This window comes from Spermophilus citellus, assembly GCF_964194105.1.
Source record: "Spermophilus citellus genome assembly, chromosome: 2".
Taxonomy (NCBI): Eukaryota; Metazoa; Chordata; class Mammalia; order Rodentia; family Sciuridae; genus Spermophilus; species Spermophilus citellus.
In genome coordinates, this window is record NC_138183.1 from 179,193,104 (window position 1) to 179,412,015 (window position 218,912).

The 218,912-nt window shown below is 34.2% G+C and overlaps 1 protein-coding gene across 9 annotated transcripts; it reads left to right on the top strand.

The window, feature by feature from the left end:
• Positions 1-13,005: 13,005 nt before the first annotated feature.
• On the top strand, positions 13,006-202,397 carry NOX4 (NADPH oxidase 4). 9 transcript variants are annotated; one of them, XM_081281671.1, is made up of 19 exons: positions 13,589-13,609; positions 14,218-14,313; positions 22,806-22,880; positions 45,096-45,206; positions 46,802-46,886; positions 60,371-60,468; positions 63,624-63,651; positions 72,397-72,469; positions 84,347-84,427; positions 104,037-104,253; positions 106,188-106,352; positions 106,494-106,556; positions 143,911-143,971; positions 169,898-169,979; positions 184,532-184,651; positions 186,340-186,448; positions 188,896-188,964; positions 190,486-190,586; positions 200,047-202,397. In XM_081281671.1, the coding sequence occupies exons 3-19, from the start codon at positions 22,875-22,877 to the stop codon at positions 200,165-200,167; spliced, it is 1,590 nt and encodes a 529-aa protein (XP_081137797.1). In that variant the 5' UTR covers positions 13,589-13,609; positions 14,218-14,313; positions 22,806-22,874; the 3' UTR covers positions 200,168-202,397. The 9 variants fall into 9 exon arrangements, with proteins under 9 accessions (XP_081137793.1, XP_081137794.1, XP_081137796.1 ...); XM_081281672.1 differs by having other exon boundaries at positions 45,100-45,206; XM_081281667.1 differs by lacking the exon at positions 22,806-22,880 and having other exon boundaries at positions 13,006-13,609.
• The last annotated feature ends 16,515 nt before the right edge of the window (positions 202,398-218,912 follow it).

Genomic DNA, 218,912 nt, shown 5'->3' on the forward strand with positions numbered 1-218,912 from the left:
CATTATGATATATTATTATATGATATATGCTTATTATTATATAAAATAAAAATTTCTATATATCCTTTGTAATACCTCCTTGGCCCTTTGTTATTCCATCCTACTCAATCCACAAAAAAAAATTGATTTACTTTCTTTCAATATATAGGATCTATCTATCTATCTATCTATTTTCTGGACACTTGTAAAAACTGAATAATATGCTACATTCTTTTGTGTATAGCTTTTGTTTTACTGAGAATCATTATTTTGAGATTCATGCATGTGGTATTATCATGAGTACATTCTTTTTTATTGGTGAATAGCATTCCATAGTATAGATAGACTAGTTTCTCCAATACTATTTTAATTTTTAAAAAATTTTATCCATTCTTATGCATAAAGAGTGATATCGAAGTTTTAATTTAATGTCATAACTAATGGTCCTAATGCTGTTTTCCTATGATTATTTACACTCATGTGTCTTTTTTGGTGATGGATTGGTGAATTTTTACTAATCTATTTGTTTCCTTATCATTAAGTTTTGAAGGTTCTCTATTCTTTGGATTCAAGTCCTTATTAGTTATAAGGGTTAAAATATTTCTACAAGTCTGATTTCTATTTTAATTTTCTTATTATCTATTGAAGAACTGGTGTTTTATATTTTAATGAATTCCAATTTATCATATTTTTTTATACATCATGTTTTGGGTATCATATTTAAGGACTTTTTTTTAGCACAAAGTTAAAAGCTTTCCCTTTGTTTAGTTATTAAAGTTTTTCATTATTTTACATTTAGGTCTTTGTTTCATTATGAGTTCATATTTGTGGGTGATATAAGATATGAATAGAAATTAATCCCTTTCTTTCTTCCTTTTCTCCTTCCTTTCTTTCTGCATATGATTATCTAAATGTTTAAAAACTGTTTGTTTTTTTTTAAATGACTGATTTTCTTCACTAAATTGACTTTGGAACTTTGTCACCAGTTTCCATGTACCTGGGAATATATTTCTGCTGTCTATCCAGTTCTACTGGTCTGTTAATCTATGTTTATGACTTTTTTGAACTGTTGTCGTGTCAGAGGGATTAATCATATTCTCTATACCTTTGGAGTTCAGAGGTAAGATGGAGAATCAAGGAAGCAATTAAAGTCCAGGGATTTGGACACAATATCAGGAAGATCTTCAGAACATCTAGAATAGTCCCAAACCAATGGTCCACTTCAAAATATAACAAATTGTCAGAAATCAGAGGGGCTCAAAGACTGTATGACCATTCCTTAAAGATATTGTGAAATAAACATCTGCATTAGTTCAAAATGCAATATTCTCTTTATAAATATACTGATATATGAATTGAAATCATCCTCGAAACCTCATACTTCTTCAGAGAAAGAATATTTAACTATTTGAATTTGACTTTCTATTTGTTTTGATGCTTTGACCTTTGAATTAAACTATGATTCTTCTAAAATTTCATTGTCTTTAAAGCCTCAAGACTGCTGTCCTTGGAGGTAAATAGAGTAATCCCCTCACAATTTTGGCAGATTCTAGTTTCCAAATATATTGAAAAATACTATCTTATTCCATGTTAACTAAAACAACCCTGTTGCAATTACCACCATCTCTCACCTCTTTGCTGCAGAAGCCTCTGATCTGATCTCCTTATCCACAATTGCAATCTCCAACATATTCATCAAGAATAGCATCAAGTTTTAAAGGCAAAACTGGTAACATTATGATCCTATTTAAATGCTTCTATCTCTTCCCATACATCTTTGTGCAGAGTCCAAAGTCATAATGTATCTGGATCCAAGGTTGCAAATGAACTGAACCTGTCTACCTCTCTAGTCTCCTTTTGAACCACGTTCTCACTTAGTCTGTGTGTTATTTAAATGCTGGCTTGCTTTCAGCCAACACATTGGGCCAAGATCTTTCTTCTACAACAGGAAATTTGCTCATGCTGTTTCCTTTACTTGGGTGTCCCTTCTGTTATCAGTCTTTGCCAGGCTATTGACCTTCATGGTCTCAGTTTAATCAGAGATGATGTCTTAGCACCTTAGATCAAGATAGGTTTGTTTACTTTATAACTAACAGTATTGCCCACCTCCATGGCAGTATTTCTCATAATTAGGATTATTTAGGGTTATGGCTATTAATGTAGTGTCTGCCTTTCCACTTCACAGTAAGTTCTAGAAGGCTAGGGGTCATCTATAGAGTAACCATTAATGTCAGGTTTCATCTAACATGATGACTAATACAAAGTATATTCCTCAATTAAAATATGTTGGATGAGATCTTTTTTGTCATATTTATTTATTGGATATCAACTAAGCGAGCCTTATATTTAATTCTAAAGATGTTAAAACATTTCCATATATTTTTTAATTTTTTAATTTTTTAAAATTTAAATTGATTTTTAAAAAATAAATGACAGAAGAATGCATTACAATTCTTATTATACATAGATAGCACAATTTTTCATATATAAAGTATGTTCACATGAATTCGTGTTTTCATAACATGTACTTTAGATAATGATGTGTGCTGGATTAGGCAATTCATACAATCACAGAACTCTAGAACCAGAAAATACCTTAATGATTTTCAAGCCCATCCTGCTAATCTAATGTATTCATAACTCAAGGCTTAGAAAGATGAAATCACACAGGGCACAATGGTGCATGTCTGTAATCCCAACCTCTCAGGAAGCAGAGGCAAGAGGATTGTGAGTTCAAAGCCAGCCTTGGCAATTTAATGATGCCCCAAGTAACTAAAGCAGATCCTTATAAAATGGTGGAAGGAGACCCTCATTGTTATACAAAATACATGTATGAAGATGTGAGGAAAAAAAAAAAGAATAGCTCTACCTTAGATTAGGTAGAGAGAAGTGATGGAGAAGTGATGGGAGGGGAAGGGAGAGGATGGGTAGATAGGAAGGATAGTAGAATGAAACAGACATTAGTATTACTGTATGTATATATGTGAATACATGACCAATGTGATTCTGCAACCTGTATACTCAGAAAAATGAGATATTGTATCCCATGTGATTCAAATGTATGATACCTCAAGGTCATTGTACTGTCATGTGTAACTAATTAAAACAACAAAAAAAAATTAAAATACAAATAAAATAAAATAAAATATAAAAAACAGTCTGTGGGGGGGGGCTAAGGTTGTGGTTCAGCAGTAGAGTGCTCACCTAGCATGGGCAAGGCCCTGGGTTCAATCCCCAACACCACATAAAAATAAATAAAGATATTGTGTCCAAATACAACTAAAAAATAAATATTTAAAACAAAACAAAATAAAACAAACAAACAAACAGTCTGGGGATGTTGCTCAGTGGTTAAGGGCCCCTGGATTCAATCCCTGGTGTCTAAATAAATAGTTAACACACAAACAAAGATGAAATCGTTTCTTCAAAGTTAATAAACAGTTTTCTGGCAGAACAAAAATTCACTGAAACCTAGGTCTTCTCACTCCCAGTTCACTGCTTTGTCGAATGCATCAGATTGCCTTCCTTATATGGCATTTTTAATTTCATAATCTGATTTTTTCAATTATTAAGAAAAACAATAAAATATCCAGTACTAATGAGCTGGAGGAAAGAAGTGTAATTTGATAATCAACAGGAAAATTAATGGCAGTTTTTTCTTTTCATTATGTTGAATTTTGTGGTATAGTTATACTCCAATACTCTCCATGAATCTCTTTTGTTTATATTCTGTTAAGAACCTTATTAATGAATATTGCCACTCAGACAATTATCACAAATAGAATTGGATTTATTTTTTACTCAAATTAAGTCTGACTGGGAGAGTTTACTTGAGGACTTATTGCTGTGTGATCTTATAATATTTTTGAGTACTTCTCTGTAATATGGAATTTGCTATTGGAAACTTGGATATGGAACTCTAAAAAAATATGAATAATTTTAAAAATTATCTGACAAAAATACATCTCCACATTTAAAAAGTAGTCTGCTGTTTCTGTTATTTTAAATTTGCTATTAGCATAAATTATTATAATTTTCTAGAATAAAGAAATAATGACTAGATGCATTTCTCTTTCAGATAGAATAGATATATTGAGTAATAATCCATTGCAAAACTTGATAAGAAGGCTCAGAGACACTAGGAATACAACTACAACTAACAGGTAGAAAAAGCAGAATTAATGTTCATTTTCAAATATTTGAATTCTACAACCATTATTATTTTGTTATTGACATTTCATGAATTATATGACTAATTAATACAGACAGGTTACCTTGTCAAGCAATTGGATAAGTGTTAGAAATACAAAGATTAAGATATAGCCCCTGACACACCAATACCTTAAGATGTGATGGAAACATTTAGAAAGCTAATATATTTGTTTGTTTTCCTTCTATTATCGATTAAGATTTTCAAAATCTATTTATAAATTTAGAATATAGTCTAAGTTATTGTTATGATTTTGATGTGAGGTGTCCCCCAAAAAGCTCTTGTGTGAGACAATATAAGGAAGTTTACAGGCAAAATGCTTGAGTTATGAGAGCTTTAATCTGATCAGTGTATTAATCCTCTGGTTGGGATTTACTATGGGAAGACAGGATGTGGCTGGAGGAGGCAGGTCATGAGGGGTATGCCTTCAGGGTAAATATTTTGAGAGCTGAGCTTAGTCTCTCTCTGCTTCCTGGTACCATGTTCTGAGCCACTTTCCTCCACCACAGTCTTCTGCCATGATGTTCCGTCTCACCTTGGGCCTGGAGGAAGGGAGTTGGCCATCTGTGGACTGAGACCTCTAAAATTGTGAGCCCCAAATAAAAATTTTCCTTCCTCTAAAATTATTCTCATTAGGTCTTTTGGTTATGGCAGTGAAAGAGCTGACTACAACATTTACTATAACATTTAAAAGTTAAAAAAAAATAGTGGTGGTCGTTTTCTCTCCTTCATTGAGGAGCCCATTTACTCTTGGCTAGCAGGGAACTTTTGTTGAGGATATCATCCCAGAAGCTGCTTTCTACTATCTATTTGCTTAATATCTCTTATAATCCTTTTTTTCCTGGTAAAAGACAGCACAGTTTTGTTCCAGTCCTATGAAGGGGGGAAGAGAAATGAAATATAGGCAATTTTCTTTTTGAGCAATACCACTGGAAAGTTTAGTATATTACTTCCACTAATATTTGATGGTCAACACTTGACCACATGTCCACTCATATCTGCAAGATTGGCTGGGAAATTTGATATTTAGCTGAGAGTTCTATGCTCAGATGAACCACTGAGTAGTCTATTAATAGGTGGACTAGGAGAGAAGAAATTATCAAAAACAACTCTCAGTGTGTCAGCTTTTTCTTCTAACCAGCAGGTATCTATGCATCCTCTTTTTTTGCCCTCTTTGACACTCATATCTTCAATAAAACCTACCTAAAATTCCATTCAGCTGCAGTTGAAAATTGAGCACAGAGATTAAATGTAGTCTTTACTATCAAATATGGAAGTGGTTCCTGTTGATTTGGCAACAACTAAACACAAGTTACACTCCTACCCTTGCTCCAATAAGTAAAGCCAGAGTAGAAACAAGACAACTACATTATCTTGTAGAATTATCTTGTATCATTATACATTATCTTGTATCAGAAATGTTAACCATATAGAAGTTTTTGGTCCATAGGAAGTGTTAAATTCTCGGAGGCAGGAATTGTGAATACACTTTATCTCATTGGAAGGGTTAATTCTTTTGGTTAACCAAATTCTGGTTCTGCTGTCAGGGAAATTTTCCTTTGTCCCTTATCCCTTGCATCTTGACCTTATATCTGAGAAGTTCTTTTCAACTGTGAACATCAGAAGAGGAAAGAGAGAGTGTTCTTTCTTTGTTAAAACTCTGGAGAATGAAATATTTTTGTTATAAGTCCAACTTTACAGGTCCTTGTATGTCAGGCTTGTGGTTTCTACCTTAATAAAATTCTTTTAAGGGCTGGGGATGTGGCTCAAGCGGTAGCGCGCTCGCCTGGCATGCGTGTGGCCCGGGTTCGATCCTCAGCACCACATACCAACAAAGATGTTGTGTCTGCCAAGAACTAAAAAATAAATATTAAAAATTCTCTTTCTCTCTCTCTCTCTCTCTCTCTCTCTCTCTCTCTCTCTCCTCTCTCTCTTTAAAAAAAAAGTTCTTTCAAAACCTTGCAGAATTCTTGCCTATTTGCTTATGAGTAGTTCTATGTGGAGTAATCATGCTCAAAGCCATCTTTCAAAAAATCCTTCATAGAACCCATAGACTCTCCCTTTCTCTTTATTGTATTTTATTTTTAGTTCATTGCCTCTTAATATCAGTTACCTTAATGCCATCTCAAATTACTGATTGTTATCCTTGGGCTAACTATGAGAGATAATCTGATATCAGGCTTTTTGAGATATGGAAACAATTAGTTTTCTCTCCTTATAAGTTTCCCAGTTAATGTAACTTTAATTCATTAAATTGAAGGTGACAGGTAGATAGACTTTTCATTAGTAGAACTTTATTTCTTTCATTTATATTTGCAAATGAGCTGCTTCTTGCCTAACTTTATTTCATGAATTCTGTATTATTTTGTTGGAAGTTCCAAGTAGCAGCCAACATACACCAAAAATCTTACATTAAAAAAATCTTGTTCTTGTTAATAAAATGTGATATATTTCCAAGTGGGCTTATGTTTTGGACTGGTTTCTAGCTTGTAGTGTTGTCCTATCTACCAATCACCTAGTGTGTTCAACTAATGTCATGCATTTCTGTTTTTTTGTTGTTTTTTTTTTTTTTTTCATTCTGGAAGTATCTCACTTCAAGGCATCAATTTATGTAATAATAGAATATATGTTAAACCACTGAAACCTAAAATATTGTATTTTGAATAAAGTAGAATCTTATTTCCTTCTCCCATAACAGCAAATAAGTGAATTATCTAATTGAGTGACTATGATGCATTCACAAGTTCATACATATCTTCTAACATCTTGTTTCTTTACTCTTTCAGAGTACTGTCTTTACATTCATGCTTCAAGCATATTTCCAGCTTGTGAGAAAGGAGAAAAAGGGAAATCATCTTTGTTGAGAAAGAAGATGATTCAGAGGAGTCGATTTTGAAGAAATAAAAATTAAAAAGATTTTGATATCTCCAACCTCAAATTGTTGGAGAGTAGAAAATAAGTTTGGCTGAGGGTTAATGTCCCTAGGAATTTGATGAGAAAGAAGATGATTCAGTTCAACACTATATAATTCAAGCTATTTACTTTTATTTATTTTTTTTTATCCTTTCTTGTTCCTGTGGCTGTTTCTCCAATGAGTTCTAACCTAAAACCTTTGCAACACTTTAGGCAATTAGAATTACATTTGATGAGTACTGAGTTTTTGTTTTGAAAATAAACTAAACTGTTATTTAATCAGACATTTACTCACTCATTTGTTCTTGAAGTATATTTTTGAGAATTCACTATGTTCTGAGCTGTAGAAAAAAGAGAAAACTTTCTTGTCCTCAAAGAACTCTCAAATCTCAGGCTAGACAAAGAAGCAACCTAGAAAATTCACCAACAAATGCAGCATAATCCCAGAGATGGAGCCTCATACAGTAGATGCACCCTCACAAAGGAGAGGCTCCTGATTGAGCTGGGAGGGTTCCTGTGGGCCTCTAAGAGGAAGGAATACTTATTCTGGGTTTAGAGACTAAGTAAACATCATCAGACTGAATGTGTCATGAAGCAAGAATAGCATGCATACATGGATGGAGACGTGAGGAAACAGGATATGTTTGGAGAGTAGAAAGAATTAAAGAAGCAATGCAGGTGGGGAGATATCAATGTGAAACAATGACTGGGAGAGAATTTATCTAATTTTGATTCTTTTCCTGATTGTTTCATTAACTCAAAACAATCACCAAAGACCTACTCCTGTTCAAAGTCACATGCTTGGCTCTGGGAAAGTAAGAATGAACAAAAATAGACATGATACTTGCCTTTCGGGCATTCACAACTTATTAAGTGAAAGTTTTAATGCTCTCCTAGACCACATCAAATTTTGATGCTTTTGTGACTCTAGAAATTTTTCCATTTAACATGTATTCTAATAGTTTGGGCTTAAGGTTTTTGGTATGTTCAAAAAGTGAAGTGACACTGGAGATGAAGTTGTTTTATTTTTAATATTTCACAGCTGTTTGAGGATGCAACCAGAACCATGGAATCAGGTGTTAAAGATATTTCTTGGCTTCCCGGTACACTTCTGTTTACAATTTTTAGAACAATAAAATTCCACAAACATCCAGGAATTCTTCTGTTAATGGTTGTGTTCAGGAACTGCCATACAAACAAAAGGACAAATGATATCATAACAAAAGACAAGAGAGTCTTGATAATATGGAAATCTCTACACCCTTGGGATGGTTGGGGAGAATTGCCAACCACACTTGTTGTTACCAATCACCAGTGATTTGTGGTCTACATCATTAAAATCCAGAATATCTGGAAGTCCTGATTCAACCATAACTACTGTCTCCAGGGAATCTATTATTCATACCATGGTTACCTTGGGTAAGTTAGTTACTCTTCATGTGCCTCACTTCACTTATTTATAAAATTAGAATGAAGGAAAGAATGGCCCCACCCACTGAATAGAAGAAATTTGAGATTCAAGTAATAAAAAATAGTGAGAGGTTTGCTGTGAAATGAGAGAAAGAATATAGTGAGTTCCTACAGAAGCTGAAGGTACTTAATATTTCATATAATTATTTCTTTTGTGGATAGTATTTTTGTTGTTGTTGTAACATTTTAAAGTTGCCCCAATTGAAGCAAAATTTCGCCTAGTCCATGTGGATTTCTATTTATTTATTTCTTTGTAACAGCTCTGTTGAGACATCATAGACATAAAATATTGTATATATTTGAAATACATAGCCATATTTTGACATATATGTAGGTTGGGAAGTAATCTTTTTTAGTATTGAAATTTTATTGTTTTATGAAATCCAGAAATTTGTTTTATGTTAGAAACTCTGAAAAAAGTTCATTTTTACTCATATTTAGTCAAGAAACGTACTTAACATCTCTTAACATCTTCATTCTGTAGTTCTTAAACTACCTTCATTTTTATAAGCCTTATTTTTCAACAAATATCTGGTCCTTGAGGACATTAGAACCTCTCTAACTTCTTCAGTATTTCTTAAGGAGCTGACCTAGACATGAGAGGGCACAGTGGACATTCCTGAGTGACTGAATCAGATGATGGTCTACATTTGTTTTTGTATAGAAATGACAATGAGTCACTGTCTGGACCTTGTCCTCAGACTTGTAAATGGTAAGGCCTTGGACCAATTCTTACCAATCTCTGGTGGGCCTTTCTTCCTTGCCAAGGTCCTCAGGGACATGGTGCAAAATTTCCTTTATTTCTTTGCTATCCTTGTCACTCCCATCTCCAGGATTCTCTATCCATTATGCAGTACACTGGGATTGGAATTCTCAGTTTTCTTTCCCCTTTCTGTTTCTAAGAAAGACAAACAGGCATTTTTTCATCTTGCACTTTAATGCTAGTTTCTCCTGATAATCAGATATGGGATAACAAAAATGATAAGCTCAATCAAATTACAAAGGAGAAAAAATCTTACTGAATTCTGCCAGGCATACTTCCTGGTATATAATTTCATGCTCCCTGACAGATGCAATTTAGAAATCCCAATTTTTCATTGCTTAAGGAGAATTTCTTCAAAAGTCCTACGCTAAGGCTGGCATATCCAGTCATAAAAAATAAAAATGACATAAATTAATTTAATTTAGGTGCATCAGTAGGCTAAATAATAGCCACTCCAAGATGTCAGGTCTTAATCCCAGGAACCCAAAAATGTTACTTTGTAAGGAAAAAGGAATTTTTTTGGAGATGTAATTAAATTAAAGATCTTTACATGAGGAAATTATCTAGGTGAGCCTATAAACAATCACAGGTGTACCTTCAGAGGAGAGAGACAAAGGGTGTTTTGACATATATACAGGTAGAAGGTGATATGATCAAGGGTGCAGACATGAGTTACGTGCCACAAATTAAGGAATGCCATTAGCCACCAGAAGCTGAAAAAGTCCAGAAACAAAATCTCCCTTGCCATTTCAGGAAGAGGACTGTCAACATCCTGATTTCAACTCAATACTGATTTCAGACTTCTGGCCATAAGCACTGTGAGAGAATAAACTTCTTATTAATTGGTTGACTGATTGATTTATATTAGGGGCTGAACCAATGGGTACTCTTTCACTGAGCTACATTCCCAAGTTGGTTTCAAACTTGGGATTCTCCTGCCTCAGCCTCCCAAGTAGCTGGGATTGTAGGCATGTAACTCTGTCTGGTAGTTTCTGCTGTTTTAAACCATGAAGTCTGTAGTAATTTTTCATCGAAGTTTCAGGAAACTAATGCAAATGCCCAGTTGTCTCAAGTGAGTATCAAATGACTTGTGGGATAAATGCTACCCATGTCAAGGGGTTCTTTCCACAGTTATCCTTTTATGGTAGTTGATTATAAGCAGAACAGACTATTTATTTATTTGTGTGTGTGTTTTATTGGAAAATTACATTCGAGAAACTGAAGTTTGAGAAAAGTGCATAAAGAAGGATGATATACTTAACTATGAATCAGTAAATATTATGTAAATTCCTTCTATATGTTAAACTTTGTGTTAAGTCCTGGGTTAAAACCTGAATAAGACAGGATGCTTGTCCTTAAGAAGTCTAGTTTATCAGGCAAATTAGAAATGTACACACATAATTAAATTAATATCTGGAAAATGTATTAATGATCATGTGTATAGAATAATATACCAAAACATGCACACTTCAAGGATAAGTCTGTGTGTATGTATGGAGGAGAAATGGGTTGGGAAAAAAAAGTTATGCTTCCAAGTGAAGACAGAACGAAATGCAGTAAGAGAGCTCAAGGGTTGAACTTTTATCAAAGTTCCCCCAAGCATTTCATATTCTGAAGGACACTATTTATAGAAATTCTTTATTAAGTAATAAATGATAGGTCAAGAATGTCTTCAACTACTAGAGTTTATAGTCAGCATAGAATAATCAGTGTTGTGCTGCAAGCTTAGCATTATTTCAGCCAAGAGCAAAAGTTTCTGTCATTTATATTTTTCTTGTGAAGTCTTTGTGGCAAATATCAGTTTCATTATGGTATCTGAAAGATTCTGATAAAACTACAGAACTCTCTCCCTAATATTTTTGAGAGCAGTCTTTCCTAGTTAGGAAAAAATAGTAACTTGCATTCAACAATCTGGCTTAGAGAAAATTACATTGCAAAGAACATCACTAACGGGTGTTCCGGCATAACACAGAACAGCTCTGTCCCTCAGGGATAGCTTGCTTGTCAACATACACAGTTTAATCCTGGACTCCTTTTACAAAGTAGCAGAATAATAGTCACAAATAAAATAATCAACATTTATGTATAGCTTTTTGTTATTTTTCTAGATTTCACAATAGAATGGTAGTGGGTTGTTTAAGCCTTAAGCAGCCCTGTTTCACTATGTAACAAAAGTTTCTTAATCTCTTACCTTCAGTTTCTTCAGCTTTAATGTAGGGGACTAACATACAGCTAGAGAACTATCATGACAAGTAAGGGAGATTTCTGATTACTACTTACCAAGGTCAGTGCCTGATACTTTGCAGGTACATATTTAGAGTTGCTTCTATCATTTTTGTCTTCTTTTTTTGTCATTATTTTTCTGGAAGTAGCTGAGCTTTTAGAAATTTCTACTATTCAATTGTCTTGATATTCTCAACGCATTGCAGGAAACTATTTAGCCAACCAATAGCCCTGTCCCCATTTATTAAAATTAAAGTTTTAGTATGTGTTAAATTTTGAACTTTATCCAGTAGTGACAGGCTTGGGTTTCTAATTTGCTCCTTTTGTTTATTCTTTAAGAATCACATGGTCCATAAGATCACAGTCTTAATTATAAATATTATTAAATTACTTATAAATTATTATTAAATTGTTAATAAATAATATACTCTCTAATGCTAATATTTGGGGTAGTTTTTAGGATTAGATCATGTATGAAATACGAAGGTTTCAAATAATCAGATTATTAGAAAGGAAACTGAAATTTAACTTGAACTTGATATGAATTTACTCCAATTTTTCAAACTGAAGGTTGTAAACATTAATCTACTCATTAAATTAAGCATATTACATGGAGTAAGGTCAGTATGATTTTATGAAATTTAGTTTCAATTATATCCCATGGCTAGTGTGATAAAATTAATTTCATAAGGAAAAAAACAAAAAAACAAAAAACAAAAAAACAAGAACCTGAAAGCCACAAGATTAGGTTACTAGTAGAGAACTTTTTCTGTCATTTGTTAGTTAAATTTGAGAACGTTTATGTTTTAATGAACTTATTGTGCATCATCAGACATTCTTTTATATGAATGATTTTTCCCCCTCTTCCCTAATATGGATGCACTGCAGTATAGGATGGGTACCCTGTGTTGGCTTCACATTTTTCTCACTCTTCACTGGGCCTGGGGTACAAGTTTGAGAGGATCCTACTACCAAATAGACCCCCAAACTAGGTAATAAAACACCTAATTCCTAAGTAGTGTGAATCTGAGCTTCCATAAAGCCCCTGAGAATTAAGGCAGTTTTACCTGTTTACACCCAGGCCCCATTTTTTTTTTTTTTATTCAGCAATGTTTTGAAAGTTTTCCATTCAGATAGGGTAGACTGTGTAATGAAGGAACAGGTAGTGGGAGGCTTCTTTGTTGGAGGGGCCCTTTGTTCTGAGGCAGGATAAGTAGCCTGAGAAGGGGGAGGTTGAAACTCAGAAAACTATTTCAAGTTCAAACTTCATTACCGAGCCTCTTTGAGTTAAACTTTTTTGGAGGGGGAAAACAACCAGTCCAAAACTAAGTGTGTGTGTTTTGTTCCTGTGGTGAGTGTGCCGCATTTGTGATGTGTATGGGGCATGTGTGGGGAGTGTATGGTGTGTGTGGTGTGTGTGTGGGGGTATTGTGTGAATATGTGAGTGTGTGTGTGTGGTGTGCGTGGTGTGTGTGTGTGTGTGTGTGTGGTGTGACTGTGGTGCTGGGTGTGTATGAGTGTGTGTACTGTGTGTGTGATTCTGATTGTGTATGTGGGGGGGCTGAGTGTGTGTGTGTGTGTGTGCACGCGGGTGCGAGGGTGTAGCGAGTGTCCCCACTTTTAGCATGACTATCAGGCTCCACTTCTTGGTTGGTATTCCGGCACTGGGCAGACTGAGCCTGCAACTGCGGGGGACGCCTCCAAGTTCCACCCGGGACATCCTGAACAGCAGCCGCCACAACAGCAGATTGAGCGCAGACAAAGGGGCTGGCGCGAGCGCAGACGGTGCGGCCGCCGGGGCAGCGGGCCGGGCGGGTGGGAGCGGGCGCACACCCCGCCCGGGCTGGCTCGGCGCCGGCCCCGACTTCACTCAGTCTTTGACCCTCGGTTCTCCCGCCCCCCCGCGGGCCGCACCGCTGTAACCGCTGTCCGGGCAGTCGCTTGCTCCTTTTCGGGACCGCAGGCAAAGAGCGCAGCACCGTGGGGCCTGCGGCATGGCTGTGTCCTGGAGGAGCTGGCTGGCCAACGAAGGGGTTAAACACCTCTGCCTGGTAGGATGGCGGGCCGGTCGCTCGCGTTCGGTCTCTCCCGCAGCTACTTTGATTCATTCCCTGAGCGTGGGCGGGTGGGAAGTTGGAAGTGGAAGTTAGATTCGAACAGTTTCAACTAACAAAACTTTACAATGTTAAAACCTGGAGATGATAACGACCCCTCCCCCAACCCCCATGCATGGGAACTTTCCTACACACTGATGGGCGGATGTGAAGGAGGGGAGAAGCAATTACTTTAAGTGAACACAGCTTTCTCTTAACCCTTTAAACATGTTTGCCCCCATTGTTTTTTTTTCTGGGGTTGCTTGCGTTTTACTTAAGACATGGTGATCATGGTGATGTCACTAATTTCTTAATCTTATTTTGTATTTCAAAGATCATTTAGCTGACCCGTTTGCCACCCAAATCTTATCTCAGGTGAAGGGCCTGGGTCCAGATTTATTTATGAGGCTTTTCAACTTTCTGACCAATTAAGAAAGTGTTCTGCAATTTTTCATTGAGATTGCATTGAAAACTCTGTGTCCAAACAATGGACTTGTGGTTTCATTCATCAAGTGATGCCTTTAAAAAATTTTTGTTTTTTCTCTCCCTTTGTGTGATTGGTTTAGCTCATTTGGCTGTTTCTGAATGTCCTGCTTTTCTGGAAAACCTTCCTGCTGTACAACCAAGGACCAGAGTATCACTACCTCCACCAGATGCTGGGTGTAAGTGGGACTTGGGTGACCTGGTGCAGTGGCTTTAATTCAGCAGAACTTGGTCAGTTCTTCCATTTATCAAAGAAACCTTTGTTGTACACTTTGAAAAAGTTGTTGATCTCTAAAGTGGTCAAATTTCTTGATTTATCTTTTACACTTGTCTAGAATAGAACGATTAACTCATTTTAAGAACCAAAGGTATTATCTGCTAAAGTGAAATGAATGAATCTGCCAGAGGCTATTAGAGCCTGAGAAGGGTTGCTACTTTTTGCAAGCTGCAAAATGCCCTGAAGGATTTGCTATACTAGGAGAACCAACTGATGACAGGCTTTTAGTTTGCATGTATCAAGGCTTTCATCCTGCCCATAAGCTTATCCAGAGGATTTCTGCACTGTTTCTTTTACTGACAGTTTTCACAAAGTATGTGTCTAATGAGGGTATTCTTTCTGTGTAGTTCTCAGCTGCTGGCTTTAAGTTAGTGGCTGATCATGGCTCTAGAATACTGGTCTAATATGAGGATAATATTGTGCAAAACTTTGCTCTGATTTATTCACTTTGAAATTTTTTCCTTTCCCTTTTCTGTTTCTGATCTCATTATTCCTTCTTATCCTCTTCCTACCTAACCTCTTTAACAAAAGACAGTGTCACTGATGACATCTTACTTTGTATAAGGAGACTATATTTTCTAAGCAACAAGCAAAAATTATAAAATATATTGCAAGGTCTTAGGTCACCTGAACAAGCAGATTTTGTCATTCCTTCTCATTGAGGAAGAAAACACATTCAAAAGAGGAAATGTATCACTTTTTTTTCATAATTTCATTGCAATTTTAATATTAGTTCAATGAATTTTGTGGAACCAGCTCTCCCTTTCATGTTTTACATGTACAGACTTTACTTTTTAATCCTAGCATCTCAATGATTTGCAAGTGTTAAGCCTGCAATAAGTTGCAGCTGAATTAATGATTGATATTTTTATTGTGTAACCAAAGTGCTATTTTTCATAATATATTGCCACATTATCTTTTTAAAGCTTAATGCCTAGGTTTTTAGCTAATGAGTTAAGAGAGTCTCAAAAACAAACTCATTTTATTAGAAATTCTAAAATCTGAACAATTCTTTCTTTCTTTTATTCAACAATGTAGAAACTATCCTGAAACCTATGCTTTTCAAATGCATGCATGAAGAGTAAAGCCCCATCCCTCAAGTTGCTTGCAATCTAATGGAAATCCAACAAGTAAATAATTATAATTCAATAAACAAGAAATCTTCTGTACTAAAACATAAGATCTGCTAGCCTTTCCTTATTTTGTTTCCTGGAAATTTGTTATTTGATGTGAATTAATGAGCAGGAGGTTTTCCAGTGGGAAATTTATTATGTAACTTGTTGAGCAACATGGAGAAAACTCTTGAGAGTAAAATTTGTTCTGGATTAAGAGGGTATTTGTGGCAATATAAAATCTTAAGAATTGGAGAGTTATTGCAATAACTTGAAAAGACATAACTGCACTTTGGATTTGAACTCTGTGACCCAGCATAAGCCAAAACAATAATTTAAAAGGAAACTAATTATGTTGGAAACCAAAAATTTTTGTAAACCAATTTTTGTCAACATGGATCCTGTGTAACTTTAAATATATGTTAGTGATAGGTCTGATAAAATTCAACATATATACATGCATGTGTGTGCATGCGTGCACCCTCACAGCCAAATAAATTTTAATATTTAATTTCAAATTATGTCTATTTTATTTTTTAAAAAAGTTTCCCACATTTTTATTGGTGTACTATAGTTGTACATATTGATGGGACTTGTTGTTATTTATTCATATATACACCCTATATAACAATATAATTTGCCAATATCATTCCTTAGCACTTCCTTCCTCCCTCCCCACCTTCCACCCCTTGGTCCCTTTCCTTGACTGATCTCCTTTTGATTTTTAGGAGATCCACTCCTACCTTCTTTTTTTTTTCTTTATCCTCTCTAGTTTCTGCATATGAGAGAAAACGTGACACTTGACCTTGTGAGTTTGACTTATTTTGCCAAACGTGGTGGTCTGCAAGTGCCGTAATTTTATTTTTCTTTATGACAGCCCAATAAAATTTTAAAACATTTCAAAATATGCTGCATCTCTTTACTTCCATTCTACTTGGTGCTTTTGTTTAAATGATACCAACAAGTTAGGAAGGTTTAAGAACTGCTGGCATATAATAAGAGTTCAATAAACACTGATTAAGTGAATGAAGGAATAGAGTGATAAAATGAACAAATGGAAGACTGGGATCGAGGAGGGCGATGGGCAGACTGATAGGTCATCGTGAGTTAGTTTTCATAAAACTGACCTGATTTTTAAACCATCTAGTAAGAATTTAACATTTTACCAAGAGTTCTTGTGGAAAGGAAAAATAATCTATGACTTCTAAATGTCTCCCCAGAAATTATGAATTTTTTTTCATTAATGTATCTAAATTTTTTGAAGTAAGTATTTTGAAACTATATGGTTCTTTTTAGTGAAAAAGTAACCCCTATAGTTTAGGTCTTAACTTCATGGAGGAATAATTTTATTTGTCCTAGGCATAACTTTCCTAATATTGTTATGGATGTGATATGGTTTCATAGAGTAAGAATTTGCAGATGCTTTTCAAAATGCAACACACACACACACACTCGCACACATACACATATACATATATACATATATATATATATATATATACAGTATAATAATACATAATAATAATGAGTTACAATTATTTTTAAGTAAATATTGCTGATGTCTGTGTTTTACAGCTTTAATGACTAAATATTATTAATGTCTTACAGCAGTGCATATTAGACCTTATCAAGTAGTCAGACTTAAAATGATAGAATTGTAGAAATACTAAAGGGGACATAAGTATTCTGATTTTATTAATCATTTTTAGATGATTTTTAGGTTCTCACGATACTATTTATGGAAATCAATTTGATTGTACCATTTTAAAACACAGATGGAAACAGTACATTCATTCGCTGAGAAATTTGATAATAGCATTGAATATAAAGCTTGCTGCCATTCACCTGTAAAATGTACCTATAATAGTAACATTACTATGGTATTATGGGCTACAAGGATCTACAGAACATATCTTGTTTATAGGAAGATACAGACATTGAGAAGTGTTGGCAAAGATCTCTGATTTATATTGAAAATAATTATTATTCAACTATTTATTTATACATATGATATGCCAGACACTTTACAAATATTTTGTTTTAGCTTGGAAGCTATGCTGTGCACTTTACATTTGAGGATATACAGACCTAGGAAGCTATGTGACTTGTTCTAAGGTCTGATGGTTACTGTCAGAAGTAGAATTTGAATGGAGTCCTTTCTTACCTCTTTGCTTTTCCCTCATAATACATATTTTTCTAAACTATTTATCTTGCCCATCTCAAGAATGTAAACCACTGGTTAATATTATTCTTTATCCATACTGCCCAGTAGAAATACAATGCAAGACAAAATAAGAAGAAGACAGAGTTATTAATTCTAAAAATAAATTAAACTCAACATATCTAAAACATTATCACTTTAACAGGTAGTCATTACTAAAGAAATTAATGAGATACTTTACATGATTCTTTCTTATTAAATACTTGAAATTTATACTCAGGAAAGTTACAATTCAACCACTAAATTTTTAACAGGAACACCTTACCTACATTTAGGCTTCATAAAGTTTACAGTCAGAATTTTATCTAATAACACAAATGTGTATCAACTTTAAAATTTAAGTTTTTTGGAATCAGATGTAGTGGCATGTGCCTGTAGTCCCAGCTGAGGCAGGAGAATCACTTGAGCCCAGGAGTCCAAGATCAGAATGGGAAACAGAGTGAGAAACTATCCTCCTTAATCACCCCCCAATTTTTTTTTAGATTAATAAAATTAAACTAAACATTTAGTTCCTTTATAATGATAGACACATTTCACATACTGAATGGCCATGTGTGGTCAGTGGCTTCCATTTTTGGCAGTTCAAGTACAAACTGTGGGGAGAATTATTCTTACTCTTGGCCACAATGCTTACTATTTTGCTTCAAAGCAAACAACTAGCCAGATAAGTAGCCCAATAAAAAATACATTATGTTATGGCTAGTTTTTTTTTCTCCTCCTCTATAAATAAGAGTTGATATTGGAAGGGTAGTTGTGGACTTTAATTATTGGCATGAACTATAAAAATCTCGGTCTTCTGCCTTGTCTTCTGAACTTTCTGGTGTTGGTAATTTTTAAGAATGAAGGGGAAATATTTAATTCTCAGAACAAGAGTGTTCATTACTATTTCTATATGACTGTTCTTATACCACAATTAAAGATTAAAAATTACTTTAGAATTGAAAGGGAAAATAAGACCTATAGTGCTAGAAGATAAAATAAAGGAGAGATAAATATGTTTTAGTACTTTTTTTCTTCTTTTTTAATGATCTTACCCAGACTGGCCTTTTACAGACTGAAAGCAGCATGGTCATGGCTGGTTTACGCCTGAGTTAACATGCTAATCTGATTGTGTACTTCCTAGGAGATGTTTAATTATGACATGCTGTGAGTTTGGAATCTTAAAATTGGATAAGAAGAAAAGTCTTGAGGGGAAACCAAAACAAAACAAATACCCAAGCAAACAAAAAAATTGAAACGACCTCATGCACTCTTCCATTGCAGCTCTTTAAATAAAGGACACCTTGGATTGCTTAAGAAAATAAGTTTTGATATATTTATTTTAAGAAATGGAGATAGTTACTTTTTACTCTAATAGAAAATGCTAATGTGTTGTTAGCAAACCTAAGAAATTTAATTTTTCCATTAAAAAATATGGTGGCATTCTAACTCAAAAATCAAGCACTCATATTCATGTTACCCATTTTTGAAATATATTTTGACATTTTTATAACTAGAGTATTATGTAATTGATATAAACATTTTAACTTTGGAAAAGAATGAATTTTGTGGTACTAGGTATATGTGCCTTAGTTTCTTGGTTTTACATTTTTTTTCTCTCCAAACTAACATTTGTATATGGACTATTCAATTTTAACCTATTCTCATAGTTTTAAGATGAGAATTAAAAATTCTTTGCTTTTTCCTCACATGTTTTTTTTTTTTTTTTTCTACCTGCTGTATGGACATGAAACTTTTTTCCTTTGGAAATCCTTTTTGAGATATCTATGTTATTTGAGAGAAAGTTATGAGCATTTAGGTTTTTTCTAACTTTCTAGTGAAACACCAGGATGATGTTTCTTTGGTCAATCATTATTCTTTAGAAACATTAACTAATTTACCCTCTTATGAGTCCTAGAAGTGTATCATAACATTGTACAGAGACAGAAGTCTGATGTCATGTGAACTGCTTAAGGTTGAAGATTAGAATTTCTAGGCGAATGAACCTAGGATTTTAAGTCACTGTTGGTTTCACAGCTGGTCTGGGCAGCATTAATTCTGCTGAGAAGGAGGGAATACATGCCTCCTGTGAATTTCTGAAGAAGGCTTGATCATTAATTCTTTCCTTTTATTGCACAGAATATAAAAGTCACTAGCCAGAATTAGCCAGGCACACATTGTGGTTTCTATTCAGGGGATACTTTAAACTCTTATTTTTGTTCATTTTTTTTTTTTTCTTAATCTTTACTAATTGAGCCAGGTGTTTTTCTGTTTATTGACAGGTGAGGTGGGTTTTAATACTTTGATGAAATCACAGTATATTCTTTATCAATTTACAGTTGATAGCAATCCACAGAGTTTTAGACTTGGGAGTTTTGGTATCTTTAGAGTTCGTTTTTATTTTTCAAAATAGAAAAATAAGATTGAAGTTATTTTCTCACTATCAGTCACTGAATTAGTGGTTTGTTTACTATTTGGTCTATTGATTCTGTCTAAACCCCATGAAAAATGGACCACTAGCTTTTTTTTTTAATGTGAAATGATATTTTAAAATGATCAGCAAGTTAAGCAAGTTAAGAATTTAAGGAAAATTATTAATTTTCTCTCAATAAAAATATATTTTCAACATAATAAAGGTGTTTTTTTTTGAAGTTTTTATTTCCCTTAGATAAATTGTGAAGGAATTGCAAGACATTTTTACTTAGTTTTTGAGCTATTCATTTGTTTATTTATTTTTGATACTGGGGATTGAAGAGATACTTAACCACTTAGTCATGTCCCTGGTCCTTTTTTATATTTTTATTTAGAGACAAAGTCTTGCTGAATTGCTTAGGGCCTCTCTAAATTGCAGAGTCTGCCTTTGAACCTCCTGGCTCAGCCTCCTGAGCTGCTGGGATTACAGGTGTGTGCTAACACACCCAGCCTATTTAGATCATTTCTGATTTCACTTTATTTATCAGCATTCGGGGGCTCAATATTTGATCTCTTTGTTTTCCGCCTAGTGTGTAATTCTCTTTTATCAATACCATTCCAAACAGCATAGATTGGCAGCTGAAATGAATTTCAGGCATTTTAAAATCACTTCCTTCATTTTGTTATGAATAACATTAATGCTAATAGCAGACTGCGTCAGTGAGGATTAAGTATTAGGCATTGTTCAAAGAGCTTTGCATTGATTAATTTACTTACTTGTGTGTGTGTGTGTGTGTGTGTGTGTGTGTGTGTGTGTGGTGCTGGGGATTGAACCCAGGGCCTTGTGCATGCAAGACAATCCTTAATCTTTTTATCTAACGTATGGAATAGATGATTTTGATTTTTTACTTTGCAACTGAGAAACTGAATTTGAGAGGGAGGTTCTATAACTTGCTAGTGAGTGACAGAGGCAGGAATCTAGCCTAAAGGTCCTGGATCTAGAGTTTATATTCTTTTATTTTTTAATTTTACAAAAATTGTATAAATTTATTGTATACAACATGATGTTTTGAAATATATAAATATTATAAAATGACTGAATGGAGCTAATCAACATATACATTAATTACTTCACATACTTTTTAATTATTTTTGGTAGTAAAACACTTAAAATCTTCAATTTTCAAGAATGTGACATTTTTACTTTATAGTCACCGTAATGTACAATAGATCTCTTGAATTTATTTCTCCTAATTAAAATTTTGCATTCTTTGACTATTATCTCCCTACTTTACCCAACCTCTGCAACCACTGGTAACCACCATTGTGCTCTCTACTTCTAAGAATTCAACTTTGTTAGGTTCCACATATTAGGTGAGATGATGTTGTATTTGTCTTTCTGTGCCTGGCTTATTTTTCTTAACATTATGATGCCTTCCAGTTTCATCCATGTCAGTGTAAGTGGCAGGATTTCCTTCTTTTTAAAGATAGAAAAGTATTTCATTGTGTGCATATAAACCATATTTTCTTCATCCATGCATCCATTGACAGAATTTTTATTCTGAATCATTGTGTTTTTCTGCCTCTATGCAACATAAATATTGAGTTGAATCATATAGAATGCCTTTGATAGAACAGAACAATCAAATATTAGCAGTTTTATACGATTCAATCAAATAACAACTTTTACTATTTATTGATCACACACTATGTACCTGATGCACTTCATGGCTCTTTATTTTTATAAGCTCATTTAGTCTTTATATTTAATTAAATCCATATAACCACTCTGAGGATAGAAATTATCACTTTTTGTAGAATTGAGAAAGTGATTCTCAGCAGATAGATAACTTTCCCCAGCTTGTACAGCTAAATGGAAGAGTCCAGTTTGAGCCCACATCTGCTTGACACTGAACACATGCCCTCAATCATCCTGCTGTACCATGTGAGGTTATTCAACAGTGTTAAAACCTGGAATTCTCTACTTTTGTCAAGTTATTATGTGTCATAACACAATAGTTCGGCATGTGACTGTGTAGTCTGTATGTTTGTGAGGTTGCTTTAGTATATTTTAGTAAGTACTTGATTAGACATAAAGGTAAGAATAAAATACATGGATTGTTTTTAAATCCAAGTCAAAACATGTATCTCAATTTCTTTCTACTATATTAGTTTTCCAGGACTGCCATAGCAAAGTACTACAGACTAGATGGCTTAAACAAAAAAAGAAAAATTCTTTCTGCACAGTTTTGGAGGCTAGAAGTTAAGGCTCAAGTTGTCAGTGGGGTTTGTTCCTTTCGTAGACCTCTCTCTTTGGCTTATACATGGCTCTCTTCTTCCTTTGTCTTCACCTGACCTTCATTCTGTGTGCATCTGTTTCCTAATCTCTTCTTCTAAGGACAATTAAAGTAGGATTAGGATCCATTCCAAGTATATCATTTAATCTTAATTGCCACTTTAAAGACTATCTCCAAATACAGTCACATTCTGAAGTATTGTACATCAGGACTTCGATATATGACTTTTGTTTTTTATGTTTTAATTTGTTCTAATTATACATGACAGTAGAATGCATTTTGATACATTAACATGTTTCTTAGTTTTCCTCTGGAAGTTAAGCATGAGTTTTGACGAATTAATTTGAGATTAATGTAGTTCTTTTTTCCTCAGTTGTAGAATCCCAGCTGAGCAGTAACATTCCAGAATGACATTGCATAAAATCCCTTCTCAGGCCTCCTTATGAAGGTATTGTGACATTCCAGATCAGTCGTTTGTAGAATTTAAGTCTTAATCTTTCCCTTGAATTTTTTTGAACATTGTTTTACACACCTGTTTTACCCCTGCCATGTCCTCAAAGAAGGAAATCAAATAAATTAACACCCCATGAGGAACAACATCAATATTTCATTTGGATTGCTTAATTCTTGGCATCAAAAGTATGACTTAGGGAAATGACTCTTAGAGTAGGAACATGGTAAATATTGAGGAGTTATTTTACTTTGCACATTGCTGAGGTCAACAATAGTAACTGGAATTATAATCATAGTAGTCACGTTTGCTCTTCCCTGGGGAGCACTCAGCATGGAGGGAGAGGAGTCTGTAGAACTGTGATATGCTACAGAGACCTTAGGAATTGTTCTAGTCCATTTACCTTATCTGACAGATAGATTTAATATAATTAAATGCCTTCTTTATACTCAGTGCAAAGCTGAATGGAGATGTTAGGTATCCTAACTTCTGCTCAGTGTTTCTTCATGTCCATTGTCCTAAACATTGTGTTAGTCACATAAATTATTTTCAAATTGCCTAGGTAATTCTGGAGAGGAAAATCAGTTGGAATTTCTTACTGAAAAGATCATGGGTTTTGGAGCTATATGGATATGTGTTTGAATCATGGTTTAGGACTGTTTTATCTTTATAAAATTAACAAATTAATTATCTGAGCCTAAGTTTAACTGATCTACTTGATGAAATAGATTTTAAAGCTTACTCTTAGGTTATTAAAGATTACCTAAGAAAATTCAAGTAAAATGCTTGGAATATAGGCACTCAGAATACGATAGACATTGTTATAAATATTAAATAGTAGTATTTGGTACTAATGGTATTTTACTATGAGTAGTTCTAAATAGCAATATCATAAATTGTTTATGTTTATAAGTGAACATATTAAAAGGAATTCAGAGACACATAAAGATGGAAGGGATTTACTGATCATATAGTAAATGGCTGGTGGAACAGGGAGATGTATTCTTTACTCCATTATCATGGTGCTCACAAGGGTGCTTAACAAATATGTTTGATGATGATGTTGTATACTTGCTGGTCAGCTGAAGCTTTGGGTTCAGTTCTTTGGTTGACCTCTGGCTGCCTTTCTGATCCTTCTTGAGGGAATAAAGCTGTGTGTTATTGTTGGTCATTGGCACAAAGTTTTGGTGGCTTGGCCATAATTGTTGGTTGGAATTTCAGTTTGAGATAGAACACATTTCATTCAAAAAAGTATTAATATATTTTATTAATCTTCACTTAAGCTTAGAGTTTTCAAAAGTCAAACAAGGGAAATAATGTCTACCTTATGATATTGTTGTGGGTCTTTTAAGTAAATTAAAATAAATGATAGAGCAACATCATTAACATCTCAGGAGTCTGACATGATATATTCTATGTCAAAATCTTCACTATTCAACAAGTTAGGTTCTATTCATAAGTAAGCTAAAGAACAGAATTTGCAAGTAATTTTCCAATTGATGAAAGTACTTAGCATGAAGCCTATTTCAAAAAAGCAGCTTTAAAATGTCATCTTTCTTCTTTTCTTTATTTTACTCTGATCCTTAACAATCTTATATAATAATAATAATCTGTAAACTTCCTTTTCCCCAGTATGCTTTTTCTTATATGATTTCCAGTCAGCAGCTTATCCTGAGTTAACTCCTTGTTGTTCCATGTCATGACTTCAAAGTGAGTCAAAATGCCCCCAGGAGAAAGTTGTGGAATGGAAAGTAAGATGTGCCAGTGGAGAAAACTGATGGGATAGGGTGATGGGTACTTTTACACCTCACTGATTTTTCTCCATCAAATTACTTTACAAGTTACTTTGGGCCATTGAGTTTTGTCAATTCTCTTGGGGTTTAGCCATATGAACCCCCAAACCACATTTGTAAAGTCTGTTAAACTATAGAAACAAAAGGCAAAATGACTCCCCTCTGATAGCTCAGAATATCTAAAAGAAAAATCAAGCACATATCATCAGTGGTCTATATTAATGGGTTCCAACTGGAAAAAAAAAATGACTCATAGTAAACCACAAAAATGTAGAGCTCAACGTGAATGTTCTTCCCCTACTTTAGAAATCACATTTGCTGTTGAGAATTGTCTTTGTTCTATTTGTTAACTTCCTATGGTATTTTTCTATAGGGTGGGGATTGGCTTGGATTGTATAGAAACTATCACTAAACTTGCTGTTCAGTTAGTTTGATCCTCTGCTTTTTAAAATAATCTGAGAGGGGGCTGGGGATGTGGCTCAAGTGGTAGCGCGCTCGCCTGGTATGCGTGCGGCCGGGTTCGATTCTCAGCACCACATACAAAGATGTTGTGCCCGCTGAAAACTAAAAAATAAAGATTAAAAAATTCTCTCTGTCTCTCTCTCTCTCTCTGTCTCTCACTCTCTTTAAAAAAAAATAATAATAATCTGAGAGTTTGAGAAATGAGTCAAGTGAAAGTCTTCTAGAGTTTAGTTTGCAGGTTCAGAATAGATAAACAAGGTTTTCTTAATTTTAGTTTGCTTAAAGAAAAATATCTTATATTGGTTTTAAATCTTGAGTGTGTCATTCTTAAAGATGGAAATACATTTTAACTCATGAATTTTAGACATTAAATTTAATTTGCTAAAGTTCTTTATGACATACGTTCTGATTTTTGCTAAAACCAAGAGTTTTTTATATCATCTTTTCCTGAGCATGGACTGACTCTTCAAATTTCAAATATAGTAATACCTATGAAAATCAGGAGTATCCGTGGAATGATGTGATTTTGATGTGATGTTGTGAAAGAACATGAATTGATCTAAGCGGACATGTTTATTTTGCCTCTTAACACATGTGTCTTTAAATAATTTATTAAAAATTTCAGTCTATTTTCTCAATTTTAAATTGAGGATTATGTTATTAAGTTTAACAAACATGAACATTTAAATATTGAAACATTCTGACTTCCCAAATGGTAATTTAGTTTAATTCACAAGTAGTTATGAAAAGTTTATTCTAAGATATTCATTATAGGGTTCTTTTTCTGGGAGAGGTGAGGGAAGAATTAAAATAAGGAAGACATGAATATGAGGTCCTCTATTCTATTCTAATAGCAAATTATAGTAGATAAGTTAATGACAATACAAAGATTCATTACTTTCAAGAAAAATTTAGAGCTAAGAAGGTTTTGATGTTAAATCCAGTTGTAAATGGATTTGCTAAAGTCTAAAAATTTCCAAAAATTAAAAAAGAGACCATCTTCTAATTTAATGTAAAACAAGAAATCTGAAGTTTGATTCTAACCTGGGCAATTTAATAAGACTCATGAAGTTACATAAAGGTCTGGGGATGTAACTTAGTGGTGAAGCACTCATCTAGCATGCATAAGAATCTGAGTTCAGTCCCCATATTGAAGAAAAGAAGGAAGGAAGGAAGGAAGGAAGGAAAGAAAGAAAGAAAAAAATAGAGAACATTAAAGCATAGGTGCAGAGAGTGAAACAGATTTTTAAAAAATGTAAGTAAGTATCAGAGCAATAACTTTCCCTAACTTTCTAAACTGTGAAGGTTAGTAAATAAGTGGTATCAACATCAAAGATCGTCTAAATATTAAGAAGTTAGTGCATAGAGTGTTTCGATTTGGGTATGCAGAATGTTAGGATTTTCCTTACTGATATTTTAATATATGCTGAATACTTTGTTTTCAGAAATTATTTGCTAAATGTCATAACAACACATATGACAACCAAACAAGTTATATGGTATGACACCTATCACAAGGGAATCAGGCTAGATGATCTCCTATGTTTAGCCCCCACTTGATTAATAATAGTGTTCAAAAGTAGGTAACATTTGTTCTCATGCATCTCCATTCCCATTACCTAATAGTTATTCCTTACAATACTTGGAACCCTTTTTATTTCCTAAATGGCCATAACATCACTCATTCTAATTTCTGCTTTCCCTTTACCCTGTCCCATTCTGTTGAACCCTGTGCTTTAAATTAGTATCTTTTCATTTATCAAAAATCTAAAGGGAAAGTTTGGCAGCTTAATGCTTGTCATCTGAAAGATTCCACCCTAAACCATTAAAAAATTTTAAGATAATTTTAAAAAGCTATTCATGAATTTTCCACTATGAAAATAAACTATGCCATTATGGAAAAAAATTGGAAAATACATAGAAACAGAAATGGAAATTTGCTTTATTTTATCAATATTTAAATATACAATTATTTCCCATGTTTACTGTTAAGAATTTCCATTTTATTTTCTTAAGAAAATAATTTTATTATGGCTTTATCATATTTATTATGTAAAATTTTTTCATATTTATTATGTAAAATGGAGATATGCAAAAATAAACAAACCCAAAAGTCATTTATATCAACACTTAAACATAATCATTGCTGATATTTTGATGTGTTTCCTAAGTAAATGTTTTTTCTTTTTCTTTTTGGCACCAGGGATTGAACTCAGTAGCACTTGACCACTGAGCCACATCCCCAGCCCAATTTTGTATTATATTTACAGATAGGGTCTCATTGAGTTACATACTGCCTCACTGTTGCTGAGGCTGGCTTTGGACTCGAGATCCTTCTACCTCAGCCTCCTGAGCCACTGGAATTACAGGTGTGCGTTTTTTTCTTTTTTTGATGTAGCAGTGTAATCATCCAGAATAAACAGTTTTGTATTCTCCTTTTAAAATATAGTTTTAATTGTTACATTAGATTTATCCATGTCATCAAAAACTCATTGCTAAACATGTTATTTTTAATATTTCACTGAATAAATTAAAACCATGCTTTTGGCTTTCAGTATTTCACAGACAAAGACAATACAGTGAAAGATATTATTACACAGAACAACCTCTGTTTTTGCAATGATAGCCTTTGGATATTTAATTAGATTTCCAAAGTATATTAATTCATTAAAGTTCATTATGACTTTTTATTGTTTATCCATTGAGTTCTTGATATTTCTTTGCTAAAATACACTAAATTTCAAAAATAAAACTACTTGCTTTTGTATATGAAATATTGATGACATGATAGAAAAAAACTAGAAATTCCCTTCTATGTCTGATAGGTAACAACTACATCTGTTTCATCTATGATTCTGTCTCTGTCTCTGTCTATGTCTACATATTTCGGTTGACCAATTAAACTCGTGAAGAGTTGGTCTGTATTTTCTAATGCTTTAACATATATGCATCAGAAGTTTAAATAAATAATCTTTACCAAACTATTTACTCATTTAGTCCTTCCTCACCAAGTACCTACTCTTAGGCCATTTTGTGGCACTGAGTTCTTCCTCTTAAATTTATTTTCCCCTGCAAAAAGACTGAGAATTTTCTGATTCAAAGTTGAAAATCTTGATTAAAAGACATGGTGAATCATACGAAAAAAAAAAAAAAAACATACAGACATGGTAAATTAACTAAATTGCAAGTATTTTGAGAACAGAGATTGAACTTAAAAGCAATTTTATAGATTCAACTAGGAAGACTTAATAAAAAACAGGATCAAGTTTACAAAGAGTAAATAGACAATATGTTTGATAAGAATACAATTAGCACATATAAAAGAAGAATCTTCATATTTGTTATAATCTGAATGTGAGGTTTCCCCTAAAATCTCATGTGTGAGACAATGCAAAAAGGTTGAGAGCAGAAATGATCAGGTTGTGAGAGTCTTAACCCAATTGGTGAAGTAACCCCCTTATGGAATTAATTGAGTGCTAATTGGAGGCAGGTGGGGCGTGACTGGAGGAGGTGGGGGGCATTGGGCGTGGCTTTGAGGTATATATTTGTATCTGGCAAGTGGAGAACACTCTCTGCTTTGTGATTATCTTGTGAGCCACTTTTCTCTGCTACACTCTTTTGCCATGATGATCTGCCTTAACCTTGAGTCCTGAGAAATGGAGCTGGCCTTCTATGGACCTCTGAAACTGTGAGCCCTCAAATAAACTTTTCCTTCTCTAAAATTGTTCTGGTTAGATATTTTAGTCACAGCAGCTAAAAAGCTAAGACAATATTCAGTACAAGTTTTAATATGTGTCATTATGAATAGTCTGATAAAAATTCTGACCAGATTATGGGATATCATTACTAGGTGCATTGTTTACACTCTGAAAATTTTCTGTATGCTTAGGCTACCAGTATGTGTATCTGTTTGGGCTTCTAGTTTTAGGAGAAATGTTAAATTAACGTTAAATTAAAAATGGTTTAAAGATGAAGAATGAAGCAAGGTTTTGGAATGACTGTTTCTGATGAAGAATAGCTGAGAAGTGACTAAATATGCAGTAATTGTGATCAGATGTGCTGGACCCATGATGTGGGAGAAATGAGGCCTGTGTTAGATTTCAAGTCAACCATGCTCTGTAAAATTAATTTACTCCTCCCTGACTTTTCCACTGCACAGATAATTTCTGTTGAAGGAGGAAAGTATAACTGTGATTAAAATCAAATGCTTTGTAACTCTTGAGGCTTTGTTTTGTGTGTGTGTGTGTGTATTTGTTTTCCTTTTGGTACCAGGGAGTGAACCCAGGGACGCTGAGCCATGGGTTCCCACTGAGCCACATCCTTAGCCCTTTTTTAGTTTTCATTTTGACACAGGATCTTGCTAAATTGTTCAGGGCCTCACCAAGCTGGCTTTGGACTTGAGATTCTCCTCCTTCAGGCTCCTGAGATGCTGGGTTTATAGGCCTGTGCCACCATGCCTTGAGCTTTGTTGTGTCTTAAAAAGGGGGAAAAGCTAAGGTGTGGTCATAAATACCAACCTGTATAAAGGGTGTTCCTTTATGTCATATTAAATAATAATATTTCCTTAAAATATTTTATGATTTTAATAGCTTCATCTCTCAGTCCAATATAGTTTTTGATGCTCGTATAAAGGTTGTCTTCTTTTAAAATTATATTTTTTGACTGGTGAATAAAAATGATAATTTTAAAAGACTTTTTTTTTTTTAGTTGTAGATGGACACAATATCTTTATTTATTCACTTATTTTTATTTGGTGCTGAGGATTGAACCTAGTTCCTCACACATGTGAGGCAAGTGATCTACCACTGAGCTATAGCCCCAGCCCTGCTATTGGTTTTAAAATATCAATCTTATATCCAGCAAACTTTTGTATTTGGTTACTCAGTTTGCAGATTCTCCTTAGATTGCCATTTTTAATAAAATACAGTTTTATTTTTCTTCAAACAACAACAACAACAAAATGAACCAGCATTTAAGTGCTGAATTAAAAAAAATTCCATTTCAATAATATTTGTCAACAAAAGAGGTCAGACCATTTGCATTTGATAAATCTTTATTCTTTACCACAACTCTGTGAGGGAAAGCAAAGGTAATATTTATTATTGGAATCCAGGGAACTTGGTAGAAGCCACAGGTGTTAGCTGTGATAGAAATTTCATAGCTTTTCATCTAATGACCTGTTTGCCAGACAGTATTGCCTTTAGAAGCTCATGGACATGTTCATGTGCAATTCTTAATTCTGTTGATGTTGAACTTTAATTTGCCAGAGAAACACATAGTCTAGAAGTGAATATCTTGCCATCTGAGCATTTGGCATAGGAAAGACAACACAGACAATACTGGGACAGAAATATTGTGTTACAATATGGTTTTCGTTTCTGTCTGTAATAACTATATATCTTTCTGACTTTCAATAGACTTTTGTAAGTAAAAGCCGCATTCCTGTTGAAAATGGAAGGAATGCTATTTTTAGAAAGTATAGCAGAATGGAGGCATAAAACAGGAAATTTTGAGCTAAGTATTAGGAAATCTGGATATATATTCAGGATGGACTCTCTACTTTTGTTGTTCACTTAGTTTTATGGGGGAAAAATTCCACTAGCTTTTTCTTTATAACTGTTAAATTCATCTGGATATAGAAAGGTTTTGTTTGTTTGTTTTAAAGAAGTAACTCATAGATGAGAAGACAGGTCAACTCAAGTCAAAAATTACATCATAGTTGAAAGTCTCTAGGGCAGCCATTGGACAGACATCAGTTAGAATCATTTGTAATGAATTACAGTTTATTATGGAAAGAACAGAAAGTCACCAACTTTAGATTTTACTCCAAGAGCACTACAAGAGTAGTTTAATTTTTTTTCACTAGGAAATGATTACTTTTGTCATTAATTATTTTCTGATTGCTTATGGCATGATTATCACTATTGCTTCTATATGAAGCTTTATCAAAATACATTATTGGCTTTTTAAGTAAGTTCTTTGCCAAAATGTAATTTTGTATTTTTATTTACTTATTTATTTATTGTTGTGATGCTGGGGATTGAACTATGACATAGCAAATGTTAAGCACATGCCATGCCACTAAATTACATCCCAAGTACTCATGTTTTATTCTTAAATATAATTGCTCCCATGGATTAGTCAAATTCATAGCCCTATTATAATTTATTAATGATAAAAAGCAAACATTCAAATTAGAATGACAGGCTTTATAGATATATGAAAAAATTGTTCTGATTTTCTGCCATATATAATTTTTATTATGCTAAAGATATTAAAAATTCCTACCATTGCCTTGGAAAATTGTATAATCTTCTTTTTGTGGTTGTCTATTTCTGTTCATATATTTGTCTCATGACTAATTTTCTTTGACTTTTTTTACTCAGAGCATATTTTAGCAAGAGTACTTTTGGATATAAATTTCCTTATTAGTGATCATGCACTTTAAAGTCCTCAAAAGTAGGCAGTTTTGGCTTTGCCATTTGTCTGTACTGCCACTTGGTAATTTTTTAGGGGACATAGGAGGTAAACAGGTAAACAATTACAATATAAAGAGTTAAGTGCCCTATGAGAGATATGGTAAAAGGTGAAAACAAATTACTGAGACAGATGCTCACATCTGTTAGCATGTGTGAAGAAGAGGGAAAATTTGAGGTGTAAGTGAGGGCAGGAAATGGGGTTCGGTTAATTTCAAACTGAACTGAGCCACATGACATAAAAGTATAGCCAAGTGGCCTGATAGTATGATCAAATCAATTTGATTTGTTTAAACCCATGGAATATGAGATGGAACAGAAAAAAAAATTGTTGGACTAGATGACATATGTTGTCTCATCAGTGAGCTAGCCTATGGGATTTTTCTTCAAACTGAGTACTGCTCATTTCCTGAGCAAATCTTGATTGCCAGAATGACAGCAGGAGTGGAGGAGAGTAGGGGAATGTTTGCTATCTTTGAGCAATAAGATGGAAAGTGTAGGTCTTGAGTGCTGATCCTAGATCTGAGCCAGATTTCTTGGGTAGTCATGTTAAACATTCTCTTTTTTTGAACTAAGGATATTGAAGGATCATCTCTTAGGCTTATTCATTCATCCATCATATAATTACTAAAAGTCTAGAACTTTCTTTGAATTCTTTAGAGGCAGATGAATGAAATGAAAGTTCAGCTTTCACACCTTTAATTTCAATGCCACCTTTCAGAGATAAAGATGGAAAGACAGCATGGCAAGAGTGGTCTGCAACAAACTATGTCATAACAGCATTTACATTCTGAAACTAGATCAGATTTTTAGAGGGTTGGGAAATAGAATGATAATAATAACATATGTTGACTTCTAACTACATTTAGGCACTGCACTGAATTCTATATTTGCTCACTTGATGTTTATACAACCCTTTGGTATGAATTTGTTATTGTTGTTGTTATATTTTGCAGGTGAGGAAAATGAGACTGAAATAGGGAAAGAGAATTACCTAAGGCCACACAGCTAGTGGAGGGGCTTAGTTCACACTTACATTTGTCTGCCATCAAAATTATTCTAAAACAGTGACTACCAAGCCTGACCCGTACCTCAGACAGAAGTCAGAATTTCAGAAAGTGCAGCAAAGATATGCTTGTTTTAAATTTTCTATCTGTAGTCAGATTTGGGAAGCCCTTGTGAAGATATGCATAAAATTACAGGAAAATATATTTTCTGGAGGGAAAATATAAGCAACTGTAAGAGTAAGAAAGTACTATGGGGTTGGGGTTGTAGTTCAGTGGCAGAGCACTTGCCTCACACTTGTGAGGCACTGGGTTCGATCCTCAGCACCACATAAAAATAAACAAACAAAATAAAGATATTGTGTTCATCTATAACTAAAAAAGAAAAAAATAATAAAAGTATTGTGTTTTGCAAAGAAGAGGCGCTTGACTCACCTTTCTTTCTTGGATTGATGTGTGGGTAGGGCAATGACACTGTGGCGGGTGGACCTGGGTTCCTATCCTTGCTTCTTTATAAACTGCTAGTGTAAGTAAAGGCACACAGGAGTATGGTCTGATAGCTTGTTAGCCTGTGTGAGAGAGTTCTGTAGCTCTAAAATGTGTAAGAATTAGGTGTTGTATAGGCTGCACTTGATTTGATCAAAAATACCTCTTTGGGAGAGAAGTCGGTAAAATTGACCTTAAAGAGCTCAAATTTGCTTATTTTTGGACAAATACAAATACCAAATCACAATACAAAAATATTTTATAAACCTGTTGGGTTATTTTTACTTTTCTGTTTTTTTCTGGAAATGGCTTATTGTTGATTCCCCAAGAGAACCTAGAAAAATGACCAATTATTTAAGTTTTCTATTAATACCTTTCTGGTGTTTTCAAATCTCTCTATAGAATAGTTTCTATAGGTATTTGCATGTCACATGTCATATTATATTCCCTTAAATTGTTAAGCAAATTCCCAGGTGACAGCAAAATGTTTGCTTGAAAATTAATTTACCAGAAAGTTAGTTTGCCAGTCCTCACTACAGTCAGCTATTTCATGGGAGTTGTTGCATTTTAATAGCTTTGTCAAGAACTTGTTTGAAGATGTGGAAAACATGAATGTAAAATTTTTATTTAGCTGAGACAAAGTTGAGAGGGTAAAATGTTGGAATAGGATTCACATCCAATATAATTTAATGGACTGAAGCCAATAAATTATATACTTGTTGTCTCCTACCACAGTTTTCTTTCTAGTATAGAAAAGAAGGATCATTTATTGATAGCAAGTCATGTAAAGGAAATAAATACATTGTAAACTCAGGAAGAGCCATTGTGTTACATAATTGCTATATAACATAACAATCTTAGTATTGCCAAATGGCATCCAAGAGAGATGATGCTCTTCAGTACCAGTATGTATGATCAATCTGTGTCAAAACGGTGCTTAATAAGGTGCATTGGGAAGTGTCATCAAGATGATGAGAGCTTCTTAAAATTACAACAATAGCTGTAGTGGCAACTAATTATATTCACGAAGAAAACAAGACTGGGCTAGGAAACCATACCCCTTTTATGTTCATTTTTTAAATGTCTGTTTTAGAAAAAATACTATTCAGAGGAGTTCTGTGGTGAAATTACAGAGACAGAAATTCTATCTCAGTGTCAGAAAATACAATGGAAGTTTTTGAGTGGGACAGCCAGCTGTCTCTAGAAGAATTCAATCAGAGGTTACCTATGGTTGGAGACTATCAGAGAAGAGATTTAGATGCTGGGTAGGAGATAGAGGTGGGTGAGGCCCTTTTCCAAATTAAAAATAATATGTTTTTAATAAAGTATTTGATAAAATAAATGTAATAGTAAGTTAAATATTTAGTCAAAACCGAATGTCTTCTGTATGTAAGATTCAAATATAATTAGCTTTAAAAGTTATTCTTGTATTTAACAAAGTTTCATTTCTGTGATTATTAACTGCATAAAGTAACATAATTGCCAAAAATTGCTCCCTTCCAATCTGTTCTCCACACTTCATTGAGAGTAATCATTATTAAATAATAATCTTTTCAGTACCATTTTCTGTTTAAATATAGTGTCTGTGCTCTGCTCTGAAACTTTGTGCTCTCCAAATTCATATATTGAAGACCTAACCCCAAGGTAATAGTATTAGGAAGTGGGCCTTTGGGGTAAGCCGGTGATTAGGGAACTAACTAGGTTAGAGCCTTCCATGGTTAGGACTAGCGCTCTTGTTAAGGAGGCTTCAGAGAGCTAGCTAGCCATCATATGAGGAGTGAGAAAGTATTACCTATGAAGAGGTGGTCCTCACTAGACTGAATCTGCCTTGAATCTGTAATTTCAAGCCTTCAAAATTGTAGGAAATAAATGTTAGTTGTTATAAACCACTCAATGTATGGTTGTTACAGCATCTCAAGCACAGTAAGGTACTGTGCTTTCATTTTAGCCTAAAGACACATTCTTACCACAGCCTGCAAAATCCAGTGAGGGCTCCCACCTGCTTCTCCAGCTTCCTGTAGCCTCCCCCTCCACTATACCCCCACCATATTGGCCTACTTTAAATTTTTTATGGACACATTCCCATTTGCTACATTTCATTTATCATAGTGTTTTCTCCTACGTGCATGGTCTTCTCATTCTTAGGTTGCTTTGACTCTCCCTCTCCAGGACTCAGTTTATTTTTTTCACTTCATTAGGGAAGACTTACTGATTTCCCATTCAGACCTAATTTCCTGGTACAAGAAATTTATCACTGCATTTATCACTGCTACAATTCACATTTGCACATGTAGCCATTTGATTAATATCTATTTTCCCTACTAAAATATGGGAATACTAAGGGAAAGGGCATTTTCTATTTTTAGTTCATTCCTGGTATCCTGTAATCTGTGCACATCACAATAAATACATGTTGAATAAATAATGTAAGTGGAAGAGATAACTTTTACTGTAGAACTATAGAAAAGAGGTTAGAGAAAGGATATCATAGAGTGGCACTAAGACTCTAAGTTACTTTTTATACTACTTATATTTTAGACTGTTAAAGTATCAGTTATGATTCATAGCTGTTAAGAAGGATATTAAGAATAGCATTTAAGATAAGAAGATACATGTTTGAGATTTTAGGACAATAACCATATATTTGTACTCTCTAAATGTTATATTCTTTTATAATTTCCTTCAAATGGTGTGACTTGGTATAAATTTTATAGCACTGTTTTAATTTGAGCTTCTGCAACAAAATGTCATAGAGTTGTTGGCTTAATCAACAAACATTTGTTTCTTACAGTTCTTGAGGCTAGGAAATCCAAGATCAAGCTGCCAATAGGTCCACATTTGGAGAAGGCTCCCTTCCTAGTTTGCTGATGGCTACCTTCCTGCTGTACCTTAACATCAAGAAGATGATAGCAAGAGAGAGAGATGGAGAGAGAACAAGCTCTAGTTAGTTCCTCTTCTCAAAAGGGCACTAATCCTAACATGGGGGTACTATCCTGTCACCTAATCTAAAGCTAATTATATCCCAGAGGCTCTATCCCCAAAGTCTTTTACACTGAGGATTGGGGGCTCAACAAATAAATTTTGGGGATAAAACATGCACTCCATATAAAGAATTGACAAATGAGATATTCTCGACCATGTCTCATACAGGTGATGGAAATGGAGTTCCCCTCAGTGGAGTGCACTGGTTGAGAAATAACAGCTAGGAAAAATAGAAAGGTAAAAAACCCACAGAACACAGAAAGTAGTTTCAAAAGTAGAGGCAGAACAGGCAAGCCTATCAGACAGATCGAACTGCTAGACTATGGCAAAATGGAGCCCAAGTCTGCTTTATATATATTGGGAAACATCAAAGGCCATCCATAGGATGTTCTCCAAGAGAGATTAAAAGTGGGCTGTCCAGTTCCCAAAGGGTCCAGAGTTACTATTAGGGATCTTCCTAGCAGAGTGTATATAAAGAACAGATGCATTGGTTAATCTCTTGCCATGGAGAGCCACAGATAGTTCACAATGCCTAACCTAAACCTAACCCTGGCTACCATACTGAGAGAAGACCCTCACATAATTCATAGATGGCTTCCTGCAGGACTTGAAATGTGAAAATAACACTGCCATCTAGTGTCAGCTAACTGATGAGATCTGAAAACAAGTAGCAGGTGAGGGTAAAAGAAATGGTTCAGCTAGGGTGGGGTGATAACAGGGGGCAGTGGTTTCGTTTTAGTGAAAATTTGAGGTAGTTGGTGCTTATGGAGCTTATGGATTCATAGTGACTAAGTGGAGAAAGTGTACTTAGCTACTAGAATAGTGCCCATGTAGAAATCAGATAAAATATTTTCTTACAATTGTGTCATTGAACATGGCTCCATCTCCATTTTTTTCTCTCTCTTCTTCGCATCTGAAAGAACATTTGTACTCTGAGAATCTGGTAAAACATAACTTTTATTCCTAGTTTAAAGTAATAAGAATATTCAGGAACAAACGTGTGAAGGAATTGATCTTTGGTAAAATTTCCATTTGGATTTTTTGGCTTCATAAGGAAAAGATAGAATGCCAAAATAAACTCCAAGGGGGCACTTAAAGCCACTTTGAATTACATTACTCTTTGATTTAATGTAAACACAACAATTAAACACTTCTACACATTCAGCAAATAGAAAAATAAAAGTGTATAGATTTCCTTTGAAGCACTGAATTGTAATTTATTTGGACCTCTTAAGTTTTCAACTTTTTGATAGATTTTTTTTTTTGCTGATTTATTTTAAATAAACTTATTGTCATGATATATTAAAATTGCAGGTAAAATCATTATCTAAAAATTACTTAAGCCAAAATTTTCTTATCATTTGCATATATTATATTAAAAGAAATATCAATTATCTTATTTCTTTGGAGGCATGGATAAACAACAAATAATCCCATCATTCTTAAATGATTATAACTTTGCTGATTGAGGTGAGAAAATTATATTTAAAATCTTTATTAGATAGTCCAGAGAGGATTATTTTTATTCATTGACTCTCTAATATAAAATGTATGGTATTCTAAGTTGTTCTAACTCATAATGTAGGAACAGCCTAAATTTATTTTTTTTTTTGGATTTTTCAATGAAAAATTATTGCTTTCTTGACAAACACTAATTATTATCCTGTCTCTTCTTCAGGAACAATATTTCATTTGTTGACAATAAACACTGTAAAAGACTTGATATTTTGCCAAGTGTTCAGTTGGGACTCTAAGGAGCACAAATAAATGAAAGATAATAAAATTATATGCTTTATTCATATTCTTAGTATCTGTAGAGTCATCTTGTGCCTACTTCAGGATACATGTACACATAGTATCCCATCTTGTTTCCTGTGATATACTATTTGTATAAAGAATGTAGATAGTACTAGACAACAGCAGTGACCATCTAGCAAGAGTATGATTTAAAATGATTTCCCCCAAAGAGTTGTATCAATACCTAATGCTTATGTTTCTTTGAAAATATGTGGTGCAATATGGGTATATTTAATGTATATGAGGTACAGCTGATCTGAAATGTAGAATTCAGTGATAGCCCAGAATACACTGTTCCTACTATTAATACCCAGTGTTCTTTGAGTTCTTGCAATGTAACAGACATTGAATTAAGTGATTTTATACACACACACACACACACACACACACATACACATCACTTTAAAGTGATATTAAGTGCTACATATATTTCTTTTATTGGCTTATTTTAAATGACAGAATCTAATTACTATTAGTCCTCAGTTCCTAACATAGTCTATTAATTTAGGCATAAACCTCATTGATGTTTCTATACATCACTTAAAAATATTGACTACTACTCTAGTATACTCTCCTATGATTTAAATTAATTTGTTTATAGAGTGTTTGGATTTTCTATGATGTTATATTTGTTATATTTTTATTTTATTTGGATGAGGCTGTGTCAGTTTTGCATATTTTCAGTTATAATCTTGGTTTTAGAATTCTTTCTCTTTTTGTTAGCACTGGGGATTGAACTCAGTGGTGCTTTGTCAACGAACTACTTCCCAGTCCTTTCTAATTTTAAATTTTGAGACAGAATGTCACTAAGTTTCTGAAGCTGGCCTTGAATTGTAATACTCCTGCACTGACCTCCTGAGTAGCTAAGATTACAGGTGTGCACCACAACCCAGTCTGATTTTTATTTAAATAGGCTTATCATCTTTGATACATATGATATAATGAAAACACATGGTTGCACCTAGAATTAAAACATTATGAGTACTATACAACTATGCATTTGATCCTTCTTTATCATCTAACTGTCTTGTCTTCCTAGTTTTCTACTAGTTCACTATTATTCTGAAGTTTGGGTTCTTCATTTCTCTGCCATTTGAAAAAGTAGTTTTAATTTATGTGCATACATAAATTAAATACATGTGTATTTAATGTGTTAGCTTTTTTTTGCTTGATTTTAAGCTTTTTGTGTCTTGAGAAATTCTCATCTACGATAATGTGCTAAAGATTTACATATATGTTTATTAAAAGTTTCAATTTTGTTTTTGATATTTAAGTCCTTAATCAATTCAGGAACTAATGTTTTGGAGTGGTTTGAAATAGAAAAGTCATCTCTTTTTTTACATATACAAAACCAATTTTCCCCTTAATTGAATAGACATTTCTTTTTCCAGTATTATACATGGTGTCTGCCCTATGTCTATATTAGCTACCATAGTTCAATATATTTTTTTCTTTTTATGGGTCTTTGTTTTGTTCTACTAGTAATTTGTCTATCAACAAAAAAACCGTAAACTACTAAACTACTATGATTTTATAAGTTCCATTTTATAGACTGAATTTTTCCTCCTTTTTTAGTGTTTTAATAATTTTGCTTTTCCATATACATTTTAAAATAAGCTTGTGAAGTTTCAGAAAAAAAAATACCCTGATGCAGTTTTGATTGGAGCTGTATTAAGTTTATAAATTGATTTTTGAGAGACTGGCTTCTTAACAATGTTAAATTGTTCTATCAAAACCATAGCATATCACAACAAATTCTTAGGCCTTCTTTTTTTTTTTTTTTTTTTTTTTTAGTTTTGTTTATTTATTTTTTTAAAGAGAGAGAGAGAGAGAGAGAGAGAGACAGAGAAAATTTTTTTAATATTTATTTTTTAGTTTTCAGTGGACACAACATCTTTATTTTATTTTATTTTATTTTTTGAGAGAGAGAAGTTTTTTAATATTTATTTTTTTAGTTTTTGGTGGACACAACATCTTTATTTTTTTATTTGTATGTGGTGCTAAGGATCGAACCCAGTGGGCCCCACGCATGCCAGGCGAGCCCGCTACCGCTTGAGCCACATCCCAAGCCCCTTGTTTATTTTCTACATACAGAATTTATACTTCTTTTGTTAAACTTATTTTTTTTTAAATTTTTTACCTTCATTTGACTTATTTATTTATATATGGTGCTGAGGATCAAACCCATGGCCTCGCATGTGCTAGGTGAGTGCTCTACTGCTGAACCACAACCCCAGCCCTGTTAAACTTATTTAAAGAAAAATTATAATTTTATTTTTCATATAAAATGAAATATTAAAAATAAATTTGTAAAAATATTTGCTGGTGTCATATAGCAATGCTCTTAGCTTTTTAGTATTGACTATATATCCTGCCACTGCCAACTCCTATGCTTTTTCTTAATTTGTTTATAAGGGTTTTAAATTTTCTGTTTTAATCTTTGTTTTGTTTTCATTTTTTGGGGGGGTGAATAGTGTTATTTTTGTATCTTTTAAGTTAGAATCTTAGTTCAATAATTCTTTTTGAGTATGAGCTTATTGGCTTCAAAACTGCTAGTTTTTAAAAAAAATGCTGAAATAATGGATTTTAAATCATTGTTTGTTCCTAATATTTAAGTTAATTACATTTTTAGAGAAAGTGATCTGTATGGTGCCTATATTTTGAATTGTGTATTGATATCAGTTTTATCTCCCATTCTTCAAAGAAGTTTATAATTTGTTTATAGCCAGTCATCTAACAAATGATATGGTTAGACATCTCAAAAGGAAAAAGAAAACTTGTTTGAATCTAAAATTTGTACTTCTAACAATTTACTATGAAATTAAAGAATATATTCTATACCGTCTTTTGAAATACGTCTTTGGTTATGCAGCCTGAAATATCTGATAAGTATTTGATGAAAGCTGACCTCCATTTTGGTGTCTTAGTTTTGTTTTGATGTTCTTACAAATTATCATACATATGGTAGTTTAAAACAATACAAATTTATTATTTTGTAGTTCTGTAGGTCAGAAACTTAGCAGTTGATTTCTCTACTCCAAAGTTCACAGGCTGAAATGAATATGTCAACTGGGTTCTTGGTGAGGTTCTGGGAAATACCTGCCTCTAAGATTATTTGGGGTGTTACCAAAATACAGTTCCTTGCAGACAGAGGACTAAAGTCTTCTTTTTCTTGCTGGTTGCCAGTCAAGGCTTCTCATTATCCTTACACAGGGGCCCCTACATATCAACCAGTGAATCCTATTTATAGAATTTCTCTGACATCCCTTTCTGCTCACTCTCTGTTGCCTCCAGTGCAGAAGGTTCTCAGCTCTTAAATGCTCACATGATTAGATTGAATCCACCTGGGTAATTTAAAGTACTCTCTCTATGGTTAAGAACCATAACCTTAATCACATCTATAAAGTCCCTTTTGATAAATAAGTTTTTTAATTTTTAATTTTTTAAAATTTTGAGACAGGGTCTTGCTAAGTTGCTTAAAGTCTCCCTAAGTAGCTGTGGCTGGCTTTGAGCTTGAAATCCTCAACCGTTGGGATTATAGGTGCGTGCCCCCATGTCTGCCTTAGTACCCATTTTGATGGATAAATTTTTATAAAAATTCTGAGGGGAATAATAATGGAATTAATAATTTTTTGAGGTGTCTAGTGAAAGATAGATTTTTCTCCTTTATACACATTTATGGCATTGCATTCATGTAAGTAGAGAAACTTCATCTTCCTGATGATAGTAGGGACTTTCTGTGACCACTTCCTAATGTTTTCCCATGATACTGTTAGCTATTTTAAAGTAATTGGTAGATATAGAGGATTCCTGAATAAAATCATCTGAAGATTATAAATATATGAACCAAGTGTAGTGTTGTAACCAAATGAGATGATCATCAAAGCATGATACATGTGTTTAAAAATTCAGTGCACATCCATATTATTGGGTATAGCCATTGTGTTAGGGTTAAGGATTCAAAGCTGTAAACACCAGAATGTTGCATTTGAGGAACTTGCAACATGGTATGAATAAGGAGTAGAAAAGTATAAACCAATTTCTGCCTTCCTAGATCCTAGAGTTGAGAGGTAGTTATAAAGAGGGTTCAGGTACCTTTGGGGCATCTGCCTCTCTAGGACTGACCTTGTGAGAGAGTATGTAAGAATCAAGGCCATACAGTGGAGCTCAAAGAAGTTTGAGTCTAATCAGATACAAACATTTTTATGAATATACCAACTGAAGAGGAAGTGGTGCTAGCTAGGGTTACAGGGGTATTTCAAACCCAAGGAATGAAGTGAAGCAATTTCACTTGATGGGAGTTAAAATTCAAGACCTTGTCTTGACTAAGGAACTCCGCTGGCAACAAAGTCATAATGTATATGGCCCAAGGGGGCTATAGGAACAGGCTTTCCCTATCTTTAATAATAGTTTTCCTTGCATAACCTTCTGGGCCTGTTTTTTCTTGTTGTTGTTGTTGTTGTCTTTTTGGTCTTGATTTTAACCCAAGATGAAGATAATCCCCCAGTTTAAGGCACAGAGTTTATCTTCTTCTAGTTGTATGACCTTGGGGAAGGTTTCAGCCTCTAAGATCCTTATGTAACTCGGTTGTGAAATGAGTATAATCCTTTGTATCTTGTAACATTTTGAAAAGATGTCCTGTGGTCCATTAAAGGCACCTGTGCAGCGCCTGTTCTGTGTTAGAGGGTAGGAAATGAAAAGCCTCTTGTTAGTTCTTCCTCATTGTGTCAACTTTCTGCACATGAGATCTTGTTGTTGTCACTTTTTAATTTAAGCATATTTAGAATAATTTTGTTTCTAAATATGAAAATTAATTTTAAATCCAGTTTGGTCAGTAAATTTGTAGATATAAAATTCTGTTTATGCATTATAATTTAATGATTGCTTTTGTTTTATAATTTATGAACAATACAATTTAGCTAACTAGTTTATGACTATGATTTTTATCCCAGGTTTCATATTAGAATTATCTGGGAAGCTTTCAGAAATGTTGGTATCCAGGCACTACCCCAAAGCATTAAATTCAGAATTTTTGGTTGTGGGTATAATTATTTTTATTTAGTAAAAGCTCTTTATCTCTGAAATGGCAATAATACTGTGTACTCAGCCTATGTTACAGAGCTGATCTGAGGATTACATTAAAAATCTATTCAAAATCAATTAATTACATGAGAACTAAAATAAAATGTAAAGTGATCTTAAACATTTTAGAACTATTTTTCCTGTCCTTGAAGGGCTTACCCTTTACTTAGAGAAATAGGCCAAAACATAAAATGTTTAAAGTAACATGCCACATACTAAACGGAAGTAAAGAAGAATAAGAGTGCTAGGAATCCTCTCCAAACCTCAGTGTGTAGGCAATCCTAATGTACATATTGATGTGGCCTTCTCTAATAATCTCAAATATTTGTACCTCTAATTTTTCTAATGATAAAAAAACAAGAATAATAATCATCTTGTTGATGGAGAAGCATATAAGGAGAGAAATTTTATCTAGACTGGTTGTCTACAATTCCTTTCTTCAAATGTAAATTCAAGTTGTTTAACAAAATATCTATTGCCTACTATGTGCCTTCTGGGCATTGTCTTTTAAAAAGCCAACTTGAAGAGGAAGTCTAAAGTGGTTATTCATGGCATAGACACTCTAGCTAGAACCTCTGAGTTTCAATTTTGGCTCCACAACATCTTTTTTTTGTTGTTGTTTTATGTTAGGTCTTAATGTTACTCTTATTACTATTATAACATTATAATCATAATGTCACATTCCCCTTTATATAAGTGTAATCCTAAAAAGCTATTAATTATTTCTCAGAGTTATAGGAGAAGATTTGATATGTTAATAAATGAAATATGTTCAAACTAACTGTGCTTGGCCAGTAATAGTAGTTAACTGTGTATTTGCTAACACCACTGTATTATATTCTATAATATTCATTTATTTTTGTAATTAGAAATTATTTTGTAATCAGACATTAACTGACCAAATGGAAATAGTGCACAAAAAACACTTATGTCCTGCTTCCAAGACATACCCAAATATATGAATTACAGTTTTCTAAGGCACCATCTCATTTAAGATTGAACATCTCAAACAACATGAATGAACCTAGAGGACATTGTGCATAGTGAATGAAGCCAGACACAGAAAGAGAACTGCTGTATGATATTGCTTATTGTTAGAATCTAAAAAAGTAGAGGGCTGAGGTTGTGCTCAGTGGTGGAACACTTGCCTAAAAAAGTAGAATTCTTGGAGATAGAGAGTAGAGTGATTACCAGAGGCTTCGGGCAGGGTGGTAGCAGGTGCAGAAAAAGGAGATGTTGATTGAAGGGTGCAAAGTTTCAGACAGGAGGAATAGGTTCTGATGATGTATTGCACAATGGTGACTAATAATAATTCGTAGCAAGTTTCAAAATAGCAAAAAGTAGATTTTTAAATGGTCTTACTACAAGGGTATGATAAGTATTTATTTGAGGTGATACATATCTATTGGCCTGGTTTGATTATTCTGCAATGTATCTACATGTTAAAAGATCACATCGTACCCCATAAATATATACAGTAAATAAAATGAATCTTAAAAAGAGAAGACTGAAAGAGTGTTAAACAGACATTATAATAAAGTAAGGACAGAAAGCAGTGAGAGTGTATATAATAGAGGCAACTCTCCTGCTTTCAGGTCTGGAGTAAGCAGAGCTTACTTAGAAACCTGGGGATGAAGAGTTAGTGAGGTGAAGAGCTTGCAGGCAGGTAATGTAGTGTAAAGGAGTGGCTTATGCTGAGGGAATTTCAGAGGGAGGATACAAATGAAAGCTCTTTAAAGTCTTGAGGGTATATCAGTGAATAAAAGATCCAAGGCCACATGAATGTGGAGTTGCAGAAAACGGTGCTGAGATTCTCTCTCTCTAGAGCTCTCAAAACCTAGACAGTGAGGACAAAACAAGAAATTGAACTGGAAGAATGTACTCATTTGATAACAACACTAGCTGACATGAAAGGAGAACTAAGTTTTATAGCCATTCCGAGCATAAAGAAACCAATTTTGCTAACAGGCTTTCTGGTGAAAGGAGGCCTGTTGAAGACTCTAGAAGGAGCAGGCATTTACTGTGATCCTCAAAGGGGAAATAGGGAGATACCTGCAGCTTGTGGGTCTAGGTCAGGGTTCTTTTGCTTATGTACTTAACTATGTTTTGACCCTTGCTTTGTTTGTTCAGCTAGGATTGTGTTTCAGCAGAGCTTCAGCATCTGTTCTTAACTTCAACTGCAGCCTTATCCTTTTACCCATGTGCCGAACACTCCTGGCTTATCTTCGAGGATCCCAGAAGGTAAGAAAAAAAGAACATCCTCATTATGGATTTCAACATAAAATCAAGTGTTATGGTCACGTCTTAATTCTGCTTAATTTTCATGGTCTGACTTTTGTTTAGATTGATTTCTTCAGAAATGATGGTAAGGGCCATGTTAACTCTCAAGATCATCCATGAATTCTCCTACAACACTAGGTAGAGCAGAGGATCAGAGAAAAAATATAAATAGTGTTTTCAGGCACTGTGCTGAGCACTTCATACACAACATTGTGAATCCTTACAATGAATCTGCAATTAGGATTAATCAGTTCCATTTTGTACGTGAGGAACCTGAGGCTTGGAAGGCAGAAGTGACTTGACCAAGATCATGACTAGTGAAGGAGGAGCTAAAATCCACCCCACTTCTGAGCTCTCTGTACCACACCTTGCCTCATCACAGTCCTGTATTTTCACTTAGCTACATCCAGGTGAACAAGTAGGAATCCTGTGGCCTTTTAGCAACACATGATAGTGTTGCCACCTTATCTCTACTTAACACACACACACACACACACACACACACACACACACACACTTGGAGCTTAAAAAACATATCTAGATCAAATTAGTGCGATCAAATAATGTGAAAAGATTATGTTACAATATTTACTGTTTTAAAATGAAGGATATAAGTGAAATTCTTTGTCTTTGATTATTATTGTGTATATGTGCATGTTCATATGTATGTGTGTGTGTGGGGGTATGTGTGAATTCACTCATCACTAAAACAGTAAGGTACTACTAGACAGATAGTAATTTCAAATGAATTTTTAACTTGAGGTAGCTTTGATCTGTGAAGTTCATATGTGCAACTTACTCTGGTAAAACTTCTCAATCTTGTAATTACATTTGGAAACTTTATTTTTAAGGCAGTAATTTTTGTGGAAATAATTCCTTCCCTAGATTGCCTTCCATTGTAAAATGCTAGGTTTTGATCCCTATGGATGGCTATTGGCTTGGTATGAAAAAAGAAAAAATAAGTGGCAGGAAATAAAAGTGCCTACTGAAGTCTCCCAGTATTTAATAAGTCTTTAAAAATCGTTTCACAGTGTGAAATACAGATATTCAAAGATGCTTGACATTTATTTTTCTATGAGATCAAGCAGGCATTTAAAACCCTAGATGAGATTGCCTTATTTAAAAATAATCTTATTTTTTGGCTAGCAAAGGAAATCATATATACTGTGAAATTCAAACATCACAGAAATATGTAAAATAGTCAGAGAACTTTCCTCCTGATCCTACTCTGCATGAGCAACTACTGATGACAGTTTAGAGGCATTAACATCCAATGCCCTTAACTTTGAACAACATAGAATCAAAATGTAGTTTATATTTTATAATTTTATTCCCTAAATGTATCTTTCATTCTTAAGATATCGATAACATAATCTTTTCACATTATTTTTAATTGTTTGAATGTTTCATTAAGTGTATCATAATTCATCTCACTAATTTTTATTCATAGGCTTCTGCTATATTTCCAAAATTTTTATATTATGAGTAGTGTTAAAGTGAAAAAGGTTGTACATCTTATTTGTTGCACCTTATTTACCATATTAAATTTTATTTAGGTACCAAGCAGGAGAACAAGAAGATTGTTGGATAAAAGCAGAACATTTCATATAACCTGTGGTATTACTATCTGTATTTTCTCAGGTGAGAAAGTCAGATGATATTAAACTTTTTTTTTTTTAGAAATATACATTTTACTAGTGTTTAAATGTATCATTTTATTGTTCTATACATTATTTGCTGTCACCAACATGAGCTTTTCTTACATATATTAGTTTATACTCTTCCATGAGTTTAAAAAGAGTTGTCCAGGGGAACTACAGAAAATGGGTGTGTCTTATGACTTTTTCATTATGATACCCAAAGTCCCCACCTCCCATCCCAGGCTGATGGGGACTGTTTCCCAAAAGTAGATAATTTCATTTATAAATATTGGAAGAAACAAACCAAAAGTTTTCAGGCTCGAAAAGGAATGATATGAGTTTAAATGCTTGAAAAATAAAATGTGAGATATTCATTTACAGAAAATTATTCCCCCCAAAACTATATTTGGTAAATATGTCCTTGATATTAGTATTTGCGTATAATAACTGATGTCAGAATTTATGGAATTTTATCTTGATCTATTTGAAGTTAAATATGTAAAATGAGAATCCTTTCATTTTTAAAAGTCATTGTAAAATAAATTTTTATTGAGGATCCATGTGGTATATTTCAAATCTTTGGAACAGAAAGAAATAAACATAGTGATGTAGTGATGTGCCCTGAAGAGAGGTTCTGTAGGTTCTACCCCAAGCTGCTGTCTACCTTACTGTGTTAGATCACCTCTCTTATCCTCAATTTGTGGCTTTTTAAAGAAGTAAAATGGCTAGGTATGATGGCACATGCCTATCATCCCAGTGGATTAGAAGGCTGGGGCAGGAGAATTGCAAATTGGAGGCTAGCCTCAGCAATTTTATAAGGCCCTGAGCAACTTAATGAGACCCTGCCTCAAAAATTTAAAAAAAAAAAAAAAAAAAAAAGAAAAAAGAAAAAAAGAAAGCTGGGTATATGGCTCAGTGGTTAAGCAACCCTGGATTCAATCACAGTACTAAAAGAAAAAAAAAAAGTAAAATTGTTAATATAGCACCAACTGCACTACTGACTGTACAATTTTAAGTGTAAAATGAGACCATGCATGTGGAGTTCTTAGAGCATGATGGGTTATTTCAATTTACAATTTCAGAGATTACCCCAGTGTCATATAATACTTGGCATTTTTATCTGACTATTATTTGATGTGACATAGCTGTGTTGATACTAAAGTCATTTAACTGGACATTAATGTATGGCCACTTTTACTCAGGAATGTTTTGCAATGGCTATTACCAAGAAGTTATTAAAACTTCAAGCTTTTAAAAAATTACCAAGCATTTTTGAAACAGGCATATTCACTGTTTTATCCCAGAACATCCTCCCATTATTAGGTGAGAGATGGGGAAAGCATTTCAGGGATGGATTTAGAACTTTGGTGCAGCTTAGACTAGAGGGAGACTGGGAGTCTAGGATGAGGTGAGGACGTAGGCTGTGGTAAGAGTGGGATGGGTCAGAGGCAGGAGCATGAAAGATTAGGAATGGAGGAGGATTAGAAACCTGTGGCATATTTATTACTTGATTTGTTCTAAACTATAATTATGTCCAAATATCCTGGGTGGATTGGAGAACAACCTAGAGATCAAGATATTGTAGAGGACTACTGGATGACCTTGTGTCCTAGAGTGTTCACATTTTTCCACTCCTTAGTAGTCTACTTTGGATGTTACTTTTTATTTTTTGGCACTAGGGATTGAACCCAGGGGCACTTTACCACTGTGCTACATCTCCAGTCCACTTTATTTTATTTAGAGACAGGGTCTTGCTGAATTTCGTAGGACCTTGCTAAATTGCTGAGGTTGGCTTTGAGCTTGTGATCCTCCTGACTCATCTTCCCCAGCTGCTGGAATTATAGGCATGTGCCACCACACCTGGCTAACCTGAGTTTTCTTATCTGTAAAATAAGAATGATTCTGCCCACCTCACTATTTTGCCATGAGAGTTAAATGAAAATATTCACATAAAGTTCTTAGCACAACTTCTTCCCAGCTGCCTAAAATGAGAATCAGAGGTTTCTTTTGACTTAAAAGCCTTTTAAGGAAAGTGTATATCAATTGTCTCTTACATGTTTGTTATGTAGGACAGTTTTCTCCCCAGGGGAATTCAGAATGACAATTCTTCAAGGGCACTATTGTATTTTTGCGCCATAAATATGTATTTAACATATAAATTAATATGTAGTTAATTTAAAATGAGAGTTGTTTTTTTTAAACTAGATTTCAGTACTTATGAGGCTATAGAACACTGAGTTGTTTATAAAGTTTTGTGCCAGTCATAGTCAAATTATACTACAATCTTTGTTTTACTTCTTTTAAACTTGCTTGTTACAGTTTGCTTATTTCTTTTGTAAAAAAAAATTAAAAATCATTTTTTTAGAGCAAATGTAGTAAGTTCATAACAAAACTGAGAAGAGATTTTTCCATATACTCTCTTTGCCTACCATCTTTTCATACATAGCCTCCCTCATTATCAACATCTGCCAACAGAATGGTATAATCAGTTTGTTACAATTGAGTCTACATGTGCATGTATTTATTACTCAAAGTCCATAGCTAATGTTAGGGCTCACTCTTTTTAAAACAAATTTTAATTTGTTCTTTTTAGTTATACATGGCAGTAGAATGTATTTTGACATATCATACATACATGGAGTATAACTTCCCATTTTTGTGGTTGTACATGATGTGGAGTTTCACTGATCATGTATTCATATATGAACATAGGAAAGTTATGTCTGATTCATTCTACTGTCAAGGGTTCACTCTTAGTATTGTGCAATCTGTGGGTCTGGACAAGTGTATATTAACACATATCCACTGCTAGTATCATGCAGAGTATTTTTCACTGTCCTGTGTTTCCGCTGAGCTATACAGTTCATCATTCACTTTTGTATAATCCCTGGCAACCACTGATCTTTTTGTAGTTTTTATAGATTTACCTCTTCAGAAGGTCATACAGTTGGAATCATATAGAATAGAGCCTTTTCAGATTGGCTTTGTTCATTTAGTAATATGAATTCAAGTTCCTTCCACATGTTTTTATGACTTGGCTGCTCAGTCTTGTTAGCTTTGAATAATATTCCCTGGTCTGGATATACCTCAATTAATTTATCCCTTCACCTTCTGAAGGATATCTTCAGTTGCTTTCAACTTATAGCAATTATAAATAAATCTCCTGCAAACATCTGTGTTTGGGTTTTCATGTGAACATAGTTTTAAACTTGTTTGGGAAAATATGAAAATGTTCTAATGTATGGAAAGAGTATGTATGGCAGGATTACAAACTGTCTTCAAAAGTGACTATACCATTTTGAATTTTCACTATCAGTGAGTGAGGCATGATAATTACCTTGATAATTCCTATTTCTCCACATCTGCACCAGGATTTGGAGTTGTCAGTGTTATGGGTTTTGGCCATGCTAACAGTTATAAAGTGGTATTTTGTTGTTTTAATTATGTTTCCCTGAAGATACATGATGTGGAGCATCATACATGGCAGGTATGCTTATTTGTCATCTATATGTCCTCTTTATTGACTCTTTTGTAATCACATTTTATATTTTATTATTGTTGAGTTTTAAGTGTTTTTTGTTTATTTTGGATAAAAATCCTTCATCAGATATGACTTTTGCAAATATTTTCTCCCAGTCTGGTGACTTGTCCTTAATGAAGTCCAGATTATCAATCCTTTTTTTTTTTTTCATGAATCATGCCTTTGGTGCTATATCCAAAGGTCATCATCAAATTATAGTTTCAATACAATTCCCGCTAAAATACCAATGACATTCTTTATATCTCGAGTCTTTCTTTATATAGATAGAAAATATGATCCTAAAAAAGTACATGGAAGCATAAAAGAATTCAGAATAGCCAAAGCAATCTTGAGCAAAAAGAACAAAGCAGAGGACATCACACTATCTGGCTTCAAAATATACTACAAAGCTATGGTAACCAAAACAGCATAGTATTGGCAAAAGGCAGACACACAGACTAATGGAACAGAGCCCAGGAATAACCCCATGAGTATATAGGCAACAGATTTCCAACAAAAGTGTAAAAGCCTATGTTGGAGAAAAAGAAAGACTCTTCAATTAATGGTGCTGGGAAAATGAAATATTCACCTGTATAATACTGAAAGTTGACCCCTATCTTTCACACACATACAAAATTAACTCAAAATAGTTCAAAGATATAAATATAAGACCTGAAACTATGCAATCACTAGAGAAAACAAGGAAACATTTCAAGACATTGGAATAGGCATACCTCTGTTTTATAAGACTCCCAAATTATAGGCATTCAAAGCAAAAACCAGACAAGCAGGATTATATTAAATTAAGTTTCTGAGGAGCAAAAGAAATAGTCAACAGAGTGAAGAAACAATCTACAGAATGAGAAAGAGTTTTAGAAACTATTCATCCAATGAAAGATTAATATTCAGAATATACAAAAAATTTTAAAACTCAACAACCCAAAACAAATAATCTAATTCAAAATGGGTAAATTATATGAATAGATACTCCTCAAAAGAAGAATGATGAATAAGTTTGAAAAAATCCTCAACATTATTAGCTAATGGAAATAAATATTGTATACCCTTTTGAAATGCCACACTGTACTTCTTCTTATATGTGTGCAAATATTATGTGTTAACCAAAAATTTTTAAAAATGTTCAAGGACATGGACATGATAATTACCTTGATTAAAACATCACCCATTGTATACGTGTAATGAATTATCACCCTGTACCCCATAAACAAGTACAATTAAAATGATAATGATTGATTATGAAATGATAATGATTGATTATAATAAATAAAAAGTCATCATCAAGCCCGAGGTAATTTACATATTTCCTCATGTTGGCTTTTGGGGTATTATAGTTTGAAATTTTACATTTAGTTCTGTGATCCATTTTGAGTTAATTTTAATGAAATATGTGAGGTATATGTCTAGACTCATTTTTTTTAAAATGTCAATTTTCAACTGTTCCAGAACCATTTGTTGAAAATTCTATTTTTTCCCCTCCATTCCATTCGCTTTGCTTCTTTGTCAAAGAACAGTTGACTTTATTCACAGTCTATTTCTGGCCTTTTTATTCTGTTCAATTGTTCTGTCTGTTCTTTTACTGAAACCACACTCTCCTGATTAACTTTCTAATAAGTATTCATTTGTCTACTTTTAATGTGACCTTTTCCCCACTTCTAATTTGATGACCTTATAAGTCCTTTCAGTCAACTTTGAGTTTATTTAGCATTCAGTTCCCTCTCACTTTCATTAGTTTTTGTAATCTATTGCTCCTAGTCTCTCTGTATTTTTATTCTGGCTTGCCAGGGATCATAGAGTTCTCTGCTTTCCCCACTATGTCTTCTTTTGTTTTTTGTTTTTTTTTTTAAATTTTTTTATTGGTTGTTCACAACATTACAAAGCTCTTGACATATCATATTTCATACATTAGATTGAAGTGGGTTATGAACCCCCAATTTTACCCCAAATGCAGATTGCAGAATCACGTTGGTTACACATCCACAATTTTACATAATGCCCCATTAGTAATTGTTGTATTCTGCTACCTTTCCTATCCCCTACTATCCCCCCTCCCCTCCCCTCCCAACTTCTCTCTCTACCCCATCTACTGTAATTCATTTCTCTCTTTGTTTATTTTCCCATTCCCCTCACAACCTCTTATATGTAATTTTGTTTAGCAATGAGGGTCTCCCTTCATTTCCATGCAATTTCCCTTTTCTTTCCCTTTCCCTCCCATCTCATGTCTCTGTTTAATGTTAATCTTTTCTTCCTACTCTTCCTCCCTGCTCTGTTCATAGTTGCTCTCATTATATCAAAGAAGGCATTTGGTATTTGTTTTTTAGGGTTTGGCTAGCTTCACTAAGCATAATCTGCTCTAGTGCCATCCATTTCCCTGAAAATTCTATGATTTTGTCATTTTTTATTGCTGCATAGTACTCCATTGTGTATAGATGCCACATTTTTTTTTTATCCATTCATCTGTTGAAGGGCATCTGGGTTGGTTCCACAGTCTAGCTATTGTGAATTGTGTTGCTATGAACATCGATGTGGCACTATCCCTGTAGCATGCTCTTTGAAGGTCTTCAGGAAATAGTCCGAGAAGGGCAATAGCAGGGTCAAATGGTGGTTCCATTCCCAGCTTTCCCAGGAATCTCCAAACTGCTTTCCAAATTGGCCGCACCAATTTGCAGTCCCACCAGCAATGTACAAGTGTACCCTTTTCTCCACATCCTCGCCAGCACTTGTTGTTGTTTGACTTCATAGTGGCTGCCAATCTTACTGGAGTGAGATGGTATCTTAGGGTGGTTTTGATTTGCATTTCTCTGACTGCTAGAGATGGAGAGCATTTTTTCATGTACTTGTTGATTGATTGTATATCCTCCTCTGAGAAGTGTCTGTTCAGGTCCTTGGCCCATTTGTTGATTGGGTTATTTGTTATCTTATTGTCTAATTTTTTGAGTTCTTTGTATACTCTGGATATTAGGGCTCTATCTGAAGTGTGAGGCGTAAAAATTTGTTCCCAGGATGTAGGCTCCGTATTTACCTCTCTTATTGTTTCTCTTGCTGAGAAAAAACTTTTAAGTTTAATTAAGTCCCATTTGTTGATTCTAGTTGTTAACTCTGGTGCTATGGGTGTCCTATTAAGGAATTTGGAGCCCGACCCCACAATCTGTAGATTGGAGCCAACTTTTTCTTCTATCAGACGCAGAGTTTCTGATTTGATATCAAGCTCCTTGATCCATTTTGAGTTAACTTTTGTGCATGGCGAGAGAAAGGGATTCAGTTTCATTTTGTTGCATATGGATTTCCAGTTTTCCCAACACCATTTGTTGAAGATGCTATCCTTCCTCCATTGCATGCTTATAGCCCCTTTATCAAATATAAGATAGTTGTAACTTTGTGGATTAGTCTCTGTGTCCTCTATTTTATACCATTGGTCCACCCGCCTGTTTTGGTACCAGTACCATGCTGTTTTTGTCACTATTGCTCTGTAATATATTTTGAAATCTGGTATTGCTATACCGCCTGATTCACACTTTCTGCTTAGAATTGCTTTTGCTATTCTGGGTCTTTTATTTTTCCATATGAATTTCATGATTGCTTTATCTATTTCTACAAGAAATGCCGTTGGGATTTTGATTGGCATTGCATTAAATCTATAGAGAACTTTTGGTAATATCGCCATTTTGATGATGTTAGTTCTGCCTATCCATGAACAGGGTATATTTTTCCATCTTCTAAGATCTTCTTCTACTTCTCTCTTTAGGGTTCTGTAGTTTTCATTGTATAAATCTTTCACCTCTTTTGTTAGGTTGATTCCCAAGTATTTTATTTTTTTTGAGGATATTGTGAATGGAGTGTTTTTCCTCATTTCCATTTCAGAAGTTTTGTCGCTGATATACAGAAATGCCTTTGATTTATGCGTGTTGATTTTATATCCTGCCACTTTGCTGAATTCATTTATTAGTTCTAGTAGTTTCTTTGTAGACCCTTTTGGGTCTTCTAGGTATAGAATCATGTCATCTGCAAATAGTGATAATTTAAGTTCTTCTTTTCCAATTTTTATGCCTTTAATTTCTTTCGTCTGTCTATTTGCTCTGGCCAGTGTTTCGAGAACTATATTGAATAGAAGTGGAGATAGAGGGCATCCCTGTCTTGTTCCGGATTTTAGAGGGAATGCCTTCAACTTTTGTCCATTCAGAATGATGCTAGCCTGAGGCTTAGCATAGATAGCTTTTACAATGTCAAGGTAAGTTCCTGTTATCCCTAGTTTTTCTAATGTTTTGAACATAAAGGCATGCTGTACTTTATCGAATGCTTTCTCTGCATCTATCGAGATGATCATATGGTTCTTATCTTTAAGTCTATTGATGTGGTGAATAACATTTATTGATTTCCATATGTTGAACCATCCTTGCATCCCAGGGATGAATCCTACTTGATCATGGTGCACTATTTTTTTGATGTGTTTTTGTATTCGATTCGCCAGAATTTTATTGAGGATTTTTGCATCTAGGTTCATTAGAGATATTGGTCTGTAGTTTTCTTTCTTTGAGGTGTCTTTGTCTGGTTTCGGGATCAGGGTGATGTTGGCCTCATAGAATGAATTTGGAAGAGCTCCCTCTTTTTCTATTTCCTGAAATAACTTGAAAAGTATTGGTATTAATTCTTCTTTAAAGGTTTTGTAAAACTCCGCTGTATACCCATCCGGTCATGGGCTTTTCTTGGTTGGTAGTCTTTTGATGGCTTCTTCAATTTCATCCATTGATATTGGTCTGTTCAGATTGTGTGTATCCTCCTGACTCAGTCTGGGCAAATCATATGACTTAAGAAATTTATCGATGTCTTCACTATCTTCTATTTTATTGGAATATAGGTTTTCAAAATAATTTCTAATTGTCTTCTGTATTTCTGTAGCATCTGTTGTGATATTGCCTTTTTCATCCCGTATGTTAGTAATTTGAGTTCTCTCTCTTCTTCTCTTCATTAGCATGGCTAAAGGTCTGTCGATCTTATTTATTTTTTTGAAGAACCAACTTTTAGTTTTGTTAATTTTTCAATAATTTCTTTTGTTTCAATTTCATTGATTTCCGCTCTGATTTTAATTATTTCTTGCCTTCTGCTACATTCGCTGTTGTTTTGTTCTTCCTTTTCTAGGGCTTTGAGATGAAGTGTGAGCTCATTTATTTGTTGGTTTCTTCTTTTTTTGAGGAATGACCACCAGGCGATGAACTTTCCTCTTAAAACTGCTTTCATTGTGTCCCATAGATTCCGATATGTTGTGTCTGTATTTTCGTTTATCTCTAAGAATTTTTTGATTTCCTCCTTTATGTCTTCTGTAACCCATTGATCATTCAGTAACATATTGTTCATTTTCCATGTGATGTAGGGTTTTTTCTTCCTTCTTTTATCATTGATTTCCAGTTTCATTCCATTATGATCAGATATAATGCATGGTATTATCTCCACCCCTTTATATTTACTGAGGGTTGCCCTATGGCATAATATATGGTCTATTTTTGAGAAGGATCCATGTGCTGCTGAGAAGAAAGTATATCCATTTGATGATGGTTGATATATTCTATATAAGTCAGTTAAGTCTAGGTTATTGATTGTGGTATTGAGTTCTATAGTTTCTTTATCTTTTGTTTGGAGGATCTGTCCAATGGTGAGAGAGGTGTGTTGAAGTCTCCCATAATTATTGTGTTGTTGTCTATTTGATTCTTGAATTTGAGGAGAATTTGTTTTATGAATGTCGCAGCACCATTATTTGGTGCGTAAATATTGATAATTGTTATGTCTTGTTGGTGAATGGTTCCTTTTAACAGTATATAATGACCTTCTTTATCCCTTTTGATTAACTTAGTCTTGAAGTCGATTTTATTCGATATGAGGATGGCCACCCCTGCTTGCTTGCGAGGACCGTGTGCGTGGTATATTTTTTCCCATCCTTTCACCTTCAGCCTGTGTATGTCTTTTCCAATCAGATGTGTCTCCTGGAGGCAGCATATTGTTGGATTTGTTTTTTTAATCCATGATACCAGCCTATGTCGCTTTATTGGAGAGTTTAAGCCATTAACATTCAGAGTTACTATTGATATGTGGTTTGAACTTCCATCCATGTTTGATTGTTTATCCTTTTTTAAAAAAAAATTTAGTTTGTTTCTCCATGATTGTCTTTCCCCTCGCCCTCTGTCTTTACTGAGGCACTTCCCACTGATGGTTTTGGTTATTGTTTTTCATTTCTTCCTCGTGTAGTGTTTTGCTCAAAATGCTTTGCAATGCTGGTTTTCTGGCTGCAAATTCTTTTAACTTTTGTTTATCATGAAAGATTTTTATTTCGTTGTCATACCTGAAGCTTAATTTTGCTGGATACAGAATTTTTGGTTGGCATCCATTGTCTTTCCGTGTTTGAAATACATTGTTCCATGACCTTCTTGCTTTCAGTGTCTGTGATGAAAAATCCGTGGTTAACCGTATTGGTTTACCCCTAAATGTAATCTGTCTCCTTTCTCTTGTAGCTTTTAATATTTTCTCTTTGTTCTGTATATTGGATATCTTCATAACAATGTGTCTTGGCGTTGGTCCACTGTGATTTTGTGTGCTCGGTGTCCTGTATGCATCTTCAATTTGTATATCTGTTTCCTTTTTTATTTCTGGAAAGTTTTCTGTAATTATTTCATTCAGCAGGTTTCTCATTCCCTTGGTTTGAATCTCTGTACCTTCTTCTATCCCGATGACTTGTAAGTTTGGTTTCTTCATGTTATCCCATAACTCTTGGATGTTTGTCTCGTGATTTTTTACCAGCCTTTCTGAGTTGGCTAGACTCTTTTCAAGATGGTATATTTTGTCTTCATTATCTGACGTTCTGGTTTCTACTTGCTCCACTCTGTTAGTGATACTCTCAATTGAGTTTTTAATTTGGTTTATCATTTCCTTCATTTCTAGAATTATTGTTTGATTATTTTTTATAATCTCTATCTCCTGATAAAGATGCTTAACTTCTTCTTTTATCTGTTTATGAAATTCATTCTCAATGTGTTCTTTCGCTGCTTGAATTTGCCGTCTTGTATCCTCTTTAAGGTTCCATTCCATCTGTCTAAGGTGTTCCTTGAGTTCTTTATATGACCATTTTTCTGATGACTCTAGGTCCTCCTGAATATTTAGGCTGTCCTGCATTGTTTGTACTCCTTTTCTTCCTTGTTTTTTGAAGCTGCTCATGTTACTTCTTGTTCTGTTTGACTGCTGAGTTACTGTTTACTCCTATAAATTAATTTAATGCTTGGGAGGAAAGGTATTTGAAGGGAAGGGAAGAAGTCTCTAAAGAGAATGAGAGTAGGCAGGTAGAATTCAAGGAAAGGGGGGATAAGAAAAATGAAAAGACTAAAGAAGAAAAAAATAGGAACTAAAAAAGAAAAAAATTAAAAAATAAAAAATAAAATAAAATAATAATAAAAAAATTTAAATTAAAATTAGTAGAAAAAAATTAAAAAAAAAATATTTTGTAAAAAAAATTAATAAAACAACAAGAAAGAAAAAAATGAAAATGAAAGAAAAACCCAAATCAAAAAAAAAAGAGAAAAGAAAAAGAAAAAAAAAAAAAACCTAATAAATGCCGTCTTAGAGTTTGATTAACTTCTCTTCCAGTAGATGGCGCTGTGCCCACCAGGTCAAGTTTCTCCTGTCAATACGCGGGAACCAATCACTGTGCAGCAGCTCCTCCCAGACTGGGCGAGTCTCCAATCCTGAGTGTCTAGGGCCTCCTCTTGTGTCTAGTCACTTCCAACTCTTTCTCTAGCCAGGCCCCTCTCTCCACAATACTGGCTACACGCCAGGTCTGCTGCTCCCGGGAGCCCTGTTTTCATGAACGACTGGGCACACTCTTCCAGTTTGCCATTCCCTCAGATCCTAAGTTTGTAGAGCTTGGGGCTGAGAATCCTCAGCGGATTTTACTTGCCCTCCGGTATCCACTTCCCCGTAGCTGGTGCAAGAGACCTCAGCAGTCAGCCCTGGTGGGAGCGGTAGTTCCGCGCTGCGGGTCCCGCACCACCTCTGATTCCCTCGGGCTGGCTGTACCACTCACGGGAGAGCTGGGAGGGGCCCTTAAAGTTTTCCCGATGTGTGGAGAGGGAAGGCTATGGGATCACACACCTGTAGCTGCCGGTTTCAACGAAGTTATCTCCTCCGCAGCAGTCTGATGACGTCGTTTCCCTTTGCCGGGCGACCAATTCAACGGTTGGGTCCTTCTCTCCCAAGCCCCTTTTTAAACCTGTGGCCACTACTTATGAAGGCTCGGTAGGCATTTACCTTCGTATGATGAGAAGGGCTGACCAGTTGTTTCAGCCGGATGAATTAATGCCGAGTCATGGCTGTTTGTCTGCGGGAAGCAGGTGACCGGGAGTTTGAATTCAGCCGATCAGGGCTCAGTGCGTGTTCTCGGATCACTTGGATTTTAAATTGTCACTCATCTTATCAGCTGTTTCATTTAATTCAGCAGCTCATTCGCGCGGTGAAGAGTCTGCTCTATGGTGCTCCGCGGGAGGCGGCAGCGGCAGTGGCGGCGGCAGCAGCGGCCTTCGGGACCCCCGGGGAGGGGGTGTGGGTTGGGGGAGGGGAGGCGGCACCTCGGGGCCGCGCGGTCCGGGTACCGGACACGCGGGAGAGCGGGTGGGGTGGGGGAAAGAAATTGAGATCTAGATTTAGAGACTGAGCTTGGGAGGAGAGACAGCTGGGGAGAAGCAAGGCGGAGAGGTGGAGAGGAGAAGGAGATGGGGCCAATAGAGCCGTGCAGCTGGGGCTGCAGCCTTACTGCTCGTGCTGAAGTCATGATGGACTCCCTTCACCTTGGCTGGATTAGTGGCGGATTCACTCCACCTGGGCCCCTTTCTTGACACGATGCTGGGTTTTTGTCGACAGATCTCCTTTAATGATCTTTACCTCATCATTTCAGACGCAGCGGCGCGGAGCACCCACTATGTCTTCTTTTGAATGACTACATTCCATACATTGTTGGAAACTGTGATGGCTTATTAAGCAATTGCAGAGCACTTATCTCAAGTCTTTCACTTTTGTCACTATCATTTTATAGAGAAATGTAAACTGAGGAGCTGGTAGACAAGCAGTGTTGTCAAGATCACAGGATTTTTAGTTAACTGTTGTTCCTTCCAATACATTATAATATTGTTTACCCGTTTCATACCTTATTTCACCCATAGGAAAAGTTTGGGAATGGAGGAGAGTATGGGTTATTTGGTCCTTCCTTGATCTATCTCCTCAAGATAATTTTTTTCTCCCCTGGTTATGTTAAAATGAGTTTGTCTTGAAATCTATAGTAATTTCCTAATGCTTTATCTTTTGTATGAGCTCTGAGTCAGCTAAACACTCTTTACTGTGCAATTATAGGTAGGTCATTTATCAAATGGTGATCATTATTTTCCAGAGTTTTTGTTTCCGAAGTGGTTCCCAACATTCTGTTTTTGGGATTAGGACATTATCTATGGATTGTGAAAATTTTCAGTTGGCCAAAAGCCTTTCAGTTGGCCTCTATTTTATGTTGTATGACAATGAGGTGTATAAGATATAGAGAGGTTTGGAACCATGGGAGAGATGAAGGATGTAGAACACCTAAAATACCCGGGAGCCCCTTAAGCAAAACAGTAAATGTCAATGTTATTAGACTTGCATTTTTTAAATATGTATGTGTGTGTGGTGGGGTCAGCGGTTGAGTATGTATCTTTTTTTTCAAATCTGAATTACCATGGCTATTTCATTCTAACTTTTGAAAATTAGATAGTCTCAATATTCAAGAGTTTTAAAATATTTTTAAAGCTTTACTTTTCAATGTAATATTCCATTGCTCATATAGCTCTTAAACTTTGCCCCTATATTACATTGTGGGAGGAACTGACTTCTTGCCACACAGAGTGTGTCTGAAAATCTCGTTGACATGCACCTGGTGTGTTCTGTAGGTGTGCATGTGGCTGCCCATCTGGTGAATGCCCTCAACTTCTCAGTGAACTACAGTGAAGATTTTATTGAACTGAATGTAGCAAGATACCAAGATGAGGTGGGTGGTCTCTGTCTTCCCATTTTCCTTTCACTTGTCATTAAATGACTAATGAGGGTCTGTGATTTTCACAGAAAATTTGTACCTTGCTTCTCCTTTTGAGTGCTTTTAAAATGCAGTTGTCAAGTTGAGTTTTATTCCCTTTCAACAGAAAATATAGGTAATTACTATTTCATAGTCTCTCCTGCTGAAAATGGGAGTTTGCAGAGTGTCTACTTTTTATATTCTGTAATGTTCAGATGGTTGCCACTCAGGTCTACCTTCTGACTCCCAACAGCTTTTGTCTAATTCCTATCATTTATTTGAGAGTTTCGACAGTGCCATTATAGGGTAAAAATACTTTAATAACTCACATACTATGTTTTTGGGAAAAGGGCAGAAAAGAAGGCTATTTGTGGATCATGGGTAATCAATAATTTAACCTAAAAAATATCAGTGAGGTTTTATGATTCCTTCCACACTCCCACCCCTCCCCCTGTGGTACTGGGGATTGAACCCAGGGGGACTCTACCACTGAACTACATCCTCAGTCCTTTATATTTATTTATTTTTAAAATTTTGAGGTACTCTTGCTATATCACGAGGCTGGCCTTGAACATGAGGTTCTTCTGCCTTAGCCTCCTTAGTAATTGGTATTATAGGCATGTACCACTGCTAGGCTTTTTCCTTTTTAATTTTACTCCTTGAAATAGATGACCTTGAGCCAAACTCTATTGCAGGCAGGATCTGATTTAGCTTCTTTTTTAAAAATGTGAAACCACCCATGAAATAAAATTGTATGTACAAGTGGTAGGCTAGAGCCTGATGTACAGTGTATGCACAGCTCTGGTTAGGTCTCTGCTGCTCAGTACTTCCACATTGTCTTTAAGCTTCCTTTGCTTCACAATGACAAGACTGCACCAAAACTGTTCTGCCTCATTGTCCTTTAGTATTGACTGGCAGTGACAACACACTTGTTCTCCATCTTCTCTGTTTTCTTTTCTACATATCACCTGAATTTTTAGGGTCAATATTGCTATAATCATATGCTTGAACTCCCTCCCAGAACAAAACAGAAGAGAAAGTAGCAATAAATAGAGAAAAAAAAATCACTAAATCTAAACAGCAAGTAACTTTCAGTAAATCTCTTGTTTCTAGTATTTTTAAAAACATTAATACTATTTATTTGGTCTGGATTAAGCATTGGCATTTGATATTTTCAAAAAGCTCGCCAAGTGGTTATACAGTATACCTAGTACTGAGAATCACAGAAAAAAATTTACTCCTTAAAATGCCAATAACTACACTTCCCGTGTAATGATTTCAAACTTAGCCTAAATTTCTAGCTTCCTTTTCCCTTTCTGCATCTATCTTGCCCTCTTTCCATTACACTTGTGTTTACATTTACTGCTCTTGCTATATACTTTTCTTATTTTATCATTTTCTTTTTCTTTCTAATGCTGGGGCTGGGATTTGAACCCAGGTATTTGTAGATGCTTAGGAAAACCATTTAATGCTGAGTTACTTCCCCAGCTATTTCCCCCATGCCTTTGCTTTCTCTCTTTTACAATTCAAATATCTTTAGTACTTATAATCATTTTATCATATGAATATACTTTTTCTTAACATTTCTTACATATTTTAGTATTTTTCAGGTTTTTAGTTATTAAAATTAATTTATGTTGAGCAATATACTTGGTATAAAATACTAAAAATCTGAGTAGATGAAATTAAAACTGAAAGTTTATCCTTCAAAGCTAGTCACAGTTAATCATTTTGTGTTTCTTTTAAAATGTTTGAGTAATATTTGATGATACCCATTCCTCTGCAATTTACTTGTTTCTATAAGTATCCATATTAAGGCTACTGTTTCAGAATATATCTGTCTCATTCTCTTATAAGAATGTGTTATATTTTTTTAGCTTTTTTCTTATTCATGGGCATTTAGGTTGATTTCAAGTTTTTGTTATAAAACATACTTTACTAAATTTTTGGTGACCCTGATACTCTGCCTCATCTTGTTATCTGTGAAGCTGTTGCTCACTCTCCAGTTCTGTCTTCTTTCTCTGGCAATTGTAATTTTTCCATATTTTGGCTTTCCATATTTATATATTTATATTTCAGTGTCACTTTGCTCAGCTCACTCTTTTTCTAGCTATTCGTATTTTGGGTTTCTCTAGATCACACTTTGTCATGTTTCTAAAACCAGAAAGATAAGTCATTTGTCCTACATTAGGAGGTGAGGAGCTACTCCAAGGCGAGTGATGCTTATTCCAAGCCCCTTTAATTACACCACATAAATGGTTTGCTACTTACTATATAGTCAGATTCAAGGTGGAACATAAATAAAGTAATTCAAAATCTTGTTTAGGGCACTTGGTAAGTAGCTCATTGGCCAACTTCTTGCCTAGCATGTATGAGGCTCTCGACTTGATCCCTCACATTGCAACAAAACAAACAAAAACCAAAATAAAACTTGTGTGCAGTATTAAGCATCATGAGGGTAAAAAATCAAATCCACACATTTACTGGAGATTGACCTAAGTTTTGCAGAAGGTAGAAAGAGGGTTAACTGTACTCCATTACTGTATGAGAGATATATTTTAAAATAAATACTACAATAACAATATTTTCAAGTATTAGAAACATAACCCAATTCTTTAAGTGTTCTCACAATTTTCACAGTATTTGAAATATGGTGAGTTTTCAATTATTCATCTTTACACTAAGTTTAAAGTATGTAAACCTCTGAAATTTTATTGGTATTGATTCCCACCATCTTGATGTGCAGTCTGGCAATTGCAGTAGAGTTTTATATTAATAGTCCCACATTATAGTTGAAGATGTTGAGTCCCCAAATTGTCAAAGGGTGGGCTTAGGACCAATACCACTAGCTTATAAGCAGTCATTAAGATTAAATCCTAGGCCTTCTGACTTATCCAATACTCAGCTTTCTCAGATAAAAAACCCTTCTCTGTATTGGATTCTTTCCCTTGTGCTAATCTCCTATAGCATTATGAGAATGTCAGAATACTTAGTTGAGTCTCTTTCACTTAAACTGGAAGACTGCTATCTGACATGCCCACTACATGGTTCTTATACCCTTCAAATTTCTTATAGAATTTCATATCAGTGTTTATTTTTCAGTCAAATATTTTCTTTTTTATTTTTCTTAGGATCCTAGAAAACTACTCTTCACAACTGGTAAGTTGTTATTTGTTGCCTATCCTTAGATTTAGAAATGTCTGAAAAGAAGCCCAGTCAAAGTGTGCAGCAATTAGAAAAATGTTAAAGTACAACAAACGGAAAATTCACATATTGGAACAAATGTTAAGAGGTCAGGCATAAATGAGGACAGAGGGACAAGGCATAGTTGAGTATGAATGAATAAGGAGTAAAAGCAACCAAACACAAGTCATATGTTTTTCCAGTGAAAACTACAACCCCATATGCTTGTTGAGGGCCTGCTTTGTGTGGCTGTTGTGACAAGTGCTGTGGAAGATGACACACATGTAAGGGTTCTTGCTCTTAAGTTATTAGAAAGAAATAGAGTATTCCGGTATCAGTATAGTTCATATAATCCTGTAATTTAGCAGGATGTATATTGTGATATTAAAACCTATAGCTGAGAGCCAGAAGCAAGCCATCATTAACATCAGTCATGGTTTTGAAGTGTGTCTCCATTTTCTTTTTTTTTTTTTAAATTAGAATAATTTGTTATATATGCAGCAGAATGCATTTCAATTCATATTACTCATACAGAACACAATTTTTCATATCTCTAGTTATATATAATGTAGAATCACACCATATGTGCCTTCATACATGTACTTAGAGTAATGATGACCATCTAGTTCCACCAATTTTTCTACACCCATGACGCCTTCTTCTACTTTGTCCTATCTAGAGTATGTCTAATCTTCTCACAGCCCTCCCAGTCCCTTTTATGAATCAGCCTCCTCATATCAGAGAAAACATTTGGCATTTGGTTTTCTGGGATTGGCTTATTTCACTTAGCATTATATTCTTCAACTCCATCCACTTCTCAGCAAATCCCATGATTTTATGCTCTTTTAATGCTGAGTAATATTCCATTCTGTATATATACCACATTTTCTTTATCCATTCATCTACATCTAGGTTGATTCCACAGATTAGCTATTGTGAATTGTGCTGCAATAAATATTGATGTAGCTGTATCTCTGTAGTATGCTGTTTTAAATTTCTTTGGGTATAGACCAAGGAGTGGGATAGCTGGGTCAAAGGAGGTTCAATTCCCAGTTTTCCAAGGAGTCTCCAAATTGCTTTTCTTACTGGCTGCATCAATTTGCAGTCCCATCAGCAATGTATGAGTGTGCCTTTTTCCCCACATCCTCTCCAACACTTATTGTTGTTTATATTCTTAATAGCTGCCATTCTGATTGAAGTGAGATGAAATTTTAGTTTTGATTTGCATTTCTACAATTGCTAGAGATGTTGAACACTTTTTCATATATTTGTTGATTGATTATGTATCATCCTCTGAGAAGTATTTGTTTAGTTCCTTTGCCCATTTATTGATTGGGTTATTTGTTTTTTTGATGCTTAGCTTATATACCCTAGAGATTAGTGCTCTATCTGATGTGCAAGTGGTAAAAATTTGCTCCCAAGATGTAGGCTTTCTATTCACTTCACTGATTGTTTCTTTTGCTGAGAAGAAGCTTTTTAGTATGAATCCATTCCACTTATTGATTCTTGATTTTAATTCTTGTGCTATAGAAGTCTTATTAAGGAAGTAGGTGCATAATCCAACATGATGAAGATTGGGGCCTTCTTTTTCTTCTAATAGACAGTGTCTTTGTTTTAATTCCTAGGTCTTTGAACCACATTGAATTGAGTTTTGTGCATGGTGAGAGATAGGGGTTTAATTTTATAATGTTGCTTATGGATTTCCAGTTTTCCCAGCACCATTTGTTGAAGAGGTTATCTTTTCTCTAATGTATGTTTTTGGTGCTTTTGTTTAATATAAGATAACTGTAATTATGCGAGTTAGTCTCTGTATCCTCAATTCTGTACCATTGGAGTACCAGTCTATCTTGGTGCCAAAACCAGGTTGTTTTTGTTACTATTGCTCTGTAGTATAGTTTAAGTTCTGGTATAGTGATGCCACCTGCTTTACTCTTCTTTCTAAGTATTGCTTTAGCTATTCTGGGTCTCTTATTTTTCCAGATGAATTTCATAACTGTTTCTTCTATTTCTATGAGGAATGTCATTGGATTTTGGTTGAAATTGCATTAAATCTGTATAATGCTGTTGGTAATATAGAAAATTTGGCAATATTAATTCTTCCTATCCAGAACAAGTGAGATCTTTCCATCTTCTAAGGTCTTCTTTAATTTCTTTCTTTAGTTTCTGTAGTTTTCATTGTAAACATCTTTCACCTCTTTTGTTAAGGTCCTTCCTCAGTATTTTCTTTTATTTTATTGAGGCTCTTGTAAATGGGGTAGTTTTCCTTCTTTCCCTTTCAGAGGATTTGTTACTGATATACAGAAATGCCTTTGATTTATGGGTTTTGATTTTATATCCTGCTACTTTGCTGAATTCATTTATTAGTTCTAGAAGTTTTCTGGTTCTTTTTCATTTGTAATTTATTTTTCTATCTCAAGCATATTGTCCGTGAAATCTCAGTGGAGACTGTCAATTTGTTAAAGAATATTTGAAACCTCAAAATTTTTCTCCTGATGTTAATGTTAAATGTTACAAAAATTCTTCTATTTCTTAACCTTATACATATTTATGAGCATGAAAAGAATAAACTGTATCATGGAGACTGTCAGCATTTACTTCAGAAACAAAGATGATTGAGTAGTTGAGAGGATTCATCATAAATGATTGTCTGTGATAACTCATTAAGAATCAGACTTGAATAGGGGACTGAGGCACATTACCCTATCAAATGTATTGCTTCTCTTTTGAACCAATTTCATGATGAAAAATAACAAAACCTCAGGTGCTTTATTCCCCATGTCATGATTATATGTTTAAATTCTTAAAATGTATTTTCTTTCTGCCTATGGATTTATATTTACTGCTTATAAAATATTTCATATTCTTCTCTTTAGTAACAATAGTTTTGCTTACAATTTTGGTCATCAAAAACATATTTTATTTAAGCCTCAATGTTTGGATGAGAAATAGGAGAGGAAAAAAGCAGAAAAACAAAACCTTATGCATGAGTCAACTATTTCTTGGTTCATATGAATTAATTTAAGGGAAATGAAAAAGATCTTTGTATTAATACTGTTTTCTACAGCACAATGTTTGTTTGAAACCTTGGGACATTTAAAATGCTTCAAAGTCTAGTTTACAAAGATAAAAATTTTCTTATAAGACTAAGATATTACATTGATAAACTTAATATAATTTTTACTGCTGTATAACTCTGTGACCCCCCCCTACTTTGCATAAAATGCTAGAAGTATCCAGAAATGGTGTTGGAATAAAATAAGATACTTAAAAACAAATTCTCTGGCTCTATCTTAGGGCGCCTTTGGGAGGGACATAGTATTATGATTTTACTTGCCTTCCCTGATACCTGGGAAGCTAGTGTTCTGTCCTCATGAAACATTTTGTTATTCTCTTGAGCACACCTTTTTACGATCATCTATCTTTTGCCTGAGATAGTCAACTCTTTTTCTTTGCCTGGTCAATATCTGCTCATTCTTAAAATCACAGTTGACAGATTGTGATTCTACCAATATGTAGAATAGTTTATTGCCTTAAAATTTTGTCTTTTCTCTTGAAAGTGAGCTTCTTCAGGTGTGTGGCAGGGCTCCCTCTGTGGTATGTAAAACTCAAGGAAAATTTTTTTGCCCCTTCTGTTTTTGGTAGGACTTCTGTTAATTTAAATAATTTGAGTCCTCCCAAATTAACAAGTGGGCACCATTTTGGTGGCCCAGTTCACATAACTTCATGAGAGAAATACTTTATGGTAGCTGGGTGCTCCCAGCAATGAACTGGGAACTGGAGCTATAGACAGAGAGCTTCCAAAGCATGAGTCTGAAGCTTTTTAGGAGATGTGGCTGAGCCCACTGAATAGTGGCACATCAGAGCACATGGGAGCCTAAGGATGGCAAGGGGATGAGAAATGCCTCCTCCGCAATAGCCTTAAATCAATTTTGTAGTTTTACTATTGACCAAAATACTCCATAGCCGTCTTTGAATGTTCTCAGATGCAGTGTGTAGGAAAAATTAAGTTATTGATGAATGAATACATGCATGTTTTCAGTTTTTGTAGTGGTAAGGAATATGTTTTTATTCACTGATAGGTTGTTTGGGATTATAGTGTGGTCAATGTTGCAGTCATATATCTTTGTGTCTAAAATTTTTTCAGTGTAATTGACAACTAAGAAATTAAGATGGTTTTGTAAAAAGGAAAAATAAAGCCTGGGAAGTATAAGAGACAAAGTATAGTGCTTTGACTTAATACATGCGAAATGGTAAAAGTATTTCAATTAAAAATTTATAAAATAAAATTAGGTTAAATTATTATCCAAAAATTCATTAAAAATGTTTATATACTACATATTTCTAAATTTGGGAGTACCTTATATGGTGAGAGTAAAATGCACAACATCTAATTTAATTAGGAAAAATCTGCACAAACAAGCACAATTATGTTTCCAATTAAGTTAGAAGAAGTAGAATAATTTATAAAAGATCATATGTTTCTGATCACATTAGGTATGGGTATAAATTATCTCTCAAATTCACCCAGAAATGACAGTAAAGCACAATTATTCATTTAAAGGTTACTGATTAATGAAATTAATATGCATAGATAACAAACAATAGGAATAAACATAGAAACTTATATTTTCCTGAATACAAGTGAGTGTTTGGCTTCATAATTCAAAGAATTCAAAGGGTTCAAAAGAAAATAAGTGTAACTCATTTAGACAGGTAACTTTGCCCAGTGCAGTTACACTAATATAATGATTTTCAGCCTGTTTTTCTTGACTCTTGGAATGTATAGCAATAAGGAGCTAATATAAGGGACTTGGCTGAGTTGCTAGGCAAGTCTGAGTTAGAGTGCCCTTCGATGGAACTGGAAAATACTCCATGCTTGCCTCTCTCTTAGCACTTAATGCTCATGTTGCAGTTGCCTACTTAACCTTCCTGTCTCCCCCACCGAGCTGAGTTTTCTTTTAGAGCACGATTCATTTATCTCTAGCACTTAACAGTACACTATGTCTACAAACATTACTGAACAAATAAGATATTTGTTTAACTATTTTCTGTGATGCACAGATCTCTATTACAGATAGTGGGTTGGCAAGCCTCTGCTTATTTACTTCCAATGGTTACACTTGGGGCTTCTTAAGTTAGTATCTCCCTCTTCTCTCTCTCTCTCTCTCTTTCTCTCTCTCTCTCTCTCTCTCTTTCTCTCTCTCTCTTTCTTTCTTTCTTTCTTTCTTTCTTTCTTTCCACTGTAATTATAGTAAGAGTTTCTTTTTTCCTTGTAAAATTTTCTTCTTCATTGGTCTGAAATCTGCAGCTATAAAAATCATACACTCTAGTCTTTTAATACATTTGGGAGATAGGAAAAATAAATTCTTTAGACAAAATAGACAACTTCATAAGGAACATTAAAATTATTGAATTTATTCTTGTTAGTTTACAAATGAGATTCAGTGAGATAGAGTTTTGCCTATCAGAGCTTTATACCACTGTCCAGGTGGTCTAAGCTTCTCCTTTATCTTCAAATGATGAAAGCCAACTATTTTATATAAGTCTTTTGGTTATCTGAATGTTCTGCTATAAAGGGAATTTGTTTCTATGTTCAAACAAATTTGAGGAAATATTTAAGTTTACATGTGTTTCTTGACTATAATACTTCTTAGAGACTTTTAATATACTGGTGTGCCTTATGTCTTTTCAAGGCAGGATTATAAGCTTTTTGAGTAATAGAAACTGGTATCTCAGAAAATTAATGTTTGAGTAGCATATCTTAGAAATTGTGGCTCTATTCTAAACATAGACAGTGTTTTCAAGTGTCTTTCCAATGAAGCAGTTACAGATATTCCATAATAGATAGTATGTTTATACTATCTATATCAGCATATGCAAAATATCAGCATATGCAAAATATCAGCATATGCAAAACCACATAGGAGACCCTCTGTGTGGATATAATAGAACATTAATAAAGGCTCAATAAAATTGTTGTAGAGGCTCCTCCTACCATAATTTTCATACTGTATATGCATCTAAAATTCTAACTTTTACTTATTCATTTAATCAAATAAGGTCTTTTTTTAATTACTTGAAATGGGAGAAACTAGCTCTTTCATCACCTTCAATTTATTGAATTATAACTGAAGTTCATTAAATTATATATATATATATATATATATATATATATATATATATATATAAAGTATGTAATTTCATTGGTTTCAAAATATCCCTAAAATCATCATAATAAATATTTTTATTATCCCAAAGATTTTTGTGCCCCTTAACAATGTGTTTTGTATTCTACCTCTCTTAGCAACTGTTCTACTTTTTATCCCTAAAGAATAGTGTGATTTTTTTTTTGAGAGAGAGAGAATCTTTTTTTTTTTTTTTTTTTTTTTTTTTTTTTTTTTGGTAGATGGACACAACACAATGCCTTTTTAAAAATTTTTATGTGGTGCTGAGAATCGAACCCAGGTCCCGTCCGTGCTAAGCGAGCGCTCTATCGCTGAGCCACAATCCCAGCTCCAAGTGTGATTTTTCTATAAAAGTAATTATAGGGCTTGTACTTTTGGGGGGTAAAACAATTCTGCTTTTTTCACCCACTCTAATAATGCTATGATTCACCTTTGTCCTTGCTTAATTTTTTTTTTAAATATCAGGAATTAAACTCAAGGATGCTTAACCACAGAGCCACATCCTCATCCCTTTTTCAATTTTTTTTTTGTTTTTTAATTTTCAGACAGGGTCTCACTAAGTTTCTTAGGGCTTCACAAAGTTGCTGAGGCTGGTTGTGAACTTGTGATCCTCATCCCCAGCCTCCCCAGCAACTGGTATGACAGTTGTGCATCACTGCATCCAGTTCTCTCCTTTTTTGGTATTGACACTTCATGGCTTTTTATTGCTGATTAATTTTCCAGATATACATAATATCTAAATTGTTTATTCATTCATGTGTTTATGGAGATCAGAGTCATTTATGTGCCCTATTAGAAAATAAAATAACTATGAGCATTGTTGAATACATTCTTATGTGGCTATGTTTGTGTTTACATTTGAGTAAATACTTGGGAGTACAATATATGGACCATTTTGTAGGCATCACTTTTTTTTTTAAATGGCATATTTCCTGAACCATTAGTTCTTTAGTGTAAACTAGATTAGATATCTCTTTTTTTTTTTTTTTAACCCCTTTAATGGAAGCACTCACCTGGAAGACAGGGAAAGACTGGGAAAAGGAAGACCTTAGAAAATATAGAAAAGACGTGATTATTAGGCCATTAGGTATAGTAGGGAAGGTCATGTCCCATTAGTTTTCTAAATTTGTATCATGGGAAAAATTAGAAGAAAGCATGCAACTGTTAAAAATCCAAAGATTACCACCCTTATTTTTCGTGTGCTCCTTTACAAGTGACAATTGTTTCCATTGCACTGAGAGTACTAATGTTGTTTGCCAATAATTGTAAGTCTGCTGCAGTCATAAAGATGAACACTTGTGTGGACCTTCCACTGTATTCTCTTGTTTGCTTTTTTAATGGCACATGGTCCACAATCACCTTCTGTTCTGTAGGTGGTGCTAGACAAGGGGAGAAGTGGGAGAATTATATATTCTTCTCCAGACAACAGTCTTCCTGTAGCTTTCTTTTTGGTATGAGTTAAGAGTCTCTCAGAGGAGATGTTTAAGACTTAACTGTTACTTATATGATTTTCAGACTAAAAAATGTAGCATAGACATATAGGGTATTTAATTTGATAACAAAATATAAGAAAGGGACATACTAAGATATCAGCTGTTTTAGGAATGATATATCAACTGTTCATTTGGACAAACTATATAATCTAATCCTAAGTTTGTAGCAATTTACCTGTTATTAATTTTCACATGTTTGTACATTTCATTCTTTTTTTTTTTAAAACCAACATCATGTCATGTGAAAAGTGTGCCATCTGATTTTAATGTTTTCCATACTAAGAGGAACTACCTTTGAAAGTATTCTTAAAGTATCCGCACAACGGTTTTTTTTTTAAATTTTGTTTTTAGTTGTAGATAGACACAATGTCTTTATTTTTATTTTTTATTTTTATGTGATTCTGATAATCAAACCCAGTGCTTCACATGTGCTAGGCAAGTGCTCGGCAAGCACTGTACCACTAAGCCATAACCTCAGCCCAGGACAGTATCTTGTTTTCTTGAAATCTACAATTTTTGTTCCATATTTTTATTTTTAAAAAGCTTTAGGTTGTATAAAAGACATTTTTTTATTTAAAATTATTCCAGGAAATGGAGTCCAAATATAGTTATTTGAAATTGAAGCCAGAGGAGTTTCTGACTCCATATTGGAGGGAGGAGAGTCACGATATTGAGTACTGTGGTAGAGAAAACCAAAAACAGCAGGATATTGAATGTTAACTCTGTCCCCTTGCATTAATTATTGACATTTGGTGTCTTATATGCTTGAACAAATAGGTTTATATTCACAATTCTGAGTTGAATATTTGGGGAAACAAAGAAGAACTCTAATAGAGGAAGGAAAGATTCTGCCTTGTCTTAAGTACTCTGGAACTGTGCTGATTTTGAAAAGGCTTGTTAGAGAGGTACATACATGCACATATGCAAGTTCAGTTTGGCTTCCTGCAGAACAGCATAGTATTTTGGATTTTAAGGAAATAATCTTTTGTGCTTTTTTACTCAATGTGATTTAAATTAAAACCTACTTATGTACATTTTTACAGTTCCTGGCCTGACAGGGGTCTGCATGGTGGTGGTGCTGTTCCTCATGATTACGGCATCTACATATGCAATAAGGTAAGTGTCAGAGTAAGTTTTGTTATCTACTAGTTTATAGTATTGATACTTTTGATTATTTTCATTTTCATATATTGGAAATATCTTGATAAACCAAAGCATTTAGCCAATGCAATGTCCTAGGTAATGGACTGCTACAAGTAACAAAGACTGAAATAAAAATGATTGTAAATATCATTTCCTGTTCTGTAAAACCTCTTTAATGATCAAGGAAATTTGAGTTCTTCAGAAACATATTTCTGAAGGAAGGATTATTTCTGTGGTACACAGGCTTGAATTAAATTGTACACATATGGACGATGGGTATTCCTAAGAATATATGACTTAAAATTATTTTATAGCTAATTTCCTGATATCAATTTGTTATAACATAGTGTTCCAAATAGAGCTGTGGAAATATGGTTGGTTGATATCTGCTAAAATAATCGAAGATACATGCATTCATACTGGTTTTCATATTAAACGATTTTGAGCAATTTTAGAGATACATTATGAGAAGCACTTTTATATTATTTCAGATGGATATGTTCTATGTTTAAGAATATTTATAGTGTCTTATGTTTCTGATTAAACTTTGTTTAAAGAAAGCAAAACCAAAATCTTAAAAAGTCTTTAATCTTTCTATTTGCTGAGGTGTGCAAACATATATATATATATGTGTGTGTATATATATACACATATATATATGTATGTATATAATATATACACTTTGAAAATAATTGCCCAATAATATACTCAAATGAGCCAATGCTTATATTTCCAAAGACACCTACTTATATTCATACACACTCCCCCAAAACTCAGAAGTAAAGTCAATACTTATTTCTTTTCTCTTCCTATCTCCTCCCAAATCATTATATTTCCTTCAAAATCCTAACCTTTCTCTTTTGGCATATATCCATGTACTTCCCCTAAATAAGATCATATCATAGTATTATGTTCAACCTGCTCTTTATTTAAATTTGTGAACCGAATATCTTTCAACTAATATTTTTTAACATTCTTTTTTAACAATGGCATAATATGTCACTATATAGATATTATTTTCCTATACTTATGGATTTTGGGATGATTTCATTTTTCCACTATTTAATTCTGAAACAAACACTGACATCCATGTCTTCACATTATTTTTCAATGATATCCTGAGGGAAAATTCCTACATGTAGAATACTGTGTCACATGGTAAACTCCTAAAACTTTTCATAATAATTAAAATTTTCCTCACAGGAAAATAGAATCTTAACATCATTAGTACATGAGGATGCCAGTTTTGTGGGAGAAACACTGTTTTATGAAGGAAAAGTAAAAATTTTTTAAAACATTTTTAGTTTTGGACTTCTTTTTATCAATATATATTTTATTAGTAAGTAGATGGACCTTTATTTATTTATGTAGTGCTGAGAATCAAACTCAATGCCTCACACATTCTAGGCAAGTGCTCTACAACTGAGCCACAATCCCAGCTCCGTTTTGGAACACTTGAAGGAAAATTAGGGTAATTGACATAGCTATACACAACAGTGCAGATATATGGATACTAATACATACCATTCACAAACAAAAGGAATATTAAAAATTTTCTCATTTCAATGGATTTTAAAATCCATTAAAAAGTCATTAAAAACTTTATTTATGTATTAAGATAATCATAGTAAACTAGGAATTAACTGATTTCTTTGTAATTAAAAAACATAAAAGTCAGAATTTAGAGCATAATTAGCAGTGAAAAGTACCTAAATTTTCAAGAAAATCAGGAAAAGGTCAAGGTTACGTTTTTAATTTTATCTTTTTTTGGATTTATTTTTTAAAATTTTATCATTATTTACATATAGTAAGAAATGAAACATTCCAAACCACAAGAAAAAAATGCAACAACATATTGTCACTATTTCCAGAAAAGTAGATATAATTGCCTAGTCAGAAAATTTGAAAGAATTGTGAAAAGTTTAAGAATTAATATTGAATAAATGAATTGAAATATGTAATCAAATACAAAAAATATTAAAAATGTTTTTTCTATCCTAGCTCCAACCAGTTTGAAAATTGAATAAAATAAAACTCTAACATTCACAATTGAAACAAACACAAAATATCTAGGGATAAACTTAGTGATTGTTATGGTTGGATATGTGGTAACCCCCAAAATTCATATGTGAGACAATGTAGGAACTTTCAGAAGTAAAATGATTAGATTATAGAGCTGTGACCTAATTGGTGGATTAAACCACTTGACTGTATTAACTGGGTAATATTCTTATGTGGGTAGGGTAAGGCTGGAGGAAGGAGTTCACTGCAGGTATAACTCTGGGGTTTATATTTTCTCTCTGGTGAGTGGAGCTCTTGGTGCTTCTTGGTTATCATATCCTGATTGCTTTTCTCCTTATTTTATGCCCTTGTGCCATGATATTCTTGTGCCATGACTTTAGGCCCAAAGCTATGGAGTGGGCCAACCATGGACTGAACCTCTGAAACCATGAGCCAAAATAAACTTTTCCTCCCCTGACTAGTTCTATCTGATCTTTTGGTCACTGCATCAAAATTGACTAATATAGTAAGAAGCTATGAGTGGAAGAAAACCCACATAAATAAGTTCACTGAGAGAAATAAGTAGATATTTGAATAAAGGCTGTATTTTATACAGGTATATTTCTTCCTCAACTATAATTTAGATTTGTTACAATTCCAGTGAAAATACCAGACATGTTATTTTCTTTGTTTTTTGAATTTAGTAAAGTGATTCTATAATTCATCTGAGGGAACATTCAAATGCATGTTGAAAAATAAGAATAAAGAGAGATATGCCCTAGTAAACATTAAAATAATTAAGCTTCAGTAACTTACAGGAAAAGAGGTCTTGCAGAAATGAATGAAGGGGCAGAGTCAATAGTTAACCCTATGTAGGACCTTTTTATGTATAAGACCCACTAAATAATAAAGATGCCATTGCAAGCTTATGAGCAAAGTAAGGTATAAGTAGATGAAATTCTAGGTAAGTTACAGTTAACTGTAAAAATGATACCATTAAAAACTTAAAGAAATTTTAAGTATATATTTATCAGTCCTCAAAGTAGACAAGGAATCATGCAGGAAGTATTTGTCTACAAACATGGAAATTGAAATTTCTGCTTGCCAATATGGTTTATCAAAATTTAAAATTAAGTATGATACTAGAAAAATTATTACAATCACAAGGGACCAGTACATTTTTAAAAAGTAAATAGTTTTCTCATATTAGTCACAAAGAGTTAAAAGTAACATATATATGAAAAAATACTCAATACCATTTATAAAAGTAATAAAACCTTATGAAGTTGGGCCTGGGTTTGTGGAAATAGGCACTTCTACTCTGTGGTAGGACTTGGAATTTATAGATATATTTTTCAAGAGCATTGGGAATTATATATCAAAAACAAGACAAGTATGTGTCCTTTGATCTAGCAATTGGACTTTGAGCAATTTTGATTAAAAAAGAAATATGGATCGGAGGGGGGTCCTAAGATGGCGGCCGGCGAGAAAGCAGCACGTTCAGTATCTCCACAGTAACGGGATCAAAAGATCCATTAATACACCCAGATTCTACCTACTGATGAACTTCGAGCAAAACTCCGCTGAAAAGAGACCTGCCGGAAATTAGTAAGTTCATTAGAGGTGACAGTTTGTCCCAGACGAGTGAATCTTGGCCACGCGGTGCAGAGGACCAGTCCCGCTGCCAGCTGCTGCCAAACGGCTGCCGGCGCCGCCCGCCTGGTTCTGCAAACGGCCCCTGGCGGCGGGAACTGGCGGGCGAGAAGGGTCCCCGCTGCCTGCCCGGTTCTGCAAAGGGCCCCCGGCTGCGGGACCTGGCGCGGCGAGAAGGGTCCCCCGCCCGCACATAAAACAGCTCCCCGCCCGCCCAGCCCAGGAGGCGACGTGAAGGGAATCTAACCAAGCCTCTATGAAATAGCGAACTGGGCTGCCTACGGGGGTGGCTGAAGTGCTGAGCCTGGAGCTCAAAGTAGAGGCTTTAATCGAGTCTTTGCGCAGCTTGTTAGAGCTCCTTTCACCATTAGTCTGTAGTGGACCACCCGGCCAAACAGCAGTAAAAACAAAGAGATTGAAAAAGAGACGCTTGGCTCCCGGACGCTTTTCTGCTCAGAGCCACGGGCGCTTTGCGCTCATCTGCTTCCTCTTCCACTTCGCTCCCCGCAGAGAAGCTGAATGGGTAATCAGCAGTGGATCCTAAGTACCTGAGGCTAAGAAAGCTCAGTACACCCCCGCCCTTCTTTTTTTTTTCTTTTTTTTTTAATATTGTCTATACAGGGAGAATTAGTGGACTGAAATTGTTGGCTGGGCTAGGGTTTCGGGGCCGAAAATCCACTCCGCAGGAGCCGCCATTTGCTTTCGGCATGCTGTCTTGAGGGCCCTGTCTACACGGTCTAGCTGCCGCATCTAGAGACTAGAACTGGGCGGCGTGCCGAGCCCTGTCCTCCGAAGGCTGGGTCGTTCGGCATCTCCCTGCGAGAGGACCCGTGCTCCGGAGGAGGCGGTTGGAGAGCCAAGGCGGCAGCCGCTTGGGCCCTGGGAGCTAGGCACTGGGCCGAGGAATAGCGGAGGCCGCGGCGGCGCTGCTATCTAAAGCCTATTTGCTCAGGATCACTAGGCAATGCTGAGCTGACGTGGAGCTAGGGCGTACACTTTGGGCCCCTCAGAAAACACACACTGAACACGTATCTGCTGCGTTTAAGCCTCAGATCGCCTGCTTCTCGTGACTCGGCACAAACGACCCAACTGAAATAACTAGTCGGCCCACCTGATCTCACAGAGGTAAAAAAAAAAAAAAAAAAAAAACAGAGCACCATAGCCAGACCCAGGGAATCAGGAGTGATGTGGGACTAGCGGCGCAGAAATCCCAGCTATCGCCCCCAACAGGGCTGACAACAGAGGTCCCTTGCACCACCTACTAGGGGAGTTGCTACCTGAGGGCAAACAAATTCGCTGGGGGTCCTCAGCCCCAAACCCTACAAACTTAGGGCCTGAGGGAGGCAAACAGAAAGGGTGTGCCCAGACATCCATGAAAACAGGGCTCCCAGGAGCAGCAGACCCAACGTGTAGACAATAAGGTGGTAAGCGTCACAGGCGAGTGGGGCCTGGATTGAGGAACCACAAGAGAAGGACCCAGGCATCCAGGACTGGAGACCTGCACAGTCGGGGAAGAAGAGCTGAGGCACAGTGATTGGCTCCCACCTATCAAGAGGAGAAGCCTGGCCCAGTGGGCATAGCTCCACCCACTGGAAGAGAAGTCAATCGAGCTTTATGACTGCATTTATTATTAGTATTTTTTTTAATGATTATTATTAGTATTTTTTTTATTCTCACTTTTTGTAGTTGACGTTGTTGTGTTCTTTAACTTTCTTACTAATGGTTTCAATTTTTTTTGTTAATTTTTCTTATTCTATTATTATTACTATTATTTTTTTAAACTTCAATTTCCATTTTTTATTACCATTATAATTTTTTTTGTTTGTTTTAAATTTTTTATTTTTTCGTTTTTTCTCTCTCTCTTCTCACTTTTTTTTTTCTTTTGTCTTTTCATTTCTTTTCAACTTTCTTATTCCCCCTCTCTTGAACTCCACCTGCCTACACTTACTCTATTTAGTGACTTCTTCTCTTCCCTTCTAATACCTCTCCTCCCAAGCATCAAATAAACTTATAAGAGTAAAACAGTAACTCAACAGTCAAACAGAACAAGAAGTATCATGAGCATAAAAAAGCAAGGAAGAAAAGGAGTACAAACAATGAAAGACAGCCTAAATATTCAGGAGGACCTGGAGTCATCAGAAAAATGGCCATATAAAGAACTCAAGGAACACCTTAGACAGATGGAAAGGAACCTTAAAGATCACATTGAAAATGAATTACAAAAACAGATAAAAGAAGAAGTTAAGCATCTTTATCAGGAGATAGAGAGTATAAAAAAAAATCAAACAATAATTCTAGAAATGAAAGAAACGATAAACCAAATTAAAAACTCAATCGAGAGTATCACTAACAGAGTGGAACAAGTAGAAGCCAGAACGTCAGATAATGAAGACAAAATATATCACCTTGAAAAGAGTCTAGCCAACTCAGATAGGCTGGTAAAAAATCACGAGAAAAACATCCAAGAGGTTTGGGATAACATAAAAAAACCAAACTTACGAGTCATCGGGATAGAGGAGGGCACAGAGATTCATGCCAAGGGAATGGGTAACTTACTGAAGGAAATAATTACAGAAAACTTTCCAGAAGTAAAAAAGGAAACAGATATACAAATTGTAGATGCATACAGGACACCGAGCACACAAAATCACAATAGACCAACGCCAAGACACATTGTTATGAAGCTATCCAATATACAGAACAAAGAGAAAATATTAAAAGCTACAAGAGAAAAGAGGCAGATTACATTTAGGGGTAAACCAATAAGGTTGACAACGGATTTTTCATCACAGACGCTGAAAGCGAGAAGATCCTGGAACAATGTATTTCAAACACTGAAAGACAATGGATGCCAACCAAGAATCCTGTATCCAGCAAAATTAAGCTTCAGATACGACAACGAAATAAAAATCTTCCATGATAAACAAAAGCTAAAAGAATTTGTAGCCAGAAAACCAGCATTGCAAAGCATCTTGAGCAAAACTCTACACGAGGAAGAAATGGAAAACAATAACCAAAACCATCAGCGGGAAGTGCCTCAGTAAAGACAGAGGATGGGAGGAAAGCTAATCATGGAGAAACAAACTAAATTAGGGAAAAAAAAAAGAGATAAATAATCAAACATGGATGGAAGTACAAACCATATATCAATAGTAACTCTAAACGTTAATGGCTTAAACTCTCCAATAAAGCGACATAGGCTAGTAACATGGATTAAAAAAAACAAATCCAATGATATGCTGCCTCCAGGAGACACATCTGACTGGAAAAGACATACACAGGCTCAAGGTAAAAGGCTGGGAAAAAATATACCAAGCACATGGTCCTCATAAGCAAGCAGGCGTGGCCATTCTCATATCGAATAAAATCGACTTCAAGACTAAGTTAATCAAAAGGGATAAGGAAGGACATTATATACTGTTAAAAGGAACCATTCACCAACAAGACATAACAATTATCAATATTTATGCACCAAATAATGGCGCTGCGACGTTCATAAAACAAACTCTCCTCAAGTTCAAGAATAGACCACAACACAATAATCATGGGTGACTTCAACACACCTCTCTCACCATTGGACAGATCCTCCAAACAAAAGTTGAATAAAGAAACTATTGACCTCAATATCACAATCAATAACCTAGACTTAACTGACATATATAGAATATATCACCAATCATCAAGCGGATATACTTTTTTCTCAGCAGCACATGGAACCTTCTCAAAAATAGATCATATATTATGCCATAGGGCAACCCTCAGTAAATATAAAGGGGTTGAGATAATACCATGCACTTTATCAGATCATAATGGAATGAAACTGGAAATCAATGATAAAAGAAGGAAGGAAAAATCCTACATCACATGGACAATGAGCAATACGTTACTAAATGATCAATGGGTTACAGAAGATATAAAGGAGGAAATCAAAAAATTCTTAGAGATAAATGAAAATACAGACACAACATATCGGAATCTATGGGACACAATGAAAGCAGTTTTAAGAGGGAAATTCATCGCCTGGAGGTCATTCCTCAAAAAAAGGAAAAACCAACAAATAAATGAGCTCACACTTCATCTCAAAGCCCTAGAAAAGGAAGAGCAAAACAATAGCAAATGTAGCAGAAGGCAAGAATTAATTAAAATCAGAGCAGAAATCAATGAAATTGAAACAAAAGAAACTATTGAAAAAATTAACAAAACAAAAAGTTGGTTCTTTGAAAAAATAAATAAGATTGACAGACCCCTAGCCATACTAACGAAGAGAAGAAGAAAGAGAACTCAAATCACTAACATACGGGATGAAAAAGGCAATATTACAACAGATGCTTCAGAAATACAGAAAACAATTAGAAATTATTTTGAAAACCTATATTCCAATAAAATAGAAGAAAGTGAAGACATCGATAAATTCCTTTAAGTCATATGATTTGCCCAGACTGAGCCAGGAGGAAACTCACAACCTAAACAGACCAATATCAATAGATGAAATAGAAAAAGCAATTAAAAAACTTCCAACCAAGAAAAGCCCAGGACCGGATGGGTATACAGCGGAGTTCTACAAAACCTTTAAAGAAGAATTAATACCAGTACTTTTCAAGTTATTTCAGGAAATAGAAAAAGAGGGAGCTCTTCCAAATTCATTCTATGAGGCCAACATCACCCTGATTCCGAAACCAGACAAAGACGCCTCAAAGAAAGAAAACTACAGACCAATATCTCTAATTAACCTAGATGCAAAAATCCTCAATAAAATTCTGGCGAATCGGATACAAAGGCATATCAAAAAAATTGTGCACCATGATCAAGTAGGATTCATCCCTGGGATGCAAGGATGGTTCAATATACGGAAATCAATAAATGTTATTCACCACATCAATAGGCTTAAAGAGAAGAACCATATGATCATCTCAATAGACGCAGAAAAAGCATTTGACAAAGTACAGCATCCCTTTATGTTCAAAACATTAGAAAAACTAGGGATAACAGGAACTTACCTCGACATTGTAAAAGCTATCTATGCCAAGCCTCAGGCTAGCATCATTCTGAATGGAGAAAAATTGAAGGCATTCCCTCTAAAATCTGGAACAAGACAGGGATGCCCCCTATCACCACTTCTATTCAATATAGTTCTCGAAACACTGGCCAGAGCAATTAGACAAACGAAAGAAATTAAAGGCATAAAAATAGGAAAAGAAGAACTTAAATTATCACTATTTGCGGATGACATGATTCTATACCTAGAAGACCCAAAAGGGTCTACAAAAAAACTACTAGAACTAATAAATGAATTCATCAAAGTGGCAGGATATAAAATCAACACACATAAATCAAAGGCATTTCTGTATATCAGCGACAAAACTTCTGAAATGGAAATGAGGAAAAACACTCCATTCACAATATCCTCAAAAAAAAAAAATAAAGTACTTGGGAATCAACCTAACAAAAGAGGTGAAGGACCTATACAATGAAAACTACAGAACCCTAAAGAAAGAAATAGAAGAGGATATTAGAAGATGGAAAAATATACCCTGTTCATGGTTAGGCAGAACTAACATCATCAAAATGGCGATATTACCAAAAGTTCTCTATAGGTTTAATGCAATGCCAATCAAAATCCCAACGGCATTTCTTGTAGAAATAGATAAAGCAATCATGAAATTCATATGGAAAAACAAAAGACCCAGAATAGCAAAAACAATTCTAAGCAGGAAGTGTGAATCAGGTGGTATAGCGATACCAGACTTCAAACTATATTACAGAGCAATAGTAATAAAAACAGCATGGTACTGGTACCAGAACAGGCGGGTGGACCAATGGTACAGAATAGAGGACACAGAGACTAATCCACAAAGCTACAACTATCTTATATTTGATAAAGGAGCTAAAAACATGCAATGGAGAAAGGATAGCATCTTCAACAAATGGTGTTGGGAAAACTGGAAATCCATATGCAACAAAATGAAACTAAATCCCCGCCTCTCGCCACGCACAAAAGTCAACTCAAAGTGGATAAAGGAGCTAGATATCAAACCAGAGACTCTCCGTCTGATAGAAGAAAAAGTTGGCTCCGATCTACAGATTGTGGGGACGGGCTCAAAATTCCTTAATAGGACACCCATAGCACCAGAGTTAATAACAAGAATCAACAAATGGGACTTTCTTAAACTGAAAAGTTTTTTCTCAGCAAGAGAAACAATAAGAGAGGTAAATAGGGAGCCTACATCCTGGGAACAAATTTTTACTCCTCACACTTCAGATAGAGCCCTAATATCCAGAGTATACAAAGAACTCAAAAAATTAGACAATAAGAAAACAAACAACCCAGTCAACAAATGGGCCAAGGACATGAACAAACACTTCACAGAGGAGGACATACAAACAATCAACAAGTACATGAAAAAATGCTCAACATCTCTAGCAGTCAAGGAAATGCAAATCAAAACCACCCTAAGATACCACCTCACCCCAGTAAGATTGGCAGCCATTATGAAGTCAAACAACAACAAGTGCTGGCGAGGATGTGGGGAAAAGGGTACTCTTGTACACTGCTGGTGGGACTGCAAACGGGTGCGGCCAATTTGGAAAGCAGTTTGGAGATTCCTGGGAAAGCTGGGAATGGAACCACCATTTGACCCAGCTATTGCCCTACTCGGACTATTTCCTGAAGACCTTAAAAGAGCACACTACAGGGATACTGCCACATCGATGTTCATAGCAGCACAATACACAATTGCTAGACTGTGGAATCAACCCAGATGCCCTTCAATAGATGAATGGATAAAAAAAATGTGGCATTTATATACCATGGAGTATTACGCAGCACTAAAAAATGACAAAATCACGGAATTTGCAGGGAAATGCATGGCACTAGAGCAGATTATGCTTAGTGAAGCTAGCCAATCCCTAAAAAACAAATACCAAATGTCTTCTTTGATATAATGAGAGCAACTAAGAGCAGAACAGTGAGGCTGAGCAGGAAGAAAAGATTAGCATTAAACAGAGACATGAGGCGGGAGGGAAAGGGAGGAAAAAAAAAAGGGGAAATCACATGGAAATGGAGGGAGACTCTCATTGTTATACAAAATTATATATAAGAGTTTATGAGGGGAATGGGATAACAAACATGGAGGGAAATGAATTTCAATAGATGGGGTAGAGAGAGAAGATGGGAGGGAAGGGGAGGGGGGATATTAGAGGATAGTAAAGGTAGCAGAATACAACAGTCACTAATATGGCAGTATGTAAAAATGTGATGTGTAGCCGATGTGATTCTGCAATCTGTATTTGGGGTAAAAATGGGAGTTCATAACCCAATTGATTCTAATCTATGAAATATGATTTGTCATGAGCTTTGTAATGTTGTGAACATCCAATAAAAAAATAAAATAAAAAAAAGAAATATGTGTAAAAAATGTATATGTTGCAACATTGTTAATGATATTGTTTATGATAACAAATAGTATAGATAGATTAAATGTCAAAAATTGGCTATTACTTAGGTGAGGAATAATTCTAAAAGGTTGTAGGGGAGATCAGAGTCATATAGGAAGCTTTTGCAAATACCTACACTTTGCCTCCAACATTTTAATATATGAATATTCAGCCTAGATATGTGACTACAATGACTGTTAGTTTTATACTTCACTCAAACATTCAATAGATTTTGCTTCCTTGCCTTTCTTTTCAGACTCTTTGTCTTCCCCCAGAGCAAGAACACTAAGGTATCTTTCTTAAGTTACACAGTCCAAGAAAAAGAATTCAAAATTTTGATCATTTAAGTTTTTCTCCAATTTAATTATCTTGGAACAATTCTCAAAATACATATTAGGATAAGGACATTTGTTGTTTTAGGAATCATTTGGAAATTGAAAATAATGCTAAAAGGGACAAAAAAAACACAAATTAGCAGTCTACTTACTTCTTAGCTTTATGTCATAACTTTAAAATATACACCTTATTTTAATCCTTTCCATGTGTCTTTGAAATACAAAGAACATTCAAAATGATAAAACTATTACTTATAATTTTTGTCATTGCTCTTTGTATGGTATACTAATATTTTAATATGAATAGATACATCTCAGAAACTCAAATTTTAGCTTTTTTAAAGTGGGATATATGTTTGAAACAATGCATTCTCTTTTTAATGAGATGGGCTATAAAGTAAGAATGAAACTAATTTTTTTTTTTTAGGGTTTCTAACTATGACATCTTCTGGTATACTCATAACCTCTTCTTTGTCTTCTACATGCTGCTGATGTTGCATGTTTCAGGGTAAGTCTAAATACATATTTAAAAAAAATGTGTTCCTAAAAATGGGGTAATAAAAGTCACTGCTATAGAAATTATCATGGGAATTGGCTAAAATATTTGATTTGGAATTAAGGATAGCATCAAGAGTGGGAGACATAGTTCTGTTTTTATCATGGCATATTTTATTGAAATCATCATAAAAGTGTATCGAAATTGAACACCAGAGTTGCTTCTCCCACAATGACATAGTTCTCAAAGCTCCCTATAGATACCTCCTAATATCTTCTAAAAGAAAATAAGAAGTGAAGTACTTTAAGAAGATATTTTAGTGCTTACATTTTTAGAAACCGTCTTGCCATTGCAGAATTTATAACACTGAAGTTACTAGGTTTTAGTTTTAAAAGGTCTAGAGTAGTTGCAATGAAAACCAAAGAATTAAAATGGCCAAAGACAAGAATCTGTCCAAAATGCAAATGAAAAACACCATGAAAGGGTTAAACACACATTCTAAGCTTTACATAAAAAATATGTCCCAAGTATTTTATAAATTATGTGTACTCAACATGTATTCTCAAAGTTAGTTGTTGTTTAAAATAATCCATGGAAATAGAGGGAGAAAATAGTATAGTTTGTATACATCTGAAATGACCATCTTTATCCCTTCTGACTCTCTTTGGTTTGAAGTTGACTTTATCTGATATGAAGATGAAAACCTCTGCTTGTTTATGTGGTCCATGTGAATGGTATGTTTTTTCCCATCCTCATCCTCAGTCTATGGATATCTTTTCCCATGAGATGAGTTTCTTAAAGACAGAACATTGTTGGGTCTTTTTCTTTTTCTTTTTTTTTTTTTTTTTTAACCCAATCTGCCAGTCTATGTCTTTTAATTGATGAGGTTAGGCCATTAACATTCAGGGTTATTATTGAAATATGGTTTGTATTCCCAGTAATTTTGGTTTATTTTTGGTTATTAACTTGGTTTCTCCTTTAATTGGGTTTTCCGTCAGTGTATTTCCTCACTTTGCAGATTTTCATTGTTGTTTTACATTTCCTCCTCATGGAATATTTTGCTGAGACTATTCTGTAGTGCAGCCTTTCTCATTATAAATTCTTTTAACTTTTGTTTATCATGGAAGGTTTTTACTTTATCATCAAATTTGAAGCTTAATTTTGCTAGATTCTTGGTTGGAATCCATGTTCTTTCAGAAAATGTTGTTATAGGATCTACTAGCTTTGAGGGTCTGGGTTGAGAAATTTGCTGAGATCTGAACTGGTTTCCTCATGCATGTAATATAAAACTTTTCTCTTGCAGCTTTTAAAATTCTATCCTTAATCTGTATGCTAGGCATTTTCTCATAATGTGCCTTGGTATAGATTTGTTGTAGTTTTATACATTTGGTGTCCTGTAAGCCTCTTGTATTTGATTTTCCAACTCATTCTTCATGTTTGTGAAACTTTCTGATATTATTTCATTGAAGAGGTTGTGTATTCCTTTAGTTTGTGCCTTCCTTTATCTCAATAATTCTTATATTTGGTCTTTTCATGTTATCCCATCATTCTTGGTCATTCTATTCATTACCATCTTCATTGTGTGGTCAACTTTATTTTCAAGATTATATATTTTGTCTTCATTGTCTGAGGCTCTCTCTTCCAAGTGATCTAGTCTGTTGGTGATATTTTCTATTGAATTTTTAATTTGGTTTATTGTTTCCTTCATTTCAAGGATTGCTGTTTTTTTTTTTTCCCAGAGTCTTGATCACTTTCTTGAAGTAATCTTTTGTTACCTCTATTTGATCTCTCATCTCTTTTTTTCCTAAATTTATTTTTTAAAGTTGATGAATATTTATTTAGTTATTTATTTATATGCGGTGCTAAGAATTGAACCCAGTGTCTCACACATGCTAGGCAAGTGCTCTACCACAGAGCTACAATGCTGGCCCTCTCTTATCCCTTTGTTAGAGTGATCATTTGTTGTCTGTATTTGCTCTCTAATCTCTTTGTAGGAGTGATCAATTGTTGCCTGTAATTGCTCTCTTATACTATTCTGTACTTCACAGATCATTTTAATTATGTATGTTCTGAACTCCTTCTCTTAACATTTCATCTACTGTGCTGTCAATGGATTCTATTATTGTAGCATCTTGGTCTCTTTGGGACATTTTATTCCCTTGTTTTTTTTTTTTTTCATGTTGTTCATGTGTCTTCCTCTCTAGCAATGCAGATCTGAGGTATTACAGTTTCTATCCTATAATCTTATAGTATCCTTGCAGGTTATCAATACCTCACCTATCATATAATCAGGCCTGAAGGACCCTGAGTCATGGTCTTTCTGGCCCTGGCTATTATCTCTAGATGGAAGTGGGATAGGACAGTGGGTAGATGGGGGGCCACAGCGTGGCCTGTCTCTACTTTTGTATACATATTATACGTGTGTGTTTGGATTTGACATTCAGAGTCATATCAGATAATAAGTTGTTAAATGACATCAAGTGTACTTGGGTTTGCATAAAGATATAGGACAGGAAGGATAGTCTATCTACATGGTGATTTCTGGTGCTTCTTCAGTGGCAATCCCTATAGTTGCCCAGGGATAATTTTCCACATCCTTCTCCTCAATCCCCCTGTAGCAATTCAGTTTCTAAGATGAAGAGACTGCATGGGAAGTCAGGGACTACCTTCCTTGGATAAGGCTGAGACTGTACAGGAACCAGTTACTTTGTAACAGCCCAAGTTCCCTCAATGGATACCCTTAGTCACAAGGAAAGCACTACTGGCAAGGAGCTAAAGTCTGTCAGTCCCCAAATGATTTTCACAATTTATCCAGTGTCCTTCTATTCCATTTGTATTTTACCAGTAATAAACAGTATTACCTAGAAACACACCTATAGCATTTCCCATTTTTCTTGCCTAAAACATTTCCAAGTAAACAGTGTTTTGAGATAGGTTCAAACCTGTTGTTTGTTCTTTTTTCAGAACATTTTATAATGTAATCTGTCAGTCGTATTGGTAATTTTAGGTACATTATATGTTTTAATTCAGGGTGCATATTCAAAATATTGCCATTTCCCCCTGATTGTGGAGACCACTGATTAAGACAGTAGTATTAAATAGATTTATCTCATGTGCCCTGGTTAACTTTGTTTGGTATCATGATTCTGGAATGTAGAGTTCTTCTGGAAACCTGGCTGACCAATGTAATTGTGACTTCTAGCTAGCTATCCCTGTCTCATGGGGGAGAGGGCTAGTGGATTTGATTTTTCCATTAATTTATCTTTGTGGGGATAACATATTCTATGGAGCCTTGAGATACCAAGAAAACCCTTGGTAGAGAGGATTTGCCTTCCATTTTATTCTTTAAGTGACTAGTTTGCCCATCCAATATTGTGGACACAAAGTTTATTATGGATAAGCAGATACTACTCAGGACTATAATTATTTAAAATATAATTATGTAATGCTTATTATATGTTAAATATAATTTCCAAATGCATTATGGACTTTCTATTTAAGTGTTCCAGATTTATAAGAATGAATAATATTATTAAAACACTTTTACAAGTATGAAAACTGAGACTGAGACAAATTCAGTAACTTGCTGAAGTTCACTTGACCAATAAATTATGGATTAAAACACAAGTACTCTCACTTAAACTCACTTGAAAACTCTTTTAAGTTCTACTACAAGGCCGTGTGTGTGTGTGTGTGTGTGTGTGTGTGTGTGTGTCCATATATATATATATATGGACACTTATTTTTGAGAGCTCAGATGTCTGAGAATTTAGTTTTAAGATTTTCTTTCTCAAAGTTGTGATCTGAGGTTTCAGGTTATCTTGGATTGTAAGTTATTTCTTTCCTTCCTTTCCTCCCTCCTTCTTTCTCTCCTTCTTCTTCTTTCCTTCCTTCCTCTCCTCCTTTCTCTTTTTCTCTTTTCTCCTTCTTTCTTTTTCTGTCTCTTTAGTTCTATCAGATATGAGAAAATAATCATTTTCAGTATAATTAATTATGCATTCTTTTGCCTTTATGTTCTGCTGAATCAAAACTCCGAAAAAAGGTATTCCTTTGCAATTCAAATAGTCAATTTTTAAAGGTTCAGGAGTTCAAAATGACTTTTTAAGTTTAAAGAGGATTATATTAAGAATTACTTTTCTATTTTTTTTGTAAGTAAAAGGAAGGCATATTTATATTTAGCTTTCACTTTTGTAGAACAAAGGTCATAGGCAGAAAGTGTCTATATAAAAAATAACAAAAAATTATTTTATAAGTTTTTTTTTTAAATCACAGAATCTTAAAAGATATCTTGAACAAGCTTGTTTTCCTAATGTCAAGGAATTTGCTTCTATTTATGTTATTTTTAAGTGATAAATAATGTTTACATGTATGAAGTATGTATGATGTTTTGATATATGTTTACCTGTGAAAGGATCAAATCAGGCTATTTGGTGTATTAGTCACCTCAAATACATTGCTTTTTTTATCTTCCCTCTGATCTGCCCACAAAGTAAACATTTAATTCTGAAGATATCCATTCTGACTTTACAAAGCTCTAATTCTCACAAAGTTTTTTGTTTTTCTAACCAGAATTTATTTTACTATAATTTCTATCCAGTGACTTAAAAGTCTATGACTCCAGAGGCAATGAAAATCAAATCTCTCACCTTGTATGAATTCTGTTCTTTTGTTTCTTGTATGATGACATTTTAAATCTTATCATTATACTGACTGGGCCTGGTGGTACACACTTGTGATACCAGCTACTCTGGAGGCTGGGGCAGGAGGATTACAAGTTTAAGGTCAGACTCAACACCTGTCTCAAGACTAAAAATAAATAAAAAGGGCTGAGGATATACCTCAGTGGTAAAGTACCCTTGTGTTCAGTCCTTAGAACCACACACACAGACACACACACATACACACAAAAAAAAGCAAAATAAATCACATTGTTATTCTGAAATTTCTCCTTTGGATATATTAACAGTTAATATTTGTGGAATGCTTATCTTTTACCTTATTAATGCTTTATCTCGTTAAACTTTCCCAGCAACCCTGTATTTATTGTTATTATTATCATTATCCCAATGAGAGAACAAGGCCAGTGAGAGAGAGCGTTATCTGAAGGACACAGCTAGTAAGTTGAAAATCTTGGATTTTAACTCAGACATCCAATTGCAAAACCCCAAATCCTAACTTTAAATTATGCTGGCCTTCATTTTGCATAGCTTCTCTATATCTTTTTTTTTTTTTTTCAAATGGAAACCAAATTAAGCACTGACAAGAATCTTAGTGTGTGTGAGATGATATTGGCTGAGGGAAGCCTCACTTTCCTCACTGAAAATGCTCCATCAGTGTTATTCAGGACCTGGCTATTTTTCACGATCATCTGTGTCCTTATTTTAATCTAGTTTTCATTCTTATTACCTTTATTTTAGATTATTTTCATCATTTATAAGCAAGCCTATTGTGTGCCACTCTAAAAAGCTACACTTCATATACTCTAAATTCAGATTTTTTTTCAGTGCTCAAATGAATTTCAAAATAATTTTCCTTTGCAAGATATCAGAATAACATGGTGGTGACAAACTGCATCACTTAATAACTGAAAATCTTTGGCAGATAATTTTACTTTTCTTTTTCTTATCTATTAAGTGAGACAAATAAAATCATCTTTTTTTAAGTTTGAACAAAGAAAGGTAGTATGAAAGGGAAAATATAGACATATGAAATAAATTTTAGAAAAATCATACTACTACCAGTACTGATGAATATACAGGGAAGAAATGTCACAATTAACTGCCCAAAAATGTCTTTTCTTTTTTTGTTGTTTAGTAATGAATAATTTTATTTTTCAACTATTTCAAGGTCACAACTCTGTTTCTCACTCACACTCTTTCTCATACCAGTTAAAAGAGTTTTAATTTCAACACCTTAACAAGGAAGGGTCATACACTGAAATCAACACCACAATCAGTCTGTTTGTCCATGTACACAGCTGAAATCAATTATAAGTTATGGCCTATCAGATGCTAGGGGAACTTTTTTAAAAGTAGTTTTTACAGGTATTAAAAAAAAAAAAAACTTCTTGCAACTTCTTGTATTGAAGTCATCATACATACAGGGCAAAGCCAGTGATTTTTATATTTGCATTTATTCTTCATTTAACTTTTGAAACACTACTGTAATTAAATATTAAAACAAACAGTAGCAAATAGTGAGCATATTATGATTATAATATTTCACTCAGTCACTACTGATATAAAATGCCTGTAGTAAGTTTTTTTCCACTGGCCCCATTAAGAGATTTGCTTGCCATTCTAGCCTGGTGAGAGGTGAGAGGTTCCATTATCTAGAGTAGATATTTGGCTTTTGGAAGCCACATAATGCTTCTTCAACTAGCTGTATATCCACATAGATGAAAAAGAAAAAAAAAAGTCTTAAGTAAAAACAGCACAGTCCTTCTGATCTGACATAATGATAATATCTCCTGGCTCCAGTCTTGGCTCTTAGTCTCCTTCACTATAGAATGTTATCTTCTGTCCATCTTTCATGCCTTTGTCAACATGAACTTCTACAACCTTCTTCTCTCCAACTACCTTCTATTACAGTGTTTACCTCTATCTCTAAGACTGATCCCTTTCCCTTGGCCCCAGCACTCCATATATACAGACTGAATTTGCTGAACCATTCCAGCTATCTAATGAACTCATATTTGCATTCCAGTACCTGGGAAGTGGGGAAGCAATCTCCTGCTCCTTTCTTTATCACTTCAGCCTTAACATTTGTCACAAAGTACATTCTTTTGCAGAGCCAGTTTTCTTTTTTCACCACTATGTACATCTTCTCACATTACCAAGAGCTTATGCACAACATTTTTTCTTCTTTCTCTCTGCATCCTTCTTCTTCCTCCAAAAACATCAAAGATGTCCATAGGAGAGCCTGTACTGCTACCTGCTCCACCCTTCTTAATTGCCTGTTCTTCTGTGTCATATAATGCCCTTTCCTTGACATCAGAGAGGACTTTAAGCTTGAGAAATCTGTTTAAATTTCTCTCCTTCATTTGTATTCTTGTCATGATGATACTTCAAAGCCAGTTTCCTCTAAGCCTTTTTCAATTATGCCTGAGTGGCATTGGATTTGACCCCAAAACATCATAGTAAGTGGTTTCTTTCACCCTTTTCTACAGCCAGTGAGTGGGCTGAGGTCAGTGTGCTGAAGCGGGAAGGAGCATGTAATAGTGTGTAACTTGGGCAGCTACTGCTCCTCCACCTCTCACTGAGCGTTCTGGAAAGTTACACAGAGTCACAGCACTTTTGAAGAGCCTCGAGTTTCTTATAGGCTAAGTAATTTGGTAACTATATAACAGTGAAAACTGCTTAACATATCAAAAGAATATTCCTTAAAAGGGCCATGATATTTATAACATTGCAAAAACTCTAAAATTAATTTTAGCAACAAATATTTATTCTGGAACTTGTAAAAGAAGCCTTCTCCAGAGGAATTTTTTTTTTCTAATCTTAATACATTTTTCTAAGAAGTTGTCATTGTTGTGTTTTATTAAAGATATTTTAATTCAAAAGATATTTGGGGGAAAAAAACTAGTCAAAATTATTCTCTCTTTCCAGATGTGGAGGGAACTGGAAAGTGGTTGTTTTTGTTTTGTTTTGTTTTCTCTTTTTCATTTGAAAAACATCAAAAGGAGATACATACTTCTATTCTCACTTACTGATAGAAGGGATATGGAAAATAAATTAGAATGTCACAGAGTCTGAGTTTAAGAGCCTAACCCTGCTCCTTTTGAAAGACATGAGGAGGATGCATTGTAAATGGGATTTGGCACCTGAGCCTCTGCAATCTTGCCAGAGTCAGCCATCCTACTGGTTTTAACATGGGAATGTTGGGTGGACACTGATTGTATTTTGTATTTAAATGAGAGACAGTTTATAGTGTGATAATTCTGGTTAAGATAAAGGGGAAGTTCCTCCTCAAAGGAAGAGAGTCTGATTAAGATAGAGGGGAAGGTCCTCCTCAAAGGAATGGGTGCCAATAAGAGCAAATTTACAGTGCAAATAATATTCTTTGCCAGCTAAGACTCCTCTGACTATTGTTTAATATATGATTGACGCTTGAATTTTTCTTTTAAACAGTTATCTGCCAGTGGGGACTATTTGTTGGCAAGGATTAATCATAGAGCATGATTTACAGCCCACTTAAATTATATTTTCTAGGGAATTTAAAGGAATAGTTTTCTCTGTTTCTATAAATACTCTTTAAAACATGGGGAACACAGTGGGTGACCTTTGTCAACCATGACTTTAATGAACCAAAGGCAGTGTCAGCTTCACTGTTTAGGCTCAAGAAATGAATGAGGGCTGGACAAATATTTGTAATGATAAGTTTATTGTGTTGATTTGAAGTTTTCTGCATCTATTATGCCCTCAGGAAGAGGAAATTAAGGATATTCTTTTAGAGGATAAAAGCCTTTATGCCTAATACATATGGGTTAAAATTTGTGGCGAATCCAGTGTATTCTCTTCTAGAAGCCACTTTCACTGAGGCCTCTCTTCACCCACAGTGATGTGGAAGAACGACAGGCTTTGTAATCTTCTGTTGGTGGGAGGTACTTGCTCTTAGAAAATTAAATGGGAACTTGGATAGCATCCAGAGAAAGTCAGTCCCAGAGGTTGTATATTAACTAGTCCTTCTCTAACCCTGAGGGAGAAAACTTTTACTTTCCTTTAATTCCTTTTCAGTTTCCCTTTCATTGCCTCTAGATTAGCAGTGACTATGTAATTTATTCTCTGAACAAGGAATTTTAAAAATTGAATTAATTAATTAACTAATTATTCAGTATAGGGGATTAAGTCCAGGGGTAGTCTACCACCAAGCCACATCCCAGCCTTTTCTTTTCTTTTTCTTTTTTGTTCATTTTTTATTTTAAAAAGGGTCTTATTAAATTACTAAGGCTATACTCAAACTTGCAATCCTCCCACCAGTCTCCTGAGTTGTTAGGGTTAAAGGTGTGCAGCACATGCTCAGACTAGGCACTTTTGAGAATGAAAAGGGGATTCTACTAATAATTAAACAGGGATTGTGGATAAAGCAGGCAATATGGTCATTCTACCTGTTCCTAGTAGTTGGGGAAAGTTCCTCAAAGGTTTATGGACAGTTCTAATGTACACCTTGCATCAGAATCACAAAAGGATTCTTTTGCTCAAACAGGGCCTCTGCATGGGTACTTAGGAACTAGAAACCAAAAGTAATAATTCTGATATTGCTTAGCTTTGGCCCACTTTCGAGATTGTAAGTAGATGTCCACAACCATCTTAGGTAGAAGGTTGAGAATTTGGGTATTTATGATAGTGTCTAAATCTTTTGTGAACTCTGTCATTCTTATAGGTGACTTTTATTCTGATATTTCCTAGATCTAAATGTCTTTTTTTTTTTTTTTTTTTTTTTGACCAGGGGCACATATCTCCAGTCCTTTTTTATTTTAAGGTAGGGTCTTGCTAAATTGCATAGGGCCTTGATAAGTTACTGAGGCTGACTTTGAACTTGTGATCTCTCTGCCTCAGCCTCTGGAGCCCCTGGGATTACATGTGTGTGCCACTGTACCCAGGTTAGATGCCTATTTTTTTTAAATGGATCTAATGACTTATCAGTATGATGCCTATTATTTGTATTAAAAATTGTATTAAAAATTCCACTTTTTCCATACAGAAAGGATTCTTTATTATTATTATTATTATTATTATTATTATTCAGAAAGGATTCTTAACTTGGATTCATAATTCCTAGGAATTATTGAATGGATCCAGAGGATCCTTGAATTTCCTGAATCACAAATACAAACTATGAATATGCATGTCTTTAGATGTGTATTTAGTTTTGAGGCAAATACATGCATTTTGTATGAAGAAGGGTTCCACAGTTTTCATTGGAACCCCATAGGTGTGCATGGTCCTAAAAGGCTTAATACTTCCAATGCTAGATTTTAACCAGAGACCTATAATATCTTTACACATTTCATATCTCTTACTTAAATTTATTCAAGGTTAAAAACACTGGATTGTAGGGAGGAATAAAAAACACAGGGGTGGTTTTATTCTCCCACAAATTCTACTGGAAGAAATTAATATGACATATATAGTGACCAACTTAACAATTGTGCTGTCATTTAAAGGACAGTAATGAAACTCTTCATAATCATTCCCAAGGTGTAGATAGCATTTAATATGTATTAGGAACTTAACATTTATGCATATATTATATGAGCACAGACTAGTTTTTTGTTTTTGTTTTTAAATATGCACAGCACTGGATAGTAAGTGGTCTCCATTTTACAGATGGAGAAATGAGATGTACAAGGTAAATTAAATGACTGTCTCAGGCCAATCAGCTAGTGCTTAAAGAACGCTAGTAGTGATCATAGGAGATCTGGCCCCAGAATCTATGCATTCATCTTTACCCTTTTCATAAATTATTTATTTGTTTATTTATTTAGAAAGTGTCTTCACCTGTGAATGAAATATTTTAATGTAATGTGAAAACCTAGGACATCTTTTTGATTTATCTCTTTAAGTAAATGAGTATACATGTGCATCTTTGAATATTTTAAGTAGTAAATTTAATTTTGGTTCAAGTTAGATAGATTCAAAGGTTTTGAATCTGGTGCTCCCAGAAAGCAGATTTAGAATAAAATGCCTTTTTTTTTGTACTGCTTTAAAAATATTTTACAAAATGTTATGGCATATGATAATAAGTGTAATAACTTTGTATTAACTTAAGAATAAAATTATGTTTATGGAATACCTTAAGTTTTAAATTTCTTTCAAATTACTTGAAAATAACAGAGAAAGAAGTTAGGCTATAGATCAAAGTTGATAAAAATGCTGTAGAAGAGAACTTTTGTGAGGATTTGTACTTCTACAGTATGTCTTTGTAAAGAGATTAAATAAAAAAAAACAACAAGAGGGCTGGGTTGTGGCTCAGTGGTAAAGTGCTTGCCTAGCACACATGAGGCTTTGGGTTCCATCCCCAGCACCACATAACAAAGTAAATAAACAAATGTATTATGTCCATCTACAACTAAAATAAAAAATTTATACACACACATAAAACAAAATAAGAAAGGCAAAGGGAAAAGACATTATTCACAATATAGGAAAAGCACACTAAATACATGGATTAAAAAAAAATGTCTTTAACCACCCCCTTGTTTTTTATTCCCTGCTACAATCCAATGTTTTAAACCTTGAATAAATTTAAGCAAGAGATATGAAATGTGTAAAGATAATATAGGTCTCTGGTTGAAATCTAGCTTTGGAAGTGTTCAGCTCAGAAATATTTTAGCCTTTTTGGACCACACATACCTATTAATGAATTGCCTATAATGTTAGGTGACCCAGGAAGTTAGTATCCCAATATGAGGGATGAATTTGATAGTGGAATTCCACAGTAAATAGAGAGTCCCAAGTAAACTTGCAAATTTGTCGATTACCTTGATCTTCCCCTTCCATACATATTGCTGTCTTGACCTTAAATATAGTGAACAAAACCGCCTAACTCCCTAAATTCTAAGAGAAAAGAAATAGGATTCATGGATCACTGTAGTATGCTGACTTTAATTCTTTAGGTTCAACACTGAGGAGTTAGACAACAATATCATATTGTGCTTCCATGCTTAGTCTTTTGAGAAATCTCATAGTGAGTCCCATAGTGATTGTACTAATTTACAATCTCCCCAACAGTGTAAAAGTGTTCTTTTCTCCCCACATCCTCTCCAGCATTTATTATTATTGGTAACTGCCATTTTGACTGGAATGACGTGAAATCTGTAATTTAGGGCATCAAGCAGTTGTTTCATTTTGCATTTCCCTAATTACTGAAAGTGTTGAAAATTTTTTCATGTGTTAGTTGTATTTTTTATTTTGAGAAGTGTTTGTTAGTTCATTTGCCCATTTGTTGATTGGTTGATTTGGTTTTGTAATGATAAAGTTTTTTGAGTTCTTTGTGTATTCTAGACATAATCCAGAAGAGTAGCTAGCAAAGATTTTTTTCCCATTCTGTAGACTCTTCTCATTTCCTATTCATAAGATTTTTACTTTATTAAAAAGTTGATGTTTTGTATAATAATTACAGAGTAAAGATTTATGGTTTATTTACATTTGTTGATATTTTATCCTATAAACCAGATGGTTTTGAGGATTGAGGGAATGTGCTATATTCTTCCATAATAAGGCTTTATAGTTTCATGGTGTGTGTGTGTGTGTGTGTGTGTGTGTGTGTGTGTGTGTAGGTGGATAGATAGAAATAGTATATTTAGAGCATTTTCATATACATGAAGTCATTTATACTGTAAACTACATGTATTAATGAATTTTTAATCTTACCAGCTATGGGTTTTGTTTTTCACCCTTTGGGGTTTGGAAGTGTCAAGCTTCAGATCAAGTAATTTTTTTTTAACAGAATTTTCATCTCAATTTTTCTCCTGGGAGTGAGATATATATATATATATATATATATATATATATATATATATATATATATATATATATATATATATCTTTCTGGCTGGACTTACAGGGTGAGAATGGTGAGAAGGAAGGAGAAACAACAAAAGTTCATGTAATTTAAGAAATATTGTCACTACATTAGTATTTAAAAAAAATCTTTTTAGTTGTTGATGGACCTTTATTTTGTTCATATTTATATGTGGTGCTGAGAATCGAACCCAGTGCCTCATGTGTGTGATGCAAGCGTCCTACCACTGAGCCACAACCCCAGCCCACATTAGTATTTTTGTGAAATGTGAAATAATTATTTTATACCCCATTGCCATTTTAGTAAAACAAGCCAGTAAATGAATACTAAGAAATAATGGTTGCTTACTAATATTTTTCTTCATGAGAGGTCAAAGCCCTTTTCTTAACATATCTGTGAACTAGGGAAGATGAGATTATCTCTCTCTTTCACTGAGGAAACAGTAAAATGATGTACCCAGCATTAGAATTTTTGATTCTAATTTCTTACACTCTGGGATTTAGATTTGTCAGCTGCATAGAGATTGTGACAACATCAGCTGTTTAATTTGCAGAGTCTATGGCACAATAAAAATGCAGGGCTTCTTGATCAAAAATTATTACTCACTTGGAGTGGAAATAGCTGGAGCACTGAAGCAATGACCTGGTTTTGCTAAGAGCAAGGTTTTGTGGAGTTGCACAGATCACAAATTCATGAGCCAGCCCTTTCTTTTAAGCTTGGACAGTCTCATCAATAAGAGACAGACAAAGTTCCTTCTGTGGTTGAGCTACATGACTCTCAGGTGTCATAGGCAAGGACCCTGCAGGGCCAAAGTGGAGAAAGGAGTAAAGATTAAGTTGAGTGGGTACTCAGAGTTTCAGGACTGCTGAGACTGCATCCCTAACTTAGGATGCTCCTAACAATAAGCTTTGAATATCTGAATATCATGACAACTGTTTGCTTAGGGTAGGTTTGGCTTGGGGCATGGCAGAGATTTCTTTCAGGTAGAAAATGAGTTTAAAATGACTACTACTCAATCATGTGTTTCAACAACAATAACACCAAGAAGTTGTTTATACATTCCTAGTCACCTGTTTGTTCAATGACTATTTAGTTGCTGTAGGTTATAGGTACTGTGTTAAGTACCAGATAAATAGCATTGAAACAGGACAAACCCTTCACTTTCACAAGAAAACATTCAGGTGGTTTCCAGATAAACTGGAGAGTTGTGATACATTTTAAAGTAGAGAATTTGGTTTTATTTTATGATGCAATTTTTTGATATTTTTGTTATTGTTGTTTTGTAGTTTAAACTTAGCAAAAATAATTCTCAGGAAGATATATTTTTACTATAATTTTTTTGTTATAGAATACTAAGAAAAAAGTATGTTCCTAAGGGACAGTAATTTTGCTCTCCTATTTAAAAAGGGTGCAAATCACCAAACACATAAAAGTCACCTAAATGATGCTGCATTCATTATAGATTCTTCACATGAAGTTAAGGTAGGAATGATTTTCATGATTGTCATTTTGGCAGCATGGTATTTTCTAATATTTAATTTTTGCCATAAAGTAGTTCTATAATTTATATGCAGTATTCATTCAATATACTATATTATTTCCTATGACCTTTTGACAGTGAGGCATTAAAACAAACAAACAACAAAAACAATACATACAAACAAAAATCCCCAAATAGGATAACTCTAATGCCCCTTAAGGGAAAAAAGGAATAAAACCCCAAAAACAAAACTCTACCTTTTGAAACACTGTTGAATGTTGAAAGCAGACCCTGTGAGCACAAAAGCAATAGCATTCACAGCCATGTATTTTGATGGATACACATAAAGGATTATAAAATCCTTTATTTCTCATAATGGAAGAGTACCAGACATTCCACAAGTATTTCAGAATTTCTCTTTTGAATCATAATACATTGGAACATAAAATAAGAAGAAGCACTTTTTTCCCTGCCTCCCCTCCTCAGTCCCTCACAATGTCACTGTCTTTATCTGGCCAGGTTTTGGGTTTACCATTCACTACCATCTTTACCCTTTTCTCTTTTTTTTTGTTTTAAATTATTGATCATTTATTTATGAAAGCTATAACAATACATATAAGAATTTTTCCTATTTTGATTTCTAAATGTGCATGCCTTATTAAAACAAATTATGAGGTAATTGCTTGCTTTTAAAATCAATGCATAAGAAAGGCATAAGAAATATATTAAATACAAGAAACTTGCTGAAGGGATGGTGGGGTTTGGTAGAATATGAATATTTGAGGCATAAATGCATAAGACATGGTCTCTTCTATTAATAATGGGAAAAAACCATGTGACTTTGTGCCGCCTGCTTCCTCACACTAGAATGTCATTATCCTGTAATTGTTGGACTCTGTACATTCTTCAATTACCTTTCTCTGTAAGTTCTTTCCAGGATTTCATAATCCAAGTTCTACACTCATCTTTACTATTCTTAGGATGTCTACATATGTCCATATATCATTAATCGTTTGCTTTTGCATTCTTGTTGCTTTCATGTTTGATTATATTCATTAGATCCGTGTTATAAATATTCCATTAAATTAATTGAACTATTAAAAATTTCAGTTTTTCACCTGTACAAGCAACATTTTGATCACTTAATAGCCACATGTAACTACTGACAGTTCAGAATTTTTCCTTTTCACCATCACAGAAAGTTCTATGGGAGAGTCTGGCACTAAATTACGCAGTTGTATATCTTGGTGGTGATATAGGGCAAAATGCAGGGTCAGTATTGAGTGACAGATAAGCTTCAGGCTACTTAAGTGGGCTCTATTGTATTTGAGAAAACATGCATGTTATATCTGCTGAATTAAATAAATGTATTGGAGATTCAAAACAATAGTAAAAACTACATAAATACCTCAAATTTTCACAAATATTGTCAGGGTGAAGACCCTAAAGTTTGAGCGGCCCTTTAGAAACAGTATCTGATTTTATCCATCAATCTGAATATTCCTAATATTGGGTTTACATTCCTATATAAAATTTTTCAGAAAGATTGTTTTAATGTCTATTATAATATGGTTTTAATGGAATTTTTATTCTAAGAATAAATATTCTAAGACTTCTAAGAAATTTTATACTGGTGACAAAGAAATGGACACTTTTTGTTTTTAACTAGTAATAAATGAAATTATAGCATTCAGTTGAACTTGAAAAATGACACGTAAGATTATTGGTTTGTTACAAATATGTTGCTTCCTTTTTTAAAACCTGGAAGCATGTAGAGCTGTAAAATTTTGATCAATGCATTTGTTAGTCTTCAGTTTCACGTTTTTTTTTTTCATAAAATACAGTGGATGTTCTGCAAGGGGAGGAGGCTTGGTATAGCAGAAGGAGCACGATTCAGACTTTGGAAGCAGACTGCCTGGGTTTTCTGTCTCAGCTCTGCCACTAGCAGTGTTGTTTTGGGCAGATTACTAACCGCTCTAGACATGTTCACTCATAGTAGGATGGAGCCACCATTCTTTACCACAGACACTTGATATAAGTTTGTGTAAATGCTCCTTGAAGCAACCAACACCTCGCTGGCATGCTCAGCATCTGTCCTTTGAGTGCTGAGTTCAGAACCTGCTAGGCCCCTCCCTAGTGAAACTTTCAGTATCTTCACCACAAATTACAGCACAATAAACTTGAGATTCTCTACTGGATTTTTTTTTATGAATGCTATTTTTCATTATTTGTCTTTATTTTTCACACTTTTGTGATGACAAAAATACCAATTCAGATAAAATAAGAAAAATTTTAATACATTTTTTTAGAGATAGCCTGTGTTATTTTTCTTGAACATAGCTTAAAATAACAAAAAACTCTCCAAATAAAGGGAATTTTAGGATATTATATGCCAACAACAGCAGCAGTATTTATTTTATTGACTTAAGAGGTATAATTTATAGCAGCAATACCACCATTCTGAGGACCTTGAACATGGTATGGTTATGTCACTTGAATATTGTTAGGACTTGGGAGGAGAGATTGACAGCATTCTTGTGCCTGAAATTAAGACCCTGAAGTATAAGTATAAGCTACTCCTTTCCAGCATGCATGTGCATGCATGTGTGCAAACTCTCTCTCTCTCTCTCTCTCTCACACACACACACACACACACACACACACACACACACACGGGGTGGGGGAGACAGAGACAGAGCTAGCCTTATTTCAAAGGATTTTTTTTTTTCATTTTGAACATATTTGACATCCATTTCTTAAGCCACTGACATGCTTTTCATGTGGTGAGAGCAACTTGATTTCTAAAACCCATACTTTTACTACCACCTAGTTAATTTATCTGAATAAAAGCCTTGGGTTTTTTCATGTTTTTAATGGGGGGAAATACTTGCCTAGTATGATTATTTTGTTTTGAGGTTTATTTAATGAAAAAAGATGTTTAAAAAATTATCAACATGCTTCTTTGTTAATTAAAAAATTATAAACATGCTCCTTTGTTAATAAGTATTAATCTTCCTTCTTCTTACCTTTTTCAGTAGTAGGTTGTGAGGATCCAGTGACCTAAAGTGCTGTATTATGAGAGGAGAAGAATATAGAATTTGAGTGAGCTTGGTTCAAATCTTAGCTCTGTTATTTATCACAAACACACACACAGCTATGTAACAGTAGGGTAATAATTAAAATATTTTTTTTAATTTGTAAAATTAGAATAATATTTCAAGTTCATATATTTTTCAAGAATTATATGAAATATGAATAAAATTTCTTTTTGTCCTGGAACTGGAGTCTACCATACCTTATGAAACTATTATTAAGAGTCTATAATAATTATTATCTGTGGTTTGACTTAAGTTTATCTTCTTCCAAGATATCTTACAAAGTAGATTTTAAGTTTCTGGAGGGTTAGGGAGTAGAATTCAGTCCTCGTTGAACTCTAGCACCTAGAACAGTGCTATGTATATCACATCAGTGTTTGTTCAACTTATGGGTAGTAGCATGAATCAAATTTTTGACAGAGTTACTTGTCAGCCATTTACCATTGGGATGACCAGTGGGAACAACATGTTTGGATAAATCATTAGTTGTAATGGAAACTGAATCAAATGAATGGGTTGTCCAAGTATAGTACATAATTTTATTCTATAAATAGAATGCTGTGAATGACTAGTGACAAAAATATTGGCTCAGATTTAATTTCTATTAATTTATTCAATACCTAGGCTGTGTCTGCTCTATTCCTTTAAAAGTTGTTATCTGTATGTGTGGTCTCCTGTGAATGCCATATAATCCAGCCCAGTAATTAGATGCCTTTCACGAATGCACTAAATGCTTTCTTATGATTTTACGATGACTAGTTTTAAGGAACAGAGTGAAATAAAAATAACTAGAGAAAGGGAACTTACTGTGATCAAAAGGGAAAAGGGGGGGTGATCAGACTGGACAGATGGTGGATGCCAGCACTGCCTTGGCCTTTGCCTTCCCACCATCATATATTCAATCTAATGGTTTTACTGTTTATGCTCTTAACTTTTGATTAAAAAAAAGTATCAGTTTTTAAAAAAGTTATTTGTTCATTATAATGATACATACTACTGAGATTCATTGTTACATATTTATATGTGCATGCAATATAATAATATAATTTAGTCAATTTCATTTGCAAGTACCTCTCCTTTTTCACTTGTTCCTCCCTCTGGTACTCTTTCTCTACTCTTCTGGTCTCTCATTTATTTTCATGAGACCCCTACCTTACCCTTTTCTTCCATTACACGTATGAAGAAAATATATGACCCTTGACTTTCTGAATTTAGCCTATTGCATTTAACACAATGTTCTCAAGTTCCATCTGTCTTCCTGCAAATGACATAATTTTTTCATTCTTCTTTAAGCTGAGTAAAACCCATTGTTTATATATACATTTTCTTTATTCATTCATCTGTTACATAGGCTGGTTCTACAATTTGGCTATTGTGCTGCTATAAATAATTTGTATTATTATGACCTTAATTCTTCAGGACAAAATGCTGAGGGGAGGTACACCTGGGTCATATGGTTGTTCCATTCCTAGTCTTTAGAGAAACCCCTATACTGATTTTCGTTGTGGTTATACCAAAAAGTATAAAAGTTTCTTTTTCCTCACATCCTTTCCAGCATAAAATATTGTCTTTGTAAAGTTAGTACAGTTCTGTGACACTTCAATTTTTCTTAAGCTATCAAAATTGATTATTTGGAGCATGAAAGGTAACCTGAAATTAATGCATTTTTTAGCCAATTAGGGAAGAATAACTTTGGAAATAAATTTACTTTTGGTACCCTTTAAAAAATAAAGTATAATACAAAATTTTTAATGTTTTTCTAAATCTGACTTTTTTCTTCATTGTTTTCTTAGGCAACAGTGACAAGAAATGTAGAACATAGAATTTAGAATGTCCTAAAATATGAAACAAAAAGAACAAGATTTTAAGATGTGATCTCTCCTACCAGATTCATTCTTCTGAGCTTTTTATGTGGTTGTGTTTGTGAAGAGATTGAAAAAAAAAAACAGATTTGGGGGTTGGTTGCTGAGTATAAATTGTTTTCTGAACATAGAACACACAAGCTTATGGTTCCTGTTATTTTTGTTTAACATTTCCTGTACTTTAGTAAGGCATGTTTTATTCAGTCTTAGCCAAATCAAATATTATCCCTGTATTTTTTCTTTATGTTTGGAGATTGCAAAGTAGTCATCACTGCAGTGTTCATTGAAGTGAAAACTTGTATATGATTTCACAAATGCATAATAGATTTGAAATAAAGACTGTCAAATTTAAAAATTCTTTGAAAGATTGCAAGTGTTCTTCCCTACAATGTATTTATTGCATTTGTTTGGAAGTAAAAAAGATTTTGTTTAGTCCCTTAGCAATTAAGTTATTAAAATTTTAAACACTTTTTGATTTATCCTAAATATGACACAAGGGAACACTTTTCAGGTAATGCTATGTAAATTTAGCAAGAAAAAGTGATTATTTTCCTTTATTACAGCCCTTGATTTCAATTTTTCTCTTCCTCCCTCCCTCCCTCCCCTCTCTCTTTCTCTCTTTCTCTCTCTCTCCCTATGTGTTTCTAATTTAATTTTAGAGGACTGTTGAAGTATCAAATTAATTTGGATACCCATCCTCCTGGATGCATTAATCTTAACAAAACACGCTATCAGGATATTTCCTCACTGGAATATGTCTCAGAACATTTTCATGAACCATTTCCTAGAGGATTTTCAAAACCAGAAGAGCTTAACGGGAAAACATTTGTGAAGATTTGTGTGGAAGAACCCAAGTTCCAAGCTAATTTTCCCCAGGTTAGATTAATTGTATGTTTGATCTCTGCAAAGTCTATGTCTCCATTCAATTGATCAACATCACATTTAAACATATTTTGACACTGTGCATTTATGCATAAGATGTTTCAGAATACCTATTATTACATCACAGTACCTGGTAATCCAAGGCAAAAGACATGATATTTGAAATTATACAGAATTTCTGCTTATTAATTTTATGATCTTTGCATACTGAGAAGTGCTGGCTGAATAATAAAAACAGTATTAAGATAACTATATACTACTAATTATTATTTCATTGTATGTTATTATATTGTAATATTTAAACACAATATCATCAATGACAAATGGTATAATTGATTTATTGAATGCTTTATATTCTAGGCACTGTGATGAAATGTTCTGTATTAATATATTTTTTAATATTTAAAATGACTATTAGAAGCAATTACTGTTATCCTCAATTTTCTAATGAAGAAATTGTACTTAAAATGCATAAAATATCTTGATCAAAGCCTCTCAGACAGTAAATGGTACAGGTAGTATGCAAACTTAGACCAAATGCTTGGTCTTGGAAAACTTCTCCAAGTACTTAGCTAAGAATTTAGTTAGGGCCCTAATCTTTCCTTATAGCTGCGGGAACTATCCACATATAAATTCCACCCTGGCTCTATCTGTTCTGAATGAAGGTAGGGAATACTGATGTCAAATTTTACTTTACAAAAAGAAGAATTAGAAGTCAAAAACTAGAATTTGTAGAAGATTTTTGAATAAATGTGCTAGTTTTGTGGTTTCATTAGTAATAATCCTCTAGATATCTATCAGATTTATTATTTCCATAAGTTTTCTGAGCTTCACAAAATGCTGTGTATCGGACAGGGTAGGTATGAGGACTCCCACTTTGCTTATGCAGAACCTGGTGCTTAAAGGGTAATTGTTTCAAAGTTTCAAGGTTGCTACCTTGCAGAACTTGCCCTTCCATGTCTTTTCTTCACACAGTGTGAGGCTAAACTTATAAAAAAGAGGCCCACTCTAGCTTCATGGAAGGGGGGAGTCCTGGATCAACTATGTAAATAAGATTTAAGAAATGACCATTAAAGTAAGATTAGTTAGAGGCTTCAAAGTGGTGAGAGAGATATAGTGTGCTGTTGTAAAGGAAACATTGGCCCCATGGGCGGTAATTCCCAGTTGTAAATTGTCAGTTTTTATATAAGTATTATTATCTGCTCATAATATTTAAAAGTAAATTGTAAATAACATGCCTGGAATGTTTCACTTTTAAAAGATGTATGTGCATATAATATGTGTATGCATTGTGTATATGTGCATTTTATACATATACACAATATGCAATAAAATATCTAGGGCATTATCTTTTTTAAATATTTTGTTTTTTAGTTTTATTTGGATACAATGCCTTTATTTTATTTATTTACTTAAGTGTGGTGCTGAGGACTGAACCCAGCGCTTCGCATGTGCTAGGCGAGCACGAGTGTTCTACTGCTGAGCAGTGACCACAGCCCCGCATGCATTATCTTTTTACTACACATTGTACTGATGCTTTTATTTTCCCCCCTAAAACCACCCTTAGATAAATCTGAGGTTTCAGTTTGCTTTTATTTTCTTCTACAGAGACAAATTGTGTATATACATTATATTTTTGTTTACACACATGGATGTAAGAAAGAATGAATGATGGCTATACCTGGGATGTGGGCTTGAGATTGAGGTTGGGTCTCAACAGTATTTTATTTTGCACTCTGTTTTTTTTTTTTTTTTTTTTTTTTGAATGAATGAGCATCTATTATTTTTGACTCATTTTATTTGTATTTTATTATTTAAAATACAAGCTGAAATATTATTATCATAATGTATAAAATAAGCATACAGGCAGAATATACATACTTACAATTCAAGTGTTTTGAAATATATTTTTGAAAATTCTCCTTTAGACTTGGCTTTGGATTTCTGGACCTCTGTGCCTGTACTGTGCAGAAAGACTTTATCGGTGTATCCGGAGCAATAAGCCAGTCACCATCATCTCAGTCATTAGTCATCCATCAGATGTCATGGAGATCCGAATGGTCAAAGAAAATTTTAAAGCAAGACCTGGTCAGGTGAGTCAATGGTCAACAACTTTAAAAACACCCTTAATTTCTTAATTATAAAAATATAAAAAAATAGTACACATAGCTTCATTGGGATAGTTGAATTTCTTTTTTAGTAATTTAAAATCAATCTGTTTGTTGCTTTTTCAGTATATTATTCTTCACTGTCCCAGTGTATCTGCGTTGGAAAACCATCCATTTACTCTCACAATGGTAAGACACTTGTTTCTTGATTTTTAAAAATTTTAGAGTGCAGTGGATTTTTATGTGCGTTTTTAACTTCATTCAAAAAATTATTCAAGGCTTTTATGATATTCTTAATGTTTCAGTAAACTATATTTTTACAAAGAAATGCATCCATTCAGAACCTATGTGGTTTTTTATTACTTTCTGATAGTTTACAATTTGATAAGTAACGTACTTCAAATATATTAAAGGTTGTTCATTCAAAACAGAAAATTTCTGAAATATTTTCACTTTCTCTTTTATGAAGTATTTTTGAAAATAAAATAAAGTTTTCTTTAGATAGGTGGAAAAGAGGATACTCTGAATTGAAGCAGAGGAATTAGAAAATAAGATTAAGGATATGAGAATCAGAAAATCAAGGCAGCATTGCCCACATGGATTATAAAATTGGGATCTTGGAGACTTTAGGATACAACATTGGAAGCCAAGGAGCAGGGCCATGTCCATTGCTCCTCTAGGATGTGCCTGTGACAGAGGGTTATTCTTTTACATACCGACTGCAAGGGGCTTGTTGAATACATCTCACTAACAGAACTTTCCTCTGGAGTTTCATCTGAATCATGTGTTATTTCTGACAGATATGACATTTCCCTTTCTCTGCATTCATGTGTCCCATAAACATGAAATTGGTATCATACAAAGAAGATAAGAATGAAAAAAAGAAGAAAATGTCTAAGTAAATTTGTCTTTATTTAAGTTGACATAATCTTATAGTGATAATTTTTTTTTCAGAAATTGACCTTTCCTTGTGTTGAGATTTATTTTGAAATTATTTCCTTACCAGAGCATGAAATAGTAAACATGGGATAAGCAAAGAATGCAATTGCTGAATGGCAAGTACAGACAAGGGAGACTTTATTTTATAAAATAATTTCCAACATGCTCAAAAGTAGAATAGTGTGTACAGGAAGATACAATGTACCCATCAAAAAACACATATAATATATGTTTCTTTTTGGTATACACTACCACTGAAAACTTTTATGCTCTCTCAACACAGAAAATCAAAGAATTTCTTACCTATAGTACACATTGAGTAGAGACCTCTAGGTCCACCCTTCTTCTGTTAGCCCAGCCTCTTTCATGAGGCAAAATGAGAAACACAAAAGGAGTGGAGTGTACAACCTTAAGGACTTTATGCAGGTTCCTAATGTGGGCTGCCTAGCTTTTTAAAATGAAATTGTGGTAAGATCTATGACAGCCTTGTAACTGGCTTGAAACAAAATGGGAGGGAAATTAGAGGGGTTGAAGGGAATGTAAGGAACAGATAGAAGAAATGAAACTGAAGATAAGAGAGAACTGAAGAAGGGAGACCAAATTATATGTCAAATAAAATGAAATTGTGTGTTTGTATAAAGAGCACAGAACTTTAGAATTCAGCTGTTATTTATTAGATCTGTATGTTGTGAGTGTATCTCCTGACTTCCCTAAGTTTCAATTTCTTGGTCTGCAAAATAGTGCTAGTGGTACTTATCCAATAAAATAACAGGTATACAACCTTAGTTACATGACTCCTGCCCAGTACTTTGTAATTATATTACTATTAACTTTGATAATATAAAATATCTTCTTTCAATTTGAATCATTTTATTCACTTCTGAAATTATACTTTTTAAGAGTGTTTTCATTATCACATAATACTTATACGTAATAGTGGGTTCATTCTGACATAACCATACCTGCATGGAATATAATTTGCTCCATTTCAGGACCCAATACTTCCTCTTTATACCTTCCCCCATTTCACTTCCTCCATTCTACTTATCTTCTTTGTATTTATTTATTTTTAAAGTTGTGCTTTATAGATATACATAAAAGTGGACTTCACCTTTATACATATAATAATATATATGTATAACCTTAATTACCTTTATACACATATTCATATATACAAACATAATTTGGTCCATTTCATTCTGCAGTCCCTCCCTTTTCCTATACCCTTCCTCATAGGGAATCTTCAATTTCCTTTCTCACAATCACTAATATTCCTTCCATTTCATGGGATCCTCCCTCATACCTTTTTTCCTTATTTTACTCTAATTTCCATACATGAGAGAAAACAATTGACCTTAACTTTCCAAGCATGGATATTGTGAATTGTACTGTTATAAACATTGATGATTGTGTATCAGTAAGTATTATGATATTCATTCTTTTGGAAAATACTAAGGGGTGGGATAGCTGGGTTATACTGTGTTCCATTCCTAGTTTCTTGCGGAATCTCCATGCTGCTTTCCAAAGTATCTGAGAATTTGCAGATCCATTAACAGTGTATGATTGTGCCTTTTCTTCCACATATTTACCAGCATTTATTATTATTTGTATTCTTGATATTTGACATTCTAGCTGGAGTGAGAAGGAATCTCAATATTGTTTTGAGTTGTATTTTTCTGATTGCTAGGGATGTTGAATATTTTTCACATATTGTTAACCATTTGTATTTCTTATCTTGAGAAATGTCCAGCTTGTTTTATTGCCCATTTATTGACTAGGGTATTAGTTTGTTTGCTTTTTGATTTTTTTTTGGAAGGGAGGGAAGTCTTTATATATTCTGAATATCAATCCCCCGACAGAGGAGTAACTGGCAAAGATTTTCTGCCATTCTGTAGGCTTTTTCTACCTGCTCTTCTATTCTATTCCATTGGTCTTTATGACTATTTTGATACCATTATTGGGCTGTTTTTTGTTGTTGTTATTTTTTTTTAACTATAGGTCTGTTGTATAATTTGAGATCAGTTATTGTGATACCTCTTGCATCATTATTGTTGAGGATTGCTTTAGCTATTCTGGGTCTCTTATTCTTTCAAATTAATTTTAGGACTATTTTTCTAGTTTTATGAAGAATGCCATTGATATTTTGATGGGAATTGCATCAAATTTGTATATTGCTTTTGGTAGTATAAGCATTTGGACAATATTAAATCTGGCTATCCAAGAACACGGGAATTCCTTTCATCTTCTAAGGTCTTCTTCAATTAATATTTTAAAAAAAATATACTGTAGTTTTCATTGTAGAGATCTTTCACTTGCTTTGTTAGATTTTTTTCTTCCAATTTTCTTTCTTTTTTTTTTTAATATTTATTTATTTATTTTTAGTTTTCGGCGGACACAACATCTTTGTTGGTATGTGGTGCTGAGGATCGAACCCAGGCCGCATGCATGCCAGGCGAGCGCGCTACCGCTTGAGCCACATCCCCAGCCCTTCCAATTTTCTTTCAAGGTTACTGTGAAAAGAATACTTAACCTGATTTCTGTCTCAGCAGCTTCATTATTGGAGTATAGGAAATATATTTTTTATTGTATGTTGACCTTTTATCCTGCTACTTTGCTGAATTGGTTTATCAGTTTTAGAAGTCTTCTGAGAGTTTTTTGGGGTTTTCTAAATATATGATCATGTCATCAGCATGCGGAGATAATTTGACTTCTTTTTTTCCTATTTATATCCCTTAAATTTCTTCTATTGCTAGATTATTCTAGCAGGAATTTCAAGAACTATGCTGAATATGAGTTGTTGAGAGTTGACATCCTTGTCTTATTCCTGATTATAATGAAATGCTTTCAGTTTTTCACCCTTCAGTATGATGTCATCTTGAGTTGGTTGTATATCTTTATTGGTTGTATATCTTTATAAAGTAAAGTAAGTTTATAAAGTACAGGTAAGTTCCTGCTATTGCTTTTTTCTCCAGCGTTTTTAACATGCATTGGTGGTGGATTTTGTCAGTGGCTTTTTATGCATCTATTGAGATGATCATATGATTCTTGTTCTTAATTCTATTTTGTGGTGAATTATATTTTTTGATTTACATATGTTCAGTCAACTCTGTACCCTAGCATGAAATTCAGTTGACCATGGTGTACTATCCTTTTAATGCATTTTTGAATGCAGCAGGCTAACATTTTATTAAGGATTTTTGCATCTTTGTTCATCAGGGATATTAGTGTGTGGTTTTCTTTCCTTGATGTCATTGTCTGGTTTGGTATCAGAGTAATATTGGCTAAATAGAATAAATTTGGCAGTGTTCTCTCCCTTTTTGTTCCAGGGGAAAATTTGAGAATACTCAGCATTAGTTCTTCTTAAAGGTCTGGTACAAGTTGGCTAAGAATCCATTCATCTTTGGTGTTTCTTTGAAGGCTTTTTATTGTTGTTTAAACCTATTGCTTGATGTTGATCTGCTAAGGTTTTCTCTATTCTCATGGTTCAATTTGAGTGGTTTGTGTATGTCAAGAAATTTGTCAGTATTTTGTAGATTTTACAGTTTATATAGTTTAAATTTTTAAAATAGTTTCTAATAATTCTTTGTATTTCCAAAGTGTCTCTGGTGATATCTACTTTTTTATCTGTAATTTTGTTGATGTGGATCGACTCTTTTGGTTAGATTGGCTAGATGTTCATCAATCCTTTTTATCTTTTCAATGAACCATCTCTTTGTTGTATTAATTCTTTTTGTCTTGTTTCTTTGTCATTAATTTAATTAATTTTAGCTTAAATCATAATTTTTTCTTGTCCTTTATTAATTTTGTAATTAGTTTTTTCTTCCAGTTCTAATATTAGATTATTTTGGATATTTTTGCTTTAAAAAATATATATAGAGACACTCAAATCTAAAACTTTCCTCTTAGAACTGCCTTCAGATTGTCACAGAGATTTTGATATATTGTATCTCTATTCTCATTTGTTTCTAAATATTTTTTATTTCTCTACTGATTTCTGGTATGATCCTCACTCAAAATTTTATACATAATCTCAGGTGTTAAAATGGTTTCTATTTTTTAATCTTGTTATTGATTTCTAATTTCATTGCATTATGATCTAATATTATACAAGAAATTATCTCTTTTTTTGTTTTGTATTTGCTAAGTCTTGTTTTGTGTCCTAAAATATTGTCTATTGTAGAGAAGGTTCCATGTGCAGCAGAGAAGAAAGTGAATTCGGTTGTTAATGAATCAAATATTTTATAGAGTTCTGTTAGGTCCATTTGATTAATATTACATTTTATTTCTGAAATCTTACCTTGTTTATACTTGAATGACCTATCTATTGGTCAGGGAGGTGTGTTAAAATCAACCAGTATCATTGTATTGGGGGTTATTTGATTCTTCTCTTGAGTAAGATTTGTTTTATACAGATTTGTTTTATACTGTCTAAGTGCACTGACATTTGGGGCATGAATATTTAAAATCATTTTATCTTGTTGTTGGATGATTCCCTTAACCAGTGTGGCATGGCCTTCTGTGTCTCTTCTGATTTATGTTGTGTTGAAGGCATCTTTGTCAGCTATGAAAATATGTACCCTTGCTTACTTTCAGTCTCCCTTTACACAGTATAGCTTTTCATCATTTCCCAATAGCCTATAGATGTCTCCCTGTAAGATGACTCTCTTATAAAACAACCTATGGTTGGTCTGTGTTTTAATCTGTTCTGCCAATCTGCTTTAGTTGGGGAGTTTAAACCTTTTACATTTAGTTTTATTATAGAAAGATGATTTTTTTCCTGACATTTTGATTTATTTGTTTAATTCAGACTTGATTATTCTTTGACTATTCTTCTAGTGAGATTCATTCTTATGTTGGCTCTGATGTTTATTTATTTATTTGGTACTAGTTATTGAATGCATGAGTGTTTTACCACAGAGCTACATCCCCAGTCCTTTTCATTTTTTTAAAAAAAAAATTGAGCAAGGGTCTTGCTGACTTGCTGAGGTTCCCACTAGGTTTCTGAGACTGACCTTCAAATTGAAAGTCTCTTGCCTCAGCCTCCTGGGCCTCTGGTATTACAGGTGTGTGCCACCATACCCAGCTTCTGGTATTTGTTTTTCATTTCTTCTGTATGGAATATTTTAGAGTATGTTTTGTAGTGCTAGCTTAGTATTATAAATTGTGGTAATTTTTGTGTATCATGGAAATGTTTTAATTCATATTTAATTCTGAAGTTTAGGTTTGCTGGATATAGCAAACTTTGTTGGTACCCGTTTTTCATGGCGTGGTATGTATTATTTCAAGGAGAAGGTGAGAGTAGTGGGAAGACAGGAATATAAAGAGGAAGAAAAAAGGAAGGATCATGAACCCAAATCAGTTTCCATGTATTTAAATGCACTGACATTTGGGGCATGGATATTTAAAATCATTTTATTTTGTTGTTGGATGATTCCCCTAACCTGTATGAGCCCAACTACTATATAATCATAAAACTGCAATAATAATAATAGTAGTAACAACAACAACAATAAAGAACCTGAACGCTGATAACATTGTGCACTATTCTATGCTTTGGTAATGTGGGATTGTTCTGTTTTTGTTTAATTGTTTTGGGAGGGAGGATTTATTTCAGTGCATTTACTGTGGTTGGAATTCAGAAAGCAATACAAAATATATTGAGTTTACCAATGTGAATCTCTTTTTTGTAAGTTAAAATTATCTAATATTTGCAATTTCATATGACTGAACCTCACATTGTTTTAAAAGCTTACTTTAATTTTGTGAACTATTATTTTCTATTTTTGGCTAATTTGTTATTATGTCTATCTATGGCTGACTTTGGGGGTCTGTATAAGTTCTATTTAATTCTATTACTAACATGGTGAAATACTTTAGAATTTTTTTTTTTTGAAAAATTTTAGGTACATTTTAGTGTCTTGTTGCAATAAAAATTAAATAGTGTTCTTTCAGCTTTGAAAAGATGTTTTGGCTTCAAATATCTATATCTATATACATATATATCTATATATCTATATATCTATATATATATATATATATAATTTTCTAAGAGAAAAGTTTGTATAATATTAAAAGCTAATATGTAGAATAAATTTTATAGTGCTTAGCATTTAAATTTTATTATAAAATTGATGTAAGCAATTTAGAATTATGACCTTATTCTCATAATAAGATAATTTATATAATATTTGACCTTTCAATTAAAAAAAAAGGAACAACAAATCTCTTGGCTGTTAGGGTCTTGGCATAGAAATCAATAGAAAATCTAACTGGCTTACCTCTAAATATTACCTCTAAACGTTTTCTCTTCCAACTTTTAAAATTTTATCCTTGTTCTGGGTATTATACATCTTAATTACAGTGTATCTTGAAGAAGATCTTATTAAATATTGTCTATTTAGGCTCTAAGTGGGTCTTGTATTTGGGTTGCCATCTTATTTCTAGAGTTTGGAAATTTTTCTGATATTATTTCATTGAAAAGGTTGTGCATTTCTTTAGTTTGTATATTCGTGCCTCCTCTATACGAGTGATTTAAAGGCTTTCTCTTAATGTTATTCCCATCTGCTGAGATGATTATCTCCTACTTTTATGCAAGAGACTATTTTGTGAGCTTTTTGCTATTAAAGCCCACAGGCAAAGTAAATATCCAAATATTGATACTGCTGCTCAATGTATCCTCTGCAATGCCAAATCTCAGCACCACTTTGAGAGAAGATACTAAACCCTATTAACTGCAAGCACTTCAGATCAAAGCCATGTATTAATAAACCTCAGGAAAAATAAAAATAAACTTATTGAAAATATTTTCCATTGTTCCTCAATTCCAAGTATAAAATCATAATAATGTTCTTAAATAGATTTAGAAATGGATTATTGAATATAGTAAAATTACTCTTACACTATATAGATGTTGAAAAGAGAAGATTAAAAAATGAGAAAAGGAAAAAAAAAGAGATATAATAGACAAGTAATATGAACCAAGGTACAAAAAAGAAATGAGATTTAAGGCAGGAGATTAACATTTAAATTTTGTTATAAAAATTATGTAAGCAATTTAGAATTATCACCTTATTCTCAAAATGAAATAATTTGCATTATATTTTACCTTTAATTTTTAGAGAAACAACTAACATTAAGGATAAGGCAAGAGGGAAAAAAGAGACTAAGAGGAGCAAGTATAAAGCAGTATTAGGAAAGCAAAGATGAGGAAAAGAATTATTCCAGTTAATGCTCTAAAACACAATAAATACAATTTATTGGGTTGAGGACTATAATATCAAATATTGAGGGAACATGTATTGATTCAATAAAAAAGTAATATTTTAAGATCAAAATTGATGTTCCAACTATTTATGATATTTAATGTCTAGGTGGGGAGATTTCTTACTGAATCTTCCTAATTTGAATGTTATAAGGATTTGAGTATAGCCATGTAAGTGTATACACACTATCAGTTTTGTTGCCATGAGTTTTCATTTACATGCAGGGCACTATATACTCTGATAGTCACAGTGCTGGTTTGTTCTTTCTTTTTTTCTTTGGAGATTTTATAGTTGATGTGGCTATTTTACTTTATTTTTAGTTGACATAATAATTGTACATATTGGGTTGGGGATGTAGTTGTGTTGTAGAGAATATCCTGAGCATGTTTATGACTTGTCTTCAATTCTCAGCACAAAAAACATCTATTTTGTGGGTTTTAGGATGATGTTTTGATATGGGTATACAATATGTTATGATCAAATTAGGCTAATTAGCATATTAATTATCTCAACTATTTATTTTTTAAAATGGCTAGAAGAGAGTTTTAAATTCTCCTTTGTAGCTGGTTCTTTATCATTCAGATTTCAGCTCACATGCTATCTTTATTCTCCATCTCCTTATCTAAGTCACTCTTTAACCTTTTATCCTCTTTAAATTTATTTTCTAAAACTCATTCTTAATTGGGATGATTAGATTTATAATTTGTTCATGTATTTTCTATTTGCCTTTGCTCCTTGAGAAAGTAAAGTACATGAGTGAAGGACCTGGTCTATTCTCCGTTGTGGATCTCTCCAACAGTGTTGAGAACTGTGCGTGGGGAACAGTAGGCACTCTGAAAGATTGTGGCTGGGGCTGGGGATGTGGCTCAAGCGGTAGCGCGCTCGCCTGGCATTCGTGCGGCCCGGGTTCGATTCCAGCACCACATACCAACAAAGATGTTGTGTCCGCCAAGAACTAAAAAATAAATATTAAAAAAAAAAAGATTGTGGCTGGGTGAATTAAGGTGGGGGGTATGTCTATAGCTGTCATTGGATTCTAAAATTTAAGAAATAGTCATTGAAAGGATTATTTCAGTTATTTTGTCAGTAATTTGGAACCTGATTGTATAAACCCTCAGCTGGCAGGCTAAGAAGTTGATTGGATCAACATAAAGATTTGGAGGGGAGAAGCATATCAGGACTGCTCTGTAGGCAGCTCCACTGGGCACATTTCTCCCAGAAAGGTCTATGTTCTGCTGGTATGGGATATTTAGAGGGAAAGAAGGCTGGGATGGTGGGCTGGAATTCTCTGGCAGACAGTATTTAAGGCCTTACTGTGATGATAGTGGACAAAAAAAAAAAAAAAAAAAAAGGATTTAGGATGTTTAGAAGATGTCTTAGCTTTATTCTCAGTTTCCTTGAAAATGAAGAAAGTGATTATACTCTGATATAATTCTAGGAGACACCCTCTGATTTTTGGTATGTTTAGGTATGTATGAATTTTTTGCTGAGTCATAGTTCATAATTGTTTGTGCCTTATCAGCCAAGTTACTCTCTGTTCAGGGATGCAGTGTTATGTGCCCTCCTAAAGAAAAGTTTCATGTATCCAGCACTGTCAAATACAGTGTGGGTTCCCCTGTGTATATTTCGGAGTGTGTGGGGTATGGGAATGTAGGGCCACTGCCCTTCTGGAGTGCACAGGTAACAGGTTGGTGGACTTGTATCTGGGCACTATGGGTGGTGGGCAGTAGTGGTGTCTGTATGATGCTTCTATGAAAACCCCTTTTGCGGGTATACTGCAATTTTTTTCCACTAGTACCTTGGGAATCATCCACATGAATTGCCTTCTGTTGGTCTGAATTTCATCTGAATGAGAACTGAGTTAACTGGCAACTCTGGGACTCCCATCTGGGCTCTTGGGGCACACACACTACTTCCCTGGTTGCTATGGTTTTATCTGTAATAGGTGCTTATTTATCAGCCCAGAGGCCTGAATCTGCATACTTTGAGGTTTCTGCATCTGCTTGCTCTTTTTATTGAGTATGGGGGCACATGGTACAGGGCTCAGGACTGTTGTTGCTGTTGTGGGACCCTGAATACCTGTTCCCTGTGCAGGCTTCTTTATAGCATACACAGCGTCATCATTGTTTGCATCATGGGTCCTGTGAATACAGGCTCTCTCTGAGTGGTTTGTGGCACAAAAGACTCCACCCTGGCTGATGTAGATCACTGAGGTACCATTCTAGTGACTGGGGTAGAGTGACACTTGACACATCTGAGATCCTGCAGCCAGTGATTATGGACCACTGTGTACTCATTTCTCTCTGCTGGGGCTTTTTTATAGTGGTAGTGTCTAAGCACATGATGACTTTCTGCAGCTGTGGGAACTGTGGGTGAAGGCTTTCTGTGGGCGTCGTAGGCATAGAAGCTTCCACAACTAAGTACAGCTCACCTGGCTTTTACCAGTCAGTGTGACTGTGCTAGGGTATCAGATGGGTCATCTTGGCCTGACCTACTGAGGAGGTTATGCAGAGCCCTGGGTTTGGGTTAGCATCCCCAAGGAATGATTTTGTTTTGAGTCAGCTCTATCTAGTCCTTTAATCCAAGGTGAGGGAGTAGGGATTTGGGTAACCTCCAGCTAGCAGCTTCCTTCTAGATGAATTACTGAGACAGCCCATTTCAGAGACCATCTTAAGAACCAGCATTTTTACTACTCTAGGTGTGTAGAAGCTGTAGTGATTTTAATTCCTCCTAGGGACAGTGGCTAGCTGTGGGCTTACAAGATGATTGTCCTACCTGGCATAGCTTTCTGTCCACAATTTGGGCTGAATTGTGTGATCTCCTTTACCGCCTTTGCTGATTCTGTCCCATTTTTTTTTTTTAATGAACTTTCTATTTGTCCTCAGATACATAATGAGAGAGAAAAATAAGAATTCTTACTTTAATGTGTCCTGAGCATAGGCTATTAGTACATTTTACTAACTGTATTAGTTCATGACATATATTAATTTTCTAGTTAATTTATAAAGATTTTATTTATTTTACATTTAATTTGCATTTTAAAATTTTATTTAAATTAACAGATGAAATGGTATGTATTTTTTAATAACATAATTTTTTTCAAGTTTTTTAAAGACTTTGATTTGTTTTAGTTATATTACATTTAGTTATATTTTGGCAGATTATACATACACGGAATATAACTTATTCTATTTAGGATTCCATTCTTGTGGTTGTACATGATGCAGAGTCACCCTGGTCATGTATTCAAATACAAGGCTAGGAAAGTTATATACAGTTAATTACTACTGTCTTTTCATCTTTCCCTACTCCCATCCATTCCCTTTGTCTAACCCAATAGATTTCTATTATTCCCCTCTCTAACCTCCCTTGTTTTGGGTTATTATACACAAATTAGAACATTTGGTCTTTGGGGTTTTGGGATTGGCTTATTTCACTTAGTCTGATATTCTCCAGTTTCATTCATTTATTGGCAAATACCATAATTTCATTCTTTTTTATGGCTGAGTAATATTTCATTGTTTATATATACCACATTTTCTTTATCCATTCATCCATTGAAGGACACCTAGGTTGTTTCCATAGTTTGGCTAATGTGAGTTGAGCTGCTATAAACATTGATATAGCTGCATCAATGTAATATGCTGATTTTAAGTCCTTTGGGTATAGACCAAGGAGTGGGATATCTGGGTCAAATGGTGCTTTTATTTCAAGTTTTCTAAGGTATCTCCACACTGCTTTCCAGAGTGATTGCACCAATTTGCAGTCCCACCAACAATATGTGAGAGTACCCTTCTCCCCACATCATCGCCAACATTTATTGTTACTTGTATTCTTGATAATTGCCATTCTGACAGGAGTGAGATGGAATCTCACTATAGTTTTAGTTTGCATTTCTCTGATTGATAGAAATGTTGGACATTTTTTAATATATGTGTTGATCATTCATATTTCTTCTTCAAAGAGCTGGTTCAGTTTCTTTGCCCATTTATTGATTGGGTTATTTATTTGTCTGGTGTTAAGTTTTTTGAGTTCTTTGTACATAGGTATTCTTTTTTTGCAGGGGGTTAACTTTTCATTTATTTGTGTTATCTTTAATTTCTTTTTTAAATTTTTTGACTTATTATATATGACAACAGAATGCACTACAATTTATATTACCCATATAAGGCACAATTTTTCATATCTCTGGTTGTACACAAGGTAGAGTCACATCCTATGTGTCTTCTTACATGTCCTTAGGGTGATGATGATCATCGCATTCTACCATCTTTCCTACACCTATGCCCCCTCCCTTCCCTTTTCCCCTTTGCCTATTTAGACTGTGGAAATGTACAGGGAAGCATTCCTCTGGTGAGCAAACTCCCAGGGGGTAACTGGCATTCTGTTTTTCATGCTTGTAATGCTCAGCAGTTTCTCCTTGAAGCTAGTAAGAGAACTAATATAGGTGCGGTATCTAGTTGCTATGGTAATGTCTTTTGAGAAGATGCCCTGTGTCTTATCAGCCTGGACTTTGATCTCAGATATTCAGCACCTGGTATTAAAGTAATAGTAAATAATAATGTAGTCATGGCACTAATTACCTAAAGTAACCTATTGATATAAATAAAGCTGGCAGCTGGCCCTCTCTACCATTCTGCCATTCTTTTCCTGTCTCTGCATCTTGTCTCTGTGTCTCCTTTTGTTTTCCTTACATTCATTTGTATATCCTGGAAATTAATGCCTTATCTGAGGTACTAGTGGTTAAAAAAAAAAATCTCACATTTTGTAGGATCTCTGTTCGGTTTCTTGATTGTTTTCTTTGCTGTGAAGAAGCTTTTTAGTTTGATACCATCCCATTTATTGGTTCTTGATTTTACTTCTTGCACTTTAGGAGTCATATTGAGGCAGCTGGTTCTTAGGGCCACATGTTGGAGAGTTGGGCCTGCTTTTTCTTCTAGTTAAGTTCAGGGACTTTGATGTCTAACACCTAGGTCCTTGACCCACTTTGAGTTGAGTTTTGTGCAGGGTGAGATATAGGAGTTCAATTTCATTCTATTACATATGGATTTCCAGTTTTCCCACCACAATTTGTTAAGAGGCTATCTTTTCTTCAAGGTATGTTTATGATGCCTTGTCTAGGATAAGATAAAAGAAGAACAAACCAGCACCAAAAGTCATAGAATACAGGAAACAATAAAAATCAGAGCCAAAATTAATAAAATTGAAACAAAAGAATTTAAAAATCAACAAAAAGATGGTTCTATGAAAAAATAAACAAAATTGATAAACCCTTAGCTAAGCTAATTAAAAAAAGAGAAACCCCAAATTACTAAAATTAGTAATGAGAAAGGAAATATCACCATGGACATTACTAAAATACAGGCGATAATCAGAAACCACTTTGAAAATCTATACTCCAATAAAATAGAATGTCTTCAAGACATTGACAAATTTCTAGAGCCATATGACTTATCCAGATTGAACCAAGGGGACATAGAAAATTTAAACAGATCAATTTCAAGCAATGAAATTAAAGATGCCATCAGAAGCCTACCAACAAAGAAAAGCCCAGGACCAGATGCATTCCCAGCCAACTTCTACAAGACCTTCAAAAGAGAATTGACACCAATAATTCTCAAATTATTCCTTGAAATAGAATAGGAAGGAACTCTTTCAACTCATTCTATGAAGGTAGTATCACCCTGAAACCAAAACCAGGCAAAGACACATCAAGAAAAGAAGATTTCAGACCAATATCCCTGATGAACATTGACTCAAATATTCTCAAAATACTGGCAAATCACATACAAAAAACATATTAGAAAGATAGTGCACCGTGATCAAGTGGGGTTCATTCCAGGGATACAAGGTTGGTCCAACATATGGAAATCCAAAATGTAATTTACCAAATCAATAGACTTAAAGACAGGAATCACATGATTATATCAATAGATGCAGAAAAAGCGTTTGACAAAATTCAGCATCCGTTCATGCTCAAAACACTAGAAAATCAAGGAATATTACATCAACATGATAAAAACTATATATGCTAAACCCAAGGCCAAGATTATTCTAAATGGAGAAAAACTGAAAGCATTCTTTCTAAAAACTGGAAGAAGACAGAGAGGGCCACTTTCACCACTCCTATTCGACATAGTTGCCGAAACCCTAGCCAGAGCAATCAGACAACAGTAAGAAATTAAAGGAATGAAAATAGGAAAAGAAGAACTCAAACTATCCCTGTTTGCTAATGACATGATTCTATATTTAGAAGACCCAAAAACTCTACTAAAAAACTTCTAGAACTCATAAATGAATTCAACAAAGTAGCAGGGTTTATTGAACACCAATAAATCAATTGCAGTTCTATACACCAATGATATATCAGCTGAAAGGGAAATCAAGAAAATTGTCCCCCTTTACAATAGCCTCAAAAAATAATTTTGGAATCAATCTAACAAAAGGGGTGAAAGACCTTTTTAATGAAAATTACAAAATAGTAAAGAAAGAAATTGAAGAAGACCTCAGAAAATGGAAAGATCTCCCATGTTTCTGGATAGGCAGATCAATATTATCAAAATGGCTATATTACCAAAAGTGCTATGTAGATTTAATGCAATTCCTATAAAGATCCCAGTGATGTTTTTCACAGAAAAAGCAATCATGAAATTCATTTGGAAAATAAGAGGCCTAAAAGAGCCAATGCAATCCTTAGCATTTGAAAAGTGATTCAGGAGGCATCATAATACCAGACCTTACATTACACTACAGAGCTATAACAAAAACAGCATGGAATTGGCACCAAAAGAGACATGGAGACCAACAGAACAGAAGACATAGAGACACACCCACATAAATACAGCTTCTTTCACATTTTAACTTGGTCTGTTTTCTTTCCCAATCATTGTTAGGAAAGTAAATTTGTAGGCTTTTCCTGTCTCTCTTTCTCTCTGTTATCTTCCTGTCCTCCAACCATGCCAGGGTCACAGTTCAGGATCAAGGAATTCTTTCATTATTTTCTGCTCTGTTAACCAAATTCCTAGTACCCATAAGTCTCAAGCTGTCTAAAACTGAGTTTCAGAGTGCTTACTTTGTCTCCCACCTCTTAAGTCAGCTAGTTGTTCTTTTACCACTTTGTTTTTGGGCTGTGGAGGAGTCGAGGGTTGCTGCCTAGATCCCCTCCACTATCTTTAGTCTAAGTTCAAGTCATAACCTGGCTTGCTGAAGATGGGCAGGTGAAATTATACTTTGGTTGAGAAGCAGATATAAGGTGAGCATATGGTTTTTCAACCTGAAAATGAGAAACTCTGGGTATATGAAAGAAGTCAGAAATATGAAAATTTATAGTGTAGATGAAGGATTTATAGTTCATTTTTCCTCCTTTTGGGTCCTGAGCTCTGGAACTAAGACTAATAGGTAAAAAAAATTTAGGAACATTAATTTTGATTCATATAACAAATATATATTTACCATAAGAACAATATGGAAATTATAAAAAGCTATCTCACAAGAGATAGCAAGGATATTGTACTAGATTAAAATTTTTTAACGTTTGCATTGCAGACATTTTAGGTCAGATACTTTTTTGATGGTGTGTTATACTGTGCAGTATAGCATATTTAGTAACATTCTTGACTTCTGCCCATTATATGCCAATAGTACCCCCTAATTTTGACTACGAATGATGTCTTCAGATATAGCTAGATGTCCCTGAGGAATGAAGCTACTCTGTTGAGAACCACTATACTAGAGTAATAGTATCTAACACAGCTTAAAATGCTCAGGAGCCCCAAGGTGCTTGATTCAAAGCCACTGTAGGAAAAGTCTAGGACGCAGTGGAGAAATTGGGAATTTTTAATCTCTGTTCTGGAAATTCAATCTTGGGTCAGCATCCTGCTTTCAGCTGGCCTGCATATAATGATTCTGAACATCATTATCTAAAAATATGTTTTGCTTTCTCAACTAGAATGCTTTTTATAATTCCATGAAAATTATTTTGGTTACCATGAGTTTCTGAATACTGTCATGTGGTACAGAAATTTATGAGAGGATTTGATTACTTTTCAAATTTAAAATTATTTTTTCATAGTTACTGTCATGAATTAACCATAAAAACGTTTAGATATGAACCTAAAGCAAATTAGGGTAACAGTCTAACAAGGATCAAGTGTTTAAAATTATCATTTTTTTTTTCTATGAAATCCCAAGTTGTGGAAATAGGAACATACATTGTTCTTGGAGAACAAACATTGGTTTACTGACTACCTTGGGAAATAAGTGATTGGATTGGTAGAAAGAGACAGTAGAAATTTTCCTCCCTTCAATGAAGTTCCATTAGATGCAAAGGGCTCCTGAATCTCCCTGTGGGGAGCCTTCAACAACAAGGGACAGTGCCCCTGGGTGTTTCTTAAGATAGCCTTATAAAACCTGGGCACTGAGATTCTGGGTCCAAACAGGCTTGTTTAGAAGATGCAGAGTCAGAAGGATGTTGGAATTAAAGATGTTGGATGCCTGGAATCAATAACCTTTATGATTTTTATTCTTATTCATTTTTTTCAATTAGGAAAATGTTTTAATTATTTCTTCTATTTCTACTGTACCAGAATTTCTCAGCAGAGTAGTCATTAAGAGGAGAAAGAACAATAGTTGTTGGTGTCTGCATCTTTAGATCTCTTAAAGAATAATGTTCTCTGAAAATTCTCGAAGAAAGGAAGTGATAGAGATAGATATGGAGATAAGAAGAGGAAGATGAAGAAGAAGGAGGAGGAAGTGGTGTAGGATGAGGAAAGAGAAAGGGAAGGAGGGGAAAAAGAAAGGAAGGAAGGAAAGAAAAGGCATTTTTTAAGGCCTTAAATAGTTTAGAAAATGCTGTTTAATATCTATTACTTTTAGAAACCCAGAGTGCCTATTAATATGTTAATAATTTTGAGAAATTCTTTAATATAATCTCACGAAATTTTATTCAACCATTTAGCTAACATTTTCTCAGTTGCCTATTTTTGAGTATCTGTGTAAACTAATATCTTTATCCTGGGAACTACCCTCTTTTTCTTTCCCCTATTCACACTCCAAAGCCTGGGAATTCTTATTTGTACTTTGTATCTTGTCTTAATATCACTTCCACTGAGAAGCTCTCACATTCCCTATTATATTGTTTCTATTTTTCCTTTAGCCTCTTCCTCTTGTGAGTATCCTATGAACTTTCTTGAACACCAGTGTCATTAAATTATTGGCTATTTCCTGAGTTTTTCCTAGAGCATTAGATCAATGAGACTTTTCAAAGATTAATTTGTATCTCATTGTCTGGCACATAGTAATCCAATACTATCTGTTGAAGTGAAAAACACCTGATATCTAATTAGTGTCTGGAATCTTACTTGAGAAATCCTCTATAGATATTATCTCTTCTCTAGCTATTTTTATTACTCTCTTAATTGGAAAATGAAGCCAGAGAAAAGGAAAAGTTAGAGGGTTAAGGAGAAAGGAGAAATACTCATTGCCAAACTTGCTGTCAGTCAGGGAAAACTTACAAGTCAAGTTCTAAGTCTAATCATTGAGGTCATGATGCATATTTCTTTTTAATGGAGAACAGGAGAGAGAAATGTGCATATGACTGTGGTGAAGGTGGTTGGGCAAGAACCACCAAAGACAAAACCACACAATTTCTGGGTACATCTGGTCTGAGATGGAAGTCATTTTTCATCTCCCCTCTCACTTTCTCAGGGATAACAACCATGGAGAATTATTTCCTCCTAACTTCTAATCTGATAAATGCTTTCCATATTTCTTAGATTCGTTTCACAATATGTAGGTTGAAGTGGATCTTTTTTTTTTTATTGGTTGTTCACAACATTACAAAGCTCTTGACATATTATATTTCATACATTAGATTGAAGTGGGTTATGAACCCCCAATTTTACCCCAAATGCAGATTGCAGAATCACGTCGATTACACATCCACAATTTTACATAATGCCCTAATAGTAATTGTTGTATTCTGCTACCTTTCCTATCCCCTACTATCCCCCCTCCCCTCCCCTACCAACTTCTCTCTCTACCCCATCTACTGTAATTCATTTCTCTCTTTGTTTATTTTCCCATTCCCCTCACAACCTCTTATATGTAATTTTGTTTAGCAATGAGGGTCTCCCTTCATTTCCATGCAATTTCCCTTTTCTCTCCCTTCCCCTCCCATCTCAAGTCTCTGTTTAATGTTAATCTTTTCTTCCTACTCTTCCTCCCTGCTCTGTTCATAGTTGCTCTCATTATATCAAAGAAGGCATTTGGTATTTGTTTTTTAGGGTTTGGCTAGCTTCACTAAGCATAATCTGCTCTAGTGCCATCCATTTCCCTGAAAATTCTATGATTTTGTCATTTTTTATTGCTGCGTAGTATTCCATTGTGTATAGATGCCACATTTTTTTTATCCATTCATCTATTGAAGGGCATCTGGGTTGGTTCCACAGTCTAGCTATTGTGAATTGTGCTGCTATGAACATCGATGTGGCAGTGTCCCTGTAGCATGCTCTTTTAAGGTCTTCAGGGAATAGTCCGAGAAGGGCAATAGCAGGGTCAAATGGTGGTTCCATTCCCAGCTTTCCCAGGAATCTCCAAACTGCTTTCAAAATTGGCCGCACCAATTTGCAGTCCCACCAGCAATGTACAAGTGTACCCTTTTCTCCACATCCTCGCCAGCACTTGTTGTTGTTTGACTTCGTAGTGGCTGCCAATCTTACTGGAGTAGATGGTATCTTAGGGTGGTTTTGATTTGCATTTCTCTGACTGCTAGAGATGGAGAGCATTTTTTCATGTACTTGTTGATTGATTGTATATCCTCCTCTGAGAAGTGTCTGTTCAGGTCCTTGGCCCATTTGTTGATTGGGTTGTCATCTTATTGTCTAATTTTTTGAGTTCTTTGTATACTCTGGATATAAGGGCTCTATCTGAAGTGTGAGGCATAAAAATTTGTTCCCAGGATGTAGGCTCCCTATTTACCCCTCTTATTGTTTCTCTTGCTGAGAAAAAACTTTTCAGTTTAAGTAAGTCCCATTTGTTGATTCTAGTTGTTAACTCTTGTGCTATGGGTGACCTATTAAGGAATTTGGAGCCCGACCCCACAATCTGTAGATCGGAGCCAACTTTATCTTCTATCAGGCGCAGAGTTTCTGATTTGATATCACGCTCCTTGATCCATTTTGAGTTAACTTTTGTGCATGGCGAGAGAAAGGGATTCAGTTTCATTTTGTTGCATATGGATTTCCAGTTTTCCCAACACCATTTGTTGAAGATGCTATCCTTCCTCCATTGCATGCTTATAGCCCCTTTATCATATATAAGATAGTTGTAGCTTTGTGGATTAGTCTCTGTGTCCTCTATTTTATACCATTGGTCCACCCGCCTGTTTTGGTACCAGTACCATGCTCTTTTTGTCACTATTGCTCTGTAATATAGTTTGAAATCTGGTATCGCTATACCGCCTGATTCACACTTTCTGCTTAGAATTGCTTTTGCTATTCTGGGTCTTTTCTTTTTCCATATGAATTTCATGATTGCTTTATCTATTTCTACAGGAAATGCCGTTGGGATTTTGATTGGCATTGCATTAAATCTATAGAGAACTTTTGGTAATATCGACATTTTGATGATGTTAGTTCTGCCTATCCATGAACAGGGTATATTTTTCCATCTTCTAAGATCTTCTTCTACTTCTCTCTTTAGGGTTCTGTAGTTTTCATTGTATAGGTCTTTCACCTCTTTTGTTAGGTTGATTCCCAAGTATTTTATTTTTTTTGAGGATATTGTGAATGGAGTGTTTTTCCTCATTTCCATTTCAGAAGTTTTGTCGCTGATATACAGAAATGCCTTTGATTTATGCGTGTTGATTTTATATCCTGCCACTTTGCTGAATTCATTTATTAGTTCTAGTAGTTTCTTTGTAGACCCTTTTGGGTCTTCTAGGTATAGAATCATGTCATCTGCAAATAGTGATAATTTAAGTTCTTCTTTTCCAATTTTTATGCCTTTAATTTCTTTCGTCTGTCTAATTGCTCTGGCCAGTGTTTCGAGAACTATATTGAATAGAAGTGGAGATAGAGGGCATCCCTGTCTTGTTCCGGATTTTAGAGGGAATGCCTTCAACTTTTGTCCATTCAGAATGATGCTAGCCTGAGGCTTAGCATAGATAGCTTTTACAATGTCAAGGTAAGTTCCTGTTATCCCTAGTTTTTCTAATGTTTTGAACATAAAGGCATGCTGTACTTTATCGAATGCTTTTTCTGCGTCTATCGAGATGATCATATGGTTCTTATCTTTAAGTCTATTGATGTGGTGAATAACATTTATTGATTTCCGTATGTTGAAGCATCCTTGCATCCCAGGGATGAATCCTACTTGATCATGGTGCACTATTTTTTTGATGTGTTTTTGTATTCGATTCGCCAGAATTTTATTGAGGATTTTTGCATCTAGGTTCATTAGAGATATTGGTCTGTAGTTTTCTTTCTTTGAGGTGTCTTTGTCTGGTTTCAGGATCAGGGTGATGTTGGCCTCATAGAATGAATTTGGAAGAGCTCCCTCTTTTTCTATTTCCTGAAATAACTTGAAAAGTATTTGTATTAATTCTTCTTTAAAGGTTTTGTAAAACTCCGCTGTATACCCATCCGGTCCTGGGCTTTTCTTGGTTGGTAGTCTTTTGATGGCTTCTTCAATTTCATCCATTGATATTGGTCTGTTCAGATTGTGTGTATCCTCCTGACTCAGTCTGGGCAAATCATATGACTTAAGAAATTTATCGATGTCTTCACTATCTTCTATTTTATTGGAATATAGGTTTTCAAAATAATTTCTAATTGTCTTCTGTATTTCTGTAGCATCTGTTGTGATATTGCCTTTTTCATCCCGTATGTTAGTAATTTGAGTTCTCTCTCTTCTTCTCTTCGTTAGCATGGCTAAAGATCTGTCAATCTTATTTATTTTTTCGAAGAACCAACTTTTAGTTTTGTTAATTTTTTCAATAGTTTCTTTTGTTTCAATTTCATTGATTTCCGCTCTGATTTTAATTATTTCTTGCCTTCTGCTACATTCGCTGTTGTTTTGTTCTTCCTTTTCTAGGGCTTTGAGATGAAGTGTGAGCTCATTTATTTGTTGGTTTCTTCTTTTTTTGAGGAATGACCACCAGGCGATGAACTTTCCTCTTAAAACTGCTTTCATTGTGTCCCATAGATTCCGATATGTTGTGTCTGTATTTTCATTTATCTCTAAGAATTTTTTGATTTCCTCCTTTATGTCTTCTGTAACCCATTGATCATTCAGTAACATATTGTTCATTTTCCATGTGATGTAGGGTTTTTTCTTCCTTCTTTTATCATTGATTTCCAGTTTCATTCCATTATGATCAGATAAAATGCATGGTATTATCTCCACCCCTTTATATTTACTGAGGGTTGCCCTATGGCATAATATATGGTCTATTTTTGAGAAGGATCCATGTGCTGCTGAGAAGAAATTATATCCATTTGATGATGGTTGATATATTCTATATAAGTCAGTTAAGTCTAGGTTATTGATTGTGGTATTGAGTTCTATAGTTTCTTTATTTAACTTTTTTTTGGAGGATCTGTCCAATGGTGAGAGAGGTGTGTTGAAGTCTCCCATAATTATTGTGTTGTGGTCTATTTGATTCTTGAATTTGAGGAGAATTTGTTTTATGAATGTCACAGCACCATTATTTGGTGCGTAAATATTGATAATTGTTATGTCTTGTTGGTGAATGGTTCCTTTTAACAGTATATAATGACCTTCTTTATCCCTTTTGATTAACTTAGTCTTGAAGTCGATTTTATTCGATATGAGGATGGCCACCCCTGCTTGCTTGCGAGGACCGTGTGCGTGGTATATTTTTTCCCATCCTTTCACCTTCAGCCTGTGTATGTCTTTTCCAATCAGATGTGTCTCCTGGAGGCAGCATATTGTTGGATTTGTTTTTTTAATCCATGATACCAGCCTATGTCGCTTTATTGGAGAGTTTAAGCCATTAACATTCAGAGTTACTATTGATATGTGGTTTGAACTTCCATCCATGTTTGATTGTTTATCCTTTTTTTAAAAAAATTTTAGTTTGTTTCTCCATGATTGTCTTTCCCCTCGCCCTCTGTCTTTAGTGAGGCACTTCCCACTGATGGTTTTGGTTATTGTTTTTCATTTCTTCTTCTTGTAGTGTTTTGCTCAAAATGCTTTGCAATGCTGGTTTTCTGGCTGCAAATTCTTTTAACTTTTGTTTATCATGAAAGATTTTTATTTCGTTGTCATACCTGAAGCTTAATTTTGCTGGATACAGAATTCTTGGTTGGCATCCATTGTCTTTCAGTGTTTGAAATACATTGTTCCATGACCTTCTTGCTTTCAGTGTCTGTGATGAAAAATCCGTGGTTAACCGTATTGGTTTACCCCTAAATGTAATCTGTCTCCTTTCTCTTGTAGCTTTTAATATTTTCTCTTTGTTCTGTATATTGGATATCTTCATAACAATGTGTCTTGGCGTTGGTCTACTGTGATTTTGTGTGCTCGGTGTCCTGTATGCATCTTCAATTTGTATATCTGTTTCCTTTTTTATTTCTGGAAAGTTTTCTGTAATTATTTCATTCAGCAGGTTTCTCATTCCCTTGGTTTGAATCTCTGTACCTTCTTCTATCCCGATGACTCGTAAGTTTGGTTTCTTCATGTTATCCCATAACTCTTGGATGTTTTTCTCGTGATTTTTTACCAGCCTTTCTGAGTTGGCTAGACTCTTTTCAAGATGGTATATTTTGTCTTCATTATCTGACGTTCTGGTTTCTACTTGCTCCACTCTGTTAGTGATACTCTCAATTGAGTTTTTAATTTGGTTTATCGTTTCCTTCATTTCTAGAATTATTGTTTGATTATTTTTTATAATCTCTATCTCCTGATAAAGATGCTTAACTTCTTCTTTTATCTGTTTATGGAATGCATTCTCAATGTGTTCTTTCGCTGCTTGAATTTGCTGTCTTGTATCCTCTTTAAGGTTCCATTCCATCTGTCTTAGGTGTTCCTTGAGTTCTTTATATGACCATTTTTCTGATGACTCTAGGTCCTCCTGAATATTTAGGCTGTCCTGCATTGTTTGTACTCCTTTTCTTCCTTGTTTTTTGAAGCTGCTCATGTTGCTTCTTGTTCTGTTTGACTGCTTAGTTACTGTTTACTCCTATAAATTAATTTGATGCTTGGGAGGAAAGGTATTTGAAGGGAAGGGAAGAAGTCTCTAAAGAGAATGAGAGTAGGCAGGTAGAATTCAAGGAAAAAGGGGGGATAAGAAAAATGAAAAGACTAAAGAAGAAAAAGAATAGGAACTAAAAAAGAAAAAAAAATTAAAAAAAAATAAAAAATAAAATAATAATAATAATTAAAAAAATTTAAATTGAAATTAGTAGAAACAAAAATTAAAAAAATATTTTGGAAAAAAAAATTAATAAAACAACAAGAAAGAAAAAAATGAAAATGAAAGAAAACCCCCCCCCCCAAAAAAAAAAACCTAATAAATGCAGTCTTAGAGTTTGATTAACTTCTCTTCCAGTAGATGGCGCTGTGCCCACCAGGTCAAGTTTCTCCTGTCAATACGCGGGAACCAATCTCTGTGAAGCAGCTCCTCCCAGACTGGGCGAGTCTCCAATCCTGAGTGTCTAGGGCCTCCTCATGTGTCTATTCACTTCCCACTTTTTCTCTAGCCAGGCCCCTCTCACCACAATACTGGCTACACGCCAAGTCTGCTGCTCCCAGGAGCCCTGTTTTCATGAACGACTGGCACACTCTTCCAGTTTGCCATTCCCTCAGACCCTAAGCTTGTAGCGTTTGGGGCTGAGAATCCTCAGCGGATTTTACTTGCCCTCCAGTATCCACTTCCCCGTAGCTGGTGCAAGAGACCTCAGCAGTCAGCCCTGGTGGGAGCGGTAGTTCCGTTCCGCGGGACTTGCACCACCTCTGATTCCCTCGGGCTGGCTGTAGCACTCACGGGAGAGCTGGGAGGGGCCCTTACGGGAGAGCTGGGAGGGGCCCTTAAGTTTTCCCGATGTGTGGAGAGGGAAGGCTATGGGATCACACACCTGTTTCAAAGAAGTTATCTCCTCCTCAGCAGTCTGATGACGTTGTTTCCCTTTGCCGGGCAACCAATTCAACGGGTGGGTCCTTCTCTCCCAAGCCCCGTTTCAAACCTGTGGCCACTACTTATGAAGGCTCGGTAGGCATTTACCTTCGTATGATGAGAAGGGCTGACCAGTTGTTTCAGCCGGACGAATTAATGCCGAGTCATAGCTGTTTGTCTGCGGGAAGCAGGTGACCGGGAGTTTGAATTCAGCGGGTCAGAGCTCAGTGCGTGTTCTCGGATCACTTGGATTTTAAATTGTCACTCATCTTATCAGCTGTTTCATTTAATTCAGCACCTCATTCGCGCGTTGAAGTGTCTGCTCTATGGGGCTCCGCGGGAGGCGGCGGCGGCCCCAAGAAGAAATTCTTGTTGGTCTTTACAGAACCACTTCTCCACAAAAGCAGTCTGTTTTAGCACATGATTCTACTTAACAGATTTTGCCCTCTCTCTTGCTTGGCCATGGCGGCCGCAGAAACCCAGGGAGCTGCCCAGGCGCCCAGCAGCTAAGGCAATGGCGGCAGCCAGCAGCCTGAAGTGGATCTTGAAGTGGATCTTGTTTGGATTTTCTAGTCACATAAGACATTCATTGCTTATGTTTTATTATCAGTCTAATTTATAACTGTTTTTTAAAAATATATTATTTTTAAATTATCAAAATTTAAATCATTAGAATAATTGGCTTCCAAAGAAAGTTTTAAGACAAAGGAAATTATTATAAGAACATATGTATACTATGTAGTGTATATTAGGTATAGGAAATGGTAGATAGCTTTCCCAGATTTGGGGGATGAAGCAGCTGCTAGCTAGATCAATCTTATTATATATCCCCCAAGGAAAATTTTGTTTTCCTAAATGGGAAACTAGGCATTTTCTTTGCAGCCTAGAAATGAATTTGAATAGAGTGAACATTCTTTAAGCTAAATTTACCTTATCTATTATGTAAATTTAATGACTTTTCCTATAATTTTCTTCTACTTGTCCAATTATGTCTACTTGGCACGTACATATAAAGTACATGCTTTCAAACATTTTCATTGCATGATTTCCTGAAGGGTATCATTAAAGTAAAACAAAGCAGCTTCTCATAGGTGATTGCCACTACAAAGTGGGTATATTTCCTTGATTGTCAAGGATAATAATCGCTACAAATTAGGTGACTAAAAGGTTCTTTCATAGCCTTTGCAAATATTATTTTCATTCATGGTACATTTCCAAGACATGTATTGTTAACTCTATATGACACAGGAAACAATGTGATGTAGTCAGGTTCACTTATCTGCACAAAGTCACACAGCTAGTTGAGTGGTAGAGGTGAGATGCAAACAGATTTGCCTTTAATTATTCATACTTTCTGTCTCCTGCCACTCTCCACCTCTCAATTATCCGGTCATTCATATTTCTAATATTTCTATTACTTTTGGAGATTCATGGTTTTGGAGTTAAAAACAACAACAACAAAAACCCCCAAAACTTACCATTTAGGAGAGACGTTTATTACAAATATTAAAGGGTATTTTCCCCAGAAATATATTGTAGTTTTAGATTTTCCATACTATTAAGTTCTTCTAGTAATGTGGAGAAGTGAAATTTAAAACCAAGTAGTAATTATTTTCATATGCTGTGCCAGTATTAGGAAAAGTCAAGTCTATAAAATATACAACTGTCACAATTTTAGTAGTCTTGAGTTTAATCTCATTTTTTTTAATGGAGATTAAGCTTTTAAAACTGAAAATAGTTCAACTTCAAAGTACAGAAATTAAGGTACAGATATACTGTTTCAGTCAAAGTAAGCTTAGACACTGTCTTATTAGGAATGCTTGTTCATGACATCTACTTTTCTAGATAAGGGAGACTTGATAATTTAGTGGATTTTCTCAGGAAGTCGCAACTGTTCTCTTCTAGTGTACCAGTGATCTCTCAAGGTTGAACCCTGAACATGTTTGCTGACAAGATTGATGAAAGATAATCAGAAGGCAGTGAGCAGGGTTAGACCATGGATTTCTGGAATCCTACAACTTGGATGGAGATTTGGATCTCCTATTACTAGTATTATGACCTCTGATGTGATAATTAACCTACTTAACATTTGATTTACTGCTTCAAAAAATGTGGTTAAAAATAGCAACTTTTCTTTGGAATTACTATAGATATTAATTAAAAATGTATAACTGAGTGCTAAGTATGACACTTGGTGTATAATAAAATCTCATAAATGGATGTTGTTACAGTTGTAGTTTCAGATTTTGAATAAAGGATCAAGACATGAATTGAACTGATTTTGTTGGCTCATCATGCAGTATATTATAATTGACAAAGCTCTGGCTACAGGTTCATTTAGAATCAGTCATTTGCGGGACAGATGATTTTCCTCTGTGGTTTCTTGCCTTAAGGATGAACAATGTCTGAGGTTGAGTTTCCTGAGAAACAGATCATGAGGCAGATATTAGTACATCAGAGGTTTGTTGGGGAGTGTGCTGTGGACAACCCAATATGATTGAGGGATGAAGAAGACAGGCAGAACTTGAACTAGCTGGTATGGTAAGGGCAGAGACCTCCAAAGGTCTGACAGGCGCTCGGCAGAGAAAATGATAGTTCAGAGTTGTCCTCTCTAGAAATCAGGGTACCAAATGGTTTTTCCTTCTAATTGACCAGTTCTTGAATCACAGGAAAGTGGGGATCTAAAGCTCCAAATCTCAGTACTTCTATTCCAATGGAAGAAAATTTAAAGTGGGATACAAAAAGCCATGCAGCAGAACTTTTGTAAGTGAAAGTAGAGTGAAAGTGAGATTCAAGCAAAGAGCACTCTCGAGAGAGTGGATGGTCTCTGAGCAGAGAAGGATAAAGGAGACAATGCCACTTTCAAATTTATTGCTGTTTCATGTTTGCCTTAAGAACTGGGGAACACCTCTGCATTCTTTGTCAATCCTTCCTCAGGTGGGGTGGAGTTTTTTACTCTAATTGGTCCTCTCTGGAACTGCTCTGGTGGCCATCCTATTCAGGGGGGCTTCATCTATAAGTCAACCCCTTGTTAATGTGGGGACAGAGGTCAGTGTCCATTCAGAATTTACAGTAGTATGACTGCTTTTCTAAAGAAACCTCCCTTCTCAAATACACAAATACATCTATGGCCATAACTTGTAGGTTTATCCTGACCTTGGAGGACCCTATCAAGAGTTAGTCTCATTGATTCTTCTTTTTGGAGACATTTCCCCAATTAGATCCCTTTATTTTCTATTTGCCTATTCTTAAGTTCTGTGGTTCTGGTATTTTTTTTTTCAACAAGTTATTTACTAATTTGTGTTGGAAGTTGTTTAAAGAACACTCTAAAAGTAAGTTAAAACCTGTGACCTTGCCAAATATTTCACTGCTCATTACTAACTAATACCTAATGCTTAAATTTGGGATGGTTCCAGTGCAAAGCACTTAGACACATAGAGTGAGGTAGCTTTATCCTGTGAATAGAAATTCCTGGGTAGAGTCCCAGAAGTGAACATTCAGCACGCAGCACTTCCAGCAGCTGAGAGAATGATGAATGGGTATTTTGATCCAGTCAGAAGGACATGGGGAGGCAATTCAAGCTGTGCACCACAGTGTAACATTACATATATGGTATTAAAAATATTCATTTTGAGTGATAATTCTACTTAATTTTTCTTAAAATTGAGACACATAAATACCATTTTATGTAAATGGTATTTAATTGAAATTAAAAATGGTATTTATTTGAAATTAAAAAATCTTCAGTCCAAATTTATTTGCACTGGATAAATCTAAAGCATATATTGTTTAAGTTATCCAAATCACCAAATTGATGATGAAGTCAGAACTAGAAACAGGTTTCCTGATTCTTCTCTGTCTTTAGACTTTTACTGACATAAAATCTGTATAGAATTTTACATTTTTGTTCTTCAACTATGCAATGAATCTCTACAAGTGTTTTTTAGCTATGCTCTGTAATTATGATGGTTTAGATTTCCTTTGAAAACACATATTTTATTAAAGTATGATCTCAGCTGATTTAGAGGTATAAATCAGAGAATATTTTTAAGAAAATCAAACTTGAGAAATCATGAAGACTAGGGCTTGCTCCAAAATGTAACATCTCTTCATATTTATCTGATGTAGAAATTATGCTCCTTAGTATTTTTTATGGGTTCTCAATTATAGAAATAATATAGACTCTGTCTTTTTAATTATGGTAATTGATTGAAGCATATATGTATATCTCTATATCCTTCCATTGTTATTATTATTAAGAAAGAAAGTGCATTTCTGACGTGTATTCAAAGCCAAATGATTCATTGTTTTTAAGCTTTGATAAGTTGTTTTCACATGTATTTTACATGTTTTTCCATCTTGCTGCTAGTTTGTTGTATTTTTATATAGAATGCCTACATTTGCCATTATTTTTCTACTTTGTGTTTTTAATCTTTCAAATGGTCACTTTTAGAATAATTTTTCCAATTTTCAATGAAAACCAGAAAAGAATGGCCATGGATCTTTCAAGGATCTGCAAAATCATAGTGTTGTAATTTATTTTGTTTTGTGGAAGTAACTACAACTAAAAACTCCACACCAGCCGTTTTGATCTCTGGTCTTACTACCAACTACTTATTACTTAAAATTGTTTTACTTTACTTATTTCACAGCTCTTTTGCTGGGAAAATTTAGGAACTCAGCTGGATTATGGTTGATTAGCATAACAACACTGTCTCACCAGGAGATACTAGGCACAGTGGTGGAAATTTCCCCAGAAGGTCATTAGTGGGATCATAACAGTATGTCTGAGTTCTTTGAAAATAAAATATCATCTAACTGCTCTAGTTTGGATGTTTTCCAGAGGAAAAGAAACTGTTCTCTCAGTTCCTAATGATAGTCTCCATATATGTGAATTCAGACAGGTCAGTGCAGTCAAGAGTAAATCTATGGTTTGATATTAAACTTAAGTTTATTCAGTTGAAATTTTGGATCCCTCTTTTCACATGGAAAAAATAAAGAAAAGCTCCTTTCTTAACTCACATCTTATAGCTATTGCCCCATTTCTCAAATCTTCATTTCTTTTCTTCTCATTCTCTCTTAAATCTACGACCATTTTGTTTTCAGCAACATTCCAATGAAAGAGTTCCAAGATGAGTAATGACCATATTACTGTTAAATCCTTTGATCATTTCCCAGTGCTCAATGGGCTAGATTGATTAGCAGCCTTCTGTGCAGCTGATCATTCACTTTATTAAACTATTTTTTCTCATTTTGTTTCCAAGGCATCTACCCATCTGAATTTTCTGACTTTCTGATTACTTTCATTAAACTTTTCTTTTCATTGTTTTTCCTTGTCATTCCCACAAATTCCAAATATCAGAAAACTCTATCACCTCTTCCTTGAACCCCTCTTCTTTTCTAGCTATAAACATTTTCCTGATAATCCTTTCAGCCATATTGATGCATCTATATATAATCTCTCAAATTTTTATTTCCTGCTCAGATTTCATCTCTGAAGTTTAGGTTCATATGTGCAAGTGTCTACCAGACATTTAGGTCACTGGCTTTTACTTCGACTTAAAAAGGAGCCACTGGAAATTCTGAGTAGAGAAGTCACTCCAGACGGCTTACTTTTAACTGTATAATTTTGGATATTGTAGTAAGGTTAGATGAAAGTAGCAAGAGCAGAAGCTGGGGGGTCAGTTAGGAGGCTGATGTGGTCATCCAGACAAGGTATGATGATGGCTTTGAACAGAATGGGGACAGTGGAGGTGCTAAGAGGGATCAGATTTTGAATATATTTTAAAGTTAGATTTTATAGGATTTCTTCCACTGATTGGATATGACATGTAAGAAAGAGAAGTTAAGGTTGTCTTTAAAGTTTTTGGCTTGAACAACTGGAGTTTCATTAACTAAAATAAGGGAATAGGGAGCAAGTTCTAATGGAAATTTATAGAACATGGTTTGGACCATGTTGTTCAGAGGTAGCATTCAGTGTGTTTGCATTAAATATTTATTCTGTGACTTACTGGTAACCCAGCCCTGCCTTCTAGTGTACCCATAATTCCCACATCTAGAGCCCTTTGTCTTTTGCCTCTGCTTGCCTTTGGGTTTATGGAGCAGTAGTTGTTTGGTTTGTGCTCCCAGTGAGTTGAATCTGGGGTCAAATCACCCCATATACAACTATAAGCATGAATTATTTTCTTAATTATCTGTTCCAACCCTAGCTTCCTCTTAACTGCTGTTGAGCCTGAGCTTTTCCAATGCTATGATGGAAAGATGGGCTTGCTTCACAGTGATTGCCTTTTGAAGGCATTGGGATTTCAGCTTAATATGTTTTGTTCAGCAAAACCACAATCTTCCCCACCTGCACCTTTCAAAAATTTCTTGCATCTCTCTTATCACTCCCTGTGTTATCTTTGCCATTGTTGTTTGTAGTTTTATATCTTCCAAGTGGTTATTTTAGTTTAGTATTTTAGATAAATACACAAATTATACACATATCCTCTCATGCTTTTAGAACACTTCTCATTTGTGAAATTATGTGAGCTCCTAACACAGTCTCATGAACATTTTGGACATTGAATAAATATTTCTTGAGTGTATGAATAAATTATGGAATTGTCTACCTGTGAAGTACTTATTTATTCTCAGGTTAACTCTTTAATTTTTTTTCAAAGATACCTATTTTATTCAACTGACACTTATTTTATTCAACTGATATTTATTTGTTCTCTTGACATCCTTTATGTATAGGGTGCTATGGAACATATGATAATAATTTATAAATATGAAAAAATTATGTAAAATAGAGATTGATGTAATATTTGTTATAAAATTCAAGTAAGTAATCTGAGGGCCTAGAAAGTAAAGAATTTTACTAGTAGGGAAATTCAGTAAATTTTCATAAAATAGTGACATTTGAGATAAGTCTGAAAGAGTTGCCAAAGGTCAACATGAAAAATATAAATGAAGTCATTCTAAATGAGTAAGCTCTAAGTAAGGAGATGAAAAGGACAGAAAAATGTATTCAATAGTAAGAGATGGTTCATCAGGATTAAAATGGATGAAGGTTAAGGATGGAATATAAAGGTAAAAAAATCTGGAACAAATTGTTAGGTGGTAGTGATGAGCAGTGGAATGCAAACCAATACTATGCCAGGATCACAGAGTTTAAAAAAATTACTTTAGAAGTAAATGAATAACTGAATAGCTTATAGAAAATAGCATGTGCATAAACTTTGAGGATAAACAGGTAGAAATAAACAGGTAAGAAATATGTCAAGAGGGGCTGAGGTTGTGGCTCAGTGTAAGAGTGCTTGCCTTGCAAGCATGAGGCACTGGGTTCAATCCTCAGCACCACATAAAAATAAATAAATAAAATAAAGATATTGTGTCCATCTACAACCAAAACATTAAAAAAAAAATATGTCAAGAAAGAAAGGTCAGTGGGATTAATTCCTGATAGGATCTGTTGGGGTCATGGTAAAGTTAGGTTTTATGAATATAGGCTTCTCAATGTATTTCAGAAGATACATTTCTTTAGAAACACAGGCACACTAAGGTAAGTTCTGTTTGCCAGTGACTCCAGTACCCACATTAACATAGGATTGACTTGTAGATGAAACTCCCCTGAATAGAATGGTCACCATGACAATTCCTGAGAGGACTTATTAGGGTCAAAAACTCTACTGCCAGTTGTGAAGAAGGAGTTAGTTGAACACCTGATTTTCAGGGTGCAGAAGGTAGATCCCATTTCTCAAGGCAATCATACAACAGCAATAAATTTGAAGACAGCACTTTTTTCACTGTCATTCTCTGCTCAGAGATGACCCACTCTTTCTCAAGAGTGCTTTTTGCTTGAACCTTACTTGACTTTCATTTATAATAAGGTTCTCTTGCTTAGCTTTTCATATCTGACTTGAAATTTCCTTAGTTAGGCCATAAGAATCAAGGTTTGGTGCTTCAGCTTCCCATTTTCTGTGACAAGATGTGTTTTGCTATTGGCCAGAAGAAAGAAAAGAACATGTGTGTTTTTCCAAAGAGGGCAAAAAGGATTCATCAATAGGAGATTGCTGTGGACATTTTCTTTGGGGATATTCTATGAAAGGAATTGAGAACTGATTGAATGCTGGTAGCAAGAGAAATAAGTAATGATTTTTATGATATTTGAGCCTCTGTTCTGAAAAGGATGTAGGATCCATTTCCAGGTATAGGAGATTAAGAAGAAGAAGATAATTTGAGAGCTAACAGCAATTTTATTAAATTTAAAGTGAATTTAAGGTAGATAAGTCTAGGAGATAGCAGAAATATGAAACTAGAGCTTGGGAAAAAAAGTTAAATTGAAGACCTGACAAAAATGACTAAAGAATGCCATATTATGTGATTATTTTATCTGATTTAACAAATTTGGTTACATGAAAATTTAGATGTTGTTATTTTGAATCATTTTTAGTTATTATTTCAAGGCTCTTGATGTACAAATGAAAGCACTGCAGCTGTTAAATTACTTTTCCATGTTGAAGGAATCTTTGTGCAGCAATATCATTTTTATATTAATTCCCAAATATGAGTTATGCAATATCTTTTTATATTTTTGTGAGACTATTATGAAGTCACTAGTCATTTCTGCATATTAAAAACTCAATGCCATATTGAACCAATAATTGGATAGAAAATATTATTTTAACTAAGGTATAAAAATATATGTTCCTATAGGTTTATCATTACAGATCGATTTTGCCATTCTTCATTTCTTCTGTCTTTAAGCTTAGGTGATATGTATTTGATGTATCTATTGGGGCCTACACACTCCATATTCTGCATCTAGGAAACTGAAGTAAGACTCAGTAATGTATTAATGTCTACATGTAAATTAAAATTTTAAAATATTTTAAAATATAGACAACAATGGTCCATAATTAAAAATAGAAGTATATGAAATAATTATGTGACCTCTCATTTTCTCTGTCTTCAATTTTACTTCCCAGCAGTTAATATTCCTAGTAGCTTATTATGTATTCTCTTCAAACATTTTTTAATAAAGAGAAACTTGTAAATACCATCCATTTTATCTTAATGTGAACTTAACCACTCATTTTTTCCATAATTTTTAACTGAAAATTGTCATGAGCATTTATTTCTTTTTTAATGTTCTAGGAGAAACAATATATATATCAACATTTCCATTATTTCTTCTCTTGGAGAAGTTTTCCATACTATTACAACATCAATGAGAAAGATTTTAAGAATCAGGACTATATGGTTTAGACATTAGTGAATCTGAATATTATTTGTGCACAGGTAATAAAATGAAATTTTAAGAAAGATCTCCATTCATTATTTTCATACCATATATGCTAAATTCATTCTGTATGTTTTTCTGTGAAGAGCCGTTTCAAATATGTGTTGATATTCCTAAGTGAAAAATGTATTAAGATCTGTCTCTTAAATTCTAGTTGGTTGAGAGATGGATCAGTGACATACAGAGACATAATTCCTAAGAAGTTGAGAGAAAAACATTTTGTTCTGTGCATTAAAAATTAGACTAGCTTCAGAGGCTAGTTTACCATTTTTATGCATTAAAAATTAGACCAGCCTCTGAAGCTATGTGTATAGATTCATCCAACACATTGGAGAGGAAGGTTTGCAGTCTCCTATGAGACTGAGGGGATGTTAAATATTATATGCAATTACCTTTTGCAACGTCTGCAGTGAAGGCATGGAACAGATGTGACTATTTGGTGAAATGTATACTTTCTTTTAGAATTCACTATGAGATTAAGTTAAAGCCAGCTGTACACCAAGGTACATACAATGATAAATCTTTTTTGTCCTCCATTCTGATATCTTCTTGGCTTACATTACATTCTTTTTCTTTTTTTTTCAGTACTGGGGATTGAACTCAGGTTAACCACTAAGCCACATCTCCCACCCTTATTTATATTTTATATAGAGACAAAGTCTTGCTAAGTTATTTAGGGCCTCATTAAGTTGCTGAGGCTGGCTTTGAACTCGCAAACCTCCTACTTCAGCCTCCTGAGCTGCTGGGATTATAGTTGTATGCCACTGCACCTGGCACATTATATAACTTAAGATCTAGTTTCCAATGAAGGAAACATCAAATGACATTTGGGTAATCAGATCGATAGTTCAGAACTCTATTGAGATTCTTGCTTTCTGCAAGCTACAAATTTTATTTCTGGAAGGTTTTGGTCAGCTTTAAATAGTATGAAATAAAAATGGTAGATAGCATTAATAGATATAATTTTATTTGGAAATTTACTAATTACCACACTGGTTACTATCAGAGCTATTAATACAGAGAATATAAATTAAATAAATACAGAATCATAATTATAAGTACAAATTATAATTAAATTAGTATTAATGATGTTTCAAATATGATTTAAAACATTTTAATTTGTCTTGTGTCTCTTACTACTGTTACCAGTAATAATCCTATCAGAAAACCTCATTTTTAAAGTAGTAGTTTGGAAATTCCATGCTACATTAATTCCCCTCCTTCAATATAGGTCATATGCTTTTAGTTAATTTATAATTTATTCTGAGCAGATGGTTAATATCTACATTTTTATTTAATGTTTTCATTGATTTACAAACTTCTTTCACTCTTTAATGAGTTGTTGACCTATCTACAAAGTATTATTTTCTTCTAATCTCCTTTTCATAGAGCAATCTTAAATGACCCACGTCAGTTGGTCAACCCAGTTGGCTCTGAGGTCTTGAATTTTCTTTATGTAATCATGGGGCCTCTCAGCACACTGCCATTTTCTTTCATCTTTGTTTTAATACCTCCCATTTATCCTTGATTTATATTGTTTTACATACATTCTACTATTATTTAACAAGTATCTTTTTTCTTCTCTTTTGATTTTTTATGTAATCCTCACTTCTATTCCCTATCTTTACTTTAATGAAGACAATGGCTTGCCACAGTTAAAAACCATGTAGTCTAATAGATCTAGTCTAAATTCCATCTTGTCTAGTTGTATGATCTTGTAAATTTAATTCCTTTTCAGTCTCAATTACTTCTTTAATATAAGGCAGCTCTTCAAGGTTATTGTGAGATTTTGGAAGTAAAATAGCACCAGCTCTGGTAAATGCCACTTAAATAACACTGAGTCACCACAGGCAGATGAGCTCTTAATACAAAACCCTTAGGTTAAATGCTTTTTCAGAATCCATAATTATTCATGATCTTTAAATGGTATACATATTCTATATGTTACTTAAAACTTCCAATAAGTGAGTCAACATTTGTAAACAAATTGGTAATTCTTTAGGACAATAATTCTGTGTGAATTATTATATAGAAATATGAGCCTCCCCCAACATGATGGAGATTAGGGCCTACTTTTTCTTCTATTAGACGCAGGGTCTCTGGTTTAATTCCTAGGTTCTTGATACATGTTAAGTTTTGTGCATGGTGAGAGATAGGGGTTCAATTTCATTTTGTTGAATATGGATTCAGTGTTCCCAGCACCATGTGTTGAAGATGCTATCTTTTCTCCATTGTATGTTTTTGCCACCTTTGTCTAATATAAGATAATTGTAATTTTGTGGGTTAGTCTCTGTGTCCTGTATTCTGTACCATTGGTCTACCAGTCTGTTTTGGTGTCAATATCATTGCTGTTTTAGTTACTATTGCTCTGTAGTGTAATTTAAGCTCTGGTATAGTGATGCCACCTGCTTCACTCTTCCTGCTAAGGATTGCTTTAGCTATTCTGGATCTCTTATTTTTCCAGATGAATTTCATGATTGCTTTTTCTATTTCTATGAGGAATGTCATTGGGATTTTGATTGGAAGTGCATTAAATCTATATAGTGCTTTTGGAAGTATGGTCATTTTGATAATCAGTCTACATCCAAAGTACTTAAAAACAGCATACTACAGGGACATAGCTACATCAATGTTTATAGTAACACAATTCACAATAGCTAAACTGTGGAACCAACCTAGATGCCATTCAATAGATGAATGGATTAAAAATGTGGCATATGTACACAATGGAATATTACTCAGCAATAAAAGAGAATAAAATCATGGCATTTGCAGGTAAATGGATGGAGCTAGAGAAGATAATGTTAAGTGAAGTTAGCCATTTGCAAAAATCCAAATGCCAAGTGTTTTCTTTTATATAAGGAGGCTGATTCTTAGTGGGTTAGGGACTGGAATCATGGGAGGAATAGACGAACGCTTGATAGGGCAGAGGGGTTGGAGAGGAAGGGAGGAGGCATGGGGTTATTAATGATGGTGGAATGTGATGGTTATTATATCCAAAGTACAGGTATGAAGACAAAAATTGGTGTGAATATATTTTGTATACAGAGATATGAAAAATTGTGCTTTATGTGTGTAACAAGAATTGTAATGCATTCCACTGTCATATATAAATTTAAAAAAAAGAAATCTAAGTCTCCTATCTTCAGTCTTCCATCAGTTGAGGTGAGAGGTGTGATAGTACCACCAAATGGATTATGAAAACATTCATTATTCAAACTTTTAAGATTTGGAATTATGGATAAAAGGCTAAGAATCTAGAAAAAAAGGGGGTTCTTTACTGCCTTATTTATTGTGGTCTGATTTTTTTTTCTTATTTTGAATACCTGCATGCTTTCTAGATTTTTTAAGTATGGGATCACAGACACTTTTTCTTTCCTCCGGTTCCACAACTAATTTTCTTCCACAGGTATCCTCGAGAGTCCTTTTGAGAATGAAAGGAAGGAAGGAAATAGAACTATTTTAAATGTGAACATACTTAAATGGACATAGCAAGTTCATGTCACATTTACAATTTTTTTCTCTCTAATTTGTCACAATGTGAAATATATAATAATATTTGGAGAAGAATACACAGAAATCATTAGTATTCATTTCTTGGTTTATGAGGAAGCCTGGCTCCTTTTATATATTTTAATTGGAAGATGATTTAGCAGAATTTGTAGTTAAATACAATGTACTAGCAATTTCAGATTGTATGTATTTTATTGTTTTACGAAAGTACTTATAAGTTTTTGAGAAATATAGAGTGTCTTATTGATGAGTTAGCATTGCTTTTTCTTTATGAAATGAGGGTCAGTATAGATTTAAGTCTGTTCTCTCATTACCTACTGTTTTATGAAAATGAATGTTGTGATTAAATCATAGTCAGGTAATATATAATTATTCATCAGAATTAATTCCAGAATTTATTTTTTTCAGTGTCCTACTGAAACCAAAGCAACATTTGGGGTTCATCTTAAAATAGTAGGAGACTGGACAGGTATGTAAAACATAGAGGGTTAACATATGTGCTTTGATAATAATGGGTCATAGCAATAATTTGCATGTGTTTAAGTTGTATAATTACTAATACTCAAGGAGAAGTGTATGTGTTTCAATCTATTGTTCTGATTTCTTTCTTTGCTTCTACAGTTTTGACATGTAAGTTTTGTTTTTGTAAGATATATTTTTTAATTAGTATACCTTGAATATCAGTAACTATCAGCAAATCATAATTTTCTCCCTACTAGTCAGATATACTGGTAATAGTGAGAATGCTGAAATGTGTTTTAGAAAACATAATTTTAGAACTCATGCTAGGATTGACTCTCAAAATAGTCAACATCTGATCTGAGATAAAACAAGTCTTCCGATTCTTTTATATATATATGACTGTGGAATGCATTACAATTCTTATTACTCATATAGAGCACAATTTTTCATATCTCTGGTTGTATACATAGTATATTCACACCAATTTGTGTCTTCATACTTGTACTTTGGATATAATGTCCATCATATTCCATCATCATTAATAACCCCATGTCCCCCCTCTTCCTCTCCCACCCCTCTGCCTATCTAGAGTTCGTCTATTCCTCCCATGATTCCATCTATTCCTCCCATGATTCCTCCCTATCCCACTAAGAATCAGCCTTCTTATATCAAAGAAAACACTTGGCATTTGGATTTTTGCGAATGGCTAACTTCACTTAGCATTATCTTCTCTAACTCTATCTATTTACCTGCAAATGCCATGATTTCATTTTCTTTTATTGCTGAATAATATTCCATTGTGTATATATGCCACTTTTTAAAAATCCATTCATCTATTGAAGGGCATCTAGGTTGGTTTCATAGTTTAGCTATTGTGAATTGTACTACTATAAACATTGATGTGGCTGTGTCCCTGTAGTATGCTGTTTTGATCCTTAACATGACCTTTTGTGTAGTGAATCTATACATACATTAACATCACAACATCTTTGAAACAGTGGTCACTTTGTATTAAGAGTTTTGATTAAATAAAAGATATATATTCCTTTGACCCACTAGAGTGACTGACAAGGCAGCTTTAAGTTGTTTTTTGAAGGAAAGAATGAAAAAGTAAACATGAATATCAATATAAATTAGAGTAGTTCTATAGCTAAGCACTAGGCAAAGAATTACCCTATAAAATATTTGTAATCAGAAAAATATAGATTTGCTGTTATATAGGATACAATAGAAACTTCATAGAGAAGACAGAATTTGAATTGAATCTTGGAAATCAGGTACATAAAAAAATATGTAGGTAATAAAGTGAAATTTACAGCATTGTCAAAAGTCAGTGAAGGTATGGACTAAACCAAAATTGGAAATAATGACTCCATCAGCCTTCAATCAGTCAAACAAAAGGCAAAGTCTCTCACATGAAACAACAACAACAAAAAAATAGTCAACCTAATAAAATCAAAGATTTTCTTTTGGCAAAAACTATGCAAAAGCCATTTTGGGTCACCCTGGTGAAAAGTACTAATGCCTCCCTCCATTAGATATTAGAATAACCTTGATATTCTAGGGAGCCTTTGAGGACTTTAGAACACTGATGAAAATGGTATTAATAAGCTTCTATTTGGATGAATTAGAAACAAATGTCGCTTCTGAAAGCAGGGTAGAAGGAAGTCCTAGAAGGTTAGAGATGGAAAACAGAAGAAGTAGATTTGTGAGCACAAGTTAAGAAGTAAACATTGGAAAAAAAGAACTAGTTTCTTTTGAATATCAGGGAAGGATAATATGTTGGGTATTAAGAAATATTTTGGCATGAGAAAAAGTGTAGTGGATATAAGCCAATTATATAATATAGTTAAAAAAATAATAGTAGTGTGTATACAATCCTCTATCTTTAAAGCACTTTAAATGACTTGAAATTCAAGTTTAAAGGATAGGAAAATATGGACCATAAAATTCAATTGATAAAAACCTAAATAAGTTAACAAGATCTTTGAGCTCTAATGTCTTACCCAAGTGTAAGACATTAGATATCATAAAATCAGACTTAAAATAGCTAACGTTCATATAGTAGTATTCAAAAGAGACCAAGGTAGTCCATACGTAGAACAACATGCTGGAGTATGAAGTATTCATTCTTATGTTATATTCTTATGTATAACCAGAATCAGCTGATAAAATCACAATTGTTTTGGTCCTGCTTGGGAAACAAAGAATTAGGGAAGTTTTTTACTGGTAAGAATTATAGTACAGTAGAAATAAAGTTCAGTGATAAATGCTAATTGATAGAATTCTACATCTGGAAGAACAATGAAGACCTAATTTAATTTAAGGGTAAGTGTAAGCTTCACGATGGTTTATTACTAACTATTGTTTCTAAGTTTCTTCTCAAAGTTATTTATCAGTAGCTTATTAAAATAAATGATTGCATAACCATTTATTTTAATTATCTCTATTAGTAACACATAATGATGTTAATTTTATCCTTCATTTTAATGTACTGTACCATTGAAAGGAAAACAAGATCGTTCTATTCAAAGAGTAAAGTTGTACTCAGATGCTTTTCAATTAGTAGACCTTCTTTACTGTTGACTTGAAATACTTATTGGCTTAGAAAAAAATGTCAGACATTCATACAGAGAACACCTAAATAATTCTACCACTGATATTTTCATTCAAAAAAAGACTTGGCTGCCTTAAAAAAAATGAGATTGCAATTATTGAGGGAAAATTGAGAACACTACTCCTGAGATCAGGATCACTGGTTTTTATTATAAAATTGGTTAGAACTCAGTATTAAGAGCAGTAGTTATAGGAAATATCAGAGGTGCTAAGGTGTTTGAACATCAATAGGTTTGTTTTACTTAGAGATATTTAATTGTAACTTTTCTATGGTGATATACCTTCTGCATGTGCAGTGTACAGGATATAAAGAGCAGATTTATGAGTGTCCGATAAATGTTTATTCCAAAATAAATTTACTACACATACTGCAGTGTTCCCAAGAAATCATGAAGAGCTGCATAACACAGAGCAAGGTGGCATGTAAGTTTCACATTTGTTGTCTAGATTTTTATTTTCACTAGGCCTCTAGTGTGAGGCCTCCTAAGAGTGCAAGATGCCCATTAAGTTTGGAAAATTTATATATTTTAGTGTGTGTGTGTATGTATGTGTGTGTATATATATATATATATATATATATATATATATATATATACTATCAATGGCTATAGCCACAAAGGAGTAACTGGAAATGTACTTTATGTTGTTGTTGTTGTTGATATGCCTAGAGAATTGCACTGGTTAGAATCCCACAAGCACTAGTTAGAATCCCACAAGCACATTGAGGGTTTTTTCTTGAAATGATGAGAGAGTGGAGTAGATTACCCAAATAGTTTTCTCTTTTAATTGAAATAATATTTTTGTTGGTATTCTAGAATCAGTCATATTCTCCATTTGCAAACGTATGGTCCTAGATTGCCTATTGACTTGGTCATCATTTTAACTGTTGAAAAAATGTCTTAGTTTTGTTATATATGATTACTGTGAAATTTTCTGAGGTATGCTATAACATTGGTCATTTTAATGGTCTAAATAGCAGCTTATTCCACAGATCATTGAATTCAACTGCAAAGGTATTATACCTTCACACTAATTTAAAATTTTGCCATTGACATATTCAATAATTAATGGATAGAAAAGAATTGTACATAAACATGCAATAGAGGACTTGTTGTATCTTCTTGGAATCTGGGATAAAATTTTTCATATTGTTTATTTTTGATGGGGTACAGAGCATTGTGGATTTGACTTTATCTCATCATATTAATTACTCAACAGTGCAGATAATCTTAGATGCAGCCTTAGTTAAAGAACAGGTAGAAAAAAGAGGCAATAGTTGTTTCTTTTTACTTATTTCTATACAATTATGTAAACCAGGAATATTTCAGATATCATTCAGCTGATTTTTCATAAAGAGATTAAAGCATAATATGTATTATGTGTTTAAAATAATTTAACAGACTTTTGATGTATTCCTTATAAGTAAAAATGTGATCATGATAATTACAAGTGCTATTACCTTATAGTTACAACATATTTTAGGTCAATTGTATCATCTACCTTGTGCTAAATATAATAGCGAAGAGCTTTGGGTTGATGCAAAAAAGCAAAAATAAAATAGTGTTTCTATTGAATGTTTTACCCATTTGAAAGCCATGCTAAAAAGAATATCTAAAATAAATTGGAGCAGACTGATTTCTTTGAATAATACAAATCATTTTTGTGTATATGAAATTTCAAGCTTTTACATAATTCATGTAAATGTTAGTCTAAAACAATAATAAATATATACTATCAATGGCTATAGCCACAAAGGAGTAACTGGATATGTACTTTATGTTGTTGTTGTTGATATGCTTAGAGAATTACACTGGTTAGTCACTTGTGAAATATAATATTTAAGCTATTTGCTATTTTGACTAAAATGAAATATACATTTAATACTTATTATGTTCTAGACTCTGTTTAGTCTCTAAGAATATAGCACCGACCAAAGCAGACAAGGTTCCTTCTTGCATAGACATGTATTCTGGTCAATGAAGACTTCTAGTAATCAACAAAGCACTTAGTATATTATTGGACTTTTTCAGGACTTCCATTTATTTATTTATTTTTTCTAATGTAATGGCAACCTATTTGAGGACTTGGGCCAGGATCTGACTCATAATTTGAATGGGTAACTCTGGATGCTGTATAGAGAGGGTACAAGTAGGCAAAAGTAGAAACAGGAAGATGAGATGAGGAAAGCTTTTGCTGAAGTACAAGTAAGAGAAAATGCTAAGTTAGCTTAAGATGATAGTGATTAGAGGTAAGGGAAGTGAGATATGGGTGGATTTTACAGGTATTGTCGATGACAGATTTTGTTGATGCATTGGAGTTTAAATGTAAGAGAGGTTAGGAATCAAGGAAGACTCCAAGATTTTTAGCTTGATTAGATGGGTAGTGCTGCCACTTGTTGATATAGAGAATACTACTGTATGTTGGGGATCACAAGTAGACAATGAAAGTTCAATTTTGTACATATTATATTTGGATTTCCAAGAAGGGACGTTTTTAGGAATTTGCATATACAAGCATACCTTGAAGATATTGCATGTTTGGTTCCAGACCACTGCAATAAAGCAAATAAGATAGGTCTTGTGAAATTTTTTTTTTGTTTCCTAGTGTACACAAAGTTATGTTTACAATATACTTAGTGTATTATGTGTACAGTGCTATTGTGTCTAAATATGTACATACCTTAATTACATATTCTTTATTCCTAAGAATAATAGTGATCATCTGAGCGTTCAGCAAGTAATAATGGAGGGTCTTGCTTTGATGTTGTTTTCTGCTGAATAGTCAGAATGATGCTTCTAAAGGGATGGCTGTGGAAATTTCTTAAAGTGAGACAAGGCTGCAACATCCATTGATTCTTTCTCAAAATAATTCTCTGTATTATTTGATGCTATCTGATGGGATTTTCCTCCCATAGTAGAACTTCTTTTAAAACTGTAGTCCATTCTCTCAAATCCTTATGTAATATTCTAAATCCTTTGTTCACATTTCAACAATATTCCCAGAATTTTCACCAGGAGTAATTTCCATCTCACAAAATCATTTTCTTTGATCATCCATAAGAAACAACTCCTCAACTGTGGAAGTTTTACCTTGAGATTGCAGCAATTTAGTCGTGTTTTTAGGCTGCACTTATAACTGGTTTAGTTGCTGTTTCTACTACATCTGTTGTTACTTCCTCTATTGAAGTCTTGAGCCCTTGAAGTCATCTATGGAACTTGGAATCAGTTTCTTCCAAACTTCTGATAATGTTGATATTTTTACCCTGTACTATGAATCACAAGTGTTTTAGTGGCATCTAGAATGATGATTCCTTCCCAGAAGGTTTGAATTGACTTTGCTCAGATCCATCAGAAAAATCACTGTCTTGGCAGCTATAGCCTTAAAAAAATGTATTTCTTAAATAGTAAGACTCGAAAATTGAAGTCACTTTTTGATATGTGGGTTGAAGAATGGATGTTGTATTAGCAAGTATGCAAATAACTTTGATCTTGTATATCTGCATCAGAAATTTTGTGTGATTTGGTGCATTGTCAATGAGCTGTAATATTTTGAAAGGAATCTTATTTTTTTGAGCATTTGGTCCCAACAGAGTGCCTAAAATATTCAATAAACCATGTTATAAACAAATGTGCTTTCAGGCTTTGTTGTTCAATTTACTGGGCATAGGTTGAGTAGACACTATAACTCTGAAAGGACCTAGGAATTTTTGGAATGGTAAAAAAAACATTGGTTTTAACATTAAGTCATCAGCTGTATCAGTTCCTCACAAGACTGTAAGTCTGTCCTTTGAAGCTTTGAAACCAGACAATTGACTTCCCCTCTCTAGCTAGGAAAATCCTAGATGGCATCTTCTTCCAGTATAAGGCTGTTTCATCATCTACATTGGAAGTCTGTGGTTTAGTGTCACCATTCTCATCAATTACATTAGCTATATTCTAGCTTCTTCTTTTTCTTTTTTTAAGATTTTATTAGTTGTTGGTGGACCTTTATTTATTTTTATGTGCTGCTGAGAATCAAACCCAGTGCCTCACACATGATAGGCAAGTGCTCCATCACTGAGCCACAACCCCAGCCCTATTCTAGCTTCTTGCTGCACAGTCTCTATCAGCATTTGTATGGAGATGGAGCCTTCCCTTAAATTCATGAGCCAATCTCTCCTTCCTTTAAACTTCTTCTGTGGCTTCCTCACCTCTCAGAGTCATCATAGAATGGAAGATAGTTAGGACATTGCTCTGAATTAGGCTTTGATTTAGGGAATGTTGTGGCTGGTTTGATCTTTAATCCAGATCCCTAAAACTTTTCAGCAGTAGGACTATTTAAATTTTTTTATTATACAAATGTTCACTGAAGTAGCACTTTTATTTTTTCAAGAACTTTTTATTTTTGTTCAAAACTTAGCTACTATTTGGTGTGAGAGGCCTAGATTTTGGTTTGTTTTTGCTTTGACATGCCTTCCTTACTAAGCTTAATTATTTCTAGCTTTTGGATTTAAAATAAGATGTGTGACTCTTCATATCTCTTGACTACTTAGAGGCAATTATAAGATTTTTATTTTATTTTTTTGGTACCAAAGATTGAATCCAGGGGTGTTTAACCACTGAGCAACATCCCAAGCCCTTTAAATATTATTATTATTATTATTATTATTATTATATGTATTTATTTGTTTATTTTTGAGACCCAGTGTCACTAAATTGCTGAGACAGGCTTTGAATCACAAATTCCCAAGCCACTAGGATTACAGGTGTGCTCCACTGCACCTAGTAATCATAATGTTTTTAATTGGCCTGAATTTGAATATTGTCATGTCCCAGGAAATGGGGAGGCCCAAGAAGAGGAAAGGAGACACGAATGTGCCTGGTCAATGGAGCAGATAGTATACACACATTTATTAAGTTTTGTGTGATAGGGGTCAGTTTGTGGTGCCCCTAAACACTTACAATAATAGTAACATGAAAGATCACTGATAACAGAATATACTGAAGGACTTGGAAATATTTAAGAATTACCAATTGTGACAGAGATGTGAAATGAGCACATGCTGTTAGAGAAATGGTGTCAATAGACTTGTTCAATGCAGGGTTGTTTCAAATGTTCAATATCTTCAATATCTGCAATATGAAATAAAGTGAAATATATATGCTTATGGAAGTTAGAGGTCTTGGCTAGAGGTCTCAATTTGGGGATCATTGGTATATTAACAGTTTTGAATCTGTATGGGATCACCTACAACAGCAATTTTCAATTTTGTCATATCTAACATCTTCTTTTATAATATTACATATGTCCATTTTGCATTCTTAAAATTACATTTACAGGCAATATGTATGTAATTTAAAGAACAATTTAATATACTAATTTAGTATAAGAAATATAACATAATTTAAAAAAATATTTAAAATTTAGGGATGACTACACCAGGAGTCATAATGAAGTAGATGTAAACCTATATGCAAAGAAAGATCATGAATAAGACAATCTTACTACAAGCTTCAAATACAATTCAAATACCAAGGAACTTGTTCCTTTACTGTCTTGCTCATACTTCCATGATCAAATACCATAGATTAGGTGGCTTAAGCTACACAAATTTATTTTCTCACCAGTTGGGAGACTGGAAATCCAGGAATAGGATACTACTATGATCTGTTTCTGGTGAGGCCAGTCTTCCTGGTTTATACACAGCCACTTGTCACTGTGTTCTCATGAGAGACATGAAGCATGCTGTAAGATATTAGAGAAGAATGAGCTAGCTTTCTCCTGTTTGTATAGGAACACAAATCTTTTAAATCAGGGCCCTGCATCATTTGTAACTTTGTTTAAACTTGATCACTTTTGTGAAGGTCCTGTCTTCAAGCATAGTGACATTGTAGGTTAGAGCTTCACCATGTGAATTTTTGGGGCATAGAATTCAATTCACAGCATATACAAAGGGATTTTCCATCTTTTGGTTTAATTGTGAACACAATAGACCTGTACTTCTTCAGTTTACAGGGTAGTTGTAATCCTAGAGATTTAATTTGTATATTAAAATCATGCAAAAACTTTGCATTTTTTATAATTATAAATGAGGTTTTTATTTGCAGGAGTATCCAGGAAGTTACTTGAAAAGTGTGCAGGAAGTGGTATTCTCTATAACACTACTGGATATCTAGTGTCTCTGACCCTCACCCTCTTAATATGATTAACTTTTCATCATCATTGTGAGGAGAAAATTGGTTCCCCAGCTCTCAAAATGTCTCATAAGAGGTGGCACTGTTCCTTCAAAAATAACTAATTTAAGAAATATGCACAGTTAGAGAAAAGATATCACAGAATACCAAGCCCTAAAACATTTCAATTCAATACATCAAGTTCAGTGTAGGTTATTAAGAAGGACTGGCCACCAGGCAAGAAGAGTAAGTAATATTGAGTCCTAGACACCACAGGCAATGCTTAAAAAAACAAGCAAACAAACAAACAAACAAAAGATTAATTATGTCAAATGTTGCTGAGAAGTGGACTGAAATGAAGACTGAATTTGGGACTATGGGAGCTGGCTTTACTGAAATGTTGGGAACAAAAACGTCACTGAAATAGGTTTTCAAGAGATAATAATAATAAAAGGACAAGTGGAGATGAAAAGTGTAGATAGATAAATCCAGGAGTGTGCTAAGGATAGCTCAGATGACCTTGAAAGGTGACTTCTCTTCCTAATAGCATATTCAATGAAATTATGTTTGGTAGTTTCCCACTATTCACAGTGAAATTATTTATTCTATAGAAATTAACAACCACTAATGCTGACACTGTCCCCTAAAATTCACATTTTGAAACTTCCTCACCAATGAGATAGTGTTAAGACTGGGGGTGTTTAGAATGTGGTTAAGACATGAGGGCAGACCTATCATTAAGGATATTGGGGTCTTTATATAAGTGGTTGAGGGAGTAGGTTTGCTCCTTTCTGCTCTTACATCATGTGACATCATAGAATTCATCCCCTCTTGGCCCTCCTACCTCCTGCCATATGACAATGCAGCAACAGGCTTCATCTCAGAAGCAGAAGGCAGTCCTACCAGATACCAAGTTACCTTACTCTTTGGCTTCCCAAGTTCCAGAACTGTGAAAAATAGATTTTCATTGTTAATAAATTACCCAGTCTTAGTTTTTGGTTATGGCAATACTAACGGACTAAGACAATCATAAAGTAGTACTTTTTAAAAATAATGTATCCATTACTTATCTATTCTTAGACCTGACTATGGAACATGAGCCTGAACATCAGTGGACAAATTCTAAGGTTTATAATACAAATGAAATGAAGAAATAGGTCAGTAGATGAAGGGAGATTCAGGACAAGGCAGATATGATATGGGTATTTCATTATATTATGATATTTACATTGTAATAATTATAACCTATTTATATTTCCCTGGGAATGATATGAGTAATGAGAATGAAGTAAAGTGAGAAAAGTTTACCTTGCTGGAGAAAGTACAGTTATAGGAGCAAGTCCACAAGAGCCTGCTAAGAGATTCCATACAATTTAGATCCCAATGTACAAGAGGAAGAATTGACTTAAGCTATGGTGGCATGAGCACCCATTCTTCATAACACAAGTGAAGCGGAGAATATGGTTACAGAGGATGGGTATTGGCGGTTGGATTTGGACTTAGATAAATGAAACTTCTATTTTGTTTCCTTCTGTTTCTTACTGAAATAACAGGGTTATCACTGAGAAGAAGGACGGAAAAGTGTGGTAGAATTTTCAGTAAAAAAAAAAAAAAAGAGGCAGTGCATCATTTGAACTAGTATATTGATGAGTGAAGCATGATGGTCTCTCTGAATTGTGCAAAGTGGTTTTCTATGGTATGTGTTCCTAAATTCAAAGTGAGACCAGTCAGAATGATTGTATTCTTTTTTTCCCTAGTAACATTCACTGCTGTAGTTTAGCAGTTGAGCAGGTGGAGAGTTGGAGTTTAATCAGCACTGGTCCACTCCTGATTAAATTCACTGTAGTTGTCACCTCCAATCCATTCTCTGCACTGTAGCCATAGAAACCTCAGAGCATGAATCAAATTAAATAACTTCTCTTGCTTAAAATCCTTTAATAGCTTCCTATTGCTTCTAGGAGAAAGACAAAAATCTTTACTATGACCTAGAAGGGACTCCATGCTCTGACCCTGTCTACTTTTCATTCCGATCCAATTAACTTACTTTATGCTCACAACAACACTAGCCTTTGATTCTTTCTAATTTTTTTTTCTTTCTTCCCCTGCTGTATATGTCCTGATTCAAATATTTACCCACCATCATCATTGCACACTGCCACCTACATGTGCACTTAGTCTCTGCATCACAGTTCAGGAGGCAATTGCTCTGAGAAAGCTTCTGTATGTATACCTTAACTGAGGTGGTTTGTGTTTTGTATAAGCTACCATCATGTTTCTTTCAGAACAGTTCTCTCCACTGGTAATCATATAGTCAAAATGTGACCATTTGTGTAGTGAGTGAACCATTATAGACTCTAAGCACTATCATGGTAGAGACTTGTATCTCTTTTTGCTCATCATTGTACTCAATTTACAAATTGCTCATAGTAAATGCAAATACTTTTTAAGGTAAAGGAGGGGAAGGAAGGTAGGGGAAAGGGAAAGAGAGTGAGAAGGGAGGGAAGGAGACAAATAAATTCTCTGCATTATGAAAACCCACAAACTAGCTGGGCACAGTGGCACATGCCTATAATCCCAGCAACTCTGGAGGCTGAGTCAGGAGGATGGTGAAAGCCAGCCTCAGCAATAGTGAGGTACTTAGCAACTCAGTGAGTTCTGTTTCTAAATAAAATACAAAAAAAAAAAAAAAAAAGGCTGGAGATGTGGCTCAGTGGCTCAGTGGTTGAGTGTCCCTGAGTTCAATCCCTGTGTATAAAAAAACCAACCAAACAAACAAAAAAAAACTCACAAGCTAGTGGAAGTGGGGTCAGGTACACAGAATTGCATGATATGTAACCACCCAAAGAGAAGATGCAGAAGTTTGGAGAGGGATACTTAGGAGACTTTCTGTGTCAAACTCAATGACTTGCACAATGTGGTAGATTATTCCAGGGAGAGAAATAGTTTGAATTGTTCAGATGAGTAAACCATCATAGAAAGTCAGGATAATGTTATGCTGTTGTGAGGCCAGTCTGAGGGAGCATCCAGACGAGAGGGCATGAGCAGCTTGTAGGAATTGCTATTAAGTTTAATCTTTCTCCTAATGATGTTGGTGAAACACCAAAGCATTTTAAATTGGAACTTAGATCAAATTTGTAGTTTATATTTGTCACCCTATCAGTGGTCTACAGAATGGAAAGCAAAGTAAATATTTCTCTTAATGTTAAGGAAGCAGAAGAGTTTATTTCCTGAATTCTGAGAAGGCATCATCTATGGTAGCCAATGAATAGGACACAATGATTGCAATGGGAAGGAATTACTGCTAGCTTGATAAAAATATTAATGGGACAATGAAAGGGAAAGAGTGGGGAATGGTATAGATTGCTGAGAACTCCTGAGTCAATTAATAAAATAAGCAGAAAAAGTGTACAAAAAAAAAATCGGCCCTACAGTAAATAGGCCCTACAGTAAAGGACCTGTTTCTAAATTCTTCCTGTTTCTAAATTGCTCCATAACTTTGCAAAGACTGAATTTATAGTGATCTGGCCTATGATTAGCAGTGGGAGAAGGGTAGTAAGTACAGATGCAATTACCTCTGTATTTATGTGGATGAATCTGGGTCAAGAAGAAGATTAACCTGTCATACCTTAAAGCATCTATGATTTGAATCATGAAACACTGATTATAGCCTTGCATGAGTCTTTGTGGAAATCATTGAAAGTGATTAATTTAATGAAACTTAACACAGCATATTTACTATCCTAATAATCCACTCAGTGAATGACTTTCAGCAAAAATTACAAGGCTTATAAATGGTAACAGCACAGTTTGAAGAAAGAAAACAAAGTGCTAGATATAGCAGTGATGTTAGAATTATCATACTAAGAATTATTTAAAGGAAAATGTAGACAACATGCAGGAACCGATAGATACTGTAGGCAAAGAAATTATATAGGCATGATATTGGTTAAGAAACAATATATTTTTCTTAAAAGAATGGAAAGATCTTTGTACACTAAGCCAAAGACATTGGACTTTGTTTTATATTCTATAGCGGATGAAGAATCTCTGCTTCAGTACTTAACCTTATTATCCTGTAATGTCTCCCTATTACCGTAGAACTCAGTAAGTATTCAATGAAAATAAAGATCATTACTGTTTGAAATAGTTTTGTGAAGTTTTTTTCAAGGAATGGGGATTTGGGTTTGACTGGCGAACTCTTGGGCAGGGATTGGTTAAGAACAAGAGATCCTGGCAGTGGGAAAGCATACGCAAAAGGAAGTCAGAGGGGTCAAGGAAAACCCTATTTTGTTTGTCTAGAGTTTTAGGTTAGAACTTCATAAAACCAGAAAAGAAAACCTGTATTTTTTGGATCTTGGATAAAATTGCATATTTCTTTTTGAATATGGTGTTCAGAGTTTGTGCAGAAAGTGGGAACTGAATTAGTATCAAGCTGAGCTTTGATCACTTTGAGGTGTTTCTTTGGTTGAATGCCAACATTGTTAAAGAAATGCATTTGCTGTGACAAATGAAAATACAGCATTTTCCTTAAAAGGCGTATTGTGTTGTGGAAAGCTTAGTAGCAATAATGTGTTTATCCAAAAATGCCTGTTTCCTTTCACTTTCCCTGAACCTCTGTTTTTCAGCCCCTGTCAATTTTTGTTATGGCTTAGCCTTCATGGTAATAAAACAGAATTTATATTTTATAAGAAAGCAGGTTATAGACATTGATTCATTGATGTAGTTTGAAGGCCAAGAAGTCTGTTTGTAGTTCTTTTCAAAAGTTGCTTTTGATTTTTAATATAGTATGTTTAACAAGTGGAGAGCAGAATAATGAGTGCCAGATAAGTAGACTTTTATCACTCTGCTTCCTTTGAAAATTATAAGGATCCATTAAATAATTTTCCTTTGTGTAATATTGCATTTTCTACCTTAAGACCTTACAGTTTTTTAAAATACCAGGTGTTGAGGCATGCATATTGCATTTGACCCTGCTGTGCTTTTTTCTTATTATGTAATCCTTAGGCAAGAAGAAAGTAAAGGGAGTGGGCAGAGAAAAGGGAGTGTTTTCTTTCAAGAGAATGAGGCAGTGGAATAAACACTGAACTGTGAGTTTTTTGTTGTTGTTGATGTTGTTGTTTTTTGTTTACTTAATCACTTTGCTTCTTGCTATCCATATGAGCTCAGGACTAGCAGGTAGTTGTCTGGTTTTAAGTTTTCTCACCTATAACATACTTAATGGAGGGATTTGTTTCCCTGTTTCTGAACTCTTTATTGCTGTACAGAGAAGTATTTTCTAGGTTGTGGCTAATTTAATGCCACAAAAATGGTAGTGATAATAGACATTTGGTACAGGTTAGGAAATCTCACAAAATATAATAGAGGATATATGCCAAATACAGGATTTTTGTTACTTATTTTTCTACATCCTGTTAGTGTTCCTATTCATTTATTACCTCTGGTTTGTACATATATTATGCTCAATGTTCTTGTCTTCTAAAAAATTGCATACATGGACTTGTTTATTTTTTCTTTAAGAAAAGAACAAGACAGAATAAGACTTAATTTTTCTTTATACTTTTACATTAGCCTTAATATTCAGGAAAGTTTTATAAAAAAATTCCACTGATTATTTTTCCTTTTTAAATTGCTTCTGTCTGAATTCAGTCACAGAAACATGACCATATCTTTAATAAGAAAACATTTTTTCTCTGTAACTAGATTTCTTATTTTATCTAAAGTAGTATTAATTTGAATGCTTTTGTTGCTTTGAAAGCAATATTGTAAACAGCAACTATTGTTATCCACTACTTGGTTACCATGGTAATAAGGGACATTAATTTGATTTAAACAAACTTTTCTGAAAATGGAAATGTATGCTCTATATCTTTCCAGTTGGTATGGATGCATTCTGTCCACCCTTTATTCTCATTGTTTGTAGCAATTTGTTTTTCTAAGACTAATGCACATATTTCTTTTTCTAAAGAAAATGAAACATCAAATTTTGACAAACCACTAATTTTTGAATTCCTAGGATTAATGCTCTTGTTTCCCTCTTTAAGTAATTTTGTAATTGCATTTTTAAATCTGTTTTCAAGTAGCTGTAATGACATTGCAATTCTTTTGTTGTTTTGGCATTTCTTTTTGAAAAGCAAAGCTGCCTTGATAATTTGTTTTATTTATAGTAAGTGACAAAGAATGGCTATTCTATAAAAGTTTGTTAAATGAGTGGAAAAATGAAAAATGAATATAATAAAATATAATTGATAAAGTTTTTTACTTTCCAAATTATCAATTTTATCTTAATTCTAAATTCTCTTCCAATAGAGATTATTGATCTTTAATGATATAGGAGAAAAGGCAAAAATATTCACATCCAGCATCTTGGATCAGAAGGGCTCCCTGTTTGTTCTTCTTTTGCTTTTTGTGGGGTGGGGAACTGGAGATTGAACCAGGAATGCTTTAACACTGAATCAAATCCTTTTTATTTTATATTTTGAGGCAATTTCACCAAGTTGCTCACTTGTAGTCCTCCTGCCTAGAACTTGTAGTCCTCCTGCCTCAGCCTCCTAAATTGTTAGAATTACAGATATACCTGGATACGTCTTTTGCTTTTTATTATTTGCATATTCAGCAAAGTTGGCTGTTCTTGTCTTTTAGACTATCAGAGTATTAATTTAGCTCTTATTTATTTATAGTATCTGTAATTTTTGATAAAATATTTCTCCTTCACTTGGCCTTACTCACTGAATACCTAAGTTATTGTCTGACTTTTAGTACACAATCAACAAACATTTCTGAAAAAATTGTTTTAGATGTGCACATTTAAGCATATATACTTAAATAATACTTCCAAACTGTTGCTGAAAATTTAATTTGTACCATTTCTTTCAAGTTACATGTGCACTATGTATTTGCATGTATACATGTGTGTGTGCCTACATTGGTGTGATATAGAGGAGTTCACAATGCTCTAAAAGCTATAGTGTGAGAATGTGAATGACCACCCTGAACGTTAATTACATGTATTGGGCACATCTATGTGCTATATCTACTTTTTAAAAATTACTACATTTAGATAAGTACTAAAAATTAAATTTCAAGAAAGCTATAAAATTACAAATTCAAGATATTGGTAAAATAAAATAGGTTAATGACTTTTTTCCCCTAATTATTCTCTAATCCCTATTATATTCATTGTTGACTGATATACATGCTACAGATTTTGGACTTCTGATTGATAGATAGATAGATAGATAGATAGATAGACAGACAGACAGACAGATAGATAGAAATGAAGTTACCCAACACCTTAGAGAGAAGGGAATGTTGGAGAAAACTTACTATGTGTGACTGTTCATCAATTTACCAAAATTCCTACAAGGAAGTCTTTCACAAACGCTTTGGAAAATACATTGGTGATACATACACCAGAATCTTTAAAGAAGATGATAACTCTTTTCATCCTGAGAATGAAATGATTGTGAAAGAGGTTGTCACTGAAGTGGGTTCCTTGATATCAGTAGAGATAATGAGGTCACCAAGAGATGGGGTCCTAGACATAATACCAAGTTACAGAATCAAAGTGGGCATGGTTATCATAGCAGGTAGCATTACTAGAAGAGTAATCAGAATGGTTTGATATGTGGATGTCTTTGGTGTTGAGTAACTGCTCATGGTGTCCTGACGACTCAGATAAATAAACAACCTAGTAAAGTCTAACTTACTTTATATAAATGAAGTAAACCTCTAGAATGCAATAGAGTCATGGCCTGAATCACCTCCAGAATTGTAGTACTTTGTCCAATTCCCAAACTTGAACCAGTTCATAGATTCTGAGTCCCTCTACTAAAATTCTTCTTGATAAAAACCCTTATATATGTAAAAAATTAAAGTGTAGACTCTTCTCTTAGCCTTTCCCAAAATCATCCAAGCCACTTAGCAGGTCAGCTGCGTATTAGAGAAGTACCCAGTCTTATGAAAACTGAACATTGTCTCTAAGGCTACATCATTTCCTTAGAAAACAAAACGTTGCTATAGTTGGCTGGTAAAAATAGGGGCTTAAAGAAAACTAATAGAATTGTGGCTGAACTCAAGAATCATTATGAATCTACTCCACCATTATTTGGTCAATTCCAGAATGCACTATTGGAATAAGCATGTTCAACCACAGTCATAACTCTCTTATTTATTTAATCTCCTTTTCTCTCTCTTATTATATAACGTTTTCTCTTTATTCACTGTTGACATTTTGTACTCTTAGATGAAAAAGAATCCCATCCCACACTCTTTTTCATTTTACTGATATTCTTAACTTTACCTTTTGTCTTTGTCATTCTTCTTTAATGCCACAGTCAACCTTCATTCTTTTATATTTGTATAAATGTTGTTAAATTGTGACCTTTAGCTCCTGTTTCACTCACCAGAACATGGGAAACTTAGTTTCTTCTGCCTAACTCATCTTTCCAAATGAAAAATGTCTTTATTGCCTGTGATGGGGGATACTGATTTTGTACTTAAGGGGGTGGGTAGAAAAATGACAAAATAGAAAAGTAAAAGAAGTTTTCATTAGAAGAAAGTTTTATTATTTTTAAAAGAACAAATATTTGAGAGAAAGGATGTTCAGAAATACAGGAGAAAAAAGAGTGAGGAGACTGCCTTCTAATTAAGAATGCTGAGATAGACAATCAGTGGGAAGAGAAATATGGGGCATGTTAATGTTTATGGACATTTGAAATGTTCTCTTTCCTCACTCCTACTCATTTTCCAATGTATTAATTGTGTTTTTTAAATACTATAAAATCAGAATTGTTTTATCATTTTTGATAAATGGCTAATCATCTGGACATTAAAACGGGGTGAGGCCATTTGGATCCTCATGTATTCATTGTATCCTAGTTACTGGTTTTGTTCATTCCATTTGTCACCTATCACATCTCTCTCTGTGTATTCAACTGCCATTTTTGGACAGTTTTCATAAAATATGTATCACTTTTGAGGTACATGTTGAATCATCATCAACATGTTTGTGTATTTTTATATGTTCAGTGAAATCATGTTAATGAAACCAAGAGTGGGAAATCTTCCAGGAAGGCAAATATTGACATACAATTTGTTTGGGTTATACCTTCATCATTAACTTTCTTGAAACAAGAGAAAGAAACAATGTTGAGGTTTATTGAACTTTGTTTTTAGCATATTGGTATTGAAATTATTTATGTCACCTTATAATAAATGTACATGAGTGTTCCAGCTACTCTTTATATTCCAGGGAAGGCTGTTTAACTTCTATTTTCTATGCATTTTACACGTCAACATAACTTGATGGCTTTCTACATCCTATGGTTTGCAGCCCTGAACATGCTACAACTAGCTAATCGACCATGTGGCCTGCAGCACAGTTGTCTATTTTGCCTACCATCAGACCACAATCAGATAGTGTTACTTGTCCTGGGTTACCTGTGTCTGAGAATATTTTATTTTAATAATGAGCACCTGCACATGCAACAGAGGTGCCATTTCTGAAACATTTGGAAAAGACTGGTAAAAGGGAAATGTTTTACTGTTGACCTTTGTTCCACTTAATCACATACATATGTCTCACACAATTATATCCAAGAACATGGTAGAAGCTTTCAGGACAAAAGGAAAGTCTAATAATTCCATCTTTTGTATATTATGTTCCCCAGATAGAAACTGACACTAAGGAGTGTATGAATGTGAAATTTTTTTTTTTAATGAATCAACATCTATGTGAGGAAGGTTAATGAAAAAGAAGTTGAACCACCATAAAGGCTTGGTGAAGCCCAGCTAAACTGGTGGTGGCTGTAGAGCAACTATTACTCATCAAGTTACCTGTGTAGGAGCTAAATTATCCCTGGCTTGATCAGTCACTGGCTGTGAGCTGTTTGCTGAAAGTGATTCCGTTTGCACCTGAGGCAGACCAAGACAGGGCTGCAGGCTGCAGGCTGCCTGTACTTTCCACAGCTCAGCAACTAGTCCTTCTCTTTGGGGACTTTGGGGAGTACTTTTCTATTTCAAACACAATACCCCTATCTTATTTTTTCTTATTATTTAATTTTAGAAAATAAAAGTCTGAGATGAATACTGTCCTAGGAAAAGACTCGTGGCCTCGCTCCTTTTCAGAGATTTTGGCCACATTCTCCTCATTTCCCCAAACATATGTTCTTTAAGGAACTCAAGGTCAAAAGATCCCTGAACTCATCTGACATAGTATCACTGGAGAAAAGGAATTAGAAATAGAGGTCAGAGGCCAACAACTCAGGATTTCTGATAAGTTTTTCCCCCCCAAAATTTTCCCCCCAAAATTCCTGTTTTCCTCTTTAAGGAGAACTGGCAAATAGAAACTGTATATACTTATGGTATACAACATAATGTTTGGCTTACATATGCATTGTGAAATGACTGCCAAAATCAAACTAATGAACATATACAACACTTCGTGGAAATAAAAGCCTGGCTGTCTGTGTGTGTGTGTGTGTGTGTGTGTGTACATGTGAGATAATACTTAAGATCTCTTATCAAGCATCTTTTCTATAATAGTTGCTTTTAAGTACTGCAAACTATAAGTAAAAATTTGTCCCTTTATCATCTACACTCACTTATAATATGCCCTGCTTTATGAGGTAATCCTAAGCTTTTTTTGCAAAATGAAAGTAAAATGATATAAATATTATGATAGAATGATTTTAAAATTTAATTTTCTAGGAGGGGGTAATGTTTCTTTCCTTGCAACATAACTTTTGTTACTACATACTACATTACACTAGCCATTTTTTTTAAAGCTAATGTTAAGTCTTTAATGGGCCTGTTTAATGGACTTGCTTGTGAACTTCATTTCAGTGCATTTTGAAAAAATTAAAATGGACAAATCAAGATTGATGTATTAAGAGGAAGAGGAGAAAACTTTTACCTATTAAGTAAAATGTAAGGGACTTCTTTTCAGTTGTTTGAGGGATATGGTCAATCTTTAAGATATTTGAGTTTCTTTCCTCATCCATGATAGTGTAATATTTAAAAGTTGAAATATTTATTTTTATATTATAGAAAATTCAGAAGCAGTTAGGGAAGGAGAATCATCTGCAGGGAAGGCATAACTGGTTACCTGTCTGATGGCAGGGTTGCTGTAACCTGTCTGAAGGCGTCCCTCCAGCAAAAGGCTTTCGTTTGTTACAGATGAATATAACAAGGTAGCTATGATCAAGTCCTTAGATACAAAAATATGTATTTATTGAATTATTTAGTGTTCTGGCTATTGAACTCAGGAGTGCACTAACACCGAATTTCACCCCCAGCCCTTTTATTTTTTATTTTGAGACAGTGTCTTCCTAAATTGCCAAAGCTGGCCTCAAACTTGTGATCTTCCTGTCTCAACCTCCAGAGTCACTGGGATTACTACGTGTGAGACACAGTGCTGGAATAGTACTAATAGCATGACTTTTTCCCATTTAAATGATTATTTTCTTTTTTCCATTTAAAAATATTTTTTTTGTTTCAAGCTAAGTTTTAATTTTGTTTTCACAGCAAGAATATGTTTGCATACACTTTCTTGTTGTTATGTAAATCATTATTTCATTTGGCTTATTCTTTATATTGGTAATAATTAGAGATTGGTATTCTTCCATAAAAGGGGAGATGAAACTGGCTCATGGTGTGTGTGTGTGTGTGTGTGTGTGTGTGTATGTGTGTATCAAAAAGTTTGGATTAGAAGAGTATTTTATATTCCTCATCTTTGTTTTTAAACAGTTAAGTATATTATCTCACAACTAATTGTCCAGAGAACACAAATTAATATAATTGTGTAGTGTGGTCTGGCAGCCTCAAAATCTTTTTGTTACTTAAATGAAAGGAGGAGTGGGTAAAGGTCTACAAAAGCTTGTGTTAATTAAGATTTATCCTCTACTGGTAAAAAATCATGTTCAGATATCATCACATCATTAGTCAGCCCATCACAATATCACATTGCAGAAAAGCCTCTGGCTCTTTTCAGTAGATTTAATAAAATTATTCCAAGAAGCCCTGTGAAAGGACTGAACTCTAGCACTGGATACTTAAGAAGTAATTCAGGCCTGCTGAAGAAACAGATCATCTAGTTTGACATCTAACTGCAAGAGAAGAAGTACCATTTTACAATTTTTGTTTTTTAACAAAGAAAAAGTCGATTTTTTTGTGGTCTTTTTCCTGGAATCAGATGAAGAATGAAATGTAATTAAATATTTGATAGACAGAAATCTGAGAGACCAAAGGAGAACTAATATATGAACCATAAAGAAATTATCAAAGAGTAATTTTTATCATTAATATTTATTCTCTCAAAGTAAAAAAATGAACAATCAATATGACTTCCTGAGATAAAACTAAATTTTCACATTTAGAAACTTGTGAGTACAATGACAAAAATAAAAAATTGAGAAAGGATGTAATTTCAAGGTAATATGTAAAATTTCTACTTATACATATGTGAAGGTTTCTTTTGACAATCATAGCTATTCAGGGGCTTTAGTTCTCATTCATTTCATGTTTTTCACATTATGATATTCAGATTAAAAGAGATTTCAAGTGTACTAATATTAGTTTTAGATTTTCTCACAGCTTGTGTTGCTCTTATAAGTGATTTTTAAAAAATAGCTGTTTTTTACTATCTATAAAAAGTATGTTTGTTGTGCATGTTTTTAATCTTAATAATATAATGGGGATGTGGCTCAAGTGGTAGTGAGCTCGCCTGGCATGCGTGCGGCCCAGGTTCTATCCTCAGCACCACATACAAACAAAGGTGTTGTGTCTGCCGAAAACTAAAAAATAAATATTAAAAAATTCTCTCTCTCTCTCTCTCTTTAAAAAAATAATAATTTAATATATCCAGAGATTTTTTTTCTCCAGGTTTTCAAGCAATTATCCGCAGATATTATGTAAAAAGAGACAGACTTATTGCTGGGGAAATGATTTTTTGTGTGGTATGATTATATGAATCAATAATTCTGATATTTGTTTGCTTTTTAATAAGTTTGGGAATCTATTCAGTAAATCTTAATTTATACTTTTAGCTCCCAAGAATATCATTCAATATACCCATTTCACTGAATGGTTTCTTATTTGATATGTGAAGTTCTTATTTGCTCTTGGGGTTTAACTTCACTCATCATCCCCATCAGGGGAAATAGGGGGCTTTTAAAGAGGCGAGTCAAAGGCTACAGTCCAGGTGTTCTCATTCTGTAGTTGTAATTCACTTGTTAATTTGGGAGATAGTCATTTCTTAGAATTTCTGGTGCCATCCCCAAATCTGAATTACTACATTCCTCTTGTGGGTGTGTGCTCAAGGACAGATAAATGCCTAGAGTGGGGGAAAAATACAATCCTATTTTCCCCGAGATTAGTGAAGAGGAAGAACAGAGAAGAAACATGTCCACTTAAAAAGTAAATTGTAGTGACAGATCAGCAAAGGCATAAAGTGGACCATTGTTATGTTTCCCCGATGTCAATTTCTACATTCCCATTCTATGGAAAAATGAGTGAAGACATCTCCAAGCTCTTTCCTGCTGAAAGAGAGTGGAATGGAGTAAGTGACCTGAAGTCCTTGTTTTCAGACGGGACATGGAAAGTTAAGGAGTTTTAGCATCAGGGCAGTTCGTAGGTCCATAAACATTGTAATGGACTGTGTTTTGGTCATATTCTCCTGCCAGGTGTTTAAGACCAACTTGGTCAAAACTGACTTTGTTCTTATCTACTCTTAGGGTCATCTGAGTGATATTTCTCAGAGATCATTCTTGGGAACCTGTGAGAATCTTCTTGCCTCCTTTAGCCTCCCATCTGCCAGGATGGGTCAGAATTTTGCTCATTAGATGTGGTCTCCTTTTGAAGCATCAGGATGATACTCTTTCCAATGACCCTCCTCTTTTCGGAATGTGTACTTGTTGGCTTCCTGTTCTCTCTCCCTCTCCATTCCTCTGATCTGTACTGGGTTCAATCCCTGGCACCACATAAAAAAAATAAATAAAGTTATTGTGTTCATCTACATCTAAAAAATATTTTTAAGAAGGCTTTAAAACAAATACAAACCATAATTCCTTTAAGATTTGCTTTTCCTAATAAAACCTGATGAAATAAAATTGTCTTGATAAGAACAAATCAGTGTTTCAGACTTAGCTTCATATCAGTAAATTAAAACTCAAATAACTGTGCTAATTATACCCAATTTAATCACATACACAAACTTTTTGAGATTTACCTTCCACAAACCTTCTACAACTTACTTTGACATTCTAAAACTTTTTCCATCCTTAGTTTTGTCCTCTTTTTAATCTTGGACTTAAAACTTTACCATGTTTCTTTAATCTTCTAATTTTCTACAGTAAAATATATTACCATACATAAAACTTTCTTCTATCTCTTTTGTAGTTTCAAACCATTTCTTAAATTCATATTCTGAAACAATCCATACGAAAGTTAGCTGGGCATTTAATTCACACAACAAATTTCATCACAGGAGAGATTGAATAATCCTTTTTCTCCAGGTTTGCATTCAAAAGGTTGGATATTTTTGAGCCTGGCCTCTCTTTCTTATCATTATCACAATTCTATCAAGTTTCAGTGAGATCCCCACTGTCAATTATACCTAGAGGCTCCTTTCAGACCTTTTTCTTATAGTAGGCATATTGATAGTCAATGGAGGAGGCCCTTTCCATCCTTTTTTTTTTTTTTTTTTTTTTTTTTTTTTTTTTTTAGGGCTTCCTTGAAGATCCCTTTGCAGAGGCTGCCTGTAAAATATGGGTTGGTTTTAGTTTCTGCTTGGAGTATTTTTATTTTTTTATTTTTCTTTTCTGGGTACAGTTGTTTATCCTGCCATTCTCCTCATGCATTTAGTTTTATGGGATACTGTCACAGCAGGAATTGCTCTATGTTCCAGTGTTGAACATATTCTGTCCAAATGGGGTGTCCTGTCAGATCTTAAAAGAGGTAACCATTCTTATGCCCAGATTGTAAACTAATAGAGCTGGAGCCTACTGCCACATTCTTTGTGGCCAGCAGCCTCCACAACTCCACCCCACCCCATGGGCAAAAGGGGCTATAAGGCAGGACAGTGGCCAGCTCCTCCTTGCCCATTTTTCTATAGCCCAGGAAGCTTTTCTGGGATTTTTTTTTTTTTTTTTTTTTTTTTTTTTTAGCCCAGGGTAGGTGTCCCTTAGCCCCTAGAGATGATCTATAGCTTCCTGGGGCCAGTCTGAGAAACAGTGCTGGGAGTGCCTGTACAGGGTTGAAAGGATTTAAATTTTTTCTTAACCCTTTCTTCTAGTGTACTACTATCTTTGCATACCAGAGGCAGTGCCTTTTGCACCCTCAATTTAGTTTCTGACCATTCAGACTCCTTATTGTGCAATTGCATAGACACCTATACAGACAGAATCTCTTCCATTTACTTAACTTCTGACACACCAACTCCAAATATGAGATTTTATAATAATACAGAAAACCATTCAAAGACCAGATACTTACAGTAAGACATCTTTGTTTTTTAGATAGGCTTACATCTATAGGTGGCCTATAAATCTTGGCCAATCAAGATTTTTTCCCAAGAGATCACCGATAGGATCAAACACAGCATTTCCTATATCTTAAAGTACTAGTAACAGATATATATATATATATATATATATATATATATATATATATATATATATATATATATATGAACAATGAGAGTAGTTACTAAACCTAAGGACAACAACCAAAAACAGACCAGAAGGGAATAAAAATTCCTAGGTTCTTGATTCCCTCTTAAACATGATTGCTACACTGGCACATCACAGGTGTCTCCACAAAGAGGGATCCAATGTTCCCATGAAGAGGCACCAGTGTATGGAATTAAGAGTCTCAGTATACAGACCAAGGGAATTATCAAGTGGCCAAGGGGGTCATGACTTTACTGTTTTGTTTCCTTTTTCTCAAAGTGGACCTCAATGCATCAGCCTGAATCATTCAGGAAGAGAAGAGGGGAGTTTCCTGATGCAAAAGGAGCTTTGGCAGTTGCTGGGACATTCCTCAATCCATTTGTTTACTCACAGGAGCCTTGGGGCTCCCCCCCCCCATTTGCTCCAAAGAAACTTATCCACCTAAATCTCTAGCAGTTGTCTCTCAACAAGTTCTCCAGCCACCTTGCATTCTCAGCATGGAAATGGGGTTCCTTGGAGAATCACTAGTGTCCAAAAGAACTAGAGTATGACTGCTCCTGTGTCCTCTGGGTTGCCAATTTGTTACTGAAAGCTTAGTCCTTGTCCCCAATGTCAATCCAATAATGAGGTTTTAAGCAAAAGAAAAAAAAACTAAAAATGATACTTGATATTTTTCGCACTTGCTATTATATTAGTATGATTCACTATGTTTTTATTTGTAAATATTCAGTTTCACTTCAAGTTGTATTCCTTTGTATGAGTATAGCACAAATTGTCCATTCCTGTTTCAATGGGCAATTGAGTCATTTCCATTTTTGTTGTCTTGAACAGTACTGTTGTAAATGTCTTCTTACTTGTTGCCAAAGACACATGTGAAAGTTTGTACAGTATATATACCTTGGAATGTAACTATTGGGCCATAATGTATGGAAAAGTTAAACTTAAAAGATAATGCTGAATTGTTTTGCAAACATTTACAATTTGCACTCCTACTATTAATGTTTGAAAACTTATTTAATCCCCATTCTAACCCTTGGTCTTATGAGACTAATTTCTGACAATGGAATGCCATGTAATGTGAAAGCTACCTAATGATGTGTGATTTTAATTAACATTGCCAAGGTTAGAAATGAGATTGTGCATCTCTTGGTGTGTTTATTGACTATATGTGTTTTCTCTAACCTTTCAATCATAAGCCTTTATTAGTCTATAATAATGAATACTTTCTATTTTTGTATTTGCAGGGACTGCATTATTCTAATCACTGTATGTGTATATACATATATAGTGCACTACAGACTGCACTAATTTAATCACTATGTATATATAGTTATTGAAGAGAAATTAACATACCCTTTAGTATATAAAATGATGGGTAAAATTCAAATAAAAGACATACATCAAAATATCTTAATAAAACAATAGAAAGTAATCTTATTTTGAAATTATTTTTGATACTTTTATTTCTTCATAGCTTGATATTTATTTTTCTTTTGACAGAAAGATTTCGAGATTTACTACTGCCTCCATCAAGTCAAGACTCTGAGATTGTGCCCTTCATTCAGTCTAGAAATTATCCCAAGTAAGAACCAGAAGTTTGCTGGGTATGGAGAAGGGAAGGGCCACTGGGAGACATTTGGGCAGGCAAAGATAAAATGTAAATTTTTCCAGTATTTTGAAAAATCCTGGGTAATCTCACTTAACCTACAAGGGCATCTTCTGCACTACAGTGTCTTGAGACCCTCATAGATGGTTTAGAGAAGAAACAGCTGCTTCCAAGGGCAACCCAGCTGTGACAGGGAAATTTCTGCCAAGTGTAGGCATTAAGCTCTCTGCATTAGTATCTGGTCTTGCTTCTTTTTTGCTTGATACTGTGTCAATGGGACAGACATTTTGGGGGTGATCCCACATCTGTTTTCCTATTTTCTGTCCTTTAAATGTGAGAATTCATTCATATTGTAACAATTGTTTTTCAAAATAATTATGTTAGATGTGATTTTAATGATTTCTACATATTTCTCTTGACCATCTTTATTACTGGGGCAAATGAAATCTTCCGATCCTTCTTATCTGGGACAGATCTTTTCTTCTCTCATATGCTACAAGTGTACTTATTGGTTGAAGGAATATGACTTCATCCTCCTGAAAGATAAGGAAGTGCCAGGCCTTTTATTACACATCCTCTTTCCTAGAGGCTGATGGATGCTGGAATCTTGATCCTTCCTGTGGAATCTTGGAACACCTTCTGTGAGTTTCTGCTTCTCTTTACTAGCTAGTATGCAACAAACTAAAGAATGATGACACTTATATATGAAATATTAAAGGAGGTCACCAAGTTAAAGAATCAGTTTGCGATATAAATCCCCTCTCAAACTAATCACTATAGTGCATGACTCATTCCTTGACTCAACTTTATTTTCTGAGGGAAATTTTCCTCAACTATTTAGCTTTGATAACACAATTCTAGTAACAAAAATAAGTATAGGATCTTAATTGTCTTGCTTATGCATCTTTTCAAACACTAATCCAAGCTTAATCTTTTGCTGTAAACCTCTAATCCCCTTATAGTACACAGGGACATGCACATGCATGAATATCCTTGCATATATTGTTCTTCAGGCATAGATTGACGGAAGCATGAATGTGCCTGAAGTGATCACATGTGCCTATCAGCGTTTTTACATATGGCTCCTGTTTGCAGAAGCTGATTATGTGGTAATGCCTACTCTTCTCCCTCCTAGGCTCACTGCCTGTCATCTTTGCTTGAAGAGGAAGTCACAATGGTTTCTCTGATGATAATCTATTTGGTGCTGTTTGTCTTCATTTCCTTAACTGTACTGGCCTGCATGTATCCTTCTTGTCTTAGATTACTTTGCTGATAAAGTCTTAGTCAGGTGGGACTTCTATAACAAGTCACCATAGATTGAGTATCTTAAACAACAGGAATTTATTTCTCACAGTTCTGGAGGCTAGAAGTGTAAGCTCAAAGTGTTGAGAGATCAGGTGGCTAGAGGGGGTGCTCTTCTTGGTTTGCAGATGGCTGTCTTCAGGGCTTACACATTAATTCCATTCTAATGTCCTATTTATCTTCCAAATGTTTCATTTTCATATACCATCGCATTAGGGCTTCAGACTATGAATTTTAAGTAGACACATATTTTCAGTCTATAGCAAATAATTATGCTTTAATTATTATCAGATACTGTGCAGCAATGCTTCTTCAGTGGATATCTTTTGGGGAAAGATATTTGTTTTGGCACATGTAAATTAAAAGAACAAAAGTCATCAACTGATATCATACACCCTATCTCATGGCAAGGAAGAGCATAGACTCTATGATAGATTGCAGTAACATCTGGCTGGTCCCAGGGCAAACTACTGCCTTTGTGTTTCATTTATACCTATATGGAATGGTGTTGAAGAAAACATCTAACACTCAAGGGTGTTATGAAGAATCAATGAATAAATATAAAATACTTAGAATCAAGCTTGGCATGTAGCAAATTCTCCATTTTAGTTGCTAGTGCCATTTATTATTCACTAAAAATTGTATACATTGAATAAACTAGATTTGCATGTTTCTATACACCTTGGGAAAATAGGTTATCCATTGATTTGAAGGAAGTTCTATCTCAGGATAATTTTGTCAGACTTTTCTGGTTAATATGTGGGGAGGAACTAGTATTGGATATTTTTAAATTATCCCTAGAGGTTAACATGAGGCACTGTTTTGCTAACCACTTACCATTTTTATGAACTTCATTTTTTCTGAAAGCATGTCAATTAAAAGTTTCTGAATCTGCATGATATTTATATGAATGATTCTGGATTAAATACAGTTTACTTAAATTATAGAACATTAAGTGTTTTCCTCTTTCCACTCAGTGTCTAGTTTGACAGTAGAATTTTAGGAGGTGTAAGTAAGACAAAAGATATTAGAATTCTGTCTCCCTGTGCTTTGGCAAGGGTGTATTGAATTGTCCAGGGAAGAGTGAGGGAGCAGAGAGTCCAGGCATGTAAGGGATGTTGAGTAAAAGAGGAGAGAGTTGTGGTAAGGGCCAAAGGGATAAGTATGCATGGGTAGAGATTTGTGTATATCTAGACCTGATTAGTGATTATCTGTGGGTTTAAATGCTCTTATTTTTTTTCAATTATGTTCTCTCTAACATATACTCTGATATTTTTCATTATTGCAGATAACTGAAAGTCAATGCATTTTTTAAATGTGACAAAAAACTTTCTGGAAAATCAAAAATTTAGTCAGACAATTAGAATTTGTTTCTTTCATTCATGACATAATATCCCTATTTACATTGAGATTTCCCCCTCACTTTTCTGGTTATTTTACTGATTCATTAGATAAAGATTCTATTATAAAGAATAGAATCAACTAATATATAGTTTAGGCAGTTGTTTGCCACATGCTATGTAATGTCAGAGAGTTAATTTTTTAGAGTAAAACCTCAATATAGACTCATAGCTCACTAGTGAATGTAGGCTGTGGTTTGGATTTGGGGTAGGATTTCTAAGTAGTCAACATAGTACCTCTATAATCTTTAGAATCTTGTTATCAAGAGAAATATAACAAATAATGAAATATTGAAAAGTGCACCTTTTAATAGTTGAAAAATGCTAAAGAAAAGCAAAAGTGAAGTTCCTGAAGTGTGTGTGTGTGTGTGTGTGTGTGTGTGTGTGTGTGAGAGAGAGAGAGAGAGAGAGAGAGAGAGAGAGAGAGAGAGAGAGAGACAGTGAGGGAGAGAAAGTTTAAGGAAAGACCATTTAATGGAAATGAGGAAAAACACTCCATTCACAATATCCTCAAAAAAAATAAAATACTTGGGAATCAACCTAACAAAAGAGGTGAAAGACCTATACAATGAAAACTACAGAACCCTAAAGAAAGAAATAGAAGAGGATCTTAGAAGATGGAAAAATATACCCTGTTCATGGATAGGCAGAACTAACATCATCAAAATGGCGATATTACCAAAAGTTCTCTATAGGTTCAATGCAATGCCAATCAAAATCCCAATGGCATTTCTTGTAGAAATAGATAAAGCAATCATGAAATTCATATGGAAAAATAAAAGACCCAGAATAGCAAAAACAATTCTAAGCAGGAAGTGTGAATCAGGTGGTATAGCGATACCAGATTTCAAACTATATTACAGAGCAATAGTAATAAAAACAGCATGGTACTGGTACCAGAACAGGCGGGTGGACCAATGGTACAGAATAGAGGACACAGAGACTAATCCACAAAGCTACAACTATCTTATATTTGATAAAGGAGCTAAAAACATGCAATGGAGAAAGGATAGCATCTTCAACAAATGGTGCTGGGAAAACTGGAAATCCATATGCAACAAAATGAAACTGAATCCCCTACTCTCGCCATGCACAAAAGTCAACTCAAAGTGGATCAAGGAGCTAGATATCAAATCAGAGACTCTCCGTCTGATAGAAGAAAAAGTTGGCTCCGATCTACAGATTGTGGGGACGGGCTCAAAATTCCTTAACAGGACACCCATAGCACAAGAGTTAATAACAAGAATCAACAAATGGGACTTTCTTAAACTGAAAAGTTTTTTCTCAGCAAGAGAAACAATAAGAGAGGTAAACAGGGAGCCCACATCATGGGAACAAATTTTTACTCCTCACACTTCAGATAGAGCCCTAATATCCAGAGTATACAAAGAACTCAAAAAATTAGACAATAAGAAAACAAACAACCCAATCAACAAATGGGCCAAGGACATGAACAAACACTTAACAGAGGAGGACACACAATCAATCAACAAGTACATGAAAAAATGCTCACCATCTCTAGCAGTCAAGGAAATGCAAATCAAAACCACCCTAAGATACCACCTCACCCCAGTAAGATTGGCAGCCATGACGAAGTCAAACAACAACTAGTGCTGGCGAGGATGTGGGGAAAAGGGTACTCTTGTACACTACTGGTGGGACTGCAAACGGGTGCGGCCAATTTGGAAAGCAGTATGGAGATTCCTGGGAAAGCTGGGAATGGAACCACCATTTGACCCAGCTATTGCCCTTCTCAGACTATTTCCTGAAAACCTTAAAAGAGCACACTACAGGGATACTGCCACATCGATGTTCATAGCAGCACAATTCACAATTGCTAGACTGTGGAATTAACCCAGATGCCCTTCAATAGATGAATGGATAAAAAAATGTGGCATTTATACACCATGGAGTATTACGCAGCACTAAAAAATGACAAAATCACGGAATTTGCAGGGAAATGGATGGCACTAGAGCAGATTATGCTTAGTGAAGCTAGCCAATCCCTAAAAAACAAATACCAAATGTCTTCTTTGATATAATGAGAGCATCTAAGAACAGAACAGGGAGGAAGAGCAGGAAGAAAAGTTTAACATTAAACAGAGACATGAGGCGGGAGGGAAAGGGAGAAAAAAAAGGAAATCACATGGAAATGGAGGGAGACCCTCATTGTTATACAAAATTATATATAAGAGGTTATGAGGGGAATGGGATAACAAACATGGAGGGAAATGAATTACAGTAGATGGGGTAGAGAGAGAAGATGGGAGGGGAGGGGAGGGGGGATAGTAGAGGATAGGAAAGGTAGCAGAATACAACAGTCACTAATATGGCAGTATGTAAAAATGTGATGTGTAACCGATGTGATTCTGCAATCTGTATTTGGGGTAAAAATGGGAGTTCATAACCCACTTGATTCTAACGTATGAAATATGATTTGTCAAGAGCTTTGTAATGTTGTGAACATCCAATAAATAAAAAAAAGAAAAAAAGGAAAGACCATTTAAAAAGAACTACCTGCAGTGGTTATGAGAAACATTGTACTAAAATATAATAGTGTGCATTTATCGTGTTTTTATTTTCATGAGCTCTCAATGACCTATTTACAAAGCCTAGGACATCTCTCTCTCTCATCAGGATATAATGGTAGATAGAAATTGCTCTGTGAAAATTCTCAAGAGCATGAATGTCAGAAGGCGACAGATGTGTAGAAGAAAAAAAAAAGAATGTGTACTTAATACAAAATGCATGTTGATGATTTATAGATTGGGAGAAAGAGATGAGAAAGTAACAAGTTTTACTTCTTATTCTTAGTGGATTTAGATTTAAAATCTATTTAGAATAGAGGATGGTTATAAAATATCCTTATAAATGCAGCATGGATCTGTAAAGTGGTTGAGGATATGGGCTATAATTTTATCCACAAATGACATGCAACACTTTTGGCAATTAAGCCATTAAAACATGACCCAATAGTTCTGGAAGGTTTAATCAAAGAATGTAAAAAAATACCACTGTGAAAATACAGGAATAAAATATTCCTACTTTGTTCTTATAATGATCACATTCTCTGAACTGCCTAATATCAGAACTGTTTTGAGAAGAATATTATTTATTATAAAATTCAGAGGTGTTCTTTGATTCAGTTTGTTGCCAAAAAACAGCTTTGATTGTTTGGACAATAAAAATAGTGCCCCAGCCCAATCTCATTTTCAATTGGCCGCTTCAAAATGCCTTCAACTGGTAATGTTGGGTAATATCCTTAAACTGGACAGATGCCGATGACCTTTCCAGATTTCATTTGTTCTCCAAATTATCTTCCTTTTCCTTCCCTAACAAAGTTTTAAATCCCACTTCTATAAATCCTCATGGTCTCTTCAGTAATTTTTGTTAAATAATCATCTTTTTTACTTAGTTTTTTAAATGGCTTTTAAATTTATATATGATAATAAGATTAATTTTGACATAAAAGCATGAAATATAATTTATTATCATTCCATTCCCAGTATACATAACTTTTTTTTAATTGATTATAAAGCATTACATAGCTCATGATATATCATCTTTCATACATTTGACTCAGGTTGTGTTTTGAACTCCCATTATCACCCCAAATACAGATTGCAGAATCACATCTGTTACATATTCACATTTTTACATAATGCCATATTAGTGACTGTTGTATTCTGCTACCTTTCCTATCCCCTACTATCCCCCCTCCCCTCCCCTCCCCTCCCATCTTCCCTCTCTACCTCCCCTGCTGTTGTTCAATTCTCTCCCTTTTTTCCCCTCCCCCTTGCCCCTTATAACCTCTTATAATTTTATGTATCATTGAAGGTCTCCTACTATTTCCATGTGCTTTCCCTTCTCTCTCCGTTTCTCTCAGTATACATAACTTTAATGCACTTTTACTTAGCTAAGTTACTCTCATTTATAATAATAAAGAAATAACAATGATACATACTGAATATAGTACATGCCAGGAATTGTGATATGTGCATTATTTCACTTAATTGTTATCACTTACTATGAGTTAGGTGGAATTATTTTCCCAGTTTTACAGATTAGAGGGCTGAGATTCAAGTAAGTAAATACCTTACCCAAAGTACAGCTGGTTCTTAAACCCAGATCTGCTTGCCCCCAGATCATATTTACTTCTGTGTGCTACCCCATTCATTCATGCACCCATCCTTCCATTCATTCACTCATGAAATATTTGTTGATAAGTTACCATGTTCCAGAATTAGTCACAGTTATTCAGGACACAAAAGTGATTAGGGCATAATATGTGGCTTTGAAGCACTTAGAGTCCAGTGGTCTACCACGCGGCCTGCGCAATGGTTTCATTAATGAGGTTCTAGGCATAAAGTTAGTTAGAAGAGATCGAAATAAAACACACAGACTCAGTTACCTTATTTATATTGCTAGGTCCAAGATGGCTCACCTCTCTGGTTCCCTCCTCTAACCGCCCAGCAGGGCAGCAAGGATTACTCAGGGCTAGCAGGAGAGAGAGAGAGAGAGCGAACACGCCTGGGAGTAGCCCTTTATTGGGGAACAAGAGATTCAGGGGAGAATTCCATCCAATGAAGGTTGAGGGGGGGCTGCACTCCAAGGTCAGGGCCAGTGATTGGGTCCCCGGGGTCAGTGGTTACGCACACCCCCACACGGATGGGCTCTCTCATCAGGAAAGGGTCGGGAAAGCTTCGACATAGCCAAAGCGCCTCAGGCCCTTAACGGGAGTCACCCAATCACGTGTCAGAATGGCTTCCCACACAGTGGGGAAAAACAGAGAAGTTCAGTTGGTAAATTACTACTATAATTTACACCTACAGGTAGAGAAATGCACTATATTCTATTGGAAGAGAACAGAAATTCTCCACCTAATTTATATTAAGTTTTATTTTCTCTTTGAGTTAAATTGACCAAATCATGAGGGTATTTTTAAAAGACAAAACTAAGAGCATGTGAGATCATGGAAGTGCATGGGCCATTGAGGGATTGCCTCTAACTGCCTGATGATAGCATATGTGTGTTTATACACATATTGTACATATACATACACGCACATGCACTCAAGGGGTGAAATTGTAAAGAGAAATGTAGACAGAGGCCAGTTCATGAAGGTCCTAGGCTGCAATTTAAAGTAAATTTAGATTTTCTTGCAAAGATTAGGGAAAACCTTGAAAGGATTTTAAGCAAAGGGGAAATATAATTAGATCTACATTTTCATAGATTTATCACAGAGCCACAGAGGAACCCAAGGCACCACAGGGGGCCAGTATATTCACTAGCTGGCAATTTTATTCAGATAGAAAGCAATAAAAGATGCATGCTCTCATAATACTAAAATGGACAATCAGATTGGTGTCTTAGGATGTCAGGAGGCACAATTAACAGAATGTCAGAAAGGAGCCCTTTTTAGTGTGTACCTGCCCTTGTGAGGTGGGGTTATTTGGCTAGTATCCACAAGCACAGTTACTCATAAAGATCTGCATAATAGAGTTTTTTTTTAAAGTTTCATCCTTCATTAAAAGATTACTGTCTCTTCTTATCCCTAAATTTAGTTTTTTTTTTTTTTTTTTTTTTTGTACTAGGTGATATTCCAATAACTAGCTTGCGAGAGAACTAAAAATGGTAGTATTCTTACTCAGTGTGTGGAATGTAAATAGGTGGTTTCCCAATGCAATTGATACTTGCAAGACTAGGGAAGTAAGATGTCAGAAGGAAGTTAGTCTCAGAAGCTAGTGAGTTACAGCCCTTGTGCTGCTGCTCACAAATCATAACTGGAAAGCAAGAAGATCACTTCAGTTGAACAATTCTACAAAATCTGAAGCACTGCTGAAGTTGTCAAGATTCTGCTTCAGAGCTTAGTGTGAGGTTAATGGCAAGCAGCAAGGGTACATTATTGCTGAGTGACAGAGTAACTCTTTTCTGACTCAGATGAGTTGGTTCCAGATGGGCCATACTGAGGCCATAGCTGGATTAGGTGGTGGAGAAGTATGAGCAAGCTGGAGAGGTGAACCTTCTAGTGAATAAGTTCAGCATTTGCAATTCTCCATGAGTTCTGTGAGAGTCATTTACTTTTCTGGTTCTGCCCCTACCTGAATAATCAGCTATTATACATCTTTCAGACTCAGTTAATTTTAGTTTTAGGGAATTTTTAGTTTGTTTGGAAGTTTTGTTGTGTTTTTGAGCCACAGATTGTCAGATGAGAGAGAAAGTGTACTGAAGTTCTTCCTTTGTCAAAAGTATTAATTCTTGAGCTGAGGATATAGCTTAGTGGTAGAGGACCTGCCTAGCATGTGTGAAGCCTGGGGTTTGATCTCCAACACTTAAAAATAATAATAGTAAAAGAAAAATTTCAAAATTCCCATTTTAATGTCCCTGTATAGAAATAGTTTCCATTTAATCAAAAGTGATTTATAACTTCAAAACCATTTTAAGCTCTGGACAAGTGGAAAACTATCAGAGTTAAACCATGATTTCAGAAACAAATATATGTATCACCCCTTGTACCACCTCACCTCTACCAGCAATCTCATCTGGGATAGCATTAGATATACAAACCTCAGACTTTAGACATACTCACTTGGAAAGATTTTACTTTCCTGTAAAATTACTCTGTGGATTAGGAGAGAGCAAGTATGCAGAATAAGCAGTACAGGTCTGGATAAAATAAATTAAATGTTCAATGAAGAATATCTGTAATGTTTATACCTTATTTTTGGTTTCTGAGGTAGGTCTCAGTTTTTTTTTTAAATTAAAGAACTCTGAAATAAAAGCTTATCAGAAAAAAATACAAGAGAAGCAAATATTTTCCTAACAATTATATATTTATGTTAAGTTGATGTAGATAAATTAGAACAGTTTATTATTAGTAAGAGTATCTAATATTTTTAAATGTTTGATAGAGCTAGTCTCCATGGTAAAGGCTTATTAGGTATATTTGCATTTGTTTACATAAAATAGAAACATAGCTTGAAAATGTTGGGGTTTGATTTTTCTCATGTAACAAAAAGTATGAAGATAAGTGGTGGCTGGTGTTGGTACAGTGTCAGCAGATTATATCTGAGGTGTCTACAGTTAATGACTGCAAAATAACTCCTTCAGCTTCTGTCAGTATGTCCTCCTTCCAAGCAGGAGAAGCAGGAGGAACAGTGGCATAAAAGGTACACAGAAGAGTTGGCCTTGCTCTGAAGAAGTTTCCCAGAAACATGACCCCAGATTTCTTTTCAATCTAACCAACCGGAACTGTGTTTCATGGACACCACCATTTGCAAGAAAGGGTAGGAAACACCTACCCCCTCTTTTTTTTTCTTAAGTGGATATATTACTATCAACTCCCAAATTGGGAGTTTTATATAACAGATGTTTTAAAGTAAACAATTTTTAAAATATCTGTTTAACACATTTTCCAAATTGATTTGACAATGACATGCTTTTCCTCGCTTTGCTGTTCTTTGGAATTCCTTTTGGGAAATACTGGTATAATTATTATCTAATTTTAAAAATAAGGGTATTCCCTTAAAATTATGACTATCTTACTCCTCAGATATCTAAATAAATTCTATTTTAATTTATTATGTTATTAGGGTGTTTGGGAGGAGTCTGTAACAAGCATTGAAATATAGGATTTTAAGAACTACTGATTAGACATTTATCTTTTTAATATAGTTCAATTAACTATATTTATCATAGCTGATGAATTTCTAACTTGAGAGAAGTTCTGATATAAATGGTCAATCAATTCAGTCTTGGTCAATGATACAATTGAACCAATTTAGAAAATATTAATGAATTCTACTTTCAGGGACAAAACATTATGAAAAATTGTAAAATGTTTATGTTTTGGTGGATTTGGGAAGAAAATATCTCCTTAGAATTTTCATAGACCCATAATCCTTTGAGGAATATTTTAATTGGTTTTGTTTTAATATTTATTTTTAGTTGTAGTTGGACACAATACCTTTATTTTATTTATTTATTTTTATGTGATTCTGAGGATTAAACCGAGGGCCTCACATGTGGCAGGCAAGCTCTCTACCTCTGAGCCACAACCGCACTCCCTAATTGGCTTTAAAATAAAAATTTAAAATCTCAAGTTGATCTCATCTCATATTGCTGCAAGACTGAATAGCTGCCTTTAATTTCTATAATCTTGTTACATACATGAGAATAGTAATAAGTTCTTTTAAAGACTAGGATAAAGTCACTGCTCATAAATTAAAAGTAATGTACTTTGCATATTAGTCAAGATAAATATGTAAAAATGGTTTTTTAAGTTATTTTTGTTTCTCTTTCTGACTTCCTTAAAAAAGTAGGTGTTGCCAAGTAGTCAACTACTAGTAATTTTATGCTCATTCTTCCTCCAAGAAAATAAAAATGTTCTTACCTTGTGCAAAAATGTAGAATGGTGGTTACCAGTGGTTGGAGAGGGTAACAAAGAGAAAAGAATGAGGAAATGTTGATCAATGAGTACTAAGTTACAGGTAGATAGAGCTTTTGATGTACTATTGCATTGTAAGGTGAATATAGTCATCATTGTAGGGTGACTATAGTTATTATAGTAAAAACATTATAAAGAAATTATAAATGTTTGAGGATATGGATATGTTTATCCTGATTTAAACGTTGTATAATATATACATGTTCAAAACATCTCATGGTACCTGACTAGTGCTTAACAATTTTTGTTTTAAGGTATTGGTTAAAAAGAATTTAAAAAGCATTTGAAATAAAGAACAGCTGATTCTCTAAGATCACTGAAACCAAATTCCACACTATAGTTCTTGTCTCACTCTGAACTTAGTCTATTTCTTGTATTCATATGGGGTCTCTCAGATGGTTCAATGGTATACAGTAGACACTCATTAGTATCATTAACGAAAAACATTTGATATTTGTGTGACCCTTGTGTGACCCTTGTGTTTCTTAGCAGGTTTTTTTTTTTTTTTTTTGTGTGTGTGTGTGTGTGTGATTACTTCTCCTTGACCCTTTTATGATGAAGGAAATCGTTATACAAGGACAAGTAATTTGTTTGTGATCCCACTCCTATTAAATGGACAGAACTCCAAGTTCTCATCTCCTTGTCCAAAATTATTTCAAAATACCAGAGAATCAGAGAATAGCTATGTGGGGACTGGGGAAGGTGTTTTGGTTGGAAAGTAGACAAGTAGAATAGAGATTCATTTTCTTTCTTTCTTTCTTTCTTTCTTTCTTTCTTTCTTTCTTTCTTTCTTTCTATGATTCCTCTCATTTTTTGTTGGTTAGGTAGTAAAGCAAAAAAAAAAAAAAAGTTTTCATCTCTTAGAAGATCAACACATTAAAGCAATTTTTTTTGTCCTTCATCCTACTTAATGTGGTTTTCAGATGAAGATGCAAAACTTCTGCAGGGCAGATATGATTTCATTTTTATTTCTGAATCAAAAATAGTGTTCTCATGTTACCATCATATTAGCCAAGTAAGTCAAATTCAGAAGGTCAAGGGTCATTTATTTTCTCTCATATGAAGAAGCTAGAGAGGAAAAAAGATAAGAAAGGTAGACGTGGATCTCCTAAAATATCAAAGGGAGATCAGTAGAAGAAAGGGAGCGGGGTGAGAGAAAGGGAGTGAGAGGAGAAGTGCTAGGGAGTGATAATGGCCAAATTATATCCTTCTATTGTATATTGTGTGCATATACAAATATGTAGCAACAAATCCCATCATATGTACAACTGTAATGCACCAATCAAAATGTGGAAAAAATAGTGTCATACAAATAATTGGTTACAAAGTACATGTTTACTGGTAAACTATAAAATGTGGATTAAATGGATATAATAAGTATTGTACATATTGTAATTATGTGACCTATCAACATTTACTAATGTTCTGCTATATTTAGAGTACTACATTAAGTTTATCAACTTTGATTATTATTTCTTGAGATAAAAGAGATAAATAAAATATTTGGTACCCAGGATTAAACCAACTGAACCATATTCCCAGTCTTTTTAATTTTATTTTATTTTTGAGAATGGATAACTAAGTTGCTTAGGACCTTGCTAAGTTGCTGAGGCTGGCTTTGAACTTGTGAGCCTCTATCCTCCTGCTTGAACCTCCCAAGCTTCTGGGATTACAGGTATGCAGTACCACAACCTCTATCTATCTATCTATCTATCTATCTATCTATCTATCTATCTATCTATCTATTTATCTATCTATCTATCTATCTATCTATCTATTTATCTATCTATATGTTTTAAAGTGGTTCTCTTCAAAGTTTCCCTTTAAGACATGCATTAGTCATGATGGTCTAAGTTCTGCTACAGTAGTTAGTTAAACTTGAAGTATCCCTGAAAATGTGGAGAAACACTAAACAGATTTATTTCTGGCTCATGCGCTGTCTTCTGTCAGTCTAGTGGCTCTCTAGAATAGCACCCTTTGAGTGATGGCTCAGAGATTCAGTCTGTTTCTCTCTTCTGGTTCAACTCATGACTCTTAGTTCCCATGGAAGGAAAATAATGTTTTCCTGCCTCATTCTGGAAATAACAAGTAGTGCTTCCAATCACCCTGATCAGAACTAGACACACGACCCAATCTTACCACAGAAGCCAGGGGAGTGTTGCCTCCTAAGTGGAAGAGAGAAAATCAGCAGCAAAACTGGTAGAAACATGTCATAGAGCTCTGAGTTCAAAGAAATGTCCATCAATTTATTTATTTAATAAATATTTCCAAGCACTTAATTGTTGAACCCAAAGATGCATAATCTCAATGGATCTACTATTGCAGTGACTCCTAACCATAAATGACACGTGGATCATAATGCATATAAATTTACTTTTTTGAAAAGTTACTAATTTCTGGAAAGTTGTTTTTATAAAGGAAACAAGGATATAAAATAGCAATGTCTTGTAAAAATAAGTGTTTATCTTAATTTTATATGAAGATGCCTGGAACTGGGTAGTCCACAGAAAATATGATGATTCTGCATTCATCAAAGATTACTATTTAGATGATAAAGTCAACATCCCAGACACCAGGGAGGAAGACAGATAGAGGAATAAAGAGATGAAAGCTCCGGCTAAGACAGCTTCTTAAAAGAGGATTTCCCATTTGTTGCATATGCACCTCCGTTGTGTACCACATTAGCCCAAACACAGCCATGCAGCCAAAACAGATGAATGGAATCTGAGAAATGTAGTGTTATGGCTGGGGATTTTACTTCCCTGAATAAAATTAATGTTCTGTTACTAAGAAAGGGAATATGAGTATTAAATGAATAATTAGCAATTTCTTTTGCAGACAAATGGGGTTTTCTCTTGCAGACATACACATGAACATACATATACACACATTTGAATACATAAACACAAGAAGACTAACTATAGTTCCTTTGTGATTGTTCAGAAGCAGTGTTAGATTCTTTACCTTCCTCGTGATTTTTCTATTTATATAGTAAATGTTTTAAGGTCTCCTATGGGCCTCCATTAATGGAAATACTATTGAACTTAGACATTGTAAATTGGTATTTTAATTTAGTCAAATATAGTAATATAATATTACCAGAACTTTAACTTGTCTGATGCTGCATGATCATATTTACATTTCTTTACACTTAAAACTAATTTTACCTCAGAAACAGTATGCTTATAAACAAATATGTTTTAATATCAACAGTTCATACACAACCTTTTTCACTCCTTTAGGCTATGAGAATCTATTAGAAATAATGAAATAAACACTGAGTCATTGAAATGCCTAGATATTGGATTCAGCATGCTTGTTTGATACATGTCGTGGAAAATTATTTTCATTTTTCCAAACTTTGTCTGCCTTTTCCACAGGCTGTACATTGATGGTCCATTTGGAAGTCCATTTGAGGAATCTCTGAACTATGAAGTTAGCCTCTGTGTGGCTGGAGGCATTGGAGTAACTCCATTTGCATCGATACTCAACACCTTGCTGTATGTCATTTTGATCCATTTTATCAGTTTAAATAGAGAACTTCCAATATTTTAGACATTTTCTTGTTTAGCATGAAATACTTCCATACAGATTTTTTTCCACTCATATTTCAAGGAATTCTACTAATTAAGGGAAAGGATAATTCAGTGGTTCTCAACATGTGGTCTATAGCTCCCAGCATATTCCTTGTAAAAATATGTCAATATCACAGGTATTCATTCCTCTGTCCTTTTACTTTTAAAAGTTATTCACTACATTCTTCATCACTGGTAAGTGGCACTACTCATTCATTCAATCAACAAATATTTTTGAATACCCATGTGCCCTATTGATCTTACCAGGTACTGGGTACACAGCAATGAGTGGAAGTGGAGTCTCTGCACTTAAAAAGCTTACATTTAGGGGCTGGGGATGTGGCTCAAGCGGTAGCGCGCTCGCCTGGCATGCGTGCGGCCCGGGTTCGATCCTCAGCACCACATACCAACAAAGATGTTGTGTCCGCCGAGAACTAAGAAATAAATATTAAAAAAAAAATTCTCTCTCTCTCTCCTCTCTCACTCTCTCTTTAAAAAAAAAAAAAGTGAAAAATAAACCAATGAGAAAACCATAAAGAGAACTATTTCAGAAAATGTTAGAATTATGAAAAAAGTTTAATAGAATATAGAAATGAAGGACAGAACCTAGTGTAGAATTATGGTCAGGAAAAACTTTTATGAGACTTTTCATTCATTGGTTTGTTACTTAGCAAATTGACCATAGACTGAAGAAAAGAAATTTCAAAGGTGAGACTGCCTAACTAGGAAATAATCTTCCAGTATTTTACTTCTAGGATTATAAGCAAAAGTTAACTAATTAACCTGAAAACACAATGTGACAGCAGGAAGTCATGCTCAAATCTATCCTATTCACTTTTCAAGTAAATACAATTTGCATTAAAAGTATGTTTTATGAAGCAATGAAAAATAATAAGCCAGAGTGATGTGTTTGAATGGTATTTTATTTCTAGATGTAATTTCAGTATTTTTTTGGAGGATCATACAAAAATAACCATATTCCAAGCCAGAAACCATTTGTTTCTGACAACACATTGCAAGTTATTTGGATACTTCATGTTATGAAAAAGGAAGAACATTTTCTTAACCTCCAGTCTACTTCATAGTTATAAGTAGGAAACCAGACTTGGAATAAAGAGTTGCTGGAACACATTACATAGTATGTTGTTGTGAAATCTCTTTCTTTAATGATTATTAAGAATGGGATAAACAACCAAATTTCTGGAATGCTTTAGGCTCATTTTGCCAGGAATCCAGGGCAAGACCAAGTGAACTTTGGACTCCTGTTCAGTGATAGTATTCACTGAAAATAGAGGAGTTGTTTTTCTAAGAGTTGGGGGAAAATATTATTTTGATCCAAGAGTTCAGTGTATGACCTCAAATGGAAACAGGTGATATGCATATGATATTCAATGGCATAAACACTCAGATTAATGATATATGCCATGACTTTGAGTCAGTACATTGTGAATTGCATTCATTTGAGAGTAATGGTGATGTATCAGATAATGGAATTTAAATGACTGATTTTTCTATTGGTTGCTTGCTATAGTGAAAAGCAGATTTTCAAGAATGCAAGGATTCTGTAATTTGTTTTGTAATCCTAATAACTACCATGTTGTATTATTTTAAAGGGATGACTGGAAACCATACAAGCTTAGAAGACTGTATTTTATTTGGGTGTGCAGAGATATCCAGTCCTTCTGTTGGTTTGCAGATTTACTCTGTATGTTGTATAACAAGGTAACAATAGCATTTTTTTGGTTTTTCAATTTTTCATTAAAAATAGTACTTTTGTTTCATATTACAAAAGCAAGAAATACTTGCTATAGGATAAGCAAAAATTCTCTTAAACCTAAACAAAATCAGAGATAAAATCTGTTAACAATTAGGTACACTTCATTTTAGATATGTGTGTTTGTGAGTATGTGTAGGTATCTGTGACATACTTTAACTTAGAAACATTCATTTCCATTATTAACATAAGATGTTTAACAGATGTGTTTGCATATGGCTGGGGGTGGTAAGGGAGACTGGGGAGACTGATGGGGAGGAACATCAGCAGGCTCTTGCATGCTCTTGCATATTCAATTGTTGTTTCCAAAAGCTTTTATTCCTCATCTTCATCTTGAGTACAAAGACCATTAGAAAACTTATTGATATGCTATCCAGAACCTCAAAAATTTCAAATATTAACTTTTTAAAAGAGGTAAAAGTAAGAATTCTTCACTATTCTACTTATAACATTTTTAATTACCTATTGTTTCTTCTATGTTTATTCAAATTATACAAGTGATATACATATGCGTCTTTGCTGCAAATATTTCAAACAATTCAGATAAAGTAAAATCTTTCACTAAACTTTCCTTACCCAATGTATATAATCAGTTATTTTATGAGTGTTGTCTCATATTCTTTATATTTTTATTCAAATTGGGGTTTTGGGGATTTTTTATTGGTTCTTGGTATGTCTTCAATTTTTTTAATATTAATAAAACACAGAGCCACCTCATTCTTTTACTGCAGTAGAAAATTTCATGGTGTGGAATTATCTCATTTATTTAACAATTTCCTAATGTTGTGTATTTACTTCTGTTTTATAATGAGTATAGCAGTGGACTTTATTGCTCATGTCTCTGTGCATGTAGTCATTCAGTTAGTCAGTCATGCTATCATTCAAAAAATATTTATTAATCACTTACCATGAGTCAGGAACTATTTTAGGAGCTGGAGATATGTCAGATAAGAAAATAAAACCAAGTTTCTGATCTTGTGGGGTTAATAGTCTTAACTAAGAAAACTATGCCCTAAACCAGTATTATATATATTATACTGGTGTGTGTGTGTGTGTGTGTGTGTATATATATATATATATATATATATATATATATATATATATATATAATCATTAGAGGGCATGTTTTTTCATCTTCACTTATATTGTGCGTTCAAGAATGAGAATGCCCACCTAACAAAACAAAATGCTCTTGCATAGAAACCTGAGTGGAGGGAACAAGCACACTAGTCATGTATCTTGTGTAGTACGAGGAGGAGCAAATTTGAGGCAGAGGAGTGTAACTGCATAGGTAAGAGCACTGATGCAATAGAATGCTTGATGTGATGGAGGAAGAAAGGAGGTCTGTGTGCATGAAGCAAGAACAAGAATGTAGGAGAGGCGATTGGAAAGATGGTGTATGTGCTTTTCTGGGGAAAGATAGATAATAGAAGGCTTTTGAAATTTGTGTAAAGAAATAGATAGATAGATATGGATGGATTCTGTAAATATACTGAGAAGAGTAGAAAGCAGGGAATTCACCCGATACTTGTACATGAATGTTCATAAAGCATTATTCACAATAGCTGAAAGATGAAAACAACCCAAGTGTCCATTGACTAATGAATGGACAAAGAGAATGGGGAATGCATACAATGGAGTATTATTTAGCATTTAAAAGGAAGGAAACCCTGCCACAATGCTACAGAATGGATGGACCTTGAAGACTAAGTGAAGTTAGCCAGACACAAAAGGGCAAATATTTTTCAATTCCATTTTTACAAGAAGGTACATATATAGTAGTTTAATTCATAGTGACTTAAAGTAGAATGGTGGTCCAGAGTCTGTGGGAAGAGGGAAATGGGAAATTGATGGTTCTCATTTTTTCCAGACTACTTCTTTTTGCAGGTATATTTTTTGCTTCATATATATTTTATAAATGGAAATACAGTGCTAAATAGTTTAAAAAAATAATAATAAGAAAAAAATGTCTTTTAAAAAATTTTTGTTTTGCTTTTCCTAACATGTATATCCCATATCGGTATTGCCTTTTCTTCAATGAAAATTATATTCTTCAGGAGTAAATTCATGGATAAATTAAGAAATAATTAAAAAGTATTTAGGGGATTATGAATATTATATTTAACATAGTAGTTTCTGTATCCGTAAAGCTAAAGAATTATTTCTTTCCACCACCTTCATCAAACCTAATTATTACCAGTAGGGCAGGAGGGTTTGTGAATGTAAGAATCTGTCTCCTATCCTTCTACGTACATATCTACCTATCATTTTCTTATAAATATTTGCAGTGATAACCAAGTTATATGTTAAGTCATAGACTCACATATATTATAATAGAAGAAAATCTGAATGTATGTGAGGAAGTTTAATAAGTCTATTCATTTTTATGTCTCAGTTTTGGCAAGAGAACAGACCTGACTATGTCAACATCCAGCTGTACCTCAGTCAAACAGATGGGATACAGGTATGTGGTTGGATGTTATTGTTAATTAAACAAGTCTCTTGATAGTTGAAGATTTACTGTAGGAACTGTGTTGGATGAAAACTTCTGCAGGTGGCTTGAGCAGAAGTTTCCTAGAGAAACTTCTTTTGTTTTGCTTTTCCTAACATGTATATCCCATATCAGTATTGTCTTTTCTTCAATGAAAATTATATTCTTAAGGAGTAAATTCATGGATAAATTAAGAAATAATTTATTTGAAATACATCCAGGAAACTCATGGCCTGTCCTTGAAATCAGCCCTTTTGCCTTTCACTCACCCTACTCACAGCAGGCTAGAGCAGACCTGTTGATTCCATCTCTCCCCACTTCAATATTGCTTCATATTCACTATCTCTGGAGACTGGGCAAAAAATGAATAGCCTTGAGGTTTTGTTTTTGTTTTTGTATTCGTAGAGGGGATGTTTATGTGGAGAATTATTATGAGCTCATACAAATTAGACATAGTTCATTCCAAGGAAAACTAAAAAATAGAATAAAATAGCTATCATGCATTGCTTATTTACAATGTGGACACCATGCTAAGAATTTTCCTTATATTATCTTTTGTAATCCTAAGAGGTTTGGGAAGTAGCTATTTTCCTGTTTTTCAGATAAAGGAACTATTATTTAGAGATGACATTGAACAGCTACATGGGGTGATAAATCTTGGAAATGCTTTCCCAGATTTTTATTACAGTATTTTCTATCATACATTTTCACAATATTTTGAATAAAAATATGAAGGCTTGTCAGTTACCTCAAAACTGTTCTAATCAGATTTCTACTGTACTTGATATGTAAAAGTATTTCATTTTATCATACATATGAAGCAAGTCAGCATCATTTTTTCCTCATGTCATAATTATTTAAGATACAAAGCAAATTTATACTTTGTGCTTAGTTTGTCTGCCTGGAACTCAGACACTTTCTCCTGGCTTCTCACTTCACTCTGACTCTTCACTATCTATTCAGATCCAATATTTCTTTAATTACAGAAACTAGCCCATTACTATCATTTGTTGATAGAGCCAAGATTTGTAGCTCTGCTGTCTTAGGCTATTTTGGCTAAGAATATTTCCCCAAATGCATGATGACAATTGGTAGTAATTTACTCATAATGAATCAAATGTGAGTAGCGTATTTATGGGCAGACATTCAGTGAAGTTTAGATGCTGAGCCTTTTTGAGAGTGAGTGAGCAATTAAAATGCATTCTTTATTTTATCTGTGTGTGTTGTTTTTTTTTTTTTTTAAAACGAAGCAGCTAACTGAAGTCTAGGAAAATAAATCACATGTAAAAATGGCATTCATGGAGATAATGGATTTTGAAGGAAATGATACTATGAAATGATTGTGCTTAATAGGTTTCCATATGATACTTATATTCTTCATATCACAGCAATTTAGTAGGAAGATAGAGAGCACCAGCAGAGCTGATGTAAGAAAACAGAGTCATTTACTCACATCTGAAGATCATTTAAAATATAGTGCTTCTTTTTTGGCAGAAGATAATTGGAGACAAATATCAAGCACTGAATTCAAGACTTTTTATTGGACGTCCTCGGTGGAAACTTATATTTGATGAAATAGCAAAATGTAACAGGGGGTAAGTGCTACTATATCTCAAAAAAATTTGACATGTGGCTAGTGATTACATCAAAATATTCCAAAACCATTTCATGAAGTATTTAAAAATGACTCAGCAATAAGTTTACAATTTATAACAATTTAAATACTCTGTTAGAATCAGAGGAGGAAGCAATGCAGGAATAACTCTATATCAGTAATGTCAAATAATTACATTTTGACTTAGAAACAGTCAATAAAGGAATTTTTTGAACTAGACCCTTCTACATACTTTTAAATATGTGTACACTCATATTAAAATGAGTGTTTATACCCACAGCATATATCTGATAAGCATGGGGAAAGTTTTTAAAAATCATGTTGGCTAACAAGGGAATTTCACCAATAAATCTCACAATGAATGCTCTTAAAAATTAAATTTTTGTACTTTATAATAAAAGTGAATGATTAAAAAAACCCAGCTTTCTGAGTAATATGAAGACTCTAAACTAGAAGTATTTCCATGCCTAATTTTTCTTCTTGGAAACTATGATTCTATCAAGCATCTTAGCATTAAGGGAAAGGATTTTGAAAATTATATGCCAACTCACACCTTTTGAGGCTTACATTTAAACAGTTGCATTATAAATTTAAATGGTTTCAAATAATATAGTTTCTAACAAAATGCAGATATTGATATGTTACAATTAAATTAATCCCTTTAAACATATCCACTAGAATATAAATATAATAAATACCTGATAACAACCTCATTTATTAGAGTGATATGCAATCAAGTTCTTAATTAGCAATTGGAAATTTTTATATAATTTTCCCCTTTGAACTTGTATTTCTATTCTATTAACTCACAGAAATGTACTGAAATTCAACATATTTTTACATTTGGATTAATCACATATTTACTGCTGAAACTACTCCTGCAACAATAATGCATGGATATTGAAAGTTTCACTTTTAAAATATCATGTGAAAATAAGATCCATCCAGTGTTAATTTTTTCTTCTGACTTTGAGTAATCATTATAATTATTAGTATGTTCTATTGTTTAACATAGACATTTTCTGAGAAGTGTATCATTAGGCAATTTCATCATTGTGCAAACATCACACACATCACATCAGAGTGTGTGTAAATAAATCAAGATGGTATAGTCTAATGCATACCTGGCCTATTGGTATATATTCATATAGTATACTTCTCTTTGTATTTCTATCTATCTATTTACAATAAATCTATTTGCCCCAGAGCCATGATGAACAGAACAATGTTAGATTAAATCACACCCAAAATGATGTGATCAAGAATCACAAAAAACAGATTTGTGAGGCTGCTACTGTTGTAATGCAGCATACTGTGATTTTTTTTTAAGAGAGAGAGAATTTTTTTAATATTTATTTTTTAGTTTTCGGTGGACACAACATCTTTAGTTTTATGTGGTGCTGGGGATCGAACCCAGTGCCAGGCGAGTGCACTACTGCTTGAGCCACATCCCCAACCCCCAGCATACTGTTTTATTGTACTTTTTTCTTAGTAGTACACTCCAAAATAATAATAAAAAGTATAGTACAGTAAATCCATAAGCCAATAACATAGTTGTTATTATCAAGTATTATATACTGTGCATAATTGTATATACCACACTTTAATACAACTGGCAATACATCAAGTTTATACCAGCATCACCACAAACACAGAAGTAACTCATTGTGCTATGACATGACAGCTCTGACGTCACTAGGTGATAGGGATTATTATATTTCTATTATAATCTTATGAAACCATCATACATAATACATAGTAGACTAAAATGTCATTAAATTTCATTATCCAATGTGTAAATGTAGCCAAACAGTTCATAATAATCTCTTTTCTTCTCCTCTTTTCCTTCACTGCTGCTAGGAATTGAACTTAGGGCTTCACTTATGCTTGGCAACCATTCTACCCTTGAGCTTCATCCCTGTCCCTTTTAGAAGTTTTATTTGAAATGGAGTCTTGCAAAATTGCCCAGGCTGATCTGGAACTTCTGGTCTTACTTCCTCAGCCTCCCTAGTAGCTGAGATTATAGGCATGTACCATAAGACCAGGCACAACTCATAATTTTAAAATATATTTTAATAAACATCAAAATGATAGTTGGATATAAATGCATGGGCCAATTTATTGAAAAGTTTTAAAGAGGCCCCCTTAATTTACCAATTCTTGGATGAATATTATTTATTGAAAGGACCACTGACTCAAGATGATCCGATTCCACCCTCAGAGATTTAGTTTTAGAAATTATGAAATACAGCCTTAGAAGAATAATTTTAAAAGAATTAAAGTCAACCATGTGGTTCAGGTTGTATCTATGTTTGACATCATTTCTGTAGCACTTCTGTTTCCTTGATGAAGTAATTTTGGGGATGAAGTGAAAAGCATTATTTACAAAGCAGAGATGCTTTGCAATATTCATGCTCCTTGTAAAGGTGAATACAGAAAAATATATGTTGGCCTCATTTTTGCTATGTTCCTTTCCTGGGATCTCCCCCCTGAGGTGTAATTATCTTATACTCATCTAACACTTACTGTGAACCACAAACGTTCCTCTTTAATGAACCTCTGAACATTCTTTTATAGTTTTCATAGTATATTGTTGAAAACATCAACATTTTCTTTTATTCATTTCTACAGCTGAAGCCCAAGACAAGAGAGGATAAAATTTACAGGAAATTAGGTTGGGATTATTGGTTTCTTTCGTTAATTTGTAAGAATTCTTATTTGTTATGCCTTTCATGTTTTGAAGCAGTCTTTATTTTTATTTGGTGGTTTATTATTTTTCTTGAAACAGCAGGGCTTGTTTAAGAGTAAATGTGCACCATCTACTGTTGACATTTTGTACAGCTCTTCACTTTGTGTTTGAGCTCTGGGGCAGGCACCTGAAAGTGGTTATTTTTTCAAGGATTTTTGCATAGCATACTTAGAAAAGAATGGATCAATCTCTTAAGAGTTCATTAATTGGACAAAAGGCTCTGTATAAATAGAAGATTATATTTCATATATCTCATATATGTAAATTGCTGAAAGAACATACTAACAGGGATAAGAGGCATCAAAATTAAATTTTAAAAACACTGTATGTTGGGCAATTATTTTTAATTTGTAGGAAGTGATTATTAAACTAGTAAGCATTTGTCCAGTGTACTATGTAGAATACAGATTTAAATTAAACACTATGGACCCAGAGGTAATAAAGAGTAATTCTTTGCAATGTATTCTTACAAGAGCTTTAAAAAGCATACGAATGTAGAAATACATAGTACACATATATGCATGTTTATATACACTTATATACATATATACATATTTATTTAAATGCACATACATATTTTAAATGTATATATGTGCATATACTTTAAAATGTAAACTTTATTTTTAATAAAAATTGAATAAATATACAGTATATAAATCTTCAGCTTTTTAGTGGCACACACATATTGATCATGGATAACTTCCATGTAACATTACCTCACAATGGTTTAGGATATGGACAATATAACATTACTCTCCTAATGATGGGAATTTATGTTACCTCTAGTTCTTCATTGTTACAAATTGCTAAAGTGATTATCTTTGTATAGACTTCCTCATGAGAGTATTATAGTAGGTTGGTTACAATATTTGAGATAGGATTTCTGGTTCAAAAGTTTGCTCATTTTAGATATTGCACTATCCCAAACAAAATGCTTGAACAATTTACCTTCCATGTGTATAAGAGAGGAGTTCCTTTCTGTTTGGGCTTTTTTTTTTTTTTTTAATTCAGAAAATGAATTGTGTGATGGCATTAAATGACCATGGAAAGTGAAGGAGCTTTTAAAATCATATTGATTTCATCATTAGTTTACAAATGCACCTGGGACACAAAAATGTAATGATTTATCAGAAGCTATGGTTAATGAGTCAGAGTTCAGACTTTGGCTTACCCCAAATAATCTTGGCAGTCTTATTTTACCATGTCTGTTTTGGAATGTGGGATAGCAGGTGCCATGTTGAAAGAAACTCCCATTTATGTTACATATGTTCATATGTTACAGTAAGATGCTTAATGTGGTAAAGTATTAATAACTCATTTTTAAAAGCATAAAGAGATATTCTGAGTATTACTTTGTAAACTCCTTAGTATTGAATAACCTGTGAAAATATTATGTATCTAACTCCAAGTTGATCTTCTATTATTTATAATAAAATGTATAACATATTATAAGCTGTTGGATTAAGCAAAGGGAAAAAGGATTAACTTTGGGAAAAATGTTTAAGACTATGTCCTCTTTTGTGGCCTCATGGTTTTTTCAAAACAATATAAATTAAGCATACCTAGAAGTTCTCTCACATTTGCTCCTGTATCCTTGGATCAAGTCACTCAAAACTCTGTATCTGTAATATGAGGAGTCAATAAACTCTATAGAGTGAATTAGCTCTCATTGTAAGAGATATTCATATAGGAAAGTTAGGTCAGATTCATTCCGATATTCTTTTCTTATCCCATCCTTCCTCTCTCTCCTTGAATCCCCTTAATCTAGTCCACTGATCTTTCTTCTATTTTTTTTTAAACTTCACCCAACTTATTTGGATTAGCTTCTACATAACAGAGAAAACATTCAATCTTTGACTTTTGGGGTCTGCCTTTTTTTACTTAGGATAATCTCCAGTTTAATTCATTTACAAACAAATGTCATCTTTCTTTATGGCTAAGTAGTACTCTGTTGTGTATATATATCACATTGTCTTTATCCACTCATCTGTGAAAGGGCACCTAGGTTTGTTCCATAGCTGGCCATTGTGAATTGTACTGCTATAAACATTGATGTGGCTATGTCACTGTAGTATACTAATTTTAAATATTTTGTATATATGCCAAAGAGTGGGAAATCGAGGAAATTAATATAATTGGTTTCAGGCTTTTCCTTTCTAATACAAGTATTTACAACTATAAATTTTCCTGTACTACTTCAAATTTTCCTCTAAACACCACTTTGGATACTTCTCATAAATTGTTTTTTTTTTTTTATTTTCATCCAGTTCTAAATATTTGTAATTTTTATTGTGACTTTTATATTTTGTCCATAGGTTATTTAAAAATATTTTCTTTAATTTCCAAATGTGTAGAGATTTGCCATATATCATTTAATTTTTGATTTCTAGTTCAATTGGGAATTCATCTAAATATATAATAATTATGATTTTAGTCCCTTAAAATTTATTGAGACCCATTTTATTTCCTGGAATGTGGTCCATTTTGGTGAACATTTCATGTGCCCTTGAAAAGAATTTGTATTTCATCTTGTTGGTTGGAACATTGTAAAATATCAGGTAGTTTCAATTGTTGATTGAAATGGTGATACTGACATTTTTAATATAGTTAAAAATTTTCTGTCTACTTCTTCTATACATTACTGTGAGAGGACCATGGAAATAATTATATATGATTCTGGATCTATCTATCTTTGCAGATCTGTCAGTTTTGGATTTGTCTATATTGGTATATTTTAATAAGTAGGATTTAGATTATTTGCATTTAATTTAATAAACTATGGTTGGGTTTAAATCTAGCAGTTTCCCATTACTTTATACTGTCTCATTTGTTTGTTTTTTATTTCTTGTCTTTTTCTATCTTCCTTTAGGTGAATTTCATATTTTTTTATGATTTCATTATTCTGTCCAGTATTTACATATTAGCAACACCTCTATATTTCTTCCTTTTTAACTTCTTTAGGCCATTGGTCCCCAAACTACATTCCTTGATCCACCATCAACTGAGAAAAACAAATTCTTGAGCCCCCTGACAAGATCTGCATGGGAAGCTTTTGGGATGAGAAGCTATGTTCTATGAAGGCCTAAAGGGGATTCTAATGAAGTAGAATTAGAGAAACATTGACCTAGGTGTATAGTATACATCATTAGCTATCTAAATCCTCTTGAAATAATATTTTGCTCCTTTGTGTACTACCATTATTTCATCGCATATTTTGACATTGCTGTAATTGAAAGACATTTTTGTTTAGTACATAATTTGCCTGATATAAAATTGTTGGCATTTTGCTTTGTCTTTCAGCACTTTGAAGTTGTCATTTCATTGTCTTTTGATGTGCACAGTTTGTGACAAGAAACGCACAGTCATTCTCATTTTTCATCTTCTGTTTATAATTTGTAGTATGTCTTTTTCTTCCTTTTTGATACTCTGAAGCTCTTCTCTTTGCCACTGATTTTCAGCATTTTATTAAAGTTGACTTATTATGCTTTTCTTCGCCCTTATTCTCCTTAAGGATTCATGAGATCCTTGGATTTATAGATTTGTTTTCATCAAATTTGAGAATAGAATTGGTAATTGTTTCTTTAAATACTTTTTTCCTTCTCCCTTGTCTTCTCTCCTGTTGAGGTGCCCTAGACATTATGTTAAAACAGGTTTTTTTGTTTGTTTTGTTTTGTTTTGTTTTGTTTTGTCTTTGTTCTCTGTACAATTCAATTTGGATAGATTCTAATGCTGTATTTCAAAATTTACTCATCTTTTCTTCTGTAATTCCTATTATTCTGTTAACCCCATCCCCATTATTTATTGTAAATTACATATTATTTCTAGATTTTCTATTTTAGATCTCCAAAAATATTTTTCATTTTTCTTCTAGTCATGTTGACATTTCTCTCTGAACATGTGAAATGCTCATATCATCATGGTTTCAATATGATAATTCTGATAATTCTGTAATTTCTGTTATTCTGGGCCTGTTCCTAGTGAATGATCTTCTTCCTTGCAATAGTTGTCTAGCATTACCATAAGAAGATACCATTAATTGGTTGGATTAACAACAGATATTTTCTTTAGAGTTCTGAGGGCTGGAAGTTCAAGGTCAAGGTGTCAACATAGTTGGCTTCCTCCAAGGACTCCCTCCTTGCCTTACAGATGACTGTCCTTTAGCTGCCTCTTTATATGACTTTTTCTCTATGCATGCATAATCATGGTATGTGTTTAAATTTTCTCTGTTTATAAGGATACAAGATAGGTTAGACCTCTCTCTCTCTCTCTCTCTCTCTCTCTCTCTCTCTCTCTCTCTATCTCTCTCTCTCTCTGTTTCTCTTCCTGGTGGTCCTTGGGATTAAACTGAGGGCTTTGTACATGTCAGGCAAGTATTCAACTACTTAGCTACATCTACAGCCCTACAGTCTTATTTTAACTTAATTCCTTAAAGGTCCTATCTGCAAATATAGTGACATTCTGAGGTACTGCCATTAGTCTTCAAAAACTGGGTTTGAGAGAGAGAGAGAAAAAAAATAAGTCTGTAACTCTTCTAACTCTAGTTCGTATTTTTGTTTGTTTGTTTTAGAATTCCTGGGTTGTTCGTTTCACAAGGAGTTGAACTCAATTTTGAGGTTTAAATATCAGATGGCTGATTTTGATTTAGTTCTTTCAGTTGTATTGGACTTATTCTAGCATGCAGTTATGTTACTTGAGTTTAGTTTGAGACTTGCTTTTAAGATTCATTAGCACAAGTCTGGAGTAACCTTTAATCTAATCCTAATTTTACCAGCATTCCTAGTGCCCCTTGCAAATAAGGTGACACCTTTATGAGAATACTGGCCATTGTCCATGCATTATAGATCTTTGCATTCTGCTTGTGGTTAAACAAATTATTCACAATCCCGTGTAAACTCTGAGAATTGTTTTGCCTATTGATTCTTGGTAGTTCTGTAACTGAATTTACATAGTCTCCTTTCAAATATGAGTAGATACTATTCAGCCTAAGACTTGAATATAGTCCTCCACAGCACACTGGACCTTCTTTCTATGGATCTTTCTTTCCTTCCACATGCAGCTGCACAGATTCTTGCTGTTGGATTTTTTTTTGTTTTTTGTTTTAAATTTTATTGGTTCTTCTTAGTTATACATATGGTAGAATCCATTTTGATATAATTATACAAGCAAGGAATATCTTATTCTTAATAAGACACCACTCTTGTGGATATACACAATGGTGGTGTATTCATATATATGTATTCATATATGTACATAGGAAAATTATGTTAGATTCATTCCACTGTGTTTCCTTGTCCTAGCTACTCTCCCTTCCCTTCATTCCCCTTTGTCTAATGTAGTGAGTTTCTAGCTGTTTTGACCTCCATGAACTTCATTCTTTGTTTAGCTCAGTGAGACTGCTGGAGTTTCCCCTGTCTGTGCTGCAGCCTATAGATTGCCCCTAGGCAATAAGAAGAGGGGATTGCTAAACTTAGTTAGCTATTTTTCCTCCTGTAGGCCCTCAGGAAACATAGTTTTGTGCTGCCTATTGTCTGATACCTGAAAATACTTGCTTCACATATTCTGTTTTTTCATTTTCTAGGTTTATTTTGTTTGTTTTCTATCTATCTATCTATCATCTATCTATCTATCTATTTATTTTTGTTGCAGTACTAGGGATTGAACCTAGGGCCTCCTATGTGCTAACCAAGTGCTCTACCATATAGCATATCCCATCCTTTTTCTAGTTTCTTCATGCAAAAGGATAAATATATTCTTCTTTTACCCATTGTGACTGAAAGTAAAAATTCTATTTTCATAATTATTTGATTGTCTTAAGGTAAAAAGTTTTTATATAATATTTTCTTCAGTGTTCAGTATAAAGTTTTAGTATTTATTTAAATAAATTTCCCATTTTTTCCTAGCACTAATTATTCTAAGATAATAAGGATAACTATATTTGTCCATGATATTATATAAGATGTTAATTATTTTAATATCCTAGGAATAAGCCAATGCAAATTAATAAGCTTTGGAAGAAGAAAAATTTACAATACTATTCATTTCATGGGATCTATTTAGTCTATTTGTTAGTCATATGTGTTATTTAACTAATTAAAGTTTATGGTACAGAGTAAAAAACCTGCTTGATATTTGTCACAGTTCTTACATTGCATAAATAAAAAAGGAAAATGTGTTCAGATAAATGTATTTTATTTCCATGTGGATACTAATTTGTCACTTAAAATTATCCTTTCAAATTTTTAATGCCTTTTCTCACTCTTACCTTATTCATTACTACTCATTCAAATACACGTAGAAATTTTCATAAACGCATATCAAGTGTCTAATGAAAGAATTGTCATGGTCAAATGTGTTTAGTAATTGACACCTATCATTTTTTTCTCTTAATATTGTTTTGGACTTACTAGTGGCAGGTGATAAACAAATTGAAGCACACTATTCCATCTATGTCTGATCAAGAGGAAATCGGTGCTCATAGTTACATTTAAAAAATTTTCCTGAATTCTGGTATGAAAAAAAATGAGGTGAATAAATATTTTTCTGGTACATATTTACATTTGAAAGTCATTGGAAACTTCTTTCCCCCATGCAAAATAACAAGTTAACTTTATTAATACATTAAATCCATACTTCTTGTCCTGTTTGGCCTGATTTTGCACCTGATTTTTCCTTTATTTCACTTTCTTCCCAGGAAAACAGTTGGTGTTTTCTGTTGTGGACCCAGTTCAATTTCCAAGACTCTTCATAAATTAAGTAACCAGAACAATGCCTATGGAACAAGATTTGAATACAATAAAGAATCTTTTAGCTAAAACCCTATGTGGTGAACCAGGACTCTAAAGAAGGAATGAGTGCAATTCCCAAGACTTGGAAGCTCAACTGAATCGACCAGTTGTGTTATGCCAAAGAGTAGCAAGCTTTTCTTATTTATGATTATTTAAAATGAAAATGCAGAGAATGTGGCAGCATGACAGGTCACATCACATGTTTAATCTGGAAACCAAAGACCTGAGGAATATCTGAAGTGGTGATTCACTTTTCAATGTTCAAATTACAAGAACACTATTAGATGCACACTGGTAATCTTTATGGCAAATTTGGGAACTCCCTGGTGAAGAGCTGAACTCACTTACTCTGAAGCTGTTAGCTGTGGTCCTCTTTAAATTGTTTTTGGTTGAACAAATACAAGATTGAAAAAAATTAAAAATTCGTTGAAACACAGATTACATTTCCTACATTGCATATAACAGAGTAGCTTTAATTTGGAGAGGCTCCAGGCAAATATATTTGATGTTTGAAAATGCAGCATATGATTCTGGTTGATACTGGTACTTTGTGTCAGTATCCAATCTTCTTCACCACTGATGCTAATACCTCTCTTTGTATCTGTACACAGCATGTTAACTGAACCTTCTGCAGATGTTGATATATCATCTATTTTTTATGTTTTTCTCTCTTCCTTGTCCTCTGTCTAGTGAAATCTGTCGTTCTTTACTATCATTAGACACAATGATTCAATAAGTTCTTTTCATCTCCCATTTACTTAATCTATTACTACTACATAGTAATGAAAATATCATTACTATAATTTTAAAGGGACATATATGCTAATAACTTTTTTCCTTTTTCATTGTTTTAGCCCCTGCTATTTTTTTCACTCCCCTCACCCCCAGATATAGTTTGTCTAAGGTTTTAGCTCAAAGTACTTTGTCTGATTTGTACTCTGAGATCAAAGAGTACTATATTTGGTAGCAGGCACTGAAATATAAGTTTCATCTCTTTTGTCACACATTGCTAACCCCAACATCCACTCCCAGTACTAGGATTGAACCCAGGGGCATTAAGCTACATCCTCAGACCTTTTTTAATTTTTATTTTGAGACAGGGTCTCACTAAATTGCCCAGACTGGCCTTGAACTTGCCATCCCCCTGCCTCAGTCTCTAGAGTAGCTGGATTATAGGTGTGTATACATGTTGGTTTATGATGGAAACAGTTAAATTGTAGTCACATTCCTAAACAGGGACCTGCTGTTTTACTTTCTACAAAAGTAGATGTACCTCACTAGTTATTGAAATTTCAGTTTAGAATTAAGAGTGGTATTGTTGCACTGGGTGATGTCATAAATTCTTAGGATTAAAATTACTGTTGGGACTATGCTGTATGATTCCATCAGTTTGTAATGCCAGGCAGTTATATTCTTGCCTTAGAGGAAAAATCCTCTTTACTACCCTAAGAATTCAGGCATTCATACAATTTAGTGACTTTTGTTCAGTAGACATCTATGAATTATCATCAAATAGAACAAATTTCTGAAATCAGCAATTCACTTGTCTGATCTTTATTAAAATCTTGCAAATAACACAATATACTAGATGCTGTTTTTTTTTTTTTGGCTATGATTCAACAATAGCAATCGAGCATGCTAAACCATTCAATGCTGTTCTTCATTTGCCTGGATTTTTTTCTTCTCCCTTCTGCAGAAAGAAGGTGAGTCAGAAAGTGATTAAAAAATGTGCAATGCTCCTGCAAATTTACATCTGAAAGCGTAATTAATAACTAGTACATCTTAGCAAAACTTTCTAGATTAAAAAGAATTTTCATGAAAACATGTAACAGAAAGAATTAGTAAAAAGAAATGAGTTTATGCAATCTTTATGTGCAATACTGACTTTACTGATCATAATGTATTTTTGTGCTTTCATTAGGGCATTTAATTTTGGTAATACAGTAATATTTTTTAAAAGAAAGGTGGTATTTCAGACCAGGTTTTCTATGCTAAATGAAACTCCATGCCTCTTCTAAATTCTAGTAGATGTTTAAATATTAATGTTCAACAGTTAAATTTTGTTTCTGTTTATAAGAATGAATTTAAAGCACATATGATATCTTCATTTTGCTTTGAAGAACTCTTCCTATAGGGAATTGTTGTAGTACAAGTCTTCTATCACTAATTTTAATGGCAACACACAATAAAATTGAAATGATGTCCTTGGAATTTCTATAAGCTCACCTTACCTTTGCAACAATAAAGCTGTAACATTTGTTCACAAATTTTCCATGTTTCAGAAGCAATCTGTTCCTCAGGAATTAGCATTTGAGTGCACATTAGCCTGTTAGCCTCAGGAATTGGGATTATCAGTGTCACAGGCTAGTGGTGTGACTAGGACAAATGACTTCTCACACTGGGGCTAAAGTTTCTGAAGTTAAAGTTAAGATTGGTAATTCTTAATTTTTGAGAACTTAATTCAAAATAAATATTGTGCCACACAATACATTGCATATAACATTTGGGACTACAAAAACAATGTTTAGTAGCAAGAACAGATATTTAAGGACTTCTGATTTAAAAAAAAAAGATTATTCTTATAGGCCTTTCTTCCTATACATCTTTTTTTCCTTTGGTCTTTTGGAAGAAACTATCAATTTTGTATAGGATCATACTAAGGAATTTATGGGCAAACAAATTCCCTTTGTATTTTCCTAAAAAAATAGACGGATGGTACCTTCTATCATTTCTTAAACTTCCTGACTCCCCTTATATGTGTAAGGGAATTCTTTAGTTTTACATGTAAATAATAATCATAAAAACCTCAGAATTGAATACATATATTCATATGTGCATATATTTGGGGCTTGTTTTACTTTTAACCAGTGACTTCAGGTGAAAATGAAATGCTTGATAGTTATTCATTTAGGTACTTAAAAATTTCAGTTGAGTGACTATGATAGTACAAACATCTGAAAAAAAAAAAAACCCACAATTTAGACCAGGCATGGGTTGAATTGAATTGATTTAATCTACATAGCCATATTATTTCCAACCATCCCTTCCCTAATCAGTTTTTACTTGGATTACCTATGGAAGGTAATAGATTGAAATTATAAAATATTGTCAAAAAATCTTGTTAGAGACAAAAAGGCTGTTGCCATCAATAGATAATGCTGATGCTGAAGAATCTGCATTATATTAAAGAGAGAAACTTTTCAGGAAAAGTTTTTGCTTTTCTCCTTAAGGATGGTTGCCATGCTGACCAGAGATTTTTTTCAAGTTAGTCAATGGGGCAAATCTTTGTTTCTACTAAACAGTTTATTATTTTTCTCATAGCTTGGATTTTTTTATATTCAATATATTACAGAAATACAAAACACTGATGGGATCCTTATTTTGCAGTTAAGGAAACTGATGCCCTAAGAGAGAGATTATAACTTGTCTTAAATCATTAAGATTATAACAGAGCTGTGGCCAGTGCTACTAAAAGGCTCTTTTCACACCCCCCTGCCGAAATATACATCTAATACAATATCTAGTCTCTTTAATTTGAGTCTCCTTATAAAACTCCTAGTTAGTGTTGGGTGAAAAATAAGGTACTCAGCAGTAATTCCAGATGCAGATACAGACAGTCACATTTTTTCCAATTTGTGTTCTGATTCTAAATTTGTTAGCCTTATATGTTTTGCCTAATAGAACATATTTTCAGATATCAGTTTCCAAAACTGATAATTATGTTAAAGATACTAGATTCTCGAGAACTTTGCATTGGAAGGATACATAGTTGTAAAATTTCTAGGAAATGCTAATACTGTAGTTTTAAATTAAGGTTCAAAAATGAAAGTCACAACTTTACCAGCTTTTTAACTACCCAGAAAAATATTAATATTAAAACAAGTGACTGTTGTTCTCTATTTACATAACCATAACTTGCTTCTTGTCCAGGAGGAAAGAACCAGCCTTTTGTAAGTCAGTAAACAGGAAATACATGGAATCAAGCTTAATGAGATTGGCATTTATTTCAGCCACCAAAAAACAATGAGAGCCCACTGTTTCCCTCTGTCTAAATACTGGCTCTGTTGCCCCAACTTCTTTATTCCATTTTGTATTTTTTTTAAGGACAGAGTTACAAAAGTTAGCTAGACTAAATTTTCCTAAGAAAAAACTCAGAAGATTTCCAATACCTAGCAAAGAAGAGTCCAATAAAAGAGACTAAAGGTTATGTAAATTTTTTAAAATAAGCAGACACTAAATAATGTTGCTTTAGAGCAAATACCAATATTGTAAATGTACTGTGCTACCCTATATATTTAAGAATTGCTCGGTGAAGATACGAACATTCTCATAGAAGCAAAAGTAGAAAGAAAAAACAAATTATAGAAATAAAAATTATTTAAAACATCAGGATGTAATCCTCCTATCTTATAAGATGCTCAGGTTGAGTGTTAAAACTGGTTATTTATTTGGTTTGGGAAAAAAATTTTAAAGAACCCAGTGTCTCTTTTTAGGGAGCTTTTCACATTTTCATTGGCACTATAATTTAAAAGAAATTTTGTCTTTTATCAAAATTATATCTCACTTCTTTTAAAAACAGAGTTCTGTGAGCTGCTGTTTGACCTAGAGAAGACCCTAGCATTCCTGATGAAAATCAGCATTACATAAATATGCTCATGTACATGACAATAAAGAAGGGAAGGGTGCCATGCATTGCTGAGTGACACACACCATAATATTCTGTCATTGAATGGTGATATTTCACAGATCTTATTCATCCACCCAGGGAATGAAAACGTTCTTAATACATGCAGAAACGGAAAACCACAGTATCTCTGTTGTATCATTACAGTGTATCAATTCACCTTTATCAGCACATTCATTTGAACCTCGTTATCAATTCAATATAAATTGATTTTAGGAGTGAGAAGTCTACACAATGCATAAAATGGGGTCTTTGCTTATCTGGTAATAAGTATATTGTGGCCTACACATTAGCTAGGGAGATACTATTAAATCTTTCCCCCCCCCCCCTTTCTTCTTGGGAGAGACCCAAAGGAATGCAATTACTGCATGTATGTCAGAATGGGACCTGTGTGGTACTCTATGGTGCTATTAGAATTGCTGCACACATTCCACAGGTACCCAGGGGCTGTGGTTTAAGAAAGTATCAGATTTTGAGTCAGCCTGGCATCTTTAAGGACAGATCTGGGTACTCTCCATGGGCTAATAACCTTTATTTAAAGATGATGATTATTTGCATACCAAATTCCATTAAAAGGAAATTATCTTTATTTTCTTGTCTTTTTGTTAGACTTTGTTTTAAAATGAAAGGTAAGAATAGCAGACATAATTTTAAGAGGTGGGACTAATAGACTGAGGCTGTTCTATCTTGAGACTGACAAGTGTTAGCATTTATTTCATCACCTCCAAAGTGTGTGGAATGAATGGGATTTGGGGTTAGGATTCAGAGGACTTGGAGCCTCCATCCCTGGAATGTATTAGACTACTTATTTAAACATAAGAATAATGTCTAATTTATAGTGATGCCATATGAAAGAATGTGGGGGAAGGAACAAAAGGGATAGGGAAGAGAGAGGTTTCCTTGCAAATCTTCCTTAGTAGGTTTTTTGATAACAATAAAAATAAAGCACTATTCTAAGGAAATATAAACAGAAGCTTTTCCATTGTAACTGGAAGATTTAGTACTTGATTTGATTTTCTGGGCAAGTTGAGAAGTAGCCACAAACAAACCCACACCACTATCTCTCTTTGTTCTTCTGAGATCCCTATAAACAAAGTCACCTGTTACATCTAGCATAGGATATGCTTTCTGAATTCCTCTTGGCTAATTTTGGCTAATTTTGTTTCTAGAGATAGTTTATTGATTTACGAAACTTGAGTTTGGAATTGTTGGAGGGTAATATGAGTTATCCTGCTTATTTAAGATTTGATTGAGGAAAATGTAGGTATTTTCAAGACATCCAGTGAATTAAAACCTGTGTTTTAGAACTAGAAAGAATTCTATAAAAGAAAAAAAAAATCTACAGCATCATAACTACTCTTTTCAGGTGGGAATAAATTTATTGTTCTCTTCCTCTTACCAAAGAGATGTTACATCTGTGTTTTCATCAAACCTCACATTATTTAAATTGCATGTGTTCATCTTTATGTTGGATTATAAGAAAAACTGCTTGAGTGAAAATGGAATTTGACAATAGAGTGTAGAATACTTTCAAGCTGTTACAGTGTTCCACTGTGGCAGGTTTGCAATTGGAGGAAGTGCAGTCCACCTATCAAAATGTGAGGTGTTCCACAGGGCAGTGTGGCATTTTTTTTTTTAAAGAGAGAGGCAGAGAGAGAGAGAGAATTTTTTAATATTTATTTTTCAGTTTTTGGTGGACACAACATCTTTGTTTGTATGTGGTGCTGAGGATCGAACCCGGGCCGCACGCATGCCAGGCGAGCGCGCTACTGCTTGAGCCACATCCCCAGCCCAGCAGTGTGGCATTTGAATCTTGTCTAGTTAAATAGAAGTGTGAGGTTATGCAGTACTGGAAAGGAAATGCTAAATCAAATTCAATGCTTGTAAAGAATAAAAAATATATTTATGTGTATATATATATATATATATATATATATATTATTGCTATAAAATCATAGTACATTTATAGAAAATCTTTATTGCTTTGGGAAATGACCTTTATTTGTTTAAAAACTAAGCAAATAAAATTTGAACAATTATACCAAACACTCTCCTATCATAAACTAATTGTCCATTTTGGGTAGTAACCATGAAGAATTTTCCCTAGGATTTTCAGAACAGCATAGTATTGTTTTTGTCCAGTGAAAGTCCAAATGATCAGGCCAATAATATAATAATCAAGTAATGTTTAAGAAATGCTCTTTTGAAACTCTTTGAGGATGATTTAATTTCTAAGTTATCAATACTTTTGTAATTTTCCTTTCAGTCGGATAACTAATTGATAATTGTAGATACCAGATCACTACAATTAACATGCTGAGTTAGGGATTTGGGTTTTATTTTTTGTTTGTGTTTTAGTATTATTCTAAAATCTTATAATTGTGCCCACTAAAATTCAAACTACCTATTTATACAATTTTAAAACACTGAATTTATGTTATTCTGAACAGAAAATTAATAAAACATAAAACATGCTTATTATGAGATCAAAATTAGTTTTTATATTTAGTTATTGAAGATTCCAGTTTTACTAAACATTGAGTATACTATACATATTTACACCCATGTTATAATTCCTGCTTAGAGGTATCAGTTTTTTCCAATGCATTACCCTCTGCCTGTTTTGAATATCTGTAAACTATACAAATGATTAATAACAATAGGGTAACTCACACATTCGTTTTGACATTTAAATTGGTGGGGTTTGAAATGCTTGTAATAAGCAAATCCTGGAGACTAGCATTCTGATGCCACCTGAAAATTGACTTTCCCGTCAGTAATGTGTAGACCATTATTTTCTCTAAGAACCAGTCTATTTTGTTTTTCTGTGTTAGGTGTGAATTTCAGGAGAATGTGTGCTTTAGTGGTGGACTAGATGAGTAAAACTGCTTTGTATATAAAATTGTGCTCACCCTTAGGTCCTAAGATATGCCTAGTACAGTACACAAAATTGGAATGATTCCTGCATCAGGAAAGTGAAAAGATTTCTACAGAATCAAAGATATTATTTCATCTGTTTCTAAATGTATGCTTCTTGCATTAAATTTTTATTCATTATTTTTTATAGTCTATATGTCATTCATGAGTCCAACCAGAAGCTGTGGTGCTCCAACTTAGAGTTTTGTTTTGTTTTGGGGTATTAAGGATTGAACTCAGGTGCATCAACACTGAGCTACATCCCCAGCCCTTATTATTATTATTATTATTACTATTATTATTATTATTATTTTAATTTTGAGAGAAGTTCTCACTAAATTAATTACAGCCTTGCTAAGTTGTTGTGGCTGACCCAGAACTTGTGATCCTCCTGTCTCAGACTCCTATATCTCTGGGATTACAGGCATGTGCCACTCTGTCACAATATGTGATGGAATCAGGGTCACTCCAGGTATGTTGGGCTTGCAATAACACACACACACACACACACAAACACTGAAAATACCTTTTTCAGGGTCAGGATGGCTCTGCAGCCTCAAGAATCAATGCTGGAGGGCAAGGAGAGCAAGGGAGGCAAGAGGCAAGAGATAATAAGAGGCAGGCAAGATAGCAAGCAAACCTGAAACCCCCCTATTTATTGGGAAGAAGCCATTCATACAATATTCCACCCAAATAAGGCAAGGGATTGGGTTTCGGAGGGTGGAGTCTTGCTTGGTGATGTCTTGTGGTCAGCAGATTGACAGACATCTTGGAAAGCCACACCTGTCTCAGGTGCTGTGTGGGATCAAAGGCAGAGCAAGCGAAAAGGCACACATAAGTCACACAGCCCAGTCAGAGCAGAACATGCCTGTAATCCCAGAGATATAGAAGTATGAGACAGGAGGATCACAAGTTCTAGGCCAGCCACAGCAACTTAGCAAGGCTGTGAGTAATTTAGTGATCAGCTAAGTTCCCTCATACTTCAAATGTGCATAGCTCACACACACACAGCCCATGGTGGCTCGTGACACCCCCACACCAGAAACTTAGAGCTTTTAGTAGTGATAACTTCTTCGTAGGGTTTAACCAACTTATTTCATCAAGTGATACGGAATTTTTCAGTCAATTCCTACCACACTGCAGCCTTTCAAGCAATTCATTTGTAAAGAATCTGCTTTTCTGAGATGGTGTTTGCCCCTTGTTTTCCCAAAGCTGTCATACATTCTGAAATGGACATTTTAATAAGTCAAGTTCAAATGCATTTAGAAAACAAGATGATCAGTTATGTACTTGCATTCCTTATGAGCATTATTTGCTTTGTGTCACATTTAGGTCATGAGTGCATGATTTAATAGCATTTATGTCATAAAATTACTAATAAGCAGTGGTCAGTGAGAGAAGGACACAAAAGATAAAGGAGGAAAAATGTTTTGGGGATGTGCATATTTTTATATTTTGAGAGTATAAATATCTGCTATATTTTTTCCTGGAATCTAAGCATCTTCTGTCTAGTCACTTGTTTAGTCCCACAGATCCTCAGTGTTCTTATTCTAATTTAGGAGTCATGTATTGACTTTTACAAAGAATGGTTCTGAACTAAGCTATTTTTATAAATTATTTCACTATTGTTTATTATGAATGGTCTTCACAATGTATCATGCTGTGGAAACTCTAATGGAGATCTTTGCCATCTTCATATTAGAAAATTGATTCCTAGAGTCACTGGAAGCTGTATCTCATCAGCATACCTTCACTTCCTGCTGGGGAGTTTCCTCTGAGCAGTTCCCTTTTATTAGTGTCATGATTTCACCAGCTTAGGTTCATGATTTTCCTTTAATAAGAATGTCACCTTGTTAAATATAACTTGTGTCTTCTCCAGAATTTTTAGTGATCCTTACTTTTATGGAGGTCCTTGACATGATAAGGTGAGGTAGGGGGCATATTGTCTTTTAAGGGTTAAGTGTGTTTATTCTGTTTTCATTTTTTCTTTGTTAGCTGAAAGCTATTTTTTTGTTGTTGATTTTTACTTTCATTCTTGTATTTAATAAGTATCACATTCTCTCTAGTTACCAGACATTAGGCACATAACGACACAGACCTTGTCATTATGGAGATTATAGTTTTGTAGGAGAGAATACATTCAATTATACAAGTAAAATAGATAAGAATGATAAGTTGTGGTAAAAAAAAGTAAAGTGTGTGAAAAGAGATTATGAGGGAAAGATCTCAGATTAGGAAGGTTGTTTTGAGGAGATGGCATTTAAGGAGATCCAAACTGAATTGGGAGCAAGGGTGGAAGTCAGGGTGAGGTCATCAGATGGGAGGAAGAATCATACATTTAACAGGCTGAAATAAATTCAGTGTGAGGTGCAGAAGGGCATGAGAAAGCACTGGAGAGGCAGACAGGGTCTGAAATAGGGAGGCCTTTGTTTAGGATATGTAATTTAACTGGAAAGAAATGTGGAGAGAAATGTTAAATTTCTGAAGGGTCTTAAGTGTGCTTTTGTTGCTTCTATAGCTATATGGATTAGAAGAAGGAAGGAGGGGAAGCTGGAATCCAGTCAAGAGGTTATTGCAGTATTTTCAACAATGGATGATAATGGCTTTGACTAGAATTAAAATAGATTACTGTGACACTGACAGCAGGTCAGAATGAAGTGGAGACATGCCAAACTTATTGTGTATTGAGAGTGGAAGAAAAGGACCACTGAGAGATTACATATGAAAGGCAGCAAAACACAATGTATCAGAGGAGGCTTCCAAGTTTTTGCAGAAGAAATGGCTTGGGTGCAGGTGGAAGGCTGGAGGAGGAACTGATCTTTAGAGATCCTAAGTGTTAACTTTTAGAAGTGCTAAGTTTTAATTCCTGTAGGCTATTTAAGTAATGCAAACTATTAAGATAAATTAGTCAAAAATTCTGAAAATAAGATTGGACTATATATGTATGTAAACTATATATCACAATAATTCCATGAGCAGTAGTGCTACAGAGTACAGATTGCTCCTTCAGAAGCAAAGCACTATTCTCCCAAATGTTGGTGTTGACTGCTGTTGGTGTACAGCAGGGTCCATCTCCTTACCTAAGTTTATGCATCTTCACATGGGGCAGCTCACATAAAATGATAAGACACAGAAATAGAATAAATTCTGAAGACCTTGCCTTCATGTGGGTCGATTCTGAAAGAACAGCCCAGCTTTTGCTTGCTTTAGGATCAGCTAAGACTTCTGAGAACCCAAGTGAAGACAGCTAGTGCCAGCTGTCTTAGGAAGCATGTGAAGCAGTCTCTGAAGAAGTGTTCATACTAGGGCTGGGTGGGCCTGATTTAATCAGTTGTGAAGCAATTTAAAGAGGGCTTTGCTATCTCTGGGTAAGGAAACCCCCATCTGTGAACAAGGTCCTTGGTGTCCTAGTCTCAGTCTGTTATCTTACTAGGTAGAAAGGACTAACAAACATTTTTAGTCAATCCCTTGTATTTGTATGACTCCAAGTGATAAATACATATGTATGTGTAATTGTTTGTATGTGTGTGCATTCAAATCCATCCCAGCTGCTGAGCCTATAGGGTTGGTTGAAGCCTTGACTGCATTGCATTTGTATTCTCTCTAATTCCCATACTCTGCTTCCTTACTCCATTGGAGACGTTATTCTTGCAAACATTCCCTAACAAACATTGTTCATCTTTCTCAATTCCTTAGTCTGTTTCTAAGGAAACCCTAATTAAGAAATTTTTCAATATCCAGGGGTAGAAGAGTTGAACCTTAAGGAATGCTGAGAAGATAAAGCCGAAGAAGAAGAAAAAGCATGAGTGTGTTATCTCCCAGATTAAGAGTGATTAAGAAAAGAGAAATCAGGAATGCACAATGGTGCCCAAAGAGCAAGTAAAATGACTACTAGAAGTGTTACCTGATTTATCAACATAGACTCCAATGGTGACCTGGGTAAGAAGTATTCCAGTGGGAAGGTAGAACAGAAAATACACTAGTGTAGGGTAAGTAGGAAACAAGGGAATACAGCTCACAAATGTAAACAGTTGTGTCAGGAAGTTTGTCTATTAACAAAAAATAGGGCAAAGCTAATTGCAAATGTGGTATTGATGGAGAGTGATTTTCTTTTTAAGTTGCATATGTTTAAATAAGGAATTGTAAAGTATCCTGAAGAGTGGGAAGAGTTGAAGACCTAGGAAAGAATGAGGAAAACTAATGAAGTAAAGGGCCTGGATGTTAGAAGCATTGAAATCCTCAAGTTTATGAAGATATGCATCCTTGATAGTAAGAAGTATGCTTAATGAAATTGTAGGGAAAATAAGAAAAATAAGAATGTAGGAAGTTTGCAGATTTGCTGGCAGAAAAATGTAAAGATGTTCTATCTATAATCCTTTTTTACCTTATGCACATATATCAATATTGTAAACTTATCAATAATTGCTAATCCATGTGTTTGCATACATAATATATAACTATCTATATTTATCTCTCCCTATATATTTACCTATACCAAAGACCTTTACATCTTTAAAGTTAAGAAGCAAAATGGACAAATGTCAAGAACGCTCATGAACTATTCTTGCAATTAATAAGGTGAAACTGTCTTAATGATTTTATCCTTACATTGATCTCTCCATCCAGCTAATCTGGATTTCTGGGATTTAGTTTTCACCAGGGTTAGCAAACATTTTCAATCAAGAGTTATATAATAAATACTGTAGGCTTGTGAACCATATGGTTTCTGTTGCAGCTACTCTACCACACAGTGTGCAAACAGCCATACACTACATGAAATGTAATGAATGTGTGTTCCAAAAAGTTGTTATTTACAAAAACAGGTCACAGGCTGAACTGACAGCCCGCCCATTGGTCATAGGCCATTGACATTTATTTTTGCTTATGCCATCATTCTGTCTAGACCATTTATCACCTCATCTACCTTATGAACTTGTATGAGTTTTGTTCAGTCATCACCTTTTTAAAAAAATTTTTATATCTATCCTGATAGTAAAAGTTGTGTACTACTTTAAGATCTGGAATATTATTCCTTCCTTCATGATAGTACTTTTATTTTTATTTTTTGTTTTTTAGTTTATTGATTTTATTTTTTAAATACATGACAGCAGAATGCATTACAGTTCTTATTATACATATAGAGTACAATTTTTCATATCTTTGTATATAGAGTAGGTTCATGCCAATTCATGCCTTTATACATGTACTTTGTTTTTGTTTTTTTGCATTACAATTCTTGTTACACATATAATACCACAATTTTTCATATCTGTTTATATATAAAGTATGTTGACACCCAATTCAAGTCTTCTTACATGTACTTTGGTTAATGATGTCCATCACATGCCACTGCCCTTGCTAATCTCCTGCCCCCTTCTGTTCCCTCCCACCCCTCTTGCCTATCTAGAATTCATCTAATCCTCCCATGCTCCCCCTCCCTACCCACTATGAGTCAGCCTCCTTATATCAGAGAAAACATTTGGTATTCCTTTTTTTGGGATTGTCTAACTTCATTTAGCATTATCTTCTCCAACGCCATCCATTTACCTGCAAATGCCATGATTTTATTCTTTTTTAATGCTGAGTAAAATTCCATTGTGTATATAATCCACATTTTTTTATCCATTCATCCACTGAAGGGCATTTAGGTTGGCTCCACAGTTTAGCCACTGTGAATTGTGCTGCTATAAACATTGATGTGGCTGTGTCCCTGTAGTATGCTGTTTTTAAGTCCTTCGGGTATAGTCTGAGGAGAGGGATAGCTGGGTCAAATGGTGGTTTCATCCCCATATTTCCAAGGAATCTCCATACTGCTTTAAATATTTGTTGTACCAATTTTAAGTCCCACCAGCAATATATGAGTGTACTTTTTTCCCCACATCCTCGCCAACACTTATTGTTGTATGTTTTCATTATAGCTACCATTCTGACTGGAGTGAGATGAAATCTTAGAGTAGTTTTCATTTGCATTTCTCTGGTTGCTACAGATGATGAGCATATCCTCTTCTGAGAAGTGTCTGATCAGGTCCTTGGCCCATTTGTTGATTGGGTCATTTAGTTTTTGTTTGTTTGTTTTGTTTTGTTTTGTTTGTGCTTAGCTATTTGAGTTCTTTATATATTCTAGAGATTAGTGCTCTATCTGATGTGTGAGGGGTAAAAATTTGTTCCCAGGATGTAGCCTCTCTGTTCACCTAACAACAGATTGTTTCTTTTGCTGAGAATTTTTTTAGTTTGATTCCATCCCATTTATTAATTCTTGGTTTTAATTTTTGCACTATAGGATTTTTATTAAGGAAGTTGAGGCCTAATTCCACATGATGAAGATTAGAAGTTTCTATTTCTTCTATTAGACACAGAGTCTCTGGTTTAACTCCTAGGTCCTTGATCCATTTTGAGTTAAGTTTTGTGAATGGTGAGAGGGATTTAATTTCATTTTATTGCATATGGAATTTTCAGTTTTCCCAGCACCATTTGTTGAAGATGCTATCTTTTCTCCAGTGCACCTTTTTGGTTTGGGGCACCTTTTTCTAATATAAGATAATTGTAATTTTGTGGGTTAGTCTCTGTGTCCTCTACTCTGTAGCATTGGTCTACCAGTCTGTTTTGGTGCCCATTACATGCTGTTTTTGTTACTATTGTTCTATAATATAGTTTAAGGTCTGGTATAGCAATGCCACCTGCTTCACTCTTCCTCTAAGGATTGCTTTAGCTATTCTGGCTCTCTTATTTTTCCAGATGAATTTCTTGATTGCTTTTCCTATTTCTATGAGGAATACCATTGGGATTTTGATTGGAATTGCATTAAATCTGTATAGTGCTTTTGGAAGTATGGTCATTTTAATAATATTAATTTTTCCTATCAAATAGCAAGGTAGATCTTTCCATCTTCTAAGGTCTTCTTTGATTTCTCTCTTTAGGGTTCTGTAGTTTTCATTGTTTAGATCTTTCACCTCTTTCATTAAGTTGATTCCCAAGTATCTTATTTTTTAAGGTTATTGTGAATGGGGTAGTTTTCCTCATTTCCTTCTCAGAAGCTTTGACACTGATATACAGAAATGCATTTGATTTATGGCTGTTTATTTTATATCCTGCTACTTTGCTCAATTCATTTACTAGTTCTGGAAGTTTTCTGGTGGAATTTTTTGGGTCTTTTAGGTATAGAATCATATCATCAGCAAATAGTGCTAACTTAAGTTCTTCTTTTCCTATACATATTTCTTTAGTTTCTTTCATCTGTCTAATTGCTCTAGCTAGTATTTCAAGAACTATGTTGAATAGAAGTGGCCATCCCTGTCTTGTTCCAGTTTGTAGAGGGAAAGCCTTCAATTTTTCTCCATTTAGAATGATGTTGGCCTGAAGGTTAGTGTAGATAACCTTTACAATGTTGAGATACGTTCCTGTTATTCCTAGTTTTCCTAGTGTTTTGAACATAAAGAGGTGCTGTACTTTGTCAAATGCTTTTTCTGAGTCTATTGAGATGATAATATGATTCTTATCTTTAAGGCTATTGATGTGATGAATTACATTTATTGATTTCTGTATGTTGAACCAGCCTTGCATCCCTGGGATTAATCCCACTTGAACATGGTGCACAATCTTTTGGATAAGTTTTTGTATTTGATTTGCCAGAATTTTATTGAGAATTTTTGCATCTATGTTCATTAGAGATATTGGTCTGAAGTTTTCTTTCTTTGATGTGTCATTGCCTGGTTTTGGAATCAGGGTGATATTGGCCTCATAGAATGAGTTTGGAATTACTGCCTCTTTTTCTATTTCCTGAAATAAATTGAAAAGTATTGGTATTAGTTCTTATTTAAAGGTCTTGTAGAACTCAGCTGTGTCTCCATCCAGTCCTGGGCTTTTCTTGGTTAGTAAACTTTGGATGGCTTCTTCTATTTGCTCACTTGATATTGGTTTGTTTAAATTGTGTATATCTTCCTGACTCAATCTGGGCAAATCATATACCTTAAGAAATTTGTCGATGCCTTCAATGTCTTCTATTTTATTGGGATATAAAATTTCAAAATAATTTCTAATTATCCTCTGTATTTCTGTAGTGTCTGTTGTGATATTACCTTTTTCATCATGTATGCTTATAATTTGAGTTATCTCTCTCCTTCTCTTCTTTAGCATGGCTAAGGGTCTATTTTATTATTTTTTCAAAGAACCAACTTTCTGTTTTGTCAATTATTTTCAATTGTTTCTTTTGTTTCGATTTCATTGATTTCAGCTCTAATTTTTATTACTTTTTTCCTTCTACTGATTTTGCTGCTGACATGTTCTTCTTTTTCTAGGGCTTTGAGATATACTGTGAGGTCATTTATTTGTTGACTTTTTCTTCTTTTAAGGAATGAACTCCATGCAATGAATTTTCCTCTTAGTCCTGCTTTCATATTGTCTCAGAGATTTTGATTAGTTGTGTCTATGTCCTCATTTACCTCCAAGAATTTTTTAATCTCCTCCTTGGTGTTCTGGGACCCATTGTTCATTCAGTAGCATATTGTTTAGTCTCCAGGTGATGGAGAAATTTTTATTTTTTATTTTGTCATTGATTTCCAATTTCAATCCATTATGATCTGATAAAATGCATGGTAGTATCTCTACTTTTTTGTATTTGCTAAGAGTTGCTTTGTGGCATAATATGTGGTCTATTTTAGAGAAGGATCCATGTGCTGCTGAGAATAAAGTGTATTCACTTGATGCAGGTTGAAATATTCTATATACGTCAGTTAAGTCTAAGTTATTGATTGTGTTATTGAGTTCTATAGTTTCTTTGTTCAACTTTTGTTTGGAAGTGCTATCCAGTGGTGAAAGAGGTGTGTTAGAGTCACCCAAGATTATTGTGTTGTGATGAATTTTACTCGTGAACTTGAGAAGAGTTTGTTTGATGAACATAGCTATACCATCGTTTGGGGCATATATATTTATGATTGTTATGTCTTGTTGGTGTATGTTTCCCTTGAGCAGTACGTAATGTCCATCTTTACCCCTTTTGATTAACTTTGGCTTGAAGCCTATTTTATTTGATGTGAGTATGGAAACCCCTGCTTGCTTCCGCAGTCCATGTGAGTCGTATGATTTTTCTCAACATTTCACCTTCAGTCTGTGTATGTCTTTTCCTATAAGATGAGTCTCCTGGAGGCAGCATATTGTTGAGTCTTTTTTTAAATCCAAACTGCTAGCCTATGTCTTTTGATTGGTGAGTTTAAGCCATTAACATTTAGGGTTACTATTGAGACCTGGTTTATATTTCCAGCCACATTTGTTGATTTTTGTTATTTAACTTGAATTGGTTTTCCTCTTTGATTAGTTTTTCCTTTAGTGTACCACCACCCTCTGCTGATTTTCATTGTTGTTTTTCATTTCCTCTTTATGAAATATTTTGGCAATGATGTTTTGTAATGCTGGTTTTCTATCTATAAATTCTTTTAACTTTTGTTTATTGTGGAAGGTTTTTATTTCATCTTCAAATCTAAAGATTAGTTTTGCTGGATACAAGATTCTTGGTTGGCACCTATTATCTTTCAGAGCTTGATATATGTTGTTCCAGGATCTTCTAGTTTTCAGGTCTGTGTTGAAAAATCTGCCATTATCGTAATTTGATTTCCCATACATGTAACCTGATTCCTTTCTCTTGTGACTTTTAAAGTTCTCTTCTTATTCTGTATGTTGAGCATTTTCATTATAATGTGCCTTGTTGTGGATCTGTTGTGATTTTGCACATTCGGCGTCCTATAGGCTTCTTGAATTTGGATTTCCAATTCATTCTTCATGTTTGAAAGTTTTCTGATATTATTTCATTGTATAAATTGTTCATTTCTTTGGTTTGGACCTCTATGCCTTCCTATGTTCCAATAACTCTTAAATTTTGTCTTTTTATGCTATCCCATATTTCTTGAGTGTTCTGCTCGTGATTTATTATCATTTTCGCTGTGTGGTCTATATAATTTTCAAGATGATTTATTTTATCTTCATTGTATGACATCCTATCTTCTAAGTGGTCTACTCTGTTGGTGATGCTTTCATTTGTGTTTTAATTTGGTTTATTATTTCAAGGATTTCTGTTTTTGTTTTGTTTTGTTTTGTTTTGTTTTTTTAATCTCTATCTCCATGTTGGAGTGATCTTTTGCTTCTTGCATTTGTTTAGGTAGCTCATTGTCAAAGTGATCTTTCTCTTCCTCTGTAATATTATGTCTTCTTTGAGATCCCCAAATATTTTAACCATGTATATCCTGAAATCTTTCTCTGTAATTTTTTCTACTGTAGCTGCCAATGCTTCTAATGATGTGTTGTCTTGATTTGTTTGTGGTATTTTCTTCCCTTGCCTTTTCATGTTGCTCATGTGTCTTCCTTTCCAGCTCTGTGGATCTGGTGTGTTATTGTTTTTATCCTATAGACTGGTAGTGCTCTTGTATGGTTCCAATATCTCCCCTTTGTGGGGAAAGATAATGTTGAGAGATCCCAATATCAACAATACATCACCTATGAACAAATTGTTGTTATGAAGACATTTACAGTTTAGTCTCAATGTCCAGAAATGTTGGATTCAATTATTATTTAAAATATAATGGTGGGAACAGATGTGAGGGTATAGAGTTAATATATCTTAGGAAATGTGAAGGAGAAATCTAATGAAGTGGGTTAGTAGCAGGGGAATAGACAGGAAGTAATTTAGGGTAGATGTGGGAAGACAGTAGAGCACATAAAACAAACACAGATATGCATTTAGAAAAATACAGGATGTAAAAATAGTAAAATTTGGAGGGTGAAGGAAAAAGAAAGAGAAAAAATGGAAATAAAGAAAGAAAAAAGAGAAAAAAGGGGGGGGGGCTTATGCAATTCCTCTATATTATATTACTCAGGTGACTCAGTCCTCAAAGTCCTATTTCATGCAAATTTCTTGTTTTTACATAGTTGAAGGCCGGAAGATGGAGGGGTAGAAGAGGAAGAAGAAGAAGAAAAAAATACTCTTAGAGATCTGTTTCTTTCTCTTCTCATCCAGTAAGTGGGGTTGTCTGTTTTAACCTGCTGTCTCTGGCCTCAGAATGGTGTAGGTAACCAGGGTATGAAGACTGGACCTGGTGTAGAGTGTCTGGAAGTGAGAAGTGCCGCCCACCAGTCCCAGCCAGAAAATTGCACCTCACAGGTCTTTTTTTTAGGACCACTCATCTG

What these genes read in the sequence shown, in the direction of transcription:
- NOX4 (XM_081281667.1), top strand. Translation starts at nt 13,553, where the DNA reads ATGGCTGTGTCCTGGAGGAGCTGGCTGGCCAACGAAGGGGTTAAACAC. An exon ending in TCGATACTCAACACCTTGCT is followed by an intron (nt 184,652 to 186,339) that starts GTATGTCATTTT and finishes ATTATTTTAAAG; the next exon opens with GGATGACTGGAAACCATACA. An exon ending in GTCAAACAGATGGGATACAG is followed by an intron (nt 188,965 to 190,485) that starts GTATGTGGTTGG and finishes CTTTTTTGGCAG; the next exon opens with AAGATAATTGGAGACAAATA.